Here is a 288,358-nt window from a genome sequence, read left to right on the forward strand (position 1 = left end):
ACTGGTTCCACAGCTTTTAGCAACGGCCTCCCGTTGTGCGTTTGGAAACTCAGCTTTTGAAAGAAAAGGAAGGGAAATAATTTCTCCCTGACTGCAGTATAGATCAGGTCCGTGACTTTGTTTGAGCTACTGCAAAATGTTCTGAAGTACACTTTTTTCTGTTTCGGCAACATTCATCTTGAGAATTCAACACCTGTTTATTAGCCCTTAGTAATTGACAGAAATGCTTTTAGAAAGTAGTGTGTTCATTGATACCAACAAAATGGTTGGTATCAATAAACTGGGGATACGTTAGTTTCAGTTGTTGGGTTCAAATGAACCTTTCAAATACTAAAAAAGTCCTTTTGCATAATCGAAAGAATTTCATCTGAGAATAATTTTTCTACTTAAAAATAAGTTTTGCAGTACTTTTTAAATACTACTTGTATTTTTATTTTCGAAAATTTTCATAAATATTGTAATTAATTATTTCCAATTTTAATAACTCGCAGAAAAAACACAATTTTCAAGAAATTTTTTTATTATGGTTATTCAAACTTATACTAATATACAGCATCTTTTATATTCCTTATACATTTGACACTGCATGCTTCAACCTGCATGTAAGTTTCTCTTCCTTAGTAACTCCTGACCCAGAGACGTCTCAATGAAAGCCAAATCATGCACAAAATTTTCACCTGAAAAAAAAAAAAAAAAAAAAAAAAAAAGAAAATGATAAAATATTTTTAACACCATATTCTCGACCCCCCCCCAAAAAAAAGAAATTGCAAGAAATACAAATTTCTAACAGAAAAATGCATTTTCAAACAGCTGAAATTGTTTCACAAATTAATAATGCAGATAGCAAATGTAACATATGGCACTATTGCCACTCAGTGCAATCTCTGCATATCCTAAATTCTGCTGGCTGATGTCTTCGTAAGTTCTGAACATTTTTTTGCCTCTAAATTCTGCTGCTCAGTGCCCTCTGCTAAATTATAAAATTTTGCTATGCACTATTCTCTAAATTCTAAAAATTTTGACTACCACTGGTTGCACAGGCCCTGATCAAAGCAAAGAGGCAAGATGCTACCTGCTATTGATAAACTGCCTTATAAATACCACAGATCTAAATAAATATCAGTTTTATTTCCAAAACAGAATTATCTCACAGCTAAAGCATTGCCTTTGCAGAAAATCTTCTAAATGGAAATAGAATTGCATTCACATTACATGTGCAGAATCCCAATAATTCATTATAAACAGTTCCAAACCATAGTTAGGCTTAGAACTCACAACAGTATTCTTCTTGGAAGTCTTCCTAAGGAAATGGTAGTATATTCAGGGAACATGTGGGCAAAATCATGACAGTATATCACAAGCCTAATTCTTGACCATACATACTAGAAAGATCACAGAAATTCCTCACAGGAAGCTAGATTCATATAACAAAATTTCATGCAACATATGGCATATGGGAAAAAGCAAGGACATTATAATCACTAGCATAGTTTATACCCAAATGAGTTGCAGATGGTGCACTATGTGCTCACAGCTGATTATCACTAATGCAGATATATATTTACTAATATTTAGAAGATGATGTCAGAAGTATAGCAAAATATACAAAACATTAGTCCTTAAATCCAACAGATTTTCTGATTTTCATACCATCTAGAATAATAGATTTGACGTTAGGTACAGTATTAGAATTTTGGGTACATGAAATGTGAAATGGTTTTTTATTTTCAGTCACTGTTTCTAGTAATTTGTTCGAAAGTAACAAATAAGCTGGTTTCAGTCTGTCAATGAAATGTTAACTTGTCTGTCCTTAATTAAGACTCGGAAATATTTATCATATTTTTTCACCACAAAAAAATGGTCCCTCAATAAGCAAATTCAAGTGCCTTTTTCACACGATCAGTTCTCACAAACACACGAGAACATGATCTCAAGTCTTTATGCATAAATATTTTATGTTTGTTAGCAGTTGATAAACTGGTGCTGATACATAAAAGACAGTAAATTTGTTACAAATGGTTCAGGTTTAGTTTTAGTGGTAGGTAGTCGAAAAACTCACATGGTAACCTTATTTGCATAAAATATACCATTTGAGCTACAGAGTGATTAGTATCAGGACATATTGCAACTCTGAATCCTAGAAGGATTTCTGTCCATCTGATGTTGCTGTGAGCCTTTATTGCATTTTTTTTAAGTTCTGAGAAAATGCTCAATTTTCCCACTGCAATGTGGGTGGTATGGAGTGGAACGTAAAACTTTAGCACCACATACTTTTGCAAGGCTCTTGAAAGGCTGCGACTCAAACTGTCTTCCTTGATCTGAGATTATGGAACTAGGCACAACAAATTTGCTAATACAATGATTGTAAAATGCTTTGACAACCATTTCTCTTGTGATATCTGGTAAAGAAACTACTTCTCCCTAACAGAAAAATGGTCAATAAATGTCAGATAATAAGTCCTACCAGCAGATGGTGGTAATGGCCCAATCAGGTCAACTTGCACAATACTTAATCTAGCATGAGGTGCTTGGAACTCGGCTATTTTAGATATTGTATGCCTGTTGACTTTGCTCCTTTGACAATTAACAGGACTTTAAGTCTATTCGTGAATTTCTTTCTTTATATTTGGAAAGATAAATTTTTGAGTCATCTCGTTGACAGTTGTCCTGATACCAGAGGAGCAAAATTATGAATTTGATGAAACATTTGTTGTTTAAATTGCTTTGAAATAAAAGGCCTGATACTGGTTGTTGAGCTGTCACATCTTAATGTTTTCCAAAATGCTAATGTAGATGATTTAAATTTCAGTGAAGCACTACCTGTCATTAAATGTTGCAATTCTTCATTATATTCTTGAGCATCTGCTACTGCTTCATAGCCAGTAACTGAGACTACTTCAACTGCAACTAAATTTTCTTTGGCATCAATATGCTGAATATCAGTTGAAAATTCCGATATATACTGAAGTTGGTGTTGTTGTCTGGGTGATGCCTTCCCATTCTTTTGCTTCTATGCATATGACAGTGGCTTGTGATCAGTAAGTATGATGAATCTGCGTCCTTCCGATACACGTTTAAAATGTTTGACAGAAAGATATATTCCTAAGAATTCTCTGTCATAGGTGCTATAAACCTTCTGTGCATTATTCAATGTTTTAGAGTAGAACACAATAGGTTTTCAGTCTTGTTCTTGTTCTTCCAATTGCTGCAATACTGATCCTATAGGAAAGTCTGATGCATCTGCACACAAAGGGTAATCCATTGGGAAACACAAAAGGGCACCATTGACTAAATCAGATTTGCACTTCTCAAACTGGTGAATTCCTTCATCTGTGCAGGCCTACCAGCGGCCGAGCGGTAAAATCGCTGAACACTGGTAGTTCGGTCCGAGGTTCAAATCCCGCGAACGGACTGGCTGCATGGGCATTTTCGTGGTTTTCCCCATGTGTAACGTGTATATGAGCCAGTTTCCCTTAGAAAGTCCTCCACGAAGGCATCCCTTCTCTTAGGCAGATAGCCCTAGTGTGCTTTGCTATAATTAAATACACTAAACACCTTCATCTGTGCATGGAACTTTACAATGATCTTTTTTTATCACCCTTTAACATTTCGTGTATGACTCCTTGAGTTTCTGCAGCATTTTTCAAAAAGCATCGATAAAATTTTATCATGCCCATAAATGAACAAAGCTCATGTATTGTCGGTAATTTACATTGCAGATTACTTCAACCTTTTCCGGCAGCGAACAGGAACCTTCTGTAGTTATGAGGTAACCCATAACTTATGTTTAATATGTAATACATAATGTAATATCCCACCACATTACCCATTTCCAATCCTCAGATGTCCAGTGTCTTTTCTCGACACCACTGAAAATGAAGTCTTGCATGTCGGGCAGAACTGAGTGATTTTCTTACAGGCACCAAAACTATGCATTCCCATCCCTCTGCAATTCGCTGCGCATAGTTCTAGCTGAAATTTGTTGGGAAGAGCCTTGGTTGACGATTTGTGATAGTTGAATCCGTGTTCTGCCGTACAATTCATCGGAGATACCGCCGATCACTGTCTTTGAAAACTATGCTCGAACTGCAGTTACATTTTTTAGAGAAGGATTCGAAATCGATGCCCCCACTAAATGTGCACCAACAATAAGCCCCTTTTTCAAATGGTGAACGATCTGCCGCCTTTTTTTCCCCATTTTACTTCATTCATCATGAAAAGCACTCTTACACCTTACTTATACTGGCAAGTATAATCCAGATCATAGAAAAAATTTGGATATTTCATCCCTAGCATGCATTCAGATGAAAATCTGAAAGGTTTCTTATTGATTGGCCAGTGTGTGTATTATTATATTATGCAACATGAGGCAGCAATAACATGTGGAGCTGGGAAGGCTTCTAATGATCACCTTTCTCTCTTGTGAGAGCAGGATGCACTGAAATTTGATGTCCTTATTTTTTAGCATGGTTATGAGTTTTGTAGACAAGTGGATCATCCACGTTCAAGATATAAGCAATCATCTTTTCACGATACTCAATTTTGTATATCTTCTTCTCAAATATCATTGTATGGATGTCCTTCCAGCTGAATCAGGAGTCCTGAATTGTGATAGGATTAATGCAAGCCACTTGTTTGGTGTAGCAGAATCTATCTTGATTCTCCTGGGTTGCATCGTTGTCAGTGTACATGTCAGGCTGGGTAAGTAAGTAAGTAAGTTTTAGGCTTCCCTGCTCCGTGAACTAAATCACACTGCAGGCCTACTCCCCCTTTGGGCACGTCGTGGAGGTTCAACCTCCACTATTACCCTCCAAGGGAGCAGCGCACCACCTGGATAAGACACCAGGCAGCACCGGTCGTCTAATGCTCCTACCAGTCGCTTGGGCGAGCCCGTCGCAGCCGGACATTACCCAGCAAACCTGGGGGAAAACCCGCGGGCTACTAGTACCACGCCGTGCTAGGACGTGCCAGACTGTGAGGCCGGCCAATAAGTGACCTTTCCCAGAGCCTTCAGAACCACTAAGTTCATAAATTTTATACCCCCGTGGCCGAGACTGCCTAGGTACAGATCCTAGCCAGTAGCTTCGCAGAGTTCTCTACGTCGACCCCCGGGGGGGAATGTCAGGCTGGGTACTGGCATTTCTATTTCCATCAGCTTTTTTGCAGCATCAAAAACCTTCATTCTCATGTTAGCAGACACTTTCCTTACTCTTTCTGGCTGGTGACAAATAGTTTTATTTCTTCTTGGCTCATTGCCGGAATCTGAACTTCCGTCGATCGGCTTATAGCAGCTATCATCATTTAAATTTTCTTGTCTGCGGGGTCACCAGATTTTATGACTTTCATCATCCCCAGGTTGCTGTTCAATGCTATCCGCTTGCTTTGAAGAGTTTGGAAACTTTCATCTCTAGATGCTCATTTTTGCTTCTGCAGGAAATCGTTATGAGCAAGCATTTTAAGGTGTTTGAAGAAATCAAGGTCACATTCTTCAGCAGCAGTGAGAGGAACCACTACTTTCGAATATATATTCCAAGTTTGTGATCTCAGAAACAATAAACTGGAAAAAATTGCTCATTAATAATGCAGAAACCAGTAAAAAATTCAATAAAACCATATGGCATGCTAGGCCTTCCTACAGTGCTCCTAACTGAAGTTGGCGCACCAAACTACTATAGCAGTATCAGGCGAAACACAAAGCGAGGGGAACTAGCAACTTAACGCTCACTGTCTTGGAGTCCTCTCCGCAAACGATATCTATACCCTCTTAAGCAATGTCCTTGCCTTATAAAGCACATGTTGTAGCATACAGGAAAGTCCCTCATGTCCAATAGAATTCCTGTAAATCCAACGTATCTTTTTGCTTTATAAAGCACATGTTGTAGCATACAGGAAATACCCAATGTCCAATAGAATTCCTGTAAATAAAACGTGTCTTTTTACTCAGTGCAATTGTAATTTCACTTTCGATGCCAAGTTATTAATTTCCAATACTTTCAAAAATTTCTAAAGCCTATCAGAATACACAATGTAAATAATTGTATTGGAGATCTTTCTTTGTGGAGCTTTTCCTTGGAGAAATGGAGTTATACCGAAATTACTGATGAATGAAACCAAAATATTTCATTGCAGACAATGTTTACATTGAAAAGTATAACACTTGGTGCAGAAAATGCTCACAACAAGTTATCAGCTATAAATGAAAGCACACAGGAATATTTGGAAGCATAACTGGATGAGGAAACATTCGGAAAGAGATATCTCCTGCAATGGGAATGAGCACAGGATATGTAATCTTCAAAAGTTGATTACTGAAATAAGGCAGAGTTCATCAGATACATTTTTTTACAGAAACAGTGACTTTGTGGAGGTCGTTACAGAAATGTGGTTATACTTAAATTACTGATGAATAAAACCAAAATACTTCATTGTAGGCACTGTTTACTCTGAGAAAAACATGGTGCAGAAAATGTTCAAGTTAGCAGCTACGGGAAAAGCACACAGGAATATTTAGAAGCAGAAGTGGATGAGGAAACATTTGGAAATGAGATCAATTTAATTTTCTGCAATGGCAGTGCAGCACTTGAGATGCTCTCTTCAAACATTGATTACTGAATTATGGTACAGTTATCAGACACATTTTTCTACAGAAGCAGTGACTTTGTGGAGGTCTTTCTTGGAGAAATGGAGTTATACTGGAATTACAGAAGAATGAAACCAAAATACTTCACTGTAGGCATTGTTTTACACTGTGAAGTATAACACGTGGTGAAGAAAATGTTCACATGTTAGCAGCTATGGAGAAAGCACACAGGAATATTTAGAAGCAGAAGTGGATGTGGAAACATTCGGAAAAGAGATCAATTTAATTTTCAGCAATCGCGTGCAGCTCTGGAGATGCTCTCTTCAAACATTGATTACTGAATTATGGTACAGTTATCAGACACATTTTTCTACAGAAGCAGTGACTTTGTGGAGGTCTTTCTTGGAGAAATGGAGTTATACTGGAATTACAGAAGAATGAAACCAAAATACTTCACTGTAGGCATTGTTTTACACTGTGAAGTATAACACGTGGTGAAGAAAATGTTCACATGTTAGCAGCTATGGAGAAAGCACACAGGAATATTTAGAAGCAGAAGTGGATGTGGAAACATTCGGAAAAGAGATCAATTTAATTTTCAGCAATCGCGTGCAGCTCTGGAGATGCTCTCTTCAAACATTGATTACTGAATTATGGTACAGTTATCAGACACATTTTTCTACAGAAGCAGTGACTTTGTGGAGGTCTTTCTTGGAGAAATGGAGTTATACTGGAATTACAGAAGAATGAAACCAAAATACTTCACTGCAGGCATTGTTTTACATTGTGAAGTATAACATGTGGTGAAGAAAATGTTCACATGTTAGCAGCTATGGAGAAAGCACACAGGAATATTTAGAAGCAGAAGTGGATGTGGAAACATTCGGAAAAGAGATCAATTTAATTTTCAGCAATCGCGTGCAGCACTGGAGATGCTCTCTTCAAACATTGATTACTGAATTATGGTACAGTTATCAGACACATTTTTCTACAGAAGCAGTGACTTTGTGGAGGTCTTTCTTGGAGAAATGGAGTTATACTGGAATTACAGAAGAATGAAACCAAAATACTTCACTGCAGGCATTGTTTTACATTGTGAAGTATAACACGTAGTGCAGAAAATGTTCAAATGTTAGCAGCTATGGAGAAAGCACACAGGAATATTTAGAAGCAGAAGTGGACGTGGAAACATTCGGAAACGAGATCAGTTTGTAAGGATCTTAAGTTTAACTAACGTTTATTTTTATTTTAAATCTTTACTATCACTTCTTATTTTCTACTTTCGGCCAGAATTATAAGCGTTAAGGTTTTTATGCAACGTTTGTCTGGCGAACGCCAAGTATTTAAGTTGTGGCCTTTTGCCAAGCGAGAGAGAGGAAGCAGTGAGTCAAAGCAGGCCGCTTACATTAGAAGTTACTTAGTTGCTGTTTGCCTTCCAGGTCAGAGGTTTTAATCCTCTTGATAAATTTAAACGTATTGTTACGAATTTGGTATTTAAAAAGCTAATGTTAGTTCAATTATAAATTAAATGGTTTTATTTCTCGCGCAGTGCAGCGCGTGACGAATATTAAAAGAAAGCTAAGCCGGAAAAATTAAAAATACAAGAGCGCGTGCGTTGAATAAATAAATATCTCTTTTTGATTTCGAGAAAGTGCTGGAAAATTCTAGCGCGTGATTTTAAAATCTTATAAAAGGAGGAAAACATCTCAGTTTGTAGTGGCTTGCTTAGTTTGTTGTTGTTTAGAAAACTGCTCTTGTTGATTGTAGCGAATTCGCGGATTAGCGTTCTTTAGCTGTTTTGAATTACGTTCTATTGGATATTTGAGTAGTTAAAAGATAACTACTGTGAGATATTGTAATACTGCATGATAATTTGAGAAAATTTAAGCATTTTTGTTGTGATAATAATAAATTTTTTTGTTCATTTTTCATCGGACTTGTGCATTCATTTCATAACGAACCCGTACGCACGCAACAATTTTTGGTGTCAGAAGTGGGATTTGAATGCCAATCACAAGAGCGATGGAAGAACAATTGAGACAGCTCATTAGTGCTTTTGCTGCATTCCAAGAAAAGATGGAAGCTGGCCAAGCATCATTTAAAGAAGATATGAAAGACTCTGTTAAAGCAGAGATAAGATCCGTTAAAAAGGAAATGGAAGCCGTTCACGAAAAGTTGGAAGCTGGTCAAGTAACTTTTAAAGAAGACATAAAAGCTGTACAAGAAAAGATTGAAGCAGGTCAAGACGAAATGAAAAGAGAAATAACCTGCGTAATAGAAAGTAAATTTGAGGCTATGGAAGACAGAATAGGAGCTGTCGAAAATAAAGTCGGGCAAATTGAAGAAAAGGTTTCTTCTGTCAAAGATGAAATAGAAGATAGAGTGTCGGCTGTGGAGCAACGAGTCGAAGGAAGAGTTTCGGCCTTCCAACAACAAATTGAAGAAAGAGTTTCTGCCGTCGAACAACAAATTGATGATAGGGTTTCTGCTGCCGTCGCCAAAGAAGTTGACAGCCTAAAGAAGTGCATCGCGACGGTAGGAAACAATTCTGAAGGTTTCAAATTTTTATCGATGCCTGCTCGTTCCGTTCTGAAACTATCTACATATGATGGGAAGACCTCCTGGCAGGTGTATAGGACACAATTTTCTATCGTTGCGGATGCGAATGGATGGGATTCCCAAACTAAGGCCTGTCATCTCGCCGCTTCTCTGAGAGCAGACGCAGCGGATATCCTGCAGACGCGTCCCGAAAATCAAAGGCTAGATTTCGAAGCTCTATCCGGCGCTTTGGAGCTGCGCTTCGGCGAGAAATGTTTAAAAGACTACAGCAGGCTCCAATTAAAATCTCGTCAACAGAAGCTCACCGAAACGCTTCAGGAGCTCGCCACGGATGTTGAAAGGCTGTCACATCACGCCTTTTCGGAGTGCCCGACAGAAACAAGGGAAATCCTGTCCCTGCAATATTTCATCGATGGCATCCGAGACCCTGAAATACAGAAAGCACTGCGAATGGCGGATGTTAAAGATCTGAAAAGCGCTTTAGTGTATGCTATGAAATCTGAGGCAGCCCACCAAGCTACCCGTTGAGACCGCCATCCAGTCAGAGCTGCTCAAGTCCAGGAGCCAGGGGATCAAGTCACTGCTCGTCTAGACGATTTAACTAGACAACTGAACGCCTTGAGACAGAATATTGGTGACAAGAAACCGACCGTAAAGTGCTGGAACTGCGGTGCTGAAGGACACATACAACGAAACTGCACAACACCCCAGGGCACAGATGCTAAGACCGCTCCTAACAAACAGCAGGGAAACTAATTAGTGGCCATCTCGCGGGGCGGAGGTTGCCAGATCATGAAAAGCCCCAGTTTAAAGCGCTTCAGATTTCTGCAGTGAGAGCCGGCAGTAATGGACTTTTCATAATAGGACATATTAATGGAGTTCTCTGCAATATGACGATAGATACAGGAGCCAACGTTACCATCATCCGAAAAGATTTGGCTCAACAACTGGGAAGTAAACTTATCTGGACGCCGCCCTGCGTTACCCTACAGACTGTGTCCGGTGAGAAGATCAACATCGATGGAAAAGTAAATGCTAACATCACGTTTGGAAGTGCCGCTTACCATCACACGGCATATGTAGCAGAGATCACTGATTCTTGCATACTCGGATTGGACTTTCTAAGGAAATACAATTTTTCCTTGGACTTTAAAAATAACGAATTGCATTCTACATCTGAGGACATAGCGTTATTTGGAGTCAATGATGAAGTTAAATCTGTCCATAAAATCATAGCACAAGACAATATCACAATACCGGCAAGAACAGAAATTTTACTTCCTGGATCCATAGCCGAAAACAGAAATTTCCGCTACGGCATCATAGAATATCCCAATAACTGTAATAGCCCAAAAGGAGTACTAGTAGCCTCAACACTCGTCGACCTATCCAGAACGGTTATCCCGGTGAGAGTCGCCAATGTAACTGAGAAGGGGAGAATTATTAAGAAAGGTGAAGTGGTTGCAGCATGTACTCCAGTTACCACCGTTGAAAGAAAGAGTAACATCCAAGAATCCGTGTCCTCAGAGAGAATTACATCGGAGTTATTGCAGAATGTGCAATTAAACGATAAAGAGAGGAATGCTGCCGATCGCGTCATTAAAGATCTTCAAGTTGTTTTCTCCCGCTCGTCTTCTGACGTGGGTCGAACTAGTTTGACACAACATAGAATAGATACCGGCGATCATCCCCCGATCAAGCAACATCCAAGACGTCTACCGTTTGCTAAACAGGAAGAGGTGCGAACACTGTTAAAAGATATGGAAGAAAGCGATGTCATCGAGCCTTCAGTAAGTCCATGGGCATCTCCCATCGTCCTAGTCAGAAAGAAAGACGGCTCAACAAGATTTTGCGTCGACTGTCGCCGGTTGAATGAGGTTACGAAGAAAGACAGTTACCCTCTTCCTAGAATTGACGACATTCTAGACACTCTTTCTGGAAGCAAGTGGTTCTCAACACTTGATTTAAAGAGTGGGTATTGGCAGGTAGAAATACAGCCTGAAGACCGAGAAAAGACGGCATTTACTACGGGACAAGGGCTTTGGCAATTCAAGGTGATGCCGTTTGGACTGTGTAATGCGCCGGCAACATTCGAACGTCTTATGGAAACTGTTTTGAAAGGCCTTTCCTACGAAGCATGCCTCATATACCTGGACGACATCATCATCGTCGGAAAGAGTTTTGAAGAACATTTAGAAAATCTTAGGAAGGTGCTTCAGAAACTGAAAGAAGCCAATCTGAAGCTGAGTCCCGCTAAATGCAAATTGTTCCGAAAGGAAGTGACTTACCTGGGACATGTCATCTCTGCAGAAGGTGTGCGCACGGATCCTGAAAAGGTATCAGCCGTTAAATCCTGGAAACGTCCCGAAAATGTCCATCAGCTGAGAAGCTTCCTAGGGCTTTGCACCTACTATAGGAAATTCGTGAAGGACTTTTCTTCCATCGCAAGACCCCTACACAAGCTGACAGAGAGCAACCAGAAGTTCTTGTGGACAAAAGAATGCGAGGATGCATTTAACAACTTAAAGGAGGCTTTAACATCTGCTCCAATCCTGACGTATCCTCAGCTTGACCGACCATTTATTCTCGACACCGACGCGAGTAATGAAAGTGTTGGTGCTGTTTTGTCCCAAGAAATAGACGGCCAAGAACGTGTAGTGGCATACTGGAGCAAGTGCCTGTCTAAACCGGAGAGGAATTATTGTGTCACCAGGAAAGAGTTGCTCGCCATAGTCAAAGCTGTAGAACAGTTCCATCACTATCTATACGGCAGAAAACTCCTGCTCCGCACCGATCATGCATCATTGACCTGGCTTTTAAATTTCAAGAATCCTGAGGGTCAAATAGCCAGGTGGATACAGAGACTCCAAGAATATGACATCACTATCCGTCATCGTAAGGGATCATCACACGGAAACGCCGACGCCCTGTCTAGAAGACCTTGCCAAGAAAGCTGCCGATATTGTTCCAGGGTGGAAGCGAAATACGAGCTGCTGACTCCGGTCGCAAGACAAATTACAACATCAACATCGGCTGATCGAGAACCGTGGAGTGATGATGAAGTCAGGAAAGACCAGCTGGAAGACCGCGACATTAAACCCATAATTGATTTAATGGAGTCATCAAACAGAAAACCTACCTGGCAGGACATTTCTATCTGTAGTCCTACAACCAAACAATATTGGGCACTCTGGGATTCACTTCACATTCGAAACGGCGTCTTATACCGGAAATTCGAATCGGATGATGGGAAGACGTTCCGATGGCAACTTATACTTCCAAGATCCCGCATTCCTGATGTCCTTAAAGAATTACATAGCACCCCTACTGGAGGTCACTTTGGAATAATGAAGACCTTGCAGAGAGTTCGTGAGCGCTTTTACTGGAATAATGCAAAGGATGACGTGCAAAAGTGGTGCCGATCTTGCGATGCCTGTGCAGGTCGGAAAGGACCGAGGAGACGCAGCCGAGGCAAGCTGCAACGTTACAACGTAGGGACGCCTTTTGAACGTATCGCCTTTGACATCCTGGGACCTCTGCCACGAACTGCTGATGGCAACAAATACATACTCGTTGTCATTGATTACTTCACCAAGTGGCCTGAAGCTTATCCTATTCCTGATCAAGAGGCTGTCACAGTAACTGAGGTAATGATACAGCACTGGATTTCCAGGTTCGGAGTGCCTCTTCAGTTACATTCCGATCAGGGAAGGAATTTTGCCTCGGCAGTAATCAAAGAACTATGCAAACTACTCGGCATTGACAAAACTCAAACGACGCCATTGCATCCCCAGTCGGACGGCATGGTAGAGAGGTTCAATCGAACCATCCTTAATAACCTCTCATTAGTGGTTTCCAGAAACCAACAGGACTGGGACAAGAAATTACCACTCTTTTTACTGGCTTACCGCAGTGCTGTCCACGAGACTACCGGCTATTCTCCATCACAGATGCTCTTCGGTCGTGACCTTCGTCTGCCTTGTGATCTATTGTTTGGCCGCCCTCCGGATGCTCCTTCATCGTCTGAGGAATATATTCAAGATCTCCAGGCCCGGTTTGAAGTGATGCACAACTTTGCACGAGAGCGAGTCAACTTGGCGACGGAGAAGATGAAGACCCGCCACGACACATGAGCTACTGAACATCAGTTCCACGAAGGAGACAAGGTGTGGTTGTGGAATCCGACTCGACGGAAAGGACTTTGTCCGAAATTACAGTCACCTTGGGATGGCCCATATGCAGTCCTAAAAAGGCTGAATGACGTCGTGGTTCGGATTCGTAAGTCTTCGAACTCTAAACCTAAAGTCGTTCATTACGACAGGTTAGCTCATTACTATGGCCATAGTACGTAATGTAAATAATTGTAAATAGTATCAGACCATGGTCCTTTTTGTTTATAAATGTGTATTTGATTTGATTTGTATTTAGTATTTGATTTGCATTTAGTATTTGATTTGTATTTAGTATTTGATTTGTATTTAGTATTTGTTTTGTATTTAGTATTTGATAGCATTTGATTTGTTGAAGTTAGTTATTGCATTTATTGTTTATATTGTTTGATACTGTAATGTAATGTTTATGCCTCAGTTACATTTATTCCACAGTTGTAAGTTTAGCTTCCTGTCCAGGGATTGTACTGCCCGGGACGTGCAGTCCTTGGGAAGGGGGCAGTGTTACGAATTTGGTATTTAAAAAGCTAATGTTAGTTCAATTATAAATTAAATGGTTTTATTTCTCGCGCAGTGCAGCGCGTGACGAATATTAAAAGAAAGCTAAGCCGGAAAAATTAAAAATACAAGAGCGCGTGCGTTGAATTAATAAATATCTCTTTTTGATTTCGAGAAAGTGCTGGAAAATTCTAGCGCGTGATTTTAAAATCTTATAAAAGGAGGAAAACATCTCAGTTTGTAGTGGCTTGCTTAGTTTGTTGTTGTTTAGAAAACTGCTCTTGTTGATTGTAGCGAATTCGCGGATTAGCGTTCTTTAGCTGTTTTGAATTACGTTCTATTGGATATTTGAGTAGTTAAAAGATAACTACTGTGAGATATTGTAATACTGCATGATAATTTGAGAAAATTTAAGCATTTTTGTTGTGATAATAATAAATTTTTTGTTCATTTTTCATCGGACTTGTGCATTCATTTCATAACGAACCCGTACGCACGCAACAGTATTGTAGTGTTCACAGTCTGTGTACTACATACGCTTCCTGTTAATATAAGGCCAATCTTCCACGTTTATTAGTTTAAAGTTAAATTAGAGTTTAGTTTTATTTTTATACTTTTACGTTAGACCCCAAGTAGCGGGTCAGTGTATTCCGAAGTACGGAAGTTATTGTATATAGAGAAAAATAAAGGGTTTTGTATACCCTTCATGTGTATCCTGTCTACTTACCACAATTAGTGAACATAGCTTTAGTAAGCTCTCTGTTCCGAGTCAGGTCCTTGTATGTTCCCGAAGAAGGTAAGAAGGAACATTGACCCTGATAGTGGCACCCAACGAAGAAGAATAAACATGGCCGAGTTTCAAGAAGAACCTGTGCTGCCTGCAGAAACGGCTCAGAATCCAGAAATGCCAGCTGCCGCCCTGGAAGGATTTGGTTACATCGTCCAGACCATGCGCGCTTCGATGAAACCAGAAGCATCATTTAATGGAAACTCACTGGTAACCAGTTTTTTGGAAAAATTGGATGACCACTTCATGCTCTACCCCGTGCACGAGTTTCAAAAAGTTACCTTAGCTACCAGCGCTTTGAGGGGCCAAGCGCTTAACTGGTTCAAATGTATAGGCAGAAGTCTCTTGGGTCAAGCAGGAAGTCCCACCTATACTTACGAAAATTTCAAGACTGCCCTACTAAGAGCCTTCCCTGTTGTAAGGGATCGTGCGAAATTAGAAACGGAACTTTTCAGTATATATCAACAAAGAACCGAAAACCTCTCGAGCTTTATTTTAAGAAAAATTCACGTTTTCAAGCTCTTGTATGGAAACCGTCCGGATCCTGAAATAATTCAAGTGATTTTGACGAGGTTACTGCCCCAAGTGCAAGACTTTATTGAATTAAGAAATCCGACTACACTGGAAAAGTTATTTGACCTAGCAATCCAGTTTGAAAGTAGAAGAACGGCGGACGTCGAAAGAAGACGCCAATATCAACAGCGAAACCAATTTGGTACGCCAAGACTACAGCAAACTCAAGCACACGGCTACGGAGAAAAAGCGAATCAATGGGGAAGGAAACCCGAGCATTCAAAAACAGCCGGCGAACGTCGACAGTTCAATAGCAACCCAGGAAAAAAGTCTCAAGGCCAGTGGAAAAAGAAGGAAAGCACGGAAAGGAAAAATAATTTAAACTAAAACGGATTTCTGCTGACGAGAGGGTGTGGAAATCCGAAGGCCACAAAAACCCCTCTTCCTACAAGTTAAATACAGTAGTGGTGAAAAATTTGACTCTTCCGTAGAGTGAAGTCTTGGTGAATAATATCCCAGCCACCGCACTCCTGGATACAGGCGCGCAGTGTTCCTGTGTGGCAGAAGACTTTTTTAGGAAGTATTTTCGCGAATACCGCATATATAATGCGGATAATACGACAGTGTTAGCGGCGCAAGGAGAAAAATGTAAGTGCGTAGGTAAAGTACCTTTGTATATCCGTATCAAGGACGAACAAGTAAAGGTGATGTTTTTTATAGTAAAGAATCTGCAAGCACATTTAATTTTAGGAATAGATTTTCTTTCAGAAGCACAAGCTACGCTGGATTTTAATAAAGCGTCCCTTAAGCTGACAATGAAACCAGTTCGTACAGAAAACGCTGAACCGGCGATGTTAAAACTTGACCACCTCCCTAATGACAAGCAAGGAAGAATCCGACAAGTGTTAAGTGAATTTGCTTCGTTATTTAGTGATATTCCAGGATTTACTCAGGTTACTAACCATAGTATTGACACCGGAGATGTAATGCCATTCGTCAAAAACCATACCGGTATGATAAGAATAAGGAAAAAATTATAGAATGGCATATTACCGATATGCTACGTAAAAAGATCATAACGCCCATCTCAAGTAGTTATGCTAGCCCGGTGGTTTTATGTAAGAAAAATAATGACTATCCTTTGACGCATCCAAAAAGATGGAGATTCGCTATTGATTACCGTAAATTAAACTCCATAACTAAATATCCGGTATATCCGTTACCGATTATAGAAGAAATTCTAAGGAACATAAAATCAACCAAATTTATGACGACTTTAGACTTAACGACTGGTTATTATCAAATAGGGGTGAGGCCTGAGGACGTGCCTAAGACTGCTTTTATAACCAAGTCTGGGACTTATGCATTTTTGCGTATGCCGTTTGGCCTTTCAGGGGCCCCGGCAACATTTCAGCGATGCATGGACATTGTGTTAAGACCTGTTCTTGGAAAGTCCACATTTATCTATATAGACGATATCATTATTACTAGTGATAATCTCGACCAACATGTACAGGATTTAAGACAGGTGTTTTCTTTATTAAATGAGGCCGGTCTAAAAGTTAATGTCGAAAAGTGCAAATTTTCAGCCCCTGAATTAAAATATTTAGGTTACAAAATATCGCAAAAAGGGATCGAGACAGATGAATCAAAAATAATCGCTGTACAAAAGTATCCGACTCCAAACACGGCAAAGAAGCTCTCTTCTTTTCTAGGACTTTGTTCATATTATAGGTCCTTTATAAAAGATTTTGCGGCTATCGCTGAGCCATTGTTAAAATTAAAAAGGAAAAAGGCAAGATTCTCGTGGACGGCCGAAGCCAATAGTGCTTTCGAAAAATTAAAACAAGCATTAACGCAAGCCCCTGTGTTGAAATTTCCTGAAAAGGATGAAAATTTAGAAATTTCAGCGGATGCTTCGGATTATGCGGTAGGAGCGGTACTTTCGCAAAATCAGCAGCCAGTAGCATTTTTTAGCCGAACTTTAAATCAAACACAAAGAAACTATTCCGCGACCGAGAGAGAGGCACTTGCAGTTCTGTTAGCAGTGCAAAAGTTCCGAGTCTATTTTGGAAAGGCGCCGATAACAGTATATTCTGATCATGCGGCGGTAACTAGATTGTACTCTGGAAAAAATTTATCCCCAAGGTTAATAAGATGGGCACTCAAGCTGCAAGAATATAATCTGGTAATCAAGCATACCCCCGGAAAGGAAAATATCGTAGCAGATGCCCTGTCACGAATTAAATTAGACGAACAGGGTAATACCGTAAAAGTTGCAATGCTGACAGCGTGTACAATAAATTCCCGAGAAACTGTAATAACCGAACTGGGTAAGGATCCTGAGTTTGGAAGTATTTATGAGTATTTGAAGGATCCTGAAAATTTTAGCCACCAAGATATTGTGGCGATAAGAAATAGGGCGGCCCATTACGAACTAATAGATGGTCTATTATTTTATACAAAAACTACGAATTCCAACAACGAATTTCGACCTGTTATCCCAGCTAGTCTTAGATTAAATATCCTGCAAGAGCTCCATGACAGCCCTTTAGCTTCTCATGCTGGTATTCGAAAAACTACTCAACGCGTACGCGAGGCAGTCTACTTTCCTGAACTGCAAAAGTTAACAAGGGCGTATGTCCAGTCCTGCCCAACATGTCAAGCCGTTAATTATATTAATTTCCGCCCGGCCGGGTTTCTAAATAGTATTAAATCCGAATTTCCAAATGAAATAATCGGCATCGATTTATTGGGCCCTTTCCCAAAAAGTCAGTTAAACAAAAGTCGCTATCTCCTTGTTATAGTTGATCATTTTAGTAAATGGACCGAAATTGTTCCCTTAAAACGAGCCTCCGCGAAATTAGTTACCGATTTTATTTTAAATAAATATATTTTAAAATACGGGGCGCCCCTAAAAGTTATATCGGATAATGGTCCTCAATTTGTAAGTAATATATTTGAAGACATGTGCCAAAAACTGGGCATACGTCATTTAAAAATGGTCCCGTATCGGCCGCAATCAAATATAGCGGAACGGGTCAACAGAAATATAGTGAAAATTATCCGTAGTTATGTTAAAAATTTTCATAAAAGCTGGGATAACTATGTCAATGAATTTGCTTTCGCCCTTAGGACCGCAAAACATGATACAACGGGAAAAACTCCTGCTGAGTTATTTCTAGGCAGAAAGATTATAACACCGTTAGATAAACTATTTTATGTGCAACAAAGAACCCCAGAATTTAAAATGGGTGATATAGAAAAACTAATAAAAGAAGCAAAAAAGAATACAGAAGTAGCACAAAGAAAACAAAAATTGTATTATGACTTGAAACGACGGGGAGTAACTTATAAAGTAGGGGATGAAGTACTAAAAATTAAGCATTCACTTTCTTCAGCACCAGAAGATAAAACTGCCAAATTTTTCCCACGCTTTGAAGGACCATATGTTATAGAAAAAATAACTCACGCTGTTGTAGTATTAAAGGCAAGAAATGGTGAAACCTGTTCCGCAAACATTGACCAGATAAAACCATTCTATGACCGTAATAAAATGCAAATCTTTTCAGATCTTTTGCAGGATCCGGTACGGCAGACACCGCAGGTACAAGTTCCAGAGGTGGGAAAACGACAAGTACAAGGGCAAGCCAATAAGAGGCAAGAGCAAGTGAAAAGAAAATTGCCCCGCGGAAAAATTGAAGGTAGCAAGAAAAAGAAGCCGTTCCACCGTCCAGAAAAGAGAGTTCACGAACACCCCCAGAATGAAGAAGGGAGAAGGACGACGTATGTGAAGAGAACCAGGAGAAATGACGGCAACTATAACCCGGCTCTAAAACGGAAGATCGACTCATCCGACAGGACTCTCCGCAGTAAATGTAGCCGAACTGCGGAAGGGCCATCAGCGGCGGAGGAAAAGTTACAAGGAAAATTTGAACGGCCAACAACGAGGTCCAAGCAGGAACACGACAGAAGTTTCCCGGTTCCGCCAAGACCAGCTGCCATCAAACGGCCAAGACCACAAGCAGAGGAGAAAAAGAAGGTATTCAAGGGTGGCCGAACTGGTGAAAAAAGGAAGCTTCTAGAGGAAAGCACTGAAGGGCGAGCCCGTACAAGAAGGAGGATAAATCACACAACTATCTGCAATACCTTTAAAGACTGGTCCCAGAAAAGGATGTCCGAATATCACAAAGATAAGTAAAATTTTATGTTACTTTGCAAACTTAAGTTAATCTTTCATTCTTACTGCAAGTGGCAGATTTCAAGAAGTATTACCTCATGCGAGGTCTACCTTTATCGCCAAAAGGGCGAGAAATGAGTTGTTACCGATTTTAGTATTATGTTTTTAAATTACTCGCGGGTAAAACTAAAGTTGATGTATAATAGCGTTGTGTAGAGACTTAAATATTGTAAAATTTATTGTATAAATTTCATTTAAAACATTCTAGCAGGAAAGAAGTTTAGTATGAAAGACTTTTTGAAATGTATTATTTCAATGTAGAAAGAATTGGCACTTGCTTTGAAAAGAATAGAAGTTAACAATGTACTACTAATGTATGTTTTCAAATGTGTAAAATTAACGGCATGTTGATATGTTCTTATATACAATGTGAACTGTTATTTTAAATGTTAAGAAATACCGTGATATGGTAAAAGTGAATGTTAAAATTTTTTTATTCGTGTGACTGTAAAAAGACTAAAGCATGGCGAATATGTGTTAAAGGTTGAATGATGTAGTTAGGCTCTCTGACGCTACACTTTAGAGTTAGCCACTTTTAGAATAGTACCTCAGGGTTTAGAGTTGAAATTAGGGTGTGTTAAGAGGTCTTGTTATGTTGAATTTTAACACGTTAGTGTTTTGATTGTAGGAGGAAGTGTGGAACACGTAGACAGAAACACATTCGTGTTTGGTGTTCTTTTACAACACATGTCAGAGAGCACGGGGAGAGATAATTAAAATAGTCATGAATGAAATAAGAATGTTAAGAGAAGTATAATTGTATATGTTACTTGCCATTTCATTGTGTAACATTTCATTAAACTAGTTTTCCTTCCAGATCTCTGGAAGGAACCAGAATTGAATAAAAGCTCCTGTTTAGATGCAGTACAGATGAAAAAAAATTGTTGTATATCCTGGGAGCTGCTATTGTAAAAAAAAACAAATTTCTTTCTTTTAAATTTCTAGTTTCTAGCAAAGTATGTTTGTAAAAGATTGGCCTCGCGTTAGAGTCTAGAGCTAAAAGTTTTCAACAAGGTCATTTTAGACCTCAGTTTCAAACTGTTTAACTCTGGCGGGAAGTATGTAAGGATCTTAAGTTTTACTAACGTTTATTTTTATTTTAAATCTTTACTATCACTTCTTATTTTCTACTTCCGGCCAGAATTATAAGCGTTAAAGTTTTTATGCAAAGTTTGTCTGGCGAACGCCAAGTATTTAAGTTGTGGCTTTTTGCCAAGCGAGAGAGAGGAAGCAGTGAGTAGAAGCAGGCCGCTTACCTTAGAAGTTTTACGCAGTTGCTGGTTGCCTTCCAGGCCAGAAGTTTTAATCCTCTTGATAAATTTTAAACGTATTGTAGTGTTCACAGTTCTCTGTACTACATACGGCTTCCTGTTAATATAAGGCCAATCTTCCACGTTTATTAGTTTAAAGTTAAATTAGAGTTTAGTTTTATTTTTATACTTTTACGTTAGACCCCAAGTAGCGGGTCAGTGTATTCCGAAGTACGGAAGTTATTGTATATAGAGAAAAATAAAGGGTTTTGTATACCCTTCATGTGTATCCTGTCTACTTACCACAATTAGTGAACATAGCTTTAGTAAGCTCTCTGTTCCGAGTCAGGTCCTTGTATGTTCCCGAAGAAGGTAAGAAGGAACATTGACCCTGATAAGTTTAATTTTCAGTAATCGCACTGCAGCACAGGAGTTGCTATCTTCAAAAATTGATTACTGAATTAGGGCAGAGTTCATCAGACATATATTTATTTCTTGTATTCAAATTAAGTATATGTAGATGTACATCACTTAATGGCTATCACTGTTTACAAGCAAGTGTATACAGTATGGTGGAGAAAATGTTCACAAAAAGTTAGCAGCTGCACAGAAAATATACAGGAATGTTTAGAGAACAAGCATATCAGGCCACATGAGTACTAGAACAAATTCAGAAAAGAAAAGATTTTCATTTTCTGCAACAGTAGGGCAAAAGAAACGATGCTATCTTTAATAATTAGTGGCAGTGCAGCACAGGAGACTATCTTCAAAAAATGACTGCTGAATTATGGCAGAGTTTATCAGACTTGTTTTGCTTTCTATAGAGGCAGTGACTTTATGGAGGTTTTCTTTACAGACATGTGGTTATTCAGAAGTTACTGATGATTGAAACCGAAAAACATCATTGCAGGTATTGTTTACATAGCGAAGTATAACATATGGCACAGGAAATTAGCAGCTATGAATCAAAGCACACAAGAATACTTAGAAACAGAAGTGGATTCGGAAACGAGAGACTTTAATTTGCTGCAATAGCAGTGCAGCACAGAAGATGTAATCTTCAAAAATTGATTACTGAATTGTCAGAATTCATCAGGCTTATTTTTCTACAGAAGCAGTGACTTTGTGGAGGTTTTCCTTGGAGAAATGGACTTATATTGGAGTTACACATGATTCAAACCAAAATACTTCTTTACCGCAATTATTTAAGTTCAGAGGTATAACATGTTGTGCAGAAAATATTCTCAACAAGTTATCAGCTATGGATCAAAGCACACAAGAATACTTAGAAACAGAAGTGCATGAGGAAACATTCAGAAAAGAGATGACTTTAATTTTTTTCCAATGTTAGTGCAACACAGGTGATGCTATTTTAAAAAATTATTTACTGAATTATGGCAGAGGTCATCAAACTTATTTTCTTTTTCACAGAAACTGTGACTTTATGGAAGTCTTCTTTGCATAAATGTAGTTTTACCAAAGTTACTGATGATTAAAACCAAAATATATGATTGCACGCATTATTTACACTGCAAAATATAACATGTGGTGCAGAAAATGTTCACAACAAGTTAGCAGCTATAAATGAAAGCACACAGGAATATTTAGAATGAGAAGTGGATGATGAAACATTCAGAAAAGAGATGCAATGGCAGTGCAGCACAGGAGATTCTAGCTTCAAGTATTGATTATAGAATTATGGCAGAATTGATCAGACGTATCTATTACTGAAAGCAGAGACTTTTTGAACATATTTGTTTAGAGAAATGGGGTAATATTCTAATTAGGTATGGATTTAATCATAATGCTTTGTTGCAGGCATAGTTTTTATTCAGACGTAGAAAATGTTACGGTGTGCTGGCTTGGCTTGTTACTGATTACAAATCAAAAATAATTTTTGGTTTCCTGATTCTTTTCTCTCCTGTATTCTTTCTAGGAGATGAAATAATTTTATCTGCTTCTGAAATTTCAATTTCTCTTTTTTCTTGTGTTTGTTTTACAGAAGCAGTGGCCTGTTTTTGTTTCTCATTCTGTGCTCTAGCATCAACAATATACTTCGGTTCTCTAAGAGACATTTTTCTTGGTACTCTTGGATCAACAAGCTCAGGAAGAATACAATTCACGTAAAATTTTTCGAGTTTTGGAACTAAACTGATCCAGAAAGTTTTGTCTTCGGGTATTCTTAATGTGATTGCATCTTCTCTGCACCATATATATAAATCACACCAATTCCTCTCTGTTATGGCTAACTGCCCTTGAATTTGAAAATAATATTTGTGGCTTTTCGGTAAATAAAGATTATTATCAGCATCCATCCGAAGACCAACAGAATTAGGCTTGCTGAAAAAGTCTGACAAGTCTGCTGAGAATCTGGCTGTATAAGGACATTTTATTTCAAGTAATCCATCTTCGTCTATCAATCCATCTGGCGAAGTACAAAGAAAGGGATATTTAGGATCAATAAAAAGGCCACAACGTCTGATGTTTTTTCCCATGTGCTTTTCCTTGTATTGATTTAAGGCTACTGCTTCGTTAGCCAAGCCATACTTTAATGCTTTAGTTGAAACGTTATCATTATATATGATACGTTTCACTAAAGCAGCACTGAGTGTTGTTGGACGCCTATCAGCAACATCTTTGAAAAAGGATGATGATATTCTTCTTGATCTTTCGTGACGCCATCTTTCAGATGATGACTGTCCACGTGTTACGGCCTCAAGAGAATCTTTTTTTGGAACTTCAATCGATATAAAAAAATTTTTAGCTGCCAATTCATATGCTTCGTCTGATAGGTCTGGTTTCTCAGGAAAATCACCATAAGAAATATCCCCACCTTGCTGAATATGTCCTGCTTTCCTCATATTTCTCTTTTTCTTCTCAGTGTCAAAAAGTCTACGTCTCTCAAGACGTTTTACATGGCGCTTATTTCTGGAAGCTAAGAATTTCAAAGTTGGAGTCCTGGGGCTACTTCCTGTTACAGCTTTTTGTGCATTTTTTTGCCACTGCTGTGCTGGATTTTGATAAGCCATGACAGCAATACTCGCACGCCTGTTCATGCCACCAGCTTTGGAAAAATCAACTCTTTTTCCACCAGATGTTTTACACAGTTGACTCATGAAGCTTTCAGCAGGATTATTTGTGGCATTCCAAATAAGAGTACTGCTACACGATATCAGTACTCTTCCCACTTTTGCTTCAATAGCTTGCAACATACCCGAGGAAAAAATTTCATTGTATGTGCTGTCCAACTCTGCACCTTTCTTTGCACAAAAAGCACTACAAGCATCATGCTTGCCAAATACATGATGTGGCCCATTTCTCAAGTCAGATACTAATGCATCAATAGCTTCTTGTGTGTGTTGATAATGGCTATAGGTAAAGCATGAGCTTTTATAGCTACTCTAGCACCTCTGACTAACAGTGGCATTTTAATTTTCAGCAATTTCTTTAGCCCCGGGGAAGCGCGCAGTATTTTGCTGAAGTTTCTCAAGAGCTCTGCGATATCTTCGAACAGCATGGTTAGCACATTCTACTTTGATCACCCGTCCTCCATATGAAACGCTTTCTTTCACTTTGGCCATTGTGTCATCATCTCCATCTCCAACAAGTCGAGTACAACGTATTTTGTGAACACACTGGAGATAATTCAGACCTTCCACAATGGCACTGCTTTCCATACCTGTAGAAGGCCCATTCCAATTTTGTCAACAAAGGTGCACTTTATTTGGCATCTTGCCATCTTCAATAGCACTGCATATAAGGCACACTTTGTTGCGAATTCCAACAAGCAAAATTTTCTGGGTGACCATGCCTATAATAACACAGATATGCCACTTGAAGCATTGTAACCATGCCCATAGCTTCTTTTACACCAACCTCCATCAACAATGACAGTTATACAGTGATAACCATCATTATCTTTATCATTGCGAAGTTCTGCCTGCCTTTTCTCCTCTTCTATAGCAGCACACATAGCTTCCTGTGCACATCCCTGTATTATTTTACCAGTAGTTCGCTCACAAGAAGCAAAGGTCGAGTTGCTCATATACGGAATTTCCATGATGCTAAACTTTTCCTCCTCTTGTGAAAATCCACTGCCAGTAGATAACGCACCTAATACTGCAAGCTGATTTAGGCTGCTTTTCTCCATATCAGAACAAATTGTTGCCATTTCCCCACATAAAATTTTATCACATACATAGTTATATGTAGTGACAAGACCACGTCTGTCAAAAATAAATGATCCTCCAAATTTACAATTTAGGGAATGTTGCTCTAATGTCCTAGCCTGCACTATCACAGAAGACATATTGCAAATTGTTCTGCCAGATGGTAATGGATTTGCCTTTCGTCGATCTTCCCTTTCGATAATTAAAGGTGAATCAGGACACAGAAATTCATCATTAAGGTTCTCCTGAAGAGGCTCAGACTCCAAGCTAAAATATATATATATATATATATATATATTTGGCTTATTTGATGACAGCAAAGCACTTGATCTTCCTAAGAGGAGGGATGCTTTCATGGAGGACATTCTAAGGGAAATGGCTCATATACACATTATACATGGGGAAAACCATGAAAACGCCCATGCAGGCAGCGCATTCGCAATTAGGTTTAGAAAAATTTAGGCAACAGATAGCAAATAAATTAACAATAATAATACACTGGATTACCAGTATATATTACTACAAGAAGATGAGTCATCTTCATAACTGCTGCTTCCATGTTCGCAGTGTCATTTGCTTGTGCAATATTAGTCAGTACTTTGTGTGCCGGAGGTTTCACATGAAGGGCCTCTACACCTGAGTATAAAATGTTCGTGTTCCAGTAAACACTGAATTCAGAGGGGCAAGAATAACTCTTTCATGGTGGATAACTCAGTTACCAAATGGCTTTCTAAGGCTCTATTCAAGCCGTTGTATAAATGTCATAATTCCCAACTAACAACGCTTCGTAGTCAGACCTTGCTATGTCACAAAAACTAGTTTGGGCATTAAGCTTGAAGTTTTCAACTTTGTGCCGACTTGATATAAGAGTCGGCCAATCAGAGCATATACATAAAACCTATTGAGAGAGAAAGCTGTAGACACATACATGCATGCACAAATTTAGCTTCTCTAATTGGCTATGGCTTAGACCCTCTCTCGCAGGTGTGAATGGAACTCCCACATTTTGTGCCTTATGATTATGCGTCTATGACATTTATACCATCATGTGAACGGAACCTTAGGATGGCATACTAAGAAGATGCACTGTCTTGTGGGGATAAGCAATTTATACTCCTAAGACTAAAAAAAAAAAAAAACTTGGAAAGAAAAGATCACGACTTAAATTTGTTGTCTAATTGCTCTAATTTGAGGCACATTACGAGAGGAAAGCAAAGGTAGTAATCAGAATTATTTAAAAAATTTTATCCTTATATTTTTCTTAAAAATTCTGTAAAATAATAAAATTTTTGGCTTTCCTCAAATAAATATATATGGAAAAAATAATAGCCACATAATCACAGATTTCATTTTGTTATATTTTATTAACAAAATTTAAATTATTAAAAATCTCTTTCATGAAGGGAACATAAAACATCATGAAAACAATGAAAAAGAAGCAATATTTAAAAAAGATAGTAGGCTTATTGATGAGGCTCCCATCAAAAGAATCAAACCCCAAAATATTTTCATTTGCTTCAGTGTCCCGTCTGAAAATTTCACTGATTTCAATGAATATATTTTTAAAAAAATCTTTTATTTTCAAGTTCTTTCATGCAAAACGTCCAAATTTGGTACAAATCAAATTCATCCCCCTCTTTTTGATAGCTACAATATTATATTTAACAGTTTTAATAGCTATCAGTATGTAAACAACATAATGTAACACCATAAAAGAAAAACATAAATGATGACATTTTAATTTTGGCATAGAGAAATACACATTTACCCCAAAAGAGAGCTTGTATTTCTACCTTCTACGTCAGAGTCAATAACTGAAATGTCCAGATCAGAACTGAGAAGAAAAGAACCATAATTAGTTTAATTAAGATACAATAACACACCGACCAAGTATTAATTTGAGAGTCAAGCAACAAAAATCAGCATCATATTTTGAAATATTCACTATTTGAAAATATAACGCTGATTTTGGTTGCTTGACTTCTAAATTAATACATAATTAGTTAACCATAATTAAGTAACTGTAATATCATGCACAGCTAATATCTATTTTAAAAATAAACCAACTTACCTCAGGAAAGCCTGGTTTGTCTTAGGAACATTAGCTGTAACTTCTAGCGTAGAAAAGTCAAATTTTTCACTTCCGGACCTAAGAATGAAAGAAATAAACTGCTATAACTTAATTAAAAAAAAAAAGAACAAAAAAAAAAAAAAACATGAATAAATAAATAACACATAACAAATTTAAGCATTAAGCTATGTATGACTACCACCCATCTCAGACAGTGCGACAGATATTGCTGTATACTGTTTCGCCATACCCTGTGTAGCTATTATATCATGCTGTATAACCACAGTTTAGAAAAATTACAAAATGTGTTATTTATATCTATCTAAAATGGTACATTACTACATGATTTGTAAGAATAAATTAGAGGGCTCTGCGAATGAAATTCCTTCCAATTAAAAAATGTAGGAATAAAGAAAATGCAGGAATTGCAAATGCAGAAATGAAAAAGGGATTATATTTTTTGTACAGAATCCAGATGACATATTTTTCAACATTTTAGAAATTTCAATATTAATTTTAGGGGCATAAAATATTAGGCCCCTAAAAGCAGAATGTCTTTTTACATGTTCAGATAATCTTCCTATGAGAAGAATTCCTTTAAAAAGTACACATCTGAACCACAATTAAAAAACATGTACAAGAACAGAGCTGAGGACTTCTGTTTGCAGAAAGTCTGTCACATAACATATGAAAAGTTTCTTATTGGTAGATTTTTGATCAGACAGATATTTTATTGTTATACAGAGAAAGCATTCACTCCCTTTATACTGGATATAATTCAATTTCGACAATGGCAAAATGGCTAAGCAAGCCTGAGCGTATTGGTCCCATTCTTGGCACTAGTTTGGTTTACGCTCAAAATACACAGCAGATATTTTCTAATTACCTGCATCCCAATATCAATTCAATTCAGCTTTTGGTGGAATTTACCATTTGTGACATATTTTTCAAAAACTACACTTCACAACATGCATACATGACAAATACACAGAACCATAAATAAACAAGCAATAATATATATTTATATATAAATTTTACTAAATGATCATAAAATGTTCCAACGCTAAAAGAAAGTTTTAACATCCAAGTAAATGAATAAAAAAAAGCAAGTTGAACAGCGAGCACATGAATAAATGTGCATACACCTGTAAAAATATACCATAGGTAACTGACAAAGCATTTCGTAGCAAACATATGACTATAAAATTTCCAATAATACATGTAATGATGGTGAATTCAATTTAGATCGCAAGAACATGCTCATACTTTTGAAAAGATTCAATTATTTCAGCAATTCCTTGTGAATTGGAATTGACCCTTTCAATATTTCCCAACAATTTAGTGTGAATGGAGGAATAAATTGTTATAACAGAATTGAACAATTATTAACATCCCCTCATACACACACATATAAAAAAAAAAAAAAAAAAAACTTTGTAAAAAAATCATTCGGGCAATGATTCTCCTTTGACACAGATGCAGTTGTATCAATAATTTCTGACCTTCAATAAAAAAAATACGCATATTTTACTTCGGAATTAACTTACTACGAAATCATAAACATGGGGTAGTCGATATAAAGAATAAATTATTTCTCACCTTTCGAAAACATCCGCTTGTTCGGAATCTTCCACATCTCGGGAATTTAATTTCATATTTTTTTCTTGAGCTCGACGTTTACGCTGAATTCTGGATCTTTTATTAAAACCAGGATGTTTTTTCGGTCGTCCTTGATATTTTCGCATATTTTTTGCAAACTGACCACAGTACAAATAAATGTAAACAAAACGAGTGCGGAATAGCAATGCAATAGGGTTGCCGTAAACGTCATTCTGCTGACAGCTGACAATGTTTAGTGAAAACTGTGTATAAAGGAATATATGAAACGCTTCTAAATATTATTTAGAAAAAAATATGGGCACAGCTTTAGTATTAGTCCTTTTTGGCGAGAAATTTGTTTGGCGACATTTTGGAGCGATAAATGAAAAATTATAATAACCTTGGTAACCCTAAATACTGAGCTTCCAACATGCCGCCATTTCTGTCCACGTAACTTGAACGAATTTGATAGGTATCAGAGCTTTGATGGCAGGAGGGATAAATTGTGTGTTTTTCTTAAAGTTACTTTTGTGGTAGGAAAGCACAACATGTAAAATATTTTTTAAAGAGCCAAATTTTTGATACTTAAAACTGGTGCTTTTGATATTACATCACATGAGTTTGACACTCAACTCTGCATATTATTATAAACTCCACCCCCCCAAGGGAAAAAAAAACACATTTTCAGTAGCATGAGGTAAACTCTTGGTGTTTCCTTTGCTATGGAGATCAAAATTACCGTGGTCTAAAAATACTTATTTACCTCATATTAAAACTATAGGGATGTGTAATTGCATGAATTCATAGGTTCAAATCAGGACCAAAATCAGGTTTCATTATTGCTTTTATAACATTTTCATAATTTGTCTGACTATAAAAAATATAATGTTGCTTAGATTATGGAATATATTGCTTATAATTTAGAGTTCTCAAATTTTGTAAATCTTACAACCTAACAGCTGTATATGAATAACCTTCACTGAGTATTATTACTTTTATTAATAGTATGTAGACATAACAGTCGACTTTTTATTTTAAATTTTATGCAAATTTTCTACATTATTTAAACATTTTATCTAACAGAAATCTGAATTTTTTGTAATAAAAACTCTATAATAAAAGTAAGAGTACAATTTATATATAAAAATTTGACTACATGGCAAGCACTTAGATACTGATTTCAATGTATTTAAATGTTATTATCATAAAGTTTAGATATATTTTTATTAAGATAGACTTTTATTCTATTATAAAGTTTAGATGTACAGAACAGAAGGCACACTTTGTGCTTACGACTCAGTCAACCACTTGTGGCAAGATAACTTATGATAACAATTAAGTTCAAATGTAAAATTTAAATTCAAACAAATTTGTAGCCCAAAGGCTACACAAATCAATGTAATGCAAAGTTGGTTAAAAAATTAACTGGCATGGAATTCAACTATCAGCAATTATAATGCAAGGCTGAAGACTACAAATCTTTTCTTATCTAGCAACCTATTAATGTGGCCTCAAAAGGCAAAACACGGTTTGTTTTACAAAATAAAAACTTCATTTAGATTCTGGTGAGAAAACGGATGGAGGAAATTAACAGTAAAGATCCCAAGCATAAAATAACTCTGGTTACAAAATAAAGGAACATTACAATATACTTTGTTCCCTGATTAATTATTCAGTACATGAAATAGTGTAATGCATTTTTGTTTGCATCACATACAAATTATTTAGTTTATTTAAATGCTTTCCAAAACTGACAGGATTTTGCAAACATATTGACCATATTTTTTAACCTATAGATGCAACACTTCTTCTCTTCAGAAGTAAGATTTAGAACTAAGAAATAAGAAAATAAGAGAGAATTATGAATAGAAAATAAATACATATGCTGGCTAGCAGAAGAAGGATGCCTTCATAAAGTACTTTTTAAGAGAAACTGGCTCAGATTCACATTACATCTACGGAAAACTACTAAAACTCCCATATAGCCAGCCTGAACTACCACTGTTCAGTGGCTATCACTCCACCACTAGTGGATTCCAATGACTGTTCGAATTTTTCACAGAAATCATCATTTACGATGATTGTTGTTTTAGCTTTTAAATCATAATCATAAATTACTTGTAATAAATTGAGGGATTAAAAAATACACACTTCTTAATATTTTTACCATTTACAATATTTAATCATAAAAAATATTTCTAACACTGGTACAAAACTAGCCCATTATAACTGAATTTGATTTCCTTCACTTTGAAACATATTTTTATTTTCTTTTAATAACAGAATCTAAGAAACTAAAGTAACATATACTAGTTTGAAATGCATTTATTAACCTTTTGTAAATTTGATTATTAATAAACATAAAAATTAACCTTTTGTAAATTTAAAATATTAGCTAAGTACTAATATAATAAAATATAAACTACTTAAAATATTAATGTTTAATACATTATATTTTGTAATTAAAAATATTAACATTTTGTAAATTTCATTACTCATAACATAATAATTGTCATAAATTCATTTACAGTAGTGTTTCAAGAATTTATCATAGCAGTACTAGAAATATTGAAAATTAGAGAAAGACTGTTTATTTTGATCAAGAGCTTATTTTTTAGCATTGTTATTTAGTCTAGATCGGGTTTTGTTGACAATCCGCCATTTTTTTCCGATCTTCAAAACCGGGTCTATCTTGGCGACCGAAGTTTGTCGCCAAATAAAAAAATCGCCAAAAGGACCAATACTAAAGCTGTTCCAAAATATGATTTATAACTGATATCAAAATCAATTGCTTCGTGAATTTTTGCAGAAATAAGATTACAATGTTAAATTTTAACTCGTAGCGCCATCTATTGATGGCTTTCCAAACTACACATTAAAATTACGTATTTCAAACTAATTTTTTTAAAATATAATATTTAAGTAAATTTCATTTCAAACCTGATTCTAACATTGTGATTCGAAAACTGACCTATTGCTTTATATTTCTGCCAAATTTCACGCAACATAGTTTCTTAATTAGCGATTCTGCGTGTAAAAAAATTTTTAGTATTGTAATGCTGCTGTAGTAGACCACCTTAAAGTAACAGTACAATACACATACAGAAAAAGTAAAAATATAACGGAGAAATATATACAATATGTATACTATATACTGGGTATTGCACGCTACTAATTATTAAGTAGGAAAGTTAGAGTCATTTGCGAGGTGGGCCGCTAGTAGTCGAATTTCACAGTCCTCGTCTAGAATTGTATAATTTAGCGTGCTTAAATTAGACAAATGTGCACATTTTAGAGCTTTCATGAAGAAATTCCTGTTGAGTTACTCATCCAACATGATTGTTTCTTGTCTACAAGTGTCCCTGCCTTTGGCGGTTTGTGCGCAAGTGCCAACCTATGCTATAGGGGGCGACCACGGAGGTAGAAATGAAATTATCTGCAGCGTGCATGGTGCCCTTAATCTGGGGCCACAAACGAATCATCTTTAACTCCTCTCTCCTTTCTTTTATCGGCCCTGATCAGCTCCCTCGTTTCAATAGGATACAATGGACGTCGATAATACACTCGGCAATAATTTCCATATGTTTTTAAATTTTAAGTGACAAAGTGGTTTCTTGCACTGCTATTTAACGTTCAGAAAGAACTAGTGCATCAACATCTAAAAAAATAAGCTTTAACTAAAACTGAATACTTAACGAGTAAAATAAAAGGCTGACCATATCCTTCCCTGAAACTATGAAATTTCGTTACTCCCTAATTCCCTTTCGTTGAGAACTTTTCGTACAAGATAAATAGCATGTAATATTGCAGCATTAAAATAAGGGAAGAGGAGCAACCATGGTTGGTGCTGCCCTCTAGTGAATTTCCATTTGACTATAGTTGCTCGAAGGATTCTTCTCACATCAAAGAAATTTCGTGTTATAAATTTAAATTTATGAATCTTCTTGCATTCATATTCACTGCCTCTGGTTTTTCGTAAAAATATTAAAAAAATTACATGTATAGGAGTAAAAAGTAGCAAGCCAAAACATTTATATATAGAAATCGATAAAGCGAACAGGAATAAGGGATTGAAGCTTTCACATGAGACATGAACCTGATATGTGGAAGATGTCCACAGAATAAATAACTAAATAATTTAAATAGTATATTTTAAGGAAAATCTGAGCGGAAGTATGGGCGACTGGCATCAAGTGAAAAATAAAAGAAGGAAGAAATGAAATAAAAGATTGTTTGGAAATTACCCGCAGAAATGCAGTTAGGAGCTGCAATTACGAGACATCTCAGGTATTCAAATATGTTGATTTTATTTTGCCTTCACGTAAAATTAAGAAAATATCTGTTATTTTAATTCGAAACTTTGTGGATAATTATTGTATTAAACTAGTATGTTTCTTGACGATATTATTGGAGTATATCAGATAGTTACGGTTTTTAACTACCCAATTTAAAGGAAATGAGATTGGTCTTATATTCGGGCTAATTTGACACGTAGCTGCAAGACAGAAATAAGGTTGTATTACTGTCATAATTTGGGCTTTATTTGTATATGCAAGTAATTATTTTTTAATGCTCTTGTAGAAAACTGGGTTTAAATTTATGTGCGCGTATTGTTGTCAGTATAACTTCACGTGACTAACATTTGTAACTTTGTAATTCTGAGTCTGGCAATTGAAAAGAGTATTCTAATGTTTTGAATTTAATGAGAATTGTCTTCATATTCGTAGTTAGATTTTTTAAAGAATTAAGCATTTTAATTATTAATGTTACAAAGAATATGAAAAGTGTTGTGTTTCTACTTTGTTCATTATTTGAGTTTTTGAGTATTAGAAATATCGATTCATAGCTGAGTTTTGAATTCGGTATCCTACACCTCTTTTTTTCCTTCTCCCTTCCTTTGTTTGGACTCAACCTAAATATTTTTCAAATTCTTTCATTGTATATCCCACAGAGTTTTAATAGAAATGCACTATTAAAAGTTTTTAATTTTAAATAAAATATAAAGAAAAATTATTAGCAAATTACTAAATCTGCAGTAGCCTTTTATGACCATAGCTCTTTAAATTTCTGATTTTAATTTAAATACAATCTCTTCAAAGCATCTATACTGCGTCACTGATGTCATTATTTCCCTGTAAGGAAATTGCAATCCTGTAAACTCTTTCCCAGTCGCTGTTCAAAATTAAAACAAAAGAGCCGAGTTTATGAATAACTGCAGCAGTTTACTACGAAACAACTTCCTTGCACGCTGTCGCCTAGTTAGCCTCTGTTCGCTGTCCTTCAGTTTTCATCCATTGTTCTAAAATTTAACTGTGTTTTGTATAAAATTGTGGAATGGAGAGTATACCTATTATGGTAAGTGATGTCTACAGAATGTGCTTCCAAAGAATTGTTTATATTCAGAAATACAATGTGCCTGATCGTCAAGCTATTTGTGCTATGTCACTATTCGAGACTACTACGCAATAAGTGTTTTAACTACCTTCTAACTTCATTTTCACTCAGGCCATGGGTGAAAAATAATTGGTGTGTTCTCTACTAAGTTTTCTCATCATCAAATCGGAAACGATTTTCTTTTTAAAATTTTCTCTTTAACATTCTGAGATAAAGTTTTCACATTTTAAATGCTAAATCTTTTGGGGAATCAACTATTTCCTTTGGGGAGGGGATCAGAGTTCAGAATAAGAGATTTATTTTAGAAATGGCTCCTAAAATTGATAATGGATGAAAGATTACGTACATGCACTTTCCGAAGAAAACGTTTCCTGTCAACAAATTATAAAGCTGTCTAAAAATCGAGGTTATTGCATTTCAAAGAAAAGTATTTTTAATACATTAAATATGAAAAGGAAAAAGCATCAAGTGAAAGTAAGAAGGAAATATTGGTCGCAAAAATGCATCTCAGACTGTTCGTATGTGGATAAAGGTGAAGAAAGTTAAGTTTCTGAGCCTGAAAGAAAATTTACCGACTTAAAGTTCATTGCATCGGAACTGAGAATGTCTTCTTGCACCATAAGTAAAATCATTCATAAAATTTTGAAGCATATTTAAAACCTTAAAACATAATTCTACTCGTTAGAGAATCAAAATTAGCAATGTGGCCTTCAAGCAGGTAGAACATGCTCTGATTTCATTTTTCAAAACCTTCCTTTAAGTAATTTCCTCTTCCTACCTAATTTGAATATCGCGGGTGTTGAAAATTACATTCTGGCAGGAATTGAAATGAAGTTTGGTAGGAAAATACTTTAATCTAAAGTAACTGATTAGAAAGTTAAATGATATTCTACAAATTTACCAAAGATAAAATGCCATAATTATATTTTATTATTATTATTATTATGTGTATGTGTGTGTACCGTATTTACTGGAGTAATTTTCTTGTAGCTTTTTAGCACAATGTTCTGAAAATTTTCAAGTATTCACAGAATTTTTCTCTTCCTCAAGAAGTTCAGGGAGTGAGCTTTCCTAAATTTTAAAAGGAATTCGTCCAAGAAATGATTATTTTCGTCTTGTTAATTAGTTTGCTCGCGGATTTTGGATGTACGGGGTCTGAGTGATGAAACATAGTGAAGAGCTTCAAAAAGAAAACAAACAAACAAACAACAACAACAACAACAACAACAAAAATCTGAAATGTTTAAGATTTTAAATTACGTCCAAAGGGGCGTTTTTTAACATTTTGTGTGTTACCTTTCTTTATTAAATATCATGTTCCTCGCACTTAAACCATAAGATCCAGTGCAACAGCAATATCGCAAAATAGTTTTAAAACGAGCATATCTTTAGAATTTCCGATACAGAGACTCACGCGCTGGAGATAAAAATGTTTTTTCTGCACAACGTTGCCATTGCTCGCTTTGAAATCCTTGAGTTTGTTAATCAAAAATTCGTCAAAGTTTTAAAAAATAGGAAATCGATCATAAAACAAATTTCAAATTTCAAATTTGGTCTTCCACATGCTCATATTCGTTGGAGGATTACGTTATTCAAAATTCGATGACTCTATGTACCGTTGTTTTATCACAATACGAGAAATATACATACATTTATGCAGATTTTTCATTATTTAATTTCTTCAAATATAATGCAGGACTCTAACATTTTGTGGCAACAGTTTGAAAAGTGAACCGACATTTATGAGTCCGACGCAAAATGCCAAAACAAAACTAATAGTCCTTCGGGATTCAAATCCCTTTGGACTTAAAAAAAAAAAAAAAAAAAAAAAAAAAAAAAAAAAAAAAAAAAAGAGGTATCTAATGTTCGTGATGGTTTCGAAGATCATAGAGACTGAACGATGGCGAAGACGATGACATTGATTTAAAAGCCGGTACACAGAAAACGATGCAGACAGCACTTCCAGCAATGATTTAATGCCTAGGAGTAGCAGGGAACAACAGTGAGAGCGCGCAGTATTCAAGATACAGAGAGAAGTAGAAATAAAGAAAATATCTTTTTGATGCTCTAATACTAATATTACGTTATATTATTATTGCAGTGTTGGTTTCTTATAATTTAGTAATATTGCTATTTCAATATAGATTTCTTTCAAACAAATAATATCGTGGCAGTTACCGGTAGTTTAACCATGTTTTCATTTGTTTTGTCCTGTCGTGACCTTCAGAAATTATATTATTCGCATAATTTTTTTCTTTCAATTTTCGAATGATAAAACTAGTAGAAATGGAGGGGGGTGTTAGGCTAATAAATAGGTGTATATATATATATATATATATATGTGTGTGTGTGTGAGTGTGTGTAGGTTAAAAAATATGTAAATCCCCAAAAATTTAACTTAATTTATCAATAGTCTCTTACTTTCTCATTCTTAATTTGGGTATTTCCTCTCTGTATTTTAAAAATAGTAATAACTTTCCTCGACAGTATAATTTCTATATCAATCTATGCCACATGGTTTGCGTAACGCTGAGGACTTAATCAATTCGGAACCTGAGCTCAAAATTTCAAGAACTGAAATCTTTTTCTAAGCAACCTAATCCGCTTCGACTGCCAAGTTTGCTGTTCATTACGGATTCAAAGTTATACGTTCTAAGCCATCAACATTACTACGTGTTTGTCATCATACACACACACATACATATAAATATAGAGTTTTAACCAATGACAGAAATTGTTATTATTTTCTAAGGCAAACCAGACAGTATATGCTTAATTAAAATCTTGTTCCGTTATTTTGCAATGACAGTTATAGCTAACGTTCTTGCTACTCATGAGACCATTTCTGTATCTTCTTATACATATTTTATTTTTGTATTGTAAGGCAACATTTCTAATTATTTTATTTTTGGTCACTTAATTTTTATCCATTCAAAATGGGTTTAGAATAGACGAATAAGTTAAAAAAGTAATCAACTAATCTTAGTTGCGTTAAAATTTGCATTTTAAGTTTGGTCATATGATGACTGAAATTTAGGGTGATGGAAAAAAATTGAATACATTAAACTGATATGGCGTTATGTAATTTTTATTGATTGCATAATGACATGAATTTAATACTTTTGTATTAAAAACAGATGAACTGAGGTTTTGGCTTAGAATGAAATTATGGCCTTAAAAACGCAAAATGGTATAAAAGCTAATAAAAATGCCTGGAAATAGTTGAGGCGGGGTTTGAGAATAAAAATGAATCACAATTCTTAATAATGTAAAATATTGCTTCGGTATATATATATATATATGGTTGTGAGCCTCTTGTTTATTTTCTCGAAAACCGTGCTAAAAGCGTTTTTTTTTTTTTTTTTTTTTTTTTTTTTTTTTTTTTTTTTCATGCTGCGTTTATTCAAGTTGTAAAATTTGTTACGAGAGGTAAAACTTAGCTTCAGAATGCTATCTTCCATAACCAACGAACAGCTTGAAGTTCCGTTGTACTAAGTATCGCCACACAGTGGCGCTGTGTTCGTTCATTTGCGTTTTTTTGATTGGGAAGGTTTGTTGTACTGATGGATAGGATGCTTGTATTTATTAGAATATTTGTGTATTTCACATAAAATATGATACTTACTTTTTAAAAGAAGTGAGATTTATGTATTTAACGCCTTATTATCCAATAATCAATTGATTCTCGTGCATGTGTATATAGCAAGTGACGCTTCCAAAATGGCTGCACTATTATTTGCTGTAAAGTCGGATACACTAAAGTACCTTCCTTGGATCAATCTTTGCATATTTATGGTGTTAAATATTTATTTTTTTATTCAGTGTTCAGAAGCATCAGGTAAGAATAACTGTTCGAAAATTTAATCAAACTGAACGCTTTTTTTTATAATGATTGAATTTACTTTAGATTAATTTGCAGAAAAAGAGAAGCGTGAGAAAAAAATTGTGAACGAATGCTAATTTTTTTTTTAAATTTAACACATTCAATATACACTCTTACCTCTTTTCTACGCATTCCATATATATTATATAAAATAAAATTAGATATGCGATTAAAATCAGATTTTTATTATAAACAATTAAAATACTTATAACTTTCTTTGTTTTTCCTTTTTGTGCAGAACTGTGATTTCACTTGAAATGAAAGAGAAATTGATACTATTTATTTTAATTCCAAAAATCTTTTATGATTTAAATTTTTTGGTTCTATATGAATTTTGTTGAAATTTTTTAAGTAATATCAAATTTTAATATCAGTAATTATTTATTCTTTAATTAATAATTATTTTTTTAAACTTTTATTTAATAATTATTTAACTTTTCTTTAATAATTATTTTCTAAACAAAATTTTTGTAAAAATCGTAAGTGAACGTTTCACTGATATAAATCGGGATTTGGTATCTGTTATCTGTGACCTATATTGCTCTGCGGTATGAAATGTTATGGTATTGCATGCTGAAACGTTATTTTCACATCGTTCGAGTGATGTATTGAGTTATCTAAGATCTATTCAAGGCATAATTTTCAATGATAACTCTTCAGGTTGTGGAAAGGCTCTAATAAATTGAACATGTACTCGTACATATACATTCAGAGTACTATTTCTAAATTACGTGCATTAAAACATGAATTATTCGTAAAGGTGGTATTTTCGGATTTAATTTTGTATAAGCTGCATTGTATTATATACACGTAGGTTTGCTTTACATACTTAAATTAAATTATACATTTGAAATATGAATTATCAAATACTGATGGTATTTTGTAACACTGGCGTGATTCTGAAGATGAAAAATCAAAATTATCTCAGTAACTACACTTTCACGTCTTAAAAGGAAAACGATCGTTATATTTTATATTACGCTTGCTTAAAGTTTCAATGTTAGTTGTAACACTTCATGAACTACAAATGCAGTATTATAAAAAAGCAAAAAATTTACCTCCTTTGCATGTATTATTAACAACAAACTAGAAAATTCTTATTTGTTAGACATCTAGCTGCTTTAATTGTTACTCAGCAACACTTTAAAGGCATCCGTATACGTTACGGATACCTTTAAAGAAATGAACAATTGGGATAAAAAATCACATTTTTATTTTACTACTTTATTTGATAAAGGGCAGTTTTAAATTTAAAGAAGTCTGTGTTCATTTCTATGTTAATTTGAAGAGAAGATACCAAAGATTTTGTGAAGTAGGAAAAATCGGAAATGAGCAAGCGAGTAGGGAAAATCCGAAGGATGCAAGAAAACATAAGATCATAGTTAAACATGACTGTATGAATTCAGAAGTCAAACAACAAAAATCAGCGTAATATTTGCAAAATTTTCACAGGACTAGTTTCGATGGTTTTACCGAACTACCATCTTCAGCTGCAAAACCGCAAATGATGGTGGTTCGGTAAAACCATCGAAACTAGTCCTGTGAAAATTTTGCAAATATTACGCTGATTTTTGTTGTTTGACTTCTGAATTAGTATTTATTCGGCGTGTTATTGTGTCTTAATGACTGTATGAAATTGTGTTATCAAAATTTATTATTTAAAAACTTAAACGGGAGAGCACAGAATGCATTCAAGGAATATGAAAATATTCTATAAAACTTCAACCCGAAAGATATTGTTCAACAACAAGCCCTAAATTTATGGGCAAAAAGCTTATAAGACATTCTTGAAATTTTTCGTATTTATCTTGGTGATTACATATTGAAAGGAGTTTTAAGAACTCGAAAAAGAATGAATTAACGAATTCAGATATCCCTTACTGCCAGAGGTAAAACTTGGCGAGAAAACAAATATTGGCTAAAAAAGGAAAATTGGTCAAATGAGATCGTGAGGAGCATATACGCAATAAATGTGAATAGTTTTACGTATTTAAGTATACTCGTTTTAGTATAAATACATCAATGAACTGAAAATGCATTTTTCAAAACTGATTTTTACACATAATTACTTTTCTCGTTTCAGAGTTCGTAGCTCAAAATATTATTATTCCATTTGCATAAAAGTGTGGTTATAAGCGTACTGTATATTGTTTTCTTAATGCATGTACTAAAAGAAGTTTTATTGTGTCAGTACGTGTATGATAATGGTCTCGTTTTGGGTCATGATAAATATTCCCCAAATTTTGTAATCCTTCTTCTGTCATCTCTGAGACTTTTATTCATTATAATACCTTTTAAATAATTGTTCAAAAACTAAATGAAGCACATAATTTACTACAGTGCTTTATTGAACAGCAGAAGAATCGAAGTGTGGCAAAATAAGCGTGGGATGTTTGTATTTATTAAATCTAGATCTTGAAAAATCTACACGCTATGAGCAATCTGGATTTTGAAGGAAATAATAACTTTATTGCGTATGCATGTGATCTTGGAAATGTTAATTTACATTTATGCTCAGAAATTTCACAAATAAAACCTTGAATTTCCAATCAATACACGAATATACACTAGTTTCTAAGCAATGTATGAATGTACACTATTTATCATAATTTTAATCAGAAAAGGTGATATTATTCATGAAATGAGACTAACATTTAGTTTTGCTTTTTTTAAAATTAAACTTAATTTGCCTTTTTTTTAAAGCATTACTAAACTGTGTTTTAAAACTACAATTGTTATAAAAACAACTTGTTGTAAAAATTAAAAACTACTTAGTAAATTATGTTATTAAAGCAGCATAAAGTTATATATAGCAGAAAAGTAGTCTTTCTTATATTTAAAACGTGTTGCTTTTTACATTTTTTTAATGTTCTTGAAAGTGATTGTCAATATTAAAAGAGGTGTAAAACTGTTTTTACTGCAGTAATAATCTACAGGCAGCAAAAGTTCATCTTACACTTATTTAAAGAAATACATACTTTAAACTTTTTTAATATTGTTAAAGGAAACCCAAGCTCTTTTACAGTATTTCTATGAGCTGTAAAATTATTTTTTTTCTAAAATAATATGTAACCAAAAAAAGAAAAGAGGTCAACATTTGAAAATGATCAGAATATAGTAAAGGAAACTGTCCTATGTTTACTTGATTAGTTAATAGCCTCTGATAAAGATAAATTTTCCAAGATTACTTTGTGATTTAAAGCTATAAAAATAATTATAGTTTAAAACACTACTAAAAGTTATGTTTTTCGTCTTCACATCATTTGAAACATATTTGAAATTCAAAGAATTGCAGCTCGGGGTTTCAGGCATTCATCAAAGAAAATTATTACTTTAATTGTCCTCTCATTTATGTAATGTATATTAATTATAACACTTCCTTTTGCAAAATGTAAACATCGCACATGTAAGTGAATTAGTATTCAGGAGGATATGTTAAAACGTTTTAGTCTTGTTTCGAATTTCTCTTTTAAGTAGGGTAATAGGGTCTCCCGGACGGTATAGTGGTGAGGGAAGCCTACTACGGTACCGAAGGGCCCGGGCTTGAATCCCGGAGAAGAATGAACTCTAAATATACGGCAAGCCGAAAGCCCTCTCGCGTGGATTGGTGGAAGGGGAGAGGGGTGGGAGACATCCGGATCTCACCTGCCGGCGTGCTCTCCTTCAAAATTGGGGGTGCAAACTAGAAGTTCATCCTCTCTGCGTAACCATTCTTCCATGTAATATGGACAAGAAACAACAACATGGTAATAGGCTTGAAATATCGTGGAATATTAGTAGGTTGAAACCATGATGGCTGTACATTAAGCAACCAAGAAGAAAAAATTTAAATAAAAATTCTTCTTTGTTGCTAAAAGCCTTCGAAGAACAATGTTAGAATTGAATAAGGCCATTGTCATAAAACCAGAAGTTTTTCAGAATAAAGTACTTCAGTTAAATACCTTTAAATTTAAAATCAAATACTCTTCTAAAACAAAACTCAAGGGGGGGTACATATAACATATCTTATATCAGCAAAACTCACCGGTTTATTTATTTCGTGGGATATGTAAATGGAAATATGAAAACATTTTACAATCTACATGCACACTGCGCAAAAAAAAAAAAAAAAAAAAAAAAAAAAAAAAAAAAAAAAAATGGTACAATTCTATATCTCCTCGTACTACTAGACCGATTGACTAAATTCAAAATGCGTTATTTGTCTCGAAAGTGCGTCTTAGGATAGATTCTTGATTTACATATCGCATTATTCTAACACATGTATTTTGACGAAAAATTGGACTTTTCTGAAATGACATGCCAAGCGTTTTCCATATTTCGGTTCTACTACTCAAATTATACCCAAATATTAAATTTTGTGAGATTTGGTGCTAAATTTATGGCGAAACTCAAAAAATTTATTTTCGCGCATTTGTTTCAGTTTGCGCCAAGAAACATTTACTTGGCGAACTTCTTAATTTACAACAACCTATTTTCTTTCCTTTTTTTCCATTGCAGACGAGCGGAAAAAAGCCCTCATTTATTCTTTCAAATAATTTTAACAAAGTGCGTAAACCACATTTGGCATTATTATCGCTATAACAAAAATGCTAACTTTAAAAAAGCGCCAATCTGTAAATTCATGTACTATATCTTAGAAAATTTTGAATTAAAACTTTAATTTTTTGCAAGTGTGCCTAGAAATACATCTACTTTAAAATGATGTAAAAATTTCATAGGTTACAATACAAAATTGTTTTCGAAAAATTTATGAAAAATATTTAAAAATACAAATATTAAAAATAAATCATAAAAATTGTGCGAATTGTATTTGGATTAAGCCTTAATTTCAAAGTCTCGAAGAAGGAATCAAGTAAGTTTAATAAAAAAGGAGATATTAATAAATATATATCAAATTCAGTTAACATTGAGGAGCTAAAAGTTTCAGAGCTAATGTTTTTAAAAACTACTTGTACGAGTTTTACAAAATTTGGCAGTGTGGCATAATTGGAGTCGTAGAATCAAAATATGGAAAAACATTGGCATGTCATGTCAGAAAAAGTCCGATTTTTTGTCAAAATACCTATATTAGAACAATGCTATATATAAATCTAACACACAGCCTAAGTCGCGCTTTCGAGACATGAAAAACGCAAGTTGAGTTTCGTCAATCGGCCCAGTATAGAACGTGATATACAGAACTGTCCCATTTTTTGCGCAGTGTACATGAAAGAACAGGAAACAAAATCGCTTCGGTGGATTTTTCTGAGATATATCTAACACAAAAATTAAAGACATAAGCGGGACATTTGAAGTAAATAAGTAAACATTCAATCAAATCAATATATTAAAAGGTTGGAAATCCAGATTACACGTGGAGTGTGAATTGTATTATAGATTCACTTCCAGTCGACGGCAGATGAAACGAAATATAGGCTCAGTCTATAAAGACATAAATACTGCGACCTTGGGATCAATATATTTTAATTAAACAATTTTTACTGAATCTTAGACAAAAAAGTTTAGTGATAATTTATTGCAATAAATATCACTAATAAATACTTAGCAAGCTTACGTATAGCATGCAATTATTGTTTGAATTAAATCATTTCACCATTTACGGTTACTTAGATCTATTGATTATACATATATTCTTTGTTCTTTCTTTAGAAAATACGTCAGTTTTTCGAATGACTTATCCCTAACTGTAGACAAAATTTTAATTTGAATCCGCTACGAGACAGAGATTTACTAATCGGGAATAACAATATTCATAAACTTACTTTAATAATAATTGAAAGAAAACAAGTTTTATTGTACTGAACGTCATAATAACGTTAAAAGAAAACTTTTCATAAAAAAAGTGTTCAGTTTATCTAAGTGGCGCGTAATAAACATTTTGCATATTATGTACTGTAGAAGTAAAATTGCATTTGTTTTCAAAGGCAAATTTCTTAAAATTAACGCTATCCTATTACGATATATGAGTAATAGTGAATCTTACTTTGATGCTTCCCAATTCGATATGGTGTTTAGCGAAAACAAACCACTATCCACGTCTCGAATCTTGGATAAATCATTTATAACCTTGTATCTTTGGGGATGAGGGCATTTAAAAATCCATCGATATAAAAGTCTTTTTGAAAGTCTGGTAAAAGAGGAAAAAGTATATGGATCTTCGGATTTAAACACATAAATCTCCTATGTTTTTGTGAAAATCAGTTTATAGTGTTGCGAGGCCCCAAATTGTCAGCAACAGTGGTAGTGACTGCTATGAACTGTAAATTACACAAACTCGTAAGAAGGGTTTAAATCCCTTTTTATTCCACTTTAGAAATACAGCTGCGTTCACTTGATGCTCACAAACTACGCCGACCCGGTGGTTTAACAAAACAGAAATGTGAAACTAAAAATAAATGACAGGATGAATAAATAACGAGATCACTACCTACGAGGCTCTAAAATCGTAACTAACTTAACCGCGTTCTAAGATACAGCTGAGATTGAGCAAGCTTACTGATTAAGCAGTTGAAGATTCAACGAACTGCGGAAATAGGCACACAGGCCGAAACGCGCGGTTCTTAAATTTCTACCTAGCAACCTTCACGCTCGCGATTCAAGAAGCACACATACAATCTCGTTTCCCTTCTATTTAAACTCAATTTACTTTTGCTAAAATTTGAATATACAGCGCCTTCTACTACAATTTACATACTCTGGCATTGGCAATTCTAGGGCAAAGTAAAGGCTTGACAGGACAGATAGCTTAAACTTAAAATAAATGTTAGTTAAAATAAATATAAACCCTACAAGTTATCCAACTTGGTTTTATAAATTACCATTTAAGGAATAATTCTTGAGCTAAATCATATTTTCAACAGCACTATCATGTTATATTTTTACTTTTATTTTAATCTTCATGTTCAAAAATGTGTTTGATATGTCTAGAAAAAACTGATTACTTTAGAATTTATGTTTTTTTCACTTATTTTCTCGTAATATTCTATTTTATTTATTATTCACAAATGAAAACTGCTTATATTTTTCTTCCGCCAGATGCTCCAGTTGTAGCACCATTTATGTTTCCTCCAGCGCTTAAAGAAGGTGAAAGAGGAAGCGCTATATGTACCATAAAATCAGGCGATAGACCCCTAGATTTCAAATGGCTCAAAGATGGATCTGAAATTCAAGAATCCCAAAATGTTAAGATTCAGTCTGTGATGGATTCTTCATTTTTAGTAATAGAAGCAGTCACGTCGCAGAGCTCTGGCAATTATACTTGCATAGTAAAAAATACTTTCGGAAGTGACCACTTTACCGCAACTTTAATGGTATCAGGTAATTAATATATGATTTTAAAAAGAATCTTAAAAAGAAACTGTAGGTTTGACGATTTAATCGCTAAGAATGTAAAAGAGACTTTTTAATGAGATAATTTTGCTCTTTGAATGATTTTTTATGAGAAATGCCATACATAATAGATAATGTAACAATCCTTGTTCTTTAAAATGTTTGATGTTAAATTATGTTAAATCGAATTTTTAAAAATACTTTGTAAAAGTTTTTGATAATTAATTGTATTTTGATAGTTTTTTATCTTTGTAAAAGTTTTTGATTTTTAATTGTTTTTCAAATTATATACCTTCAAAGAGTTCATGACACGAGAAGTGAAGTAATATGCCATTGTCATTATTATTGGCCGTTGAAGAAAAAATATTTAATAAATAAGTAAGCTGTTGTTCATGTAATTACAGAACAATTCGTAATAGTCATCGATATAATGAGTGTCTTGGATTCACAACTTTAAATAGAATTATTTGTGTTTTTATAATATAACAATTCGTATCGACTTTAAATTTTTAAAATAGGAGCAGCAACTTCATATCGCTAGCCTTTTAAAATAGGTTAATGTAACCATTGTTTCCAACCATGTACTTCTAATTAAAAGTTTTTCATAGTAATATGAGGAATTTTATGAAACCGATTTTAGCACTAAACGAGGAGAATTCTTTAAAACATATATTTATATATGACCCTTATAAAGATATATGACCCTTATAAAGAAAACCTTCAAGTAAAGGAATGTTCCTTATGCTTTAATAAGTTATATATAAAGTTTTTAGTATAGTATACAGGATATTTAAAATATGTTGCGATAAGCCTTTTTTTAAACATTGTTCCTAATCATGCGTTTCTAATTACAGAGTTCTTTTTAATAATGTAAAGAAATTTATGAAAACGGATTAACAGTTGGAGAATTCTTTAAATAATAAATTTATATATGAAAACCTTTGAGAACCATTTTAAAGAAACGTGTCCTATGATTTTATAAGTTACGTACAAAATGTTCTGAATATTTACCTGAAAAATGCCTGAAGATATTATACGGGATTAATGGTTTCATATTGCCAGTAAGTAATATAAACATGAAATGCTATTTCACCGAATATGGAACGATAATCGCCCAAATGAATTTAGTTTAAAAAAATCTCTTAGTAATAATCGCTTGCAAATGATCTAAGTGAATATGTTTTTTTTCTCAAGTATTTTTGTTTACTTGTATCATTGCCTTCCTAGTCAGTTATTATTTGATGCTATTACTTGATGGCTTATGGGAGAAGAATCCCTAACGAAGACGTGTCATATGGCTGAACATAAATTCGGGCACTGAAGAGTATATTTTGATTTTGTGTAGATCTTTTACGTTTGCCAAATGAAACAGAATCAGACGATATGATGCTTTTGTTGATGTTGTGCCACTGTAATAACGAATAGCATCCATGGTTCGTGAATCCTATAATGCTACGTTTGTAAATTAGTTGAGTATCTATCGTAAAAACCATGAAATCTCAAGAGATTATCTCTTAATCCGGAAGTTATAGTTCTCTCTGGCAAAATTCAGAGGCGGTACACTTTTACTTTGAACTTCGCACACGTACACAGATAGCAGAACCTATCAGGAATATTTTTATATCTTCGAGTTATTTTAGACGTGGAGTGGAATTATCCGAACTTTGATGGGAGGAAAAAAATTACATTAACGCGAATTTAATTCATATCGACATACGATAGAAACTACATGAAAATGCGTTAATGTGTCGGATTGCTTACAGGTAATTACATCTTTCAGCTGAATGGAAGTGATAACGAAGAAGTTACATATAAAAGCGCGAAAATAAGGAAATAAATAAGTCGAAATATCAAAGGCAAATTTCGAAAAGACAAGTATTCCGATAATTTGTTATAATTAATTATAATGTAATTATAATGTTAATAATGTAAGAAATAAAATTTTGACCCAAAGTGAATTTCGTGAAAGAGAAAAAATTTTATAATAATTGGGCGTTATCAACTTTTCTAAAAGGATATGGTAAAAATTATAATGTAAGTTATAAGTTACTGCAGTACTTTAAACTGCCAAAACTACTAGAACCGTAAAGACAGCCAGAGTCAGTTTTCCTTAGAAAGTCTTTTACAAAGGCACCCCTCTCCTTCGCCAGATAATCCTTATGTTCTCTGCCATATTTAAATAATCTAACTCACCATAACTTATGTGAATTCTGGTGGGAAATGGCGAAAGTAGAAGTGAAAGTACAGGCAAATTAATAAGATAACAGGGCTAGTTATCAGGAAACTTTATAGCCTTATGTTAGTTGAAAGGTGACATTGATTTCTAATAATAAGAAATAGAAATGAAAAAGGGTTTCTTTATAAGTATCTGCTATCAGATTCATATTTCTGGGCGACTATTTTACAGTGTATTAATAAATAAATCAAAATAAGTAACTATAATTTTAGCTTACCAAATGGCTGCCACCGAAAAAAGCTCATGTTTTTTGAAATGATGTTGTTGCAGGAGACATTCTATCAACGCCCCTGCTGAGAAATATTTGCTGATATTGCCAAAAGATGGCGTTACAAGTCCATCTGTTTGATTTACTTAACGCCTCCTCTTCTGAACACGTGAAGTAGGTAGAAATTGGTGATTCAGTCTTCTATGTTTTAGAATTCGGACTGCATTGCGCAGTATTATAGTACATGGAATGATTGAGTTCCTACTTTTAAGTTTCGTAATTCTATTTAGTCTGTTAGCCTGCCTCTTGTACATATATATATATATATATATATATATTTAAGATTTAACTAAAAGATAAAGACCTTCTACACCATGCACCTTATGCTTTGATTCTTGTTTTGCTTCGATTTTGATTGATTTTGCGACACCGCAAAGTGAAACAACATGGTGCTGAGTGCTATTTCATATAAGGATCATATCGGAAATTTCCACACTCACTGCCAAAGCATTCGTTCCCTTACATTCATTTACTGTCTTTTAAGTAGTTAGGCATGTAACGTTGCGCGCCTCCAACCTGCACGCAACAAAGTGGTGACTGCTGAAACTGGAAATTAGACAAAGTCTTGCGAAGGGTTTAAGTCACTTTTTATTCAACTTAAGAAATTACAATTGCGTGCTCTTGACGCTCACAAACTACGCCGACCCGGCGGTAAAATCAAAATAAGAACCTGAAAAGAAATAATAACAAGAGACTAACTACGAGGCTCTCTAAACGTAACTAACCTCACCGCGTTTTACAATACCGCTGCTAATTCAGCAAACTCTGAATATCACGTTGAAAGATTAACAATTCTCCGAGACAAGCACACAGGCCGAAACGCGTGGTTCTTCAATTTCTGACTAACTACCTCCGCGCTCGTGAAGTAAGAACAGCCCATCTCGAACTCGTTTCCTTTCTATTTAACTCAGAATACTTCCGATGATAATTTGAATCCTTGCGCGTTCTACTAAACATTTACATACTCTGGCATTGGCAGTTCCAGGGGAAAGTAAGGCTTGACAGGAAAGATAGTTTAAACTTAAAATAAATGTTAGTTAAAATAAATATAAACCCTACATTTGCCGCTGCCAGAATTTGGAAAACTTGGAAGCAGGTCCTACAAACGACCTGTTGTAAAGTTTCTACAATTCTGAACTAACTTTTAAGAGCCTCGTTTACACAAAAAAATCTTATGTAACAAAAGGTATACTAAATTTCTGTAGATACTTATTTAAATCTCTCTTCTTACAGCAACATTTCCTGGACTTCAGCAATCAATCTTGTTCTTTTCCTTCCAGCATCTGGAAGGAATAAGTATCAGTATCTTTCTAAATACATTATAATTTACACTTTCTTGACACTGAATACATTTTTGATTTTAAACGATTTATTTTCCTTAGTTACTGCTTACTTCACATTCATTCAAGTATTCAAACATTAATTTAACTTTACCCTGGCTCTCCACCATGTGTGGTGTCAAACCGGAATATTCGTGTTTTAGTATTACAACACTTCCCCTAACCACCATGATTTGTTAGAATTCAACGACCAAATAGACACACCTTACTCGACATTCTACAACTCGATGAGCTACTTTAACATTCTTAAAATTCAAGTGTAGGTGGAGAACCCTACAAAACACATTCATTCTAACTTCCCCCTCATTCATCTTTAGACATGCAGGCTTTCGCTCTAAAGCATGATTTTATCTACAGTTTAATACTTAAATTTTGAATTCATTGCTTTTGAGCATTTATTTTTAGCATCTAAAATTTTATGCTTCTAGACTAAATTCTACTTTTACATAACATTCAAGTATTTACGTATATTTACAAAATTCTAAGACATATGATTTTTACAATTTACCATAAAATGAATAAAAGAAAAATAAATTTTTACTTTACTCATTCTTCGCCAAGCTGGCGGTACTGAAACTAAAGTACTTATTAATACAAGAATACGAAGTTATTTTTATCTTCGGCCGAATTTTGGCTTTAACATAACAGAATTAGTCTTTCGACCAACAGAAACTGCTTGTTCTTAGATTTTATACTTAGAGAAAATAATACTTTTGCCTTAGCTAAATAAAGTAAAAGAAAACTAAGTCTCAAGCGAGACACATTGACTTCCGTCAAAACATAGAACTTCGTATTTACGCATAACATTTTGGAACAAAAGAAAAATTTTATAGAAGATTTTAACTTAACTTTGAGTTTTCGATGATTGGAACTCCGTCATTCTTTTCTGGCAGAATTGTTCCCACGTGATAGTTTTCATGGACGTCAATCTTCTCCTTACTGACGTCCGAGTGTCGTCTACATTAGTTTTTCTTTTGCGTTCTCTGCATGCTGGCCTCTTGGCGTAGCAGTCGTCGGGTTGCTGTCTTTTTCGTTTTTCCCTTGGACGGCTGGCCTTGACGTCCTCCAGTCTGGAGTCCGTCTTGAATTTCTTCTGTTGTTGCTGGTCTTTTCGTTCCTCCTGTTGTCTTTTTAGTTTCCGGAACGGCGGCCTTGTTTGCACCTGACTCTCTGGCCCTGGGAGCGTTCTCCTTGATGTATAATTTCTACTGCGATACGTTGTAGGTGCTGTTTTCCTCTTTACCAAGGTTTCTTTACGCGGTGGCTTTGCATTCTAGTTTTTCTTAAATGCTGGAGTCTGAAAATTTTCGTTTTTTCTTTTCGGTACCGTCGCCTGGGTTGTAGAAGGGCTAGGTGTCTCTTCAGTTCTCTGCTTCTTGGGTGGTGGAACGGGTGACGTTATTTCGGGACCTTCTACTTCTTTTACGCTTGAGTCCTGCAAGAAACATTTAAGGATTTCAAAATCATTTTGATTATAGTATTTTTTCACCTGGTCGGGACTTGCTTTACAGATTTCCCCTCTCTCGTTCTTAAGGTACAATACGATTCCTTTGATTTCCTGAATTACATAGGGGCCGTCAAATTTTGGAGCTAACTTTGCAGTAAAATTGTCTGGGGCACTTGATAAAGAAAATTTCCGCTTCAATACTTTATCCCCAACTTTAAAATCTGCTTCACGGCGTTTTCTATCGTAATATATTTTTTGCTTATTTCTTGCCGTATCCGAGCTTTTAAGCGCCAGATCAATAAGTTTTTGCACATCTTTCTGTTTAAACTCTTGCTCTCTTTGTTGCACAAAGAATAATTTATCTAAAGGCGTAATTAACTTTCGGCCTAAAAATAATTTTGCTGTTGTTTTTCCCGTAGTATCGTGATTTGCCGTTCTTAAAGCATAAGCTAACTCATTTATGTAGCCATCCCAGCGCTTGTGATGTGTGCTAACGTAACTGCGAATTATTTTTACGGTGTTTTTATTAACTCTTTCTGCTATGTTTGCCTGTGGTCTATACGGAACCATTTTGATATGGCGTATGCCAAGTCCGGTGCATATGTTTTCAAATATTTGACTAATGAATTGTTTTCCGTTATCGCTAATGATTTTTATTGGTGCACCGTATTTTAAAATGTATCTGTGTAAGAATGCATCTGCGACTGTTTTGGCTGACTCGCGTTTAAGTGGAACAATTTCTGTCCATTTTGAAAAATGATCTACTATTACTAAAAGAAAACGATTTTTATTTAACTCGCTCTGGGGAAGGGACCAAGCAGATCTATGCCTAAAATTTCATTCGGAAATGTAGCGCGAATGCTATTTAAGTACCCGGCCGGGCTGTAATTAATATCATTTATTAACTGACATTGATTGCAGGACCTGACATACGCAGTTACTATTTTGTATAATTGCGGGAAATATACCGCCTCGCGTACCCTTTTTAAAGTCTTTCTGACCCCTAAATGACCCGCTAGTTTCGCGTCGTGTAATTCCTTCAAAATGCTTAATCGAAGCGAGGCTGGGATGACTGGTTTGTACTCGAGATTTTCGTTTGTTGTTTTCGTATAAAATAATAAATTATCTATTATTTCATAGTTTTCTGCTCTATTTCTTATCGCATCGATATCTATATGTTCAAAGCTTTCGGGGTCTTTCAAATATGCATAGATTCTTCCAAATTCAGGATCAGCTTTCAGTTCCGCGATAATTGTATCTCTAGAATCTAAAATTTTTGCAGTCAACACAGCACATTTAAGTTCATTACCTTCATCGTCCAGTTTTATACGAGAAAGTACGTCAGCTACATTGTTTTACTTACCCGGTTTGTATTTTATTATTAGATTATATTCTTGGAGTTTTAAAGCCCATCTTCTTAACCTGGGCGTTAGGTTTTTACCCGAGTAAAGTCTACCAACAGCCGCATGATCTGAAAAGACTGTTACTGGCGCTTTGCGGAAATAAACTCGAAATTTGTGTACAGGCATTAATACGGCTAATGTTTCTCTCTCTGTAGCTGTATAATTCCTTTGTGTGTGATTCAACGTTTTACTAAAAAATGCCAGCGGATGGTTATTTTGCATAAGAACCGCACCCACCGCATAGTCCGACGCATCTGCTGCAATTTCCAGGTTTTCGTCTCCCTCCGGGAATTTCAAAACAGGGGCATTGATGAGCGCTTCTTTTAATCTTTCAAATGCGGTATTTGCTTCCGCTGTCCATGTAAATTTACTTTTCTTTCTTTTACTTACTGACAGTGGTTCAACAATATTAGCGAAATCTTTTATGAATGACCGATAATAAGAAAATAACCCAAGGAAAGAAGACAGTTTCTTGGCGGTGTTGGGCGGTGGGAAATTCTTGATTGCTTTTATTTTTGAATCTTGAGTTTCTATACCCTTTTGCGAAATTTTATAATCCAGATATTTAAGTTCTTTAGTTGCGAACTTGCATTTTGAGGCGTTAATTGTAAGACCGGCCTCTTTTAATAATTTAAACCCTTCTTCTAGATCTTTAATATGTTGTTCCAACGTACTACTCGTTATAATTATATCATCTAGATAAATTAAAGTCGATTTTCCTAGGACAGGCTTTAGAACAATGTCCATAGCTCTCTGGAATGTTGACGGGACCCCACACAACCCAAAGGGCATGCGTAAAAATGCATAAGTGCCCGATTTTCTTATAAACGCGGTTTTATGTACGTCTTCGGGTCTCATAGCTATTTGATAGTAGCCAGACGTTAAGTCCAACGTAGTCATGTATCTCGTAGATTTAATCTTTCTAATAATTTCCTCTATAACCGGCAAAGGGTAAACTGAGAATTTAGTAACACTATTAAGTTTTCTGTAATCGATAGCAAACCTCCAAGCCCTTTTGTCCGAAGGAGGAAACTCGTTCTTTTTCCTACATAGTACGACTAGACTCGCGTACTCACTATTTATGGGCGTCATTATTTTGTTCTTTAACATTACTTGAATATGTTCTTCTATGATTAGCTCTTTCTGTTTATCATAGCGGTAAGGTTTTGTCCTACAGGGTTTGTCGGCAGTTAACTGTATCTCATGCGTAACTATTTGACAGTTACCAGGCCGTTCTGAAAAGAAGTTTGAAAAAGTACTCACCACTTGCTGGATGGCTTGACTTTCACGGTCATTCAAATGGCTAAGTTCAACTTTTACCACAAAAATTAATATCTTGAGGCTTTCCTCTTTTACCTGTATGTTTAATGATACTTTCCCGATGCAGTGACAGGTTTTTCCTTGCGCCACTATAATTTCTTTGTTTTAGTTTTTAAATAATCGTAACCTATAAAAATTCTTTTTGAAGAATGTCTCATAAAATTACCTTCTGCTCCTGTATCGATGAGGGCTTCTACTGGTACATCGCCAACCAGGACTTGTATAATTGGTAGATGTGAGTTTTTTACGATGACCGTATTTAAATGTCATTTTGAGGGTTTTTTAAAACTTCCGGTGTCTGGACCCTCGCTTTCACAGGCCCCTCTACTCGTTTAAAGCTTTCCTTTCAACTTCCGCCTTCTGGGTACGCGGACGTTTGTTTTCAAATTTCCTTTTTGGGCCTTGACCTTCGAGGTTCGATGAGTTAGCTTGATAGCTCTTTCCCCCATAAGAGCGGTTTGCATTTCTGGTTTGCTTATTTGAAGATTGCCTTCGGGTACTTTGAGAATACGTTGCCCCTCTAGCTTTTCCCGCTATTCTGCGATTTTGAAACTTCACTCCCAATTCGAAAAGCTCCTGCAATGCGTTTGGGTTTCTAATTTCGAAGTAATCTTGAACAGCAGGTAACAATCTTGGTAAGATTATTTGAATAATCTCCGCGTTGGGTTTCTTCCCATCCAGCATATCCGTCAGCTTAATTTTTCGCAGAATAAAGTCCGTTAATTCTTCCATATCCCGTTTATAGAAACTATATAGTTCCGCTTCTAGCCTTGCTCGATCTTTCACTATGGGGAAGGCCTTTAATAACGATTTTTTGAAATTTTCAAATGTATATGTCTGGCTTCCAAATTCCCCTAATAAAAATTTGCCTATATTCTTCCACCATAGCGCGGCCTGTCCTCTTAGTGCAGATGTGGCGATGGCAACGTTTTGTCTTTCAGGCACAGGGTAGAGCTGGAAGTGATTTTCTAGGCCTTCTAGAAATATCGCCACCGAATTTTTTCCGTCGAAATTGGCTTAATTGAATTTGGCTTAATTGAATTTGGCTTAATTGACGCTCTCAGCGTCTGGACCAGGTATCCAAATCCTTCCAACTGGCCTGCCATTTATTGTTGTTGTCCCGCGGCTTCCATCCGATTTTGGGCCATTTCAGTTCGACAAGTGTTCGGGCGCCAATGTAACGTTGCGCGCCTCCAACCTGCACGCAACAAAGTGGTGACTGCTGAAACTGGAAATTAGACAGAGTCTTGCGAAGGGTTTAAGTCCCTTTTTATTCAACTTAAGAAATTACAATTGCGTGCTCTTGACGCTCACAAACTACGCCGACCCGGCGGTAAAATCAAAATAAGAACCTGAAAAGAAATAATAACAAGAGACTAACTACGAGGCTCTCTAAACGTAACTAACCTCACCGCGTTTTACAATACCGCTGCTAATTCAGCAAACTCTGAATATCACGTTGAAAGATTAACAATTCTCCGAGACAAGCACACAGGCCGAAACGCGTGGTTCTTCAATTTCTGACTAACTACCTCCGCGCTCGTGAAGTAAGAACAGCCCATCTCGAACTCGTTTCCTTTCTATTTAACTCAGAATACTTCCGATGATAATTTGAATCCTTGCGCGTTCTACTAAACATTTACATACTCTGGCATTGGCAGTTCCAGGGAAAAGTAAGGCTTGACAGGAAAGATAGTTTAAACTTAAAATAAATGTTAGTTAAAATAAATATAAACCCTACAGGCATACTGGACAAAATATTACTGCTGAGCTTTGAATAGCTATTGTGATGGGACTGTATTAGAAAACACCTTGTGTTTGGCCATGGAATGGTGAGAATAAGTGCAATTAGTTTCGTCTTTCGATAATGCTGTTTGTCTCAAATTTCATTGTTCGAAAAATATTAGCCCAAAACGCATTTGTATTTTCGTGCTCATTCCCAGGATTTAGTGTATTTTCTTTTTTCCAAAAGTGAAAAGAATTTAGAGAAGGCTACTTTGATGATTATTTCCTATTTAAATATGTGTGAAAAATTTAGAACTATGTTCAATAAATTGTTTGATATCAATTGTACGTATATTATATATACCGTATTGATACGTATATATACGTATTGATACTGATATACACTGGTTATCATAAATTAAGAAAAAATCACAAAAATCACAATTACTGAAAAAGTTGCATGTAGAATTTTATGAAACTTACCCACAATATACAACACATAGTAAGGTATGAAACAACATAAAAAGAAAGTACCGGACAATTATGGTAATATAGAAATTAGCACATGTATAAAATGAACAAATCGAAGATGTCAGTTTGCTATAGTAAAAGTACCTTCAATATGGAATATAATCGTCTCTAGAAGCAATACAGAAATGTGTGATGCTTTCAATTATGCAGTCTATCAGTTCCATAGGAAGCGAGAGCCATTGCTCTTGCAAAGCAGTTGCAAGCGCGGCAAGGGTCTGAGGGGGCAGATTGAGAGCAGCTAGACGTCTTCCTAAAGCATCCCAAACGTGCTCGATAGGATTCAAGTCCGGGGATCGAGCTGGCCACTCCATGCGCATACTTGTTTCCTGTTGAAGATAATCATATCCGATGCGAGCCTTGTGTGGTCTTGCATTGTCGTCCTGTAACAGGAAAGCATCAAAGCATCACCTATTGCCCTGGCATATGCGCGCACATAAGCATCAAGGATGTCATCTCTATAAACATGAGCATTCACGGTTTCCCTTGGAAAAACATGTAGGTCTGTGCGTGCACCCAAAGAGATGCCATCCCAAACACAGACACTGCCTTTTCCGTATGCATCTCTTTCACGGATGTTTGACGGATGATAAGGGGTTCCAGGTTCTCTCCATATCAAATAACGCCTACTATCGCGTTCTAGACTAAACCTGGACTCATCTGTAAAGAAAATAGCCCTCCATTGCTCAGGCGTTCAGTGGACATGTCGTGTCTACTGCAAACGGTCTCTCCTATGGCGTGACTTGAGCAGCACGCAAATGGTTGTTCGCCTCGCATACAAACCACCTTTGTGAAGCTTCTACGCACAATTGACGTTGACATCAACCTTCCGGTGGCTGCAGCAAGGGAGGATCTAAGAACAGTCGGAGTAGCGGTTCTATTCCTGAGTACATATAATGTCCAATATCGGTCATCGGCGCTCGTCATAGCAGTTGGCTCTTTGGATGAACCTCCTAGGTGCCGAATCTGTGATTTGAAATTGCCTCCAAAGTCTATGAACCACAGAAGGACTCACATTTAGCAATCTGGACCCTTCTGTTTGACTTTGTCCTGCCTCTAGTCTCCCAATGGCTTCCTGTCGTAGTTATGCAGGCAAATGATGCCTAGAGATCATTGTTACGAATTGTCTATCTCAGATTTCTGATGTCACTATCACAGTGAAATATGCGGGCTTGCTCTCAAACATGGACTTTTATGCTCCTCGCAGATGACGTATTCCGAGTGCAGCGCCACTAATTTGCATATTGAAGTTTTACTCAGTTACTCTTACTTGGCAACATATTTAAATTTTACACCGTTTGGCTCATTTTTGATGGAGTTATTGCTATTTTTGTAATTTTTCCTTAATTTACGGTAATCAGTGTATATTCGTGATCGTGAAAAGCAATTCATAGATTCTAGAAGTTATTTTCAATAAATAGGAACCCTGTTATATTATATTACAATATTCCATTATTTTTATTTAGCATCATTCTTTTCCAAACTAACGCACTCTGTTAACGTATAATTAAGGTCTTAGTAATTTATATATGCATATGGGAATATATCGTAAAGTTAAACACTCTAATTATCTCTTTCAGCTCCTCCAAAATGGGTGATTCAACCGTTTGATATACAGACTCAAGAAGGGAAGACAGAATCTGTGCCATGTAAAGCAACAGGAGTGCCATCTCCAAAAATAAAATGGAAATTTGGTTAGTTTTCCTTTTATGTTCTTAACTTTATTTTAATCGGATACTAAAAAATATTGTAAATACCGCAAAAATGAAATATGTGTAACTGTGTATGATAATAAATTTTGCAGAAGTATTTTCTTAATAAAATAATGTTAATTTCTAAAATGAGGAGTCTGACACTGCCCACGTGGGTAAAAATGTCAACGATTTGGTTGGCTGCATGGGCAATTTCACATATTTCTCCATGAAAGAAATGTGTGTAATATAAATCCAAATCAATTTTCCTTAACGCAGTCTTCCACGAAAGTCGTCTTTTAATTAGACGGATATTCCTCGTACGATTTTTCAAACTAAAATTTATTAAAGAAGACAAAGTTTTAAGTTCATTCGTACATTGATAAATTATTCCTGCTTTATAAATTAATTTCCAGAATCAAGGAAAATTATTTATTCTAGAATCATGGGTTAAGAATTCGCTTAATCTATGCCTTCTGACGAAAACGTCTACATAAAATAATGTACATATTTTAAAGTTGATGGTAAATTATATAGAAATAAATGCAGAGAATTGACATATATTGTAAAAGTATGAAACCAAAATTGCAAATGAGACTACTATATTTTCAAATAAACTAATTTTCAATTTCAAAATAATCTGAAGTTTCAATTTCAGATAACTTGAGTTTCAAACATTCTAAGTATCAAATAATCTAAGTTTCAAACAATCTGAGTTTCAAATAATTGTTAAGGCTTTGAAAATTGAGCATAAAGAATAACTGTTGCTTGTATTTTGTTCGATAGTTTTGACTGAATTTGGTTTTGTTGGACTTAAAATTCAATGTATTTTAATTCAGTTTGTGATAAAATGCAATGTCTTTTAATAATACATGAATGAGGAAATGTATTCGACTTCTTATGATATTGTTTGAGGAAATGACCTTATTTTTAAATTCACATTTTTTAGTTTTCAAGGATTAAGCTTTTGAAAGTTTCGTTCATGCAATTATATACGATTATTTGAATGACGTGGCAAGTATGTGAATGGTCGAAATTCATGAATTTAGTTATTTTAAGAATTACATTTTTAGGCTAACGAAATGTGTGTATTGTATTCTATGGTTTAGATCTTTAATAAATTTAAGGACTGAAAAAACATGAAAATTAATGTTCAGGGAATATAACGTATTATTAGATGGATGCTTTAAGATGAAAATTTTTATTTTCCCTTCCTTTTTCTTTAATCAAGATTATGAACTTCAAATGACTAACGAAATGACTAACGATTATGACTAACGAAATGTGTGTATTGTATTCTATGGTTTAGATCTTTAATAAATTTAAGGACTGAAAAAACATGAAAATTAATGTTCAGTGAATATAACGTATTATTAGATGGATGCTTTAAGATGAAAATTTTTATTTTCCCTTCCTTTTTCTTTAATCAAGATTATGAACTTCAAATTAAATAGATGAAAATCTATACATCCATAAAATAACGTTGAAGATGACCAAAGAGTAAGTAAGCAAAAAGGAATTTAGGATTCTAGCTAACATCAAGCTAACATCATTGTATTTAACAATGACAAGTGCTATAAATTACAACATAAGCTATAAAACGGGAATATGTGTAACATAGTAAATAAGTAAAAGAAGTCAGGATGCAGGATTCCAGATGGAAATAATGTATAAATTAATATGAATATTAATTTTAATCATGTCAGTAAATATGGAATAAAATCTAAAACGGAGCATAAGTTACGTAAAATCTCCTAACATCATATATATTTATCTGCTACATATTTAACGGCTTCTGAAGTTGACTGTATTTAATAGAATTAGTGTTATTTAAAATATAGAAAATAGTTTTAGCTCTCAAATTTAAATGTCTTCTATATAACAGAGATATTAAATAAGAAAGATGTATGATTTTTAAATCGGTTGTTTGGATAATGAAGAAATCGTTTACTTAATATCTATTAACTTTAGAAAATAATATATATATATTATACATGAGTTATACGTATATATATATATATAAATCAAAGATTATGTTTTCAAAAAGCTAAATATTTATGAAAATGAAATAAATAACATGTCTGGTGCTAAAGAAAACATTCGCTTGGACATTGAAACGCTTAGACATTGAAGGACCATTGAACATTCGCTTAGACACTGAATGGTTCAAAATCGTGTAAATGATAATTTCGATAAAAATTTAGGGAACATTAGTACTTTTGAAATAGTTAAGATATGCGATTCTTATTTTACGACAAACTGGAAGCATTCAGTGTGACTATGCACGGTTACATTTTCTTATTTTGAAATCTGAATAAATTTTCTGACCTTATCATTGTGCCGAGTTGATGATTTAGTATTGTCTATAATTTTGTAAACATAGAAATCAAATTGGTCTGAATAATATTAATTAGAAGTATTAGAGAGAAATGTGTGGTTTCCACTGCTATTTGGTATAATATTTCAGGTGAACAAATGGAAACAGAAATATCAGAAGACTCTAATCAAATGGTTTATGTTTCGAAGAACGGCTCTTTGGTGTTAAATAAGGTGGATTCTTCTATGAAAGGTTCTTACACATGTGTAGCTGATAACAATTTTGGTGCACCACTGAAGAAAATTATCTTTATATCAGTTAGTGGTAAGTTAGACAGGTAAAAGTTTTTGATTCAAATTAGCTAAGCAAGCTCATGACCAAGCACGCTCAATGTGGGGGACCGTGTTATCAAAATTTTAATATTTATTTTAAATTACCTTAATATTTGTATTACAGGTTTCCCTTTTTTTACCATGACTATAATGCTTATTAATATATGTGGGTGTATAACTATATACATGTCATGGATATTAAACCTCATGTGGTATTCAAATCTGTCGATATATGCTAATTAAAACTTATTTTTATTCTTTAATTATTACATATGCTTCACTAAGGATTATATAATTAGATGACAGATTGCGGATCCTAAGATATTATCTGTGACAGGTGAGTAAATGTAATTATGCTTTTAATGTTAAATTTATTTTTTATATTTTAGCGATTTAATTAACAATACGCAAAAAATAACATTTGAGAAATAAGTTTGTTTTTAACAGGAATTTGGTAGCATGATTAATTTGAATTAAATGTTATTTTAACACTTCTATTGTGCATAAGAAAATTTGTCTTTTATGAATTTTCGAACAGAAATAGATATGAATTCTTATGTATATGTACATATACATACATCATCATTCCCATCAGTATAGTATTAATAATATCATTCTATTTTCTGGCATCTATTTATCTATCTATATCTATATATAACAGTAATATTTTACGAAATGAGTAAAACGAATGTTTTATTATACAAACAGATGTAAATAATGCAGAATTAGTTGCAAAAATATAAGAAATGAGTTATGATTACAGAACATGTCTAGTTATTCTAATGATGTAATTATATATCGTTCTCTTAGTCTGAAAAGATAGTAAAAACGTAGTTAGAGCGTATGGCTCTCAGTACGTATTTCAGGGACTATTAGTTGAAACGATAATTTGCAAAGAGTATCTTTCAGTCATTTAAAGCACATCAGTGGGTCAGGGAGGAATATTTTGGGATGTTTATGGGATAGAAATCCGTTTTTTCACTACCTGTGTTATATCCAAAATGAAGAGTAAAATAAATAATTATGCATGTGTAGGTGATCATCTGACTATTGAGTTTTTCTTTATTTATCATATGTTGCTCAATTTAACGCAGTTTTTCTAAGCTTATTACATTATTTCTTTCTTTTCTAATATTTAAGATCTATTTTGTTTTAATTGTTTATATAAGTAATCTTAAAGCTAATTCACATATTTTTTAAAATCTTCTTTCCGTTATGCAGTGATAGAATCACCAAAAATTTCCATTTTTAAACCATGTTCAGAATAAACTGAATCACATAATTTTATTGGCAGAATAAATACCTGAAATGAGGATTTCTTTTTAATTCTAATAAGCCCTTTGGTTAAAGCATACTAATTTTTATTATTCGTAGCATAGTAATAATTATATATTTTTTGCTGATTTTGACAGCGTTCAAAGGTAGCATTATGGTATGAATGATGGACATGGCATAAATCTCGTAATGAAGTGCGTCTTGATTGTAGTATACTAGAGTACTGAGAATGATATTTGTAATAGCATAAACTGTTGATAAGGAACAAGCCATGAATACTGCAAAATGAGCTCAAAATATTTCGTCTCTCTCTCTGAAACTATATTTTCTGTATAACTGTGTTACTTGCACGTTGTAATTTGGCGTTCTAGATACTATTATTGCTTTGGTAGCAATTATAAATATTTTGTAAATTTGCAAGAGGGAATTATCATTGATTTTAAATAATTGATGTTTTCAAATACATCAGTTAAAATATTAGGGTTTAATGATAAATAGTCAGTTAAATTAAAAAAAATAAATCCTATTATTTAGACCTGCTTGAAGAAGATACTTTCTCGAATTTCGATTAAATACTATTGAAATTATAGAATTGAAAAGACATTTTTGATTACATTGTTTTCCTGCTTTAGAATTCATAAAAGTTTTGATGTCTTAATCATGTTTCAAATATAACGCAGAAAGAGTATTTCTATGTAATGCACCAATAAAAAGTCTAATTTTGCAATACTCTCACTTTAGAATAATTTAGCTACACATATAATTAAAATAGTTCGAATTCATATGTTTTTTAATTATAAATTTTTTATTACTTTCTCCGATATGTGGCGCTGTAAGCTCGTCCGTCTCATTTGGATGCTGTATTTTGATCGCCATGTTTTATTGCATTAAAACCTTTCGTTTTCTTTATATATAGTGATTGTTTTGAGCTGCACCTAGCAACAGACCAGGAAAATTCAAATGCGTACACATGAAGCTCATTCGAAGAAGAACATGCTGTTCAGGGATTAAGAATTTCACTACAGTTATTGAAGTTATTTTAATAGCGTCTGTTTTCAATGTATCGGAAAGCGGTGGTAAGTGCGTACCAACAAGAGTTTAAAATTGCCTTCTTTTCAAATGTTTTTGACTAAAAGTAATTTTTTTATGTTTTATTACTTGAAAAAAGTATTAATTAATTTTTTAAATATGTTTAATTAAAAAAAATAACTACACTTGATTAATTTTTCCGTTTTGCTTATTTGTATTAGTTTTTATTTATTTATTAATAAAAACTAATACAAATAAATTTAATAAAATTCGAGATCTTGTACTATTTGCTAAATTAACATTAGAATCTGCTAAACCGTAATTTCCATCCAACAAGAACAAGTTTATGCGATCTAAATGTGCATGTAGAAAACGTTCATTGCTCTCATAGTTACTTACTATTATCACGTGAATCCAATATCTTGCTTTCTGTATGATTATCTTATTTCTTAACCCTCTGATAGGCTCGGGGTTTTGGATCTGTCATAAAGACCTGTACATAAAGAGCCTTAATTAGCTAAATTTGTATATTTACTTACTTTTCTTAAATATATATATTATTTTATATACATATTATTTATATTATTTCTTATATACTACATATATATAAGTTTACATATATATATATATATATATATTCTCAAATATTCAGGTACCGGAGTCTTTTCTAGAGGATTTCAAAACCTTATAATGATTTCACAAATCAATTAATGTGTTCCTGAAATTAATGTAACAAATGTTCATTGCGTCGTTCAATTTTCTTAGACACTACGATTTAAAGTTTGAAATTTGAAATTTTCAATATAAGGAAATTGTGCAAATTTAAAACGAAAATTTCAATTAGGTTATTCAAGCGCATCATTATTCTTATATTTATAGGATTGAAAATAGTAATACTATGCTACTTACATTTTATTTTGCACTCTGAAGTTTTAAAAGCATTCGGAACAATGCTCATACCTTATGTAAAGCAAAAGCACATTCACCAAAGTATTCTTGAATTTGAAATTCTTATAATGAAACATGTTTATAACGAAAACGAAGAAAAATAACGTATCATTTTCCAAGATTTTTCACTGGTAGTTTTATTAAGAATTCATTTAATTTGCTTGTTATGCTATATTTTACTATAGACCCACCAATGGTTGCTGCATTTAGTTTTCCTGCGGCCTTGAAAGAAGGAGAGCGAGGAAGTGCGGCATGTACTATCAGATCAGGGGATACTCCGTTGGAATTCAAGTGGTTGAAAGATGGACAAGACGCTGAGGAATTTCCAAACCTTAAAATCCAATCTCTCATGGACTCTTCTTTACTAGTTATTCCTTCCGTTACGCCAAAAAGTTCTGGAAATTATACTTGTATTGTAAAAAATGCTTTTGGAAGTGATCGGTATACAGCAGCTGTGGCAGTTACTTGTAAGTTCTAAGATTTAAATACTTTTGATTTCGTAAATCTGTTTCAGAATGACATAATTAAAAGCGTTAAAGTAATAATAATTGCAGATAAAGTATTTCTAGTATTTATGTAAAAATGCCAAGTTTAGAACACACTCTTTTAATTTTTCTGCCTTTTGATGGTTATTGGATTAAAAATTCTAATTTAGAGACTGAAAATCTCTTTCAGATGATTCTCTTTCACCTTTTGACTAAATGCGGTATGTGTATAAGACTTTACAGATTACATAACAGAATATGTTGTATAATATTTGCATTTTATGATTCTTAATTCGCAACAAAGATATCTTGCTTTCTAATAATCATTAAATTCCCTGGAACTAGAGATTAAGATGAAAATTTTAGCATATTGATACAATAGTTTTTAAAGCTAAATTATTCATATAATTACTTAAGCAAACTTATAATTTAAATCAACTTCTTTTCGAAAAGAATAGTTCAAAATATCTGAAATCGCCACTATTTAAATGGTTAAGTTGCTCTATTAAAATACGTAGATATTTCCATTTTATTTTATGACATGAATAATGTATGCTAATTAAAAAAATTGAAACAACCTCCTTTAACAAAATTATGATAAAACGGTAAATATTTAGTATGATATTAACTGTAAACAGTTACACGTAATGCAATTTAAAAGAATTAGCCTGTGCGAATGAAATTATCTATATGAATCTTAAAACTGAGAAATATAAAAATTAACAACAAAAGAGTTCTATCAATTCTCAAAATAATCTGAGATTACTGTTTTGATTAATGTACATTTAATGGCAAAGAATAACCATGTATAAGCAACAAAATTAAAAATAAAAATTTAAATTATCTAAATTATTCTGTATATTAAAACTGATATCAGAAATTGCAGTTCTCATACCTGCAATGTAAACGTTTGTTTAATTTATTTATAATACTTTAAAATTACGATTGATCTTTTGACTGGGAGTATTACAATTACCTTAACTTTTGTCGATCTTTTAAACGCTGGACTTGGTCAAATGTACCGAAGTGATTAAATTGATTAAACCACTTGGAATTCATGCCGTGATGTCTTATTGTATTTACAGTAATATGATCAGCAACAAAACGTTATAAAACATTAGTATGCTTTACTTAAAAAAGTATTGGGATATTACTTCAAAAAAACTTAAAAAAATACTGGATAAAGTCGAGGAAAGGATCAATCTTTCAATGAATGCATTTAGAATTTTCTGAAGTTTTTGTTCTAAAAAACCATACGCTCTGCTTTCCCTAAAGAATCGTTTTAGTCTTGTAATAATACTTTATATTTTTAAGTTACAAAGCGTCAAAGTGTGTCTCTTTTTGTGGGAAAAAAAGAAGAGATTGATGGTAACAAGTTTAAAAAACATGATAGAGATTTTGTTCTTTTAATCAATTTAAGTGAATTAAATTTTATGCATTTTATTTTTTTTCAATATCTTTTAGCTCCTCCTGTATGGAAAAAAGAGCCATACGATCTGAGCACCATGCAAGGTGAAAGCGAAATTATTCATTGCGAAGCTACTGGCGTGCCTACACCTTCAATGAAATGGATGAAAGGTAATGAATATTGTCATAAATGTAAACTTACTCCTACTAGTTTTATTCTTAAAACTTTTGCTGTGTATTTCACAGAACATTTCTTTTATATAAATAATACATCACAGTGATTGAAATGTTTACACAGGTTTTCAAAGAATGTTATTTGTGAAGAAATGAAAGCGTTTTTACATATCAAACAAGGCTGCGTTAGCGGTGAGCACAAAATCGCAATGTAGTAGAGAAGTACAAGAGCTAGAATATCATTTGAAAGTTCTGTAAGGAAAAATATACAATATAGGTTTTCTAACACAGTTTAGCACAGAACCTGTTTAGTTTGAGAATATAAATTACATCCATGTGCTGTGAAGTAAAGTGGAGTAACAGTGAAGACATTCGGAAGAAACCCTAAGTAACCGTCAAAAGCAAAATGATATATTAAAGTAATCCATAAGTCGTTTTAAAAAGATATATCCTCGATCAATATTTTAATTTATATGTGTAACAAGCAGTTTATTAAAAGAATAATATGAATTTGTGTTTGATAATTTATTTAGCCTTCTTGGACTGCATTCGACTACCATACCATAAGAGTTAGCACTGTCGCTATTTACACGATACGAATAAATTTTTTTCAAATAACCTTTTTTTAGTCCAAAGGGATTTGAATCCCGAAGGACTATTAGTTTTGTTTTGGCATTTTGCGTCGGACTCATAAATGTCGGTTCACTTTTCAAACTGTTGCCACAAAATGTTAGAGTCCTGCATTATATTTGAAGAAATTAAATAATGAAAAATCTGCATAAATGTATGTATATTTCTCGCATTGTGATAAAACAACGGTACATAGAGTCATCGAATTTTGAATAACGTAATCCTCCAACGAATATGAGCATGTGGAAGACCAAATTTGAAATTTGAAATTTGTTTTATGATCGATTTCCTATTTTTTAAAACTTTGACGAATTTTTGATTAACAAACTCAAGGATTTCAAAGCGAGCAATGGCAACGTTGTGCAGAAAAAACATTTTTATCTCCAGCGCGTGAGTCTCTGTATCGGAAATTCTAAAGATATGCTCGTTTTAAAACTATTTTGCGATATTGCTGTTGCACTGGATCTTATGGTTTAAGTGCGAGGAACATGATATTTAATAAAGAAAGGTAACACACAAAATGTTAAAAATGCCCCTTTGGACGTAATTTAAAATCTGAAACATTTCAGATTTTTTTTTTCTTTTTGCGAGTTTTGCGAGGTTTTAATACTGGCACGTACGTAAATTAATCATTGTGCACGTAAATTTGTTACTGCATAAATAATAGTAGTTGAATTAAATTTATATGTAAGATATTTGTATTATTTTATCGCAACAAAATTGAAAATATATTAATAAATTTTAGTACTTAAATTAAAATATCTTAACAAGGTTATTACAGATATTTCCTAATTTAAAAGAATTGTTTTTAATTCTCAGGGGAAAAAGGAATGGAAGAAATTTTATCAGATGATATTAGCTCAAATATCAAGTCGCTCCTTAATGGTACATTGTTACTTAGTAAGGTGGAAGCTTCCATGGAAGGAAGTTATACTTGCACTGCAGATAATGATTTTGGTGCACCACTTTCAAAAACAGTATACATTACTGTTCGAAGTAAGTTCCTAATGTATGACTGCATTGAATTTTAATTTGTTTATTAAACATGAGATGTGCTAAGCAAGTGAGTTTTCACTATTTACTGCAATACATGCTAAAGGGAATAACTATAAGAATTTACAAAATGTACGGAAATAATTTGCTAAGCATTTTCTTTTAAATACCCTAATGTTCTGAAATATATACTAAAAAATGCTGCAAACTTATTCAGGTCGTTTTATATAATTCTTTTATGAGAAGAAATGGAAATAGTTTTACCAATTTACAGTTCTATTAAAGCTGCAGTAAAATTCTTCCTTTACGGAAACACTTTACAATTTATGTCTTTGAAAATATTATGTAACATTTTCATTATGTAAGCTGTATAATTTCTCCGTCAGCTATCAAGAATTAAGGGAATTAAAAATATTTTTGTCATTTTTCCTTAATTCTGTGATTTAATCTTGAAGCGTAAGGTTAAAAAAACAGTTTACTTCAGAATAATATACTTCACGAATAAGCATTACATGTGCAATTGAATACTGAACAAATGTATCTGTTTATAAGTTTATGTAAATCTTATATTACATTGCTTTAATGTAAATAAAAATTATACTAACATTTTCTCCGATATGTGGCGCTGTATGCTCAGGCATCATATAGAGAATTTCAGCAAAAGGCTACCGCCATATTGTGTGCTGCTAAAAATTATATTTATTTCACTGTAGTTCTGCTTTATTACATGGTATCAAAGTATAATTTATTTTGTCTTTTTTAAAATTTGAGTTAAATTTTGAGCACCTGACCCATACTGTACAGAAGAACGTATGAGATGCTTCCATCAGGAATTCTAAATTTTGTTGCTTTGTGGACTTGGTTTTCGATAACCTATGCTGGAGGTAAGTGAGGCGATTTACGTTATCATACTTTCAGTTTATAACGTCTATGTTGTATGTTTGGATTTAATAAGTACCATATTGTAATTTACACTGTATTTCAAAAGTTACCATGAGAATGTAATGGATTCCTTAAGGAAGATCTCAAAATATTTGCTTATTTGCTTTTAATATTTACCGAATTATTTGAATATAAGAAATACAGAAATTATTTAAAATCTGTTAGTCCAAGAACTATTTAAATTTATGAAAAATTTTCAGAAATTTCCTTTCTCTGTTTTCGAAGGTATTTTAACATACCTGTAATTATTTTAAATTAACTTTAAATTAATCTTAAATTTGTACGACAGAAACAGGAGGAAAGGTGAAACTGATTTACTGATGAAGAATATTGAGGTTTTTCTGAGAAGAATGTTAAAATATTTTCTCTCTTTTAAAATGATTGGAACATTTTTAAATGTTGATTAGTCGAAAAAGATCAATATATTAGTTAAATTAATATTATGTTACTGAATTTTAGAGAATATACCCGTCATATTTATCTTAACGCTATTTGTATATTTTTTAACAGTGATGTATTTTATATTTTTTGTCAACTGCATTAAAATTGCACGAATTTAATGCTACTGTAAGTCTTGTAACTATTGAAAAATTAACACTAAGAAAAGAAAAGAATGTAGTCATACGAAATGGGTTAGCAGACTCTTGGAATGATTAATAATTAAATTTTTTATTGAATTCGTTACACATCAGTTATACGCAGAAAAATCCTATTACGTTAACGGATATTCCAATAATATTTAGAATAACATAAAGATATAAATTACGGAAAAATACATATGTTAGTTTTAAATTGTTAATATAATTAAGTAATGTTCTGTTTTAAAGTAAAATTTAAATGAAAGATCTTATTTCCCAGCGAATTAAAATGCTGAGAAATTGCAGTTGGCTAAGCTGCGCATGGTTGCTTAAAGATCTATGCCTTGTGGAATGCAATACTTCTCTGGTCGCGTAAATTTGTTGTAACATAACATAATGTACCGATGCTGACAAAGGAAAAGACTATGTATTAGCCACTTTAATGCCAAAAGTTAAATTAAGTTAGATTAATAAGAAAACATTTATATGATATTCGCTTAACCAACTTAGCAGGAAAAAAAATCAGTTAGCGAATATCAAATTAAATGAGGTATCTATATGCGAATAGATATAGGTAGATAGATAGGCAGTATTTGTTCTTTCTTCCTATGTTTAAAATTGTTATTGAGTATGTTGGGGATTACCCTGAATTAAATTATGTGTTTTTGTTTTGCCATACAGAATCTCCCGTAGTATCTCCATTTATATTACCAGATGCCCTTAGAGAAGGAGAAAGAGCTAGTACAATTTGCACCATAAGATCAGGAGACAGACCTTTGGAGTTTGAATGGAAGAAAGACGGAGAAAAGATTTCTGAATCATCTTATCTAAAAATACAATCTGTTCCAGATTCTTCTATATTAGTCATTGAATCAGTAACTGCACAAAGTTCAGGAAATTACACTTGCATTGTAAAGAACGCGTATGGTAGTGATCGATTTACAGCTGTACTAACTGTCACAGGTGAGTGAAAAATTTAATGAATTCTTACTCTAAGCACGCGGGTGCTCCCCAAGTTAAACTGCCTTCACATTCTTTGAGATAAAAACCTAATTTTGATATAACACAATTTAATTTAAGGATATATTTTAGGCGACTCACGGGTGCATTACCGGTTTGGTATTGTCTGCTTTGATTTTGCTGTGATTCTTTCCCAAGATTTTAATTAGTCGTTTGTCACGTTATTCGTAAACACGAACAGGAAATCCCAGTTAGCAGCAGACGGCTTCGCTAGGACCGCAGTATCAAAACTAGAAAATGGTCCGAATACAAATTCGATACTGAGCCTTTAAAAGCTTGGAAAACTCTGCTAGTGATGGAGTACATAAACATTAAGATGCTATTAGACATCTGTATGCTGGATTTACTCCCTAAATAATAGTTTAAATTTGAAAGGATATGTAATGAAAGCAAACTTAAATGTTATTTAAGTATTAAAAATATAAATGTTTTCTTGAACTGTATAGTTTGGTATTTTATGACTTTAATTACGATACTCGAGTTCGGCTAGTTTGTAATTAGAGTGTTATTTTCTAGATATATTTAAAAAACAAACTAAATGGTCTCTTTATTAATCATTTAATTGTTGTTTAGGACTAATCATGGGATTGGTTAAACTTAAAAAAATAGAAGGAATAGAAAATGACTTATTCAAATTGTTCACAGTTCAGCAAATGTAGATTCTGCTTTATATGTGTATATAGGTTTCTTTTTTTATCTTCTTTTAAACTCTAATTTTAAAATATTGGGAAATGTTAGAGTTTACGATTCGGAAGGAAGCGTGCCAAGATCATCAAATGGAATATCACTATTTATTGTGGCTTTCTAAATTTCAAATACAGACTGCTCCAAACTCAGGAATCAAAAATTGTCTTCTTTTATGGATACATGAAATGACAGTATGTTTGACTCTTAGATTGGTATATTTTATATAATTTACACAAATTTTTATATCTTCTCCAAGCAACCAAAACATGCTTGTTTTATTCTGAGATTGTTGCATAAGCAAAATACAAACTGATGATTTCTCTTTTCACTTCTCTTTGCCAAAATCCTCCTCGAAGCCATCTCAAAGCCAAAATTTTCTTCCAACTTTTTTTCCCTTATTGAAAAATGTAATAAGTTAGGCATTTCATAAAAACGAAATAGAAAAAAGTACAATTTTGTTCAGCAGAGAATACTTATAAATACGTTATGTATTGAAGTTTTGCATATAATGAAGATTTTGCATGTACCTTGAGCTTCGTAATATTCACTTTTCTTATTTTGATTGTTTATTAGCGAGTAAGAAGTTTTGTGGCGATTATGTGAATCGAAGCCTTTGTTAAATTTTGCAGCAAAAGCAACGTTACTTTCATGTAACATTTTCTGAAGCTTGAAATAGCGATGATTAAAAAAATGTATTTTTTCCGCGCAGAGCCTAGCTCACTTTTGCCCAGCTTACAATCTTCCGAATCGAATGTAGTTTCCTTAGGTTACTTAAACCTTCGCTTTTCTCCTTACACTCCCATTATTCTAGCAAAGTATTTTCTCAAAAAACCTTCAGGGCATACATTTTTATCAGACTGTGCAGCTGATCAGTGATTTATATGAGATAATTTTCAAAGATGCTTAAATTTTGTTTCTTCCATTTAAACCTGGAATCATAAATTTGGTTAAAGGGAGAAACAGAAGCAGCGAAAAATGGTGTGTTTGAAACAGTAAATGTTTATCTAAGATTTTGAAAAGCAAGAAGGATTTAAAACAAAAATTCAGGATTGTGTACTGAAAATTCAAGACAAAAACGTTTGAGAAGTTTACACTGATATGGACGTATATACTTCTTGAAGTCGTTTTGAATGGCTCGAAGGAGCTAGAGGAAAATAAGTTGCAACAGTTGGACATAAAAGATTAGTAATATATTTTAGAATTCAGCAACAGTGATGCAGAAAGGGTCGCCAAATATACATATTTTGTGTGCTTTATTACGTGAAAGCAATATTACGATGGTTACGTCACCTGAATGATGTCATGTTATTTTCTTAAGTCTATTTGCTGAAAATGTACTGTTATGGACAATGAACTTATTCATAATTTGTTAAAAACTAGCCGCAGTCTTATTTCACTTTGTGAAGTTTGTTACGGATATGAAGTTAGAAGTTTTATTGATTACGACAGCGGAAACTTTGGCTTTTAAAGAAGAAATATGCAGTCTTTTGAAAGACTTCTAAAGTTAAATTAATTGCTATATTCAGCGCAAGCATGTGAAAAAAAAGAAATTTTCTTTTTAAAACTCACAATACTTTAAAAACAAAGAAATTGAGTGCATTTTATACTGTGATATGAGTTCATGGCAGAGGAAAGGTTTTCGCAATGGGTACATAAAATGAGTCAGTAATAGTTACACATTTGTCTTATAGACAATTGTAAATGTCACTCGACTAAGTTTGTCTTGAAAACATATAACTATCGTGATTTGATAACTAACTCCTCAAGCAACTTTCAGCTTGTCAATCAAATGCATAGTTAAGAATCTGAAAGTGACGTACAGTTTAAGTGTTTCAAAAGTTTTTTATTTAGTAAGTTTGGAGCAAGAAATGATGTCGTCTTGTCTCAAATAAAAGGTTTTTCCGGAAATATGTAAATTTTAGAATAGGTGTTCTTGGATACAGGGAGACAAATCTTAGTTTTAGAGTCCCTAATAAAGGTAAGAAATGATAATGAAAAAACTTGTAATTATCTAGGGCAAAAAAGATTGATTTCTTTTTGATATAACGTACATTGCAATAATTAGATACTCCAGAAGCAGTAGAAAACATATACGAAATAGCTGACGAAATCTAAAACAAAAAATGCTGACGTTTCAGAGAGAGAAAAGGGGAAAAAGATACCAGTGTAGAAAAAATAAAATATTTCAAGCCTTATGATTTCATTTACAGCTTGTTAGATTTAATTTACAGCTTAGGAAATCTTTAAAAACTTTTAAATTAAGAGGTATTACAGTTGCAATATTATGCGTAAGTAGAATATTTAATATTCTTTTTAATACCACTGGTGTATTGAGAATACGACAAAGCACACTAGGGCTATCTGCTTAACGGGAGGGGTGCCTTCGTGGAGGACTTTCTAAGGGAAACTGGCTCGTATACACGTTACACATGGGAGAAACCACGAAAACGCCCATGCAGCCAGCCCGTTCGCATGATTCGAACCTCGGACCGAACTACCAGTGTTCAGCGATTTTACCGCTCTACCGCTGGTGGGCCCTTAATACCATTGGAAATCCAAACAACTGACACATACAATGAATTTTCAATAAATCCAAATATTTTATCAATTCACATTTTTAGTTTTCGCAAACTAACATTATGAAGCAGTTTCTTAATGATTAAATTTGTATTACTTATTAGCATGCTTCCTTTATTTAAATTTATTGTTTTTCTTTGGCTAATATACCATGTTTCTTCGCATATAGATATATCGAATATTTTTAGTTACTTTCAGTTTTATTGCAAGTGAGCTCGACTTTATATTGTTACATATTCCATTAAAACCTGATCCATAGTTAGTTGTATTCACATATGGGAAATACAGAAACATAACAGAATTGATAGAAGCTGAAATAAGAGCTTCTACCAATATTTTTGATTAAATTAGTGCTCGACAAAGTAGTTAATTTAATTAAAAATATCACAAAACTTCGGTTAACTCAAACATCTGATGTTTACTCAAAAATATAAAAAATTATTTGGTTAAACATTATTTACATGTAAAAAGGCAGTCAAAATAATATATATTATTCTAAAAATAGTATATATTTTAATATCTAATAATAATAATAATAATATATATTTCAATAAAATAATGAATAATATGTAAGACGAAAATAATTTTTATTAACAATTTTGTTTGAAACAAAAGTAGTTAAAATTTTTCTAGAAGATACTTAGCCATGAGTGAATAATGGGTAAGATTTTGTAAAATTTTAGACATTAATTATCTTTCGTGTTTTTTGGTCATAGTTCCTCCCGTATGGCTGGAAGAACCCCAAAGCGTATTAACGCAAGAAGGTGAAACAGTATCCATTCCATGTGCTGCTACTGGAGTTCCTGCGCCTAAAATAAAGTGGACATCAGTTAAGTAAAATTTGCCTTTAACAAAATGTAAAGTCAAATAAAAAAAATTTAATTTTCCCAATATGTTTGAACAGTAATGCATAATATTTCAATTTTGCTCTGATTTTCTGACATACTTAACTTTTATATTTTACATAGTATCCTTACGTACAATGCTAAGCAAAGAAATGCCAGTTTATAAATTTTATATTTTCTCACGAAAAGAATAATCATGATGCTGCAAAGCAACTTTCATTATTGCATAATGAGCATTTCATTGTAAGATGTGAATAACTGAAACAAAAATGCATTTGACTCTATAAAATAATCTCATATCTATTGCTCACCAACAGGAAGCATATTTTTTGCGTATAAGTTACTAAAATGATGCACAGAAATTTAATTTTGGTGAGAAATGAGAACCAGCGACACCCGTTAATATAAATGACAGTTTTCAATAAGTATTTCTTTATTTTGAATGTTATTTTAAACATTACTAGCTTTTCAGATATTCTTACAATAAGAGTTTCTATGTTTAGGTGGAGGATTAAATAACGTAATATCTGATGAACCAACTTCAGCCATCAGGTCATCTCCGAGTGGAGCACTGATGATAAATAAAATAGAAGCGGCAATGAAAGGAACTTATATTTGTGAAGCCGACAATGGCGTGGGTAAATCACTTAAGAAAACGGTATCAATTTCTGTAAGAGGTGAGAGATTTAAAACCTTTTGTATTTCTGTCTTAATCCTATGTGCTGAGCAGGAATCATGTCAGTAATGACAGAATATATAATAAAGATGTTTTGCTGTTGAAAGTTTTATATTATAAATCAATACGCACTATTACACGTGAAGGCAAATAAAAAAGGAAGTAATCATTATTCGTTACAGTTACAGTTTCATGAACTCATTCATTTTTACTGTAGTTTTAACTTTCTGACAACTTATATGATTATTTGATAATTTTTGTGTACGGATTTAGTGTTTACGATAAGCATAATAACATTAAACTTACGCTTTAGTTTTACTCATTGTTTAAAGTACTGAATATATGTCGGGCTGTTTTTTTGTGTATTTAATTATTTGACGCAATTTATTTCACATAGCTTAATTGTGAAGTAGTTTTCTTGACTTTCAGTATTATTATTAATCTATTTAATAATATTGAAAAAAATAAAGAAGTATTCATATTGGCACATTATGTGAAGACAATTTATTGTTAAATTTTATTATTTTTCTCCGATATGTGGCGCTGTGTGCCCGTATCGAGTCTTGAATATATGAACGCCATATTGCATAAGTGGTATGAAGAGCAATGTTAAGTGCATTTTAAATCATTAAGGACATTTCTTTGTATCAGACTAGAACGATTTGGTATTTTTGCTTATAAAATGATGATTAATTTACTGTTTAAGCTAATTACACATAGAAACTGATGTTGCAATATATCTTTCAACACAGAAGATGAAGAAATTATTGTTGGTGATTACTTTCATCTGTTTCTGTACTGCGAGTATCGTGCATGCAGGAGGTGAGTTTCATTTCATTCTTTTCCGTATAAATTTCATATGAAACTAAATGCACTTCGTAAAAAGGTTTGATGCATTGTTAGGTAATTAACGACTCATTTTTATATTATTTTAACATTAAAATACAAACTACTAATAATGTTATATAGTTAATTAATATCTTTTGTAGCATAAAAATATGGTATTCCCTGATGAATGTAATAATTGCGATTGCTCATGTAAGTATTTCTTTAATAAGGTTACATTTGTATATTTCTGTGTAATTGTACATATCCATCTGTAATAATCGATTTACTGCATATCATAGCAATATCTTCTATTATATATAACTTGTTGAAAGCAGTTGAATGGAATAATTACGCTAATAATTTTTAGTAAAATTTGTTAAGGCTGCTCTGTATAGCTTAAAATCTATCAGTTTTAATTAAACATTTATTTCATATTAAATGAGTATCTCGTTTTTTAATATACATAAGATTTTTCAATGATTTTCTTAAAATGTTCAAGTATGTAATCTTGATATAAAAAACTTTTAATCTTGAAATGAAAGCATTTCATGAAAGCTTTGTCATATAGAGCTTCAAAATGCTCATTTTTCTCAACCTTTAATTAAATATTTTTTACATTCTATGCACTCGGTGACTGAATAACTAAACTAAAAAAAATAAATATTAAAAATCAATGTGATTTTCGGTAAACATTTCACAATTTTATTTTGAATTTGCGAAAATACATAAGCAGATGGTGTCAAATAAATGACTGTAACATTTTGTAATGACCATTATTTGTAAATTTCAAAATCATATAGGAGAATGGCGTGACCATTTCTGTTTTAGAAAATTAATTCTACTTTTTTAATCTGTGAATATCTAGATTTATATTGTTTTATAGATCGATAGCATTTAGATCACCAACAAATTACATCAACGTTTTTATTTATCAGGTAAATTGCTGTTCCTTTAAGCGCAATTCACCTGTTAAAATGCTATTAAATGAACACAGCAATACTCCTGACTATATACAAAAATAAGAACAAAATTTATATACTAATTAGTAAACTGTAATCTAATATTGAAATTTATATTTATATAATTTTTGAAACTTATTTATTTGAAATTATGTATTTGTTTTACTTTGTTATTATCAATACATATTAATGCGATTGTTTAATAAAAATACCGTAAGGAAAGTTTTAATTTTCTGTAAAATTTCAGGAATTCATATCAAATAACTAGACAGTTTAATTAAAAAACGAAATTTAAGAATACACTTTTATTATATTCATAAAAAGTTCGATTAAATTTCCGAGTTTTGAAATAATTAGAAGATATATTTGATTTCAGAAGCACCTGTCGTAGCTCCATTTATTTTTCCTCCTGCTCTTAGAGAAGGAGAAAGGGGTAGCGCTACTTGCACTATAAAATCCGGTGACAGTCCATTTCAATTTGAATGGCTCAAAGATGGTAAAGAAGTTAAAGAAGCAGCTCACATCAAGATTCAGTCTGTACTTGACTCATCATTTCTGGTTATCCAGTCCGTCACATCAGAAAGTTCAGGGAACTACACCTGCATTGTGAAAAACTCATATGGCAGCGACCGTTTCACTTCATCATTGACAGTTACAGGTAAGAATTATGTCTACTATGTACGTTTTATTCCTGTATAACGATGCAGAATATTCCTAAAACTTAAGTTAGGAATCGACTTTTAATCCTATTTGTGTTTTTAATGTGATCTCTTGTATCAGGCTTAATAACAATGATTTTCAGAATTTGAGTTAAATAAACGGCAAAAACATTATTTTTGAACAGACGTTCAGCGCAATAGTGTTTGATACAATGAAGCAGAATGTATCACAAGAATTCCCAAAATATTTAGATTTTCAAAATAATACCAAAAACTTTACATATAGAAATTATACATTTTAAAACTAAAACATGATTTCCTTTGGAGCATAAGTTTACTTAGTATTCTTTACGTACATATTTGGCATAAATATTTAGAGTAAAAAGAAAACTGTTAGACAGTTAATTTAATACAGTTCATTTTGGAAAAGGGAAATCATAGAAAAATGGCAAGCACTTGCTCTGTCAAACAAAAATTTAAAATTATTTCTTAATAATATTCTTCAATATTTTATTGGAAGTTTATCAGCTGTTAAAACAAGTTTTAATCTTTTCAAAATGGAATTGTTTAGGTTTTTCATAATTAATATCTAATTTGTTTTACAATTAACTTGTATCATAAATTTCAATTTACAGTTTAGAGATAAATGCTTTATTTTTTAATTTCATATTTCATTCACTACCATGTAAGAACAATTAGGCTTAAATTTAGATTCGAGGAGTTGCCTTTAATATTTTAGAATAATTAAGCGACAATCAGATATGTATCTTCATGAAAGGGGTGTAGGTGTAGATATGTATCTTCATGAAAGGGGTGTGCTTAGGGTAACTGTCTTGGCAGAATATGATATTATTTTTCAGATTAATGTAATTTATATGCCAACATTATTGTCTTAAAATTTCATTTTCCTTTTCTCTGCAGCCAAAGGATGTTTTATTCAGAAAACATTTCCTGTTGGCGAATTAAATTTCCTGGAGGTGTTTTACATCCATGAAAATCATCCAGTTCTAGCGAATGATCACAATTCTAATCCGTCTTTACCCTCAGCTTGTTAAAAATTATTTCGTAGTTACTTTAAATTTTTGTCAATAGTGGCTTCGCTAACGGCTTCTTTTCCTTTTTCTGAGTTGGAATGTTTTGAAGTTTTTGTGTTTATTGTTATCCTGTGAGCACATTCTTTCCTTCTGTCTTTTTCACTCCAGCAGCTAAACGAAAGAGATTCTGCTTAACTTCCGAAACTATAGTACTGCAACTTACTTATAGTACTATAGTTATGCAACTTACCCTGATTCTTGCTACTAAAGTATGCTTAAAATATCTTTTGGGCATACTATGTTTTGCTATAAATGAATTACTGATATTTAAATAACAAGATTTCCTTAAAAATAACGCATATTCTTCCCTAAAAAGAGTGTTTACAATCTGCTGTGAAATTGATTGTTTCATTTAAAATAGTTAGCTGCTTTGTAATGCACTTTTGAATATTTTGAAATAATAACCAAAATTAGTATTAAACAGAGATATCTGTTTATTAGCCCCTCCAGTGTGGCTGAAGGAACCAGCTGATGTAATTGTTCAAGAAGGCGAACGCTTAAGCATAGAATGTATGGCATCTGGTGTCCCAGTTCCGGCTGTAAAGTGGATATCAGGTTAAGTATCAATAATGTATCAAAATGAGACTTAAAACAATTCTGCAACATTTTGAATTTCTTATTTTTATACAAAATAAGGTTATTACTTAAATAGTTTTAAAATGAAAATATTTTTTAGTCAATTTTGAAAATATCTATTAGTTATCATGCTACTCATTAATCATAATGGAGATTTTACGAACTAAAATAGATATGAAAGAGAAAAGCTGCTACTAAACTTATAAGACGACGAAGAATTTACTGAAAAGGCAATGACATTTATATTAGTCTGGTTTACAAGGAATTCAAGAAACATTAAAAATATAATATTGAATAATTATTTAATTAAATTAATAATAAATTAATTTATGTAGTCAGCATGCGTCTAAATCTTGGTATCCTAATTCAAGTCACAATCCAGTATTTTTTAAGGAAGAAGCAACTTGATTTCTCTCAGTAAAATAATACAAAACAGTGAAAAGGATTTTCTAGAACTTCCCAGAGATATCAGAATAAGGTTAATGAACTTTAGATAGTAATAAATTTTAACTGGATATTATTAAGCAATCATTTTTATCACACAGAAAAAAATATAGAAATTCTCATACTTTTTTAAAACTCTTTTATTGTATATTTTCATTCGCGTCGGAAGTAGCCCGGTAGATTCTAAAAAATTTAATGTAAAAAAGTTATTAATATACTAACTTGAAAATAGTAGGCTTTCATATGAAACTTCTTAAACTTTATTCTTATTTGTTACCAGAATAGTAACGGAACAGCATCGCTAATTTGTTATAATTCTGAAACTTTAATTTACTAACTTGAAAACGAAAACAATATTTATAACATTATGCGAAAATTTCACTGTTATTTTTTTAACTCGATGATGAGAACGGAGATAAAGAGAGAGATTAAATGTGAAATTTTGTTTTAAATCTGTCTTTCGAATTGCGCATTATAGTCTATTAAGAAGTACTATACTATCTGTTTGAAGAAAGTATTCTATTATTTATATTTCGATAATATAATGATAGGAATATCATTGTGTAAAGCTTTAGGCAACTAATGTGTATGTTTTAATTTTATATGAAACGAAAATATTCTGTTTTTCTCGTGGGAGAATAATTGGCTAATCTTCATTTAAGGTAGAATAATATTTAGAATAGAAATCTTCAAGCTCGATTTTTAAACACTATCTAACATTTAAAAGAATTTTAGAATTTCTACCTGCAAATCATCCAGGAAAACATTTCTTATTAAAATGTTAGCAAAAGGTAAATAAGTTACATGCTATGTATTTGATAGGAATATTAATATTAGCTTAAAATGTGAACGAGGACGCAGAAATCTCTCTCCTTAATCATTGTATTATTGACTTGTAAATGTTTTCTCATTTTTAACTATATTTGGCATCTAGTTTACATCTTACTATAGTTTTTATTTATCAAAGTGATATTATATTTATATAAATATTCAATGTATTCAGAATATGAGCATCGCTTAAGTATGTCATAAATTATTTTAAACAGAAAATGGACGCAACGAAATATTTACATCTTCCAGTGATATTTCTTCAAGGATAGCAGTATCACAATCTGGAGCTCTGGAAATATCTAAAGTTGAAGCAAATATGAAGGGTCTTTATACTTGTGAAGCAGACAATGGCTTTGGGAAACCACTGTCAAAAACTATATCTATATCTGTTCGTGGTACGTAATATAAAAAAATAACATACAATGTGTTCTGAGCGAATGTCATGTCAGGCGACTTAAATTATGAAATTGTATTTTTATGTATGTTGCTTGAAAGCTACTTTAACTATGTTGTTAGACATTTTTCATGAATATGATCCTCAAAGGAAATTCAGGAATAAAAAAGACAAAAAAAAAGAAGCTATGCATTACTCACAAGGCATTATTTGAGAATGGACTAAAGCTTTGATTCCTTAAAATTTGAAGGTAAGTTTATTTCTTCACGTATTTCGAAATGTACTATATTATGTATAATTTTAACTTCATTTAGATGTTTGTAACGTCGTGTAAGTAACCTATATTTTCATGATTTCTTTTGAAATGTTTTTATGATTTGCTTAGCTATCTAGTAAAAAAATCTGAAAGTAGGTTTCAAGAATTAATTCTGACTACACATAATAGAACATATCTATAAAGGACCCTTTTTATACCTTTTGATATTATTAGACTGATCTTCGATTATAGCTAAATTTCACTAATCTAGCGGATTTTTGGTTTTTAGTTTGCATCACTTTTTACTTGCATCTCTTTTTAGGCTTATATATGTTTATTTTGAACATTCTTTGTGGTAAATAATTATCAAAACATTTGGTATAGTATGTATTTTAAAACTAGCAAAAATAATCTATTTCAAATTAAAATAGAGAAATATAAATAATTTTAATGAATTTTCTCAATTTCTAATAATAATTTGAATATTGTTTGAAATATCACCGATATGTGGCGCTGTATGTTCACTTCGAATTCTTTATACGCCATTTGTGATATGTTCTATTACTAAGATATGCAGTAAAAGTATCACAATGCAGCTTCGTAGCATTGCTTGTAACCTTAAGATTTGACATACTATTTGAGCATATTAACTGCATTTCCATATTAAAAAGACAAAAGATACATATTGGAAAAATGAAAATTATTATCATTTGGATAACCTGCTTTGTAACGGTTAGTGCAACTAGTAAGTAATTTTTTAATACTCATTTTTGCTATCTTACATTTATACATTGTAAAGTACTACAAATAATTACCATTATATTAAATTATTGTTAAAATAATCTGAAATTTTCTGAGGTAAGCTGAGTTCTGATGTTAACTATATGTTTTAATTAAATGCTTTAATTTATGTATTTTGGTTTTACAAGTGAGATATTATTTTCTGTAACTAAAATGTACTCATAAAAATATTTTTGTGAGGGAAGGAAATTTTTACAGGAATGTTGAGTCACTACTATTTAAAAGCTGAATGATTCTAAAAAGATATTATATAGTTGTAAAAATGTGCGTTTTCCTTGGGAATATTGCTTCTTTGCTTTAATATAATACAATATTTTTTATTCTAAAGCATTTTATATGACATTGCAATTGCTTTGTAAATTACAGTAACTGGCACGATCGCTTATTAAAGTGTGAAACATTAAAAAAAAGCTTAAAAATGTTTAAATAATCTTTTCGTTTTAAAAATGCATTAGGTATATTGATGACTTTATATAACTGGTGATCAGTTAGTCTTTGTTAGTATATTATTTTCTTTTTATGCTTGATACTCACCATTTAAACTACAATACTTCTTATGCAGTTGAACATTTGAAATCGTATGAGGTCGAAATTTAAAAGGGATTGCTTTAAAAGACTTGCAATGGAATAAAAATTTTAAGCATTTATGGTTCCTCCCTTCTAAAAGTATACATATGTTTCTCTAAGCATCCGAGTTAAAAATAAGTGTTAGATTGCTATTTAATTTTCATGACTATATATATATAAATGGGACTATTTAAGCAGCTTTTATTTAATTTCGAGAAAAATGTTTGTAATAAGAATGCATGTTGCTTTAGAAAAATATCAGTTAAATATGTATAAAAATTAAATTTATCCATAAATATCTACTTCAATATTTAATAAGTGAATTTTATTATATTTATTTGTGCTCTGAAAAACAGTAGAAAAACGCAAATAAGAAAGAATTCTTCAAACAGAGGTATTTTCCCTGTTCTTTCTGAAACCACTGTTATTAATTATTTTTCAATTTTATTAGGTCTAATGTTCAATGAAAGGAAACGCTTTTTAAAAAGTTGTGGTAAGCGCAAATCTAAATTTGGAACTTTTCAAGAAAATTAAGCGAAATAAATAACAATTAATGCATGGTGACTAGTTTCTGTTTACCGGTATTTATATTCAAATAGTCCTTAAAATAAAAACATTTCTTTACTTCCTTGCATATAAAAATAATTGTGTCATTTTGAATATATCTATGAAATAAAAATTTGGTAAAGGTATTAGTTGTTGCTATTACTATGTGATATTTACTTCCTAAGTCAAAAGTAACCGAATACAGATTTTTTTCTTCCTTTTTGCTTAAGAAATTAAGATTTTGCTATTTATTCTCGCAACGAATTCATAAAATATATTTATAAGATTTTAATCGTCAGTTATTGTTTATTTTTAAATACATATTCTTTATTAGTTTTTTAACTTCATGAATTGAATTGGCTGTGAAGGTTTTCAGAGTCAGTGACAAATTACAAATAATCATCACATTTTTGTTACTTTAAGACACTACGTTAATGAAAATTGATTAAGTGCCATGTAGTTTGCTGAGTAATTCTTTTTCAGACGCTGAACATTCATTTTAAATACAATAAGCTTAAAATACTCAGATTTCCTTTTGAACTCAATTTTTAAAATTGAATAAATTCAATATTTATTTAATCATTTGAATGACATAAAAATATTTTTGCCTCAAAATCTCAGATACTTTTCTATTATCATATTTTGCTTAGATCCTCCAGTCGTAGCTCCATTTATATTTCCACCTGGACTCAAAGATGGCGAAAGAGGAAGTGCCACTTGTACTATGCGTTCAGGAGACAGACCAATCGAATTCCAGTGGATGAAAGATGGCAAAGAAATAAAAGAAACGAACACTGTTAGAATACAATCAGTGCAGGATTATTCTGTCTTACTCATTGAATCAGTGACATCTGAAAGTTCTGGAAATTATACATGCATTGTGAAGAACGCATTCGGTAGCGATCTCTACACTGCAAGCCTTACAGTGACAGGTATCATTACGTGTTACATAAATAAACCAAGATTTGTATACTTTGAGACAACTACTGGATTTCTTACTTTTTGTCGATAGAACTTCTCTCGCTGCCTGAGCACTTTATTTTATCATGAAGCAGTATTAAGTTTATAATATCATTGTTTATGGAAATAATGCAATTATATTTGTGAAATGAACATGCTTTAATGTATTTTCATTTTTCTCAGCTCCTCCAACTTGGATTAAAGAGCCGAAAGACGTTATTACACAAGAAGGTGAAAGCTTAACTGTAGAATGCTCAGCAGAAGGGGTCCCTACACCAAAAATCACATGGACTTCAGTTAAGTTGTGTTTTAAAACAATCTGTTAATGTGTTATTAATTAATTAGATTAATTAAATTAGATTTCCGATTTTAAGATAACCCGAAACTTCACCCTTTATATTTTATTCTATATTTTGGCATAATTACATTTACGGTATAAAGATACATCATCATCTTTCCCAAAATATCATCTTTTCGACCAAATCAAGAATTGAACAGTTAAACCCTGTAATAAAGATAAATTTCTACACATTTCGGGCTTTGGCTGCATCATCTGGCCAATCCTAGAAATGAACAGACTTCCGACTTTAAATTTTTGCATATGTATGCACATACTTATTTAGGCAAAACTAAAGGCATTTCGTTGCATTTTGAACTTTTTGGAAGAACAGATGTAATTTTTATGTGGTATAAATTTTACTAAGTTATGCTTTACAATTATATCCATTGCAATGTTCTGAAACAGGAGACGAAGGAAGTTTGGCCATTCCTGCAGAGCCTTTGTCAACAATGCGGATTTCTTCTTTAGGCTCTTTGGTAATTAGTAAAGTGGAAGCAGACATGAAAGGATCTTACACTTGTACAGCGGAGAATGGGTCCGGACAATCACTTACAAAAACAATTATATTATCTGTACGTGGTAAGTGATGAATGGTAAGGTTTTGCTTTAACATTTATTGAAGCATCATGTCAAATATCAAAATAGAGGAAAATCATAATATGCGTGTTTGAAATATTCGGACTAATTTACGTTTGTTAACTGTACTTTGTTAGATGTCAATGTTATCAAACATATACTTATTCGAGTGATATTTGTTAATACCATTTCTGTTTTAAGCGACTAATAAAGTTTTGAAAGCATAGAAATTCTAATTTTGATTTCTTCTATAGAAGCAAAAATTGATATGTTCTGTAATACGTTTTAAATGGTATTTATAAACATCGCATTATTTTTAAAATTTCAGAAATGAAATTTGCATAAATTTATACAAAACACACACTCACATATTATTTGAAGGCACTTATATTTGTGTTATAGTAAATAATATTAAAATTTTCACCATACATTAAGCTGTATTCGCGTATCATAATACGTATTTGTGTGTCATAATTCGTAATTCGCGTATCTTTGTGACTCGATAAACAGAAAAACGTTGTATATTATTTTATGTTTATTGATATTTTCAAAAAATATTGTGCAGTAGACTGCGGGACGTGATTCTTACAAACTGAAATTCACAATGATATTAAAATAATATTTTTCTGTCTCCTTAAAATTTCAATTTTCGTATATTTTATCACACACACACACACGTATATATATATAAATAGATGTTATGATAGTCTGGTCTTGACTATGTCCCATTACTTCACAACTGTAAATGTGCAATTGGAAGCGCATATTATAGAGTGAATAAGGTTAGGCGTTTTGTATAATAAAATGCCTCATAGCGTAAATTCAAAACTCTATAGATGTTTTGATATTAACACATATCAGCGTAATCTATACTATTAAAATATGGGCGTGTGTGTCTATTTGTTTGTTTGTTTGTGGCATTAGCTCCAAAGCGGCGGGGAGATGAGTTTCAAGAGAGTCTCTCTGGATTCTAAAAATTCGTGAAAAGCCATTTCGACCATTCTCATCTTCGCACGACTTTAATCAGCCGAGATAAAAATTAAAAACTTTGAAAACGCTAATTTTCGCCCTCATTATTCCGAGTGGCAACAGTCTCGCACGCTGGAGATTGGCTTATTATAATATATGCTTTATTTCGAAAAGTGTTTCCACTGCTCGCTTTCAAATCGTTGAGTTTGTTAATAAAAAATTTGTAAGTTTTACAAAATCTGAAATAAAAATATCATTGCCAAACATTAAATATATTATTATATAAGGTCATGTTCTGCCTTGGAAGAAAGTATGCGATTGCTTGATTGCTTGTGACTTCACTGTATGTCAAAAATGTTTCGCTAATGCCAGCATTTTAAATAAATAGTTGCTGTTGGCAACTTTTACATTTTCATGTTAGGATAATTGACGTGATATGGTATTGTCACATTAATTTTTTTATTGATATCGAAGAAAAGTTGTTATATTATAAGGTATTTCTCCCACTTCCCTAGCGTGCCTTCGTGGTGTAACGGTAGCACGCTGGGCCGGTATTCCAGAGGTCCGTGGTTCGATTCCCGGCGAAGGCGGTTGCATATATTTCATCTTTTCTGCTTCCAATTAATTTAATGACTCTAGAAGTGGCGCCCGAACTAAAAGGGTTGTGGATGATGATTCTCCGCACCCAGGATTTGGTGACTAGGTCCCCTAAAACCTTAGTCGCCCTTTAAAAAGGGGACTTTATAAGGTATTTCTCCCACTTCCCTAGCGTGCCTTCGTGGTGTAACGGTAGCACGCTGGGCCGGTATTTCAGAGATCCGTGGTTCGATTCCCGGCGAAGGCGGTTGCCTATTTTTCATCTTTTCTGCTTCCAATTAACCTAAATGACTCTACAATATTACATTAAATTTAAATCATGACGCCATACGTATTAATCTGAAGCGTCAAAAGTTTCTGTTTCCTCTTTTGGAAATAAAAAATATTAAAGAATTGGTTATTGCTTGGAAAGAATGAACTGATTTTATTCATAGTGAAATGTTTTTATGCATTTTCATTTCAGATGTACATAGAATTTATAAATTTTGCTCGTCCCGCAGCCGCTAATTTAACATTAAATTACGTTGATCTTACAGACTAAGATTAAAGACATGTGCTCAGTATGAGCAAACGATTTGGAAATTACATTTCATAAAGTGGCTAAAGTATCTATATTTAGCTAAACTTCTTTTGAAGGCGTTTCGAAGTTTTTTTCGCGTATTAAGGCATCTTACTGCAAAATCTGAAAGAAAGAATATGTGCAGGCATATTCATATTGCAAACACTTATTTTTCTAGTTGATCTTGCATCTTTAAAAATTCCTCATATTTTTTTAATTTCTTCAATTGAACCGGAGAATTTAAAACAAAATGGTGCTATTTAACATTCATTCAAATAAATATACTTATGAAATGTGAAGTACTGAAGTTCGAAAGACATAGAGATTATTTCACACTCTCTGGTATGGCCTTAATCTTATACTGGGATAACCGACGTTCAAATCCCTGTTGTCATTTTGACTCACGAATGGTGAATTGTTGCTGACTGATTCTACAGAAACAGAATATTTCTTTTTTGGGGTCATTTTAAGATAATGCTTGTGGTAAAAGCGAAGTATGAATTAAGAAGAAATGAAGGTTGTGAAACATACTTCGAACATCAAACTTATTTGATAAAATAATGGATCAAGGAAACTGTGAATATATATTAAATCGATATTACTTAAATACCTCAAGACCCCATACGCTCTTGAGGATCTAGGAGTTCATAGTCAAGGTCTATGAATTAAAACTAAATTTTGATATGTTATTTAATTTGAGAATGAAAAATATAATAAAAATTTAAGCAAATTAATGGGTAACTATCTGATAAAATGATCAATATATTGATAGAATTCTTAAGAATCTCTGCTTTAAATAATAAGCTGCTTCATTTTATTTGATAACAGCTCTTTTAATGAATAGAATTTTCAATAAGGAATTACCATCTACATATTTATTCAAAATGTTTTACATGATAATGTCAGCTTAAAAAATTTGTTGGATGTCTTTAATTCTTGCAAAAAGTGTTTCATATCAAGCCTAATTTTCGATAGACGCAAAGGAAGTAAAGTATTATTTTTATTATAGTGGCAATTTTAATACATATAATAATGTTTAGTCTATGCTCATCAAAGCTCCCGCATTCATCTGAAAATCTGAAGTAAATAATCTGGAAAGATTTCACTTGCAGAGTAGGTCATTAATAAAGCTAATTTTTACATTCTGCATTGATAATGTTATTTTTTAAAAAAATGCATTGTTGTCTAAATATGGTAGGTTTTGAAACGAAGAAAGTATCCGTATGAAAAATCACTTTCTTTAAGAAACGCAATTTATTGAAGACATTTGTGAATTTTATGTGCAACTTATAGAAATTTTGTATTTATTATTAATGGCATTGTATTGTTTTATATTGCTTTATCTCGTTTGTATTTTTTTAATAAAATGTGCGTATTTTTCCCTATATGTGGCGCTGTGATACTGTACCATCTCAAATTGAGTCTGTTTGCCTGTTCGCCATGTTTTGCACTTTCCCTCTTAAATGCACCTGATCTATATGCTTTTTGTAAATTTGAAAATTGTTGTTCAGACAGACGACATAAAAACAAAAACTACCGACTTCATTGATCAGTGTCATAGTCTACTAGAACATCATGATGTTACTCATGTGGCGGTTCAGCACACTCTTGTTCGAAGCACTGTGTGACGCTATAGCTGGAGGTAAGGAACTTATTTCAGTTTGATGCCATAAGCTACTCGTATTATCTAAGCGTGTGTTTCCTTTTAACACTATATTGAACTATTATTTGATATGAAATATGTTTTCACTTAAAGCAAAGATAGTAGCTACAAGCAATCAATATCTCTAATGTTGTCATAAACATTATTATAAATAATTGTAAATAAATTATGAATTTGAAATTCTTCCAGAGGTGCAGTATTAATGGTGTGTATTAAATTAAAATTAAATAAGAATGCAAATAAAAAAGAAATATATTTCGAAAACACTTTGCTAAAATGACACAATATCTGTATGGGTGTATATATATGTACATATACTCGTATATAAGGCTCATGTAATAGGCATATATGCACATGTAAAGCATTCATTTAAATATGTCCAAATCTAGTGATTTCATTTTAAATCTGAAGAAAGGATGATATCTTGCATCTGCAAGCAGCAGAAAAGTTATTTTTTATCATATTTTCTTGTTTCATAACCGTTCTGGTCAGTGGACGCAATTTATCAAGAATCGCAAAATATTTTAATTAGCTCTCTTGTTTAGAATTAGGCTATATTTGTAATTTTTCAAATTTTTTTAAAGTCTTATTTATTCAGAAGGATTTCAGCGCACATATTATAGTAAAGGAAATGCCATTTAGCGTTAAAATAATGCTAGAAAGCCATAATCGTTTACATGAGACACGTTGCAAACATACAGGAGTTTATTTTGCAAATTTCGTGCTGCAATTAAAGCAATTTCCAATGATGATGTCTGTGGAATAGGCAGGTAATGCTTCAATACAGAAGTTGAAATCATTAAATTATGTCAGTTCACACACATGTGCACTGAATGTTTTCCCCTTAATGTATTCAACTTTGATAGTATGTACATATGTTATGTTTCAAGGAAATTTGTTTAACGATGATACTTTAAAACAGAACTTTTTAATGAAATTCACATTCATAGCACTTAAAATTTCCATTTAAGGAGTTTAATTAATTATTTAAAACACCTGCAATGCTCATGAACTCATTGTTTTTAAAAAGCATCTTTTCTGTGATGGTCACTGAAGTAGGAGAAAACCGCAAAATATTTTATAGCCTTTAAATAAGTTTGTGCTTCATCAGCACAGATATACAAATATTTGTTAAGAAAAAGTACAAAACTATCTCTTCATTTAATATACTTCTATGCAAAATTGCAGTGTTTTGCGACACCTCCTCCCCAAAATGTGCTTATAATAGTTATTTTAACTTCTTTTGCATTTATTCATTAAAAAAAATATTTTACATCAATGTACTGATTCGTTTTCCTTCAAACTAATGTACAAATCTGAAAATGAATATTATTAAAATATTCGTTATATTTTAAAACTTAAGTTTATCAGGACTTGTGTTCCTCTTAACTTGCTTTGGAAACATGAACTGTCCTGATTCGGAACAGGGAGCTTACTCAAGCTATGTTCAATAAATTGTGAAGTAGACAATACACACAGGAAGGGTATACGAAACCCTTTATTTTTCTATCTTTACAGAGACCAACCACTTGTGGTCTGAACGTAAGAATATAAAACTACTAACTAAAACTCTAACTAAAACTAACTTTGGATTAAATATACAAGTGCCTAGCTTTAAGATTGGCCGTTATATAACAAAATCCGTATGTAGTACAGAGAGCTGCTAAAACTACGATACGTTTGAAATTATCAAGAGGACTAAACCTCTGGCCTTGAAGGCAACCAGCAACCGAGTGAAAACTAGTAACACTAAAATGGCAAGCGGCTTGCAATAACTCTTTCCTCTCTCTTGTTTGGCAAAAAGCCGCAACTTAAGTACTTGGCGTTAGCAAGACAAATTTGCATAAATAAGTTAAAGCTTTTAATTCTGCCCGGAAGTAGAAAATAAGAAGTGATAGTAAAGATTTAAAACAAAATAAACGTTAGTAAAACTTAGGATCCTTACATACTTTCCGCCAGAGTTAATTAGTTTGAAACTGAGGTCTAAAACGACCTTGTTGAAAACTTTTAGCTCTAGAATCTAATGCGAGGCCAATCTTTTACAAACATTTCTCTCTAGAAATTATCTAATCTAGAAATTAAAAAAGTCGTTTTTACATTATCAACTCCATGGACAAATAGTTTTCATCTGTACTGCATCTATAAACAGGAGTTTCTTAGTGGAATCTGGTTCCTTCCAGAGATCTGGAAGGAAAACTAGTTTAATGAAATGTTACACAATCAAATGGCAAGTAACATGAATATTTATATTTCTCTTTTAAAATTCTTATTTCATTCATGACGTTATTTAATTATCTCCCCGTGCTCTCTGACATGTGTTGTAAAGAAAAACACCAAACACGTGCGTGTCTATGTACAAGTGTTCAACACTACCGTCTGCAATCAAAACACTAACGTGTTAAAATTCAACATAACAAGACCTCAGAACACACCTTATATTCATCTCTAAACCCTGAGGTACCATTCTGAAAAGTGGCTAACTCTGAAGTGTAGCGTCAGAGAGCCTAACTACATTCATTCAACCTTTAACACATATTCACAATAATTTGCTCTTTTTACAGTCACACCAATAAGTTAAAATTTTTGGCATTACTCTAATATTTTCACTTTTAACATATCACAGTATTACTCTAATATTTTCACTTTTACTTACTCTAATATTTTCACTTTTAACATATCACAGTATTTTTTAACTTTTAACAGTATTTCTTAACTTAAGATACCAATTCACCTTGTATATAAGGACATATTAACATGCCGTTAATTTTACGCATTTTAAAACATACATTAGTAGTACATTGTTTTTTAACTTCTTTTCTTTTCCAAGCAAGTGCCAATTGTTCTACATTGAAATACTACATTTCAAAAGTCTTTCAGACTAAAACTTCTTTCTTACCAGAATCTTTTAAATAAAATTTTATACAATAATTTTTACAATTTTCTTAAGGTACCTTTCTCAAAGATTATCAATGCTTTTACAATATTCAAGTATTTACATATTCCTATTATACATTAATTTTAGTTTTACTCGCGCGTAATTGAAAAACATAATACCAAAATAGGTAACAACTCATTTCTCGCCTTTTTGGCCATAAAGGTAGGCCTCACATGAGGTGAAACTTCTTCAATTCTGCCACTTGCAGTAAGAATAAAAAATTAACGTAAAAGTTTCAAAGTAACATAAAGTTTTACTTATCTTTGTGATATTCAGACATCCTTTTTTCTGCCAAGTCCTGGAAACTGGCGAAGACTACAGTCTGGTTGTTCTTCCGTCTTGTGCGGGTTCGCCCTTCGGTCCTTCCACCATGAGCTTTCTTTTTCTTCCAGTTCGGTCACCCTTGAAGACCTTCTTTTTAGCATCTGCTTGTGGTCTCGGCCGTTTGATGGCAGCTGGTCTTGGCGGAACCGGGACAACACTCTATCGTTGTTGCCTGGATCTCGTTGCTGGCTGCTCAAACTTTTCTTGCTTCTTTGCATCTGCAGCTGGTTTTCCTTCATCAATTCGTCGACATTTGCTGCGTAGACTACTATCCGATGGGTAGATCTTCCGTTTTGGAGCCGTGTTATAGTTGCTGTCATTTATCCTGGCTCTCTTTGCATTAGTCGAACTTCTCCCTTCTTCATTCTGGGGGTAGTCGCGCCCTCTCTTTTCTGGTCGGTGGAACGGCTTCTTTTTCTTGTTACATTCAGTTTTCCAACGGGGAAACTTTCTTTTCAATTGCTCCTTTCTACTCATGGCTTGCCCTTGTGATTGTCGTTGTTCCACCTCTGGAGATTGTGCCTGCCGTGCCGGATCCTGCAAAAGATCTTGAAATATTGGCATTTTATTACGATTATAAAATGGTTTTATCTGGTCAACGTTTGCGGCGCAGGGTTCACCATTCCTGGCTTTTAACACCACTACAGCCTGAGTTACTTTTTCTATGAAATATGGTCCTTCAAATCGTGGATAAAATTTGGCAGTTTTATCTTCTGGTGCTGAAGAAAGTGAATGTTTAATTTTTAACACTTCATCCCCTACTTTATAAGTTACTCCCCGTCATTTCATATCATACTGCTTTTGTTTTCTTTGTGCTACTTCAGTGTCCTTTTGCTTCTTTAATTAATTTTTCTATATCGCCCATTTTAAATTCTGGGGCTCTTTGTTGAACATAAAATAATTTATCTAACGGCGTTATAATCTTTCTGCCTAAAAATAACTCAGCAGGAGTTTTGCCCGTCGTATCATGTTTTGCGGTCCTAAGGGCGAAAGCTAATACGTAATTAGTTATCCCAGCTTTTATGAAAATTTTTAACATAACTACGGATAATTTTCACTATATTTCTATTAACACGTTCCGCTATATTTGATTGCGGCCGATACGGGACCATTTTTAAATGACGTATGCCCAGTTTTTGGCACATGTCTTCAAATATATTACTTACAAATTGAGGACCATTATCCGATATCACTTTTAGGAGCGCCCCGTATTTTAAAATATATTTATTTAAAATAGAATCAGTAAGTAATTTCGCGGAGGCTCGTTTTAATGGAACAATTTCGGTCCACTTACTAAAATGATCAACCATAACAAGGAGATACCGACTTTAATTTAACTGACTTTATGGGAAAGGGCCCAATAAATCGATGCCAATTATTTCATTTGGAAATTCCGATTTGATGCTATTTAGAAAACCGGCCGGGCGGAAATTAATATAATTAACTGCTTGACATGTTGGGCAGGACTGGACATACGCCCTTGTTAACTTTTGAAGCTCAGGAAAATAAATTGCTTCGCGTACGCGTTGGATGGTTTTTCGAATACCAGCATGAGAAGCTAAAGGGGAGTCGTACAACTCCTGCAGTATATTTAATCTAAGACTAGCTGGGATAACAGGTCGAAATTCGTTGTTGGAATTCGTAGTTTTTGTATAAAATAATAGACCATCTATTAGTTCGTAGTGGGCCGCCCTATTTCTTATCGCCACAATATCTTGGTGGCTAAAATTTTCAGGATCTTTTAAATAAATATAAATATTTTTAAATTCCGAATCCTTACCCAGTTCGGTTATTACAGTTTCTCGGGAATGTATCGTACATGCTGTAAGCATTGCCACCTTTACAGTATTACCTTCTTCATCTATTTTTATTCTGGATAGGGCATCTGCTACGATATTTTCCTTTCTGGGGGTGTGCTTAATTACCAAATTATACTCTTGTAACTTGAGTGCCCATCTTATTAACCTTGGGGATAAGTTTTTTCCTGAGTACAATCTAGTTACCGCCGCATGATCAGAGTACACTGTTATTGGCGCCCTTCCAAAATAGACTCGGAACTTTTGCACTGCTAACAGAACTGCAAATGCCTCTCTCTCAGTCGCGGAATAATTTCTTTGTGTTTGATTTAAAGTTCTACTAAAAAATGCCACGGGCTGCTGATTTTGCGAAAGTACAGCTCCTACCGCATAATCCGAAGCATCCGCTGAAATTTCTAAATTCTCATCGTTCTCAGGAAATTTCAAAACAGGGCCTTGCGTTAATGTTTGCTTTAATTTTTCAAAAACACTATTGGCTTCGGCCGTCCATGAGAATCTTGCCTTTTTCCTTTTTAATTTTAACAATGGCTCAGCGATAGCTGCAAAATCTTTTATAAAGGACCTATAATATGAACAAAGTCCTAGAAAGGAAGACAGCTTCTTCGCCGTATTTGGCGGCGGATAATTTTGCACAGCGATTATTTTTGATTCGTCCGTATCGATTCCTTTCTGAGATATTTTGTAACCTAAGTATTTTAATTCAGGGGCTGCAAATTTGCACTTTTCGATATTAACTTTTAGACCGGCTTCATTTAATAATGAAAACACCTGTCTTAAATCCTGTACATGTTTTGTCCAGATTATCACTAGTAATAATGATATCGTCTAAATAGATAAATGTGGTCTTTCCTAGAACAGGCCTTAGCACAATGTCCATACATCGCTGAAATGTTGCCGGTGCCCCTGAAATGCCAAATGGCATACGCAAGAATGCATAAGTGCCAGACTTGGTTTTAAAAGCAGTCTTAGGGACATCTTCTGGTTTAACACCTATTTGAAAATAACCAGTCGTTAAGTCTAACGTAGTCATGTATTTCGTAGAAGTTATGTTCCTTAAAATTTCTTCAATAATAGGTAACGGATATACCGGATATTTAGTCATGGAGTTTAATTTAGGATAGTTAATTGCAAAACGCCACCTTTTCGTATGTGTTACTGGATAGTCATTATTTTTCTTACATAACACAGCCGGGCTAGCATAACTACTTGAGATGGGCGTTATGATCATTTTACGTAACATATCTCGAATGTGCCACTCTATAATTTTTTCTTTATTCTTATCGTACCGATACGGCTTGTGGCGAACTGGCATTGAATCTCCTGTGTCGATACTATGGTTAGCAACTTGAGTAAATCCGGGAATATCACTAAATAACGAAGCAAATTCACTTACCACTTGGCGAATTTTTTGTTGCTCTCCCGTAGGCAGGTGGTTGAGATTCAATGTGGGTGCTTCTCTTTTTTCTTCCAGAACTGGTTTCATGGTCAGCTTAAAGGACGCTTGGTTAAAATCCAGCGTTGCTTCTGCCTCTGAAAGAAAATCTATCCCTAGAATCACATGTACTTGTAGATTTTTTACCATAAAAAACATGATCTTTACTTGCTCGTCCTTAATGCGAATATATAATGGTATTTTACCTATGCATTTGCATCTTTCTCCCTGCGCAGCTAACACTGTCGTATTATCCGAATTATATATTCTGTATCTACGGAAACACTTCCTAAAAAATCTTCTGCCACACAGGAACACTGCGCGCCTGTATCCAGGAGTGCGGTGGCTGGGATGTTGTTCACCAAAATTTCAATCTTTTGGAAGAGTCAAATTTTTCGCAATAACTGTATTTAACTTGAAGGAAGAGGGGTTTTCTTGGCCTTCGGATTTCCGCACCCTCCCGTCAACAGAAATCCGTTTTAGTTTAAATTTTCTTTCTTCCTATCCATGCCTTCCTTCTTTTTCCGCTGGCCTTCGGACTTTTTTTTCTGGCTTACTATTGAACTGTCGACGTTCGCCGGTTGTTTTTGGATACTCAGGTTTCCTTGCCCACTGATTCGATTTGCTTCCGTAGCCGTGTTCTTGCCTTTGCTGTGGTCTTGGCGCACCAAATTGGCTTCTTTGCTCATACTGGCGTCTTCTTTCAATGTCCGCCGTTCTTCTACTTTCAAACTGGATTGCTAGCTCAAATAACTTTTCCAGTGTAGTCGGATTCCTTAATTCAATAAAGTCTTGTACTTGGGGAAGTAACCTCGGCAAAATCACTTGGATTATCTCAGGATCCGGACGGCTTCCATACAAGAGTTTAAAGACGTGAATTTTTCTTAAAATAAAGCTTGAGAGATTTTCAGTTCGTTGCTGGTATATGCTGAAGAGTTCCGCTTCTAATTTTGAGCGACTTCTTACGACGGGGAAGGCTTTTACTAAGGCAGTCTTAAAATTTTCGTAAGTATAGGTGGGACTTCCCGCTTGACCCAAGAGGTTTCTGCCTATACATTTGAACCAATTAAGCGCTTGGCCCCTCAAAGCGCTGGTAGCTAAGGTGACTTTCTGGAACTCATGGACTGGATACAGCATGAAGTGGTCATCCAATTTTTCCAAAAATCTGGTTACCGGTGAGTTTCCATTGAATGTTGCTTCTGGTTTCATCGATGCGCGCATGGTCTGGACGATGTAACCAAATCCTTCCAGGGCGGCAGCTGGCATTTCTGGATTCTGAGCCGCTTCTGCAGGCATCACAGGTTCTTCTTGAAACTCGGCCATGGTTATTCTTCGTCGGGGGCCACTATCAGGACTTGTGTTCCTCTTAACTTGCTTTGGAAACATGAACTGTCCTGACTCGGAACAGGGAGCTTACTCAAGCTATGTTCAATAAATTGTGAAGTAGACAATACACACGGGAAAGGTATAAGAAACCCTTTATTTTTCTATCTTTACAGAGATTTCCGGAACTTCGGAATACAGAGACCAACCAACCACTTGTGGTCTGAACGTAAGAATATAAAACTACTAATAAAACTCTAACTAAAACTAACTTTGGATTAATATACAAGTGCCTAGCTTTAAGATTGGCCGTTATTTAACAAAATCCGTATGTAGTACAGAGAGCTGCTAAAACTACGATACGTTTGAAATTATAATAGCAGATATTGTCATGATAGTTAAAAATACAAGAATTTGAAACAATATGTAATGGTATTCATATAACTGAAGAAAAAGATTCAAAGGAAGATTGGCATAACTGTTTAAACATTAAGATAAGCTGTAACTTTAAAACAAATGTCATAGCAATAATTTAGTCAGGCTACATCAAATAATAATTTCTCTTTTTGGTTCTGATTTAAAACATTTAAAAATAATTGTACTCAAATATTTATTATTAATATTTGAAATAAAAAAGCATAAAATTTCCAAGAAAGCAAATTTATAGAATCTTTTAGTAACATTAAAAATTTTTATTTCTGATCAAAAGGCTGTAATTTTGCAAAATTACTCCAGCGAAAACCTACAGTAACTCTTTAAAGATACCATAATTTTTAAATATTCATGCATTCATCTTCTGCCATAAAATAAATTTTATGTAATTGCTAAACAAAGATGTGTTACCAAATAAACATATGTATACATATTCACCTCCTTCAAAATTCTTAAAAAATTGAAAGGAGTTACATTATAGGTTTCCTATATCTTTGTTTAAATGAAAAAAACGATAACGATGTTTTTTAACCAGATGCTCCAGTTGTTGCTCCTTTCATGTTTCCACCTGCCCTCAAGGAAGGAGAAAGAGGAAGTGCTGTTTGTAATATCAGATCTGGAGACAGACCTGTAGACTTTCAGTGGACGAAAGATGGCCAAGATATAACGAAATCGTCCAGTGTAGATATACAGTCTCTTAGAGATTCTTCATATTTAGTCATAGAAACCGTTACAGCAAAAAGCTCCGGAAATTATGCTTGTATAGCAACTAATGCGTATGGCAATGATCAGTTCACTGCAAGCCTAACAGTAACAGGTAAAAGGCTTTGAGTTTTCATTTGTTTATCAAACATTAAAACCCTCTTACCTTAATGTTATAAGTCACAAATTTTTAAAAAATGTCATAAAATATTTTTCGTATACAGAAACTATAATTATAAACTAAATAAAAATCTAAACTTCTATGATTGCCGTATAGTTATTTTGTTCTGCAGGGTGAGTAGGGTTTCTTTACACGTAGCATATAAATTAACAAAATTACTGCTAATCTATAAATTAATGAAAATATGAGAAGTCAATATAATTTATCAGGCTATTCTAAAATGTTATTTCTGTATCCCGGATAAAGAAAAATGTTGTATTAAAATTGCGTGTGTCCAACATGCGTTACAAGAGGGAAAATAAAGATATAAATCTTTTTGATGAAAAATTATTGATATTTAAGATAAAAACTTTTTTATTACTGATTTTAATTTGAATACGCTGAGTAAACGCTGAACATTCTCATCGGTTTTACATAACCGCAAAATGGCAAATTTAATGAAAATATGCAAATCTTATTGCTACTACAAATTTAATAACGTGTACTGTTATTAAATTGTAGCATGCTCATGTGCCTATATTTAAATTCCTAATCCTTCAACGATGAACGTATTCATAACGCATATACATATATATATAATTTACAAAATATCTCGTCGATATGTTATTTTGATAAAATAACATATTATTTTGATAAAAACATAATAATAGATTTTTTTAAAGACTAACAATTGTGTTGTTATCTGGTTTTTAGAATATTCATTAACTACAACTCATTTCTTATATCTAATAATTTTCACGGCTTCGAGAAAACTAATTTTTATATGCAAGGGAGCCAGTCAGAAAATTTTAACTTCACCTATAACGAAGCTAATTGATGCATAGTATCGACTGTGTTAGCTCAGGCCAATGTGAAAGGCTCTGTCTGAAGAGAGCCAAATTATGACACCGGGGCAAAACAAAACTGTAAAGCGCTAAATGCAAAGTCCGATTACTTGAACGTTGACTTAAGAAGGTATATTCATAATTTGCGAATAACTGAGATTTCCCCATATTGTGCAGATTTCAATTAATTAATAATTTTACCTCGTAAGCCATTTCTTTCGAGCCTCTACTCATTTCATCTGAGAAAAGTAAATACTTAATATAAACGAAATACATAAATTCATGGAAATAATTCAAATTAAGATTCTGTTTAGCCAATTGAAAATTTCAGATCTAGAAGTGATTTGCAACTGGGATTTAAAAATTGATAAATGCTCTACAATATTATTTATTTATTATCTTTTTAAGTATTTATGCTTTTGAATGTCGAAATGTAGAAATCTACTTTAGATAACGAAAGTAGTGCACATTAATTTAGAAAATTTTACTAGTGAAATATATTCGAGAATGGTGAAAACTCTGAATAAAATCCGAAACATTGGCAAGGCTACTTCTAGAGTAATGACAATGCGTTTTTAGTTTTTATTTATAATTTGAGCGTGTTTATAGACATATAAAAATGGTGATACTTTTTCTAGCTCCTCCCGAATGGCTAAATGAACCCAAGGATGTATTCATACAAGAAGGTGAAAGTTTAACAATTGAATGCGCAGCATCTGGAGTTCCAGTACCTGTGATAAAGTGGATCATAGTTAAGTTGCTTAAATAGTTTTTGAAAAGTAATTAAATAGAGTACATAGATTTCTGTTTACTTTAATTAAAATACTTAATAAGGAAATTTAGACTTATTTATAATTATCATCTATAAACCATTATGATATAACTCATAATTTCTGAAATGATTTATATTATTAGAAATATCAGACAGAAACACAAATGATATGACACAGTTAAGAAATTTTAAAGCAATCATAGCACTTTAACTCATGAAAGGTAATATAATATAACGAATTGCTGCTATAGGATAGAATTGTGTAGACTTGGCCCACCAACGGTGGAGCGGTCAAGTCGCTGAACGCTGGTAGTTCGGTCCGAGGTTCGAATCCCGTGAACGGGCTGGCTGCATAGGTGTTTTCGTGATTTTCCCCATGTGTAGCGTGTATACGAGCCAGTTTCCCTTAGAAAGTTCTCCACGAAGACATCCCTTCCCTTAGGCAAATAGCCTTCGAGGCTTTGCCGTAATTAAATAGCCTAACCTAACCTAACCTAATTGTGTAGACTTCTAGAATAGTCAAAAGTTTGCAAGAATAATAGTAAAGCTATTATTCTGATTTAGATACAGTATAAAACCTCGATAATCCGGGGTAATTAGGCCTCAGTTACCTCGGATAATCGTAATTTGACTAATAGAGATTAAATTTTAAATCACTTGGATTAAAGCGACCACGAGGCTAATGTTCCTGATTAAAATGACAATTATATGTGTTCTTTATATTTACTGTGTTTCCACGTTCATATTTTACATTCCATTAACTGTATTATGAAAATGTTTACTTTTTGCTATGTTCTATCACCCCATAAGCTGTTACATCTTATACACATATATACGAATTATTTAATTAATTTGTTTATTTAAATTTATTTATTTACATGTTTATTTGTGCTTAGCTATGAATATCTGCTCGTATGCAATTGTACACCATAAACAGAAGCATTTTACAAATTCTGTATATGTTAATACAACTGCAGTGCGTTTATTGAAGTTTCGGTATCATGAAGAAGTGCAAGGCGTTATTCTACTGAAAAGGACACACATTTTACCCGGCTCTAAAATTTACAGAAAGCTTAGGAATGAAGTGATTATCAATACAAAATGTGTAGAATTATGGTGCTGAGTTGCTGCTATGAGGTTCCCCAAATACCAAATGGGTTTTGTTTAGCATTTCATTTCCTAGATCTTGTCGGCATACTAATATTCTAAGTTCCTTTTCAATGTGTTTCGGAAAGTTGAAAATATATGGAGAAATGCCTTAATTTTGTTGGAGATTAATTTGAGAAAAAGTATGATTTAATGCTATATACTGTTTTCATTCAGCAGTCAAGTTGTCAAAATATTACAAATCAACCTAATATTGCTAACTGATTTAATATTTCCATTAGCAGCAATTAAAAGCTCAAACATCTATGGAACCTTTTTCTCATTCTTAGCGGTTAGTAACTTATGAATTGTTAGAAGCAATTAAGGGTCGAAAATAATGTAATTGTTGAACATAATCTTAAAACGCATTGTATTTACTTAGACTCATTCCTGGTAACTTTCTACTGAATCGTCAATTATCTGTTTAGACGGATAGTGAGTATTATAAATATGTGAAAGACCATAGAATGGTGTAGAATCTGACGTCAGATGACAAAGATCTAAAGAAAATTTCTGTCATCCGTATTTCTAAAATTTTAAACTTCACATCATCTTTGATTATACACTGACTACCAATAAGTATTTAGACACCTATGCAAATGACGATATCTGCGGTCCTAAGGTACGTCACGTACTCCGACGGTATATATCGTGTAGGAAACCGCATCAGCTTTAGTCGCATGCAAGATACCTCGCAGTTCGGAGCTCTCTGATTTCGAGAAAGGTATAATTATCGGGTATCACAAATGTGGCCGATCTTTAAGGGACATATCTAGCGATTTGAAGCGCCCAAAATCGACAGTGGCCTATGTCCTTAAGAAGTGGAAGGTGAGCGGTGATTGTCGGGATGTGCCCCGAGTCGGCAGACCAACGAAACTGGGAGATAGAGACCGACGAGTGCTGTCCAGAGAAATTAGGAAAAACCGCACCCAACCGATGGCCCTCATCCGCGAGGAGTTTCAACAGGCATCCGGGAGTATTGTTTCAATGAATATCATCAGTAAGGAAGCACATCTGCTTGGTTTTCATGGTCGTGCTGCTGCTCATAAGCTTTTGATCACAAAGTCCAACCGCGCTGCTCGGTTAATGGGGTGCAAAGCACATCGAAATTGGTCCGTAGATCAGTGTCAGTGGAAGCGGGTTCTTTGGAGTGACGAATCAAGGTTCACCCTTTACCGTTCGGATGGCAGGGTCTGGGTCTGGCGTCTACCTGGAGAACGTCTCCTGCCAGAATGCATTGTGCCAACAGTCAAGTTCGGCGGAGGTGGAATTATGGTCTGGGGGTGTTTCTCCTAGTATGGGCTGGGACCCTTGGACCCCATTCATGGTAAGCTCAACTCCGATGCCTACTGCACTATTTTGGATGACATTGTGCTGCCTACGTTGTGGCAGTTTTACGGGTTGGACCCCTGTTACTTTCAGGACGACAATGCCAGTTGTCATGTTTCGACGTTAACCAAGGCTTGGTATGGTGCCGATGGAATTCATCGAATGGACTGGCCTGCCCAGAGTCCAGACCTGAACCCTATCGAGAACCTCTGGGACGAGTTGCATTGCCGAATTCAGGGGTGCGCTACCCGTGCAAAATCGGTGAAGGAACTTCTATGTCTTCTCCAAGCCGAGTGGAAGAAAATACCACTAGCTGTCATACAAAGACTTGTGGAAAGTATGCCCCGGAGGGTCCACGCTGTAAGTACCTCTCGTGGAGGCTCTACCAACTATTGATTTTGAATAAAGTTAGTTTTTCTTTTCTAACACAGGTGTCCAAATACTTGTTGGTAGTCAGTGTAGATTTCATGCTTAAAGTGAAGATATTAAATATTAAAAGCATCTTGTCTGGCATAAACGTAAAACTGAAGTATGTTTTAGCTAGAAGGTTTGGTTAATTCGATTATGGCAAAGCACTCTGTATGAGGGTTATCTGCCTTAAGGAAGGAATGCCTTCATGGGGGACTTTCTAGGAGAAACAGACTCGTATACACGTTACACATAGGGAAAAACACGAAAACGCCCGTGCAGCAGCCCGTTCACAGGATTCGAAACTCAGACCGAGCTACTAGTGTTCAGCAACTTTACCCCTCGATCGCTGGGATTTAGTTATACAGAAAGTTCTCTGTAAAATATAAAACTATTATTTGTTATTCCCTTTTATAGGTGATAAAAGTACCGATTTTATATCCAATGATCTTTCGGCGGCTTTTCGGGTCTCACCATCAGGATCTCTCATCATTAACAAGGCAGAAGCATCCATGAAAGGATCTTACATCTGTGAAGCAGACAATGGATTTGGACAGACACTCAAAAAATTAATTGCTATATCAGTACGCGGTGAGTAAAAGAAATGCAGTTATCGGTATATTTATTTATATGTGTAATTTATGAGCCATGTGCTAAGGAAGATTCATGTTATGTAGTATACTTGAATGCCTATTAAGGGTTTTTCTATTTGTTAAGTATTTGTTATGATTTTATATTATCTGCCACGTTTGTGATATATATTTTGGAATAAACGAGTTATTTAATCTTAGTGAGAATTCTTATACCGTATCTAAGTTTTTATTTTCTTTAATTTTTATTCGCTGCATTTATGGCTTGTCTTTTTAAATAAAAATTCGTTATATTTGTTATCGTGAGCTTTTCAAATAAGCTCAATAATACCTTTCCTGCTATAGCAGATCTTTGACAAACTATTGATTTGAGCTTTCTAAATAAAATACTTCGTAAATGTATCGTTTTGAATGAATTGTAAAAATAATTACATTAGTTTTGTACAGATATGTTAAAGTTTGGAATCAGAAAATATTAGAAATCCTTGGTAAAATATGTATGTGTGAGTTGCGACTATTGTGTATTTAGGTGTTTTGCGTTCCCCAATGGCTTTCTTTTTTCATGTGTAAAATATCGGATAATCATATGGAAAGCTATGTAACTAATAACGTATAAGGAAATAATGGGCACATATATAATATTGATAGTAAGCATACTTGATTGAAAACATTCTGAGTTCGTAACATAAATTCGTTTATTTAAAATTTCCGTAAAACGTCAATGATGTACTAATATGAAGATGAATGATGCACTTGGCTATGCTTATGCTGGAAATTTTAAAATGAATTTCACAATTACATAAGAATCAGATGTACTCAAACAGGACTAGTTCACGAAATATGAGAACAGATTTCGTGTGTGAGTCTGGAGCCACTCTTTCCGGAGCTTTCGTGCCTGGAGCATACGTGTATGAGTCTACGCTTCCCTTTTGATACTTTAATAAAAGACAGAAAAATTTAAATTAATATTTAAAAAGATTCAATATTACAAAAAATGTTTTACTAATAAATTAAATTTAACAAACTGAAAAATTAACTGTTTCATTCACCCAAACTCTTTTCATCATTTTACACTTGCTTCGTGTTAAAATACATCTAGTTATTTTTATACGAAAAATAATAGCTTCATTGTAATCCAAGAAAGGTTTCATTATTCGATGTTTTTTCTAGATTTGTATAGTGGTAGGCTGAAGAAGGCACCTCAATTTACCGTATTTAAATGATCAATTGATCGTTTTAAGTTTTATACTAAATCTTACTTAATTATTATTAAAAAAAGTGTGTACATACTGCGTATACGAATAAATATGCTAGAAAAGATTACATATCTTTTATGTGTACTATTATATTCATCAGACATTCTAATATATGTAATGTTTTACTTCAGTACAAGTTAGTTTGTCATTGATCACATGTGTTAAAAATATTCAATGCATAATGCATGAATGATTCAAGGTGAAAATAAATCTTTGCATGAGTGACACTGGAATCTTTTTAGCCATTATTTGTAGATTGGCATAAGGGAATTTTACATAGTAAGAAGTATCTGAAAACTAATAGTCACAACAATTAATCACGTACTGAATTCTTCCGCGATTCGCTTTTCGTAACTACATTACATAATGTTCACCTACCAATACACTATAAACCAAAACTTTTCCTTGTTTACTATCATTCCGCTTCAAAGCAGCACCATATACCTTCTCTATTGTCAAAACTATGATTTAACTTTGAGATGAACGTTCTGTAGTATTAATGTGATGTGAGTGTATCAGTACTTATGAAAATTTGTAGGAAAAGTATTTACTAAAACATTCAGATGATCACTCTGAGTCAATAAATTCCACTCACTATTATATCGTTTTATAATTATTTCAATCTCTTTCACTGTTTTTTTTTTTGTTTTATTAATTTTATAACCCAAAATATTTATATAATAGTGTTTATTCAATTTAAAGGGACAATATGTTTTTCCTTTTAAATTGCAAATAATGTCCGTACGTATCTATTGTCATTTGTAATATTTTGGTTATGCCTAATATATTGTATCCAGTAGTTTAATTTTGCAATAGTACAAATCAAAGTTATTTATGATAAACAATTTATTGATGTTCAAAATAAATATTTGCGAATAGTTACAAATGCCCAGTATCTTGCCAGTAAAACAACGCCTTCACGAAAATTGAAGAATCGATAACTTAAACAGTTTTCTAAATAAAATTAATATAAACTTCTACAGAAAAGCTCTTAACAGTGGATATTTAAATACCTCTAACTCTTACAGTTACAAAATACTCAACGAAGGCAAACATCTTCTGCTTTTTGGGGTCCACTCATTCAACACTAATTTCCCAACTTCAATATGATCTTCTCTCTGCATTGTTATTGTACATATTGTATATATATCCCAATTTTTCCTTATATGTATGCGTGAAATTTCTTTGTACATAGTTTTTTCTCGCATTTCCTTTCATTTTATTTCATTGTTGAACTGTTTTGCATATTTTCACCCTCCCATGTTATGAGTTTCTTCTCAACATTCTGATATATCTTCTATACAAATTTCGATATTTCTATTTCCCTCTTCTGATATTCCTTACAGTATTCATGACCCAAGGGTATAAGGCACCCCACTGATTTACAATTGGGAATGCATTTACAGAAATATGCGTTTGAAGTGCTATTAATAACATTATATTATTGAGCCGAAGACGCAGCGCACCGAGCGATAGATGGTAACAGACTTGTTTCTTAAAATGTTTTCTCTTGTAGATATGAAGCGATGCACACATAATTAAATATTACTTCGTTTTTACCGAAGATGTAAAAGTCAGATTGAGAATCGAATTCAGAGTTTTTCGATCTGCATGCGAAGTTGGTTTATAACTATGAAGTTTCTGAAACCACCGACTAAAGTTACCAAATATCCAGGGTTGTGCAGAGCAGTCGCGGGCCCGTTGTGCACCCCATGGAGATGTGTGTCCTGGATTCTGCAAACATTATTTCTCATTTTAAAATGAGTCAAGAAAATTTTTATTAGTAACTTTCCATGCCATCATAGAGCTTCTTTTTGTGGTATCAGAAATGTATATAGTAGGAAAATAATCGAGCGTTTTCATTTGCGTTTTATCTATAGAACATTTAAAAAGAATGGTTTGAGAAGAAGCCATTTATCGGAAGAATTGTTTGTGAAAGGAAATTTAGGCTTCTAATTCTTGCTTTTAGAAGAAAGCACAGTAAAAGCAATTATTTACAGAATTTCAAACGCAGCATTTTTAGAAAATGCTCTATGGAAAACGACGTAGAAAGCTGAACTTTTGAAAGAAATAATTTTGGCGAGAAAACAGCTATTCGAAAATAAATTCTTGTCAAATGAAATGTTGCATTTAGAAAGCAGAGATTCGTTATTAAATTAAATGATTGTCTGAACTGAAAACTGAAATTAAGAGAAACAGACATGTATTTTATCCATTTTTAGAGCGTTATATTTTTCTTTGAGTTTTATTAAATTAATAATTAAACTTTGTTTACTGATAAAAAGTACAGTTTTATAATAAATGCAATGAAATCTCTGATGGCTGCTGTTTCCTACAGATGAACATTTTTGAAAGTGACCAGTATTTCTGAGAACATAAATAAAACATGATAATATGGATAAACATCAGTAACACCATTGAGAGTTATAGCCTGTAAAGTCAACACCTCGGAACTGTGGGTAGTTATCGTTGGAAAGTTTCAGTACAATATGTGAGCAATTGAATAATAATAATAATAAAGGTACAGTAATTTTAATTTTTAAATACCAAAATTTCCATGCCCTGGATCGGCTTCAAAAAAATCTTGGTATATTACCCTTGATTCTCCTTTGCTTAAAATTATTTAAATTTTAATATAGCGGTTGCACTAACAAAGCTGAATTGTTATCTTGATTAACTATGTCATAACGCCCTAGGAATATGCTGCTTTTAAAAGGTAAAAGCTTTGAAAGGAAAATGCTTAAATAATTATAAATATCTGTGCTTACATTTTAATTAATATTGCCTTTCTGATTTTACTTTTCTTGAAAGCGTATTTTTATTACTTTATTAAAGATATAAATCAGTTATGTAATTAACTTATAATTAGTGAATACATGGTTTGATAAAAATATATTTTCGGTTATAGCGGAATTGTTTCATTATCTCTGCGTATTAACGCCTTTTTATGAATCTACGTACTTCGATAATTTAGGGGCTACTTTCAGCCTCTTTATGTATGTGCTTATGATGTGAATTTAAAGATTATGTTTAATATAAACTTGAATATATTTTAATCTGAACACTATATATTAGTGAAAAATTTGTTAAAGGTTAAGCCTTAAAAATTTTACATTTGCCGAGTAAAAAATACATTAAGAATGTTTTCATCTTTATAGACATTTAAGCATAATTATTTTTGTATAAATTCGTGTACGCTAGAAATTATTATACATTTCATTTATTACTTTTATAGCATAAGAAAAATTTGCATTTTGAAACCTTATATAATCATTTTTTGGTATTATTTAGGTTAATAAAGCTTTATTTCAAGCAGTCTGTTACTAAATATATATTTTATGTTGTATCAGAACACGCTCTGAGTATGTTTGCAAGAAATGAATGCCTTAATGTTAATTTTTATTCCTATACTAAGTGGTATAATTGATTACTTTTTATATATTTATTGCGTATTAAACGTTATTATTTCTGTTATTTAGGTATATAGGTATAAAACTGGTTTGAAAATTCGATTTTATTTCGGAATATAAAAATTATACTTTTCTCCGATATGTGGCGCTACGTGATCGTTCTATGTGGGCTCTTGCTATTTGTATGTGTTGAAAGCCTTTTAATGAGAAGCTGACGCCATTGCTTTTAGCTGCTTTGCTGCTGACTTTATATTATATATTTTCATGATATATGCAAAATGTATGAATTTGAAAGCAGTTATTCCAGATTTTGAGAAAAAAGTTGTGTATTTTCACATTAAGTAGGCACTTAGGTAGTCAAAGAAAACTTCACTGAAAGTATGGGAATCGTTTTATCGGAGTCCTTCATTATTTTGATATGCTGCTTTGTGATCTCAAGTTCAGGAGGTAAGTTATATTTCATAGTTATTTCCTTTCCAATATTATGTCTAGAACATAAGTTACATTCATTATTTCAAATTAGTTTGAATTTTATTTGTTTCTATAATTAATTACAACTATTTATATGAAAAACGTGTGATAAAGAAAAATTAAATTATGTTCTGAAGAGGATAATACATTTGAATACTTCTATTATAGATTTCTCTTCAACCTACGTGTAAGAAGCACTGAGCTAATTATACGTTTTATTGAATGTCCCAGAAATTACTGTTTTGCATTACTATATTATCATTAATTTTAAACGATAATTTAGTTGAAATTATGGTTTAAAAGGGAAATTGCTATTGTTTAAGAATGTAACTATTATTTAAGAATAAATGAAAATTTATTAATAAGTACCACTTTGAATTATTGCGTGATGTGAAGGAAGTTGTCGGCGTTGAGATATAGAAAATCGTACGCTTTCTTACTTCTTCTTTTACGAATTTTTAAAAATCTTAATATTTATGCATATCATATACATATGTGTATTCTTCAAAAGTCATGGACTGTTACGCAATTTTAAAATTTTCATAATGTATATTTGGTATCTTTCATAATGATCATAAGTTTTTCACTTGAAAGAAGTATATTTAATAGATTAACATAACTATTGTGCGCAGTTTAAAAATAGAAGAAGCAGTAGTTTTTCACAGATTGTGACACATTTGAAATTTAATACGGAAAATTGTACCTTATATCATATATAAATTCCAAACGGTACATCACCCATTATGTTGTAGAATGCAGTAGTCAAAAATGAATACTCAAGTATAGTATTATTTTATGTAAACATAGATAAAATGGAGCTCTGAAATATATTTTAAAATGTTTCCTTTTTATTCACATCGACTTTTACGATTGCAATGATAAAACATTAAAAGAAGAGGATGTTTATGATGGTGAATTTTGAACAAATATAACTAGTTTGTTTCATAAATATAGTTATAAATTTCATAAACTTCGTGAATGACCGTAAGTTTTATAAACTTTCTTACCTTAGTAGCTTTATTTTAATTTTATTATCATCCAGGTAATCTTGAATTGCAGCAACGAGATACAAAAGTATATTATTAAAATAAACTTATAATTGTTACGTTATAGATGCACCAGTTGTAGCATCGTTTGCGTTCCCTTCAGCTCTAAGAGAAGGAGAACGAGGAAGTGCCACATGCACGATACGCTCTGGAGACAGACCTTTGGAATTTCAATGGCTAAAAAACGGCGAAGAATTGAAAGAAACTTCTAATGTTGAAATACAGTCAATTAAAGATACTTCTATTTTGTTGATAGAATCTGTGACGTCAGAGAGCTCAGGAAACTACACATGCATAGTTAAGAATGCTTACGGAACTGATAGGTTTACAGCAAGTTTATATGTGTCAGGTAAGTATACACTTTTTTTACTATATTTCTGAACTACGAATTATATTTCTTGCTATGCATTTATAAGAATGAAGGTCTTCAAATATGTTTTAAAATCTTATGAATCTGGCAAATTTAATAAATTCATCTTAAACAAATTTGAAAACTTAGCTAACTAAACAAACAAGCTAAACAAAGATTTCTGATGTGTTTAAATAGATTATGGCAAGCTGCCTTTTATAATGTTATGTACTAATTGTGCTGAGTGATATATCAGTTTAATTGTCAAATTTTAATTCATAAGATAATATTAAAAAAACTGTCATTTTGATGAACGGCCTTCTGAAAAGAATAAAATCTTAAAATAAACTTAAAAATCTGAGAAATTTTAAATGTTATTTCTCATAAGTTTTTCAGAATTTCTGTTAAGGAAAGCCAAAAAATTTAGCTCCGCCATGGACTATGTTTGGAACAATACAAAGGTATCTGTTAACTTAATACAGTGGTGTTAAATGAATTTTGTGCAGAACAATGTTTTATCCAATTGTAGAACACTTTTTTTGGAAGCAATTAATCAGAAATGACCGCGCTTGTTAGAGTTTTAGCCTCTCATCACTGAGAGCTTTGTGCATCACATGGGTTAGAATGATACTGCCCTTGCTAGAAAAAGAGAAAATCTCCAACAAGCAACTAAGCCTTCAGCAGGAGTTGAATCCGTGTCATGCAGATCTGATTAGCAGGCAGCCTCCATTAACCATTATATCGTCTAAGGCAACTTGTGCAGCTTATTCAGTTAAGAGTTTTAATATTTGAGCACTCAAAAGTTGCATTAAGAATAAGAGGATGTTTTCGATGTCCATTCAGGTTTGGAGTATTTTTACTGTCCTGCAAGTTAAATTCTTCATAAACGTGATTTTCATTTCGAAGAGAGGGAAGGGAAAGATATTCAGAGTTAACATACATTAACTATTTTAATACTTTTGAAATTATGAAATGTGTAGGATGTTTTCAAAGTTCTAGAAATTAAGTTCTAATTCTATTTCTGGAACTTATAGGCAACTATATCGGCCAGAGGCAAGTCATAATATGCTTATGAGGCTACTCTCTGCAGTACTGCTTAGTTCGGTTCAGCTGTTTGACTGATTAAGGCGTATTTTTTAACCATGCAAGATGTAAAGAGTAGTCAGTTTTGTTTTGGGGAAAGAGGATGTGAAAACTTCATAAACTCTTCGGAGCAGTATTCCGTTCCCGCATTGTAAAAAACTTTTACGAGATGTTTGATTTGAGAGTTTAACTATCCCATAAATAGGTGAACTGAGGAGATACTTTCAAGAAAATTTCTTTCAAGGCCGCTTAGAAATTATTTTTCACCATCATAGGTGTATTTAATTAAATGGGAATTATGCTAAAATATTGCATTGTATTATTGATGAAGATAGACGATATAAAAAATTTATACTTAAATTCCTGGAACTTTTCCCAAAACATCTCGGGTATATAAAAGTATAGTTTAATAATTTTGAATTCCTTCTACGATTTTCTTATGCAAAATAATTTAAACGACTTAAAAAGTAATATTACACGTTGATCATGATTTCATCGCGTTCAACAATTTATCCAATGCCGCCTTTTGGATATGGTGGTAAGAGAACCGGCTGATCCATCCTTGATACAACTTTCTAGTCATGAAGAAGGAATAAATATCCATAAGTGTATAGTGTCTTTGTGGCATGAGACACTTAAAATAATGTCGAATGTAAAATTTTTCGATAGGTTATTTGTAGCGGAAGAGATGGAATAGCAAATTTTAGATCTTTCCTCCAGCATATTCTGCATTGAAACTGGGACTGACTTTCCCTTTCTGTAAGAATTGTACCCATCACTTTTGTGATGTACACTGAGAAACAGTCTCAAAGCGAGACGGCTAAATTACCGAAGGCTTTTGGCTATTCCTTACGAATGCATTAAGATACGAGTATCGGCCATATGGAACAACAACAATATAATCTATGAAATATGAGTTTATAAAAGTAAGCATAATCTAATTAATTTTTACAAATATAATTTTTTATTAAAATTCATCAATATAAATAATTATACTAATTTAATATATTACTGGGAAGATTTCTTGTAAGTAAAAGTGTCTATAATATATTTATGTTTAAAAACATGACTGTTTGTTACTTTGAGCTGTCATAATTCTGCGTTGATCAGATACTTTTCGAATGTCAAATTCTTAATTTTCATTGAGAATTAATTTTTTTAAAGAAATCCAGAAATTTAATGACTAACTTAATTTATTAATTTCACATATTTATTCTCGAAAACTTACTTTATATTGACATATATATATTCGTAAATCAAGATATTGTTTTCTTGCTAGCTCCTCCAACATGGATTAAAGAACCAATGGATGTGCTTGTACAAGAAGGTGAGAGTCTCACAGTAGAATGTGTAGCCACAGGTGTTCCACAGCCTACTATAACGTGGACAACAGTTAAGTTACTTATTTATCTTCACATTCAGAACTATACAGTATTTAAAATGTTTCCTTTTATAATATAAATGAAGTCATCTATAGCGTTTCTTAGGCTAGTGTGTAGAGACATAGGTATTTTTGGAAGCAGGCAAGAGAGATTGAAAATTTAGCAACACCTTCGCCAGGAATCGAACCATGGACATCTCAATAACGCGCTGAGTATGCTGACCAGTACACCACGAAGGCTCGCTAAGAAGGCGGGAGAAATACCTTATAAGTGTTTTTTGTTACATGTGTTAAAGTTACGTGAACATATGTATCAAGATAAAAGTAATAAGACTTTAAGACCAGCGCAATAGTCGAATAACAAAAATAATGTTCTTTATTCATATCTCACGTGAAGGCATTACTATTACATCAGTTTAAAACAATTACATCCGACAACAATTTTAAAATAAACTGCGAGGGAAGTTTATTATACAACAGTGTTTTTACATAACAGTATTTTTGTAGAAATTTATTACTTTCACTACTAGCATAACTTGAATAAAAATGATTACCAAATTCTGATTAATTTGGACAATTCTTTGACGAAACGGATTCAAAATTTTATAGATACTGCCCACAACATCTTGAATATACGTGTTTGTAAATTTCACGCTCGTTTACTAAGGTCTAATTAGATTTAAGAGAGAAGCAACGAATTCACAGTATTTGGGGCCGTTGTATCAACCAAGAAAAAATAAAAAAGTAGTAATATTTCCTCTTCGTAGAAAAGAGTGGTTAAAATGCATATCAAAATAAAGAAGAAATAATGTTGTCTTTTTGGAGATCTAAATAAACAGTGATAATCCTTTTTCTATCCCAGGTTTTTACTGATATAAATGTACATTTCATTAAATTTTATTCCATACAGATTTCTATAAGTTTTTGGTACTTCAACACATAAAAATTAGTAAATGAAAGTTAAATGTTATTTTCAGACAAAGAAGTAGGATCACAAATTTCTTCAGATCCATTGTCTGTTATCAGAACTTCACCTTCAGGTTCTCTCATTATAAGTAAGGTGGACGCTTCCATGCAAGGTTCTTATAACTGCAAGGCTGGCAACGGGTTTGGAAAAGCCCTTAAAAAGTCCATTAAAGTTTCTGTGCAAGGTAAGAAGACAATGAGAATATATAAACGTGTGCTGAGCTGGAATCATATTATTTGCCACATATTTCGATATGATGATGTATTTTTATTAAGAATCGCAAAGTCAATATTCGTATTAGCTTGATTTTGATTCCCTTCTACGAGTTTCTTGTGTAAATTTAGATTTTATGTGCATCTGCTATAACAATATTGTTATAAATAATACTGTTTTTAACTACTCAGGTGCAATTTCAAAATTAATTTAATTATTTTTAGTACTATTTATTTACCTCTAAATAAGCTTTTTTAAAAAATTTTGTAGTCGTTTGCAAGAGTTGTTTAAAATCCTGTAAAATGTACTCATACTTCTATATGGTATGCACCCGAAACAGAAGGATCTTTCCTATTCTATTTCGGGATTTTGTAATTTTACTTTTTCTGAATTTGTTATTTCTTATGATATTTAATAATCGGATAATTTATTAATAAAATAATTTTATAATCGGATAATTTAATAAAGGCTTCCAAATACTGTAGTTTAATGTTTGCATCTTGACCCTTATGAAATAGTTTGGGAGATGTTCACTAATATCTTATTATAACATTAAAACTATTATGAAATGTATTGTTTCTTTTTATATTTGTAAATAATGTGAATATAATGCTCGACATAATACTATATTATATTAAAAGAACCTGAAGTAAATAAACTAATCGAAACTTTTGACCTAGTTTTGCAGCTTAATATGATTCAAAGGAATTGAGAACTTACTAAGTGTAACTTTGCGTAGTCATTTACTCTAATAATAATTTATAAGTGTGTCGGGAAGTACGTCCGGCTCGCAAACGAGATATTAGGGAGATGTTTCGTTTTACACAGATAAAACTGTATCACCTCTAATTTTGTTACATATGTTTGTAATGTTATTTTCTGCAATCGGACTGTATTTGAAATAAAGTGTAAATCAACTGAAAAGTGCATTCTGATTTTTTGTGCCTCTTATTTTCCAAGTTTTGATTTTAATTTCAGAGTTAATGCATCTGTTTCAAAATACAGTGCTTTTAGAGTCAGCATAAAAATGTAAGTGCAATATGTATACGACGCTGCTAACATGGATTCCGAAACTCTATGATAAAGCTAGTACTGAAATTGTGAAATAAAATTATTTTATTTAACAAGTTCGTTATATTTTTTTTAATTCAAAGAGTATTTAAAATATTTTAATGAGGTATATAACGTCGCTGTGATGTTAATGAACTGCTGCAAAATGTATGAACATTTTTAATTCAAAATGCTTCCGTTGTGTGGCGCTACGTTTCCGTTTCCTCACGTTTAGTTCAAAATGCTATGGACGCTCTGAAATGTTCTCTGATTCTTACTATAGTCTTTTTAATTTTGCGTAACGTCTTGTGATTTTTAGGTAGTTGATGAGGGTTAGTTAATAGTGATCATGCATATCTGAGTAATGAGCAAATGGCAAAAAAGATTTGTTAACATTGAAAGCATAATGTGGAAAAAAACTGCTCTCACTTCTCATTTTATGGTGCTTGTGACGTTATTACAAAGCTCTGATGCTAATGGTGAGTACTGACTCCTAATTATCAGAATTTACTTTTTTTTGTAATGTTTAGCTTCTGTTTGTTGTATCTATGTATGTAAGTACTATTTTTAAAATTTAATTCAATGATTTTTACAAATCCGGTATGCGGTTTTTGTTTCTTACTTATTTCTGACTAGAATGAAACTTCGATTGCAATGTGTTATATTATACTTACTGTTATTCGTGTATTATTTGACTGTTATTAGCTAATCTTAAGCTCTGTATTTTATTTACAGTTTTTGAATTCTATTTTGAAAATAATTAGATTTATTCCAAAATTGGCATATATTTATCAGAAGAGGCTAATGTTTTAATTATTATTTTATTGATCAGAGAAGAGTAAATATAATTAATTAAAATTTGCATACTTTTATGTATACTCAATTGTTAATTAATGTATTTTATATTGCTTTTACAATAACTCAAATTTATTGCTTATTATATAAAGTTATGTATTTCGTTATGAAGTGATTTATTGAAGCAATAACAGTTTTAACTCTCACATGTGATCGAGTTTCAAAATGTCTATATTATTGCACATCTATGGATATGGCTCTATATGCAAACATGAAACTGCAACAAAATGTTAATAAATAAAGTTGATAAATTTTTTTGTACATTTAAAAATGACTCAATACATAATTAGGAGTCTGGAAATTGCAGGCAAATATGTGATACTTATGGTTATTATAATAATACATCCTTATATAAATGATATTTTCTTACGCAGCTAATAAAATTCTTTCTTCATGATTCTTTCTTCATTCTTAGTGATGGAAAGTAAAAGAAGTCCTATGAAATTTCATTTAATGCAAATGCAAGTTAACAATAAATTGTTTAAGAAATTCACACGTAGTTTCGTAAATAAAGAAGTTATGTTTAAAAAAAAAGCACTGACATTTTGATATAAGTAAATATTAGACATTTTTGCTCTCTTGAAGTATTTCATGTTTTTTTCCTTTGAAGAAGAAAATCCTGGGTTTGATCGCCCTCGATTTTGATACAGTTTTATTCAAAAACTAAGCAAATCTAAAAATAAATAAATAAATAAAACCTGAAAGCTTTCAGATTTTATATTGGGCCAAACGAGCCTTTTTTGAATTTACAGACATATACACCTTTCGAGAGAATTTTGGCTAGCGCCATTTTGGGCTAAATATATTTAAGAACAGCATATCTTTAGAATTCAAGATTGACAGTCTCGTACGCCGAGAATAAAAATATTTTATTCCCTACAATAAGCTCGCTTTGAAATCGTTTTTTAAGTAAAAATTCGTTAAAGTTTTACAAAATATGAAACAGACAATAAAACAAGTTCGAAATTCCAAATTCGGGCTTCCAGGTGTTCGTGTTCGGTGGAGGACTATGCTATTCAAAATTTGACGACCCTAGGTTCCGTTGTTTTTTCACAATGCGAGAAACATACATATATTCATGCAGATTATTCATTATTTAATTTATTTAAACATAATACAGAGCGATAATATTTGCAGATTATTCATTATTTAGTTTCCTTAAATATAATACAGGGCGGTAATATTTGGTGGCAACAATTTGAAAACGATACACCGCATTTAAGTGATTCAACTCAAATGCCGTTTCGAGACTAATGGCCCTTCTGTGCTATAAAAATGCGAAAACTGATGAAAAAATGGTTAATTGAAAAATCTGCAGAAATTTAAAGATATTCAACAGTACTTAAAAGAGACATGAATTGTAATGTAGCTTTTGATATAATTCAGATCATCAGTGAAATATTGTTTTTTTTAAGCTCCTCCAAAAGTGCAGCCAATCTTACTACCAGAAATGGTCTCCATCGGTGAAAATGTGATGGCTACTTGTGCGATTAGGAGTGGCTCGAAACCTATGAGTTTTAAATGGATGAAAGATGGAAAAGAAATACAGAATGTGCCTCATGCTTCTGTTGAAACGTCTAATGAGTATTCCGTGTTGGCAATTACACCAGCAACGCAAGAAAATATGGGCAATTACACTTGCATTGTAGAAAACACGTTCGGAAAAGATGAATCGTCTTTTCCCTTAACAATAAAAGGTAAGAATAATTACAACATAAATACACTACAGAGTTTGAAAAGCTTTGCTTAGTCCCTCATATTACTTTACAGGCCTTGAAATATTACTGAAGTTAAATTTTTGTAATTTGCTTTAACTTTTGCTTCCGTAGAGTCACTAAGTTTCATGGTACAGGAAATATTAAAAAATCAACTGTATCTTCGTTCGAATCTTCTAGTTGCTATTTTGATGTAATAACCAATAACCACAAGAATGTGCGGGAGAAATATTTGAAGTCTTTAGACAAAAACTTTGTTATGCACTTCAAAAAGATTTCTTTCTTATAATGAATCCAGTTACTTGTTTCAGTAAATAAATTTTTAATACTGTTTTGCTTTCATTTAATGTGTTAGAAAGTTTCCTTCTTTAAATTAATGGAGTAGGTAATGAAATGTTGTACGGGAGATTTTTCTTATGGGAATTTTCAGTTACATTAAATAGACATACACAAGTTCAAAAGTTTTATTTATTTGTTCTTCTTATTTTATAGAAAATATAAATGCAATTACTGGCAGATAAAAAAATTACAACGTGAATGACAACAAATGACAACAAAAATAGTCAAAAAAGAGGATTAAGTTTACTAAATTGCATGCGATGGAATTTAAAATGTTTATGGAACAAAGACTGTAGAAATAATTGGTTGTAATCTGACTGTCCGTATGTTCTAAGAGCTAATAAAAGTTTAACTTAATATCACTTTCTATTCACATTACATATTTTTTCAGCACCTCCATCATGGGTTCTAAAACCTCAAAATGTCAAAGCATCCGAAGGTCAAGCTGTAATTATATCATGTTCGGCAGATGGTTTGCCAAAGCCAGAAATTAAATGGATGAAGGATGGAGAAAAGAGTAAGTTTCTTTTTATTTGTATATCTTATAAATACTTAAGACGTTTCTGACTGCTTTTAATAAATTATTAGAAAATATATTTTTAGGAAGAATTCTTACAAAACTGGTTATTTTAGGTTAAAAATTAACAAGAAAATTAATGGGATATAAAAACATCCAAAAATACTGCGGTTCTATGGCATTAAAATGTAACTATGACATTTTTTAGAACGTACAACGTATTTACAGGAAACGTTGTTTGACCTTAAATATCATATATCAATACTATTAAAATCGGTGCGCGTCTGATTGTTTGTTTGTTTGTTTGTGACATTACCTCCTTTGAAAAGCAGGGGAGTTGAGTTTTGAGAGAGGTACCTCCCGGATTCCATAAATTTGTGAGAAGCCATTTCGACTATTCTCGTCCTCGAACGTGTTTAATCAGCCGAGATATTAATTAAAAACGCTAATTTTAGCACTCATTTTTCCGAGTGGCAACAGTCTCGCTCCCTGGAGATAAAAATCTGCTTTATTTCGAAAAGTGTTGCTACTGCTCGCTTTCAAATCATAGAGTTTGTCAATAAAAAATTTGTAAGTTTTACAAAATATGAAATAAAAATAGCTTTGCCAAACATTAAGCTTATTATTATTATATAAGGTCGTATTTTGACATTTAAGAAAGTACGCGATTGCATGTGACGTCATTGTATGTCGAAAATGTTTTGATAATGTCAGCATTTAAATAAGTAGCTCTCTTTCCGGCCTTTAATAGCTTTACACCGACGAGAGATATTTTTAGTATTTTCTGTTTCTCGAAATTACTGGAAAGCAATAAGAGGACGGAATTACGTTTACAACTAACAATAGTGGTAAATTTCATTTGTTCAATTTCAATAAATATTACCGAGACATCAATTTACACAATGTTAAATGCACGTGCCCTGTTTTATGACTTCTCTGGCACAGCTTTGTCTTAAGGGAGCTCATACACCTTAAAACCCATAAGATCTTCGAATATATAACTGTCGCAAGAATTGGGATAACTTATTTATTTTAAAAGCAACTCCTTCCAACTTTTTACAGCTGACTACATGATATAGCTGTGTTCTGAAATAGTAATCAGGAAGTTTGTGTTGCCACAAATATTTCCAAAAAATGTTGCGTGCGTACGGGTTGGTAATAGATTGAATGAGAAAATACGATAATAGGCTGATAAAATTTATTCTTATCAAAAGAAATCTATGAGAACGCTGGAATTTTTCTCAGAGATATTCGTCAAGTGTTCACAACATCACGCAGTGTAATCAGTAGTTCGTCTTCAAACTACTAAAAGCGCTAAAATACAACGCAATGTAAAGCATATCTAAAGAGAAAGGTAATTCAGATATCTGAGTTCACACGGAACTAGACAATTCGAAATAACAGTAACTAAGCAACTGAACTCAGACGCTCTCTCCAGCCTATTATAGTTTTCAATCGGCTCGAGATATTTCTAGTACTTTTTGTTTCTCGAAATTACTAGTAAACAAAAAGAGAATTGCGGTTATTACGGTTACAGTTAAGATAGTGGTAAACTGCATTTATTCAGTTTCAATGCAAATTACTGAGATATCCATTTACTCAATGCTAAATGCACGTGTCCCTGTATTCTTACTTTTATGGCATAGCTTTCTCTTAAAATTTGTCTCGCGCTTCATTGCACGGGGATATGCAACAATTTTAATTATAAGTCTGCTAAAATTAGCTATCTAAATACAGAATTCGTAAAACAATACATTTTCTTTACAGGTGTACACAGAACTTATAAATTTTGCTTTGGCCGCAGCCCGCCCATCTGGAGAGTTTACTTGCTTGTATATGTATAATATGTATATAATTATGACATGCTCATAAAATTGCTGTTTTGAAGATATATTCGAATATTTTTCATACTGTCTTAACGTCTTAGGAAATATTCGGGTGCTACTTTGGTAGACGGTTGCACAGATTTTGGCGAGATTTTTTTTGGAGAGCGATACGACTTATGGTAAACCCATTGCTGGACATGTTATTTATGGTAACCGATGCTTTGTTGTCATTTTATTTAAAAAATAATGCATTTTATTATGCATAAATTCTGTGTTTTAAATATTATTTATGACTTCTAAATATTAAAAATCAATTTAATTTTGAATTTTTATTTTAAATAAAAATTTTATTTTTTTATGATATTTTATATAATCTTATGTTGTGGATGATGTAATCAATGACGTCATCTTGCTTTAAAAGTAATTGGTTTTAATATCTATAAATGTAATCTAATGTTTTAAACATTATTTATGGCTCTTAAATATTAAAATATAATTTTGCATTTTTTTGAAAAATGATTTTATTATGTATGATAATTTAAATAATTTTAATTCTAAGCGTGATGTAATCAGCTCCCTGATTGGTTACAGAATATTTGTGCATTAACGAGCTGTAATCAGCTCGCTGATTGGTTACTGAATATTTGTATATTACCGCGCCATTTTAAAACTTTATTATTCATCTCTTCGAATTCCTTAGATTTCATAGCGAACGGATATGTCCCTTTCAAAGATTAATGTTGTTATTGGTAAGTACACAAGAATTATTGGTATCGGAATCAAAAAATTGTCCTTTGAGACCTTATTTAGGCCAAGCTGGCTTTCTTAATCAAAAATGTATTTATAAATTGTTACAAGGGCCAGAGGAAATTTACTTTAAACTTTTGGAGGAAACCTCACTAATTGCTTCTTCAATGAAGTGCGAGAAATGTGGATCACAGATGAAGATCATTACAGGAACCTATTCTGAGAACAGCCGTATATGGTATTGTGGTCACGGTGGAAGGAAGAACGCTGTAACGGTAAAAAAGTATTTGACATTCCTCCTTTTTTACCGGCAGTAAACTTCTAATTGCTGTCATTTTAGCTCTAGTGTACGAAACGTTCTTAGGTACTGTTCGATTTCGAGGGCCGTAAAAAATCGCCAAATTATTGTTGATGCCAATGCTGCCAAAAATTATTGCGGCAAGAAAGGAAGTATAATAATAAATAACTATCTAAGATTGATGTTTTAGTTTAGATGAAAGGTTAATTTCATATAATACTTTTTTATTGTTATAATTTATATGAAAAAGGCTAAACATCACTGAATGGAAGCATAAGAGTAAATAACTATTTCAGATTATTATTATAATTTATATAAAAATTGCTAAACACAACTGAATGGATGCCTGCATCGCTATTTCGCTAGCGATTTATCGCTAAAGCATAATTTCATCTCTTTGGTTGTTCAAACGTAATTTTCTATAATGAATGATGCCTTTACTTTGAAAATATTCTCGGTGCAGAATCGCCCACTTATTTGTTTGCCGCTTTTTATAAGGGTAAAAAGAATTGGATTTTTGTCAATTTTCTTTTACTTTTTATGTGAAAATAGGTCGATGCGTACATAGATAAAGTCAAGGGTGTGCACAGTGCCATTTTTGTGCAATTCTGGGATTTTTTTTAAGTGAAAATAGGTCGATGTCTACATGGACACCGAGTATGTGCAATTCTTAAAAGCGCGTCAAACAGTGGGTGATTCTGCACTTTACCCAAAATTCTATTGCCGACTTTTTGTCATGGGCAGTTCCTAAATTGTTAAATCCATAGGATATTAAAAAAGGACTTAAAATCAAAAAAGGATTTAAAAACTAAATTAGCATTTCAATGGTGTCGTAAGAAATATAGAACTATATAAACTTACGCAATCTGAAATCAGCGCCTACGCTAGATATGGCGTGCTGTTAAATGGGCGCGTTTGCTAGATTTGGCGCTTTTGCGCATACATTTTCGCTGCAATTTTTTACGGTCCTCAAAACGGAATAGTACCCGTTCTTATTTACTTATTTTAAAGTATTCAAATTTAAGTAATATTGTAATTCTTTTAAACGTTGGTATGATGGTTTTTAATTCGATATTCAACTTAAGTAATATTTTAATCCAACTGAACGTTGGCGCAATGTTTTATAGCGGTGTTTTTATTCTATTTCTTTGCTATATGAAAGTAATAATTTAACCTTTACTTTAGTATTTTATACTCTTAGTAAATGTACTTATTTACATTTTCCAGCCATCTTAAAAAACAACGTTTTCAACAAAACATTAATCCATTATTTTTAACGATATTTATTTTTTTAAAGTTTTGAATACTTTAATATGCGCAAAATACGTAAAAACAGCATTTTTCAATATGGCTTACGATTGTAAAAACCATGCCAACAATAGCGCCAAAGTAAATCGCCAAAAAGCCGTGCAACCGTCTACCAAAGTAGCGCCAATATTCGGAATGTTTTAAGCATTTATTTGAATGTTGCATATAAATTATTATTTAAAAATAATATGGAAAGATAATTGTGTTGTGATTTTATTTAAGATTTATCATGCCTCATGCTTGCAACCCTATGCAAAGAGAAGAAATTTTAAACTTGCAATCTAATGAATGATTTTAATTTTTCAGTTTCATCATCTAACTCTCTAACATCGCAAGAAAACAGCTTAACGGTATTTCTAAATGGTTCTCTTTACATTTCGCACGTTAGAAGGCATTATGGGGGAGTGTACGAATGCATAGCAAGTAATGAAGTTGAACCGGATCTAAGGTCGAGCGCTGTTCTCACAGTAAATGGTAAGAACTGAAGCATAGAGCTGATTAATGCAAATAATTAGTCCTTTGAGTATAAGCATTGTTTTTAACTTACAATGCTTTTTTAAAAATATTTGTAGGAACGTAATCCATTTATTTAAACTATTGAAAATGTTTCTTAAAAAGTAATTTTTCTTACTCCACTAAACAATGTGATATATTTGGTTTAAAGGAATTCATATTATATGCAATATAAATACTTCCTTTTGAAATTTACGATGAAACTATATTTGTAAATAATGTTTGTTAAAATTATTCTCATTTTTCTGTATTTCTGTTACATAATGAAACGAAAGAAAATTGAGAATCTGTATATTAAAGGAATAAAAATATGAAATTAAAATATTGGTTTGGCTTTATTTATTTCATGTCATGAATAATTAATAAAATATACCATATGCTTATATTCGCATGGTATTTTATTAAAATGCATAGGTACTTCATTGTTAACTGTAACTTTCGTACGTTTTATATCATGTTACGAATATTTTTGATTAAAAAATACATACATATATTTGTTTATTTACCGTATTTTATCTTTTTGCTTTGAGTTGGCAAGAAATTACATCCTCTTTAAAAAATGAGAATTTTTAACTTCCAGAAAGTCCTCCATGTGGCGCTAGTTGTTACATTAAGTAGACAAGTATATGCTAGTGAGTTCTCGGCATCATAAACGCCATAGTTTACGTACGAAGGAGTTCCTTTTTACAAGACTTCGCATATTATTATACCTAGTGCAAAACTGTATCTTAATGTTCATTATATCTGATTCCTGGAAATGAGGAATATGCCTCGCAATAGCCGTATTGTGATATATACGTTATGGTACTTTCTTAGCAGTGTCTTGGAAAAAGTGTCTGGAGACAGTTTCTCAAAAGGTATGTAAAATTTTAAGCATTTAAGATATAAACTATCTTTCTTTTATTGTAAATAACTGTTTTATAATATTCATAGCTTTAATATTTTTGAGAATCAACTCGTCACAATTTTTGTTTTTACAGTTCTTCACAATCCTACTGTCAAAAGCATAATAAAATAGAAATGAGATTGTAGAATATCCTGATTGTTGTAATCTCATTATTAATCTTAACATTGCTTGGCAACTGAATTTATACTAAACTTTTAATAAAATTTAATAGTATTAATAATTCTTTCCATATGATATGGATTTTATGTAATTCATTTTTAGATCCAATTTGTAAAATTTGCAAAATTTATTGCTTTTATTATCATTATAACTTAGGTTTAGTTTCCTGTATGTCATAATCATAATTTTTTTTAATGTGTCCTACCCCCAAAAAACCCATAGTTCAAACAATCCATTTAAATGAAATTTGTATATGAAATTTTTATTTCATGTCAACTATATGAGCATATACTGTTGACGAAATACATACAAGCAGATATATATGTGAGGAATACTGTTGTAAATGAACATGTTTTATTTCAAAATCTGAAAGTTACAAGATTAAATTCTACTTGCTTGTAGAACTAATAGTAATTGGTGTCCTTAACTTATTTAAAATGAGATTTTATGGTGTTAATTAACTTGATAATTTATTTATTACATTAATAAATTTAATGTAATATCGCTTGTAATAAAAATAATTAGGATGCTTTTGAATCTTCTTTTATGTTATTAGTATAAAAATGCTTGAATTGTATTAGAGGGGCAGCGTATTAAACTGATTATGTTTCTAAAGTGTAATCCGAAAGTAATTCAAGTTGAAATGCACAAAACGTTCGAAATGGACTGTGATTAAATTTGTCATTAACAGTGTATTTGGCCATGCATAAATTTATAAACTGCTACAAGCCTCGTTATTATAATGGTACTATTTTCTGTATTGAATACCTCTTGCTTTATTTAATAGTTCAGTTTTTAGTTTGATACATTTATTAACATATTTGCAATTGTTACAGCTGCACCAGTTATACAGCCCTTCACGTTTCCAGAGTCTGCATCTCTTGGTCAACGAATAACAGCTGCATGTGGTATTCTTCAGGGTTCAAAACCGTTAACATTCAAATGGCTGAAAGATGGCAAAGAAATTTCTGGGATCCCCAATACCTCAGTAGATAAGCAAGATGAATATTCAGTTCTCACCATTTCCTCAGCATCTAAGAGCAATGTAGGAAACTATTCGTGTACGGTAAAAAATGCTTTTGGAGAAGATACACACGTAGCAAGTTTTATCCTAATGGGTAAGTCTTAGAACAAAATATTCCATATTTCATGTTAAATATAAGCTATAAAACATAAGCATATATAATTTTAAGTCAAAAATTCATCACTGCAAAGTTAACTGTGAAAAAGGAGCTTTGGACTTGTTACATAACGTTTGCATTTAATGATCCGATAACTCTTTTAACAAGTTACGTTTGAGAAAGTTTCATTAATAGAGAAATTTTTCTCAATTTTTCTATTGTTATAGTATTGTCAAGCTTATAGTTTGTCAAACATTTCAAGGATTTAAGATAAGCAATAGCATGACTGGTATATATCGTACTCGTTTTTATATTCATTTCTTGCTTCTAATAATTTTTGCTAAATTCTTATTATTAATATTGCTAAATTTTATCTGCATTACTCTGTTAAAAATAAGAAAGGACTAGACATGGTTCATAGCATAATGACGCATGCAAAGAGAAAGATCGGAAACGAAAGAACTGTTGTAGCGTGAAATATTTTACATGGCATTGTTTAAACGCTAATCTCATTATAGGAATAAACTTATCAAAACTCTGCTGCAGCACAGCGTTATAATCCTTGGGGGCAAAATGCTTGTTAAATGAAAAAGATGTAAAATTTATTTTTTTATGAGGGTAATAAATATTTTTTGTGAACTAAGTAGGTTACGTAACTTTACTTCATTTCAAAATCATCATTTGTTTTAGAGGCTCCAACCTGGATTCAAGAGCCGGAAGATATTGTTGGTGTGGAAGGACAACGAATAGAGATAAGGTGTGTGGCAGACGGCTCACCGAAACCAGAAATAATATGGAAAAAAAGAAGTGGTAAGCGTGTTGTATTTTATATGTGCTTTTATATGTGTTGGGTACGTGCTTGTAGTGATGATTACAAGATGTACACAAACATTGTTTATTCTACATTACTCATCTAATATTCTATATTACAGTTATGATTAAAGATAATAGACACAGTTACAGTTACATATATAACATCTCCCTTTTTATAAAATATAATAATAGTAGTAAAATTAAACATATTCTTTTAAATAATAAGGTTTCTTAACAGTCCTACCAGATCGAGTGACGTAATTATGTCCATTTGAAAAATTTGATGATACTATACCTCTTTCACTATTTGGTGACACAACACTTCTGTTAGATTTTGAAGGACTTATAGGCACATCTAAATTTGTAGTGCTCCTACTATTTTCATGCAAACTCTTCCTGATTAGTTCCTTTAAGAAGGTCTCTTCTGTTCCTTTCTACAATTCTTCCATCTGTTCTTATAATCCTATGTGAACGTGGTCTTTCTGCTTCTTCTATAATTTTCCCTCTTTCATTTAGTTTTCCCCCTTTCTCTTTTATGTAAACATGATCTCCTGTTTTCAGTGGTTTTAATGGTCTTGCATTCCTATCATAATAATTTTTTTATAAGGTTTGTCTCTTCAGTAAATGTTGTTTATGGTCTTCATATGGTTTAGCTTGGACAAAATTCTCTTTTATAGGCATCAATCCATTTACATTTCTTCCAAACATCAATTCTGAAGGTGACTTAATTTCATCTGATATAGGAGAGTTATGATATTCCAGTAATACTAAATATGGATCCTTGTTGTCAACTACAGCTTTTTCTAACATTCGCTTGACAGTTTGAATATGTCTTTCAACCATTCCATTAAACTGTGGGTATTTTGGACTTGAAGTTCTGGTTTCAAAATTCCATCTTCTTGCAAAATCTTTATATTTCCTGCAATTATATTGTGGACCATTATCCGAATATACTATTTTCGGAATACCATGCCTTGCAAAAATTGATTTCAATTGCTTTATCACTGCTACACTTGACAAATTTCCCAAATGTCCAATTTCAACATATTTGCTAAAATAATCTTTTACTATTAGATAATCTCTTCCTTGAAAGTAAAAGAGATCTGTTCCCAATACTTCCCATGGACCGTTAGGTATTTCGTTAGATATCATCGGTTCTTTAGTATTAGCTTTTTGTAAACTTAAACATGTTTGACAATTCAGTATCAAATCTTCAATTTCTTTCGACATTCCTGGCCAATATAATATTTCTCTTGCTTTGATCTTGCATTTTACTACTCCTAAATAACCATAATGAATTCTGCTTAACATGTCTTTTCGAAAACTTTTTGGTACAACAACACAGGAATTTTTAAATATTAATCCATTTGCTTCTGATAGTTCTTCTCTGAAGTTAAAATATGGTTTTGCCAGTTTTGGAACCATACATTTTTCATCTGGCCATCCAGTTTTAATTAATTTTTTTAAAACTTGTAGTTCTTCATCTTTTTCTGTTTTCAGTTGAAAAACTTCCATTTTACCATTAGACATTGGTATACATTCTACAACCAGTCCAACATGAGCTTCTATATCTCCTTCAAAGAAATCAGATCCTTCATCAGTGAATGATCTTGATAATGCATCCGCTATAAAAAGTTCTTTTCCTGGTTTATATTTTATCTCAAACTGATATGGCTGTAATCTTATACGCATTCTTTGTAGTCTTACAGGGCATTTATTTAATGGCTTTTTGAAAATTGATTCCAGTGGTTTATGATCACTTTCCACAGTAATATTTTTTCCAAATATATACTGGTGAAATTTCTCACACGCAAATAAAATAGCTAAAGTTTCCTTTTCAATTTGAGCATAATTCTTCTGTGTATCTGTTAATGCCTTAGATGCATATGCTACTGGTAAATTATTCTGCAGTAAGACTGCTCCTAGTCATTCTTGAGATGCATCTACAGATAAAACTACTGGCATGTTTATATCATAATACTGTAAAACTGGTTTATTTACTAAGACATCTTTTAGTCTTCTAAATGCTTTTTCATGTGTTGCATTCCAGTTCCAGATAACTTGTTTTTTCAACAAATCTCTTAAACATGATGTCAATTCTGATACATTAGGTATAAATCTAGAAACATATGTAATCATTCCTAAGAAAGTTTCTACTTCTTTCACATTTTTTGGTGGTTTTATATCTAGAATGGCCTTAATTTTGTCTTCATCTGGTTTTAAACCATCTTTAGAAAATATATGTCCCATATAGTTCACTTCATTCAGCCCAAATTTACATTTATTTAAATTAAATTTAACATTCTTTTCTCTGGCTCTGTCCAACAACTTCTTTAATCTTAAATCATGTTCTTTTTTATCTTTACCCCAAACTAATAAGTCATCTATATATATTTGAACTCCTTCTAAATCACTAAAAATTTCAGAAAAACGTCTGTGGAAAACTTCTGGTGATGAACTCAGTCCATATGGCAACCTCAAAAAACAATATCTACCAAACGGAGTGTTAAATGTAGTAAATTCACAACTTGAATCTGACAGTTTAATTTGCCAACATGCTTTGTTTGCATTTAAATACTAAAGACCTTTGCATTTGTCCTTTGAGATGGTGGTGTATTCAATTATGGCAAAGCACACTAGGGCTATCTGCCTAAGGGGAGGGATGCCTTTCGTGGAGGACTTTCTAAGGGAAACTGGCTCGTATACACGTCACACATGGGGAAAACCACGAAAACGCCCATGCAGCCAGCCCGTTCGCGGGATTCGAACCTCGGACCGAACTACCAGTGTTCAGCGACTTTACCGCTCGGCCGCTGGTGGGCTGTCCTTTGAGATGAAATTTCTTCAAAGCTTGGTATGTGATAATGTTCTCTCAATATATTTTGGTTAAGGTGCTGAGGATCTAAACACACTCTTAAATTTCCATTCTTTTTCCTTACTACCACTAATGAATTCACGAATTCTGTTGGTGGATAACTTTCTTTATAATACCATCTTTTTCCATTCTTGCTAATTCCTTTTTTAATGGATTTAATAAGCTAAGTGCAATTTTCCTACAGGGTTCTATTTTACCAATAGCTCCTGGTTTTAATTTAATATGATATGTATATCCAGTTAAATTCCCAGTTCCTTTAAACAAATCTTGATATCCTTTTAAAGATTCTGGTAACATTTCATTGGAATCAGGATTTACTGTACAAATTCTTTGTATTAGGCTTAATTTTTGCAATGTAGGTAAACCTAAAGTAGGTGGAACAGTTTTATCACATGCTACGACCTGAAATTCTACTTCATCCTTGTGCCCTTTCACATAATAATTTACATTTTCCAACGACATCAATTGTAGTACCATTGTAATTATTTAAAGTGACTTTTGATTTAGTCAAACATTTCTCTCTTAAATTTAATTGTTTAAATTTAAGCAATGGTAGCACATTACACTGAGCTCCAGTATCCAACTTAACAAATAAATATTTAGATATGTTTACTTTTAGTTTTTCAAACCATTCTGTTTTATTTTTAGAAAATGGATTTGTATCTTCTACTGACCCTAAAATATATTCATTACTATTATTATGTAACTCATGCTCTAAATTATTCTGTACAACATTAATATTTTTATAAGTGCAGATTTTAGAAAAGTGATTTTTCTTTTTACAGTACAAGCAAATCTTATTATAAGTAGGACAGTTGTATAACTTATGAAAAGTTCCACATTTTCTACATGGTTTTGGATTATTGTACTTATTTCCTTGATAGTTTGAAGAAGATTTAGTACTTTGTTGCTTTTGTTTTACATGATAGTCTTTCTTACAGGGCTGATTTTTTTCCTCTGAAGGTGGAAATTTATTACGTTTGATAGCTTCTACTTTATTTTCTTCAGTTAAAGTTTTCAGCTGAAGTTCTGCTAATTCAGAAGCTTTACACATTTTAATACATTTCTCCAATGTTAACTGATCTTCCCTTAATAATCTATCTTTGAGATTTTTATTTAGAATTCCACTTACTATTCTATCCCTTATTAAACTATCTTGTAATTCTGCAAATCCACAGTTGCTACTTAATTTCTTTAAATCGGTTAAGAAATCATCAAACGATTCACCTACATGTTGTGTTTGACAGAAAAATATATGTCTATCAACACTTTCGTTTGCTTTCGGTATGCAAAAATTTTCGAAAGCTTCAATTACTTTGTCAACATCCTTCTTATCTTCTTCACTTAAATTAAAGGTATTAAATTTTTCAAGTGATTCTTCACCAATAATATGCAATAAAATAGCTACTTGAATTTCAGGTGATTTAGTAATACCACCAGACGCTAACATGTAAATTTGGAATTTTTGTTTTCATTTCTTCCAATTTTCGCTTAAATTTCCTTCGAAACTTAGATTACTTGGTGGCTTTAATCCATCCATATTTAATTTAGGACTTTAAATATTTTATACATATACGTATTTTTAGCCACTTCCAATAAAAATAAACAACGCACTTACCAGCGATATAAGTTTCGATTTCACTGTAAACAACTTCCCATCATGTTTTTGTTTAGAATATCTTTACCCACGCTGCATGGTTCTTAAAAAAAGATTTTCTTTTTTAATCAACGACGGGCTGCGCCATGTGTTGTATTTTATATGTGTTGGGTACGTGCTCAGTGATGATTACAAGATGTACACAAACATCGTTTATTTTACTTTATTCATCTACTATTCTATATTACAGTTATGATTAAAGATAAAAGATACAGTTACAGTTACATATATAGAAGTAAGCGTTTATAATTCTAAATAATTTCTGCCTAGCAGGCCATATTTTACAAAGGTTTTTTAAATCGTAGTAGCTGTAGAGAGTAAGTGCCTTTCCTGAATTTCACTTAATGTGCATTAAAATATATGCATCCAAATCATTAAACAGAATATCCTAGTAACATTAGTTTTTCTCGCATATTCTACTTAATATACAAGCATCTGGTAATAAGGCTAATAATTTGAATTGATATGCATCATTAACTGGCCAACTCTCTTTTTTTGTATTACAGCACTTCCATCTGAATTATTTCGTTGTATAAGATAAATTTGGAAACTTTATTGAAAGATAAAACACTACTTTCAAGACTGTGCGTATTTCCGAAATTAGTGAATAATTTATACAGTTTGCAGTGAAATAATTAAACATACTTCTATATTTTAAGAGCTTAAATTTTACCTTATGGGACATTAAGTACAAAATTTATTTTGTGTCATATTAATACCCATGAAATTTCATATCTTATACTTGAGATGTGCGTTTAAAGTAGCAGCAACAAGATTACTAACGCCATCTAGTGTGATTTTAAAAAAGTATTATTAGAAACAGCTACTAAGAACTGAAGGCATTGCATCTTCTAATATTTAACTTTAGTTACTAAAAAGTTTCTAATATAAGATTTTATGAAATTATCATTTTAAAACGATTCACTTGGATGAAGTGTTTTATAAATTATGAAAATAACTTATTCAATACTGTATAAGAATTTGGCATGCTATGAAGTGATGCATATAAAAAATTACTGTGACCATTGTAAATTGCTTCACGCTTTCTAATTATTCTAAGGCTATGAATTAATAACAGTGCAAGAATAATTTTGTTGTAACCGGAACTAAATTTATTTTTATCTGCTTTATGCCATTCTTTATTATAACTGTAGGTGCTGAAATAAATTAATAATAAAATTCCGTTATTTATAATATGTTGTTTATTTTTTGTGTCTAATAAAATATTTAGATTCGATTCCTATTTTTAGACGGTCAAGAGGCTGAAATTAATGGCTTAGCAGAACAATTCCGAAACGGGTCTTTGATAATTTCTTCATTGAAGTCTGAAAGTTCTGGTGCTTATATTTGTGAAGCTAAGAATGGTATTGGAAGCTCAATTAAAAAACTGGTTGCTGTCCATGTGAATGGTAAGAAAGTGGACATATTTTTATTGCAGGTTTTAAAGGTTATAAATTGCCACATCATTTAAAGTCTAGTTAAATACTGAATATTACTCGTACTTTAAACATTAAACATATTAAACACTAATTGATTTATGCAATCGTTACTGATTAAAAATACTGAAAAGGTTTCGTATAAATTCCTTTTGCATGCATTCATGTATGTGTACATGATTATTTCTCATCACTAAAAATATATTTTAAAACTTAAATTCCTTTTATTCAAGCATATTTATTAATTAAAATTGTTCAAAGGAATCCTGTAACGTTTAGTATGGAATTCTTGTTCTGATCTTCTGTGATTTTCAAATGTTTATGTTCAGTATTTAAGACCTGATATTTGATTTCATTAATTTGAATAATTAACTGAAAATAAATATATTTATTAAACACGTGAGTGTTTTGTTCGTTATTTCTCCGTTGTGTGGCGCTAAATGTTCATGTTTCGGTTTGCGTTTCAAAGGACGCTATTTCCCTCCTCTCATATATTTGTTTCAAGTATGCCATTATAAGAGTCTATATCATATTAGAATTATGAAATTTATACAAGGAACTAAGTTATTTTTAAATATAGATTGCTTTTCTTTGGTTTCAACTTCGGAATAGTATGAGCGATGAAAAGTTTTCTCGACATTGTCCTGTTTACCTTATACTCCACGGCGGCAATAGCAGTTACAGGATCTGAAGATGAAGGTACGTAAAAATGTTTAATGTCTTAATATTTTTTATAATTAATGTTCACAGTTACGCATATTTAAATTCATTTCCGAAAAGTCGTGTAGTTAATTATTTCTATTTAGAGGAAATCTAAATTTTATTTTAACTCGCAGATAATTTTTCTTTTCTTCAGACTGTTATAAGTAACGATTTAGCTGAGTGGCTGTACTACAGCATATTAAAACTTATGGTGTAAATGTCATCCTGCTCTCAGTTTTGAAAAAAAAATGTTATGAATGTAGATTCAGTTTCAATTTTAAAATGATAATGGTGGTGTTCAAATATGTCTTTAATTTAAGTATTGTTTCTCGTAATGATGTTTTGTAATATTAAGGCTATTAAATGAAAGAAAACTTGTAGAGACTTTTATTATTTAGGTGAGTGGAGTATTTAGCCTCATTCTTCGAAATTACACTTTCACCATGATTATTCATGTATTCAAATGCATTTGCTTATTTTTGCTGCAATATATTTGAATATAAATAATTTTCATTTGGAGGTAAACAAAAAGATAGAACGTATTTTTATGACATGTTTACTATTATTTTATATTTAACCTTTAAATTTGTTAACTGTTACTGTTTTTCCTTCGTTTTATTATTACCTTACTGTGTTATTACTTGATATTGAACAAAGGTATGACACACAAGTTTGTAATAACAAATGTATGCTTAAATGGTAAATCCATTCTGATGTTTGTTACTTTGCAGGGCCACCGAAACTTCATCAGATTTTATTTCCTGAATATGTGCCGGTTGGGAAAAAGGTTACAGTTGTTTGTAACGCATTTAGCGGCTCAGTACCTCTGAACTTCATTTGGAAAAAAGATGGGAAGAGTATAAATGACGTCCCTAATACGATTGTAGATGTTCAAAGAGATTATTCCGCTCTTACTATAGGTCCTGCGCAATCAGAAAATGCAGGAAATTACACGTGTGTAGCAGAAAATACATATGGAAAAGATTCTAGTCATGGAACACTCATGCTTAGAGGTAAGCACTGATATTTGCACATTTAGAAATGCACAAATAATGCACAAATGTTTATTTGTGTGTATACTCTTTGAAAGTTTATTATTTTGCCCAGCAATTTGGGATCACACTTTGTTGCAAACAGGAACTTCGAATAACAGAGTTATTACTAACTCTCTATGCATCATTCAAAAGTTTAAAATCTGTTAATGAGTTAGATAAATTTAAATGTTTGAAATAAGCCAATATTATACATCAACCATAACGTACAATGTTTACGTTTCAAGTTTAATTTTCATAGGCGTAGTAATCTTTGCATTATGTGTTTCACGTGAGAAATATATTTTGTGGAAGCAATTTTTTTCGCGAAAGTTTTTTTAAGATATAAATAAAGTTTGTTGAGATATAAACAACACCATTTCTTTAAATATGTTAAATATTTGGTTGCAAATTTCTAAGTAATGCTGTAAAGTTTCTTGAATAATATGCTCTAAAAGTGTTTTTAATAATTTCCAAGCACCTTATATGTAATTTCCATTTTATATTTACGTATTTCAATACAAATAATATATTAAAACTAATTGACTCAAAGCATGTAACTTGTTCTCTGAATAACTTTCTAAATCGAAGTTTAAAATTTGACTTCTAGGTTGTCACAAAAACATTTGGGAACAGAAATAAAATATAATAAAATTACAGCCTACTTCTTCAGGTATCAATCTTAATACCGCAATTCGAAATAATAAAATTTAAGATTTATTAACTGTAATAAGGATAAAGGGTAAGAGCGAATTCTTTTTGTATTCGATGTGATTTTTTTATTTACTGTTGTCTCCTTTATATATTAATAAAACAGAATTTTGAATAAATAAAAGCTTAAAAAACTACTTTAGTTTATCAAGCCTAAAACAATGATGTTAAGCATTATTGAATTATTTCTCACATGGGATTACTAAAGCAGTATGATGTAAAAATACATTTTACCATCAAAGTAAAAATTTAAAGTAGTCATATTTTGAAGGTTTCTGTCATTCAAATTTAAATCTGAGATCAATCGTCCTTTTATATAATAATAACAATGCGATGAAAGAATACAGAGGAGTTGTTCAATTATAAAGGAGAACAGTTTCTCTTAAAGCACGCCTCAAAGATGGGGTTCTTTTGGGGAAGTTATCCTGTCCTCCTTTTACCACGTTAATTCATTTCAGTCCAGCCTGATATACTGTGTAAGTTCTTGATGTAATTGAGTTTATTAATTTAAATTATATTAAAAAATTAGTTAAATAGAAAATATAGCTTCAAAGAATAAAGCTAAGTTTCACCCATCTGGGATGGTAAGTTATTGTTCTCCTCTGAGGCACAAAACACCTTCGAGTGATAATTATGATTTGAAAGTTTAAATGGAGTTATTTATGTTTTTAAACTAAATGAAAAGGAAATTTTATAGTTAAATAAATATTAAAGACTCAATCCATCCAAAACGAGCAAAAGCAAGAATGCTCAGAATTTGTAGTAACATCAATGAAAACTATTCGTGCGTTATTGACTTTCTGTGAATAAATTAACAGTTAAGTAATGCATTCTTTACTTATATAACTCTCTTTTGCCTTAAACCTTTTATGTTTCAAGTTTCATATATAAAAGAATTTAGATAAATTTTGTAACCTATGAGATTTTAAATAAAAACTTAATATTAGTTAACAATAACAAAAAAAAAATTTTTATTCTTCAAATTCAAGTAATTAAGTGCAGAAATAACATATTATTAGCTATTATCTTAAATAAACATTCAACGAGACTACTAAATTAATCTTTCAAACATTCAAATAGTTTTTTACATATCCATATTCATTCAGTTCTGTTGAAATTACCTATGGAGTGGTGATAAACAAAGGAAATAAATGTAACATTACAAAACAAAGTATGATTATAAATGATGATATAATTAAGAGAAAACAAAAATTTGGTAGAACTGTGCAAACTCAGGACGTAAGAAAAGGCGTAATATGTATATTTACGATAAAGCGTAACGTTTTAAAGCACATTGAAACATTTGAATAATTAACTTCCCATTTAAAATAAATTTCGGAACAAAATACGTAAATTTCTTATCCGAGACTGTTTTGGTAAAACATTATAATGCAAACTTAAAAATATTCTGTTGACACAGAGGAAATATCCTAATACCCATTTCTGTGAGTCAGAATTCTACTTACGTTCAGGAATTGTAAAAATTCACTTTACGTAACGTCTTATCTGAAGAAAATGTGTAATAATAGCCTTTTCGATGATTGAATGCAGTCTGAAGAAAATTTTGGGTTTTAGGAGAAACTGCGGAATAATAATTGTTAATCAATGTTTACTTACGAAATGATTTTAGAAAATCATGTCTTGAAACGTAAAACAGTGTAATACTTAGGACAATTTCGGAGCTAGTTATGATTGCTTATTAAGAATTACACAACAATGTGTCACTGTAAGCAGTCTAGCCTGTTCGTTTTATTTCAAGCGTTTCATATATGTCAGAGAAGAAGAAAAACTTCAAATTTCGCCTCAGGTAGGCAGACATAGAAGTTGTAGAAGTTAAGATATCTGAAAAATCTAAAAGTCGGTAAAACGATAATACGTAAACCTTTTTTTTCTATTTGCTGTACCTTAGACTCCTGTACACTCATTTTACAGTTTCTAATCCTTCAACATTTTACACCATTGTCCTTGCTGCCACCTCAAGTCTCACAGTGTTATTTTGTAATTTTAGAAAGTGGAACTATACTGTATATATATGTAATTTAATACGTAGAATAGAAGAAGAATAGAAGAAAACACTGGAACTTTTAATAGCTTTCGATAGTGGCTGAGGGTGAAGGCTCGATGACGCAGTTAACACAACTGAATGGAAGAATCCCCATCTTTATATTTAGGCACATAAAAAATTATTTCTTAGGAAGACAAATTACTTTTCGATCATAGATGAATACAAATAATTTTTATATACACAGATAAAAAAAGATACGACGTCATTTTAAGCAAGTGGGCATAGCAGCGTGCAGATGTTGGAAGTCAGAATTTAGGGAAAGGAATGACGTAATTGATTTGTCAAGAGTATTTATACTAAGTATGATGCATAAGAACAGCTAATCTTTAATTGGTTAATCTCTTAGGTTGCTATTTAACATGGAAAGAACTCGAATTCGGGAGAAGAGTTGAACTTAGGGGGGAGAACACCAAATCTAGAATACTTAATTTTGAGGTCGCCAATCGTATGTTGTTATATCTTACACACACACATATTTTTATACATGCATATTTTTATTATACCATTCTTGATTTTAGTTTTATTTTGCAGCATTATTTAGCATGACTTGATAATGATTTTAGTTTAGGTAAAAACGTTTAACGATATAAATTAATATCGCACTGCATTTCTTTATTTGAATTAAAGAAATGTTCATGGGACAGTTTTACTTCTGCTAAATTTAGAAAACCCAAATTGCTGAAGTTTCGAATTCTTCTTTGCTATTAGCATTAAGTAGTACAACTTAAATGTAGTATAAAAATGATAATATTATTTTATTTTTTGTTTTGTAAATTTTAAGCTCCGCCAGTATGGCTTGTTCAACCAACTGACACTAGTGTGGCTGCTGGAGAGACTTTGTACCTACACTGTTCAGCGGAAGGTCATCCGAAACCAAACGTGGAATGGAAATTCAAAGGTTATTAATTACATCATTGCTTTCGCATTTTTCAAAATACCCAAATTAGTTTGATATTTCAGTTTTATTGAAATTTTCTAACAGTTTCCAGTAAAATATAATTTAGGTTATATTTATGAGAATGCTTAAATGTTAGCAGCAGCAAAAGTAATGCTTTTAGTTTGAACTGATAATGTCAAATAGAAATTTTTACGCTATAGCTAGAGCCCACAGTATAAAAAAGTTACATAAAATATTGCACTTGTCTCGCTGTATGATCACATTTTGTATGAAGCTTAATCCAAGTATCTTATTACGGGCGATTTATCTTAGATTAAAATGCATGTTTAATTAAAGTAAAGCTCTTAACTTAAATGTTTGGAATATGTTTAGAAGGGATTTTTTTTATATTATTATGACATCAGTATGCAATAATGCATTAGCATTAACGCTGGAAGCATACATATGCCGTATATAAGAATTATCTAATGATCTAATGTATACATGATACCTTTTGTGACCTGAAACTGCTCAGGGTATTATTTTTATTATACAAGTTAAAAATGCTTTCCTTCTTGATATTAGACACATCAAATGCAAGTAATAAATTTTGAGGTCATAGTTATCAGACTCTTGTGTATTGTGGGCTAAACGGAGGGTCAGAGGTCTAAAATAAGTAGGCAAAAGAGATAGAACTATTTTTAGGAACAGATAATCGTAATTATAAAATGTATTTTATTTATGGTTATTTTTTACGTTTAATGAAACGCTAATATTTATGGCAAATGGTCAAATATCTATATTTTTGAATAACATACTGGAGCAGACGGTTAGATAAATTACGAAGAAATCATTAAGACACAATTTGATCTCAACCCTAAAAAATCTGCTATTGAAAGTTTACGTTGTAGAAAAAAAATTCTGTATTCTTATATTAAACATGCTTAGGGGAAGGAAGGATGACTTACCTATATGACTAATATAAGAATATAAAAGTAGACGAAGCAAAGAAGATTCTGGAAAAATTTCAAAAATCATGTATTTATAGATAAATTACGAAATTAAACATAAAAATATCGTGGTATTAAAATCTGTACTGCTCGTGCTCACCCTTTTAATTTCAGTGCTGTTCGTTACACTCTGATGAAAGGATATTAAACATTGGTTAAAAGTAAACTCTAATCAGAATTATAGCGGGAAAAAAAAACTCAATCGATTTCGAAGGTGATTAGATACGGATTTTTCAGGAAAAAAAGAATTGTCTTTTGTTTGGCGTGTTTATCTTAGAGTTTGGCTTTTTAATGTTTCAATAAATACCATTATTTGAAAGAAAAGTTTTATTTTTGTTATCGCAACAAGCAGCCAGAAATATTTGTGTTAAACACTCTATGTTCATATTTCTGAAAAAAATATTTTCAAACCTTAGCTATTTTAGTACCTATAACTACCATATTATTACGTTAGTGCAGTACTAATTTAGGTGTAAAGTAGATATTATATAAAAAAATTTCTTGTAGATCTTAACTGAATGGCTTAATAAATAACAATTTTTTTTCTATGTATAGGTTCCCAGAATGATCCAATATTGCTAAAAGAGGACAATACTATACATAATTTGAATAATGGAAGTTTTTACATCACGAATATTAAAGAAGAAAATTCTGGGGAGTATACATGTATTGTTTCAAACGGCTTTGATGCAATGTTAACAAAATCTGTGAACGTAAGGGTAAACGGTAAGACGTTACATATTGATGCACACTATATATATGAAGAATATCTATTAAATTTTGCTGTTATTACTACGTTTTATGGTTATGCATAACAATACACATTAATAATTCCATTTACAGTCCATCATTATATTGCGATGAATATCAAAATTCTTCACCACAGTTTTTTAATTAAAAAAGTATTCTTTTGATAAAAGGAATTTTAGAAACTACCTCGAGTTTGTCTTGAAAGATGATAAAGAAATGAAATAAATCTCATAGAGTCTGTGAATAACTTATTAGTAATATTTCTTTTCATTTTTATGTATCATATCGTACTTGATTTCTGTGATGTATTTGAAAAATAAAGCGCAAAATTATATTTATTTTCTATGTTGTACTGTATTGGAGATAAAGAAAGTTATAATTTTTTCAAAGTCTTTGGCAATTGCAATACACATGATTAAGTAGATTTCGTGCCTATACATTGAAACTAATGGCCGAATCATTTATAACACATTTATTTTAATACAAGTGTAAATCATACTGTTCGTAATTATTACGATGCAAAATATCTTTAAACCGCTTGATTTTGGAAATTCTAGGCATTAAAATGAGATATTATGTGCATTTCATTGTATTTTACAAGTAACGCAAGCTTTTTCGGTTTACATCCTAGTTGTATATTTTAAAAATATATATGCTAATAAATGCTCTTTTACCGTATTTAGACATTTATTTGCAAATAAATAAACAAATTACATTTGAAATAATTATTACTTTTCTTTGAGTAAATATTCATCTCATATACGGTGCATAAAAAATTAGCCTTTCATTAAGATAATTATAACACTTATCTTTTATTTGTGATTCTTCGTGCTTTTATCTATAAATTAATTTTGATTATTATAAATTACTTTCAATGTTCTTATCACTTTTCTTTTTAAATAATTTGTTCCTGTATGTTAGTAAAATCGCGCTGGATTTTATTTCTCATGCTTTCCACCATATGGCGCTGCTCTACCATATTGTTATTTAGTCACATAAAACAAGAGTATAGTGCGTACCTCTTTAGTAAATACATACGCCATGTTATGTGCGAATATTAATTTACTGTGGCTGAGGGATACTTTATAAGATATATATTGAAACTGATCTAAATCGTCATGGAAGTCTTACATTATCAACTGTTCCTGGATTACCTCAGCATTATTACTTTCATGAGCATCTCTATAAAGGAAACGGGGACAACAATAACTGAAGGTAAGCGTTTTGCATCAGTCCTTCACTTTATAAACATAATAGCATGTTTAAATTTAAATTAGAGTTTTGTTTTATAATAAAACTATGCTTTGCGCATAAAATAAAAAAAGGATCATTTTACTTGCCAATCGTTCTTTTATATTTTATAAGCAAAATCTACTGAGTAAACATTTCTTTCTAGAAACACCAGTGATTCAACCTTTTAATTTTCCGGTATATTCTACCGTTGGCCAGAGAGCAGTGGTTACTTGTGCCATCTCTCAGGGAGCAAAACCATTACAGTTTAATTGGTTAAAAGATGGAAAAGATATTGAAAGCGTGCCAAATATTTCCCTCCTTAACCAGGCAGATTTTTCTGTCCTCACTGTAGGCCCTGCAAACAGAGAGAATGTTGGGAATTATACATGCATAGCAAGAAATTCGCATGGGAAAGATTCACATACATCAGCCTTTGTGCTTAACGGTAAGTTTATTTTTCATGCCTTCAAAAATATCTCAGTCAGTTCTTCTGAGTACTGGTATCTCCTTCTTACAGTTTTAAAATGCTTATTTTTAAATTCTATTACTTGAAAATTTATTATATCTTTATATCAAGAAATTCAGATATTATAATGTTATCATATATTTATTTTGACTTCTAATGTTTAAATGTTAATTTAATCTAATACTAACATAAGCACTTACGAAAAGGTAGTCAGAAATTAATTTAAAGTATTTTATCTAATCACTTATTATAAAACGTAACATAATACCGTAAACATAATTAAACAGAGAAGTCTTAGTGCTTTCTTTTAATGCTTGTTTCACTAATTTAATGGAATGATTTATTTTTAGTCTTTGTTCTGTATATATATTTATCAGAAAATGTGAGAAAGATATCTGTTTCTTTTACATTTATTTCAATATTATTCTTTTTTTAAGCTATTAGATTTAATGTCAAATCTGCTAATATTTAAAATTAATATTCAAAGAAGAGTGAAATATTGATTTTATGCTATTTTAAATTATCCAGTGTCATTATTTTCATTTCTCAGCATTTCCATATAACTTTTGAATGTTTTTATTGATGTGGTGTTTCTTTGCAAATCATTACAATTTAAATGAATGAATGAATGAAGAATTAATTTAAATGGTAAAATTTAGTGAGAAATTTAGCTAAAAGGATATCAAATGCAGACTTCAGTATTCTCGTTTAAACAGTTTAGGTAAGACCAAATTGATCTAAAGCAGTTCTTATGCTTCTGAGAGTTGCTGGAGAATAAAACTGTTATTGTATAATTATTACACTAAGTTATATACATGGTGATTATTCTTTCGTAAAATTGTTAAAATCATAATAGAAGTAGCGAAGCGTATTGTGTTGAAACATTTATTAAAACATTTTTCTTAATGTATGGCGTAAAACATAAAAAACTAGTAATTCGTTGAAATTTATCTCAAAGTTATGATATCAGAATAAAAGAGGCATTCCTTTGCAATTTCATTGGGAATATTTTTGTTTTCTTTTTCTTTTCTGCAACATTTCAAGATATCGAATTACGAACCTTAATGAAAATGTTCCTCAATTTATTTGTGGCATATTGTAGATCTGAATATATATTCTAATGTATCCTCCTTTGAAGTATAGAAAGGCAAAGTTTAAAAACATATTTGCTTTTAATTTGAGAGGTAATGTTTTTAAATGAAGAATGTCGAAAAGAAAATAAATTTCTATAGAAAAATTTATTGAAGAAAACTCACTTTTCAAATGCATTTTTAACGTTTGCAACTTCCACATGATACATCTGAATGCATTACGTTTCTTTCATACATTTAGAGCCTCCAGTATGGATTTACGAGCCCCGAGACATACATGTTACAGAAAACGAATTTTTAGAATTAAAATGCTCAGCTTCTGGCCATCCTCCTCCTCAAATCACATGGAATAAAATTAAAGGTAAGATACAGGAATTTCATTTTTATTTTTTAGCTTTTTGTAATGATTTTTTTTTATAATTTTTCAATTAGTATCATATCAGATGGTTGTACATCTGTTTTTAATTATTATTTTGTCCAGCATGACAAAATTATATTATTTGAATAGTGTTCTTAAATGTTAATGATATATATGCATCAGAACTGAATAACGCGTTTTGAAACTGTAACTACATATTGCAGTAAGGAATAATGTTGAATTCTGAACCTTTTTCTTAAACATAATCGTGATCAATAAGCTTGTAATATCATTTCCTTTTAAAAGTGCATTTTAAATTTTTTATAATTAATCAATTAAGAGAAAAGGGAAAACGAAATCCAAAGTTGTAGAGCCATTAGGTTAATTGGAAGCAGACAAGAGGAAAAATAAGCAATCGCCTTTGCCGGGAATCGAACCACGGACCTCTGGAATACCGGCCCAGCGTGCTACCGTTACACCACGAAGGCACGCTAGGGAAGTGGGAGAAATACCTTATAAGGTCTGAAAAAAAGACGATTTCAATAAAACAATTTTTTTAAGAAGAATCTGAAATTACTGATCATAATTTGTTATTTACTGATTTTCGTAGATTCCGAGTCTATCGGAATGAGTATCCGCTTTATGTCATGTTATTTCAAAATTGAAATTGAGGAAAATATTTTGTTGTCTGAAAAATAATTTTTTAAAAAACACTTATTACTTATTTCCAAAGTTTGCTTGATTTACTGAAATTATTTGCTAAATCGATATTATTATGTAGCTACAGTCACCAGTATCATAATAAATCATTAAGTAGATTCGATTAAGAATAAATTATAGATGTGACAGCAGTTTAATATTCATAAATTTAATACTTAAATATGGGATATCACAATAATTTGATACTGCAAGAAACCTCCCATTCATATCAAACTACCACTTTGGTAAATATGATATAGTCATGCTTTTTTTAAGCATCCCAATTTCACATTGTTGTTCCATTGTACCAGACAATGCAGTAAATGAAATGGCTGTTATTTTACTGAATATGTGATGTCTGGTGTATTACTCTGCTCATTTAATTTCAGATGAGTTTTTCATTAATTATACTTTTTACTTTTATAGATGGCGTAACAACAGCTTTATCAAATTTTCAAAACCCATCTAATATACAAGCATTTGAAAATGGTTCTCTAATAATATACAGTGTACATAATGAAATCCGTGGGAAATACCGCTGTTTAGCTTCGAATGAAGTCGGAACATCTTTACAAAAAGTAGTTGAAGTTTCAGTATCTGGTAAGACTAAACATTCGAAAAACAAACCTTCTAGTTAATGGTTATCTTGATGGATTATGTTTAAATTTTAGTAATTTTTAAAATATTACTGAATATTTAATATGAAAAAAACACATTGTCTGTGATGCTAAATATTATAGATATCCCTTTAATATATTTTAAATTTAAGTTAAAAACACATTTGTTGATATGAATACTTACACTAACTAAATATTACTATTTGTATTTAAATGCAGTAATGTATAATATTGTGTTTAGTTGTTTCAAAGTGTATGTAACTGTATGGGCATGATGCAAAAGAAGGAATAAAATTTATCCGCTGTATTATCACTAGGTGGCGCTAATATATCTGTGTGAGATGTCTTGTATATGATGGATACATATCGTCTAACTATCATCTCTTCTATTTACAAATTGCTTGCATGGAAGCGTTATTTATATTCCACGATAGCATGGACGTTTATAACTCATATATTATCAGTGTATATTTGGTTTTAAGACATCATGATCTATATTTGAGCAAATACCATGTTTAGGCGTAAAAATATAGCTCTCTTTGCGGCGTCTGTTGTCTTTTGTGGCCTATTCATAAGCATTAAAGGTACGTAAAATGACTTTCCTACTTCTTTCTCAAACATTCTCGATCTTTTAAGACGTTTAGCTTTTCAGTTGATTCTGTTTTAGACTACTTAATTTTTATTAGTGCTTTAAAGTGTTTATTGATAAGATTGATTAAACTTTGGTAGTTACATGTTGTATGTTATAATAAAATAAGAAATTTAGTGTTATTAAGCTTTTTTCTTCGCTATTATTTAAAATTTCATATTCAACTAAGTTTCATAGCATTGCAAATGTAATTATTGGAATATGTAACTTCATATATTAGTATTGACAGGCAATCAGAAGCAATAACTTTACTCTCGTATTACAGATAAAGTAGTGCTAATTTTCATATTCGCATGCATATTAAAACGAGTTTTGATATACTATTTGGTTAGAGCAGAATTCACATATTTATTAATGAAAATTCCGTATCTTAATCTGTAGGCCAAGAACTTGGTGTACTACCTTTTTTCTTTCCGAATAACGTAGCAGAAGGACAAAAAGTACTTGTAACTTGTACTCCAAGTAGCGAAAGTCGTCCAGTAAAGTCAAAGTGGTTGCGGAATGGGTCAGAGGTTAAGGAAAATGAGCGCATAAAAATAACTGATTACGCAGACTTTTCCACTCTCATGATTAGTCCTGTTGCAAGTGACGATAGTGGTAACTATACTTGCGTTGTTAGCGAAGATTACAAGACTGCAAGCTATACAGCTGAGCTTATCATACAAGGTATGTTTAAGATTTACAAAAGCTTTATCTTTTAGTCCCAATGAGCATTAATATAATTCTAAAATTAATTTTATGATTCATAAATAAGGGAAAAAATATGCAGTATGTATGACAAACTATACATCTGAGCTTGTCATATAAGGTATGTTTAAGATTTACAAAAGTTTTATCTTTTAGTCCCAATGAAAAGCATTAATATGATTATAAAATTAATTTTATGTTTCAGAAATAAGAAAAAAGTTATGCAATATATTACAGTTTTTAGTTTAGCAGCATTTATAAATTAGAATGTTACAGAGTTTTAACTCCAAATCGTTGTTTAAAACCAACATGCGAAATGCCTGAATGTATGTTTTCCTGCTTACTTCATGTACATGCGAAAAAAACGGTTATACAGGTTTAAGTGCAAAGTTAAAAATAGCTTACAAATTACACTATAACGTTACAAATTACATTACATTAGAATACAAATTAGCAATTTCTAGAATACAGATTTAGCAATTAAATTTCATGTGAAATTATTATTCAGATTTTTAAAGTAAACATCAATTAATGCTAAAAATTTACTTACAATATAATACCTTAAAACTCACAAGAAATGCAAAATGAATTCTTAACCTACTTATATGCGTCACACATTTAAACTGAAAAAAGCCTTGCTTTGTATCTAACCGAATTATAAAGGAAAGTTTAACCATTCATCTATAATTCAAAAAGATATTTGCTTTTAATATGCAAAAGTTCTGTATGCGAAATATAATTTCTACTTGATAAGGCAGAAAATATTTCTTTAAATTTACTATCTATGTTAAAAAATGAAAAGTATTGCTCAATAAGCCACTCTAAAATGCATTTCTGCTAGTATAAAACGTACTGAGAGACACACTTATACATACATGCATAAATATATATAGGATTAATTCGCAAGCTTAAACCACAATTTCTGTTCATTTTAAATTTTTTATAATTTTTCTATTGATGTGAGGCCATTTATTAAGTTGAATTCAATTATCGTCAAATATTTTTCATCTCTTAAGTATTTAATGTTATTTTCACGTATACCTTTTAAGTTCATAAAAGTTAACATAAAAGTTATATATTTCGAAATCAAACTAAATTGTATTCAGCACTAAATTATTTGTATGCTGTACTGAGAAACTGCACGCACACAGTTTCCTCAACACACGGGTTTTCAAACATCAACCATATTTAGAGTAAAAATGAAATTTTGCTTATATTTTTAATATTCATACATTAAAATTTGATAGTAAACAGGTCTCTCTTTTAATATGTAAAGTAACGAGTAACATTATACATTTCTATTGATTGTATTTATCATATAATTGATGATATAGTAGTCTGTATATCCTTATAATATAAAAATACTTAAGTTTTATTTAACTTGATTCAAACTGGTATGTATAATTAGTGTTACAATCTTAGTTTTATCATTCTAGTCAAATTAATTGCATGGATAGAAATATATAGTGCTTGAAATAAAGAAGATTATCACATAGTTACACCACTTTGTTTATTTGAATAAGGCCCACCCTCTTGGATAAAAAAGCCTTCAAGCAAAGAAACAGTAGTTGGAAAAAATATTACATTCGAATGTATGGCTAACGGAAGACCATCACCTATAATTACATGGAAGAAAAATTTTGGTAAGTTATTTAATGCATTCAAATATTATTCATAACGCGGCAGTTTAAATTACTTATTTTCACCGACCAAAAATAATAACTTAATTTACTTTGTTTAATTGCCTTAAATGTTAAGGCTATAGATATATCGTATTATGATCTAGTAGTTGAAAATTGCATTTACGAGCATTGAACGTCTAGAAACGTTTGAGTGAATTAATAACTTTCCTTGTATAAAACAATAAATGAGAAAACATGACACCAACACAAAGGTTTCATAATTTAATCACTGGATAACAAAATTAAATTGAAACGTAATTTTGTGAAGCAGCGGGAAATAATTTATATTGATATAACATTTAGTTTAAGGAATTTCGTTTGTTTTAACGTTTGGAAAGGGCAACAAGGAGCTTGTTTGTTTACAGACGAAATACTTCATTCATTGAAATATAAATGTGCATTTTCTGATTATGAGAAATGAAATCCCCATAATTCCGACATGAATTTAATAAACCTTCAACAACGGAACAATCAATTAAAAGATGGTTAAAACAGTTTCGAGGCATCGGATATGTTTTACATGAAGGACGCCAAGCGTCAGTGATAAAGTCTAGTGAATCCATTCGCCGCGCCAGCCTGCAAGCAGGAATTCCCAGGTCGGCTATTCATAAAGTTGTTCATGAACTCTTGAGACTGACTGAGTGTGAATTGCAGAATTGACTATAAATGAAATCTAATGCTCCAGTTGTTCGTAAGGAATTATCTGTAGACATTCTTGACCGTATCAGTAATTATGATCAAGTCCTTCAGAAAATCGTATTTAGTGATAAAGCAACATTTCATGCTTGAGTTTAATCGGCATGAAAGCAGGATTTGGGTATCAGGAAACCCACATTTTGTATGGGAAATTGAGCAAGGCTGGTCTTAAGTTAATGCTTGATCTATATTAACTCATAACAAAGTGATTAGTACCTTCTTTTCTCGGAGTCATCAATTAATTCGGATGATTACTTCGATACACCCAGATTGTTTTCGGTTCCACACTTAAAAGAAATTTAGCCAAACGTTTTTTCTCCCAACAGGATCGAATTCCCTGTCATTGTCATGTGTACATGTTCCTTGATGAAATATTCTCAGCTCGTTGGACTGATAGTGGTCTACCAATTTTATGGCTGCCTCATTTTCCGGACAACACACCACTCGAGTTCTTTTTCTGGGGATACCCGAAGAACCGAGTTTATCCTGCAGAGATTGGCAGCATCGAAGATTTAAAAAATCGAATCGCCTCAGAAACAGATACTGTGACTCCTCAAATATTTAATAACTTTTGGGGAAGAATCGATAACAGACATTATATTCTCTAAGAAATAAATGGTGCTGGTTTATTATCATAAAATTCTTTGATGTGTTAAATAAAATTCAGTCAGTCATCATATCCATATCTCTTATTCTGTATTTTTTATAACGTCTCTTTATCTGATAATTAAATTATGGACATCCTATATGATGTAATTATTTTAATGGGATTACATTGGTAAGATAAATGATTAATGAAGAGCTTAGGATTTGTATCAAAGGAAGCTCCATTTTACATAAGGTTAGAAACTGTTCTTAAACTAGAATTATATTTTAAAAAGGATTATACTGTTCAAATATAAAGAAGAAAGATTTATTTCACAAATTATCATTATAAGTATTAAAAGTTTTGCAGAAATTTGCTTATGTTAATCAATTCTGAATTTCATATATTTTATTATTTTTTTCAAATTATGTAGTTAAATTGTAGGACTTTCAGCAATTTTCGAGCCCATGATTCAGGATTTTAGTTGAGAAACTTTAATAAAGTCCTTAAACGTGAAAACTAAAAGCGTAAACACGTTAAAAATGTCCGCCATAATAAGTAATTATTGCTAGGATTAATAATTATAATGATAAAAATAAATATAAATAATACTAAGATTTGATATGATGATGAAATTTAAGGTTAAAGAAATAGTTCTGATGGACTATGTGATTCTTCTCATGATATATTGTTATTTGCGAAAATATTTATTATTGGGAAGAGTAGTTTGGTTAGTTACTCGGAAAAAAAAATAAATGTTTTCTAACTGAAATTAGTAAGTTCAATTATGCAGTTCTTTTTTCCCAATATAAGAAACACCCAATATAAAAACTGTCTTTTTACTAAATCACCTGTAGAGACATTAGGATTTTTTGAAGCAGGCAAGATGAACAATTAGCAACCGCCTTCGCCGGGAGTCGAACCACGGACCTCTGGAATACCGGCCCAGCGTGCAGAACCACTACACCACGAAGGCACCCTAGGAAGGCGGGAGAAGTACCTTATATACTCCCAATTTTAAAGAGTGACGTGGGTTTTTAGGGGACCCATTCGCCAAATCCTGGGTGCGGAGAATCATCATCCAACACCCTTTTAGTTCGGGCGCCACTGTAGAGACATTAGGATTTTTGGAAGCAGGCAAGATAAAAAATTAGCAACTGTCTTTGCCGGGAATCGAGCCACAGACTTCTGGAATACCGGCGCAGCGTGCAGAACCACTACACCACGAAGGCACGCTAGAGAAATACCTTATACATCTTTTATTAACTGTAACATTAGTTATCATTAATCTGACTAGAATTTTCTTATGACTTTATTTTAACGGATTGCAGTGCACAGTTTAAAAAATATATATCCATACAATAAATAAACAGAAAAATAAGTTTCGGGATCTTAGTGCTTAGAAAACTAAAAAGCTGTTGCAAATTCAAAAATTCGAAAATTTTTGCAGAAGAACTTTGAAAGGGATAACTAATGCATTCGCAGTTTCTGTCTTTGTTTAAGAATGAGACTAAATATTTTCTTTTAAAGTTTTTAACTACTAGTTTATATTATCTCTTTCAAGGTAATTAAGTGTATCTATAAAGTACATAAATCTAAATCGCAAGTTATTTTTATAAAATGTAAATAAGTATGTTGGAAAGAAAAGCATCACTCTTAATCATTTTATCTTTCAAAAAACTAAAAAGTTATTAAATTCTATCAAACTTGCTGACTGTTTAATCTCATAATTTTAAAATCCATTTACTATACTTCGTTTTAAGATAATTATGAAAATGTATTAATTACTTTTTAAAAATTTTTCAACAGGTAATGAAGCAAATTCAAATCAAGATTTAAACAATGGTGGAAAATACATCATTGACAAAGGTTTATTAATGATACTCAATGTACAAAAAGAAGATCAAGGTATATATCATTGTTTGATCTCAAATGGCGTAGGAAATAGTTTGCAAGAGACTGCCACTTTGTCTGTACTTAGTAAGTAACAAAAATTGCAAGAGAGAAATCCTAACTCTTAACGTTTATCTTCCTAAAAGTAATTTCAAGAAATATAAATCCAGTTTTTTTAATACAGTGCTAAAATTTTATTTATATAATTTAAGCCAAATAAAGATTTTATCTATTTAACTACGTTCATTTAGTCCATTTTTATGCAAACATATGTTTCATTCAAAATCTCATGTAGTCGTACGAAATTTAGAAAACGTATTTTTCTTAAATACGAAAATATAGAAATAATATGAGTTTACGATTTTTAACGAATCGTAACACGGGGCGGCGCCACATGACAGTATTGAATGGTATTTTTCTGTATGTACGTATTTTGTCACGTCTTGATTCCCTATTTTCAGTGATAATACGATGCAAACTGATCTGATCATTCTAACATTAAGCTTATAACTTTAATACTAACGCCTTTGCTATCTTTGTTTCTGATACGCTATTATGCACATGATCTGGAGACTATGCAGCGAGTAATACTTCGTTTATGCTATCTGATGTTTCTCATAGGACAATATGTCAAATTTGTACTGACAAATGATGGTAAGTAAGAATTTTATTTATCTCTTTAAAAATTATTACTATATACAGATTATTACTATATACAGATATTGTGAGACTTAAGCTTAAGAAATAAATTTCAATGCTTAATTTTAAGTTATTGAAATCAATGGTGATTGAAAATTTGAGTTGATGTTGCAGAAACCTTTAATTCTTATTTTTAAGCAAATTTCATATGTATTGAAACTAAGTTGGATTTCTTATTATTTTAGGTTTGCCACAAATACAGCCTTTTTTCTTTCCTGAAGCGTTAAGCTCCGGACAAAAGACAAGCATCAGTTGTGCTCTGAATAAAGGCAGTCAACCTCTACAATTTCGTTGGATGAAAGACAACAAGGAACTGATGAATGGTGAAAATATAGAAATTGTGGCCATAAAAGATGTGTCTTTGATTACTATTAATCCAGTCAAACAAGATAGCAGTGGAAATTATACCTGTATTGTCAGCAATAAATTGGGGAAAGATGAATATACTGCTTCACTTGTAGTGAAAGGTAAGCAGAGTTACTTTATGTGCGCCTCTCCTCAGGGCAAAATGGCAATAATAATAATGGCAGTATAATTCATGAAATAAAAAAAAATATATAATTATTTAAATAAAGTATTTGATCAGTTAAAATTAGATGACAAAAATAAGTTAAGTAATATATTAAATATGAAAGGATATATTGATATTTAACTTTATTATTATGTACAGTCGTATTTATATTTTAGCTGTGTTATTCAAATTTAGTTTAAATACAATAATCGTTATTCGCCCGAGATTATTTCCACCAAAAAGTTTACTTATGCATATTCTGAACATGAAAATAAATCCTACAATGTATTTTAAATGAAAATATATACGGTTTTTAAAATTCAATTATATATGCAATAGAGATGGTACAAATATTGTTACATTTCTTCAAATTTAGCATTTATATATGTTCAAAGATGTAAAATATAAATATTAATTGGGCTTTAATTTACTGAATATCGCAGTGTGTAAATGACCTCTTTTAAATTAATTGCAAGTAACAAATCAGTTTGTAAGCATTCGTGAATTCTAAAATTGATTTCTTTATCAAAAATAATAAAGTTTATGATTTTTAACCAACCATTTAAAATATTTTGCAGTATTATAGTGCAATAGTTTGGAGCTGAATAAGGTTCAATTAATGTGTTTTCACACTATTATTTTATTACTTCAACATTACTTTTTGTAGCGAGTTAAATGATGCAATGTTAATGTAAAAAGAATAGCATATAAGAATAGAAGTTAAACTGTCAAAATTAAGATTTACTTTACAGATGCTGTAACCTGCATTATAAAACTGTCGTGAAAGTGGTAAACGATTTTTTTGTTCTGTAAAAAATTATGAGTCTCTTTTTTCAAATATATTTGTAAAATCTTTTAATTAAATTTATTTCAGTTTTGCTGTTATAGGTTAGGTTTGGATTGCAGTGTAATGAACATATCTATTTTATTAGAGCAATTGAATCTGAAGACATGGGCATGAAATAAAGCAGGTTTACTCATATATAATAGTGAAAACGTTTCATGCGTATGGAGAAAGGAAGCAGCTGAAATTTCAAAGCATGGTTTTAGACCAAAGGGGCATTAGCCCAGACGGAGTGTTAGTCTCGAAACGGCATTTTCGGCGTATCACTTTTCAAATTGTTGCCACCAAATATTATTGTCCTGGATCATTTTTAAAGCAATTAAATAATGAGAAATCTACATGAATATATATATGTTTCTCGCATTGTGAAAAATCAACGGTAACTAGAACCATCAAATTTTAAATAACGTTGTCCTCCACCCGAATATGAGAACCTGCAAGCCTGAAATTTGAATTTCGAACTTATTTTATTATCTCTTTAATATTTCTTAAAACTTTAACACTTTTTTTATTAACAAACTGAAGGATTTCAAAGCGAGCAATAGCAACACTGTATGGAATCAAACATTTTTCTCGGCAGCGCGCGAGATTGTCGATAGGAAATTCTAAAGATATGTTGTTTTTAAATAGGTTTAGCCCAAACGGGCGTTAGCCCAGATGCTCTTGAAACGTATATGTGTGTGTAACTGAATAAAACAATCCTTTGGGCGTAATATGAAATGATATGAAATCTGCCTTTCAGATTTTTATTCATTTATTTAGTTGTTATTTATTTTTGATGCCTCAAGCATTTTAAATGAATTCACGTTTAATGCATTAAATCTACTACTTGTATTACTTAAAATTTTATTGGGTATCAATCAGATTAGCGATATATAAATTTTAATTAATTTAAATTCAATATTGTATTGTAAAATACACTTCGTTTTCGGCAATACTCATGAAGCGATGTTAATTGTAACTTATTAACTGGAAATTTGATTCTAAACTGTTCTCATAATTTGCGTCTCAATTTACGCTTGTTGATAATTTATTAGTAAATTATATAATTTTTTCTTATTATTTATTAAACTATGAATTATGTTTCTTAAATCAGTTGGCATTCTTTAAGTCTCAGAAGCAGATAAAACTAACTATATTGAGGAAATAGTAGTATTAGAGTAGTATTAGTCAAAATAGGTTTCCTTAAACTTTTAAAAATATTATAATTTGAATAGCTGCTCTAATGCATATTAATGCAATAATAGGCTACCAACATGCTATTAATGTTTATAATATTTTGCATTGTTACTTCTGATATTTTCGAGATTTCTCTAAGGGGAAAATATTGATTATAGCCCCTCCAAAATGGATTAAGAAGCCAAACGATCACAGTGCATTTCTGGGATTAAAATTTGAAGCTGAATGTAAAGTGTCTGGACAACCTTCACCTATAATTACATGGTACAAAGAAGGTAAATATATTACTACATATATTTCCCGAATCGGTAATTTAATTAAATTGTTTATCTATTGTTATGTATATTTTCTTCTGCAGATGTAAAGTTATATTTTAGTCTGGAACCTTTAATTGCAAACAGTGATAGAATATAACTAAAATTTCAAAGTTAGGAGTAGTTAGTAAAATTAAATAAAGATTTAGCAGCAACGGTTTACAGAGATTTATTTGAATGATGTGTGTGTCTAAATTCATGTGATCGATACTTCGAATGATCCCTAAAGCAGTATAAGAAATCTGTATAAATCTGTATCGTCTTATCTGGTGACTGATATAATGCAAAATGACAGAAAAATTTGAAAGACGGCTTAGTATGTGGAAAAAATATGCATTGCAATAGCATTTAATTGTTTTGGGGACAGTAAGTTAATATAACTTTCCTCTATGTTATTAATTTCTTTAAAAATAAATTAAAATATCCCTGTTTCCTCATTTTGAGTTAATACTTATTTTTCAATAATTAATTTTATGCATTAACATTCATTGATTCAAGGGTTTCTGAAATATGAATACGTGTATGTCTACTTTTTTAAGTCTGCTTCCCATATTTATTAGATGATCGGTGAGTAGATTTCTAAATATGAGAAATCAATGAGGAAACATTCAAAGAAGCTCCTTATATTGCTTTTAAGGTTTATTTCAAAGTGTCAAGAATAGTATCATTAAATGATCAAGTATCATTAAATGGTACTTTTTAATAAATTCTTCCCTGTGAGGTCATTTTCTTATCAATCTTTTTAAACTAAAGAATGGGCTAAAAGCAGGGCAGAAAATTAGAAAATTATTTGCATAGCTTTATAACACTATAATTTCATAAGATATAATAGTAATACCGTAATTTACAAAAATATTTCAAAGTATTTTAATGTGGGGTTGGGAAAAAATTTCACTAGGAGGCAAAATTTACAGGAAATCCAGACGGCCATATATTTTGCAATGCTAATTTCGAAGGAGTGTGAAAAATAAACCAGCTATTATTAGTTGACATCCATTTGGTCTGAGATATTCACATCTTGAATATAAAGGAGCCTCTTTCAGGCTCAGGTATTAGATTTTTCATGCCATATTTAATTTTCTTTGAAGTTACTATACACACTCAAAATCAACCCGCATTCAAGGCTCCTCGTTAACAGTTTTATTGTATTAAATTATACTGCCATGAATTATAAAGGTTAATGCACATTTCGTTTGAATTTTGTAGATATTATAATTAAAAACATTTAATACTTTTGGAATATGTAATTTATTGTTCGTCTTTTTAAAAATTATTTATAAAATCGCAGTTATAGTGTAGAAAAGGGTACCTTTTGATTTGGCGCCAAATACCGACGCTGCTAGGTTTTCGGGTAATCGATTCTTTTCCCCCAATGTTATAGCAATTATTTTCTTGTTACTTGACAAAGTGTAAGTTTCATCTGATTGGAACGTCTTAGTTTAATGATCCAGGGCTACGTGATTTGTGGTACGTGTATCACGTATTACAAATCGCATATTTTGAATTTTGACAATATTTTGAAATATTGGAATTTTAATTTCCCTTAATTGACCTTTGGTTTTCATTAGCTTGTAAAGTATTTCTCCCGCCTTCTTAGCATGCCTTCGTAGTGTAGTATTTAGCACGCTGGGCGTATTCCAGAGGTCCGTGGTTCGATTCCCGGCGAGGGCGTTGCTCATTTTTCATCTCTCCTGCTTCCAAAAATACCTAAAGTCTCTACAAGCTTGATGGCTCTAACTAATCAATTGCCCCGTCAGTTCCACAGAGAAGGTTTTTGGTAAAATAACTGCTCGTTTGCTTCATAATTTAGAGCAAAAGGGTAAGAAAGTTGTAACTCATTGTTGTAGGAATGTAGATTTAATTATGATTTAATTGCTTGTCATGAACGCCAAGTTTGTACGAAGGATATGCATATGCATCTGGTCGAGATTAAGGATCAAATGGATGGCTATGAGTGGGTTTGTCGCGAGATAGGTGCTCGAAACTAGTGCTCATACCATCAGTATTGAGAGCATGTGAAGCCAGATTTAGAGCGAATTTCGAAAGCGGGGTTTTCGACAGTCATTAGATGACATTTTGTATTTTTACATTGAGAAGATTATGTGACGATGCCAACTGACGGAGGGTCAATTCTGGGACTACATGATTTGCATAATGTGTGTGCAGCAATCATCCGACGTTGATGATGAGACGTTCACTAGAACACACGAGATGAATACATTTGTTGTTTTCGTAACATACGTTTTAGGCGTTGTTTGTGAAAGCCATCTCGGAAACATTGTTTTTGGCGCCGTTCTTGGAGTCATTAAAAATCGGCAGAAAGATCAAAGAGCTCCCTCTTATAAACATTTACCGAAATTGCATTTTGATTTCCATTACTACCTATACTAATTAATTACTAAGTTACATCAATAAGTAATTTAAGAATAAAATAAAGTTGCATTGTAACGTATGTAAATAAATCAAAAAATATATTTTCCGAATTCATTTTTCAGGAAAAGCAGGACGTTTTGAAAATAGTAAAGCCAATCAGAGATGGAATATTTCCAATGATGGTACTTTAACGATTTCTAACGTAAATGAAGATGACGAAGGTAAATACATCTGTGAAGCAAGTAATGGAGTGGAGACTAATCTAAAAGCAGAAATGGTCTTAACTGTATTTGGTAAGAAAAAAATGAAATACGAAGATTTGATAAATTTAAAGCTTCATTAGGTACCAAATGGATGCCACACAAAAATCTGTACAAAGGAATGTCTAATTTCCGACAAAGGAAGAGCATTGTTTAATATGATTCATAACCTGAAAAGCAGATTTTGGTTTAAATACACACAAGGTATATTCTTTCTGATAATAACAAGCACTTAAAATAATTGTTACTGGAATTTCTACCATTATAAAATAAAAATAAATATCCTGTTTAATAAAAATGTTTTGAGGTTCTCAAAAATGTTCTCTTAACCTTTCTTGTGTGCATTTTTATTTTATAATACTATGCGTTTCATATGAAAACTGCTCGAGCATTTCACGATGGTAAGTAAAAATTATTTTAAATTTAAATGTTAAGAGCTACCTAAAAATAGTAAAACATATATTTTTGATAGGAGTATTATTAATGTGATATGGATTTTTCCAATAAAAAATGACTAATTTTATCTATTTATTTTTCAGGTAGCTCAAGAGAATACTGGATTAAGCATAACATAAAAATTTCTTTTTAATTTATTCCATTGGTCTAAGAAGGGATTTATCGCGTTACAGAACGAATCTGTTTCTGTTATAACTATAAATGGAATATTACGAATTGGTTTTATGTGTAGGGAATATTTGACATGACGCTTGCTTAGCACACATTATTATGTAATGTTATTCTGATGAAATGCACTTTTAGACTATTTTGAGTGTTTGCTTTCTTTGTTAGTCAGTGTTATTCTATTTAAAGTGTTCTTAACTACTGCACGCAAATGCTATTTTTCAGCTCCTAATATGTAATGAGCATGCTGAAAGATTGCCATAACTCGTTTAGAATTAATTCTTTAGGAAAGACTAATAAATATAATATTTTTTCAAGTTTAAAGAATTCTTTAGATAGCTTCCATTCCTTCTCAAAAAAAGTTCTATCAGCGATCGAACAGTAAAAATCGCGGAACACTGGTAGTTCGACCAGGGATTGAATCCCGGTGAATGCGGTGGCTGCATGGTTAGGTTTCGTGGTTTTTCCCATGTGAAACGTATATACGAGCCAGTTTCTCTTAATACGTCCTCTACGAAGGCATCCCTTCTCATAGGCAGAATGCTCTTGAGTTGATTTGCCTTAATCAATTAACATAAACTTCTCAAAACTGAAATACATATGCGTGCAGTATTTTAAAAAACTGCAATGATGTATAACATTTGATGTGAATATTGGTGATTTAGTGTCTAATAGAAAAGAAAAATAGAAATTCATTTGTTATTCTCTAAATAGTCAATGCTGCTCAGCCCTGTTGACAAGTGATTGAATAAATTATTTTTTATGCCTTTCTTTATTACATGCTGATTTCTATTTTTCTGTGTAAAACAAACAAATGCATATTTTGAAATTATATGCTGTTACATTCTCTTCATAATTGAATCAATATACAAGTAATATAAAAATGATATTCTATTTAAATTTGAAATTATTCTTCTTATAGTGCCTGCGAGATTTGAAGAACATTTCACGGCTGAAACAGTACGACAAGGTGATAGTGCTGTTTTGAGATGCGATGTAACGGGAGACCAACCGATCAATATTGTTTGGTACAAGGACAAAAAGGAGTTAGAGATAACCGAACTATCCAGGTTTTCAAACATAATTTACTTACTTTTTCAAATTATTTTTTTTATACTAACGTTTGAAAGTCTGTTAACTACTAGGTGTATTTTTCGAGTTATGCTATTAATCCGTGTCGTACTCGTAACATCTGCACGAATTCGAATTAGCAAATTGCCAGTTCTGAGAGGTGTTATCATTCTACGCAACATATTGTAATTTCTTTATGATTTTAATTCTTTACATTTTTCTTTATTTTTTCTTCAAGTTTTTTCATTATGACATGATCTTGCTTGTAACGAACTGAATTATTTAGCAGAGGCATTAGTACTTTTTAATGATAATATGTAAATTTATTCTCTAATTATTTTGATTAAAAACGCTTCATATGTATATAGTACGCACCTCAGCTATAGGATTTAGTGATTACAATAGTTCAATTCAGTTTACTTTGTCATTTTCACTTATAGAATGATAGGTTAATAAAAAGCTGTAACGACGATAACAATATAGTATGCTCTGAGGGTAAAAATACGCACCAAGAAGGAGTATTTGGCTTCAAGAGGGCTTGCTAATCAAATCCAAAACGCACTCTACTAGGTAGAGATCTGGAGGTTTAATAGGCCAGGGAAGTGTTTAGCAAGTTATACCTGAGATATGGCGCTAGAATACAATCGAGATGCTCAGTTAGAATGATCTGTAGCTCTAGCTATTCATTCACTGGCACCGCTATCTTATCATTTCCATACTACATCCCAAGGTATTTAATTTCTTTGCAATCAAGTAACTTCTTTCTGATTGTTTTCCTTTGATTGTTTTGTCTCTGGTTGTTCATTCGCTATCGTACATTAGAAAAACAGAAATGTGTTTCACAGACGAATTTACATTATCGAAAATTTTGTTTGTCTTCATTTTTAATGAGATGTTATAATTTAGCATGCTTAAGCTAGTGTTTCTAACTCAATACATCGCCTGAAATTTTATAAATATTTCTCGTTTTTATAACATTTTGTAAGTAGCATGAGTCACAGAAGTTGAGATTAAAGAAACAAATTTTTTAAAATTATGAGTCAAATTTAATATAAGGTTTTATTTAAATTATAAAAAAATAAATGCTGTGTATTTAAAAACGGTTTTAGTTAAAAAAGTTATTTAATTTTAGGTATGAAAAGTTCGAAACTTTTACAAAGAATGGGGTGAATTCTGAACTGTTCATAAGGAACATTGACCGACGAGATGGCGCACTGTATTCTTGTACGGCTTCGAACAGTTATGGGAGCGATGAGCGTAATATTAAAGTTTTATTAGAAGGTATGAAATTAATAGTATAATTTTGATGTACTGTATAATGAGTTTTTACAAAAATATGATCTCGTTTATTTCGAATAATTTACAGTTGTTTGGTATTTTGCTGTTTACACTGAGAGCAACGAGCAAATTTTTAAAATGGTTAATGTTTCTTTGTTTCAGTGTTCACGTACAGAAACACAATTTAGTATTTATGACGCAAAAATATTATTAATATCGTATTTAAATACATTTGTCTCTTCAATATTCCGTGGGTTTTTAAATTTTTAGTTGTTATCCAAATTTAGAGTTTTCGTGGTAGAAAACATTCTGAATTTACCTATAAATTTAAAATGAACTTTAAGTTATTATAAGCACAAAATACCAAGTATCTATTGCCATAGTTTTAGACTGCTTTCAAAATAAATGTACTTAAAAAGAATTAAATGCAACATTTCAAAAATATGGACTAACTAATATCACAGCCATTAGGAATTAACTGATCTTCTTTTTTTCTTCATTAAGTACTCTAATGAAAGTGAGGCAATTTTTTTTCATTTGTAGTACTTCCATTTTTCAGAGATTATATTGTTAATAAGAGCACAAATGTTTAATTTTTAGAAACTAAAATGCAAAACATGCTTTTTCGAAAAATCTAAGCAATGAAATTTTGTTTTATTTTCTTAAACATACCATTTTTTTCCCAATTCTAATAGAAAATTTAAATAATTTTTATTTACGCAGGTTTTCCAAATAAATACAGGTTTTTTTTTCTGTGTTTCGTTTATAGGGACATATTGGATGTAGTGTAAGCAAATCTAGTTAACATATGAGAGACTTCAATTCAGTTTTTGGCACAGTACATTTTTTAAAATTTCCTGTTTCATGAAAAAATACTAATTATAAAACGCAGCTATAAATATCGGGAGGATTTACTTGCCTAAAGTAAGAAACCTCAACAATTTCCATTCAGTTAAAATTAAAACACGACTCTTTATTATTGGCGTAAAGTAATAAATCCCCCGAAACAATGGTTTATGGAGTAAACAAAGAATAGTAGGCCACTATGAATGTTTATAAGTTTCCTATTTTGTATTATTTAATTAACATATCGTGCGCATTTAAATTAATTAAATAGAGTTTTGAAAAGAATTTATTGTACTGTTTTATCTTACAATGTATTTTAAACAACGAAAAATTAAAACACAGTTAAATAAAGTACTAATAATTCTAATAGCTAACTCAGAATAAAGAGAAGGATGCATTATTTAGATAAATTTGTAAGGTATTTCTCCCTCCTTCTTAGCATGCCTTCGTGGTGTAGTGGTCAGCACGCTCGATGCGTATTCTAGAGGTCCGTGGTTAGAGTCCCGGTGAGAGCACTGCTCATTTTTCATCTCTTCTGCTTCCAAATAACCTAATGTCTCTACGAAGTCATTTTCAGATATCTAGCATCCGAATAGATGGTAATTTATTGCACATACATTATTGGCCAAATTTATTTAATATTATTTAAACATTATGTACTTTATAAAAGATGTGGAAAAATGAAATCAAGAATTCAGAGTTAACAAGATTTTGTTTGAGTTTTGCAGAGAGTTTGAGCTCTGCAGGCGTTCATTTAAAGAAATCTGTATTGTGCAGAATACTGCTCTCTTGAAGAAGAGATACCACATTCAGGTTGTCTAGTAAAGTGAACTGTGGCACTGCATAATTTAATGTAAAAATTACCCATTCACTGACATTTTAACAAAATGGATGTATTGATGTACAAAACCCCAGAAAAATGTAACATAGCAGAAAGGTTATTTTAATCAGTTCAAGTTACAACACGATCTCACAAAGGTTAGTTTTACTTGTTATCTCATAATACCTAGCTATAGCTCATAATACTATTATATTTATTACATTTTACAGTGCTCATGTTAAGAATGGGCATGCCAATAAATAATATAAATATTGAATAAATATGATTGTGTGAAACGGCAAAAGAAGCTTGAGTTGAAATAACTTTTCAGACATTTTTTATATATTTTACTCCTGACTGAGAGTCAATAGCTAACAAAAAAAAAATATAGTTAATTCTATTCAGGAATCATCTTTCAAAGTATTGTGTTAGTATCATTTTAACACTTTCATATTTTTTAACATTCTTTACTTTATTTTTATAACACTTTTCACTTTAATCAGGTATTCTTGAGATTTTTTTCTGCTGTATTTTTTAATAACAAAATTGAAAAACTGGCCGATGAAAAGGCTGAAGTTGAAAAATATGAATTTATCTTAATATTGAATGATCTAAAATTCATTGAATTCGAAAACAAGTTTTTTTTAATACTTGCGCAATAGCTGCAAAGTAAGATAATAATAATTTATTCACTAAAGAAATATTGATTATATTATCTTCTAATATAAATTTAGTAGAATATATCAAAAAGAGGGATCCCACATGTAGGAAGTAAAGTTTGAAAAAGAAAGTAAAGTTTTTTTTCATGATTTACATTCAAGTTCCTTTAAAGCACAATTTTCGGAATTAAACTTTCTACGTGTGGGTTCCCTCTTTTTGATACATTCTACTACATTTATATTAGGAGATAATATAATCAATATTTCTTTAGTGAATAATTTATCTTAATATATACATACATATATAATATCTTAATATATATTTTATGGTTTTTAAAACTCATATCTTCATATTGCAAAAGATATGAAGATCCACGCCACACTAAAAACACCAATAAAGCCATGTCTTTCTCTTTTTCTACTTCAAATATCTTATTATAATAGTTATGATTTTAATTAAATAAATTTATTATTGGTGCCAAATATTACTATTGAAGAATATTTTTCTTTCGTTATTTATTTTATGGAAGTATATTGTGGAATTTGAGAATTAATTAACAGTAATTACAAATGTATAATGCAAAAAGTGTATATTTAATGAAATATTAAAGTTGCATATTTATTGAAACTATTTATTGGTTATTCATTTTCTTTTATTTCAAGCATATTTAATACGATATTACATTAATTCTGCAGAAGTTCCTGCTAAACCTTTAGATGTTAAAGTCCTTGATGTTTGGGCTCGAAGTGCAAGCGTCGTTTGGTCTGCTCCATATGCCGGGAATAATGCTATCACAAAATATAAAGTACAATACTGGAGGGATAAACGTAAGTTTTCTTGGACTGCGTGACTCATGGTAAATCTCTGAAAATATTTTTCAGTAAAATATTCTGTGATCCTCCTAGAAGCATTCAATCCAGCCTCTGTTAAAATACTTCAATTAATTTAAAATGAAGATATAATTAGTTTCAAATAGCTTTTAGTGATTAACGAATGTTGTTTTAGCAACAAGATTTCAGTTACGTTAATTTTCTAACGTTTCGACAGATGGCCCTCAAACGTTGAATGAAGAAGAAATCAGTGCAGGTCAGACAACAGCAGTTATTCAAGGTCTTAATCCAGGCACGTCTTATGCACTGGCTGTTGTTGCTGAAAATACAATAGGTCATGGTGAGCCATCAGAAACCATAAGATTTATAACGAGCGAAGAAGGTAAAAATTTATCAAGCAATTTTATCATTGTATATCTTACTTAAAAAATTGAAACTTAAAATTATTCTCAGATTTTTGCTTTAGTTTTGCATATAGAGATACTGCACAGGGGATAAAATGTTTTCACTTTAAAAATTTAATAATTCTTTTAAAAGGCAGTTATGGCCTACTGACTCAGTTTACTGTTTACATTAAGACAAGTTTTAAATAGCTGATAATTTCCAATTTTTTAATATTATACGGCTAAATTATCCAAAACAGTTTTGGATACTGTCCGTATTAGAACAATATTAGTTTGCTTATTTTAGAAATTCAGTGTAAAAGATATTGCACAGAGAAATAATTTAGTAAATATTTTAATAACACTCCACATATTTCCTTTTTTTGTTTTTGGACCATTAGTTATTACAGTAGAATTTATATAAAAGTTATCGAAAACTTAACTTTAGCCACTCATTGTCATTTCGTTTTCTCATTAGCAAATTTATGTTTAATGTTGAGTATGCTTTTTTACCTAAACTATACTAGTTTCCAGTACTATAATAGCAGAAAAATGTTAGAAATATTTTTTATTATTAGTAGACTATTTTTTTCTAATCGTAAATGTAATAATTTACTTTGTTTTATAGTTTATCTTTTAAACAATAACGTAATATATTTTCAAATTATTTGTAATTCTAAGATTAGAGTTCAAAGAAATTAAAAATCTGTATGCCGCTTAGAGTTATAAATTTAGCTTTTTCATTATTAAATTTTACTTCATAAGTAGATGATAAAAATTAAAATGAGACTAGAATTATTTCGTTCTGTGTTACATGTATGCAGTGTATCTTGCAAATATTTGGAATTGTGAAAATTTATCACCCAAATTTGATTAAATCATGCTTTGTAATCTGACTTAAGGTTATATGAAAGCATGCTCTTCACATGCTAATGCTATAATTCGAAACAGGTTAAAATAAAGCTGCGTGTTTATACATACTTACTTTTTGTGCCCTTAGGAATACTAATTTGTTATTGGTAAACATGCGTGTTGCATTTATTTAAAAGTAAACTAGAGGAATCCTGTTAATAATATTAGTAATTCTTACACAAGCCACATATTTGCGCAGAATCTTTCATTATGATTTATAAAAGTTTAGCTTCAATATCATTAATTAGCTGTACATATTTTATTTAGAGAAATAAATTCGCATTTTACATTTAAAATTTAGAATATCAGTAAGCAGATCTACCATCTCCATATCATCTCAGCTTTTTTCGCAATAAAAGAAAATCTGAAATTGATTGCATTAATTTTTTAAATTATTTCTTAGAGCCGAGTGGGCCTCCAACAGACTTAAATGTTGAAGCGAGAGGACCAACTTCTATTCTTGTGAGGTGGAAGGTAGAAATATTCTTATTTAAATTATTTTACTTGACAAATTTAGCTTAATGAATACAAAATAGTTACTTAAATCTGATTTATAAACTCTTATTTATTATTTATATAATCTTTTTTCATAGCCTCCACCTAAAGAATGCTGGAATGGTGACTTGAAAGGTTATTATGTAGGATACAGAGCTGAGAATACTAACCAACCTTATACATTTAAAAGCATTGAAGCTAGTACAAACGAAACTAATGAATACCTAATTGCTGGATTAACAAAGTCTGCTCGGTACAGCGTGCTGGTCAAAGCCTACAACAAAGCAGGGACGGGTCCTCCTTCTCAGGAACTGGTTATCAGGACACTAGATGGCGGTAAGATTTCGTAGCTATTTAAAAGGTATTCATGCTTAAGTATTACACGGGAAATCGTATTTTCGTGCATGAACGTATACATTATTATATTTAGTAAAAAAAGGAAATTTTATTTTTACAAAATATTTATTGCAAACACTGAATATCAATTTATTAAAATATCAGAGTTCGAAATAATCGCTAACTAGTTGAAAGCAGTTAAGACAGCACGTGAGAAACGAAAAATATGTTGGAAGGATACGCAGCCGTTCATGAACAGTAAGGGGAATTTCATCGTCGTTTTGGAATTCTATTTCACTCAGGGATGTAACTAATTCTTATTTTTAGTGATAATACGTTGCCAAAATGCTTCATTATCATCTTCATAACGATGCAGAAGACCTTAATAAACATTCGTACGTCTATCGGCCATGTCATGTGCTAAGTGCTTTCGTTGCTCATCGTGCACATTCTATCTGGAACTTAATTCAGCCTGAATGATGTGGTGTGTTGATCCAACGCAGTAGTTAAGCAGCCTTTTCTGTCATAATTTAATGGTTTTCATGTATCCCCCTTATTATAGCTGCAATGATATCTTCCATGACTTCTAAACCTGGTGTGGAGATTACTCTCCACAATACTGGTACTTATCTTCATTTTATCAGTCCACTTGCATAACGATTGAGTCCATTCATATACTTACATTCATCACATCCAAAGACGAATCTACTTAAGTTTCACTTCTTCGTTAAGCAGAAATCTTTCATCACTTCATTGCTGATACTTTGTGAACTATTGCAAAAGTCCATATCAATTTATCGTGCAATTTCCCATATCCGTAGGCTTGAAGCAAGTGTGTTAACACTGTCTATTAATAACCTTGCTTATTCTATTAATAGTGATATTGTTCAGTGGTATCGTTCATGCACCCTATTTTGAATACAACTTTTCCGGTTTCTTTCTGGATAATATGCGTGTACGTGTATGATATATGTATATATGTGTGTGTGTGTGTATATATGTGTAGTGTAATTCATAATTTAAATTAAAATTTCAAAACTTATTCTGAAGTTTCTAAGTTTATAGGACACTCAGCCCTAGCGCAAAATTGCTAATCATATCTATATCTTATTTATTGTTTTCATATTTGTATTGAAATGAAGAAGATGTCTTTGCCAAAATATTCTATAAATTTTTATCTCTAAAAGCGTTCTTTTATGTTTAATGTCGTACACTAGTGAAGAACTGTTGTTACTAATTTGCCAGAAGATTGTCTATTTATAGTATCAGAAGTCAATAAACCTTATCTGTTTATTTCGTGACTACGTTTAACATGAAAAGTGTTCCGAACGCTGGAACACACAATGATGATGTAACTTATTATAACCCTAAATTATAGACTACATCAAAATTTTTTCCCTGAGTTAAAGCTGCCATAAAATTATGTCATTATTGTTAATATTATAATTAGTTATACGACTTCAAATTATTTTCGAAGAAAACTGGAAGCTTGTAAAAATGTATCTAATTTTGTTAAAATTTTATTAGCAAAATGTTTGGAATTGGAATTTTTACAGATTTACCCAAGTCCCCTCCTATATCACTAGTGAGTACTTCTGACACAGCCATTACAGTGAAATGGAATCAAGTAGTTAACAGAGATGACCCACTTACAGGTATATAAAAGCATATTTAATGTTATAATGCTAAGTTAATTTACCCAGTTATTATGATTTATATTTTTACTGTCGCTTCTTCCTTCCGTTTCCCTACCAGAACGCAAAATTTGTCTAGGGCACCGGTTCTCAAACTGTGGTACATTACAATAATTTTAATGGTACAAATTTTACAGAAAAAAATATTAAATGAATGCTCAAAATGAATGTAAAATTGCGCCTCTTTTAACATTTTGTTTCATTCTTTATTATTCAGAAAGACATATACTTTTTAAGTTTTTGACTTTTACGACTCCAGCTTTAATGTTGAAATGACGACTTTTCCAAAAGCTTCGAAGAATTTCCCGACGTTACGATTTCCAAGAATCGTAGCGGCACAGTATACTCAGTATAGTATAACTTATTTATATTTTATTATAATTTAAAAGTTTCATTTACGAATATAATTAAATAATATAAATTAAAATTTTTTTATTCTTTGATTACATACACTCCATTTAGGATGCATTGATTTTTAATGGCGAAATGCTTTTATAGTGGTACATATACTTTTATTTTATATTTATGTGGTGCAAAATTTGAAAATTTGAGAACCCCTGTTCTAGGGTATTTAAGCCGAGTCTGTTGGATTGTAAGACAGAACATATTCTGCCTCTCAAAGCCACGTTTCTAGGTTTTAGCTAGCTCAGCTATGATTTCATACTTTGACTCAGCATTGCAATGCATTTAAATACTTACACCCTCTGGATTTGCGAGCCAACTTTGCGTGAAATTGAATTGTGTAGTCTTTGACTACTAGCTTAATTTTACATTTGAACTTGCTTTTACTTAAAGTTGCATCGCTGCAAGTGATTGGCTGAATTGTAAGCACGTGTCGTACATTTATGTTCCAGTTCTGATTTAATACAAGAGTTTGTTTTAAAACCTTCTTAGGACTTTGCAGTTCTATCCAGACGTAGCGATAATTCGTTTATTTTGTATTCGCTTAAGGAGTTTGATACTAGTTTTTGCCACGGAAACAAGTCAAAATTTATAATGTTCTAAATTTAAATGTGGAAAGCGAAGTATACAATATTCTTTTATTGCATAAACTGAGGTTTTTTTATTTATATCATTGATCTTTTTTTTATTTATATCATTGATCTCCTTTTATTTATATCGTTGGATTCATTCTTTTTTTAATTAAGTCATTGTGTTATGCCACTTTCTCTATTCCTATTTTTAATTACTCAAAGATATCTTATTGTATCATAAATGTAATTTCTTTAGTGTGGTCCGGAAAATTAAAATATTTCTATCTGCATTTTTAAATTTTTTCTGGGCGATAGGAATATTAAAAATGGTTACGTTTTCAAGGAATTAAATGAAAAACATTGCTATATTTTAAACAGTAATTAAAAAGTTCAGATTTATTTGTAATCTAATAATGACGGTTTTAATGAAAAAAGGTTCATAAATTAAATCTAATACAAATGAAAATAATAATATGTTTTGCTTGTAATCTTCATGGCTATGAATAGTAAATTGACCGAATGTTTGATATTGAAAACTACAAAATGCTTTGATAGGTAAAAGGTGTCTTGCACTCCTTTGGATTATCAAGTTTTAGCCATAGGCTTAGTATAGATAAACTTTATTATATAGATTCTCCATACCTTGTGTACGTATTTGTATATAATATGATGAAAAATTAACATATTACTTAAATTTAGTTTTATTTCTATAGATTAAAGCTTCACAGAAATCAGTTAATTCTGTTGAACTGTGGACTTCTGTGGAAGTCGACTTAAAGCAATTCGGTTTGTGTTTGCAAAACTGATGCACGAAGAATATTGATCCTTTCATTTAAAAATTTCTTACAAAGAAGCAACATTCTTTTATAATAAACTTTAAAAGCTCTCGATTGAATGAGGAATTTATGTTTTGAAATTCATTTAGTGCTTACTTTATTAATTAATATAAATAATGCCTGAAAGGAAAAAAAATAACTTGGAGATATATCCTATTGTAAATAGTAAATCAAAAGTATTTATTAAAATACTTGAAACTCCTTTATCTCAGTAAATTACTGTAAATATGATACGTGATTCAGTTAGACTTTAAAATAACTATGGGTACCTCAAAAGCTAATTCGTACTTCTTCAGTAAAAACCAGTCATGTAAAATTCAGTAAAGACTTGTTTATCAGATAAGATAAATCTTTTACATATCATTCAATTGCGTAAAATTTTTTAATTTAATCCAGCTGAACTTTTATTGATTTTTTAATTTTAATCTCAATTTACCGAATTTATGATAATGCTCTAAGTTCAGTGAATCCCGGATAATCTCTCTTCACGATACTCTTCATCGAAAATAAAAATTAAAAATTCTCTTAAAACAACTTTTTTGCAGGTTATACTTTGCACTATCAGAGAGGCTCGGGGCACTGGCTGCACGTTCCTCTTGTCGCCGCTGACCAGTCTAGTTATACTTTGACATCACTTCAAGCAGACACTTTGTATCATCTATACTTGACTGCAAACAACAAGCATGGTAGAGGCCAAGCTAGCGATATTCTAACAGTCAAGACAAAAGAGAAAGGTATCTATATTAGACTCGAGACTTTCAGTATAGTATTGAACGAAGTATCAAGATTGAAGGAATGATTACAAATTAAATTGTAAACTTCAGGATTTCGATTAAACTGGTAATTAACTACTCACCTAAATAGCAATCAGCATGTTTGAGAGAAATGGTATTTTAAGAAACCCATAATTTTTGCTTGAATTATTCAAAGATGCAAATGTTAAAGAATAGGAATGCAACATGAAGCGATAATCCCGCTTTTATTTATATTTTATTTCTGTATAAATGTCTTAGTAAAATTTTATTTTAATACGAATCAAATTTCTTACGGATTTGCCTTTCAATACAATTAAAATAACTGCATAATGCATAATTTTTAACTGTAATATTACAGTATAACGCGAAGATGACACTCATCCTAGAATAAGCACTGTGGAATTGAATGTCATCTCAGTGATAAATTTTGTTGGAAAAATAAGTTATAAATATATAAGAAAGAATAAAATATTAGTTGCATAAAAGAACATAAAATCTGCATGTGTAGATTTTGCAATGTTTCACAGCAACGGGGTTTCAAATCAAACGTAATCATCATTATTCATATCATTAATTTCAGTTGTCTACGTGTACAATATTGGTGTACATCATAAGCATGTTTTTAAGTAGAGCACTATCATCTTCCTATAGATATTTACATAACATCAAGATGTCCAAAACGCATTAGAAACTAACATAAAAGCAAAAAGCATGCTGAACAAATAACGTACTTTAAGAACAAATGTGTTTTTACAGACGAGTTATGATACAATCTAGAAGATGATAACTAAAGGAGAAAAAGTGGTAGTACAAAATATATAATATTAGATTAATGGTGCATGAAGATATACGTATGTTAAAGAGCCCTATTTTTATTGACAATGAGAAATTCTGAGACATGCGGGAGCATAGTATTTAACCGCTCTTTCAATGTACTAAACTGTACAACTTTTATTTGAAAGCGTATTCTCTGCCCAAGCCATCTAGTGTTCAGGAGTCGGTAATATCATATGGCAGTTCCAAATAAAGGGACATTCAAATATGCTTTTATGTCTGTCCCGTTCAGAGATAACTGCATCAAGGAACCCAAATCGGTTTAGATAGTACCTACCTGTTAAAAACTGAGTAAAACTTGTTTATCAATTTGCAATTCTCTCTTAAGTTTCGGCATGAGCTGATGGATACGCCTGCCTATCGCAGTTGAATCCCAGCGTTTCCGGCTACTGCGCTACAAAATAAAGTGCAAAATCCAAGATTCAGACTCTTCGAGACTTTGCCGAATCCGGATTTAGGAGTTTTCCGGATATTATATCATCGGTTTAAATCTAGAAAGATGGCATACAGAAATTATAAAATTAAAAATATGAATTCGTGATTTATGAAATATTGGCATTTATGATGTAAAGGGTATCAAAATTTACAAGAAAAAAAGAGACTAATATTTATTTGTTTATTTTATTAAACATTTCTTTCAGTGTAAGTTGTTTAAGTTGTTTCGAATTTTATGCTACTACGTTTTCTTTATTTCTATGGACATATTTGTTGTTCAGTTACAAAGTTACATTGTTCAAGTCCTGTAATGCTGTGTTAAAAATTCCGACTAACTTGTCATTTGAAATGTTTTCGTCTCCAGTAACCTCTCTGTAACTTCCTTCACCATCGGTAGCAGTATTGTTTGGATCTGGAACCATACTACAGATTTTGGCGTCTTTTAATTGATTGAATATTGGTGCATTGTCGTCGTAATAAAAAACTTCTGTTATATAATCTTCATTTATACTGCTTCTCCACATTTCTTTACAAAATCCATTAATTCGAAAATATCACTTTTGGTTTGCGATATCCGAAAACCTTCAAATTCGCGGCTATCATCATCATCATCCTCACCATGAAATATGGTAGCTGGTCATAAATTATACGAAGCATTTTTTAAAGTATCTAGAGACCCACTTTCCCACGATCTTGCTATGTTCCACACAGTAGAATAGTATTTCAATAATTCCTGAATAGTGTTGCCATTATTCGAGAAATTTAACTTGATATTAAAACTGCTACTTTACATTTGCATTTCAGCTCGCGCACTATTCCGATATCCGTAGGCTGAATGATAGGAGGAAAAAATAATATGGATACGTTATCTTTCACTAAAATATTAAGTGAAGTATGAGCCAAACCTTTGTCTACACTCAGGGCAATTTTTGCGTCATCAGGTAAACCAACCGAATTCAAATATTGCCGAGCCTAGGATATGAAATAATTTTTAAACCAATCATTCATTAACGCTTATGTCATCCATGCTCTTTTATTTGCACGATATATAAGGGAGAAATCGTTATTCCTTTAAATGATCGAGGTCGTGTATTTTTCTGATTACGAAAAGTTTACACTTGTGCGTTCCTGCAGCATTTGGCGCATGATAAAATTGTTAGTCTAGCTTTGGAATCTTTGACACCAGTTGGAGACTTTCCTGTAGAAGTTGGTTGCCAAGGTATTTCGCGGTACATATTGCCAAAAAAGATCAATTTCATCAAGGTAGTAAATTTGCTCTTTAGATAACTTTTCACTATTAATGAGTTCAATTAATTCATCTGCAAATAGTTCAGTATCAGCTGAAGCAGTATCACAATTTTAATTGCCTTATACCATGGTGATTTTTAAATTTGTCTAACCAACCTGTCGAATATGCGCACTCCGTTTTTAAGTTAATGTCTTCATGAAATATTTTGGCTTGAGCCATTAGCATTGGACCCGTGAATGGCGTGCCCTTGCCGCGACGCTGTCTGACTCATTCTATTACCACTTTGTCATGATCGTCCCTTTTAACATAACGAATAATTTTTCTGTTACTCATTGCGAGTGGGGTGTCGCAACCCACAAAAAATTCAAAAAGTCTTTTTTTTCTGTTTTCTTATGTCATATACAATTGACTTCCTCGCATAATTTTGAGACGGTTACGCCTAAATCCTTTTTTTGCAACAATTCCACTTTTTGCTTAATGGACATCAAAACATGCTTTCGCTTTGTAGATCCTGTTGCAGCTCCAGAATTAGAAAGTATTTTCGACATAATCGAAAGTTAATTTTCATAAAATTGTTGTAATAATAACAGTCTGCAAAAATAATAAGCTGGATCAAATCAGAAGGTTAAATAAGTGTACTAAATAAAATATGTAAATGTAAGCGCAATCTGCTATATTAATTGAAATTCCTTGGAATCAAAGTAAAGTACAATTTTAGCTTATCTTAATACCGTCCACTACGTTACTGGCTATGTATCATGAGATTGGCGACGAAAGACAAATTGTTCCTCAAATGTTTTTTGCTTCTATCGCGTACTAAGACAGTTAAGCCTGAAATGTAATTATTTATGACACTTACGTCTATTTCTTGCAAAAGCTTAAGGCTAATCTGAGTCCTGAATAAATAAGTATTCCCGCGCATACTTAAGGCTTATCAAGGGCCGGCGCTAAATACCTTACCACCTGATGCAGTCTCTGTTGGTCCTAAATTCTGCTACCAAGCGCTAAGTTCTAAATTTTTGCCGCCCCTAAAGAGTGGATCCCAATACTTAACTTGTATTCTAAAAATCTTGTCATCCTTTAATTTTGTCGCTCGATGCTTCTCTAAATTGCGAAAATTTTGTCTTCCCTAAATTCTGCCTCCCGGTGCAGTTATACGAGCTCTGGCGCAGGTTCCGGATTTATGTGAATAACAAATAAGTTATTCTTAATCCAAATAGAATTAGATGTAATTTTTTGGCCTATGAGTTTCATTAACAAATTCTATTTTTAGCATATGCAAAGAAATTCTTGTTAGATTTTTCCTCGTCAACATTTCTTAGGGCCATTTAACTTAAATCTGTAAGCATCGTCAAGCGTACTGTCAACATAAAAGGTTGCCATTCTCTTTGTTATTTAATTACTAATATAAAAATTGTTTAGGCATCTCTGCATGAGTTATTATTGAAGTTGTCATGCGTTAATAAACATGTGGTGATTGTAGCTGTAAAATCAATGATGTTTTTGTGTAATGTTTTGATTTGAGATATATGCCAAGCAGATAACGCAGCTACGGAGTCAAATTATTGATGTCACAAATTTATGCTAAAATGATTGTTTCTTCAATAACGAAGTATGTTTTTAGGGCCTAAGTGAAATTAAGAATCGGTACTGTCTACATATTTTACTATGGGGGTAATATCAAATGCGCATGCGTAAAGCATACCCACCCCCAAAAGGTTTTTGGTGGCTTTGAGGTCCAGATTTTAGATCATTCGAGATATTGGACGTCAGGATCTCGGACTTTGTACTGTATTTGCCGATGATATATCTAAAAAATGTGACTGGTTGTGAAACGGAATGCTCCAGAAAGCATGGATCATTGACAGCATTCTTTGCATTGGTATCTGCTTGCTCATTTCCCAGAATACCAGCGTGAGCCGACGAACAGTATCGAGTAGGCCTTTCACAGGCTGGACACTGAAGCAGCGCTTCACATATTTTGATATCTAAGAGACTGCGTCTTCGCTCTGCTGAGACTGCTGCAAGACTTAGAGCCAGAGTCACAGTATATCACTTTTCTATTCTGGGGATGATCTGAGTTTGGAATGGAGTTTGAAATCTGAATTTAGAATGAGATCTGAGTTTGGAATGAAATACGAACCAAAGACATCATCACTTGCGCACAAGAATGCCGATGTCCAGTCATTCCTAATTCGCTTCTTCTGATCAACTCTGTGATTCAAATATTGGCTGACTGACTGTGGTTCCACATATAGATAAAAAATAGTTGTGCAGTAAATTCCGGAGAAAAGTGGTGAAGGACTTTCATGAAAATGCTTGTACATAGTTTGCAAAACTAGGCATATCACTTTAAGAATTTACAGAAAGCAATATAATTATAATTAATTCGCATCTAATTAAACAGAATAGTAAGTTACCTAAGCATTCGGAATTTACTGAGGATAAGGTTTGAATGAAAAATTAAACTTTTATGGAACCCTATATTAGTCTTTTATCGAACAATGTCCATTAACCATATACAAGTATTTTTTTAATCAAAAATAGATGGAACGCTAAGAATATATGTGTGATTGATGTCCCAATCACATTTTACAAATCATTAAATAAAGTAATGTTAACAGTACAGAAATAATATACTTAGAATAATATTCCTTTCTTTAAATCAATAAGATGGTTTTCAAAACATTTCTTCTGATTCATGGAGTATTATGGCTAAAATTTTAGATATCTGAAAGAAGGAGAAAGGTATTTTTGTCTGCTGACTTTATTAGTGATTGATCTGAAACGGAAGAGAAACGCCAATGGAAAATTTCAATCCAAGTGACCTCATTTTGCCGTAAATTGCGAATACAAGAATGCCCTTTCTTCTGATGATAAGAAAACTATGTAAGAGGATGAAGCATATTCCATTTTAGTCCTTTTCGAAAATATTCTGCTTTTTTATATGCTGGAGGATTGTGGCAAACTTATATCCAAGTGCTCGATCGGCGCAATTTTTGCAATCACATTTTCTTGCTACTCGCCTATTTATTATATTCTGGATATTAATGCAATATTTTAAATATTCTTGTTATTTCCACATTAAAATAAAGCCAAATAATAGTATTAACAATGGCTTTTAATTGTTCATAAATTACCAAAGGACCGCTACTCAATTTGCTCAATTGATAAAGTTTTAATCTCATGAAATTTATTTCGTAGTAATGCAATGCCTCCGTTTCATATATTTTTTACTCAGACTATTGATGTTAAGAATCGGTAAGATTTTTATCGATATCGTCATGAAATTAGAACTATAAATGAGTGTAAAATTGTCATTAAATATTATATTGAATGGAAGAATCGCACCTCTCTTGTTTAAGAAAAATGCAAAATAATTAACCTTGCAAGAGAAATATGCCAAACGTAAAAATGGGCTGAAAATTACATCTACTTCAAACTATTAGTCGACTTTTAAAAGGAAAAGAGGTCTTTTTTCTTGGAGGGAGAGGAGTGTTGGAGCAAAGAAATTAAAGATAATATTATTCAGTTTAATTAAGAAAACGAAAACGCCTTGGTATTTTACGGATTAAAGAGTGCAGAAGGTTAGCATAAATTTCATATATAACTGGAAATGAAACGTACACTACCATTTGAAAACTAAAGTCTACCTGTGACTTATTTTATTGTGATATTCACCAAATAGCTTACGGATGGAGTCGAATCTGTTCCATCCCAAAGGTGTATCTATATCCAAAAATTAAGCAGACAAATCTATCACCTTAATATTATCAATTTAATTTAGAGAAACGTTTCCTAATTATGTTTATTCACTTTTTCCCTAGCAGTATAATTTAATTTGTGAGAGAATTAATGTAAGTATATTAAACAGTCTTATAGCGCTTTTATTATGTTAAACATTTTAATACTTATTAATTTCCTACCTTAACTTTTCATTTTGTTACATAGTTTTAAACTTTAGAAAATTATATTTTTGTTTTTTACCTAGGTGCAAGAGATTTTCCTATGTACTTGGATCTCTCACTCTTAATACCTGTAGCAGCTACATTATTGGCCATCATCGTGGTCGTTGTCGTAGTAATTGTCTACGTAGTTAAATCTAGATCACGGAAAGATTTAGTTAAAGACCAGATCAAAGGTTAGATGTTCTTTCTGTCATTAGTATCATAAATTCATTTTTTTTATAAATAAAAAGGAGTGCGGCGAAAGAAGTATGCTCTCTTTATATATTGCATAAAATTTAAGATGGGCAAAGACTGAACACAAGAGTTATTTGTGTATTTAAATTTATCTGAATATCATATTATGAGAAATATTTTGAGAAATTAATAGCGCATGACATAAATTTGTTTTTATAACTGCTCATTTAAAAATATAATTTTTCCTATATACAAAATATCATACTAAATTGATTTTTTGTGCAAGACATTATAAGGTTGAAGGAAATATTGCAGTATTAAAATATTAATGTTGTAAGGATTATGTTAATTTTATTAAAATTTAAATTTTGAGTTAAACTTCTTTCCTGTCAAATTCTTAACTTCAGTTTACTACTTCCGGCCAGAACGTAGTTTTGGAAACCCGTCTGAAATTTTAGATATCTGAAAGAAGAGAGGTTTCTTGTTTGCTGACTTTACTAGTGATTGATCTGAAACGGAAGAGAAAAGCCAATGGAAAATTTCAATCCAAGTGACCTCATTTTGCCGTAAATTGCGAATACAAGAATGAGAAAGAGCATACGTAATGATAAAATAATGCGAAAGAGAATACATAATAAGAAAGAGCGGTATTTAACCGCGAAGTTTTATTTACTGAGTTAGGGAGAATCAGAGTTTCTGATTAGAGCGCGTCCGCCTTTCTGGCTACTCTCTCTCAAAGCTGTTATTACGCTCAGCCGTACTCAGGCCCTTAATAGCTTCGCAGTCATATCGTGTTTAAGGGGCCAACTACGTTAAAACTTTGATAGCTTTGGCTATATCTCTTTTTAGTTTAGATTAGTTTTAGGTTACTTCTTAGTCTCTTAAGTTCAAGCCCAAATGTCCTCTTTTACTGTACACTTCAAGACGGAGTTCTGTTAAATCTTATTTGAATAATAAAGGGTTGTTTACCCTTCCATCTTGTTGTTTCTTATCACACGAACTCAAGCGAATATTCGCTTATCAGTTCTTAGCAACGTTCAACAGCAACTTAGCCTTTACAATGTGAGGAACTCTATAATGTAAACTAAAAATTCTAATTTCATGGATCTCGAGCAAACATTTTTATTTCGAAGTACTAATATAACAGAAAAATTTACATACATTGGGTGTTTGTTTCATTAAGCTATTGATTCATTGAAACATGAAGTGAAAAAGGAATCAAATTTTAATAATTTTAAGAGAATTAAATGCAGCACTGAGAAGGTGGCAATAAACGAAAATTTCATACATACGTAACATACACACATGTACGCATGAAAACAATTCTGAGTCTGAGGCAATACTTCCTGCACCATGGTTAAATTTTTTTGTTTAAAACTTATAAATAGTGAGTAATTAGCATTTGCTTCAAAGAAAGAAATGGATACCTTTTTTTGTCTATGTCTTATATTTAACTGGTCTCTTAAACTTGACTGCTGTTTGGACACTTAAACAAAGCGTTGATTATTAAACGCTTTTTTTAGGTGCTAGCATATATAAATTTGGAATCATTTTACTAGCAAACTGAGCGTAATAAAATATTTAATTTACTATTAAATACTATACACATCAGAGTTCTGATAATTTGACATGGGCTGAATATTTGAGCACATTTTTGGAGGTCTCTTATTAAACTAGATCTGCTTAACAAGAAATAAAACGTTCCTGTAATGTAAAAATTCATGAGTATTACATAGTGAAATAAATAAATGATTTTACCTTGCCGTGTCTACTATAGAAAATAACTACAGGCCCATTTTCATACGAAATGTACTTTACAGAATTAAATAAAAAATTATACAGTGGTGAATAGCTGTTAATGGAAGTCATAAGGATTCTTCAGTGGTAAAGAAGTAAAACGTGATGGCTGATAATAATCATTTTTACTAATTTGTATGAACTAAAGGAAGTATTGTAATCGCAAAAAATTTCGGGTATCATATTTCAACGAAAATATCTGTTTTTACCTCCCTTGAATCCATTTGAAAGATCTTTTTGCCTGACATCTGCACGTACGAACAGAATAAAGGACTCATTTTCACAAAATGGACTATAAAAGGGATTTAAAATGAATTCAGAACAGCTTTTTTTCTTAACATCTGTACGTACGTTTTATATATATATATCTCATAACTCAAAACCGAGTAGCTCTAGAACGTTGAATTCAATTTTGTGCACCAGTAAATCTATCTTCCTGCCTGTTGGTCGATTGCTTGTTTTTCCATGAAAACTAATTTTAATTGTAAAACTTGTTTTTTTTTTTTTTTTTTTTTTTTTTTTTTTTTTTTTAACTGTTCTTTATTGTATTTGGTGTTTTATGTTTTTCTGTATTTTTTAATTTTTAACGAAGATATATTAGTTTTTATGTATTTTTGCTTTTCACTGAATTAATTGAATAAGAAATATATTTGTATGGAAATTAGAGGAAATTATTTTAAATAAAATGAAGGAAAAATGTGTATAATTTAATAGGCCTTACAAGTACATAATGGGGTGTCCACATCAGATAATTCGAAAAATACAGTTTGGTTTCCTGGCATTATGTCTGTCAGTCGCGCCATAGTTGAAGCAGCAGCAAAAAATAAGGAACAATTTTGTTTGAACGAATTTCCAAGTAAGGTAATAAGAAGAGTAATAATTTCAACTATAAATCAAGTTTTTGTGATGTGTCGTATATTCGAAGGCTGGATAATTATCCGATTAATAAACGGGGCTCTTCGGTATTACATGATATCGTTATGCAGATTGCGATCTAGAGCGAAAACAGGTTAACGTTCCAAAAATAAATAAAAGTACATTTTTATAAATGTCCTTAATTTTTAACTAAACATAGGACAATGTAATTAATCTCCTAAAAAGTGTAGTACAAATATGTCAAAATTCGTAATTTGCTAGTTCTTTTATGCAGTTATGTATGCTAAATGAAGGAAATATATGTTAAAATCTTGTATAATAAAAATATTTCCCATATTTATTGCAGTTTTAAAGCTAATAACGTTTCAGATACAAAATTCGGAAGATTAATCCTCAAAATATGATTGAGTAGTATAAAAATTCCAAGAAATAGTATAAGCCAAAAAACGATTGCACAGCAGCTTCTTCATATTCGATAAAACTGTTTTTTTATGCTTCAAATGTAACAATTTGTTTTTGGCAGTTTTTTGCTCGTTTTGGGATATAAGAAAATAAAACAAAATATAATTTTTAAAGAAAGATTATGCTTGAATTTGAGTTTCGGGCATGATTAATATTTAATTTAATAAAATATATTTTTGAGAATACATGGTTGTATAATTCTTTTAGCCGACAGTTGTGAGTCATGAAACCTTTCTACTGAGAAAATCGTTTTCAATAAGTAATTTAAAATTGTTATCATGTATCAAAACATTTAACTGTGCCATCTTCCAATAGCTTTGCACGATCAGCAGTATATCTACGCTGCTGGAAATGCCCAAAGGTATGACAGCGTTGACAAAGGTCGACCCTATAGTCAAGGAGAGCCGGGAACACCCGCTGTCAGTCTTGCTTCTTATGCTTCTATACCTTCTAGAATAGACCAAGATGAGTTATATGGTGGACCAATTGAAGTTAAGGGACCTTACGGTCAAGTAAGAGAACAATTTCTACTAGAAAAGGTGACATATAAATAAAATATTTCTTAGAGTAAGAAAAACATTAAGAACTTTTTACTATGACAATTATGAAAAAGCAATAAAAATTTCTTCCTTATTTTAACACTGTTTCTTTCTAAAGAACTCTTTTTTTAAAATACTTCTTTTAATACTGAGAGTAGTTTTATGCTAAAACCATGCACTTAAATACAGAAAACTTGTTGAAAAAATACTTGATAACTGCATTTCGAAAATATAGGACTACCTTTTGCGAAAAAAGCAATAATAAATTAGAACTATTTGTTCACAAAATTAAATATTACCAAATAAAAATGTTCATATCGTGTACGATGTCTATCGGTTGTATATTTAGGCTTAAAATATTAAGAATGCGAATAATTATAAAATGACCCTAAAAACTACAAAGAGGCATTTCGAAAAATTGTATTTCAAAACTCATAGAATTGATTATTTTATAGCAAAGCCATACCATGTTTCAAAACTCACAGAAGTGTATATTTTACATCAAAGCATGCAATAGCCTGTAAGGATCATGTAGCATCTGCAAATATTTGAACTTCTTCATCTTTCATCTTAACTATATCTGATATCAAATCACCATTTCGGCAATATGCCGCAGAAGTTTGGAATGACATTCTTATGCACATGTATACCAGGTTACCTGGAAAGCTTCAAATTCCCAGGCTTTCTAAACTATAATTTTTTTCCTTAAGAAATTGTAAACTGGATTTGTCAATAATATGGATGACATCACATAAGTCCATATTTAATAAATCCATTACGTTTATTTAAATTAACAACAATAAATATATTCCACATGAAAGGACTTATGTTTCTCAAAACAGAAAATAGTTTCTTAATGTGCTGTTATTCAAATGTTTATTCTTAGGCACTATATTGCTATGATATATAGTAAAATAAAGCATAAATACCCTTTCTACAGAAATAAAGTAGTATGGAAGATCGTCATTGAAACTTAACATATTGTGCATGTATGATAAAATGTATTTTATCATAACATCTATTTTATAAATTAACTTGTAGTATGATTATTTACTTAAAAATCGAAATTTTGTTTACTTAAATGCTTAAAATAGAAGTTTATTGTTTTCCAAGACATATTCTACGAATGCTTTTAAGCAGAATTACTGAAGGTAATATTTACATAATTGGAAATAATGCGATACATAATAATAGAAATAAAATTTAAAATCTCTACTTTTAAAATGCAAGCAGAAAAACATCATCGAACGGGATACAAGCAATATTATGTGAAACAAATGTAGTGTTTGTTTTTCTAATATAATCTTCTTCTCTGACCATACATTTATCCCAGAGATTCTGTGCAAAATTCTCTGGAGAAACAAGGAGTATGGAGGATTAGGTAACATCTGGAACCTAGCAGCGGCTATAGCAGCCGTTGCTTTAGCAGACGGATGTGATGAGCTTTGCGATGGTTATAAATGATTGGTTGAAATCAATAGCTTTCTCCTTTATTTATTCTCAATTTCTTCCTATAATTTTGCTATTAGTGTGCATAATAATATTCTTTGATTATTCCACATTGACATTATCAATCATCAACAGTTATTTGGCATCCCAAGAAATACTGTCGATAACTTTGAAGGATATACAGAAAAGTCTCCTGCTGATAGGATACGAGACATGTTTCCAAGACATACTTTGTCGACACTCTCAGGTTCAAAGAAGTGTATCCTAGTCCTTCCTAGTAACATATCTGTACAAAATGTATTTTGTATGCCGCTGAAATTTGTCAACAGAGAAATAGAATCCGAAACCAACGATCGGTTTTCTATGCCTCCATCGCAACATCCATCGAATTGAGACAAGACACATGCCATGAAATATATATTACTAAATTTAGTTTTCTGCTACAAAATGGAATACGCGTACTCTCAGGTACTTGCTTAAAAATTAATCGTGTACTTGATGTCCCAGTTTTTTCAAATTCAGACATCCTTTTCTCCGCCACTGATGCAGATGAATAGCTGCAGTATGAATCAGCTTCATAGGAAAATTTTCCATAGTGAAATTCTGAAACCTATTTGGCAAACAAGTTGGGCATTATATTCTAATGTCTCAGCGTGATTCAAGTTTTGACAATTTTTAAAAAAGAAAATTGAAGCAAGATATATCAAATTTATTCTAAATGTTATATATGGGTAAATGTTTCTTTTGAATCTGCCAATTTTTCACTCATCCTTCTACGAAGCTTTTCACCATTTTTTGCATTACGTTTTTAAGACTTGTGAAAATACATGAAAACTACCTTTTTTTAAAACTACTTTGTGAAGATAAAGATATGCACTCCTAGATTGAAATGTTCATTTAAAGTATTTCTGTTTTATTTCCACTTTTATGCAATTTACAAAGGGCATCATACCATTATTGATTATCTGCACAGATCATTTCGCGTCGCTGATTTGGTCGTGAGGGAGCACGACTAAGAGCAACATGTTCACTCATTTTTAATCCCATTAGAGTTTTTGTATGTGATTTTGGTCTTCTCTAAGGTGAGCACTGATTGAAGAACTAGCGATGTAGCCAAAATTCGAAATCCTATTATGGATGCAGTTCAGGCAATTACACTTAAAATTTAAACAGTGTGCTCCAAAAAGCGAGATATTGCTTTAAGTTCTACAGAAGCACTGAATTCGAGTTCTGGAGACTAGTGAACAAAATGTGAGGTACATTTTTCGGAATAAATATATGGCTTTGAGTTCTACAGAAGCACTGAATTGTTTGTACTTTACAGATAAATTAAAGTAGTCACACTAGGATTTAAAAATTATATTCATAGCAATAATTTATTCAGGTAATGAATGGAAGGCGCTAAAGGACGTGCATAAGTAGTGAAGATTCAATGTATGTAAATAAATGAAAAGATGCAATGTCTGTTTATTAAATAGTACAAGCGATTAGTTGCTAACGTTCTTTTTCTTTTCTCTCAAATTTAGAATTATAGAGAACGGCCATCGTCTTTCCCAAGACCGGCATCCAAGAGGCCACACAGTCAGGCTCGCTCTCAGCAACCGCAACAACAGCAGCAGCAGACACCACAACAACAGAATCAACAACCTCCTCCTCCACCACCACCACCGCAGCCATCTCAACAGTCACATGTGCAACCTCCACCTCCACCTCCACCGCCACCGCCTCAGTAAGAAATATGTGACAACTATGTTTGTGAGTTAACATTGCTTGTGATGTATTGATAAGTACAAAAAAGCTGAAAAGCTCAATGATGGTTCTGTTTGGATTGAATGTCTAGCGGTGAGAACAGATACTGTACACAGAATTACATTATTCTAATTCAGTTTCATTTTACTGCGAATTATATCTAAAGTTCTGTCTTTATTTCACGTCCCTTGTATTAGGCGAAATCAGTTTTTTATATTCAGCACATAGTCAAAGGAATTATTTTTTTTAAAGTTAATTCATTCAGAGCTTTTTACTAGTGCAAATGTTTCAGATTGTTAACAATAACTAATGGGGTTAATCTAAAAAAATTGCATTAGTTACTGAAAAGTTTTCGGTTTTATTAAAAGGTATGATTCGCTTTTATTGACATATTTAAGCCTGTTTTATATTTAGGAACGTGACTAATCCTTTCGTTTGATGTTTTAACAACAAAATGAAGCAAAAACTCTTAATGTTTTTTCAAATATTGAATAAGAATTTTAAAGCTATTTTTAAAAGCACTTATACTCACGTAATTCTGAAATTGAAATAACAGAATTAGAAGTTTTATTAACAGTATCTTTAGGAGTTTTGTTTAATGCTTTGTTACTAAATAATAGAAAGATAATTCCAAACTTTCTTTCTGTGATTTCAATATATTTTAATTCTTCGTCAAAATCTGTGTCTTAGTTAGAGAAAGCAAAGTTAAAAATCATTTAATTAATTTTTAATATTGAAATGAGAGGCAAAAAATGAGTCTAAGTGCATAAAAGATTATAAATTATTCCCTTCTTTTAATAGGAAAATAAAAATTACTAATTTACAGAATCTTTAAACTACAGAATTTAAAGCAATATGAAAGGCTTGCAATTTTCTGTCCTGTGACTTTATCTGTATGATTATGTCATTTACAAGAATGTATTTAATAGGTTTGTCAAAATCTGAATTAAACTTTTGTTTAACTGTTTTCGTACCCCATATGCAAATTTATTTTCATGAAAATCTAGTGTTTGGTGTGTCTGTTCACATCGCTTATTATTGCTGCTTTGTTTAAATAATTAAACTTTTGTGAATGTTAGTTTTGCTTTTCAATTTGATTTCGTTTTTAATTTTTTATTATTTAAGCTTATTTATAAGTAAACAAATCTTCGAACTATTAAGTCCCTCACGCTTGAACTATGATGTTATTTTTCTGTATGCGTTTTCTGTTATTATAATAATGTAAGAATTAAAATGCTAGCACGCATTCTAGAAATAGTAAAGTACTTAACTGTCGTGTAGAGATATGAACATAGAAGCTAAGCACTAACGCATTAATTTAATATGAATAAAAGGATTTCATCTTCATGCGCTTTTTGAAAGACTGTTCTAGTTTGTCAAAGTACTTAAATATTAAATGACATTATTTACAACTTAAGGAATATAGTGTTATATTCGCGGAAAACATTTATTACTTAGTGGAGCAAAAAAGTAAAGTTTGAGTTGAAAATAAGTTTTGATTTTGTTAAACGTAAAATATAATTTTCTTCAGTTACTTAACCATAGAATATTTTTGGTTCTAACCAATAAATTATTAACTTTGATTTTATTTCATAAAATTAATCTGTATGAGTACAATTAAATCGACAATGTCTGTATGTTTTCAATATTTATGAACGTATAGCGTGTTAGGGACCATTTCATGGCAGTTTATCATATTTCAATCTAACACAAATTGTAATGGTTATAATTTATATCAAAATGAAATATGATAAATTCACGTGCATAATTTATAATGGTACATTGTATTACTTATAACAAATGGTTTCAAAATTGTAGTTCTAGTAGAAAAAATTTAATAATATTAACATATGTGTAAAACGTTCTGATAACTAACATGTACTACAAGAAAGATATAGAATCAATGACAAAATATTCTGTAAATAGGAAAGAATTAAATGTATTTTTCAGCATATAAATGTGTACGTTTATATGCACAAATTTATGCATATAAATATTAAAATAAATGTATAAAAATTTATGTTTATGCAAATTCTAAATTTAAGCAGAGATAAGGTTTATTTTTGAGTTAAAACGGAGACTATCTGAATAAAGCAAATTAGAGTTAAATGGAAACTATATGAATAAATTAATAACTATTTTGCTGTCCTGGAAATAAAATAATTGTTTCATTATGCTCATCATTGATATAATTGACAGGAAAAAATATAAAGCTTTAAATGTTTTAGCTGTGTATTAAATTACATATCAATTTCTGTTTCTCTAGACATGCTCTACTTCTTACGTTGTATCTCTTAAACGAAATGTATGCATATTTTATTTTCTGTTTATCCATAGACTTATTTTATATGCAGATGAAGAGTTTGGGCCAAATTTACACTAAATATCTTTAGAGATTTATACATATGATAATAATTTAAACTAGACACCATAAATACTTATATTATTATTGATCTAATTACTATTTCAGGACCATATAAGCCTGAAACAGCTTTTAATTATTTTTAGAACGTTAAGTTTTAAAATGTACAGTACTAAACTTAAAGTGCATTAATACTAATGAAACTAATATTAAAAGAATTTCCATTTATATTTACTACTTGCATGAAGTGGCTATGAAAGCTAATAAAAATCTATGTTCTTAAGTAAACATTTTGTATTGATATTAACTGCGAAATGATTGTATGTCTGTTATAATAATAATTTGCTTGACTAATTATAAGGATTACAAACTTAAAAAATATTTTGCTTCATATTATTCTTTTTTCTTGTGAAAACGGTATGAAAAATAGAATTAAAGAAAGTACCGTGAATTTTCTGTCTTATTATTTATTATGATTGAATTCAAATTTTTTTCTCTAAATGTTTCATTCAAGTATTTTGAAAAAGATTAAGGAAATATTTGGCAATAAAGATTTATTAATAAAAATCTTAATTTACTGTAAGTAAAACATAAGTTACGGTGAAGCAAAAACAAAAATGATATGTTTGAAGTAGTGAATAAATTATTGGTATGTTCTGTCGCATAAATACTATTTACTTAAATTATAAAGATACAATTCTGACTTTGAATTTCTTCCTAAACGAGAAAAAGCGTAAGTAAATACTTTCGAAAGGCTAGAAATTATCATATTTGCAGTTACCTAAGCTTAAAATTTGCTTAGTGTCAAAGAAAATGTTACTGATTTATAAGAATTTATTTCACTAGGAAGGCAATGACTTGTTTTGTGTCATGATTGCCTAAGTCACGTTTTCTTCATAAAATGCATTTTTAGTTTACGAACACCTGAAGCATAATGTATATGTGGATGGACTATGTTAAATTATATTTGTAATTTTCTAAATTCTACACTTCGAATAATGTTATACATATTCATTGCCTTTAACCTTCTGTGCCTTTATTTGATAAAATGATGTCATTTTATTTCGTCTGTGCACTAAAACATACCCTTCTTTGATATTTTGTTAATTTGTTCTCTTACTAAAACCTTTTTAAAGGTTCTTTGCTATTATGAGAAACATACATGAAAAATATAAAATTTATTACTGCCTAAATGTCGCATTATGCGTTAGACAACTGCTACATGTATCGTTTTATCTACTGCTCATATCTTGATTTATGCTTCAGTTATATTATACATATCCATAGAGAAGACACTGTATCTTAAACGTACTATAGCAATAGTTTAACATGATTAACATTGTGTGGTGCCCTGAGAATACTTCGGTATTATTACTTCATGAAATCTCTAATATTTCGCATTAAAAGCCTTTTAGCTGCTCTTAGTCGGGAATAATTTTTGAGTTAACTTACTATATAATTATTTTGAAAGCAATGCTAATACAAAAAATACATACCTGGAAGTTAATAATGTGTATTTCTTGGAACGCATTAAATGGAATTAATGGTCGCATTAAATGGAAGATTTATAAATGAACAATTAAATTAAATGATTAGAAATACTAGTAAAAGGTTATATAAAAGTTCTCAAATTAGATTAAGTTAAATTTTCCACAACGCTAATCCTTTTTTGCATATGATAACGTTTCGTTAACTTTCCATATTAAAATATTAGTATTATAGAAATAAAATACTAGAAAACCTTTTTTTAAAAAATAAAGTAAGTAGTGAAAATATCATGAATAACATTTTATTTACCCACTGAAACCTCTTACAGAATCTAATATGTACTTGAAACCATTTCGTAACTGAACTAATTTTATATATAAATAACTGGAAATTAAATGCATTTTAGGAAATATATGTAAAATATAAAAACAATTTAATGCAATAATTAGTAGTCTATTAAAAGTTTTATGTCTGCTTATCTGTATATATGAAATACTAAATTTTTAACGAAGTTTCATTACGTATTTATTTCTTCAAGAAAATGGAAAATATTTAAAGTTTGTCTCTATATTCGTAAATGTTGCAACATTCGTAGCTAAGGCAATTAAAAATGTATAATCTATCAACTGTATATGGTGCTACAGAGTTAGCCATTTTTTTCAGTTACGGAATTATGTTTCGAATATTTCCAAACTGGTTTGTCAAAACTCACGGCTTAAAATGCACTGGAAAGAATGTGTACTTCATTCGGTATGCACGAATTTATATCTTCTTTTTGTACTTATTTCTAAAGAATTTTGTAATAATATTTGTTACGGCAATGTCTGCATTCTTGAATACTTGAAAGAATTAACTGTTGATAATTGTCGCTATTGTTAAAACAATTTTATATTCATGTTTCGAAGGTGTATGTAAGAATTGTTTCATTGTAGGGAATTAGAATTTTTTCATCAATAAATGTTTATGATTCATGCAATGGCTTTGTTCTGATTCTTTCTAAGTATGTTATTTTGTCAATATTGTGCATTTATTTCCTAATTCATGGTACAATTTGGTATATGCTATGTAGTAAATTACATTTTCATTAATATGTAAAACATTAAACATATTAAGCATTTAAAACCTTTTGTTATGATGATTATATCTGTTTTAAGGAATAAGAAGTTATTATTATCAATTTCTATTAGACTGTTTTCAGCAATAGAGGAATACACCGAATTTATTTGAAAGTAAGACCCCCATTAATTATAAAACTTCATCACATTTTAGCATAAATTTTAAGAAATAAAAATGTAGGTGAATATTTTATGAGAATATGATTCAGATTAAATTTCATTTATTTCTAATTAGAATGAAAGGCCTTATTAAATACATACAATAAATATTTTACAACGGTATAGGAAGAATTTGGAAAAATTAATGATACATTATTATCTATTAGTTTTCAGGCATAACAGTAACCAGAATAGTGGATACTTAAATGCAAGTCACTCACCTAGGTATGACTATTATTATAATTACCAGTACGTATTTTATAGATACAGTAATTACCTGTGTGGTTTACTTATTATTTAAACTGTAATTCTTCTATGTAGTTTGATTATTAAACTATATCCTGTCATTTTACAATTTAATTTATTAAACACCCAGTTATAGAACACTACGAAATTTTAGAAAAAAGTGTAGCAAGGAAATGGGATCTTATTTTCCAGTAAATAAAAAAAAATTAAAATCATAGATTGAACATTTACTTATTTCATTAGAATATGCGTGCTTTTTTTTTTTAAAAAAAGGTGCATCACTGTAAAGAACGCCATCCACTAAATCATTTAAATTAAAACATTCTGCCTTATAAGTGCAAATATGGGGATATTTTGCTTTTATATGTCTCTCTATACAAAATAAGAAATTAAATATTTGTTCAACATATGTATATAAGTATTACAGAATATGATAATGAATGTTAAATATAAAATGGAATACTTTCTTTTCTGACTAAATGCATGAAATTTCCATTTAATATATTAAACGAATGGAAGGAAAAACTTTAAACAAAGAATTTTAGTTCGAAAATTCTCAAATCAGCAAAACTATTGCATTGTAAATGAATTCAAAAACATTTTGATTATAACAGCTGACTGACGTATTCTTCTTTTACTGCGCATAAGAATCGCACAAAGAATCGTGTGGCAGTTGCTATGGCCTACTGGTTATTAGAGTGCTCCATTATTCCTTCCCCATCTACCATTACTCATTGCATGAGTCATGAAAGAGGGGTTGTATTTACAACGAGGGGTTGATTTACTAGATATATTTTTACGGTTGGAAAATTGTGGGATGTGGAATGATACTGTTTTGAAAGTTGAGATTAGCCAGATTTAATTTAATTAAGCCAGATTAGAATTTTATGGCATCATAAATTCATATTTTTATTTTAGAAGATCTTTTATTCCATAAGATATTTGTACTTCATATAATAGCTTTCGATTTCTGCTTTGAACATCTATTTCAAACTGAGTAAACTATCCGAAACATCTAAACATATTATGCTGTTCTATATAAATAAAAGATAAATAGTCTCATTAAGTTGATAGTTTAATTAGCAGTTTATCTTTTAAAACATTTATTTAATTGAATGTTTAGAATTTTTAATATGTATTCACGGGAAATCTAATGCGAAACATTAAATTTCCGGTAAAGCGTGTATGAAGCACTTAAATTTCATTTCTTATATACAAACTTATTACAGAAGTTTGAATGCTAGTACATTTAATTAATCAAGAAATCTGTCTTAGAGTTAATGGAATAATACAGACGTCTAGTTTATTTTTTAAAATTAAATGTATGGTTTTAAATGTAAAAAAAAGTATGGCTTATCCTTTTCCTATATAATATCTTACACCGCATTAATTACAATGCCGAAAGACTCAAAATTGACATATTTCTGATTATTAAATAACTACCATTTGACAATATAATAACAATTTCACAGTGAATTTAAATTTCTCGAAATACTCAATCAGATAAGTACGAGAAATAAGACAAATAAGCAAACCTAGAGCAGATTTCATAAATATAATAAATATAATAATGAGAGAAAAATACAAGCACATAATAGAATTTGTAGGGGAAAACCGTTAGCAGTTTTGAATGCTCTATCGATTTTTTACTGCTGCTTATAAGAATACAATATCAAAAATAACGTACAACTTCAGTTATCGAAATTTACTCTGCTTCCTATTAGAATTTAAAAATACATATTTTTTGTTTTTATAGTTCATGTACTCTGTGCAATGCAAATGACGTAGCTTGATTTTTTGATTCATGAATAATGTGATTTAATAATATATGTTTTAGAATTTATATAGGCTAAAGATTTTACTGTAACATTAAAGGCGCAAAACTGCTTTCCAGTAAAAATACTGGGAAGAAGCAGATATCTTAGTAAAAATGTATCTCAGTAAAATTACATCTTAGTAAAATGGTATCTCTGCGAAAGAAACTTCGTTTATTTTTCTTTCAGAACTATCGGAAACGACCTCCATTTTTAGTCGAATAGGAAACACTTAGAAAGGAGCTCTGCGATAGCTATCAAATGTTAGAAGAAGATGTCGAGATATAATTTATCATTGAAATGAACGTATATTCTGTGATTGGCAAGCCAACGAAGGTTGTTTTATTATAAGGCCCACAAAAATTGCCTACTTGTTGTATTATTAAAGTAAGAAAAATATGCTAATCACTGAACAAAAAAATCAAACTCAAAATCTCAAGGATGATAATGTCACAGAGAAAACAACGCAAGGGTAAATCCTCACATTAGAAAAGAAAATAAAGAGGAAATATTTCGGTTGGGAAACAAAACGGCATAAAACATTGTGGCAAAAAATCTTTACAGTTTTAAAACATCGTCGTAAGAGCATTCTGGTAAAAGGAAAAAGATTCCTCAAAACGCTGCACTACGTTAATCATTTCCCGTTAATGTCGCAGAATAAGTTTTTAAATTTCCAAATTTTCAAAGGTATGTTCTGTGCCGCAATATGCAGCGATATGTGAGGTATGAGGAGACATGAGTAATATTTTTATCTATATTATTTCCGATTTCATTAATTAGCTAATAATATTTTATTGAAAAATTTACATGACTACTAAATTTAATAATTTGACTACTAAATAACTACTAAATTATATTTAGTAGTTAAATAATTTTAAATTTTCATAAATAACTATTAAGCTAACTATTTTTTAGAGTCCATAAGGTTATTTTTAAGATTGGGGCATGAAATATGTACAATTCCATCGCCGGGACTCACACCTGGACCTCTCGAATACGCGCCGAGTGGGCTACCGTTACACCATTAAGGCATGCAGAAAGGAGGAAGAAAATACGTTATAATTTAATTAACTAAATATTTAATTAAGTTTCATGAATACATACTAGTGATTTTCCATAAAAACATATATGAGGGAAAAAACCTTGTGAAAGGAACATTATTCGTAGTCAAATTACTTGGTTAATCGTCAGATTATAAACACATTTTTTTTCGACGTTATTAGTGTGATATTCTTTAATTAAAACTGCATTTCGTTTTATTTGAGTTCATTTATCTTCTTAAAATACAACGGGAATCGTTTGTTTGTTAGTAGACCCATAGTTACTTTGCCATGATAAAATACGTCACTACCTACCCTTCAAATAACCTTTCACTCCAAGTCAATCAAATAAATTTTTTAAATTATAAATTGCTAAACGAATTCAATTTGCTTTAAATTTTTTTATAAAGATATTGGTCACTTGTAAACCTAAAATTAAATACCCCAGGGAACAGATCTCCATAAAGCAAACAGATCGTTTATTAAACGTAACATGGTTAAAATAAAAGAAAGGAAAAGAAACAGTCAGCAACTCTGTGCGCCCGACAGGTAAAGCTAGTACTGGGCTTCTCTGGAACAGCAGCAATGTGGCAGCTTGGCTATTTGTAATACCAAGTAATTTGGTCTCGCGTTATGGAGTTAGCTGCAGAGACATATAAAGGAGCCGTTACCAAGAGGCACTTCTCTATCAGGTAACTCCCATGCGGCTCACATCTCAAGAATTGAATTCCTGACGCTTAGGCAAGAGGACACTTACGGCTGCGGCGGCAAGAGGACAGTTACGTGACATGATTGCAGGAAATGGTATTTAACTGCTGAACGGAGAAGGTAAGGAATCATTACACAGCTTGCAGCTTTGCAAGCTAGACGCGGTGGCAGCGGCAAACGGAACGGAAACGGTAAGGAATCTTCTTGCACTTACTTTTGCGAGTGATGGGGAAGACTACTGACATAAGTGAATTTGTTAGAGGGGCAGATTGTAATGGCTCGAAGACTCGAAACGAGTATCTCCTAAATTGCAGGAGTGGTAGGGTTTGTACGATCTGCCTTTGTTAACATTTATACAAAGTGGATAAATAACGGTGAAACGAGCAATAAGTGCCAAGGTGTTGGACTTCCAAACATCATCAAAGGAAAAGGATGTTGGAGACTGTCCCACATGTACAGCAAAATTGGCGCTTGGTGGTACCTCAACTGACAGCTCATACAATGCAGGTCCAAGTACAAGTGTTTCGGAACACACAGTTCAGCGGACACTGTTGGATATGAGACTGCGCAGCTGGCGTCTGCGTCTCACTAGTGTGCCTCTGTTGACCAAGCGTCATTGTCAACTACGCTTACAGTGGGCCGGAGAACATCGAGACTGGGCTATGATAAGTGGAAGACAATTCTCTGGTTGGATGAATCACTATTTCTCATTCATCATGTCGTGGTCGTATTTCTCATTAATCATGTCGTGGTGTGTCAAGGTACGCCGTTTTCCAGGCCAACAGTTGCTTCTCTCTTGTATAGCAGGTCATACACAGGTTGGTGGTGGCGGCATTATGATTTGGAGGATGTTCTTATGGGCGGCTCTGGGACCCGTAGTTGTGGTAGAGCAGACCATGAAAGTTGAGTATTATCTGAACATAACTGCGGAGCAACTGCACCCTTGCATGACTTCTATCTTCCCAACTCAAAATGAAGTCTTTCGGCAGCACAAGGCTCGAACTTGTCGGAGTGGCTCGAGGAGCATAAGGATGAATTCTAGTTAATGTTCTGGTCACCTTGTAGAGACATTAGAAATACTGGAATACCGGCCCAGCGTGCAGAACCACTAATCCACGAAGGAACGCTAGGAAGGCGGGAGAAATACCTTATAACCTAACTCGCCGGATCTTAACCCCATAGAGCGTATTTTAGATATCATGGAGCGGCAGCTCAGAACTCAAACACCACTGTTAAATATTTGCATAAGTCGCCTGTAGTAACGGCAACCGCCGGCAATAAAAGGAGGTGCTTTCCTTAGTGGCACCGCAGTTCCTTTTAGTTTGAGCCAGAATAGACCTGCCCGGGGAGAAGCCAGGAGATGAGAGATTCCGGTTTCCGCCCTGTTCCGGTTCCCCTCTTGTTGCGGATCCAGTCCTGTTCCGGTTCCCGTCTTGTTCCAGTCCTGTTCCGGTCCTGATCCAGTCCTATTCCAGTTCCAGCCTGGCTGTTTAAGTCCAAAACACGTAGGAGCGGATGTCTGAATTTAGCGAAATGGAGATATACGCCGAAAGGGCTAGATGGATTCTGTCTTTTAAGGGAAAGTGTTCTTCACCGTGCCGGCATAGCTGTTACTTTAAAGCACTTTGAAGTTTTTCCACCCAAGATGTTAAGTTTTTGTTTGTGATGTTAAGTTTTCATCAGTGTTGAAGTTCCAGTTAAATAAACCTTTAAGTTTTAGACAAGGTTTTTGTGTTCTTCAGAAAATTTTAGATTCGAAGTCAGATATAACACATAGGATTATCATCGGAAAATCAACACCACCATGTCAGAATATCTCAAATTTGCGTGATGTTTCTTAGACATTTGGTATAACTGTCTCCAGTCATCTACCAAAATTTTGTGGCATCCATGCCAAGGCGAGTTGCAACTATTTTGCAGGACGAAGGTCGCGCAATGCGTTATTGAGTAGGTCTTGACTCTTGAGTATATACGCAAATAAAAATCAACATATTAAATATTTAGGACATATAAATTAAAATCAGCAGGGAAAAAAGCATGTTAAGTACACATAAACTGGCTTAAGAGTAGGATAAATGTTACTTTGTATATGGTGATTTTAACTTATGAGATACGTAAATGTTAATTATTGAAATCGAATTAATTATTTTATTACAAATGAATTAGAAACACTTGCATATATATATCGATAAATATATCATTTTCTTTTTATTAGATTTGGGCGGCAGCCCTGAGAACAACCTCTCCCCTCTATCCCTTCGAATAAAATTGTATGTTGGAAACACAATCTAGTCACAGCGAATAGTCTTTAATCGCATTTGAAACTTTCTTAATTGGATATTGATTGTTAATTTAATGCCACCCGAAACAAGGATTCAAGCAAGTGATTTGCTAGATTTTCTTTGTGAAAACACTTTTCAGTCAGATAAAATAACATTAATTAAGCGAAGACTAAATTACGCTTTCGAACACTGCAAAAACAAAGATAATAATAATTGCTGTAATAAAGTTTAGTTGGAAGTTAGCTGTGAAAAAAAGCGATGAGAACGCAAAAGAAAGGAATGCTACCTCCGAACAGTACATTCGAGAGATTACCAGCCCTTACTATTGTCGCCATTTTTGACGGTATTTGCATTTACCGGATTCTTTGTGGAAGGGCTTCCATTATTTCTAATAAAAGGGCTTTATTTTTGGTGAAATGTTTTCTTAGAAAAGAGAAAACCTTGTTATAGACTTTTCAAAGATTTCTATACTTAATGGTGTCTGCATGCATTACGCATAGTGTTTTACACATTTTCAACTCAAGTTTACTTGTCTGTATAGCGATGATGTGTTCATTCCGTTATGCAAAGTAACTGATAATCATTCGGAGAATTTTCCTGCTTTGAATTGGGTAGAAATGAAATTTATCGTTTACCATCAAACTGCAGTTAGTTATTTTTTTTTCTCTTATTTGTTTCAAATTCTGGCAAAAAATTTTAAGCGAATTTCAGAACCAAAACAAATGCATACTATTCAATAGAAAAACCGCCATTTCTTAAATTCATTTCTGCCGCTTATAAAATTCAATTGGCAAAAGTCAATTGGCATCCTTCAGTGGCAGATTTCCCTGCTTGTAACTAGCAAAGCTTTTCGTAATTCATCCGTTTAACGTATTGTTAACATGTTTTCATGGGTATAACATGGGTAGTGAGTATAAAAAAGTGCAATCATAAATACATTTTATGTTTAATTGTTTCTAATTTTTATTAAATTTTTTTTCATTTATGTCATACAGTTATTCTCTTACAATATGCTTAAAAGTAATGTAAGAATATTTAAGATCGAATTACCTATAACCCAGTTCAATTTTGAATAATTAGGTGTGTATTCATCGTATTGCTGAAGAACCTGTCTAAATCCCTTCTTCCCCTGTCGTTTCAACTCTTCGACGTCACTACTGCGTGATGATAAAGCAGAAATTTCATAGTACGTTTTTTCTCAGATTCCATTTTTTTACAAAGATAATATTTTATACAGATAATTTACCTAGCACTAAAACTAATCCGTAGAGAATATTAAATTATGAAAAGAAATTAGTTTATGAAACATTTGACTTCATCGATAAAGCAATGCAGAGTTTATCGATAAAAATAGCTCTTCTTGCGAACCGTGCTGCTCCCTACAAAAATCGATATTGCTTGCAACGTCAGACGGCTTTGGTAATAAATGCAGCCGAATAAGTACTGACTCCTCCTTCGGCCACATATCATTAAAACAGGATTCGTGGATATACGGAATATGATAATCTTTTAAGAGAGCGAAGAATGTGAAGAACATATACGAGTTATCACTTGAAACTGAAAGATATATATAGAGAATATACAGTAATAAATTTTTGCCTTGCCACTTCAGCATATTGTATATACATCTTAAATTTTTTTTACATGTGATTTAAGAAAAATAATTCAGTACGTTTATCATACAGCTCTCAAAAATCTTCATATACTTAAGAAATTTCAAATCTGACTCTAATTATAGGAAAGAGTGAAATAACATAAGGTTTAATGCAGGATGTTAGATTTTAGTGACTTTTAACATATATTTAAGATGGGAATAATGACCAAAACATAAAAATATAGATGTATCATTTAGTATAAAAATGAATCATTTGCAGTATTTATTTTTTGAATTCTAAATGTATCATTGAAAGCTATTTTTTTACCTCTCTTCGGATGAAATTTCTAATTTAAGGTTTCGGTCAAAATTCCTCATATCATTTTTCTAAGATAATTTTTTCCCTCATATCTTTTTTCTAACATATCTTAGGCATATCGTTTTTGGACTAAAGGCACATCTTTTTTCATTGGAATTCTAATGAAATTTATCCTTACCTCATTTAAAGCATGAGTTATGGTTTGAGCTTTAATATTACTTTGCAGATTAGTTTTCAAAACTAAGCAGCAAGGTGTAAATTCAATAAATTTTTATTAGCATGAACAATTCTGTAATTTTTGTTCTTATACTAAATTTGACAGATAAATAAATATTTATAGATGAAACTTGATCTTTTGAAAACGTTTAAATGATATCTAACAACCTGAGTGTTTTTCCTAATTGGATTAAAATGTATGGTAGCACTATATTTGTCCTAAGTTTTGAGTTTTGTTCTCAACTGTCTCCATCATCGAAAAATAAAAATTACAGTATTTGAACGGAAGTGGTAGAAAGCTTTGTTTACCGTATTCTTACTATGTTTTCATGTTTCTTATATCTGTTTCCAGTGGAGTGTCTGATTCAGATTTATTCTATGTGAATATGGTTTATATTGTTATTTTCTACCATTCCACCAAATTCCTCAAATTGTTATTTTCCACCATTTGTTAAAATTTTAAAAATTATAAGGTTCAAATGAGACTTATAGTGAAACAAAAATATGTTTTCTTATTTCTGTTTCATTTGTTCTTTTACTGAAAGTTTGTTTTAATATTTTTTTATAATTTTTATATTTTTAACAAATGCAAAATAATTTTTATAATCTTAACAAGTGCAATATAATTTATATATTTTGCTCAATTTCTTTTGCCTGTTTAGTTATAGTTGTACTTCCTTGTACAAAGTAAAGGAAGTATTTTAATCACGAAAATTTTGGGTGCCATATTTCAGCGAAAATATCAATTTTGACTGCTATCGAACGCAATTTAAGGGTGATTTTGTTTAACATCTGTCTGTAAGGACAGAATAAAGGACTCTTTCCCCAAACGAACTAAAAAATAGATTTAAAATGAATTCTGAAGAGAATTTTTCATGGCGTCTGTACGTACGTATGTATCTCGCATAACTCAAAAACGAGTAGATTCAGTTGAAATTTTGTATATAGGGCTGCTATAGCATGTAGATGTGCACCTCCCGTTTTGGTTGCAATTTTATACTTTTGGTGCGACCAAAGTAAAAGTAAAGTATATATATACCCACTTTCTTACTCAGCCAGATGAGCTCAGTTCTTTTTTCTTATATGTTGGCAAACTGCAAATTTTTTGCTTTAAAAATGATTGAATTATGTTGTTCTTATCTTCTGCTTAAGGTTTTTATGCCTTTAGTTAACCTGCATGCAATAACTGTAGGATTATCAACAATTTAAAAGTTGTCTAAGTAAGGCTAAGCCTAATTTGCGTCTACCATAGCAGCCATACTTGTTTGCATTTGAAACTTATAGTGAATTAATTCTTTCTGCACCTTCAGTGTCGTTTTGCCGTGTGGGCCAAACGCAAACTTTTAGTTTTGTCCACCTAAAAATCTGCCTTCATGCCTGCTGGTCGAATTGCTTGTTTTTGCGTAGAAACTGTAATTTTAATTGCAAAAATTGTTTTTTAATTGTTTTAACTGTATTTGGTGTTTTATGTTTTTCTGTACGTTTCAATTATTAATGAAAATATTTTGAGTTATGTATTTTTGCTTTGCCGCGAAGTGAGAACTGATTTAATTGAATGAGTATATATATCTCTTGTGAAATTCGAGGAAATAAGTATAAATGAAATGCAGAAAACAATGCGTATAATTTAATATTCCGTACAAGGAAGTCATGTGGTGTACACATCAGCTTTTTTACTTTGCATTATTTATTAACGCATTATTTGCATTGTTTATTAAGTCTTTGCAGCGACTTGCCCAGGATGAATTTAGAGTTTCAATTTTTAATAATTGTTTTAGTTTAAATATACACACACAGGCGTATATATATAGAAGTTATGTATAGTTAAGTATGTGTGCAGGTACTTCAGTTATAGCCGATAGTTGTAGAAGGTGAGTGCATGTGCTATAAGTGCTTGCGTAATTGAATTTTGCGTGGATTACGTGCAAAGAATATGATATTCAATAAATAGAGGTAACACACTGTAGGGTTTATATTTATTTTAACTAACATTTATTTTAAGTTTAAACTATCTTTCCTGTCAAGCCTTACTTTACCCTGGAATTGCCAATGCCAGAGTATGTAAATTTTAGTAGAACGCGCAAGGATTCAAATTGTCAGCGGAAGTAATCTGAGTTAAATAGAAGCGAAACGAGTTCAAAGGTGTGCATTCTTGCTTCACGAGCGTGGAGGTGGCTAGTTAGAAATTGAAGAACCACGCGTTTCAGCCTGTGTGCTTGCCTTGGCAGATTGTTAATCTTTCAACGTAATATTCAGAAGTTTGCTGAATTATCAGCGGTATTTTAGAACTCGGTGAGGTTAGTTACGTTTAGAGAGCCTCGTAGTTAGTCACTTGTTATTATCTCTTTTCAGTTTCTTATTTTTATTTTACCGCCGGGTCGGCGTAGTTTGTGCGCGTCAAGAGCAAGCATTTGTAATTTCTAACGTTGAATAATAAGGGATTTAAACCCTTCTCAAGACTTTGTCTACTTTCCATTTCTTAGCAGTCACCACTATTGTTGCGTGCAGGTTGGAAGCGCGCAATATTACATTGGCGCCCGAACATTTGTCGAACTGAAATGGCCGAAAATTGGATGGAAGTTGCTGGACAACAACAAGAAATGGCAAGCCGATTGGAAGGATTTAAATACCTGGTGCAGACGATGAGAGCGTCAATTAAGCCAAACGTCAATTTCGAAGGAAAAAATTCGGTGGCGATATTTCTATAAGGCCTAGAAAATCACTTCCAGCTCTACCCTGTGCCTGAAAGACAAAAAGTTGCCATCGCCACATCTGCACTAAGAGGACAGGCCGCGCTATGGTAGAAGAATATAGCAAATTTTTATTAGGGGAATTCGGAGGCCAGACATATACATTTGAAAATTTCAAAAAATCGTTATTAAAGACCTTCCCCATAGTGAAAGATCGAGCAAGGCTAGAAGCCGAAAGAAGAGTTGACGGACTTTATTCTGCGAAAACGTAAGCTGACGGATATGCTGTATGGGAAGAAACCCGACGCGGAGATTATTGAAATAATCTTACTAAGATTGTTACCTGCTGTTCAAGACTACTTCGAAATTAGAAACCCAAGCACATTGCAGGAGCTCTTCGAATTGGCGGTCAAGTTTCAAAATCGCAGAATAGCGGAAAAAGCTAGAGAGGCATCGTATTCTCAAAGTATCCGAAGGCAATCTTCAAATGAGCAGACCAGAGATGCAAACCGCTCTTATGGGGAAAAGAGCTATCAAGCTAACTCATCGAAGCTCGAAAGTCAAGGCCCAAAAAGGAAATTTGAAAACAAACTTCCGCGTACCCAGAAGGCAGAAGTTGAAAGGAAAGCTTTAAACGAGTAGAGGGGCCTGTGAAAGCGAGGGTCCAGACCCCGGAAGTTTTGAAAAAACCCTCAAGAAGACACTTAAATACGGTCATCGTAAAGAACTCACAGTTACCAATTATACAAGTCCTAGTTGGCGATGTACCAGTAGAAGCCCTCACTGATACAGGAGCAGAAGGTAATTTTATGAGTGATATTTTTTTCAAGAAGAACTTTAATAGGTTTCGATTATTTAAAAATAAAAACACAGAAATCATAGCAGCGCAAGGACAAACTTGTCAATGTATTGGAAAATTATCTTTAAAATACATGTTCAAAACGAAAACCTTAAAGTATTAATTTTTGTAGTAAAAAACTTGCAAAGTCCAATTATTTTAGGTATGGAGTTTTTAAAAGTCGCGAAGGCCAAACTGAATTTTCAGGACAGTTCTATTGTGCTGGAGATGGACCGGAGGGTGGTGGAACCAGTGGAACAACCGCAAGTCGACCTTAGCCATTTGAATGACCATGAAAGCCAAGCCATCCAGCAAGTGGTGAGTACTTTTTCAAACTTGTTTTCAGAACGGCCTGGTAGCTGTCAAATAGTTACGCATGAGATACAGTTAACTGCCGACAAACCCTGTAGGACAAAACATTACCGCTATGATAAACAGAAAGAACTAATCATAGAAGAACATATTCAGGAAATGTTAAAGAACAAAATAATGACGCCCATAAATAGTGAGTACGCGAGTCCAGTCGTACTATGTAGGAAAAAGAACGAGTTTCCTCCTTCGGATAAAAGGGCTTGGAGGTTTGCTATCGATTACAGAAAACTTAATAGTGTTACTAAATTCTCAGTTTACCCTTTGCCGGTTATAGAGGAAATTATTAGAAAGATTAAATCTACGAGATACATGACTACGTTGGACTTAACGTCTGGCTACTATCAAATAGCTATGAGACCCGAAGACGTACATAAAACCGCGTTTATAACAAAATCGGGCACTTATGCATTTTTACGCATGCCCTTTGGGTTGAGTGGGGCCCCGTCAACATTCCAGAGAGCTATGGACATTGTCCTAAAGCCTATCCTAGGAAAACCGACTTTAATCTATCTAAATGATATAATTATAACGAGTAGTACGTTGGAACAACATATTAAAGATCTAGAAGAAGTGTTTAAATTATTAAAAGAGGCCGGTCTTACAATTAACGCCTCAGAATGCAAGTTCGCAACTAAAGAACTTAAATATCTGGGTTATAAAATTTCGCAAAAGGGTATGGAAACTCAAGATTCAAAAATAAAAGCAATCAAGAATTTCCCACCGCCCAACGCCGCCAAGAAATTGTCTTCTTTCCTTGGGTTGTGTTCTTATTATCGGTCATTCATAAAAGATTTCGCTAATATTGTTGAACCACTGTCAGTAATCAAAAGAAAGAAAAGTAAATTTACGTGGACCGCGGAAGCAAATACCGCATTTGAAAGATTAAAAGAAGCGCTCATCAATGCCCCTGTTTTGAAATTCCCGGAGGGGGACGAAAACTTCGAAATTGCAGCAGATGCGTCGGACTATGCTGTAGGTGCTGTTCTCATGCAAAATGGCCATCCTTTGGCATTTTTTACTAAAACGTTGAAACCTACACAAAGGAATTATACAGCTACAGAGAGAGAAATATTAGCCGTATTAATGCCTGTACACAAATTTCGAGTTTATTTCGGCAAAGCGCCAGTAACAGTCTTTTCAGATCATGCGGCTGTTGGTAGACTTTACTCGTGTAAAAATCTAACGCCCAGGTTAATAAGATGGGCTTTAAAACTCCAAGAATATAATCTAATAATAAAATATAAACCGGGTAAGGAAAACACTGTAGCTGACGCACTTTCTCGTATAAAACTGGACGATGAAGGTAATGAACTTAAATGTGCTGTGTTGACTTCAAAAATTTTAGATTCTAGAGATACAATTATCGCTGAACTGAAAGCTGATCCTGAATTTGGAAGTATCTATGCATATTTGAAAGACCCCGAAAGCTTTGAACATACAGATATCGATGCGATAAGAAATAGAGCAGAAAACTATGAAATAATAGATAATTTATTATTTTATACGAAAACAACAAACGAAAATCTCGAGTACAAACCAGTCATCCCAGCCTCGCTTCGATTAAGCATTTTGAAGGAATTACACGACGCGAAAACTGGGGGTCATTTAGGGGTCAGAAAGACTTTAAAAAGGGTACGCGAGGCGGTATATTTCCCGCAATTATACAAAAAAGTAACTGCGTATGCCAGGTCCTGCAATCAATGTCAGTTAATAAATGATATTAATTACAGCCCGGCCGGGTACTTAAATAGCATTCGCGCTACATTTCCGAATGAAATTTTAGGCATAGATCTTCTTGGTCCTTTCCCCCAGAGTGAGTTAAATAAAAATCGTTTTCTTTTAGTAATTGTAGATCATTTTTCAAAATGGACAGAAATTGTTCCACTTAAACGCGCGTCAGCCAAAACAGTGGCAGATGCATTCTAACACAGATACATTTTAAAATACGGTGCACCGGTAAAAGTCATTAGAGATAACGGTAAACAATTCGTTAGTCAAATATTTAAAACATATGCACTGGACTTGGCATACGCCATATCAAAATGGTTCCGTATAGACCACAGGTAAACATAGCAGAAAGAGTTAATAAAAACATTGTAAAAATAATTCGAAGTTATGTTAGCACACATCACAAGCGCTGGGATGGCTACATAAATGAGTTAGCTTATGCTTTAAGAACGGCAAATCACGATACTACGGGAAAAACCCCAGCAGAATTATTTTTAGGACGGAAGTTAATTACGCCATTAGATAAATTATTCTTTGTGCAACAAAGAGATCAAGAATTCAATCAGAAAGATGTGCAAACACTCATTGACCAGGCGGTTAAAAGCTCGGTAACGGCAAGAAATAGACAAAAGTTATATTATGGTAGAAAATGCCGTGAAGCAGATTTTAAAGTTGGGGATAAAGTGTTGAAGCGGAAATTTTCTTTATCAATTGCCCCAGACAATTTTACTGCAAGGTTAGCTCCAAAATTTGAATGCCCCTATGTAATTCAGGAAATCAAGGGAGTCGTATTGTACCTTAAGAACAAGAGAGAGGAGGTCTGTAAAGCAAGTCCCGACCAGGTGAAAAAATATTATAATCAAAATGACTTTGAAATCCTTAAAAGTTTCTTGCAGGACTCTAGCGTAAAAGAAGTAGAAGGTCCAGAAGTAACGTCACCCGTTCCACCACCAAAGAAGCAGAGAACTGAAGAGAAACCTAGCCCTTCTACAACCCATGCGACGGTACCGAAAAGAAGAAATGAAAACTTTCAGACTCCAGCATTTAAGAAATAGGAGAAGACTGACGTCGATGAAACCTATAACGTGGGAGCAATAAAATTTTTTCTTTTGTTCCGAAATGTTATGCGTAAATACGAAGTTCTATGTTTTGACGGAAGTCAATGTGTCTCGCTTGAGACTTAGTTTTCTTTTACTTTATTTAGCTAAGGCAAAAGTATTATTTTCTCTAAGTATAAAATCTAAGAACAAGCAGTTTCTGTTGGTCGAAAGACTAATTCTGTTATGTTAAAGCCAAAATTTGGCCGAAGATAAAAATAACTTCGTATTCTTGTATTAATAAGTACTTTAGTTTCAGTACCGCCAGCTTGGCGAAGAATGAGTAAAGTAAAAATTTATTTTTCTTTTATTCATTTTATGGTAAATTGCAAAAATCATATGTATTAGAATTTTGTAAATATATGTAAGTACTTGAAAGTTATGTAAAAGCAGAATTTAGTCTAGAAGCATAAAATTTTAGATGCTAAAAGTAAATGCTCAAAAGCAATGAATTCAAATTAAGTATTAAACTGTAGATAAAATCATACTTTAGAGCGAAAGCCTGCATGTCTAAAGATGAATGAGGGGGAATTTAGAATGAATGTGTTTTGTAGGGTTCTCCACCTACACTTGAATTTCTAAGAATGTTAAAGAAGCTCATCGCGTTGTAGAATGTCGAGTAAGGTGTGTCTATTTGGTCGTTGAATTCTAACAAATCATTGTGGTTAGGGGAAGTGTTGCAATACTAAAACACGAATATTCCCGTTTGACACCACACATGGTGGAGAGCCAGGGTAAAGTTAAATTCATGTTTGAATACTTGAATGAATGTGAATTAAGCAGTAACTATGGAAAATAAATCGTTCAAAAGCAAGAACTTATTCAGTGTCAAGAAATTGTAAATTATAATGTATTTAGAAAGATCCTGATACTTATTCCTTCCAGATGCTGGAAGGAAGAGAACAGATTGATTGCTGAAGTCCAGGAAAGGTTGCTGTAAGAAGAGAGAATTAAATAAATATCTACAGAAATTTATTCTACCTTTTGTGAGATAACAGTTTTTTTATGTAAACGAGGCTCTTAAAATTTAGTTCAGAATTGTGGAAACTTTTCAACAGGTCGTTTCTAGGACCTGCTGCCAAGTTTACCAAATTCTGGCAGCGGCATATGTAAAGTTTATATTTATTTTAACTAACATTTATTTTAAGTTTAAACTATCTTTCCTGTCAAGCCTTACTTTCCCCTGGAATTGCCAATGCCAGAGTATGTAAATTTTAGTAGAACGCGCAAGGATTCAAATTGTCAGCGGAAGTAATCTGAGTTAAATAGAAGAGAGACGAGTTCGAAGGTGTGCTTTCTTGCTTCACGAGCGTGGAGGTGGCTAGTTAGAAATTGAAGAACCACGCGTTTCAGCCTGTGTGCTTGCCTCGGCAGATTGTTAATCTTTCAACGTAATATTCAGAAGTTTGCTGAATTATCAGCGATATTTTAGAACGCGGTGAGGTTAGTTACGTTTAGAGAGCCTCGTAGTTAGTCACTTGTTATTATCTCTTTTCAGTTTCTTATTTTTATTTTACCGCCGGGTCGACGTAGTGTGTGAGCGTCAAGAGCACGCATTTGTAATTTCTAAAGTTGAATAAAAAGGGATTTAAACCCTTCTCAAGACTTTGTCTACTTTCCAGTTCTTAGCAGTCACCACTATTGTTGCGTGCAGGTTGGAAGCGCGCAACATTACAACACAAAGCGTTAAAAAAGTCCCTTTGAGCGTGACATAAAATCTGAGTGCTTCCGGATTTTATTTATTTATTTTCTTTACACTGAGAAAAGTTTTTGCTCCGAATTTTATGAGTTATTAAAATAAGTAATCATCATAGGATGTTAATAATTAATAATAATATTATCAAATAAATGATCGTCTTGTAATGATATAATAATTTTATAAACCATTGCCTGAAAATACTCATAAAATTAAAAAAATATATATCTATTAGATCTTGTTTAATTTTGCTTTATTTGTTTCAAAGCTTCATGTACTATCATTCTTATTTAATTTTACTTTATTTGTACTCAAAAGTTCAAAAGTATTTATACAAGAATTACGCGTGAAAAGAATGCGCAAAATGTAGTAAAAGGTGCTTTAAAGAGATATATTAAATCTTATTTGAAAAACCTGTGACTTTCATAATTTCACCACTTATATAACGTATCACATTTAGTAATTAAAAACAATTATGTGATACAAACTCGATAGGTTTCAGTGCTAAAGTAAACCAGATCGTCCCTACTCCCCCTTGAGGACATGTGGGTGACGCGCGCTCCGCTCACTGAGTTAGTCTATTTCTTACAAGGTCCATGTATAAGATTCTATGACGTAAATGAATTTGGAAATTATACAGTTTAGAAACATCTATTATACAAGCAGTTACTGACTTTAGGACAGAAAAGGGAAATAACTAAATAAAAGTGAAGTGCTAAGGCACAGTTAAAATTTTGGTTTACATTTTCTTTCATCATATATATATATATATGTATATTAATAAGTAACGCCTTTTGTCCTTACAAACACGCGTGTATATATTTACTTCTTTGTTTTTTATTTAATTTTTCAAATATATACGTATGTAAGATAACAAATAATGTAAATCAAAACTATAAACTAGCGGTAATCCCTTAATTCCCACTCTCTATTCTAAAAATCATAATAATAACTTTTCTGGATCGCGTCAGTCATTTCTAGATCAATCCATCCTGCATGGCTTGCGTAACGCTGATGACGTAATTGTGAGTTTATTTCGAGAGTTGAAATCTTTCTAACCTAAACCAAAACTTCCTCTTGGTGAGCCTTCATACTTGATAATTGCGCACTTTTTAGCTTCAGCTCTCAGCAGTCAAGATTCTAATTAGCTCCGTTTGCATTGTCGTGCCGCTAAATATGCCATCATAAAAATGTGATATTTTATATAAAATTATAGTGTGCGCATTGCTCTCATGGTCCTGTGTGATGAGAAACGTATTTTTGGTAATTAGTTCATATCCACTAATAAATTTATATTCAATTCGGCTACGTCTGTCTTCGAGTGTTATGTGTCTAACTTCGCAGTAAAGTCTGCCCAGGATATGACACAGAGAACTACAGTCAACCTGTTGCAGCTTACTTCAAGTTATCTTATTACATACACATACACACACACACACACACACATATATATATATATATATATATATATATATACATATACACCTTCATATATGCATACATACATACATACATACATATATATATGTATATATATACCGTTACGGACCTCCACCAGAGTTTCCTCCGGCTTCATCCATATATATATATATACACAGATATATATATATATATATAATTCATAATAATTTATAATAAGAAACTTTTATACACACATAATCATTTCAAAACTTTTGTTGCTCTTATATTGCAGATTTTAAGAACTTAACCATCTATTTTTTAATGTATTATATTTTTATATCAAATTTTTATTTGTTTCTTTCACTTTTGTTTATATTGGACTGCTTCTGTTTTATATGTTTTTGAACTGTATTCAGTAATATTGAAAAAAAAAAAAAAAAAAAGCGTTTATTAGATTTTTAAGCTTTTTTGCTGGTTTATGATTTATGCTATTATTTTTTTAACACGGCATGTATGCTTTCAGAATTTGCGTTTAGTTTTGGATTTAAAAATTTGCGTATGGTGTAATTTGTTCAAGCGCTGGCTTATTATTATTCATAAAGATTTTAAGTAAATAAAGATGTTTAAATCTGAAGTAATCTGCTTTTTGTAAAGTATATTGCGGAAAGAAAAGCAAATTTTGGAAAATTTTATGAAGAACACTTACTGATAAATGGAAATTTGTGGTAACACTCGATAAGGTGTGTTTATATTTAAGTATAATAAAAAAAGGTCAGTTTTTTTCGATTGCTCATTCGATGAAAATGATCGTAAGAAATGTAGGATATACAGTAAAACTTCCAACGGCATTAAGGATAGTTGCATCATAGGGTTCTGTTTAGTTGTATTAATTATTTATTTTATAATTATTTATTACAGTTATTTTAATTTTGACTTTTCTGAATTCTCTTATTTTCCCTTGTATTTCTTCGGCAGGATGCAAATTAAGTAGGTGAACGACAGTACTAAGCATTTGAGACGCAAATGTTAGACAGAGCATGATTTCGCTAGTGAAGCTTACGTTTGTTATTTTGTTCTCCAGCTGTGAATCTTAGTAGCGGACACGCATTCTGGCTGTCTAGTTAGTATATTACCGGCGCAGGTTTCTGAGTCAGCCTGTTAGTCTAAACTAAATTGTGTAGTCTACCACTCCCTTTTCCCTCCCGGGGGTCGACGGAGAGAACTCTGCGAAGCTACTGTCTAGGATCTGTACCTAGGCAGTCTTGGCCACGGGGGTATAAAAAACTTACGAACTTGGTGGTTCTGAAGGCCATGGGAAAGGTCACTTATTGGCCGGCCTCGGAGTCTGGCATGTTCTGAGCGGTTGGATCCGTAGCCGGGGGGTGCTTCCCCCGGTTTGCTGGGTAACGGCCTTCTGCGACGGGCTCGCCCATGCGACTGGCAGGTAGCAATTGACGAACAGTGCTGCCCGGTGATCAAAGTATCTCCAGGTGGTGCGTCACCTCTCTGGAGGGGTAATAGTGGAGGTTGAATCTCCACGACGTGCCCCAAAGAGGGAGTAGACCCGTAGTGTGATCAGTTTCACGGACCGGGGAATACCCAAATGTAGTTGTTCTACTATTACCTCTTAACCTTTTAAATTTATTGTTATCGTTTAAGTTCTCATTGCAAGTGGACGGTGTTTTAGTTCTACGCACGTAAGACCGCGCAATCTGTTATTTATTTGCGATAAAATAAAATGCCTTTTAAACCCTTTTCCTGTTGTGTTTATCTTCATGCCTGTGCAAGAAGTCGCAAGTTTTGACTTTCAACTAGATCTAGTCACATTGTATGATAGCAAAGAAGGTTAGATCTCATCAAGGTTAGATTACATCATTTTGTCACAACTGTATACTAAAACTCAAAAATGTCTCAGACTAAACTAATTTGCTGCAGTGACGATGACTGCCGAACCGATGCGTCCGGGTTTGAATCCCGGAGAAAGCACGCATAATCCCGGAGTAAGCGTACAGTGTCTGAGTAGCAAGAGGCCACTTAAAATACACGGCGAGCCGAAAGCTTCCTCGAGAGGCTGTGGTTGTAGAGAAAAAAAGAGTGGAAGGCCATAGGAGTGCCTCTTGGTGTCATTCTTCTTCAAAATCCGAGCGACAAAGTTATTGAGGCCTGATTATACCTGCACAACCAATGAATGCGCTGGTTGTGCAGATATAATTAAATTCTGGTGTACCGCCTACTTCTACCTCTACCTATCAGCGGAATATTAGGTAACCAATTTCTGAAGAAGAAATTTCAGCCTTATATGGAAAGGACATGAACAATGTTGATTTTCATATGGGCAAAGTCTTTAGTCATACGTCAACTGCCGCTTAGTTAGCAAAAAAGCAATTAAAAGGAATGAAATAAATCCTGTTCGTTGAAGTACCTGTGAAATAACCTAACGCTTCTCCTGTGGACTTTTCCAATTTAGATTTATTAAAACCAGCCTTAAGAAAACTGCATCCAAGAACATTAAAATAAGTTTGGGAAAATAAGCGAGAAAAATTGATATGACGGAACTAAGAAAAGTTTACTTTCACAAAAATCCGAGCAATAGGGCGGAGGGGGGGGTTAAGAATGAAGATTACTGGATAGAAGTAAATCGCCGGAAGAAAGGCAATGCTTTATGCCTTAAAATTAATTATGGTTGCCATAAAGTGTGAACGACCTTCTATACACTGTTGGCCATTAAAATTCCAATACCAGGAAGAAATGATCTGACGAACGTCAAAATCACATGAAAGGAAGAAGTTGGGATATGCAAATGATTAATATTTCAGCGCATTTAGACGACGCAGTAGGGAGAAACGACATCTGAAGCGCTGTATAAAAGACAAATTGTGTAGTGGATTTCTCACTAAATAGTGTGTTGCTTTTCTTCTGGTATGAAGGACTTATCTCAACATTGATTTCCTATCACTTTTTGATAGAGAACTTTTACTTAAGATACATTCTTTAATCACGAACAGGACTTTTTATGTTTGTGTAAATGGTGCTGACTCCTACAAAAAGAATATTCGTATTGATATTCCTCAAGGCTCCGGTCTTAGGACCGATATTTTATTTATTTTATCGCTCAGAGTTTCCAGAAATACCACAGAACAACTCTATTTTGATTTGCTATACAGATGACACAGCTTTAGCTGCAAAATCTGCAAATGTAAATCCCGCAGTCAAAAAATTTCAAGATCTTATTCCTTCGATTGAACAGTGGTGTACACATTGGAAAATCCAAATTAATGCATCAAAGTCACAGCTTTTGATGATACGGAAACGCAAAAGGAAAGCTACGATCAAAAAACAACTTTCTTTATTCAACGAAATTGTTCCGGTGGTTTCCCAGGCCAAATATTTTGGTGTTTTATTTAATAACCGCCTTACTTGGACACATTATGTTAATAATGTGCGTGACAGGGCACTTAAAATCATCAAATGTGTTATACCCCATTTGGTGGGAAATACTCTTCACTGGACCTGAACAAAAAGAGACTTATTTACCTCTCCCTTAGCAGACCAGTCATGACCTAAGCTTCGCCGGCATGGACAACTATCTCCGATAAGGAACTTAAAAAGCTTCAAGTGCTGCAAAGCAGATATCTTCGCGTTATTACAAATGCCCACTTCTATGTGCGTAACAAATGTCTTCAGGCCGACTTTAAGATAGAATCGTTGGCGAAGTTTCTCAGAAAACTCAATGAACGCTTCTATCAGGAAGCACAAGAATGTAATATAATGAACCACTTTGAAATTTTCAGCTACGAGGTTTTTCATGAGAACCGCCATCTTCGTCCTTTTGCGGCTGTCATGCTTAGCGATAACCAAAATTTTCCTACATAAATCTTAAATGTGCTTTCGCATCTGCTCTGTCCAAAATTTTAGCTGAATATATGTTTATACGTAGCATGATTTGGATTTCATCCTTATTACTCATTTAATGCAAAGCAAATGGTTGTAAATATTGTGTATACAGTCTTCCAGTTTATGAGGAAATTTTGTATTTTAGGTATTATATTTTGTCTCCAGGACTCACTTAGTCCACTACATGAAGCAACCATGTGAAGATAGTCCGTATACAGCTTGCAGCTTTGCAAGCTAGGCGCGGCGGCAATGGCAAACGAAACAGATTTCTTACTGAGAAAGTGTTTTGTTAAGTCAGAGTTTGCTCAGAATATCGTGTCATGCCTCGAATAAGAACAAATGCTTACCAGCAAGTGTCGGAATTCGATAGTGGCAGGATCATTGTCTATCGAGAGGGCAGATTATCGTTCCTTGGTATAGCCCGTCGCACTGGTTGACATCCAACCGCTGTCATGCTAATATGGAATCAATGGGTTGCTGAGGGTCATACGGAACGGCATGAAGGATCTCAATGCCCTCTCATGACTAATGCTCGGGAGGACAAACATATTGTTGAGGTCAGCTCTGCGAAACCCTATAACCACATAACGGTCCATTAGTCAAGAAATGGGCATGATTTCAGTACGCCCAGTATGCGCTCATACAGTGCGTCGACGTTAGTAGCAGCGTGGACTATCAGAATGGCGACCATTACTTCGGCTTCCCTTGACAACGCAGTATAGAGGGAGACGGCGAATCTGGTGCACCGAACGACAAAATTGGATATAGGAGTGGCACAATCTCGTCTTTTCAGACGAGTCCCCGTTCTGCGTGCAGTATTCTGATTGCCGTATACGTGTCTGGAGGCTTTGAGGAGACCGCATGTCTTCTGCTTGCATTCGATATCGGTATCATAGGTATAGAGGCATAATTTGAACGCAGATCGGTACGTTTCTGTCATCTTACTTTCAGTGGTTGTGCCCTATCATCGAGGCCATCTTCCAACAAGATAATGCAAGACCACATGTTGCACGTCGTGTTCTGATCTTCCTCGATATATAAGGATAAGGATAAGGAACGGGGCACGTGAGCACTATGCCTCTACCATACGGTTAATTAGTATAGCACCACGTCCACCATGATCTAGAGAACCCTTAAGACAACACTAATTCAAAGACGTGAGTACATTATTGAAAATGAATGAATGATTACAAACAATTGTGGTATACCTTGGCAGTAAAATTGTTGCATTTGTGTAAATAACAAGTTGCATTTGTGTAAATAACAAGTTACGATAAAGACAAAGATGTAGTGATAGTCTGCAAAGTGCTAACGATTAGTATTCCATTTGTTGCCATTAAAAGAGGATACTTCCTGCCGTAATTGTCACTCCAGGGTCATTTATTCTGCTGCGCAGAGGTCCGTGCCGAGACTGGCTAGCTTCTCCATAATTTTGATGAGCTGCCGGCAGAGGTGCTTCTGTTTGACCATGAACTTACAGAATGCCCGTGTGTTTGTAGTGGGAATACGTATTGCATCCCGTTGGTCAGAGAGCAGGTAGTGACGTAATGCTCCGGAGTACCCAGGTGACCGCAGCTGCACTGGTCTGTGTCAGTCGTGCCGTGCCTGGCAAAGTACTTCGGGAAGGGTCCATGACCTGTAACATAACGGACCAGGTGCGGGTTAGAGTAGAGCATGGCTGGATTAACATACAAAAGATGATAATGAATACGTCTGCCGGTCTCAGCAATGTCCCACTCAGCCTGCCACTTTGAGAGTGCTTGCAGATGGAGCATTCTTTTTAAGGTAGAGTGTGGCCATGGTAATGCTAGCTCCTCGGCTTCCTTATTTAGGGCAGCGTCTTTCGCAAGGAGGTCTGCTGCTTCATTTCCCATATTGCCTGCATGGACTTTCGTCCATGTCAGGCGGGCTTCCAGATGTTTAAACTGTCGTAAGAGGCTTTGAATTTCCTGGACTATTGAGGAGGAGTGTGCCAGATTTTGTAAGGCTCGCAGAGCTGACATACTGTCGGATACTATAACAGCTTTTTTGATGTTGTTGCTGACAATATATTGTACTACTTTCTGGATAGCAACTGCCTCCCCTTGAAAGACGCTGTTGTTCCCGTGAAGATGGCCTTTCCATTGCGTGACTTGCTCCTGGCCTTGAAACGTAACAAACGCGCATCCCACATTGTGGTCCATTTTGGAACCATCAGTGAAGATGAGGGTGTCGAACATTTGTATATCTTCTGGCTGTCTGTCCATCTTTGAGCCGTCGGTGTAAGCATAGGTATTGTGCCTATGGGTCTCGAGAGACTGTTCTTTGATGCTGACGTTTATCCCTATCCATTGTTCGGCCGGATGCTTGTCTAGGATCACCGCAGGTACTTCATAGTCACTCGGCCAGTACGTCGTATCCTCAAAAGATGCCGGCACATTGAGCTGTTTGATTTGCTGTAGAACTGCTTCCCGTTCCGTGCTGATGTGTAAGGGAACCAGTCCTGCTAGATCGTTCAGCGAATTTGTGGCCGTTGTGCGAAATGCCCTCGTTATATTAAGAGCGAACTGTCGTTGAATGCTGAGCAGGTGCCAGAACTTTCGGCCCTGCAGCGGCTGCGCCCACACGGCCGCACCATATGTTACCATTTTTTCTGTTACAGTCTGATACAGGATCTTATGTATATGGGGATTAAGGCCCCATCTGTAACCTTGCATATGGCGCAAGTACTTAGCGATAGCCTGTGTGCGTTTCTTTAAATCCATTATATGAGGGATCCAGCTGAGTTTGTTACCGAAGATGAGTCCCAAATATTTAAGCTTAGGCACAATCTTTATCCGCTGGTTATTTAGCGTGATGCGCGGTTGACGCGAGAGTGAACCACCTTTTTTGGGGTACAGAACTATCTCTCTGTTATGAGTAATTTATAAGTGCTGCATCTGGTGTTGAAGATGGAGCAGGTTTCGATGCAGTTAGCTTCGAGCTCCCTTCTGGTACGTCCTTTTACAATAAAGGCCGCGTCATCTGCGTAGGCTATTACTTTAGTATGTGATGGCCACTGCTCTGCTATTATGCGATTAAAAGTAATGTTCCACAAGTGAGGGCCCGCGCACGAGCCCTGTGGGCATCCACGGGTTTGCCTCCTTTGTAGAATACCACCATTGCGCACTATGATCGTGCTCCTGTCTGATAAGTAGTGTCGGATAGTGCGGTAGAGGTTGGAGGGGTATCTGGCATCCGCTAATGCGTTCAGGACAGCGGGCCACCACAACGTGTCGAAGGCACTTTTCAGGTCTAGACTGATGAATGTCGTGTGATGGCCGCTTGTATTGTTTGCAAGTATTACATTCTTCACCTCTGCTAGCGCATGGACTGCTGATTTTCCTGTTCTGAACCCAAACTGGTTGGGGCTTAGGTAGTCCGTATAATGGAGGTGATGCCGCAGCCTGTTCATTAAGAGCTTTTCATACACCTTTCCCAACGCGGACAACAGGCAAATTGGCCTGTACGAGTCCAGGTTGGTGGGGTCTCTATTCTTCTTTAACCCATTAACGGTTTGGCCCGGATTTTCTCGTTCTTTTATGCAGGTCTCTTAACGGTTCGTTACAGATTATTGTTAGTTTAAATGTACCCTCGAAAACGGACAGTCCCGTGTTTTTGTAATATCGAAAAAACGCGCTAAAAAGGACTAGCCCGTATTTTTGTATGCCTTCCAACCCCCAATGCCTAAGGCGACAAGGGTCCATGCAATTCTGACGACAATGGGTAATGGCTGTCATTAGCGTGGGGAGAAATCTTCTTGATGTTTTGGGATAAAGGCCTTACACTGACTCTAAAGAAACAAATTTATTACCAGTTACAAAGTGGATGCATATATAAAGGGATTTAAGAATTTCCGTTTTAGAGCAGTTATTGAATAAAAAATAGAATTTTTTACAAAATGAACGTTTACCTATAAGAGCATTAATGAATTAAAACGAGAAAAATAAAAGTAATAAATGCAAACATAAAAATCTGAAAATGCAAATCTTTCACATTTTACATTAAGCACAAAGGGCGTTTTTTTAACGGTTTGTGGGTTACCTTTATTTTTAAATATCATGTTCTTCGCACTTAAACCATAAAACTTCAGTTAAACAGCAATACCGCAAAATAAATTTTAAATGAGCATATCTTTAGAATTTCCGATACACAGTCTCGCCCGTTGAAGATAATTTTTTATATTTTTATTTTCATACAGTGTTGCCTTTGCTCGCTCTAAAATCGTTGAGTTTCTTAATTAAAAATTCATTGAAGTTTTACGAAATATGAAACATATAATAAAACAAATTCCAAATCTCGGCTTCGAGATGCCCATATTCGGGTGGAAATGTACGTTATTCAAAATTGGATGGGTCTAGGTACCGTTGTTTTATCACAATGCGAGAAACATACATATATTTATGCAGATTATTCATTATTTAATTTTAAGGCAGATAGCCTCGAGTGCTTTGCCGTAATCTAATAAACCAAAACCATTATTTAATTTCTTTAAATATAATACAGGGCTGTAATATGTGGTAGCAACAGTTTGAAAAGTGAACTGACATAGTTTTCAACGGAAAATGAAAAAAGGAAGTTAATAGACCTTGTCGGCTAACGCCCTTTGTTTTAAAAATAATGTATCGTGTAATTTAATGGGAATACGAGATTAAATAATTCTCTTTAAGAAATTTATCTACAAATTTATATCACGAATAACAAAAACGTGAGGCTGTCTTGATAAATTTATAAATATTATGCATCTGACAATGCAATTCAATTATTTGATTTCGTAATTTAAGGACCTATGATTCTTCTTATAAAACTGTACAGGAATTTAGCAAAGAAGCTATTAAGTAATCTTTTATTACCATTAATCTATGCGATAAATTATTATTATTATTATTACTATTGGTTCAGTCTTTTACTTCCAAGTATCCTTTTACCTCAAATAATCGAAAAGATATATAAATTTAAAACAAAATTCGCCCCAAAATCAGAAATTAGGTTACGAATTTCATGCAAATTTTATTTCAAAAGCTATTTTACGCTCTGTAAAATGATGCAAACTTAAAAATTTTGAGATTTTTAGTTTATTCTTAAATGGAAATATGCGCAAAAAATTTCTTCGACATTAAATTTTAAAAACTCTAAATCGAATTATTATCATCCGTAAACGGTGTGTGTACAAAATTTGAATTCAATAGCTTATCGATAAGTAGTTCAAAAATCGACGACGAGCTTTTGATTAAACACCGTGAATGAACTGAATACAATTTTTGGAACAGCTCTATTTTTAAGCACTTTGGAAAGATCGGTAAGTTGTTGATATAGCATAACCGTTATTTTTATAACATTCTTGGCTTTATGAAACGTGTAAGTGACATTCATAAGCGATTCTCGACAGTTCTGTTCATTTGTCAAAGTGGCTGCTTTTGAAAATATTGTGAAGCTCACTCGATGTGCTCCACTATCTATGATACTCATTAAAGATATTTAATTATGTTTTATTTCTATACAGAAATACTGGTAAAATTAAGAGGTCAAATATTTAATTATTTGAGTTATATAACTACTTATACTGTCTCAAGAAATTTTGAGTCATTTTGTAAAAATAATCTTTTCTTTAAAATTCCTTTTCCCCCCTACCCCCTATGCTTCATAACTTTATTACTATTCTGATGAATGGAAGGTTTGTAGAGACATTACATTTTTTTTTTAACAGCAAGAGACATGAAAAATGAGCAATGCCTTACCCGGGACGCGAACCACGGACTTCTCGAATGTGCGCCGAGCGTACTGAGACCACGAAGGCATGCTAAAAGGGAGGGAGAAAATACCGTATATACTCCCCCTTTTAAAGGGCGACTGGGGATTAGGGGACCGAAACGCCAAATCCTTGCGGCGGAGAATCATCATCCACTACCTTTTTTGGTTTCGGTGCCACTATAGAAACATTAGGTTATTTCGAAGCAGGACATGTGAAATAGGAGCAATGCCTTCGCCGGAACTCGAACCACCAACCTCTCGAATACACGCCGTGCGTGCTGACCATTACACCACGAAGGTATGCTAAGAAGGCGGGAGAAAATAACTTATAGGTTATGAAAACCAAAAGTTGAGTAGGTAGTCTAACTAATAAATGCTCTACAAATACAACTTTTAATATTTTAGCAGAATTTTTTGGAAACGTATTTATATAGATTGTTGTAGAAATCGACACAGTTTGATGCCAGTTTAGAGGATGAGTTGTTTATGAGCGTATTAAAAATGCTTTTCCCACTCAAAATGTTAACTACTTTAAAATAATAATTCATAATCGCACTGAATCTGATGTTTACAATTATTTCCCCTGAGATTTCTTTAAAAAGAAAGAATTACAATTGTGTTTAATGCAGAAAATTTAATGGAATTGGCATCTGCGCAAGAGGACGGAAACTATCAGGGAGGACTTTCTAAGGAAAACTAGATTTCCTTCACATTGAACGTAGAAAACCTTCACCGAACAAGCGTGTTCAACAGGATTTGAACTTATGTAGGATTACCAGTACTCAGCGGTTTTAGCGCTTGGCCACTGGGGCCCGCAGACCGATTAAAAATCTTGTTTAGAAACCTTTTATCTTGATTTAGTGTGACAGGTGCCGTAGTTTGAAGGTTAGGATTACTTGAATACAGCAAAACACACGAGGACTATCTGCTTTTAAGGAAAGAGATGCCTTCGTAGAGGACTTTTTAACGAGAAAAGTCTCATATTCATGTTATACATAGGAAAAAACATGGGAAAATACCATTCAGCCATCGTATTTGTTCGTCAGGGTGTAAATCTAAGTCGAACTACCAGTATTTACCGACCACTAATATGGCCGTATTTTAATAGGGGAAATAACTGTTGGATTGTAATGCATATAAATTAAGAAATAAAAAAAATTCACTTCTGAGGTAATTTTAAACCCAAATTAAGTTTTTTATCATAATTATGAAAGAGTTCAACTCATTTCTTAATTTTCAGATCGTTAAAATTAGTGTGGCTGTAATGAATGATTATTTAGACCTGTTACAGGAAACAAATACATCAAAAGTTTCCTTTAAAATATCAGGAATTATTGAAAAATCTTCTGTAATTTATAAACGAGAAAACGTATTTAACCAGATTTTACATGTGGGAAAAAATAATGAATTTTGATCTCCCCTAGTAGAGACATTTGTAATTATATTTCTAGTTCCAAATTAAAAGTGAAAAATCTAGGTGCCTGAAGCCAGAGAACACTATCGATTCTTCTTGGCTTCTATTTTCAGCGACGAAATAGATCAACTGCATGGAATTTTTATGATTTTCTCAATATTTAAACTAAATGCTTGTAAGTGTTTCTTAGAAAGCTCGTCGGAAGTAGAATATCTCTATCTTGGTAGATAGATATCGTGTGCTTTAGTAAATTTAGTAAATCTAAACACAGAGCCGACAGTACTATGTTTGACGCCTTTCTCTATCATAGTCGAATAGTGTATCGAATAGTCGAACAGTGAAATCACTCTACATCGCCCTCTTGTACTTACTTTTATACTTTTATCTCAATATTATATATTGCATCCACAAAAATTTCTCTAAATTAATGTTATTTGGATTCGAAAACCATTTTATGCTTAAATACATCTTTCCAGATGTTTGTCTTTTACTCACTGAGAGTCAATGCTTCTTGAAGATGTCAATTCATGAATGAAAAATTATTTCTTGCTTTTCCGGTTTCCCCTAACCTTTCCCACAAAAGCCGAACATTTGGGCAAAAACAGCCCTCCTATGATGTTAATTCCTTAGTAAAAGAGAAAGCACTGAACGGGGTAAAGTAGTAGAAATCTTGACTTTCCTTTTCACTCAAAATTCAAGCATTCCCAAAATCTACTATAAAAGATATACTCCCTAAGGTATAAAATTTTTGTGTAATGAAATTATAAAATGAAATATATATATATATATATGCATTCTAATATATACATATGCTAAAATATGAATGCATATATATATCATTGATTATATACATATATATATCATTGATGACATATATATATCAATTAAACCATTAGACATACTTACACACATACATATACAGATATAGAATCACATAGTATCAGTAGGTGAAAGAAGAAAATAAATCCTACTGGTGAAAGATTGCTGAAGAAATTCAAAGCATAATGAAAGTTTCTTTTATCTTGGAATCCAAGAACTTTTTTATCGCTTTAGTTTTTGGGAGACTATTAGATTAAAATGTAATAAATAAATAAGTATATGGAAGAAAAATAAATCTTTAAAGGAAGAAAAAGGAAAAATAGAACCAAACAAACAAATCATTTTCAGCATTAAAACCAATTTTAAATGCGACAGTATATTTTTCTGCCGACACGAAAACTTAAAAAAATAGACAGAAATCTGCATTGTTTCACCTATCAATATACGACAAATGGAAAAATGATACAAGAAAAAGTAAATTTGAAAAATTTGCGAAAACGGAATAATTTCGAATGCTGCACAAATAGAAAGATACCATGCAGAGACATTGGATTTTTTTCGAAGCAAGAAATGCGAAAATTCAGCAGTGCCCTCATTGTGCTTCTAATAAGGAGGTCTTCCAAATTCTAGCTGGAAGGACTTCCATTTATAACAAGATAGTGAGAATGACATAATTCCTTTATTATTTGTTTCATTTAAAGGGCGAGAGAGAAGAAGCACGAGGCACTGTCGGAATAATTCATGTGTTAACGAATTATCGTCTGACATGTTTTCGTTGGGGTGCCATTGAAGAGACATAGCGTTTTTGCGAGGAAAAAAAAAAAAAAAAAAAAAAACACGAAACATCCGTTATTCTATAGTCCCCGGACTATAGAATAACGGATCTACTATCACTTACACCCCAAGTTCAAATTCTAGCTGGAAGAAGCTCCATTGAGCAATTTCCAGCTCAAAGAAGAATGAGATAATTTCTCATAATCAATACGGATATATAACTGATGATTCTAAAATTTTATTATCATTAAGACTGGAAAAAATACACGATTTAATTCATTTTCATACATTTTAAAAGAAGTTAAATTTTTCAGAGAGTTACTATAAAATATTTATTAGAATGTCAAATTTAAGCATTTCAATTATTTATATAATAAAGGATAAATTTTATATTTATATAATAAAGAAAAATCGTTGATAATATCACTCTGATTTTAGTGGAGATATTTTAAGAAGTAAATAAGTGAAAGCTGGAGGAAGAAAAACTATTTCAAGTTATATGTTTATCTTAAAAGCAACGAGAGAAAAACTATGTTAAAAGAAAAGGCGCGCATATCGAAATTGTTTCCTGTACTGCTGACAAATTGTTATATGGCATACATACTATAATGTTCATGAATAATTGATTGCTACTACATTAATACAGGCATAGCATATTTCTAGGGACTGATTTGCTGCAATTTCCAATTTGATTTTTACATACTTTTATATTTAGGACACTAATTACATCACCCTGAAGATTTATCAACGCAATAATTCCTTTGCAGTTTTATAGAAAATTATAAAATTTTCAGTTTCAATAAACAAATATATAATATTCCGATGACTCAGCAGGTAACATAATTTATTATCTTTCAAGTTTTTTTCGAAAACACCTCGGCAGATATAGAATCAGCCGCAGACTGTACTAACTTTAACAAGCGCAGTATCTGAGTGTTCACATTTCTGTTTATAACTGCAATAAGAACAAGTATAAGTTTGAAAATTTTACCGATGGCTATGTGGATAAAAGAGATGATCATAAGTATTTTGACCTGGTTTTGGTTTCTGGTCAATACGTTGGCTGTAAGGAAGATTTCGTGATTTTTTCCACGTGAACTAGTTTTCTTTATCAATTCCTCTAAGTCTTTCGTTAAGTACATACAAAGTTGCTACATTAAACATTAGTAAGTGTTTACATAGATAAACATTTTAAAAGCGACTAGCGTAAAGAAAGATTATTTAAATTATGTTTTTAAAATACAAATTCAGAACACTGAAAACCAAACAGTACATTATAAGACTAATTTAATAATCTTTGGTTTGGTTTACTTGAAATCTTTACTTAAAAAAACGTTGAAATTTACAATGTTTACAACAAACTATTATTCTGCCATATTCATCGATTGCGTTAATCAAAATCTAAAATTATTTAACGTAAAATGTAATTATCCGAAAATTATGTAAAATGAGAATTTTTTCCCATTATATCTGTAGCTTAAAAAAAGATAGCTCTAGATAATGAGTATTTCTACAATGAAAAAACTCTATTGACTAGAAATAGTCTTTGGAGACCTTAGTGTCAGTTAGCCTGCGGAGGTCAGGTTCCCTTCCAAGTCGTTTTCTTTTCCCAGGAGGCAGGGGTAGAAAGGATTCTTCCCGATTATTATTACTTTTAGCAAAGACGTTTACAATTATCTATTCAATCCTTGCTAATCAGACGAATTTGGGAAGAAAGGGAAAGTTGTAGATAAATTTTGCTTCTTCCAGTGCCAGTTACAAATCGTACAGTTTTTCAATAACATTTGAACTATATCATTAACGTTGCATATTACTAAAATGTACTTGTTCTTTAAAGTCCTTCATCTGTTCTAAAAGTAATACCGCAGAAGTTTCAGAAATGAAGTACAATTTAAAGCTACTTAACATTTGTATGCATATAAAAAAGTAAAACTGTTTAAAATGCATGTAGTTTAACGCTTCCTGTTTTATTTGGAATAATATTTCAAAAATAAAACTCGTGTTGGTTACGACCCAAGCAATACTTAACGGGATAAAGAGCCGTACTTTGATAATGCATTCAGTTTTCGTCGTTTTAATAAAATCCATTGTGATACTAATGCTGGTAATTATAAGCTGCATTTACGGATACAGAAGTATGATTAATACACTAATATCACAGAATATACGCTTTTTATGCTCTGACAAGTTTTGTCAAGATACCAATTTTTAGTTCATATACAAGTCGTAAATTCCCTAGCCAGATTCTTTTTTTATATAAATAGATGCATAGAGGACAAAATGGAACAGTTAATTATATTTTTTATTCTTTTACAAAATTTAATTCTTTTAGATATAATTTTTAACGGTAAACGATATTCTGCTAAGTTATAATACAAAAATTATTACTAATAATAATTTATATCCTAATATTTATGTCCTAATTTAATAATATTTATATCCTCATTTATATCACTCAAAACAGAATTGGAAAACTTATTCAAATCATATTTAATCAAAACATTTTACGAAGTTTTGAGAAAAAGGAATTTTGGGGTTTGTTTGATTTTTAACTTTGAATTCAATCATTAAAACATTTTTACCGTGTTTCATCATTCATATGACATTAGCAAAATAATTTACTAAATAATTCTTAGATGTAATAGTATTCTTGTTTATCTTTTGTTATATGACTAAAAATAAATAAAAAAGCGGCTGGTATTCAATATTTATTTTTATTTAATTACAAATACTTGGCTATTGGTACTTAAGACATAGTCTTTCCATATTATCACTTTTCTATTCGGCCTTGAAATTATGTTAACGACCTAATAGAATTCGGAAAATCCTATGATTGTATAAAACTGCGGGAGGTGCTAATAATGACAAATTTTAAATGAAAATAGAAATTTATTTAAATAAATTTATTTAAATTCTATTTGTGCGTGTCTGCTTTATGCATTTAATCTATCAAATGCAGAAAAGTGAGAAAAATCCATCCAACACAGAGAAATAATTCTTCTAGTCTGTGCTAAGATTGTATCAAATTCATTTAAACTTCCGTTTAAATTCGAAATGCGATCTCTCAAATCAACGAAGGAATACATTTTTGGCTTTAAATTCCACATTAGTAGCTACTGTATAATAGCTAAACGTACCCAAAATAATTGTAGAAAACCTCCAAAATTCTAGAAATTGCTATAAAATAACGAAAAATATTAGGAAGATTATTGCTTGCCATTTCCATGCTGAAAAGATCAAGCGTTTACGAGGATGAGCTCGACTGTAAACGAACAACTTGTGGAAAAAATTCAACGCTAAAATATAAATACGTATGCCAAATTTTCCAAAAATTCCTGATAAATATTGTACTCTCATCGTAAATCTATATGGACTTATAATGTGATGAAAACAGTCGGTAAAAGAATGGATTAAAATTTAATTTTTAAAAATAAATTGACCTACTAAAACTAAATAAAATAGATTAGTAAATAGTAAAAAATTGTGTAACAAAATAAATAATGATCTTTCTTAAAATACTGCCCAATAAAACATGTCGAATAATTGAAAATTTACAAGCTTGGAAGCTAAAATTCTAAAAAGATTTCGGAAAATTCGGCCGTCACATGTTAAAAGAAACAAGTCTTTTAGTACTATACAAGCTACCAGTACTATACAAGCTACTAGTACAAAGAAAGAGGAGGGAGACGAAACGAAACGCAAGCCATTCAATACCGGGGAGGCAATTTTATGGCTTATCCATCACACTAAGGGGAAGCAAACATACTGCCTTAGGTTGGGCCATCTTAGAGAGATTTCAGAAAACGAAAGCGATTTTTTTGGAGGGGTTTGTTGTCTGGCAACGCGGCCGTTTTCAAAGCATTTCGTTCCGAGAGGCGGGCTCGTTGATGGGTTAAAAAGAAAACCCGCTTGGCCTACTTTAAAGCATCTTGGAAATGTGCCTGTGTCGTACAGGCTATTGAAGAGGGTCCTGAAGAATTCAATATTGGTGTGAATCACCACCTTAATGATCTTATTGTTGACACCGTCCGGACCCGGTGCTTTTTGGCGACGTAGCTGACGCAGCACTTGCTGAATCTCATGAGAGGTGAATTGCTGATCGTCTGGGTGGTGAGTATCCAGAGCTGTGTTCTGCAAGGAGTGATGTTCTGTTGTGTCCTCATCCTCATTATCTTGCGGGAAGACCGCATCCAGGATGTCATTTAAAGTGTACACTATGGGACTGTCGTTGTAATTTCCTGTTGCTGGTAAAAGATGGAAGTTAGTTGGCATGAACCTTTTTGCGGTGGCCAGCTTGTGGTGGATACCGTATGGGGCTGTACTGTCTGTACAGAAGGCTGTCCATGCGTTTAGTTTTGCCTGAAGAATCATCCTTTTATAAAGTGCCCGTTATCTTTGATATGTTGTGAGAATAGACGTCTCAGTGCCATTGCTCCTCTGCCGTTCTCGTTTGAGTCGACGTCGGAGGGCCCGGAATTTCTTCTGTTGAACTCTCAGTTCACTGGTCCACCAGCTCAGTGTTTGTAGTCTTTTAGTTGATCTCGCTGGAAGAGTTTCCTCGCATGCATTCTGTATTGCGCTAACGACGTCTTCAGTGAGTTTTTCTAGTTCCGTCTGAGTGGACTCCTTAAATACCCTGATACGCATTCTATCCAGGTGGGTCTTACATCGCCTTGTGAATTGCTTTACCTTGCTTCCGGGTAAGTTGTAGCGTCGGATGATAGAAGTAATCGTCTCACATGCTATGGTGAATTTTATATAGTTGTGGTCGGACACGCTTATCTCTTCAACTACCTCCCATTCCTGTACCAGAGGAGCAACACGAGTGGTTGAAATAGTCAAATCCGGCCACCCTTTGGCGTAGATCCTGTCAAAAGTAAGGGATGCATCAGTAGAGTTATGGATTACTAGATTGTTGGCTGAGATAAAATCCTCCAGATGTCTGCCTTTAACATCTGTGTCAGCATAGCCCCAGCACACATTGTGGGCGTTAAAGTCTCCGGCGAATACAACGCCATAATTTCGAAAATCTCCGGGCACTTAAGACATGAATTCTGCGGTGGGGTCGGATACCTCTGTGGGTGGTGAATAAATAGAAGCTAGGACTAGTTTCATGTCATGCATTTCTAGTAGAACAGCTACATGGTCGCGCTCTAGACAGATGATGCTTGGTGTCCATGCCGGATTGCAGATGATGATAGCTGCTCTTGGTGGGGATTCTGGATCTTCCTTCTGGAACAAGCCCCATGTAAGAGGGAACCCAACCACTTTACCCTCTCTGGTATATGGTTCCTGGAGAAAGATTACGTCTGTATTGCTTTCCAGAGCGTAGGCTATGGCATGTGCTGCAGCTGCACGTGCCTTTTGCAGGTTTATCTGCAGGCATCTTATCGGGTTGGTGTCACGCAGCTTAATTTCGTTAACTATGCACTTTGGTATTTCCGGGCTTGTGTTACTTGCTGAGGGATCGTGACACTGTTCGTTGGGGCTTATATTAGTACTCAACCGTGTCGCGATATTTCTGGACTGCAAGCATATACTCTGGGCAGTCTCTGTGATAGGCTGGGTGCTTGTGATCACGTCTTGCTCCACAGCGGTGGATAGCATCTCCACAGTTAATGCATGCCGCGAGCTCCGATCTGCAGTCTCGCACACTGTGCTCCCCTGCGCAGTACGCGCAGAATTGCTTCTGGCTATGGCAGTTGGCCTGGGTGTGTCCCAGCCTTTGGCATCGGTAGCATCTTGTGATGCCGTAGTATTCTGATATGGAATGCGCATTCCATCCAAGGAAGAGCCGTCTTTGCTTGATTGCTGCCGCGAAGCTTGCTGGCTGACATTCGATGATCCACTTAACTCTATCGCCTCGTCGTTCCTTGAGACGATAGAGCGCTTTGAAGTGACTATTGGGAGAGATGGTGATGGCCCTGAGTTCATCGATGATATCCTTTGGCTGCGTATGCGCTGGGACATTGTGTACTGCACAGCGTGGTAGTCTTCGCTGCGATCTCTTAATTTCTGCAGGTATCGCTGCCTTTTGCAGCTCTGTCTCCAGCGCCCCGACGTCATCGATTGAGTTGCAAAAGACTTGGTATCCGCCATGGCGAGTTGGAACGATCTTATCAATGCGCACTTGTAGTTTAGAGATCGGGATCTTTTCTTTTAACTGTTCCCTCAGGGAGGTCGGTGTTGTATCCCCTTTAGGTTGAATCAGGAGACTTGGTCTTGTGCGCCTGCGTGTGATCTCTGCGTACGTCTTAGTTCTTGGATGACTCTGCAGTATGGGCTCCTGTGAGCTGCTAGTCTGTGCGGCTGGAGTCTGTCGTATTGCACTGTTGTCAGTGATTGTAGTAACGTGCGCTACTGTCGGTACTTCCGTGTTAGTTGTACTGTCTGCAGTAGTTGGTGGATGTGTTCCTTCAGGGCCTATGAATGCAAGTTCCTTGAAGGCTTCTAAGGCTGTCCTATGTCGCAAGTCCAATGTCAAAATGTGTTTCCTGCCCCTTTCTACTGTCGCGATGGCTACACACTTGTTGAACACTGTGGTAACTTTATCGACAAAAGCAATTTCGGTTGAGGAAAGCAAGGACTGGAGGGCTAGGTCACCTTCGTAAGCCGAGTTGTCCAGATCTGGCATTTTATATTAACCGGGAATCACTGTGTAGGCTAGCACTGATGGGTTCCTGAACAGGTGCAATTAGTACTGCACTCTTATGGAAGCCTGGATGCTAATTGTTCATCTGTTTTTTTATCTGTGTAAGTATAGTGTAATCCAGATTTTTAATCCAGGTAATCCGTAAAATGGAATAGGAACACACACAAACACTGTAAGTACACACAGAAATAGCGAAGGCCCGCACAAAAAAAATGTAAAAATTCTAAGTCCAAAAATTAAGGCACAAATTTGTAAATTCGGTTCTAATAGACCGAATGACACGAATTTTGAAACATGATCTCCTGAAGCACACTGATGAAGATTGGCGTTGGAGTGGTCTCAATCTGATGAGCGGTTGCTTAATTAGAAGATAGTGCAATTAAGGCCGCTACCCCTTTTTTAACAGGAGAAGAGCGCATTTGAAGCGAGTGACTCATCTAACGGTCGCTCCAACGGTCAAAAACGCTGTAGCTCCTTCAAGAACGAACTTTTAAAACAGTAATTAAATCATAGTTAATTAGCTAATTGTCGGATCGTAATATGACTTGTATCTTTTTGAAGTACAATTTGCAGGCTACACAATGGTACCAAATTTATGCAGGTTCAGTCCACGACGGCTTCTGTAGGTGTTCTCAAAGACGAACAGAGCGGCGTTAGCTATGCTTCACAATATACTACAATTAGCGAAAAATTGAAAATCGACAATTAAGGTTCTAATTATCGTACAAGCATGAAACTTAGCTCAATCTCTTCCAAATGCTCCAGCTATACACTGCAACTACTTCTATGTTGATCCGATGAAAACTTCCGCAGTTATTAAACATAAACTTGGAGCGAAAAAAAAAAAAAAAAAAAAAAAACACGACTGCAACGTTTAACCGAAACCGGATCGCTCTCCTCGATATATAGGGTACTAGATTGCTGCTCTGGCCTGCACGGTCTCCAGATCTGTCACCCATTGAAAACATCTGGTCATGGGTCGTTAAGAGACTGGCCTCCACCCCTCTCTAGCTAATACGGTTGATGAAGTGTGGCATAGGCTTGAAGGAGCAAGGAATGACTTGCCCGTTTCTGTCATCCAAACCCAGTTCGATTCGTTGCCTAACCGGGTAATGGACGTTTTAAGCATTTTCTACAAATTTCGCACCCTTGTAAACCCCGAAACTGCTTTCAAATTTAATCATTTTGTCTTCATGCCATATTGTTTACGTACAATAAATATCTTTTTTCTATTTACTTTCCTTCATGGTGTTGCAATTTTAATAGCCAGCAGCGTATTACTTTGTAGTAATTTTTTCTACCGTGCAACTAAATCTTCCTAGAAGAACCACGAAACAAATCAAGGAAAGAGCTTAAAGCGATATCACCGTAGAATATAATATAGGTCGGTATAAATAAGCAAAGCTAAGCAAAACAAATGTGTTTTATTTGAACACGTCGGATTAAAAAATAACACAATTTCGTTAAGAACTGCATTTATTGCTTTTAAATCCTTAGATTTTGATCAGTAACATATAGATTAATTTTGAAAATTAAATACTGTACGCTTTTCCGAATGGCAACACATTGGCGTGTGGAAGATAAAAATATATCATTTCCGTTGGTGGCGACTTGATTAAAAACTTAGGAGACCGCAAGCTTGAGAAAAAGGATTCTTGAGCCGAAGCCCTATAACGGAATATTAGATATCAGGTATAAATGCAGGTCACCGTTAATTTTACCCTGAGTAAGTAGATTTAGGTTTCTTACATTAGCTATTCAGTTTAACTATGTTTTCCTGATGCCGAGGTGCAACAGTTATCTGGTGCAAAAGACATCGCAATCTTTGCAATCTCTGGCGGTATCACCGCTTGTCCCATCTCATGTCCGGACTAACGGCGTTATTAAAACATTTATGGCACAGCGCTTATATTCAGTGGTTACATAGCTGTTACACGATTCAAGTTACACCAATGCAAACTTCATCAGGTTGAGCATTTGGTATCTACATTTGTGTACAGATCATTGTATTGTAGACTTGTTAGGTTACTTTGAAGCAGGATACGTGATAAATGTGCAGGGCCCTGATCGAGTCTTGAATATGAGTCGAATATGCTTCCAATTACACCCCAAAGGCATGCGGAAGCAGAGAGAAAACACATTATATACTCCCACTTTTAAAGAGCGACTGGAGATTAGGGGACACAATCGCCATATCCAGTTGGCAACGAAGTATCGTCGACCACTTTTTAGTTCGGGCTCCATTGTAGAGTCATTAGGTTTTTTTGGAGCAAGGTACGCGAGAAATGTGCAGTGCCCTTGCCGGGACTTGAAACTTGGAACTCTCGAGTACGCGTCGAATATGCTTCCGTTTACACCATGAAAGCATGCGGAAAGGACGGAGAAAATACCTTATAGTATATTTTGCGATTTTGAACATCGATTGCATAGACAACAATTCATAAAATTTGTTAACATGTAACGATGGGCATTCATTTATTATAATGAGATTACACTAATACTTAATTTATATTATTTATTTATAACGGTTACCATCTAACTACACTAATACATAAATGTGCTAATGCACTAATGCATTTTTTTAAACGGTAAACTAGATAGTTTGTAAATTTGCATTCGATTATTGAATATTCAACAAGCCTGTACATGCCGTTCATGCATTTTATTCACTTATATACACACAATGGTTACATGCACACAGTGGTTACAATATGATTACACTGATGTCTGAGCTGTACATATATGTGACTGAACTGTACATATAACTGTACATATATGCATGCAATTTTTATAACAGTGTTACACAACTGCTTAAGTAGGGATATGTATTTTGTTTACTTTTCCAGTATGTAAATCCAACGGTTAAATAAGTGTACACAGCTTAAGTAATATGTTTACCTATTTGGGCAGGTGGAGAATTAAATATGTATATTTAGTGCGACATGGCTGTATACTCTGAACACGTGGCATTCATTGCTTAGAGATACAATCCATGCATTTTGTTCACTTTTAATACATATTCATGCGCAGGTCACGTTAAGATTGCAACTGTGCCGAAGTTCAACTCAGCCAATTATGATGCACTTAGACCGATGGCGTTGTTAATGTTATTGTTCAGATATATTGTGTTACACACTTTATTAATTTTTGAAATATTCTTAAGATATTTTGGAGAATGAGATTCTTGAGATATACTATTTAGTTGTTCTTGAGATATTTTGCAGAATTTGTGATTTACTAATATTGTTTCACTGATTTGCTTGTGTACTTAGGTGCTTCATACCATTGGATGGAGAACGGACGTAATTTATAATGCTTTGGTTATGTTTTATGTAGAAGTTATGGGGCCACCTAAAATTTACCGTAAATAAGCACGTATGAGCCCCACACACTAACTAGAAAACTAACAACATTCTGGCATCATTCCTCGAGTCGTGATGGAAATTGTGACTCCAGTGAGCACTACAAGTACTGCCACCGGCGCGGCATATACGGTACTCCTACCTTTCAACGTTAAATTTGCTCAAGTAAAAGGTATTAGATTACATGATATACATTGCGAAATACATAGTTGTGCAGTTGTTAATTAAGTGTTCTGCTTTCGAAAAAGGTATTGTGCAAGTTCTGAAATTGTTTTTCTTTCAAGATATGAGGAATTTAAATTTCGTCTACACCGGAACGCCCATCTCGCATGGACGAGTAAGTTTTACATTGATTATATGATGAATTATTTATGCAATTTTAATTTGTCGGCTGCTTTAGACTCTTATATGTTCTATCTAGTTGTATATTTAAAAGCACAGTTCTATCTTTCATGGTTTTGAATATATTTGAATTTGAAATTGTAGAGTGAGCTAGGCCTAACGAGGCTGACATTTGTTTATATTAGATTTATGTTACAGGAAGGAATAATCATTTGGTGCACCATATAATCAAGTCTTTTTGCACGGTGGAGAAACAGCTATGACAAATGTTGGTGTACCATATTCGACGTCTTTCAGCCCGTTGGTCGATTTGCTCAGTTTTCATGCTAGAACTCTCGTTTTTTTTGTCAAAATTATTTCACGCATTGCAGATGCTGATTTTAGTATTTTATGGATATTTTATTGAATTTTAGAACTTTTATGAATTTTTGTAGAGAACTTGCTGTATTGGAAATTGATTTCTATCGTTTTTAAGAAGTTGACACTATAGATGTATTAACTTTGAACTTTTAGGGTTTTTAGAGTTTTATTATATTAGGATTTATCTATATGCATTGACTTTTATGAGGTAATTTGATTTGTTTGTCCCCAAGCCGACATAATATAATTTCTGATCCAAAGATGAGTCAAAACGAGCTTTCGGTTACTGATACCATCTTAGATTTTGCAAGTAATGAATATGATATTCTGACGGTTATGTGTAATATGAATAAGATCGTTGACACATTGAGGGAAAAGAGTCCCGAAGATTCTTATTGCAAATTTAAGTAATGGTCTAAATTTTATAACTGACTGGATTGCTAAAAGAGAGACAAATAATGCAAATGATAATGAAAGATTGATAGCGAGTAAATTGGATGCGATTGAAAAAGAGGTCTATGAAATTAAGGAGAAAATGACCAATGAAACTATTCGAGAAGAACCATGGATTGAAATTAGATCAAAAAGAAATGGGAGGAAGAGAGAAATGAATAGAGAAGATAATTTAAGAGAAAATGAGGTCATCTTACGCCCGATGAAGAATGGAGTTGATGTTTATGAAGAAGTTAAATCCAGTGTAGACCCACAAAAGATAGGAATTGGAATAGTTAGTTCCTTTTGCCGTAAGAACGGTGATATGGTGGTAAACCTTGAAAATCGGAATGAATGCAAGAGATTAGAAGAAGTAATTAAGAATAATGAGAAAATATGTTCTTTAGTAAGACCAAGAAGAAGGAAATTTATTAGACCAAAGATTGTTATTTATAACGTTTCAGAAGAAGTGTCAGACGATAAGATTACGCAAGCACTGAAAAGAAATTGCTGTTGTGAGGGGAATTGTGTCAAGCTGTTATTTAGAATGAGGGCCTCAGAGCAGTTCGTGTCACATCGTGTGTATCAGGTTACTAGAGAATGCCAGGGTAACACTATTGAAGATCAACGATTAAGGATTGATTGGAAGGCCTATAGTACTAAGATCTTTTTAAGACCCTAAACGTTGTACTAACTGTTTGGCCTTTGGACATTCAAAAAGATTTTGTGAGAATGTCAAAATATGTGCCGCCTGCTCTAGGGAGCATGGAAAGGAAGATTGTCAAAGTGAAGAGTTTATTTGCATTAACTGTGTGGAATTCAATAAGAAATTTCACACAGATTCTGATGTACACCATCATGCTTTTTCTAAGGATTGTTCCGTATACTTAGAGGAAATGAAATTTATAAAGGATCATTTGGACATCTAGATTTTATTGAGAGACTAGGTGTCGGCGGGGACTTTTTGTTTGCTTATTTTTTAATTCAATACTAAAAAGGAGTGTGATATTGTTTATTTTATTTTACTTTTTTCTGTTATTATTGATTGGCCTTTGGGTAAGTATTTTATTTTGGAAGCCAGTAAAGAAGAAAAAGAAAAAGAAGAAGATTTTGCCCTCACCCCTGGTAAGTTGCTCTGGTTTTAATAAAGACTTTGAACCTTCTGGTGTTGATTTTATTTAGTTATGTCAATTGAACTTTTGCCAAGACTTTTACTGGATTTTAATTGATTGATTTTAATACTGTTTTTATTTGTACATATTGATTTTAAAATATTGCTTTTAATGTGGATTGGTTTTATTTTGTTATACATGAATATTTTAAATATTAATTTAAATCATTGTGCGGCCGCTTCTTGCCAGCTCTCTGCAATTAATGATATCATTAAAGAGCCTTTGAATGTGATTACGCTGCAAGAGCCCTATACTATTAAGGGTAAGATTGCCCTTCTACTTGGAAATTGGAGAGTTGTAGGAATTGATAATGGCAGGACTGGTATTATTGTTGCGGATAGCAATTTAGAGTTTACAGTAGATGTACTTCAGGATTGTATTGTCGCAATCACTGTTTTCCTGGATCAAGTTAAATTAGCTCTTATTTCAGTTTATTTTTCACCTGCAGAGGATTTGGAGATGCATTTATTTCAACTTGAAAATGTTTTTAAACTCTATACTTATGATTTTATAGTTGTTGGTGATTTTAATTCCAAGAATTTTAATTGGGGAGCTAGGGAAATTGATCAAAGAGGAGTTTTAACTTATGATTTTATTGTACAATATAAATTGAAGCTTTTAAATATTCAAGATTTTACTCCAACCTTTTTTTCCTCTATGGGGAGTGGCTGGACTGACCTTGCACTTTGTTCATCTGGTATGGATATCAGTAATGTTAAATATGAAGTTCTAGATTTGGATACCCTTAGCGACCACAGATATATTTTGATTAATTTGAATCATATTAAAGTCAATAGTGACATTAGAAAGAAGTACTCTAGAAACATTAAAAGAATTGAAATAATGGTGAAGAAGAGTCGCAGGGATATTTTTGATATTGAAGACAAAGTTAGTTGTTCCTCCAACGCTTTAAAGTTGAATAATTGTATTAGTGAAATGGAGAGACTGTTGATTAGTAATATGAATAGATATCTATTGATTAAGAAGACCTTGCAACATAAGAACTATACCGTATGGTGGACTAATGAATTGGACAGTCTTAGAAGGAAATTAAGAGCCTCTAGGAAAAGCTACCAAGTTAAAAACATTCCTGATGAGTTGCGTATTAAAAGGAAAGTGGATTATAAAAGAAACCTTGCATTTTATAAGAAAAAGATTAAGATTACTAAAAGACAATATAGAGAAGAAATATTTTTGAATAGTAAATATTATTATGATAAGTATTACAGGATTGCTACAAATAAAAGAAGACAACATATTATTTTGGATAGGGAAGATAAGAATAATGATTCAGTCGAACAGTACTATGACTGTATTATCCGCAGTGCTTTGAAATTGGATGAGGGCCATTCGGTGGAGTGGAGGACTCTGTGATGAGAGACTCTTATGAAGAAGATATAGGACATGAAGAAAATAGTCAGGATTATAGAGAAGTTTATGATTCCCCTTTTACGTACGAAGAAATTTATTGTGTGATTTCAAGATTAAGAACAAGATCTGCTCCTGGTTTGGATGGGATAGGTGCTACTATTATTAAAAAATTGTTTTGTGAATATCCTTCCTTTTTTATAATTTTATATAATCGATGTTTAATTTTATCTGTTTTCCCTGACTGTTGGAAAAATGGAAAAATTGTTCTTGTTCCGAAGAGTGAAGGTCGTTATCGTCCAATCTGTCTTCTGAAAGTTTTTGGTAAGGTTTTAGATAAACGTTTCACAAATCGTCTTAATTTTATTCTATACAAGAAAGATTTTATTAGCCCTAGACAATATGGATTTAGAAGAGGGCGTTCTACTGAACTTGCATTTTATCACACTATACAGTTGATTAGGGAAAAGAAGAAGGACTTTCATGTTGCACTTGTCTCATTTGACATACATGGTGCCTTTGACTCTATTGCTTGGCCTTTACTCCTTTCTGCCCTTAGGAAATTAGGTGTTATTGGAAGATTATACTACCTAATTGAAGATTATCTAAGAAATAGACAAGTGTTCTTTCAAGGTAATAGTGATGGTGTTAACCTGAAATATGAGATCACGAAAGGATGCCCGCAGGGCTCTTGCAGCGCTCCCCTGTTCTGGAGCCTTATAATTAATGAAATACTTATCGATTTACCAAATATTGAAATTAACTGCTTTGTCGATGATATTCTGGTCTTGGTGTATGATTCTTCTTTGGAAAAGTTGGAACAGAGGTTTTCCCAGATAGATCATTTATTTAATAGATGGAGCCATAAACAATTTATTCGCTTTAATTTGGATAAAACAAATGCTATTTTCTTTCCAAAGGGTGGCTTCCATACTAGACCACCTAGGTTGAAATTTAACGGAAAAAATCTACGCTTTAAGGATGAGATGAAATATTTGGGTGTTATTTTAGACCAGAAATTGAATTTTATTTCCCATTTTAAAGATATACAACGAAAGATAGAGAAGGTTTTAACTTTTTATGTTTATAATTTTAATCCAAGTACTCTGGCTCAGAAAGGTGCCACCCTGAGAGAAATTTATATCAGCGTTATTCTTCCCAAGATCATATATGGCATTGGCGCATGGGGTGTCCGCGCAGGGGAGCTCCTCCGTTTAAGAACTAAATTAGACTCTTTGCAGAGAGGCTGGCTCTTGGCTGTTACCAGAGCTTTTAGGACGGTCTCGACGGAGGTTCTGTGCATACTTGCCGGTGTGCCCCCTCTCTCGATTTTTTACCAGTTTTATTTTGAAAAATTTTTGCTAAGTAATGGATTGAGAGACTCTTTTAATTATAATGATTTTAAAGTTTGTGCCAATTTTATTAAATATTTTAATCCAGAGAGTGTTTCTCCTATGGACTATTGTAGCATTGGTTTTGATTGCAATAAATTGGACCTACAGGAAATTGAAATTTATACGGATTGCTCTGGCTTCGAGGGGGGAGTCGGTTCAGCCTTTGTTGTCTATTTTTATGGACTTGAGATACATGTAGAGAAATTTAAAATGTCTGAACATAATTCAGTTTATCGGGCTGAGATGGCTGCTTTGAGGGAAACTCTTAACTGGATATTAAGAGAACTTACTAAGAGACACTGTATACATATATACTCAGATGCCCTATCTGTGCTAACGGCTCTCTCCCGGCCAGAGCCTAAAAATGAAATTTTGAAAGACATTAAAGATCTGTTTAAAAGAGCATTAGGATATCATGTTATCCATGTTCACTGGATTAAGGCACATATTGGACATCCTGGCAATGAGAGGGCGGACGCACTGGCAAAGGAGGCTGCCCTGGGGGATGGTATGGATTATTTTGATGTAAGACCGGCTAGAAGAAAGATGATCTCAATTATGAAGAATTTTTACTATGATAAATGGAAGCAGGTTTGGTCTACCTCTATTAAAAGAAATAGGTTCTTGAATTTTATTGAAGTTTCAAACAGAATGAAATGTTATATGAATATTGATGCCAACCAGATTATAACCAATCATGGAAGATTTCCCTTCTATTTACATAGATTCCATCTCCAGGGCAACGATAAATGCCTCATTTGTGATAAGATCGGTGACGCAGATCACTTCGTCGAGTCGTGTATTCTTACCCGGGGTGTGAGGCTTAAGTATGGAGACAAGTAAGGCTACTATAAAGGGGAGCTGAATCATCATCCATTTTGAAGCTAACTTGTTGGTATTCGCTATTGGATTAGCACTGATTTCTTGACATATTTGTGGATCGATTCTGACCTAATTTTCAGAAATATGGGTGGTTGTGCTGCACCAAATTGTTCGAATCAGTCTAAAAATAACTTTAGGATGTTTCGTTTCCCTAGAAATGAAGAAAGACGAAGAAAATAGATAGTTAATTCTCGTCGAGATGAATGGATCCCGGGCCCAGGAGCGTATCTTTGTGAGGTAAGTTTAGCTTCGTATTTTTCCATACAATGTTAGAAAAATTACTCTTCTTGGTACTTTAAAATATTTATTTTCATTTAACTGTCACTTATTGACGATCAACTGATTTTATAAGTACAAAATCAACTGCGGAATGTGTATGTGTTTGTGCAGTAAAATATCGTTGTTTCATGTTGTTTCTTTTGTTATCGTGAAAAGTTTATACCGTTTGTAAAATTTGTATCATACATTTCATGTAAACTTTGTGCTCAGTTAGAAATGTGATGTGCGTTTTTCTTTAATTTTACTGTACGATTGGTGATTTAAAGTAGCATTCTATGTTTTGATTCTGATGTATTGTCGCCAAATCGGATAGTTGGCGCCAATGTTAAAAACTGGATGGTATGATCCAAATAATAAATGATTTTGTTTTTTCTTTATAGTAAGATAAATATATTCTGTATTTTTAGACATTTTTAAGAAGTTAAATATTAATTTAAATATTCGATGAATCGTTTTGATCCCATTATTATCCTTTATTGTAGTAGTAAATCTTAATGTTATATTTTTAACTGTAGGTACTTTAAATTTATTTTTAGTGTGTGAGCAGGAAATATGTTTTAAGTAGTTTTACAAACATGATTACTTTTTAAAAATTTTGTTCTATTTTCATAAAAAAAATTTAAATTTATCAGAAAATTACATTCTTAAATTAATATAATATATGTAACTGTAATTAAATACTAGTGCTTTTGATTTTAATGTTAAATTTCATGCATGCTTTTGTTAAATATGCAGGTACATTTTGAAGAAAATCAATTTGAATGCTCTAGGCAAGATCGGCGTAAAAAACTCAAGCCCAATGCTGTGCCAACTCTTTTCAATGTGCTTAATCCTCCACAACTGTTGACCCCACAGCGTCTAAAAGGCATTGGTTTACCAAAGCACCGTTCAGTTACATCCAATTTTTGTAATGTATGTGTTTTTTATTTTTATGGTTTTTCATAAAAAAAATATGTTTTCATTACAAATGGACTAAATTGCTTTATAAAAGAATCAAAATATTGAAATTAAGGTATTATGTGATAAAACTGTAATTACAGTCCCTAAGATTAGATTAAAAAATTAAAATTTTGCTGTTGTTATATATATAATTAAGTATGTACTTTGTTATTATAATCATATATTGAAAATTAGGCATAAAACCTCAATTTGATGTAGTTTTTGGATAAAGTTTTTGTAGTTTTTCGAGGACAGTCATACATGGGTCTGGTTTCTTCAAATTTGCTCCTAAAAGAAAGAAACCTGTATCTGATTGTCTTCAAAGTCAAAAGAGTTTAAATCAAAATTTGTATTAAACTAAAGTTGCTTTTTTGCTTAATTTTAAATTCCAGATAAATAGAGGGAAATATGTATGGAGTAAGTAAAAGAAATAATATTGAAATTAATAACTTTAATCTTGAGTAATACAATAATATAGTTATAATACATTGATTTAAATGTATATTTTAATGTCTTATATGTCTTGTCTGAATGTTGTTATTTTTTGTTTAAAGATTTACAAAACTTATTAGGATTATTTATATTATTTATTATTAAAATTACATTAGTATATTTTATTTATCAGCATTTTCAGGTATCCTTACTTATATGTGTTTCATAATTTTTGCATCTTCAGGGTGGCTTGCTGCACAGTTTACCTTTATCAACTGAAGTGATTTCTGTTGATGAACCATCTGTTGTAAGTCTTCATTTGAACAGTTATTAAATATTTAGTATTATAAACTTTTTCTAAAAAGTATTAACACTGTTTCTAAAATTTAAAAATATATTAACGTAATATTTACTTATGTTTAAGAAGTATGAATGCTATGAACAGTCCAATGTATTTATGCTTTTTTATAAGTTGAAAGTTACTTTTAAAATGGTAATGATTATTTGTATTTATTTTTATCCGATCAGAGTTTATAATTTCTTTCACTTCCACATATTTCATATATTATAATTTCTTTTAGGTTCATTTGCCACAACCTTCAGCTTCATATTTTGGAGAAATAAATTTTGCTGCTGAAGTATTTTAAATGTTTCCATCTTCATAATCATGCACTTTATTTCATTTCACCAGTGGTTGCAAATGTGTACATTGCAGTACATCTCAGGTGTGTTTGCAACAACATTTAGCATTACCTTCTGATTAAATAACAGCTGCTAGTAAAGAATCTATGCTATGTTTTCATTTGAGCATCTATTAAATGTCATATGTTTTACATATATTAATGAATTTTTATACGATTTCTGAAATATGAAATTGTCTTATGGTTGCTAAACAGCTGTACTATATCTGGCTGTTGTTCTATGGAATTATTTTTGAATTTTGAGTGTTAACAATTTATTATCTATTTATGAATTATAAAATGTTATGTAAAATAATTACTTCTTAAATTGAATGTAGTTTATATTATCTGTATTTCTAAATTTCTTATATATATATTTCAGGTTTGTTTGCAAGAACAAGCTTCAACTTCATCTTGTGATAAAATGCCATCTATTTGTGAAGGATCTCATGTAAGTAGATAATTAGTGTATTATTAAATTGCTTGCTTATACAAAACGTTTCTATTAACTTTTTTTTGGGGGGTAAAAGGAATGTAATTAATTTCATCAGCATTTACAAATTCTTTGTGTACATTTCACGTTTGTTTGCAAGAACAGCCTTTAGCCTCATTTTGCAATGAAATACCATCTATTTGTGAAGGCTCTGATGTAAGTTGATAACTAATGTATAATTAAATTGCTTCCTTATATACATTTAAAATGTTCTATAAAGTAATTTTTTGGTAAAAGGAATGTAATTAATTTCATCAATAGTTGCAAATTCTCTATGTAAATTTCAGTTTTGTTTGCAAAAACAACTTTTAGACTCATCTTGCAACCAAATTGTAATTAATTTTAATTAATTTCATCAGCATATGTGAAGGCTGTGATATAAGTTGATAATTTGTGTTATTAAATTGCTCATGATTAAGGAGATAATCGATCCCTTGAAAAGCTGGAAATAAATTTTAAAAATCTATTTGTAAGTGAAATAAATTTTAAATATTAGAAAATAAAAAAAATTAATCTAAAAAATGCTGAAAACAATAGAGTCAAATTTAAAAACCCACTACAGTGTAGGAAAAGAGACCTGGAAGTTGCATTTTTATTTTGTGTATTTATTATCTGTTTAAGTTTGGCATTTAATCCAAAGGGGCTTTGTCCCTGAAGGACTATTGTTTTCGTTTTGTATTGAAACACTATAAACGGCTGCATCACTTTTCAAATTGTTGCCACCAAATATTATCACCCTATTATATAGTGAAGAATCTGCATAAATGCATGTATGTTTTTCGCATTCTGATAAAACAACGGTACCTAGAGCCATCAAATTTTGAATGACTTAATTCTACTGTGAATATGGGCATCTGGAAGCCCGAATTTGAAATTCGGAATTTGTTTTAATATAGATTTTATATGTTGTAAAACTTTAACGAATTTTTGATTAACAAACTTGAGGATTTCAAAGCGAGCAATAGGAATGTTGTACAGAAAAGACACTTTTATCTCCGGCGTGTGAGACAATGAATCGGGAATTCTGAAGATATGCTCATTTTAAAATTATCTTGCAATATTGCTGTTGAACTGAATTTTATAGTTTAAGTGTAAAAAACTTGATATTTAATAAATAAAGGTAAAACACAAAATGTCAAAAAAAGCCCCTTTGGGTGAAAATCTGAAACCTTTCAGATCTTTTTTGTTTGTTTGTTGTGTTCCCCCCTTCTTTGATGATTATTCATATAGATTTTTTCTTTATTCCAGGATGTTCTTTTAAGGAATTTTTATAAAACAGCAGACTGAATTGATCTCGCTTCTGCAATGCCAGAACAAAATATTTCTGAAAGAACTTAGAGCAACCAAAAAAAATGAAATTAATGTTTTAAAAAAATGGCATAGCACTGAAATTCAACTTCATGACCTTCAAGTACAGCATGAGGAATTGCTGAAAGGAGTGAAAACATTTCTTTCAGATGAACAAATAGCAATGTTGAAAATTCCTCGTAGAAGCATTGCAAAATGGTCTAACGGGGGAATAATAAAAGGCCTCAAAGTTAGATTTGCCTTTTGCAAGCATGGTTATAATTACTTGCACAGAATAGGTTTTCCTGTGCCTTCATACAGCACTTTAAATAAAAGACTTCAAGGTCTTGAAATGAATTTTGGAGTCATCAGTGACATGATTGAACTTTTGAAAATTAAAGGAGAAAAAATGAATGCTAGTGATAAAGACTGTATTTTATCATTGGATGAAATGGAGATTTCTGGCAATCCTGATTTGTATATTTCAAAACGTAAATTTATTGGTAAATGTACATTAGGAAATCAAAAGGGTGCAGGAAATCACTATTTAGTTATTTTACTAAGAGGTCTGAAGCTGAAATGGAAGCAAGTGGTTGCCCGTGAGATAACTGGACAGGTAACAGGATGCTAGCTCAAACAACTTGTTGTCAATGTTATCGAAGCTGTCAATTCTGTTGGATTTAATGTTGTTGGTATTGTTAGCAATATGGCAGCAGTAAATAGAAGCCTGTGGAATTCTTTGGGAATATCTGTTTCTCGAAACCAAAGAAATAATTTCACTACTGAAATTAAGGGCAAAATTATTTATGTATTTGCAGATGTGCCACATCTTTTAAAAAATCTCTGGTCTGCAACTCTTAATCATAGTATAAAACTGCCCAGTTATGTTTGCAATAAAGAAAATTTGGTTACTTTGCATGTATCTGCAGGATTTATAAAAGATATCTGGATTACTGAAACAAACCAAAATTGTGGTTTGAGAACTATGCATCATCTCAGCAAAGAAGACCTCTTCCCCTCACATTTTGATAAAATGAATGTTGCTTCTGCTGTGAGGTTTTTTTCAATTAAAACAGCTGTGGGATTGGAGAAGGCAGTAGCTTTAAAAGAGATAAGCCCTAATGCTCTTACAACAGCATGGTGGATAAGATTTATATGTCAGTGGTTTCAAATGCTATCCTCTAGATGTAGAAAGAACTCAATTTCTGTGACAAATAAAAGCAAAAAAATTGAGTTACTTTTTGAATTTATTAATGTCATACAGCTTATAGAAATTGGTAAAGGGTGGAAACCATTACATACTGGTTTGATTCTTTCTACTTTATCAGCCATACAGTTAGCAGAGGCATGTTTTCTGAATGATTTTCAGTTTATTTTGACGAGCAGATTGACACAAGATGCCCTAGAAAATGTATTTTCTCAGATATGCAGAAAAGCTGGTTTGAGGCCAAGTGCTTTGCAAGCTGTGAAAGCATTAAAGCTTATCTGTTTATCTCAGTTTATAACTGACATTAAGAATTCCAGTTATGCTACTGATTCAGATATTTACGTATTAAACTATGCAAAAGATGAATTTGAATTTCTGAAGGAGAAAAAAGCTTTAGAGCCTGTTACCATACCAGAAGTTTCTGATGTATCTCTACAGAATCTCACCCAGAGTGAGGAAAATAACGTCTGTTATATTGCAGGAGCTGCAATGAATTCTGTTTTGAAAAATGCTTGTAGTTCATGCTCACAGTTTCTCTTAGTTTGTGAGCAAAATACTCCTTCCATTGATGAAAATAAGCAGTACATAATTAATTTTGCAAATTTAGGTGGGCTTAAATGTCCTTCTCCAGAAATTTTTAAATTGTGCCTTCTGTGCGAAAAAATAATTCAAAATTTTTGAGACGAAATAATACATGGAAATGTAACTATGGATGTGGAATTTGTTAATATGATTTGTAAGAAAGCAGGCAAGGTAAATATTCCCTCCTGTTGCAATATCAAAACAAAGATAATAAAATATTATTTGACTGCCCGTGGAATTGGTCTCAAGAAGCTTCTTCAAAATAAAAGGCATCAGCGGCAAAGTTTTGCATCTCCTGCTTTTAAAAGGAAGAAAGTAAACTAGAATCTAATCAAGAGTTTTTGCTGCTCAGTTCTGTCTGTAAAAAAGTAGAGTAGTTGTCACTGAAAAATTGCTGCTTGTCTCTTCGAATAATAATTAGGCCCACCAACAGCTGAATGGTTAAAGTTACTGAATGCTGGAAGTTCCATCTTCTGTTCTATTTCCGAACAGGCTGGCTGCATGGTTGGTTTTTTTGTGGTTTTTCTCCATGTGTAATGTGAATACAAGCCAGTTCTCCTTAGAAAGTCCTCTACAATAGAAGATCTCATAGTCAGCTAAATCGGATTTACTTTTGTGTGACCTTAAATGAGGCATTAATTGTGAATCTGTTTTGGCATGTTATTAGGAATTTTGAATGAAACGTTTATTGCTGTTGTGAAAGAATGATCAACTGATGTTTACCTTACTAATCAATGTCTTATAGTATTGCAATGGCTTGCAGGATTTTTCATAATGAGCTGTTGCATATGTTTTACTCTTCTTTTTTACCAAATAAATAGAGTATGTTCCTAATCAGACATTTCTTCTTTTGTACCAGGGTTATGTAGTATGATGTGATAATTTGTATTTGTTTATAGAATACATAACAGTATTTTTTGACATTCTAATAGAACCAGTGTATTTTATTTATTTACTTATTGCTTTAAAACAGATTTTGAATCAAGGCTTACTTCCCACCCCGCTTTGAGTATGCACATAAAACATGTTTAAGCTATATTTATAATATCACTGAGATATATGTAAATGAAATAAGTCTCTTAGGTTAGCTCCTTTAATGGAAAAAGAACAAAATAAAAATGATATACCTTGAAAACAAGAATACTATCTGAATAGTGTTGGCTAAGATTTATTCAGATGGTTTTTTGCATTTATTCAAACATCTCCGCATATAAATGAGAATTAATTATATTATATTAGTTTTAAAAGTAAAACTAATATAATATCATTCTATATAAAGCAGTTTGATGTATAATGGAAAAAATTCCATTACTGCAGTATGTTTTAATAAAATTTGAATATAATAGACTGAATTGCACTACATTAGACAAAAAAGCAAAACATTTTTATTTATTTATCTAGATTTTCACTATATGTGTTTGTCATATGTTTGTTAGTAGAGGACTTATTTTATAGATTTGAAGCTGAATAATATTTTTATGTTTTTACTTATGCAAATTAATTAATAAAAAGAACTGTGATTTAAGTATTGTCTTTACTGTGATATAGATTGAATCTTATTATGTTATGGAATTATCATTTAAATATTCAGATCGTCTAATATTAAGAGCATATGTATGTAAGTATAATTTTTCCAAGTATAATTATCAGTAACCATCAACAACAAATAAACTTATAAGTAAATAGTATCTGTAAATTCTGTATGTAAAGGTATTATTTTTATTTTTATTTATTTGTGTGTGTATTATTTTAATATTGTTTTTAGCTAAATAAAGAACCAAAAAAAATATTTAATGGAATTTTTTACTCTATTAAATCTATGAATCCCACAGTCATCTGAGCATTGAAGTAATTTTTATAGCATTCTGCACTCCATTCTAAAAGCATTATAATTTAAAGGTGTATATCCTGAATCAGTATTTAAAATCATAAAGTGTTTAGCAGCTTTTTCTGGAAACACACACAAAATAACATTTTTAACAAATTTGCTACAGTAATAGACGTTTGATTCCATGTGAGCAAAATTCAAATAACATATTAAAAATAAAAAACAAGAATTAAAGATTAAACCTTATCCTAAATTAATGGAGGTTGAGGGAAAGCTCTTGTCAAAAAATACATTTTGAGATGAATAACATTATGCGTGTATTTAAAAGAAAAAATTGAAAATTCAATAAAGGAATTCAAAAAGAAAGTATTTTTAACTAAACATACAAATTTGAAATATGATATGTGAAAATGTTTTAGAAACTTTTAAAATAACTTGAATCATACGGAAATTTGGCAATTTAAAAAGAAATACGAGAAAGAATCTGAACTGCAAATATAAGAAGGGGAAAAAGCCACACATTTTTATATGGATGCAGAAAAAAGGTGAAATTCGGATTCTGTAGAATGTTAAATTTTAGCGGACAGCGCTAAAGAGCCAAAGTTGCCGCTCCACACCTAAATTGCAACCCTAAAGCTTAGATTCAAAATGGCTGACGAGTCAGCCTGTATCTCTAGTAGCTCTAGAGACAAGAAGATTGAAGAAATGATCGTAAATAGTAACAGATTTAAAGATTTTGCTCAAGAAATAATGAAAATTATTAATGGCAATAAAGAAAAGATCGAAATTGAGAGTTAAGATCTTCTGACCTATTCAATAATTTTGTGCTCATTCGAAGGCTGATCAAGATTTTACAAGAAGTTCTTTTTATGTTTTGTATGAATGGTTCTGTGTTGTTTTGTCTTGGTTTCATGTTATTACTAACTTTGTGGATTTTATTATTTTCCTCAGTTTCATTTTTGTGTGAATGATGGACTTTTGTTTTAACTTGGCTTGCAACAATTTGCTCTCGTAATTTTGTGTTTGTTATGTTTCCTTTTTTAACCTTTTTTGTTACTCGGGTCTCGGGCTTTGGTTTCTCGGTTGTTTAAATATTAAGTCTTTTCAGGTAAATTGTGAGTTGTGGTTTTCCTTGTGTAAATTTTGAGCACGGTCGGCTCGGTGGCTTCTCGTTTTTGTGTTGGACGGGCCTGTCCCATTTTGGCCATGTGGCCGATTTAAATCGGCTGGGGGGGCAGGGCTGCGCCCATACAAAATACAAATACATAGTTCTGCAGGTGCATATTTTGAAGATGTTATCTATTGTAGTGGGTACAGGCAACATGATTCAAGACATTATATATTGCATTAGAAACAGGCGGGATGTTCCCACGTTACAAATCATTTTTGTAAACATGATCTGTTTACTATCAGAATTAATTGAGAACTATAAAATTGTTTAAAAAGCTTACATTTACGTACTGTTGTAAAGTTGTGCTGAAACTTTAACAGCTCAATTTTGACGATTCATTGTGTGCTGTTACATATGTTTTTGTGTTAATTGATTTTCAGAAATTACATTATTGTCTAGCAGTATATTGTTATTTTCATGTAAAAATTGATCATGACATTAACATAACTTGAGGTGGCTAGAAGCAACTTATTTCTAGTATATAGATCATGTCTACAATCATGACTTGTTTACATAAGTTGTTTTTACAAACAGCTGTCAAAAATAGAAAATGGAAAATAATAAAAAAGACATAAATAAATAAGTCTGAAAACAAAAGAAAAAAAAGCTTCATCTGCATACTTATGTGTACTACGTACTTTCAAATATATTTGCTGATACATTGCCAACTTATTTTTGTCAGTTCATTGAATGCAATTACGAGTGTTTTTACAATAATTAGTTTACATGAATTACATACTGTGATACATTACATTGTTGATACTTTACCACTGAATGCTGGTTATTTATTATATTTGTTCACTTATCAGGTAATGTGACCTTATGTTACATAGAAATGTAGGGGTCATATATTATTTACCTGAAGTAAACAGATAGGAGACCCTTACCCTACTTGTGAGTGACCTATTTTGTGCTTCATCTGAATTACGGTGCTTATTTCTTTCCTATAAAGGTACGCCCGCGTACATTATATCTGCATTTAATTGCTATATTATGCTATTGCTGGAGTATTTATTGGGGGACTTTTCTTTGTTTATTGATTTGGGTGGCATCACTCTGTGTTATGGAATTCTAGACCTTGTAGAGACATTAGGATATTTTGGAAGCAATATCCTTGAAAAAGGAGCAACGCCTTCCCAGGGAATCGAACCACGGACCTCTGGAATACGCACCCAGCGTGCAGACCACTATACCCCGAAGGCACGCTAAGGAGGCATGTATACTCCTCCTACGCTTATATACTCCTCCTTTTAAAGGGCGACTGGGGTGTAGGGGACCCATTCGCCAAATCCTGGGCGTGGAGTATCATCGTCTACCACAATTTTTAGTTCGGGCTCCACTGTAGAGACATTAGGATATTTTGGAAGCAAGAGACTTGAAAAATGAGCAACGCCTTCGCTGAGAATCGAACCACGGACCTCTGGAATACGGGCCCAGCGTGCAGACTACTACACCACGAAGGCACGATAAGAAGGCGGGAGAAATACCTTATAACCTCTTGATGACAGAATATTCATTATTTCAACCTTCATTAATTTATTTGACTTATACTCTTCCTCATATCGTTATTACTGATTACTCATCTGAGGTATGGATTTACATTTTGTCCTACCTAATTTTGGCCTGCTCAGATACATACTTATTTTTCTGGTGAATGTGCAGAGATTATTCTCTGAATTATCCATTTCCTCACCATACGTATAAATCTGAAAGAGCAAGATTCATCTTTTAGAAACACGTGGGGAAACAAATGTGACTTGAGATCAGGCATTTCATTTGAAGAGAAATTTATACATGGCTAAAGATTTTATGCAGGCCTGACTGTTCAGCGAAATCTCACTATGTTACCATGCTTTTTGAAATGTTGCATCTTAAGCATTTCAAATTATGGTTTTTAATTAATTTAATTACTATGCTTATTTACATAACCTATTCCGTGTACCCTGTCAAATTATATTTCTGTGCACAAGTACCACGAGCCCACGAATGAAATGTAACCTAATGCAGCTTTTGTCCTATTCTGCAAAATGCAACCTTTTAACAGTATCCAACAAAGACCCAAAGCTTGGCACTAATATGCCTATGGGGATACAGATCTCTAGTTAGTTAGTATATACAGGCTATACCATTTTTGTCAATGACGATGTCATAGTATCCCGTATACTGGTTACTGTAGCTGTCTTAAGAGTATATTTTATCTTAAGGTATATTACATCTTAAGGTACGAGTCTGACGATGGAATGGTTCTCCTTCTTTTACAAAAAGCATCCATTTTCTCGTTGCTTTTATTGCCAACATGGGATTCGATCCATGATACTGTGAAATGTTTGTTATTTGTATTAGATGCACTGTTAAGGATTTCCTGGATTATTAGGCATCTTTCTTTGGAGTGGCTATTTGTAAATAGGTAGCAGGGTTTAAATTAGAAGTGATACTGTATTTGATAGGTCTTAATATCGCAATTGCTCCTGTTTAGAATGCTATATTTTCTATATTTAGTTGATATATTTACTGTTATGTGGACTGGCTGTTAAAGTATACTTTAAGCATACATCTCTTACTACATTCCAGGACAGAGCCACCCGTGTAAATTTGTGAGAATCTGTTCATGAACAACTCCTTGTTGATGCAAAGAGGTATACTGTCTTCACCACAGGATATCATTAATGTGAGTGGGCGGTTAGTGAGTAGTATTCTGCCTTGAACTCTTTTCCACTATAGGTGTATTTCTTTCTTAAGTGAAGTACAGCTGTTTTTATATACTTTTTCTGCTACTTTGGAGAAAAAGGAAATTTCAGCAATCGGGCACAATACTGCATTCGAAGTTGTCCTGTATCCTTTGGCTTAACTGAGAAGAAATGGTCTTTGAATTGCTTGTAGATTTTTCAGTTACACCTGAATAACAAAATATATGGCATATCATTATGCAGTTTATCATAGTCAAAAGATCAAGCACAGAGGAATTCGTATACGTTCTTGAAAAGCATTGGCGTATGTCAATGTGGGGTGTTGCGGAAAACAAGGAGTCACGTTATTCAGAGCCAATGAGCGAGCAGGATTTGGGAGCAATCAGTATTACACACCGATAATGCTTGGAGGGATAAGGGGATTTTCAGAGCCAGAAATTTAGAAGTAAACATCCAAAAACCTTGAGTGAGTGGGATAGGAGGCGTTAGTGCCGATATTGTAGGTTAAAACAAGTTAAATTTAGACTAATTAAGCGCTTGTTCAAATATGCTGAAAAGGGCTAGCTTTCATTCCGTCTTACTATCTATTTGGGAAGTCATATTCCTATACCTTTTCCATAGTTGAATAAATTTAGTAATGCTCGTGTCACTGAGTAGGTTACGAATATCCTGGAAAATGTGGATGAGTTTAAGTACCAGGTCCAAGATTTAAATGGTTTTTCATTTGCGAAAAGAGTCGAGGAGTTCAAAAGTGAGTTAGCAGGTTTTCCAGTTCTGTTGCGTGGGTTAGTGATCTGTTGTGTGGGTGGGTCTGTTGTCTAATGGCGTAATTAACTTCCGTCCTAAAAATAATTCTGCTGGAGTTTTTCCCGTAGTATCGTAATTTGCTGTTCTTAAAGCATAAGCTAACTCATTTATGTAGCCATCCCCGCGCTTGTGATGTGTGCTAAAATAACTTCGAATTATATTTACAATATTTTTATTAACTCTTTCTGCGATGTTTGCCTGTGGTCTATACGGAACCATTTTGATATGGCGTATGCCAAGTCCAGTGCAAATATTTTCAAATATTTGGCTAACGAATTGTTTACCGTTATCGCTAATGACTTTTACCGGTGCACCGTATTTTAAAATGTATCTGTGTTAGAATGCATCTGCCACTGTTTTGGCTGACGCGCGTTTAAGTGGAACAATTTCTGTCCATTTTGAAAAATGATCTACAATTACTAAAAGAAAACGATTTTTATTTAACTCACTCTGGGGGAAAAGACCAAGAAGATCTATGCCTAAAATTTCATTCGGAAATGTAGCGCGAATGCTATTTAAGTACCCGGCCGGGCTGTAATTAATATCATTTATTAACTGACATTGATTGCAGGACCTGGCATACGCAGTTACTTTTTTTTATAATTGCGGGAAATATACCGCCTCGCGTACCCTTTTTAAAGTCTTTCTGACCCCTAAATGACCCCCAGTTTTCGCGTCGTGTAATTCCTTCAAAATGCTTAATCGAAGCGAGGCTGGGATGACTGGTTTGTACTCGAGATTTTCGTTTGTTGTTTTCGTATAAAATAATAAATTATCTATTATTTCATAGTTTTCTGCTCTATTTCTTATCGCATCGATATCTGTATGTTCAAAGCTTTCGGGGTCTTTCAAATATGCATAGATACTTCCAAATTCAGGATCAGCTTTCAGTTCAGCGATAATTGTATCTCTAGAATCTAAAATTTTTGAAGTCAACATAGCACATTTAAGTTCATTACCTTCATCGTCCAGTTTTATACGAGAAAGTGCGTCAGCTACAGTGTTTTCCTTACCCGGTTTATATTTAATTATGAGATTATATTCTTGAAGTTTTAAAGCCCATCTTATTAACCTGGGCGTTAGGTTTTTCCCCGAGTAAAGTCTACCAACAGCCGCATAATCCAAAAAGACTGTTACTGGCGCTTTGCCGAAATAAACTCGAAATTTGTGTACAGCCATTAATACGGCTAATGTTTCTCTCTCTGTAGCTGTATAATTCCTTTGTGTAGGGTTCAACGTTTTAGTAAAAAATGCCAAAGGATGGCCATTTTGCATGAGAACAGCACCTACAGCATAGTCCGACGCATCTGCTGCAATTTCGAAGTTTTCGTCCCCCTCCGGGAATTTCAAAACAGGGGCATTGATGAGCGGTTCTTTTAACCTTTCAAATGCGGTATTTGCTTCTGCTGTCCACGTGAATTTACTTTTCTTTCTTTTAATTACTAACAAGGGTTCAACAATATTAGCAAAATGTTTTATGAATGACCGATAATAAGAACATAACCCAAGGAAAGAAGAAAGTTTCTTTTCGGTGTTGGGAGGTGGGAAATTCTTGATGGCTTTTATTTTTGAATCTTGAGTTTCTATACCCTTTTGCGAAATTTATAACCCAGATATTTAAGTTCTTTAGTTGCGAACTTGCATTTTGAGGCGTTAATTGTAAGACCGGCCTCTTTTAATAATTTAAACCCTTCTTCTAGATCTTTAATATGTTGTTCCAACGTACTACTCGTTATAATTATATCATCTAGATAAATTAAAGTCGATTTTCCTAGGACAGGCTTTAGAACAATGTCCATAGCTCTCTGGAATGTTGACGGGGCCCTACACAACCCAAAGGGCATGCGTAAAAATGCATAACTGCCCGATTTTGTTATAAACGCGCTTTTATGTACGTCTTCGGGTCTCATAGCTATTTGATTGTAGCCAGACGTTAAGTCCAACGTAGTCATGTATCTCGTAGATTTAATCTTTCTAATAATTTCCTCTATAACCGGCAAAGAGTAAACTGGGAATTTAGTAACACTATTAAGTTTTCTGTAATCGATAGCAAATCTCCAAGCCCTTTTATCCGAAGGAGGAAACTCGTTCTTTTTCCTACATAGTACGACTGGACTCGCGTACTCACTATTTATGGGAGTTATTATCTGGTTCTTTAACATTTCCTGAATGTGTTCTTCGATGATTTGTTCTTTCTGTTTATCATTGCGGTAAGGTTTAATCCTACAGGGTTTGTCGGCAGTTAATTGAATATCATGCGTAAGAATTTGACAACCAGGCCGTTCTGAAAAGAAGTTTGAAAAAGTACTCACCACTTGGTGGATGGCTTCGCTTTCATGGTCATTCAAATGGCTAAGGTCGACTTGCGGTTGTTCCACTGGTTCCACCACCCTCCGGTCCATCTCTAGCACAATAGAACTGTCCTGAAAATTCAGTTTGGCCTTCGCGACTTTTAAAAGCTCCATAGCTAAAATAAGTGGACTTTGCAAGTTTTTTACTACAAAAATTAATACTTTAAGGCTTTCATTTTGAACCTGTATTTTAAAGATAATTTTCCAATACATTGACAAGTTTGTCCTTGCGCTGCTATGATTTCTGTGTTTTTATTTTTAAATAATCGTAACCTATTAAAATTCTTCTTAAAAAAGTATCACTCATAAAATTACCTTCTGCTCCTGTATCGATGGGGGCTTCTACTGGTACATCGCCAACCAGGACTTGTATAATCGGCAATTGTGAGTTTTTTACGACGACCGTATTTAAGTATCTTTCTTGAGGGTTTTTTCGAAACTTCCGGGGTCTGGACCCTCGCTTTTACAGGCCCCTCTAATCATTTAAAGCTTTCCTTTCAACTTCTGCCTTCTGGGTACGCGGACGGTTGTTTTCAAATTTCCTTTTTGGCCTTGACCTTCGAGCTTCGATGAGTTAGTTTGATAGCTCTTTCCCCCATAAGAGCGACTTGCGTTGCTGGTCTGCTCATTTGAAGATTGCCTTCGGATACTTTGAGAATACGATGCCCCTCTAGTTTTTTCCGCTATTCTGCGATTTTGGAACTTGACCGCCAATTCGAAGAGCTCCTGCAATGTGCTTGGGTTTCTAATTTCGAAGTAGTCTTGAACAGCCGGTAACAATCTTAGTAAGATTATTTCAATAATCTCCGCGTCGGGTTTCTTCCCATACAGCATATCCGTCAGCTTAATTTTTTGCAGAATAAAGTCCGTCAACTCTTCTATATTCCGTTGATAAAAACTATATAGTTCGGCTTCTAGCCTTGCTCGGTCTTTCACTATGGGGAAGGCCTTTAATAACGATTTTTTGAAATTTTCAAATGTATATGTTTGGTCTCCGAATTCCCCTAATAAAAATTTGCCTATATTTTTCTACAATAGCGAGGCCTGTCCTCTTAGTGCAATGTGGCAATGGCAACTTTTTGTCTTTCAGGCACAGGGTAGAGCTGGAAATGATTTCCGAGGCCTTCTAGAAATATCGCCACCGAATTCTTTCCGTCGAATTTGACGTTTGGCTTGATTGACGCTCTCATCGTCTGGACCAGGTATCCAAATCCTTCCAATTGGCTTGCCATTTCTTGTTGTTGTCCAGAAGCTTCCATCAAGTTCTCGGCCATTTCAGTTCGACAAGTGTTCGGGCGCCAATGTAATGTTGCGCGGCCCCAACCTGCACGCAACAATAGTGGTGACTGCTATGAACTGGAAAGTACACAAAGTCTTGAGAAGGGTTTAAATGCCTTTTTATTCAACTTTAGAAATTACAGATGCGTGCTCTTGACGCTCACAAACTACGCCGACCCGGCGGTAAAATAAAAATAAGAAACTAAAAATGAATAATCACAAGTTACTACCTACGAGGCTCTCTAAGCGTAACTAACCTAACCGCGTTCTAAGATATCGCTGATATTTCAGCAAACCTCTGAATATTAAGTTGAAAGATTCAGTTATCTGCCGAGGCAAGCACGCAGGCCGAAAAGCGCGGTTCTTAACTTTCTACCTAGCAGCCTCCACATTCGTGAAGCAAGAAAGCACACTTTCGAACTCGTTTCCCTTCTGTTTAACTCAAATTACTTCCGCTGACAATTTGAATACTTTGCGCGTTCTACTAAAATTTACATACTCTGGCATTGGCAATTCCAGGGGAAAGTAAGGCTTGACAGGAAAGATAGTTTAAACTTAAAATAAATGTTAGTTAAAATAAATATAAACCCTACAAGGTAATTGCCAAATGCATCGTATTAAAAAAATTGCGAAATATGGTAAAAAATAATGAGTGATGATATTTCAAACGAGAACTAGAAATGTCGCCCCACGATATTTCAAACATTAAATTCTCGAGCTACGCGATTTGGCGTGTTGTTTTAACATTGTTTTCTTTTCATTTTTTATTCATTTTTAATTTACGCCGCTCTGACGGAATAGTACCAGTGTCACTGATGGCCCATCGTATCGTATTTGATACGCTGAAACCTAACATTTTATTTGAAATTTTAAATGCGTATAAATTATGTCAGAATGCTACGAAAACTTACTGAATAGAATCATTGCTGGAATGAATATTATTTATTATTTTATCCTACGGAAATAAAATGCGCGATAGTAACAAAGCACGTTCATAATATAAATATTACATATATTAAACACTGATAATCAAATTATTAAAATTTTAATTTCATTATTGCACAGAAATAATTTAAATGTGGGAATACAACCATGATCACTGACACTGCCCCTTAAATTATTCTGAAATTTTAAATCTAAATATAAGATTTTTTGTTTAAATTATAAGAAATATTATTTAAGTGACATATGTGAAAATCTAAACACTTAAATAAGAAGCAAGTTCCATAAGAATTATTTTTTCTTATTAGGCTCAACTGCAAAATGCGCTCTAACACACTGAACAATTAACTCTCCAAGCTCGCGGCAGACGGGGAAACTTCGTTCGCTGGACGTTGGGACCGAAGTGGTTAAATCAGGTATAAGATGAGTGTAACAGTATGAGTATATTTAATATAATACATATAGCGAGAGTATTATGTAAATAAGTATAATAATAATATCTAATATGTTTCCCGAAAAAAAACTCAGTAAAATTACAATAAATTTAAACAGCATTAATACACTGTGCTGTGTTTTAGTTATTGAGTTTTGCGTGAATAGGGGGAAGAAAGAGATTATTTTTAATATATGTAGCAACTTTTTCAAACCCTTTTGATTAAATATACAGATTAGAAGATAATAATCTCATGGTTTCTAAATTAAGTATTTAATTTTGAAATTAAGAATAAGAAAAGAAAGGGAAAGAAGAAGATCAGTGTTAATCATTGGAAACTGAATAGAATAGTTTAAAATTGAATAGAATAGCCGTACTTAAATCCATTTCACCATCGATTTATCAGTATAATATTGTGATAAAATGGATCGAGCTTTATACCATAAAAAACAAAATTTTATTCATTTGGGTAATATTTATTATTATATAACCTTCTAAATAATGCTCTCCTTTTGCAGTGTGTTTTACCCTCAGTTCTCAAAATATGTTTTAAGTTCGTTTTCATAAACCCCTTTAGGCTAGGTTAAGTCAATATTTAAAGGCAAAACAACTCGAGGACTATCTGTCTTTGGGGAGGGATGCCTCCGTAAAGAAAGGTTCGCGCTAAAGAGCATGAGGCATATGTTAGAAAAAAGGAAACACAGAAGTCCTCTGTTCTCCAGCCAAACTTATTCAAAAAATATCTTCCATTGATGAATTAGATTTTCTAGAGGCGTTTCACATTTAAAAAAATCTTTATGTTCTAGTTAACGATCCTAATTCCAATTCCTCTCTGCCCGCAGTCTTTAAGGAACTTATGTTTAGTTCTCGTTTCATCAATAGATGGCGTCAGTAGCTTAAGAAGTGTCCAGTCATTCTTATCTTATTTAATCACTATATCTTATCTTGTTTATTTGCGCTTTAGCAGCTGAGGATGATGGTTCGGTAATACCATCGAAACTAGTCCTGTGAAAATTTGCAAACATAACACTGATTTTTTGTTATTTGACTTTCTAAATAAATAAATCATGTTAATATCTAACTATTAAAAATGGAATTAGACCAAAAATCAAATTGTGTTTATAAATCGGCGGAAGAAACAATTTGAAATTTATGCTATTGACTAAAAGTGGAAAGAATTTCATGGATTTGGGAAAGTTGAAAAAATTCTGATTCATCAACTGAAGAAACTTTGTGGGAGATTTTATAAAAGACAATCACAATCCTGAATTTGCGGTTGCCGACTAAACATGCTGTGCAAGAGATGGTAAGTTTGAGTTCTAGAATATAAGGTTCAGACTTTTTGATGTGAAATTCTTAAAGTATTTTTGGCGTGGAAAAATGTATGTGAAAGAGCTTAACGAGGAAAGTTACAAATTGCTGTCAGGAATAGGATCATAAAGGGCGGAAATAAATATTTCACTGCTAGAAGAAAAATAACGACTTTGCAGAAGTCCAATGAAGTTCTTCGAAATAGCAAAGTTTCATAATTGACTGCGGAAAACAAAAGAATAACAAGTTTATCATATTATTATTGATTCTAGTATAGATAATACCCATTATTTATTCATAGACAAAACTAAAGGTAATACCCATTATTTACCAAACTATGAAGCAGGTGTTGTCTCCATATACTAACTATCTAATTTAAATATAACTGGAACATTTGTAATCGCTTGGTGAATAATTTGAGATCAGAAACCTCTGTCTATTGCAATGACTCTCAGATAGTTCAGCTGCTGATCAGGGAGTGACATAGCGAAGAAAAGGTTGGGATATGGAAAACAAAAGTTTAGAAAAACGCCAATATTTTCCAGTAAAACTGCGAGATCTAGTATATTGCGGTGGAGTAAAATAGAGGAAAGTTTCCAATATTCTGTGGCATCGAAAGCAGAAATTTTTCGTGTGATTAAACTGTCAAGAAATCAAAATTTGGATGTTTCGAGTTAAAAAATGCATTGGAGACAGGATCTACAGAATTTATATCTTATAGAACATGAAGTAAATAATCGTTTTTGCTATCAAAGACAGTGAATGTGTCTTTGAGTTGAAGAATTCATAACGAAAAACTTAGTTTATTAAACTGTTTGTTTCAAAATAGTGCATGCAAATAACCGCGAGAAGGTGTTGAAGGGATTCTAAATGGCTATTTGTTCAGTTTGATGATAGTAAACGTTCTAGGAGACAAAGTCTGTTTCGTTTAGACAAAGTCGATTGAATAAGATTAGCTTTTCAGCTTCAATGTGTAAAAAGTTAAATCCCCCTACTCTAGTATCTTGATAATTTGGAGCCCCTGTTATCGAGCGAATATCTTTCAATAAAAGAATATCTCGTACCAAACAAAACCATGAACAAATAACCAGGTGTAATGTTTTTATGAGTTTATAGGAAAATTCTAACGAAATTTTACACTGAAAGAGTTGTTGAACAGTAAAAGAAAATATCTAATGATGAAATATTTAATTAATGAAAATCAGCTTGTAACAGAATATTTATGTATGTAGCATCGCCAACATAACACAGCTGGAGCATGTGATGTGCGCTCTATAAAGATTTAAAATGATTTCCTTGTACTTTCAAGCTGCTTAACGTGTTTCTACCCTTTTTGAACTTTGTGATATTTACTTTGATTTGTGACTGCCTTCATTAGAAATAATCGAAACCGCAAATGGGCGATATTTTTTCACTGTATGAGAAAGAAGTTGTTCAACAATGGAATAAAAGTTTTCTTCCCTTTACCAAAGTGTATTTCGATTCAGATACGCGAATTATCAAAACCAAGGTACATACTCAATAGGCAAATATTAGAGATGTATACCCGAAGAATAAGCAATATTCAATAATTCTTTCATTGTCACCGAGAATCTGAAATTGTATTTAAAAACAAATATTATGTCAATGACACTTTCATTGACGGCAATAAGGAAGATTTTCCTAAATTTCTGTCACATATAAATTCTGTAGATCATGTCCAGTTATCTTTTGAGCTCAAAACGTCCACTTCGTTTTGCTTTCTTGACAATTTACTAATATAAAAGAATTCTGGTTTTGATACCACAGTATATCGTAAACCTTCCTCAAATGATTTCCATCTCAGCGTGCCAGATATCTTAATTCTACTGAACCATATTAGCCTTTTTACATTTGTGCTTTCCATAAACTCAACTTTTATTCCTCTGAGTCTGTCCTTGATCAGCAACTGAACTATTTTAAGGCCATTGCAAAGTTAGAGATTTCTAATTATTTCAGATTATTGCCAAAGCATTTAAAAAGTTTCTTATTCTATCAACTTTGTATGCAGGTATTCTGATAAATGAAACTGCAAAGTAAGAGAAAGGTTTAATCCTCCTACTGTACAAAGTAATTATAGTGTTTTAAATTTCAAATTCTGCCTAGATGACCAATTTTAATTCTAGTCTTCATGCATTAAAAGTGCATATCTGAAAACAAATAAATAGCAATATATAAGTATCTTTCTTAATTTTTGTTTCTATACAACAGCAAAATATTCTCTTTAATTAGGGACATAATCTTTAAGTCTAAACAGAATCACTGATACTCTTATCAAATATTCATTTCCAATTTTGTTTCTTAAATTGTGTCATAAAATGTAAGGAGGCTCTCTTATGGAAGGAAGCTTGTTTTCGAGTAAATACAACAAGTTCCCAAAATTTTATTACTGTTTTTCTTTCCGCTTTCGGTAACGATCTGTAGAGGTTATTTTAAGTTTCTAGCAGCTATTTTAACTTTATCAGGTTCAATGTTTCTTCTAACCTTCTTCGGAAACATACAATGACCTGACTAGAACAGAGAGCTTACTAAAGCTATGTTCACTAATTGTAGTAAGTAGACAGGATACAGACGAAGGGTATACAAAACCCTTTATTTTTTTTCTTTATATACAATGACTTCCGTACTTCGGAATACAATGACCCTCCACTCGGGGTCTAACTTAAAAGATATCAAAATAAAACTAAACTCTAATTTAACTTTAGAATAAGATTGGCCTTATAATAACAGAAAGCGTATGTAGCACAGAGACTGTGAACACTACAATACGTTTAATTTATCAAGAGGATTAAAACCTCTGGCCTGGAAGGCAAAGTAGCAACTGCGTAACTTCTAAGGTAAGCGGCCTGCTTCGAACTCACGGCTTCCTCTCCTCTGCTTGGCAAAAAGGCCACACTTAAATACTTGGCGTTCGCCAGACAACTTTGCATAAACTCCTTCACGCTTATAATTCTGGCCGGAAGTAGAAAATAAGAAGTGATAGTAAAGATTTAAAATAAAATAAACGTTAGTAAAACTTAAGATCCTTACATACTTCCCGCCAGAGTTAATTAGTTTGAAACTGAGGTCTAAAACGACCTTGTTGAAAACTTTTAGCTCTAGAAACTAACGCGAGGCCAAACGGCATTCGCAAAAATGCATAAGTGCCAGACTTGGTTATAAAAGCAGTCTTAGGCACGTCCTCAGGCCTGATCCCTATTTGAAAATAACCATTCGTTAAGTCTAAAGTTGTCATAAATTTGGTTGATTTTATGTTCCTTAAAATTTCTTCTATAATCGGTAACGGATATACCGGATATTTCGTTATGGAATTTAATTTACGGTAATCAATAGCGAATCTCCACCTTTTTGGATGCTCCAAAGGATAATCATTATTTTTCTTACATAAAACCACCGGACTAGCATAACTACTTGAGATAGGCGTTACGATCTTTTTACGTAGCATATCGGTAATATGCCATTCTATAATTTTTTCCTTATTCTTATCATACCGGTATGGTTTTTGACGAACCGGCAATGCATCTCCGGTGTCAATACTATGGTTAGTAACCTGGGTAAATCCTGGAATATCACTAAATAAGGAAGCAAATTCACTTACCACTTGTCGGATTCTATCTTGCTCGTCATTAGGCAGGTGGTCGAGATTTACCCTTGGCGGTTCAACCTTTTCTACACGCACTGGTTTCATCGTCAGTTTAAGAGACGCTTCATTAAAATCCAGTGTAGCTTGTGCGTCTGAAAGAAAGTCTATTCCTAGTATTAAGTGTGCTTGCAAATTCTTTACTATAAAAAACATCACCTTTACTTGTTCGTCCTTGATACGGATGTACAAAGGTACTTTACCTACGCACTTACATTGTTCTCCTTGCGCCGCTAATACTGTTGTATTATCCGCATTATATATGCGGTATTTGCGAAAATACTTTCTAAAAAAGACTTCTGCCACACAGGAACACTGCGCGCCGGTATCCAGGAGTGCGGTGGCCGGGATATTATTTACCAAGACTTCAATCTTCGGAAGAGTTAAATTTTTCACCATTACTGTATTTAACTTGTAGGAAGAGGGGTTTTCGTGGCCTTCGGATTTCCGCACCCTCTCGTCAGCAGAAATCCGTTTTAGTTTAAATTATTTTTTCTTTCGGTGCTTTCCTTCTTTCTCCACTGGCCTTGAGACTTTTTTCCTGGGTTGCTATTGAACTGTCGACGTTCGCCGGCTGTTTTTGAATGCTCGGGTTTCCTTGCCCACTGATTCGCTTTTTCTCCGTAGCCATGTGCTTGAGTTTGCTGTAGTCTTGGCGTACCAAATTGGTTTCGCTGTTGATATTGGCGTCTTCTTTCGACGTCCGCCGTTCTTCTACTTTCAAACTGGATTGCTAGCTCAAATAATTTTTCCAGTGTAGTCGGATTTCTCAATTCAATAAAGTCTTGCACTTGGGGTAGTAACCTCGGCAAAATCACTTGAATTATTTCAGAATCCGGACGGTTTCCATACAAGAGCTTGAAAACGTGAATTTTTCTTAAAATAAACCTGGAGAGGTTTTCCATTCTTTGTTGATATATACTGAAAAGTTCTGTTTCTAATTTCGCACGATCCCTTACAACAGGGAAGGCTTTTAGTAGGGCAGTCTTGAAATTTTCGTAGGTATAGGTGGGACTTCCTGCTTGACCCAAGAGACTTCTGCCGATACATTTGAACCAGTTAAGCGCTTGGCCCCTCAAAGCGCTGGTAGCTAAGGTAACTTTTTGAAACTCGTGCACGGGGTAGAGCATGAAGTGGTCATCCAATTTTTCCAAAAAACTGGTTACCTGTGAGTTTCCATTAAACGTTGCTTCTGGTTTTATCGAAGCGCGCATGGTCTGGACAATATACCCAAATCCTTCCAGGGCGGCAGCTGGCATTTCTGGATTCTGAGCTGTTTCTGCAGGCAGCACAGGTTCTTCTTGAAACTCGGCCATGGTTATTCTTCGTCGGGCGCCACTATCAGGTTCAATGTTTCTTCTAACCTTCTTCGGAAACATACAATGACCTGACTAGAACAGAGAGCTTACTAAAGCTATGTTCACTAATTGTAGTAAGTAGACAGGATACAGACGAAGGGTATACAAAACCCTTTATTTTTTTTCTTTATATACAATGACTTCCGTACTTCGGAATACAATGACCCTCCACTCGGGGTCTAACTTAAAAGATATCAAAATAAAACTAAACTCTAATTTAACTTTAGAATAAGATTGGCCTTATAATAACAGAAAGCGTATGTAGCACAGAGACTGTGAACACTACAATACGTTTAATTTATCAAGAGGATTAAAACCTCTGGCCTGGAAGGCAAAGTAGCAACTGCGTAACTTCTAAGGTAAGCGGCCTGCTTCGAACTCACGGCTTCCTCTCCTCTGCTTGGCAAAAAGGCCACACTTAAATACTTGGCGTTCGCCAGACAACTTTGCATAAACTCCTTCACGCTTATAATTCTGGCCGGAAGTAGAAAATAAGAAGTGATAGTAAAGATTTAAAATAAAATAAACGTTAGTAAAACTTAAGATCCTTACATACTTCCCGCCAGAGTTAATTAGTTTGAAACTGAGGTCTAAAACGACCTTGTTGAAAACTTTTAGCTCTAGAAACTAACGCGAGGCCAAACGGCATTCGCAAAAATGCATAAGTGCCAGACTTGGTTATAAAAGCAGTCTTAGGCACGTCCTCAGGCCTGATCCCTATTTGAAAATAACCATTCGTTAAGTCTAAAGTTGTCATAAATTTGGTTGATTTTATGTTCCTTAAAATTTCTTCTATAATCGGTAACGGATATACCGGATATTTCGTTATGGAATTTAATTTACGGTAATCAATAGCGAATCTCCACCTTTTTGGATGCTCCAAAGGATAATCATTATTTTTCTTACATAAAACCACCGGACTAGCATAACTACTTGAGATAGGCGTTACGATCTTTTTACGTAGCATATCGGTAATATGCCATTCTATAATTTTTTCCTTATTCTTATCATACCGGTATGGTTTTTGACGAACCGGCAATGCATCTCCGGTGTCAATACTATGGTTAGTAACCTGGGTAAATCCTGGAATATCACTAAATAAGGAAGCAAATTCACTTACCACTTGTCGGATTCTATCTTGCTCGTCATTAGGCAGGTGGTCGAGATTTACCCTTGGCGGTTCAACCTTTTCTACACGCACTGGTTTCATCGTCAGTTTAAGAGACGCTTCATTAAAATCCAGTGTAGCTTGTGCGTCTGAAAGAAAGTCTATTCCTAGTATTAAGTGTGCTTGCAAATTCTTTACTATAAAAAACATCACCTTTACTTGTTCGTCCTTGATACGGATGTACAAAGGTACTTTACCTACGCACTTACATTGTTCTCCTTGCGCCGCTAATACTGTTGTATTATCCGCATTATATATGCGGTATTTGCGAAAATACTTTCTAAAAAAGACTTCTGCCACACAGGAACACTGCGCGCCGGTATCCAGGAGTGCGGTGGCCGGGATATTATTTACCAAGACTTCAATCTTCGGAAGAGTTAAATTTTTCACCATTACTGTATTTAACTTGTAGGAAGAGGGGTTTTCGTGGCCTTCGGATTTCCGCACCCTCTCGTCAGCAGAAATCCGTTTTAGTTTAAATTATTTTTTCTTTCGGTGCTTTCCTTCTTTCTCCACTGGCCTTGAGACTTTTTTCCTGGGTTGCTATTGAACTGTCGACGTTCGCCGGCTGTTTTTGAATGCTCGGGTTTCCTTGCCCACTGATTCGCTTTTTCTCCGTAGCCATGTGCTTGAGTTTGCTGTAGTCTTGGCGTACCAAATTGGTTTCGCTGTTGATATTGGCGTCTTCTTTCGACGTCCGCCGTTCTTCTACTTTCAAACTGGATTGCTAGCTCAAATAATTTTTCCAGTGTAGTCGGATTTCTCAATTCAATAAAGTCTTGCACTTGGGGTAGTAACCTCGGCAAAATCACTTGAATTATTTCAGAATCCGGACGGTTTCCATACAAGAGCTTGAAAACGTGAATTTTTCTTAAAATAAACCTGGAGAGGTTTTCCATTCTTTGTTGATATATACTGAAAAGTTCTGTTTCTAATTTCGCACGATCCCTTACAACAGGGAAGGCTTTTAGTAGGGCAGTCTTGAAATTTTCGTAGGTATAGGTGGGACTTCCTGCTTGACCCAAGAGACTTCTGCCGATACATTTGAACCAGTTAAGCGCTTGGCCCCTCAAAGCGCTGGTAGCTAAGGTAACTTTTTGAAACTCGTGCACGGGGTAGAGCATGAAGTGGTCATCCAATTTTTCCAAAAAACTGGTTACCTGTGAGTTTCCATTAAACGTTGCTTCTGGTTTTATCGAAGCGCGCATGGTCTGGACAATATACCCAAATCCTTCCAGGGCGGCAGCTGGCATTTCTGGATTCTGAGCTGTTTCTGCAGGCAGCACAGGTTCTTCTTGAAACTCGGCCATGGTTATTCTTCGTCGGGCGCCACTATCAGGTTCAATGTTTCTTCTAACCTTCTTCGGAAACATACAATGACCTGACTAGAACAGAGAGCTTACTAAAGCTATGTTCACTAATTGTAGTAAGTAGACAGGATACAGACGAAGGGTATACAAAACCCTTTATTTTTTTTCTTTATATACAATGACTTCCGTACTTCGGAATACAATGACCCTCCACTCGGGGTCTAACTTAAAAGATATCAAAATAAAACTAAACTCTAATTTAACTTTAGAATAAGATTGGCCTTATAATAACAGAAAGCGTATGTAGCACAGAGACTGTGAACACTACAATACGTTTAATTTATCAAGAGGATTAAAACCTCTGGCCTGGAAGGCAAAGTAGCAACTGCGTAACTTCTAAGGTAAGCGGCCTGCTTCGAACTCACGGCTTCCTCTCCTCTGCTTGGCAAAAAGGCCACACTTAAATACTTGGCGTTCGCCAGACAACTTTGCATAAACTCCTTCACGCTTATAATTCTGGCCGGAAGTAGAAAATAAGAAGTGATAGTAAAGATTTAAAATAAAATAAACGTTAGTAAAACTTAAGATCCTTACAACTTTTAAACATGCTTTACTGTCTATTCTCGTTCCACACCTACCATTCCCTACGAAAATAAGTTTTTAGTATTGCGTTACATGTAAATGAGGTAGAAAGAGTATGTAAAGGAAGATTTCAATTGCTTCAGCAGAACAGCTTAGGAGTCCTTAGTGGCGCCTGCTTGCCGCCAAACTACTTCGTTGTTTAAAGCTAACTATGCTCGGTCGTATTAAACGTGCCTGCTGGTATTCGTCGGTTAATTTAATTAAGGGCCAACTACGTTATATAATTTCGGTCACGGACACTTAGCCAGCAAGACACTTAACCGACACCAGTTAGCCGACAGGACATTTAGCCGACAGAACATTTAGCCGACGCAGACACTTAGCCGACAGGACATTTAGCCGACACGGGCACTTAGCCGACAGGACATTTAGCCGACACGGGCACTTAGCCGACAGGACATTTAGCCGACGAGGACACTTAGCAGACTCGCTCTTCCCAATGCGTTCAAATTTCTAATACTTTCACATTTCATTACTACTTTGCCCAACACATCATGCTATATTTTTTCCCGTATAAAGTCGTTTCGCTCCTTACGCTAATGAAATTTCCTTTCCCTGTCAGGAAGAAGAGTGATTCACCCTACTCTTCGCGACACTGGAACACCTTTTTTTCTGAAATGCTGTTTACACCCTCAGAAGGCTATTTACACTTTAGGAATCGTATATTTATTAATCTGGGAGAGGGCTCCGGTCTAGGAATTTGTGCCTCGGGGCCTGCGGCCACCTAACAGAAGTACGTTTGGTTTATGTAATTACGGCAAAGCCAGAGAAATATCTGCCTAAGGAGAGGGATACGTTCGAGGAGGACTTTCTGAGGAAAATTGGCTCGTATACACCTTACGCATGGGGAAAATCGCGAAAACATATATGCAGCCATTCTGTTTGCGTAATTCGAAATTCGGACCGAACTACCAGTACTCAGTGACTACCGGTCGGCCGCTGCTGGCCCTAACAGAAATAAAGTCATCGTTTTACTTAATATATATAACTAGTCTAATTATTAATTCATATTCCCTGACGAGAAATTTCAACGCTTTTTCAGTTTGGCCAATATACACCAAACAGCACCCTATATATCAAACTACACTAAATTACATAAGAATTAAAAGCGCGTATGGTATCTTTAAGAATCGAAAAATGAATTTTAATGATAGGTGAAAAAAGTACTTAAATTTTGAACTTATGAAGAAGTCGAGAAATTTTGTAATTGATAGTAATTTTAAATAATTATTGGGTACGAGTCAGCTAAACTTCACTGTTGGCTTAATGTCCTGTTGACAAAATGCCTTGACAGTGAAATGTCCCGTAGCTAAATGTCCTGACGGCTAACTCTATGTATCGGCTAAGTGTCCTTGTCGGATAAATGTTCTATTGGCTAACTGTCAGTGTCGGCTAACTCTATGTGTCGACTAAGTGTCCTTGTCGGATACATGTCCTGTCGGCTAACTGTCCGTGTCGGCTAAATGATCTATCAGCTAACTGTCCGTGTCGGGGGAATGTCCTGTCGACTAAGTGATCGTGTCGGTTAAATGTCCGTGTCGGCTAAATGTCCTGTCGGCTAAGTGTCCGTGTCGGCTAAATGTCCTGTCGGCCAAGTGTCCGTGTCGGCTAAATGTCCTGTCGGTTAAGCGTCTTTTCGGCTAAGTGGTTGTCGGCTAAGTGTCACGGACCCATATAATTTTGTACAGCTTCGAATAAGTTCAGTTTAGTTAGAATTAGATTAGTTTCTTCGTTTCTTATCTTGATTTCTGTAAGCCAGAGAAAGGAGCCATCTGTGTTTTTAGTTTGAGATAACAAAGGGTGAGTTTAACCCTTCTCTGGACTTTTCATTTACATATTCAGACTCAGAAATGAGCCGCTACATAGTTCAACAAGATTTTTAATCTTGTTGAACTATTTTTGTTTGAACAAGTTCAACCAGTTAAGCATAGACAAAGTAGTTAGAAACATTACATTTCTTTCACTCAGTTACAGATAAAGAAGGATATAATATGTAATGGATGAAAGTTCTGAAAAAGTAAATATACAGCAATATCATTTTATTTTTGTAGGTATCCATAATTATTAACCAACGATAGCTAATCACGAGACTTCAATTTGAAATGAGTATGGTTTAAATCTTAAAATCTTTAAATCTTTTATATCAGAGCCGGATCATAATTCTTCAAATACTTTAGTAATACATTGCGAATTGTTCTCAGAAATCGCTTTTAATAGGTCACCGTATTTTAAAATAAATTTATTTACAAATCTCGTATGAAATTTCTTTGGAGAAGCTCGATGAAATAATATTAATCTTAATATTCGTTTCTGAAAATGGTCAATGATTACTCGAAGGAATGTACGTTTATTTAATTAACTTTCGAGATATGAACTCATCAGGTTAGTTCCAGCTACCGCATTAAAATACGCAATTTATTGCACACTCAGAACATGGCTGTGTATGCATAATTAATATCATCAAAAATACCATGGGCCTTGGAGTTTTCAAAAACAACTTTTGTAACTGAGAGAAACCGACTTTGTCTCGCACATTATCTTTCTCAAACATTAAATGGCAAGTCATGCATTTTGTGCAAAATATTTTATCTTAGCACAGCTGAGATTACTCACCTACATTTTTTATTATTATTTGTAAAATTTAATAAAATAAACGACTCTCAATTATTTCTTATTCATTTGACTTTTTTCTATTTTTGTTATGGAGAATGCTCAAAATTATCTAGATCACTCAAACATACTATATTATAAGGCATTTCTCCCACCTTCTTAGCATGCCTTCGTGGTGTATTGGTCAGCACGCTCGACGCGTATTCGAGAGGTCCGTGATTCAAGTGCTGGCGAGGGCATTGCTCATTTTTCATTTCTCCAGCATCGAAATAACGTAATGTCTCTATAATATAAATATGTTTAAAATCCGCTTTTGATTCGTTCACCGTTTTTCCTCAAAAGTTGAAAATTTTGGATATTAACTTTGAATATATCACTTGTTTTTTATTGTCATCTGATTTATTTCTGGAACAGTGCATCAGCGAAGCAATTTTCTTCTCTGTTGTATACTGGATTTTTAAGTTGCGCTCCTGCGGTTTTATCGTCCATTTTTATCAATTTGGAGATAATTATTTCCAGGAATAATGACGAGTGATCACCTATTGTTCTGCGCGTCAACCAAAATAAATCCTAAAATTCTGAACTGCTATTTTCAATGCAAGCATTTCCGACTCGACGTTATCTCTTTTGAGTACCTTTTAGAGTTTTACAAATGTATGCGACTGGCTAATCTTTTAGTATAAGTACTACTACTGCAGCAAAATTAGATGTGTCTGCGAGTCATTTAAATTTCTCCTCCATCTCAGAAAGATTCAACTCTAGATCTTCAATTATTGCAGCCTTCAAGTTTTCAAGCACCGTATTTCCTTCCGCTGACCAAACAAATTTCGATATTTTAGGTTCAAATTCAACAACGGTTTCGCAATAGTTGCGAAATCCTTAACTAATATTCTATAAAAAGAACATAAATCTAAAGATAATGCTAGTGCTGATATTTTCATTGTTGTGGGGGTGGATAATTTCGGAAACTCACGGTTTGAGATTCATCCATTTCAATATTTTTATTGAAGAGCTTACAACATAAACACCAAAGCTGTTTCGTCGCAAGTCTGCATTTTTCGGCATTAAGTTTTAAACCAGTTTCTTGCAACGAAGTAAAAATTTCAACTAAGTTATAACCACGTTTCTCCACTGCATTTCTCGTTACGATGATATTGTCATGATAAATGAATGGAGATTTACTTAATGTTGACTTTAAAATAATGTTTAAGGCGATTTGAAATGTAACTGAAGCTCCACACAATCCGAAGTTCATCTTAGGAAATCTTATATGCCTGATTGGCATACAAAAGTTATTTTAATAATAGCTTCGAGCCTCATCGAAAGTACATGGGTATACGTATTAAGGTTATGTCATGAACTAATTATTTACTAAAGGATTGGGAAATTACACCAGATATTTTTTATGGTGTTCAGGTTTTGTATAATCCACTTCCAAACATCATACTTTCAGGCGGGAGGGGGTAAATCATTCTTTTCCTTTCACAGCATAATCGGGCTGGCATGTGGAGTACAGTAAAATATCTGGTAATCGGCATCCATTAAACCGGTAAGGTAAAAATAATGGAAATTTTGAAGGTATGAAATTTAGGCTTATAAGACAAAAAATATGTAATGAACAAACAGTCTGAAAATATGCATGGGACTAACATCTGTTGTGCTGCTATGAATTATCCCACCTAATTGAGAGTAACATCAAATTAGGCCTCTTAAATCAGAGCAAGAATTCGTTTCGCCTGTCGTTAGCAAAAGACTTGGGCACACTATACAGTCGGCAGTATGACTTTGCCTAGTTCTGCCTCCGATTTTGATGGAGATCACCCAGGTAGAGATGGGTCCGATGGTCTTCCACTTCTGTTCCTCTGCTATCAACCTCTTGAGAAGATTTTTAGACTCGGGGCACTAAAGTGACTATCTTAAATGTAGAATGTAGTTCAAAATAACAAAACTTAACGAACAATGAACCAAGGAATTATCCAGAATATAAGGAAGAATGATAAGTCTATTGATAAGTCTATTGATAAGTTTGAACTTAAATTTTAAATTGAATTAATTTTACAGATATGATGAATTTCTGTAATCGAGTTTAACTGCAATCACTAGTTTCTAGATTTCAGATTCTAAGTGAAGTTATACAACATGGGGAAAGTGATCCGCTTCTGGTTATACTATACTTTTCACTATATTTTTAATAAACATAATGCATATAGATATAATGATACTTTATAAGTCTTTTAACGCTTTCGTTTTCTGTTCGACCACATTTCGCTCATCCATATCAGCGGTTGATCAGGAACTCGACGATCGGAAAGTTGCTGTAATTAAGAAAGGCTTATATTATTGACCGGCTAAGTATTTCCAAGTTCAAATAAGAATAAATATCTTTCTACTCCAATTGATTATAAGAATTTAGTTGCTCAATCTTTCCGTCCATGATTTGCAGATCTCTCGCATTTTATGCAAATCTAATTTCCGAATTACCTTTTCTTCCTAATAAAATGTGCATTTCTGTCCTCTAAGATTCTATTTCAGACATAAAGTCTTGGTGAATTCATAATATTCCTTAATAGGGCGACTTTACATGTAGGATATTCAATAAGAAAGATATGATTTTTAAACGGAAGTGGAAAGCTGTTGTTTTGCTAATTATAAGCTTTTCTTTGGCGTGTTTCTGTTCTGTCTTGAACATAGTTTTGTAATTGTCTCCTGTAGTTCATCATTTGAAGTAGTCAAAATTCCTACTCTGATTAAGTCTTGTTTACCAGGATACACTTTCATGATTTGCTAAAACTTTCACTGAAGTAGAGGAAAGATTTGTTTTTTAATAAGCATTATTTCATGCATCTGGAGTTTTCTGTTCTTTTTGCTACACTAAGTACTCTCTTGAAGCCCACACTAGACATTTCCAAAACAACATTTCAACGTTTTTTGTGTTGTAAAATCACTAATACTAATGCTCAAATGATTCTCTAGAATCCGTGTTTAGTATGATTTATTTGTGTTTAATATTAATTGAATCCGAACTCCTATTTAACAAAGTATCAATATGAAAATATCTTGGAATTAAAAAGCGTACTTAGGAAAAACACATTTGAAGTAATGTTCACGAGAAGACTCATGAATGTATGAGCAATATCAAAAACACTACTTTAATGGGAAAGAAGAGATCCAAGAACCTTCACAATTCAAATGTCATGAACTATTTCCTCCAGCAGCTCCTGATCCGAAATATCGAGGCTCTTCATATTTAAGTCACATAACATTTGGTTACAACCTTTGTTCATACAACTTTAATTACTTTTAAAAGCAGTTTTTTAGTTTCCTTATGTATTTCGAAATATTGGTTTTAGGAAATGCGTCACTTCCAATTTGATAACTAATCAATATGCAAACAACTATTTAATTACAATATGAAAAATTTAATGTTCAGCAATCTGCTGTATTATTACTTTTCCTTTTACTGTCACGTTTTGTTCGTCGGCTGTCACCAACAAATTCTTGAGTTTAAGACAGAGCTTTTAGCTTTTAAGTCATTGCTGACCCTATCGATCCTATTTTAACCTAGCCTCTGGTTTACTAGAATTCGACTTCAGCTTTGCTAGCAGTACTTTCTCTCGAAAATTGAGGAACTGAGCCAAAATTTGTATGCGCTCTTTGTCCTGTAAATCGCATATTTTAAAACTTAAATTTTGCTTTACTTTGTTATCGTTCATCTCCCAAATAAAGGACGCTATTTTTGGTATTGTACAGGTTTATTACATTCAAGAACTAATAAAAATGCTAACTTAAAACTTTCTTTACTCGATATTACTGTATTGGGAGATTCAGATATGGTGATCAGTCGCTCGGCTGTCTTCTAAGTGTAAGAGTAAGCATTTCAAATAGTTAGAATCCATACACTTACGATCAAAGTGTATAATTAAATACATTTGGAAACTCCGCAACTCTCAGTTAAGCCCAGCTCGCATGTCAGGAAGACGCGTGAAAACAAAACTATTAGTCTATATTTTATATCTGAAAAATAATAAAAATAATAATAATAAAAGAATAATTAATTAATAAATAGCAATAATTAGAAAGGATATCAGTACCATTCATAGATGCTTTAAAACTGTTACTCTTGTTCGTAATTCGACAGCATGTATGAGCAATATCTGATTATCTTTAGAATTCTAATTTATCAAGAGTATCATTTACGAATACGTTTTGCTTCTAACTGCTGTCAAATTATATTTAAAACTCTTTTAAATGGCATTAGAAAGCGTCTACGTTCACGTACTTTAGAAATTTTGAAGCATACGAAATCTCCTGTATAATACTTTGCGTATTCCGTGATAGTCATGTCATAATATTTGGGAAATTGTTGTTTAAAATTTCAAAAAGGTGCTTCTATCTGTTTAATGCACTACTCCACTTTAGAAAAAAGACTGCAATTTGCCCTGTTTGATGATTTAATCCCTAATATACCTACGCATAAAAGGCGAAGAAATAAAACAAGTGCCACTGCAGTGAGGTATCAACCTTATGAAAAATGAAAACTTCTCTAGAAACTAAGATAAAACTGTGATAAAACATATTAAATAAAAATGAACAGCAGATAGTTTTAGTTTAAAAATTTACCACTACATGGCGCTGTAACACACAAAAATGTTTGACTGGATTATGGACGCTATAATGCTTACATTACTGTTAATAAACTCATACTTCAGAAGCACTTATTGTACTACATTTGTTGGAGCTTAGGTTCTAATCTCAAGGAGAATATTCAGTAATGTTACACAAGAACAGCTGAATTAAATTTTAGTGCATGTATTTCGGATAAAACGGTATAAGCAGTGTACGAGATGCACAAAATATCTCACTTAATAGCTGTTTACTTCAGTTTCAGGCTTGCCTCTATCGCTACATTTGCACAAGGTAAGTGTTTCATGCTTCTACTTTTGTAATGTTTCTTAATGAAATGGGATTATTCGAAGATTTTATGTAAACTTTAAACCTTTTTAAATGTATTTAATTTTAAACACAAGTTTTTACTTATTCTGAAGTAAAACTCCTTGTCTATGATGAGTGGATAATTTAGGATTATTTCACTGTTTTTAAGTGATTTAGAGTCCATTCAAAAATATCCTCTAGTTATGAATGATTTTTATAATCATAGTGACTCTTTAGAATTGTGTTATCTACGTAAAAAATCAGCGCTTAAACAATACGGATTTTTTGTTATAAACAAGTAAAATAATTCGTGAACTTGTATTTAATAACATTGTATATTTGGAAATAAAATACGAAAAATTGAATGGGGGATATTTTCGTCCCCAGACAACAGAAAATAAAGATGGCATATATTTATTATATAATATCCTTAAAGTCAAACTGAGACTGTTGTTCTTATCTTACAACAAAGCTATAAAGTTACTTCGCCAAGTAAGGTTTTTGCATAAATATATCCCTTTAAAATATATTATAAACATCGAAAATAATTTTAGCCTTTTCGTCTTTATCATTCTGCATTTTGCCTTGCTTTTCAATTGTTGTTCAGAACCTTAAAATTCCTTTTTTTACAATATATGAAAGTAAAATTTAAATTAAAAGTTCCAACTGCATATGGAATGTCTCTTAATTGTTCTTATATGCGTATCTATAAATATCTGCGATTGCATAAAGTTGAAGATAATAAGGACTAACTAATAACATTTGTTTTATATGCTTTAATTTTCATAATTGTCAATATTATGAGGGAAAGTAATAAAGCAAAGCTCACATGACAAAAACAAGTTCATTCTCTCAGACCTAGTATTATATAGCATATCTATAAAGGACCGCAACTAGAGACTTGGGGTGCCGGGCCAACTGATGGTAATGGGGTTAACATTTTTATTGTTTCTCCCAATGTATTAAATCAGTCGTAAACAAATAATCGGAGATTATTATCTTTTCTGTTTCCATTGCTAAATTAGTAAATTGATTATATGATGCACATAATTCGTAGATCATGATTTAGAAATTTACAATCGTTATAGTTTAAATTTATATCCTGTTTAATAATATTTTATTATTTTTAACTGAACTATAAAGGATATACTATTAAACCTCCGTTTAATTTTGTATCTTGTTCATTCCTATGTCATATATATTTTTACAGCTATCATGTATTAAAGAAATACTAAATATTTATTCAAAGTAGTTTACTGGTATTACTTGATTTTATTTTATGCAATTCTAACTGTATTTGTAACAATAATGTCTTAACTAATAACTGTTAAAAATAAGTAGTTGTATTATGTTCTGAAGATTGGACTTTACATTGCATCCATGCTCTCCGTATAGATGGGCTCACAATATTTAACTATCATTTGAAATATTAGAAGTGTTTCGCATCCTAGTGATTAGGCTCATTCCTTTCAATGATTATATTTATCAATGATTATACTTATTAATGATTATATTTATCAATGATTACTCCAATTTACATAAATATTTATAGCCTAGATGTTAAATGATGTATATTAATCAATAATTTAAACCTTGCATTAAATTAATCCTTGCGTTAAATTATGTCAGCATTTTATAGTTAAAAGCTGCTAATGCAAAAAGTAATTGAATTTATTTAAATTGGTGGTTTGTGTCTTTTCCTCACCTTACGACCCTAAAAGGGACTTTATTAGATTTCTTATCCTCTCTTTCTCTTAGCATAGAAAATATAAAAATACTCTCATATAACGTTTTAAAAATATTTTTTGACTGTAAATTTAATTAGTTTTTTAGCTTCTTTTAGAAAAGTATTATTCCCGATTTCTTCTTGTCATCGTGGTTTGTTCTCTACTCCATACATTAAATACAAAATAAAGATATAAAAATAAATATTTAATCACCAATAATTTATTCTTTGGTAAACAATATATATATATATATGAAAAGTAGTTTCACTATTTACTTCCAGTATACAAAGCTAATGAAATAAAACTCCGGTTTTAATTAAACGGATATGCTTGTTTTTTCCTGCAAATTAAATCATGGTGCGTTATGCCTAACAAATTAAACTATAGTGCAATATCTGACACCTGGTAGACATAAAGCATTTTCAACGTTTTTCAGCGATGAGTGATATTTGGATTTAATAAAAGTTAAAGCTAAAAAATCATTTCGCATAACTATGTAGTGCTAAATGGCAGGGTATTATTTAATACCTTTTCATAAATTATCGGAAGTTCAGTTCTAGCTTCAATACAGAATTCAGCCGAGGACTTAGTGGAAACTCAAATTTTGAGTCACTCGATAGCTCAAAAAATTCCTCTTTGGCTCAAAAATACGGCAGGCGATTTATCTCTTCAGTGTCAATCAAAAATGTTTTTTGAATACAAAATAACTTCTTTAAATCAAAATTCTAGATAAAATATTGACAAAACTGTGCTTCTAGAGTTTTTAAGTGATCTATAATGATTTTGAAATTAAAGTTTTACAGTTCGTTTTCAGTTATAGAAGTTTTAATAATAGAAAACATTTCGAATGAATCATTTTGTACCGTATTCTGTCACACATTGATTGTTTTAATAAAGCCTTCATTTCTATCGAAGTAAATGTATTGTTCGAATAAATCATTTTCCACTATTCTGCCAAACGTTGATTGTTTTAATAAAACCTTCAATTTTAGCGAAGTAAATGTATTGCTATTTTTTTATTGAAGGTACAAGTCAAAACCGTTTAGTTTCTCAAGAACATCTAAAAGACGGTACAGATTTGATTGCCATAAGCCGTTTTGAAAAAGAGCAGAAAGATAATAGATTTTTGCACCGTTAAAAATATAATAATGTTACGGTTTTTGTATTTATTTAGCTATTTTTAGTAGAATTTATAATTAAAATTGTTTCCTATTCCCGTGCAATGCAGCACGAGACTTATTTGAGGAGAAAGCTACGTCGAAAAAATTAAAATACAGGAGCACGCGCATTTAACATTTTAATAAATACATACCTCGTAATTGAACTCTTGCGATCCAGAAAAATTGAGAAAATACGAGAATGTTCTCGTGCATTTAAAAAGCTTATAAAAGCTGGAGGAAAACATCTCAATTCAGTTGTTTAAAAAACTGTTATTGTTTACTGTAGCGAATTCGCAGCGAGATCGGATTACGTTTCTCTGCTTTGAATTGTGTTCTGTAAAATGTTTTAGTAGTTTAAAATATAACTGCTGTGAGATATTGCGATATTGTACGATTATCTGTGAAGAAAATTTAAGCATTTTGTATTTATTCTTGGGATAAGAATAAGTTTTATTCACTTTTCATCGGATTTGTGCATTTAATTCATTACGAACCCGTACTCACGCAACAATAATTTCATTTTTTAATAGAATTAATCTTCGTAACTGTGCGTACATACTGTGGGTTTGCGGAATATTTTGATGTTGAAATTGCAGTGCATTCCCGCTGTTATGTTACGATTAGTAGAAATTTTCAATGTGTAAATATAATTTACAGTTTAACTTAACCAGTATTACGATATTATAATTGCGTTGTACGAAAAATGTAATATATTAAATTAAGTATAATAAAAGTACTGTGAATTATATTTCTTTAAATTCATGTATCTGGATTAAATTTTCAATGTGTAAATATAATTTACAGTTTAACTTAACCAGTATTACGATATTATAATTGCGTTGTACGAAAAATGTAATATATTAAATTAAGTATAATAAAAGTACTGTGAATTATATTTCTTTAAATTCATGTATCTGGATTAAATTTTCGAGATTCCAACATTTCGATTTGCGACTCCATTTGGGGTCATGATCTACAACTTAAGAAACACCGTTCTAGAAGTATTTAGTATTCTGACTATTACTTCTCTGATGCTTTCAAAATTATCTTTAGAAGGATAACTCTGATGTTTTTAGTTGTTTTAAAATTTCCTTTGAGTTACAGGTACTAAAATTTTCACTGTTTAGTATTGAATAAACATGTACTCAACTATAATGCAATAGCGGTAGTCTCTGGTGGCCAATTGTTAACCATTTCTTGATTCTATGTGGGACAATTCAGTTAAGACTTAACTGGGCTACAGCGAACAAAATTCAGATACTCAGTTGTTAAATTCTTCCAGCGGAATGCTTATTGCTTTGATAGATCATATAATACGATAATATCCAAAGTAACTGAATTCTTGATTCTATGTGGGACAATTCAGTTAAGACTTAACTGGGCTACAGCGAACAAAATTCAGATACTCAGTTGTTAAATTCTTCCAGCGGAATGCTTATTGCTTTGATAGATCATATAATACGATAATATCAAAAGTAACTGAATTCTTGATTCTATGTGGGACAATTCAGTTAAGACTTAACTGGGCTACAGCGAACAAAATTCAGATACTCAGTTGTTAAATTCTTCCAGCGGAATGCTTATTGCTTTGATAGATCATATAATACGATAATATCAAAAGTAACTGAATTCTTGATTCTATGTGGGACAATTCAGTTAAGACTTAACTGGGCTACAGCGAACAAAATTCAGATACTCAGTTGTTAAATTCTTCCAGCGGAATGCTTATTGCTTTGATAGATCATATAATACGATAATATCAAAAGTAACTGAATTCTTGATTCTATGTGGGACAATTCAGTTAAGACTTAACTGGGCTACAGCGAACAAAATTCAGATACTCAGTTGTTAAATTCTTCCAGCGGAATGCTTATTGCTTTGATAGATCATATAATACGATAATATCAAAAGTAACTGAATTCTTCATATTAGTTAAATATTTAAATTTTTTTCAGATGCCCCGAAAATCCAGAAGTTTCAGTTCCCAACGAAGTTAGAGGTTAATGAGAAAACAAGTGTTACTTGCATGTTAAGACGCGGTCAACCTCCTTACGTCTTTAGATGGTTTAAAGATGGTAAAGAAATCGAGAATGGTGGAGAAATAACAATTCAAACTAGTAAATTTTTATCGACTTTATTAGTAAACCCTGTTACTCATGCTGCTGCTGGTAATTACACATGTGTTGTATCTAACTCAGAAGGAAAGGATTCCTATTCTTCTTCACTTACTGTAACAGGTATGTATTACGCTATATTTACAACTTAATATTTTATATATTTTTGTCCAACTGAAATTTCAGTGTTACGTTTTGATTACTTGACTAGTGTTGCTGCCTGCTATATGTTGAAAACCCAATATTTTGGGCAGTAATGATTTATTATTGGACATAATATCTGCAGGCTCGTTTATCCATTTCAAATACTAAGAATAGGAATAACAGTGCCGTGACACTCAAATCCAGAAAAATGTGTTAAATTATTTAAAATTCGTAGAAACGATGAATTTGTAATAAATCTCGCAGTAGTTTAATCTCCTAATTAATCATGCAATTTATAGAAAAGCACGTGGATATAGAAGTGGTAATTATGCATTTGGAATGTGCTTTAATTAGAAAAGTATCTAAAGGTTTAAGGAGAGGCATTAAAATAAACAAAGCAGAATAATTAAATTTTCAAACAAATCTCTTACTCATATTTCTAAAATACTATTCTTAAAGAAAAGCTATCGCTACTCAAAAGGAAAAATTTCATACAATGTAACTATTTAACGGTGAAGCTAAAACCTATTCCAAATGAAAATGTTGTATCAATTCTAATGTTGGTCTGGAATGATCCCATAAAGCTGCAATTTCAATATCAGTTGCATATGGATGAAACTATTCTTTCTTCAACGTTTTTAATGTGATTTTAGTCATAGCATTATGGGAATAATATATATATATATATATATATATATATGTAAAATATAAAAAAAAACACGATGGCTTTGCTCTATGCGAACCAGCAACCTTTAATTAACTTTCCGCAATTTCAGGATCTTCCCCCTAGAGCAGTACTTTCGAGAAAATTCGAGCATATTACGTAACCGCTCCTATAAACAAAGAATCCGCGCCACTTTGCGTCAGAGAGAGAGACTGCTTTCTCCTTCTGCTGTTAAGATCTATACTACTGATCTTCTCATCTGCCACCCTTTGTCCGAATAATATAACGTAATAACCTTAAAGTTAATCTTATCTTAGTAAAGAAGATAGATCTGCTGTTTGAATTGAATAGAGATATGGAGCTATAAATTTAAATCCTTTTGTGTCATCATTGGATGCCGCTTTACACTTAGCCACAACAATGTTCAGAATTCTGAGGTGACCAGATTGCCAAGCTTCACTTATGTGCTCGACTGCCAAAATATTACATACATATGCACCATAATATTAATAAATCGTATTTACTCATCGTAACACGCAGAAACAGTACTTACTATTGTAGTAGTCGACGAAAATTAAATTATATCATGTATTGTTTTATAAGGCTTACTAGAAATGCGGTATTAATGAAACATAAGTTGAGTCCAGGTTTGAGCAAGAAATGAATGGTAGTATATATTAATACATCCAAAACTGAAAGTTGCTAAACAGTAGTTATTATAGTAACTCATGAATTTTCAAATGTAGGAAATTATTTTATAAACATTTTGCTATAAAGATACTAATGTTATGTTCCTGATACAATGATAATGATTAATCAGAGATTTGAAATAATTATTTACTACTTCTTTTTGTTTTAGCTGCACCATCATGGGTTATTGAACCAACTGACGCAGAAGCAGTAGTGGGTCAAGTATTAAGAGCCATTTGCTTTGCGGATGGATCCCCGAAACCAGATATTCGGTGGACTAAAGCGGGTAATGCTGATTTAAAGAAAATTATGACTTTGATGCAAATATATCAGAAGTATATTTCTATTTCTAATGATAAAAAAAATTTAAATTATGAGAGATTATGTGTTTTAAATTACATTTTTCCTTGTATATTATCACATTATTTAAGAATTTCTGTAAACCTTTCTGACTTATTTCAGCATTTAAAAACTTAATATAATTGTACTTGTCTAAAATACCTAAGCATCTTATGAAATGCCTGTTGTCTAAAATATTTAAGTATTTTAAGAATGCCAGTTAATTAATCGAATAAATAAGACAGACACAATTAGACACAGTTTATTTTATTCCGTTCATTTCAGTTGTTAGAAGACCTTATTTCATTAACTCTTAAATGACAAAAACCGTCGGTAGTTTCGAACAGGTGCTCCTGCAAACGTTTCATGCTAGGAATTTGTATGAAAATTTCTTTGGCTTCGCACAGATTAGACGTTGTTTGGCTTCGTATAGATTACACAGATTAAAGGCTTTTTCTGCATTAAAAATTTTGTATTACTTAATAACTAAATGAATAGTGAATTATTAAGTAATGGATTCAGATTTGCTAATTACCTTAATCTTCATCATTATCTCGGAATGCGCGTTAACGAGCATAAGGTAAAGCTCGCTTCGGTTTGAACTAATGAAAGGAACAGTTAAATTGGTTTTATTTTTTCGAAACTAATGGTGTTTGAAAATACAGGCATACATTTTTGATTAACTTTCAGATTTGCTAGTTTTATTGCTTTAATTGTTGAATAGTACTTATTTTAACTTTGCAATTAATAAAATTTGGAAAGGTACATATACACTTTTTTTCGCAATTCATATTTATCTACAGAATAGCAAATGATTAAAATTTCAGACAAATTGAATGATTTATTTCAGAGTTACATAGTTACAAAATAACGAACTCGATTAGGTGTTGACCCACCTCTAGCTTCTATGAAATCTAGCACAGACAGATAAAGCTCCGGGATGGTCTCCTGCGGTATTTCTTGCCAAATTTGCTTTAGTTGTCGGGCTCGGTCATCAACATTACCTGGTAGATGCAGTCGCCTTCCCATCATATCCCAAATACCCTCGATGGAAGAGAGATCTGGCGATCTGGCTGGCCAAGGAAGTGTTTAACACGCTGTAAGACAGTTCACAGCAGCACGTGCTGTATGTGGTCTGGCATTATCTTGCTGAAAAATAAGGCCAGAATACTGCAAAAGGAACGGTAGCAAAACAGGTCTCAGAACGCCGTCGACGTACTGCTGTGCTGTAAGTGTGCCTCTAATGACGACCAAAGGGATCCGGCTATCAAGGCAAATGGCACCCCAGACTATAACTCCTGATTGAGGGCCTGTGTGCAGGCAGGCCCTCAATCGGCAGGATCGGCACGCTGCTTTGGGCGTCTCCAGACACGTTTTCGATGATCGTCAAGACACAGGTGACAGGGGGGCCGGACGGCTTTCAAAGACTAATCAGCTATAGTCCGGGACCCGTTTCATCTAGAGCATAACATGTTTACAACATAGCGTTGTATTACCTACATGACAGGTGGACATTGCATGGCGACATAACATATCTCAGACATAACATGGCATACCATTTAGACATAGTACAGTATTGTGACATAGTATAGAATATAGTCATTCCATAGCGACATAACATATTTACAACACTAAATACACGACGTAATGTGACTTACACGACAGGTGGACATAGTATAGCGACATAACATAGTTAAGCATAGAGAAGACATAGCGACATAACATATTGAGGTTACTTATTTACAACATACAATTCACAGTGTGGCATGACCTATGCGACAGATGGACACTGCAGGGTGACATATCATAGCGTAGCGTAGACATAACATGACACAGCATTGCAACATGATATGACATGACATAGAATAAGGATTACATATTTACAGCATTAATTCACAACGTAACTTAACTACATGAAAGGTGGATATAGCGTAGCGACATACCATAGCATCTCATAGACATTGCATACATATTATTGCGACATAACATATTGACGTCACAGATTTACAACATAAAATACACAGCGTCATATAGCCGCCTACACGGCATATAGAACATAGCCTTGCATATGACCATAGCATGGAGGCATACATTTTGACAAAACATTTTTATAACAAAAAAAATAAATAAATAAATAGCATAACGTGACCTGTACAGCATTTGGGCATAGCATAGCGTAGACAAAAGTGATTGAACATAGTATAGCATACACATAACTTTGCATAGCATAGCGACATGACATAGCGTAGCACAAAGACATAGCTTGGCAACTTAACATCATGATATAACGTATTTACAACCGTTAAAATATACAGAGTTACATAACCTACACAAATTTGCATATTATTATTAAATACTTTGCCATATGGCATTCTCTGCATGACGTCTCGTACACTACGAATACATTTTAAATCATAACGTACTGCTGTATAATATTAACAACCTTACATGGCCTACACAACATTGCATACAGAAACATGACTTTTTGTGAATTAGCACAAAAAGACAAAAACAGAACGTCAATCAGTACATATGGAGTGTTACCAGGCACATAAAAATAGACTAAGCAAATATTTAGCTGCACATAACTGCACATAGCTCACTATTTGGAGCTTCTTAGACATTATTATGTTTGACACAGCTCTTGTCCAAGCGCTTCGAGTTTATCCATTATACATTTAATTTTCTTTGTAAATGCTGGTTGCTTTATTAGAAAGCGCTTGAATGGGACCTCAGAAGCACGGAAATTAATGTGCCATTTCTGTGTTAAAGGGAATTCCACAATATAATGATCGCGCGACCTTTCATTGCCGCCGACACAGATATTGGTGGTAGACATGCCTCTGTCTTTGAAATAAAACGGGAAGGGTCCATGACCCGTTATGAAGCGCGTGAGGTAAGAAGCGGAGATAAGCCGGTCTGTCGTACTCTATGTATAAAGTCATCAGTTCTCCGGTCTTGTTGGATTGCACCCCATTCCTCCAGCCACAGGCTTAGGGCTGTTTCCCTGCGCTTTCCTTTTAAGGTGCGATTACGGCAGCAAAATCGAAACTTCTTCTGCGTCCGGATTTTGGGCGGCCTTCTTTGCCTCCTGCTTTTTCATTACCCTGGTTTCAGCGTGTCCGCCTGGAACACTATGTTTCCAGGGTTCATATGTCCTTTCCAGGTTGCTAGTACATCTCCTTTATTATATGCTACAAAAGCGCACCACACTTTTCCATCTAATTTGGACCCGTCTGTAAATATGATTACTCCTAGGCCGTCTACTTTTGGTGCGAGAGCTGAGTCTTGGTACGGATTTCGGCGACGTCATAAGTGACGTCCCCGAAAGTCTACACATTTACAGTAGGAAAACCGAGTCAATTGCAGCCTCCTGCATTGCTTTAATTGGAAGTGGTATTAGCTTTGCTAGGACTGGTGCGGCTGCTGTTGAAGTCGTTCGATACGCCCTAGTTAAAGCAAGAACAAAAGGTCTCTGAATGCTGTTTAGCACTTTGGCTTTTCTGGCCGTCATCGGGCAGGCCCAGATTACCGCTCCATAAGTAATTATCTTCTCTACGACTGTAGAATAGAGAATTTTTAAGATTCGAGGCCCCCAATTTGATCCCATCGTCACGATACAGTTCGAAGCGCGATTCGTCGCTAAAGACTATACACTCCAGTCAGCATCATTCCAGCCTGATCGAGCCAAGCACCTCTGTAATCTGGCTCGACAGTGTGCAGGCGTGAGTGACAGGTGGCTTAACGGTCGATGTGAACATAGATTTTGATCTATCAGCTGTCTGTGAATGGTCATGGTGGACACTCGTGTGCAGGTTGCACTTCTGATGATTGATAGCGACGAATCCGGTGCTGCGACAGCTGATCTGACAATTACTTTATCCTCCCGATCTGTTGTGGCCCGATCTGTTGTATTTATATAAGTCGATCGCTAACATCACGACGCAGAAATCTGTCATAGTCCACCCATTCTTGCCATTATCTTCTAATCGCCGCATAGCTTCAACTCATATGTTGATCGATTCTCCGATTTACCCAACCTGCCTCTTTCAATCCAATGACAAGATCTCTTTCAAACACTGACAGTTGCTCGTAATGAGCTCAAATCCTGCGGTGAGGTAATTTTTTCAGTTGTTGAAAGATATCCTAAATCGCAATGAAACATAAATTTTTAACAACAGATCTAAGATATGGGATCGTATCTATGCTTCTGGCATCAACTTCTAAGAGTTCTGACCAGTAGTTAAATGTTATACCATAGGCCATTAGAAAATATAAATAATAAATAAGAGGCGTATTGATAAATACACCACACCCGAAGGCGAGATCGAAGTCATGAGTTAAACTCAGTAAATAACAATTGTAATAGAAATTATTAGACATATCAGTAGTAGTCGAGAGGAAAGTATCATCAATGGCAGCTGCAGTCAAAATGAGAGAGAGGCATCAGTTAGCGAGGAATTAAGCACTGGGCCAAGTGAGTAGTGGGAGCTATTTTTAACAATTCAAGAACAGCTCCTTATATATATTTGCTTGATGCGCAGCTCCGATGGGCTGGAGATCGCACTATTCATTCATTAGACACCAAATTTTAATCTTTTGCATATTTTGTCAAATCATTTACGCATACGATATTTCAAAGCAATCGGATGATTCCTTCTTTGGTGCGTCGATTTTTTTTGTTATAGAGCGCTGGCCAACCTTCACTGTTTTCAGTTAAGTGCACAAACACTGTCAAATGTTTCAGCCGCTTGACATCGATATGTACTGGAACAATTATTCATTTTTTACGAATTGATAAGAAATTAATCATAATCATCATTCCTCTTGATAAAAATATTATGCGATGTGATAATTATTTTAACTATAATAACGCCTAAAATGAAAGTGGTATAGTGAAATAAACTCCACAATGTGTTCCTGTTTCATTCACATGGTCCCGTAGGAAGCTGAATGGCTAACGACTGGAAACTTTTGATTTGAAGAAATAAAGAATTCGCAAGGATGTGAACTTGAACATAATATATGACCTGAATGTATGATAATAACGAAGGCTCACAAAACTTTAATAATTATACTAATACTATTTCATGTAAATTATTATATATATTACAAGTTATTAATTTGTAATTTGATTGCATATCTTTTACTTAGTATTTCATTTTAATAATAGGAACTTCTTTTCTCGAGTGGTCTGCTCGAGGGCACCTTGAAAACGGATCACTCATTTTCAGCCCTCTCAAAGAAGATGATGATGGAGAATATTCGTGTATTGCTGATAATGGTGTTGGAGAGAGTTTGCTTAAGAAAATCAAGATTATAGTACACGGTAATTAGAGTAAGATCGCTTTATAGAATCTGCATTTTTATATATGGCATTACCGAATACTGAAATAACATTTATTGCAAAATAAATTGTTACTTATAAACTATTTCTTAGTAATCTTATATTGTCTTCAGTACAGTTCTTTTTCTGTTTTTTATAACTCTGATAACATTACAAGACATTCAAAGAACTAATTTTGATACCTGAAGATTATCTTCAATGAAAGAATGAATGATTTTACAATTAATTACTTAATTTACAACATTATATTTCCTACAGATTACTTTGATAATTTTTATACGTGTTTGTAATGTCAATGTTCACCTATATGTGGCGCTAGTTGTTCGAGTATCGTTACAATGTTTTTAATGCTAGCACTATTTTATAGTTGAGCATCACTACTGTACAGACTATTATGATGTGTTTATGCTGAACGACTTCATCTAATGCTTTACATTAACCTAGTGAACTCCTCATTTACCTTTACTGTCACATATATGAATATTCGAAGTGCAGAAAAAATCTAAGTTTTGAAGGCAAAGGTGTCATATTTCGCCATAGATGATCGTTGTATTCCAGTTTTGTAAAATGTTCACGTACAAATGTGTCAGCTCCTTCATTGATGGAAACCGGAATATTAATAAACAAATGCTTATCTTCATTTGTTTATTTATGGAACTTATCTACAGTAAAGGTAAGCACACTTTTAGGTATTTAAGTTTTCATCTTATAGGTTTAAATTTAGTTTATATAAGCGCGCATGTAAATAATCTTATATTTGTATTGAAATTTAATTATTTTTCAATGAAATTATAATTTAAAACTGAATAATTAATAATTGTGAACATAATATTTAATTTGTATAGAAAGGTATTATGCCATAATTTCGTTTTTACATACCAAATAAAATTTGACATTTATTTCGCATTTTGTGCCGAGTAAATATTGTTACAACATACTTAAATGCAAACTAGAATACATTTTCTAAAAGTATACGAAAGAAATTTAAAAATTCAGACTTTTCTTTCTGAACCTCAGCATTAATATAAATAATGATATAGCTTTTTAAAAATTTAGAAAAATAATCGGTAAAGAATTAAATGCATTTATGATTCCTATTGAACAATATGCTTTGCATAATACAACGAACGTAAATTTCGCTTAACTTTTGTTGCTACCTAATTGCATGAGCTATTAAACTTTAAAAAATAGTATTAAAAACTTGATAAATTAGGTAAAATTTAAAATTAAAAAATAAATGTCAAGTATTTATTTATTTGATTATTTTATATATAATATTTCGTATCACAATGCAAATATTCATACATAAAGATAAAACATATTGTGAAGCTGGAATTTGAGCTAAGTCTGAAAGAGAGTATGAACTTACACATAACTTCAAAGTTTGAATATTGATTTTTAAAGTGGAAATTAATGTACTTCTTATTAATTAAGCTTAGCTTTTTAACATACATTCATTTCTGTCATTTTGTTAATACTAATGTGATCTATCAGGCAATTTTCTTAAGCCTTCAAAATTTGTTTGGAAGTAGAGACAAATTACGAGTAGGAAAATCACGTTAAACGAGCGTAATGAGTGCATGAGTAAAATTTTTCCTGGTTCCTTTTCGTTTAGATCAGTAACTAAATTTTATTCTAAGTATTACTTTTAATCATCTAATTTAAATACTGTCATCATTTGTGTTGGAATAAAATGTATATTACACAATATTTAAAAATCATTCTACGTACATTATTTTGTTTTATAATATGCTATTTCTTTTTTTTTTTTTTTTTTTTTTCAGAATCTCCAAAAATTCAGCATTTTCAGTTCCCCCACACAGTGAAAATAGGAGACAAAGTAAACATTCCATGCATGGTTACCAGAGGACAATCGCCTTTGAAATTCGAGTGGCACAAAAATTCGCTTCTTCTTAAAAATGATCAGAACGTACAAATTATTGAAAATAATGATTTTTCAAGGTTAATTATAAGTCCCGTAACCGAAAAGACATCTGGAAATTATACTTGTACTGTTAGTAGTCAATACGGCACAGACAGCTTTTCAACGTTTTTGAATGTTAAAGGTAAGATATTTTAACAATCATGAATCGTTTGAATACTTAAAACGCGTTTTTCTTTACTAAATATGTAGCTGAAGTTTCCTTCAGATTATTTTATTTAAAAAATATCTAATATGACAATTATTTTATTTAAAAAATATTTAATGTGGCAATTAATTTTGGAAAATTTCTCCCTGCTTATTGAATTCGATATTAATTCGATAGTTAAAATTATCATATTCTGTTATTTGGAGGCTATTTTTTGGTCATTGGTTTAATGTGACCGAAAATATTTTTTAAAAAAAGACTAAAAATACTTGAAACAAAATTATGTGATATCATTCGCTGTTCTATTTACTATTCCAAAATGATGAAATGCTTTCGTATAAATATAATATAAAATCTGTTGTGTACGATATTGCCTTTTATTTTCCCACTTATTTTATATATAGATGCGATATAACAGGAGAATTTTCTTGCATTTCAATAAGAAAAAAAGCATAAAAAATTCATTGGTTCAAATTATTAGAAAAGCATGAATTGTTTGAATGTTTAATATACTATTCTTAAACGTGGATTCATAAAATAAGTAATTTATGTTTGGAAAAAATTCATTTTCTGTTTATCTTAACTTACACAATAAAAGCAAAGGTGCATTTTATGGTTTGAAATTCAAGACATTATTTGTTAGAATGCTTTGAAAAAATTTTCAAAATTAGAATATAAAAGAATTTATAAATTGAGTTTAATGTGAGGGGGAGAAATGTAAAATCTTTAGTCACAATCAGTCGCTATAAATTATGTAAATGATTTTAGCATACCTAAACTCTTAAATAAAAGTATTTCAATCACTTAAAAAGTGCTGAACTTCTTAAACTTCATTATTTACTGCTTATGCTTTTAATGCATTTCTTTATAAATGAAGTTAAATGCATTTAAAAATATTTACATGAGCTAATATTTAGTTGTATTTATAGCACCACCGTCTTGGATACTAGAGCCACAAGATATTGGTATTACTGAAGGAAAGACAGCAAGTTTTCATTGCTTAGCTGACGGGTCTCCCAATCCTAAAATCACATGGAGACGCATTGGTATGTATTCAAGGTATTATGAGTAATATTGGAAATTTGTTACGGTATACGAAACAAGATTTAATGAATAGTTCCAAATAAACATAGAGAAATAATCATATTTTTAATTATACTTTTTAGGATTCTGTTTCATTAGTTACGGCATGAAATTTAATTCCGTTATAAATAAAGGTATTAGTTTAAATTTAATAAAACTTTGATGTGTAATAAATATTGGATTCCGTTTGAAGGAGAAGTATTCTGACTAGCGTTGAAAATTCATTAAAGTACGAAACACGATTTTATGAATAGTTGCAATTAAACGTTAGCAAATAATCATATTTTTAGTTATACAGTTTCAAGATTCTAAATTTCTTTAGCTACGGCATAAAATTCAATGCCTTTCTAGTCAAAAATAGGGTTTTAAACTTTTGTATTTTAAAACGTTGATATGTAATAAGAATGGAGTTCCTTTTGAGCTAGATATTCCTAACATGTTAACGTTAGCTAATATTTATTACTAACGAAAGAATTTAGCATGACTAATTATATGCAATCACTCCCAATTCAATTTTATGTGAATTTTTCTGAGTGGAACTAGTAAGCATGGTACCATTTGTCCCTGACGGAGAGGGACATATGCTCGATCACTTTCGAAATCGATAGAGTTTCTTTTTTAAATCTAAATCTACGTTAATGTAAGATTCCTTTTTTCGACGAATATTGCATTAGTATATTCGACGAATATTGCATTTTACATTAGTATATTTCTCTTATAATTAAACGTAAATATTTTCGGAAATAAGCTGGTATCCTGGTCTGTTAGTGAATATGCTGCATATTCATTTCTTCTGTATTCTACTTATAACAAACATTTGTGGATTATTGAATCCTAACAGACGATTTTATTTCTTTACATTTATACAGATTTAGTAATACTATTTACCTTTCTACGTATTTTACTTCCTAATTAACAATCTGAACTTATTAACATTTTAAAACATAAAAAACTTCAAAATTTATTTCTCATTCAAATAAATTAAAATCTAAAAGAATTCTCTAGCTTTTTATTGCAATGAATTTGCACTATTACTACAAATATTTTGCCTGATATATCATTTCCTTTGTGCCGTTGCTTTCTGAGTCAGGTTATGTCTGCCATGATACTTTCTGGACATTTCGATTAAATCTACCTTAATAAAACGTCACAGGAAATCAATTGTATATACATTCCATTTCCAATAATTAAAAATATTTTTAGTTTTTGCTCATACAAATAAAACATATTATTTCAGCATTTTATTCCCCATCCATGCAATATTCTGGATAATAAATTCAATACTTCGTGACAGTTTTTAAATTAAAACTCCTTTTATAATACATTTTGCAACAATATTAAATTCATACGTCTTAAGCTAATTCTGACACTTCTCCTCAATAATTTAATGATATAATTTGAATTTTTCATAGCAAGCCTTGTTATACTTATTACAAGAAACCAGAAAACGAGACTAAAAATTCGAATATAGTTAATATGGTGATCAAAATTATAATAATGAGCTAGACAGAGTACAAAAACAGGATAGAGAATAATAAAAATTTCTTTCAAGTAGTTACAGTAAATTAACGGAAAGAAATTTTAAAGATTTAAACTAATGTGTAATAAATGTTTGAAATAAACCTGTTTATGTAAATGATATACTTCGAGTTTGATGAGAAGTATTTTCTTAAAGTAATGAACTCAGAAATTTTCTTAGTTCATTAATAATTTTATTAGTTTAAGATCAGAGATTTTCCCATTAATAATACTACTGCTTTCCTTCAATTTTCCTAAGAGTTTATAATTTTTATTTATAAATAATTTAAAAATTAGTATAGAAATAAATGTATGCTTGTTTTCATTTTAGGTGGGACCTATAACACTGTATTTAACAATTTAAATAATGGTACGCTTATTTTCAACCCTGTAACGAAAGCTAACGAAGGATCATATTCATGTGAAGCAAACAATGCTGTTGGAGACGCGTTACAAAAAATTGTTTTCCTCATTGTTCACGGTAGGATTTCATGATTAAATTAAAAGATACATTTTTGAATATAAATGCATATATTAATTATAAATGCTTTTAACTCTTTAACTAACTGAAAGCTTGGTAACTTTATACGCATATTTATTGTATGTAGATAAACTGTATTGATGCTTGTACTCTGATACGGTTTTGACGTTATTATTAGATGGGCGCATGTAAACATTTTATATTGACATGAATAATAATTCCATTCTGAACAGTTCTTTAGTTTCGCTGAATATATTTTCGTTATTATACATAATTTGTGAATTTTTGTTATCTTTTTGTTTAGTTTTAAAGCTTCATATTTCGCATTTTCTGCCAAATGCTTTTTGAAATAAAATTAGAAAAGTATATGTATCAATTATTACTATTATATCACTAAATTACTATTATTACGTATAAATGTACAGATTTATATACAAATAACGCATAATTAGGAATATGTTTTCAGTAATTGCATTTTGGAATAATACTTGTTTGTGTTCATGTTGTTATTTAAAAGAGCATTATTTTTAGAAAATGAATGCATAAGTACTGTATTCGTACTCCAAGGAAAATTTTATATCTTTTGATCGTAATAAATGTTTTATTATATTTTGTCTAGCATAAAGTTGCTTTCTAATGTAAGACTTCAAATCTCAACATACAAACGTAGATGTATTCTACATAATAGATTGAGGCATGCGAATCTGAATGAGTAACTGATAAAAATCACTAAACACTGATATCAAATAAAGAAATTTGTACAGTTTGATATTAGAGAATATAGGTTTCTTTCTACGGTAAAACAATGCTGACTTTGAAAAAAAAAAGTACTGTGGCTAGCGCGTTTTTGGAGGAAGGGAAATTAACATTAGATGAATTTAGAATTTAAAATTTTAATTCCGGACATTATTACTTCGGACAATTATTTAATTAAAAACCCAAATGAAATTATAAAATTTTTATTTTGCTTTACTATGGTATATTCGAAGTGTGCCATTTGACTAATAATGCAATTATTTTGCAACGTTTCGAAAACCTAGCGGATTTTAGTTGCCGAAATAGCTCAATCTGTAATTTTTTTCTCGTAATTTAGTCGCAAGTTTTAACTCCATCATGCTCAGTGTAGGTATAAAATGTTTGATGTTTTTCGTAATTTGGTACTGTGTAGGTATTTATAAAAGTAGGAATCGTTTTGAATTCAGTTGCATTTTTTCATTATTTCACGCTGTGTGTAAATACGTAAAACATAAATTACTCTGTATCATAGTAAGATACCAAATAAAGCTCTGACAATCACTTTTAATGTTCCGAGATTTGTGTAAAACACAGCCTTCTACTCCATTATGGATATCAAGCCACTTGATATGCAAATAGATTTATTAGTCCACAAATATTATAAAAAGTTTGAAGAACATTCACATGATATTATTAGAAAAACTGGAGGTTGCGACTACATGGAGGAGTAGCTTTTACTTATGTATTCCTCGATTAGATTCTTACTTTTAAATAAGCATAAGACTTCCTAAAGTTTTGGATTTTCATGATTTTATTGTCGATATCTTTAGGGATTAAGAATAATGGGTGTAAAAGTCACCTACTGACCGTAAACTTCACTAAAGAGCGACATCCTCAGACCTTTAAACTGGTACTGCAGTATGTAAATGTAGCAATTATAAAAAATTATATTGCCATGTTACTGTTTGTATTTTAAAACGGAATTACGTTTTCTTATTTGATATTACTAAAGAAAAATTAAGAATTCAAGTGTAGTAAATCATACCAGTAGTTTTCCTTTATCGGTACTATTTTATTAGGAGTTTAAACCTGCTAAATTTTCATTCTGTTTACTAACTGTAAATGTCATTTTTTCAAGCATATATGCATATTAAATAAGCAATAATGGTATTTACATTCCTCAAATGCAGAGCTTTTACATTTTTATTTTTAATTAATATATAATTCGCAAATTAAATAAATTATGCATTTTTAAAGTATTTACGTTTATTTCGTTCACGTTTTCGCATAATAAATAAAACTATTTGAGATAACAAAGAAATAAAAATATTCTGAATGTAACTATTTATACAGAATGTAACGATTTATACTAAAATTTCGATTATGATCTTTACTTTTACTCGCTCTTTATAGTGTGTTTGAAATGGTTTAAGCTTAATATATCTCATTTAATTTCAATATAGGCCTACATGTGGCGCTAGTAGTTCCTTCGTTACACTTTTTCAGACAAGTATTTGTTGTTATACGCCATTATAGAACTGAAGAGATGATATGAAGGTAAATTGTTATTAGGTAGTTGCATTTATGAGAGCGACTAATCAGTTTTGCCTGTTCTTCAGAATCTTAAGGAATATACACTATTATTTATGGCTATGTGTTTGAAGCAATCAGAATTATATGCAGATTCAATGCTTGCTTTATTGCTGAAGCCTGATCTTCAAACTTTCGTGTTTTTGCCAACAAGACTTTCCTCTTAATAATTACTCGAGCATGGCTTTTGTGTCTGTGTTTCCATTTGTGATACTACTGTTGACGATCGGAAATATTGATTCATTAGGTAAGTAACCGATTTATTTTGATACTTTAAAATTAAATTAATGCGTATAAAATACTGCTATACATTAATTCTAGTATCTTATGATATTTTTAAAACATTCATCAGTATTTGTGTTTGTTTTTATAACCGTAATATTCTTAATCTGATCATAACATTTACGTTTTAACAAAAAATACTTAAAAAAAGTATGAGATTTCTTAATCTTTCAAAGATTCCCTTTGAATTTAACTTAAATGTTTAATGCCTGATTACTTAGCAGTAGAATATAGTTTATGCCATAATGTGTATATAAATGCTCTCAAGCATAAGACACACACACACATATATATATTCTACATTAAAATTTACTAAATTAATTTTTTTCAGAAGCACCAGTTATTCAACCCTTCCAGTTTCCTGAAGGTATACAAATAGGGAAGACTCTAAGCGTGGTATGTTCAGTTATGTCTGGAAAAGCACCTTTCAATTTTAAATGGTTTAAAAATGGACATATCTTAGACATTGAAAGTGTGTCAAATACTCACAGAAAGGTATCTAATCTTGTCATAGACCCTATATTAAAAACTTCTGGTGGAAATTATACATGTGTTGTCAGCAATTCTGACGGTAAAGATTCCTTTTCTGCTGTTCTCGTTGTAAAAGGTAAGACCTTTCCTTTAAATTTAATATAAATGTAAATTTAAGAGACTTCGACTGTGTGTAAAATAAAAAAATGCTTATTTTTGTCATGGAAAGTATGCTACTCGTTACTTTTGTTTGATACTGAATATTTTATCAATTTATTTTGATGCTCATAAAACTATAATTTGTATGCTGAAACTTGCTAAAAGCTTAAACCAACGGTTTAGAAACTTGAAGCTTATAAAATTAGGATATGTATGCAGTATTGAGCAATATGTACTGTACTTCATGTTTAGTACTTTAGTTCTACTTTAGTTTTATAGGGAAAAATTATTTGTTATTTAATATAAAGGACATCCGAAAAATCACTTAAAGCAGAATTAAAAATCAGTCTTCCTGACTCAAACCATCTAGTATAATTCGTTCTTTATATCAATATATATAGAGAGAAAATTAGCAATTTTCAAATTTTTTGGGGGAAAAAATGGGTTAAATCGGTACCTTTTAGAAGTAAATACTAAATTAGTCAAAAAGTAAGTTTTGCAAAGCAAAGTTTTTTAAAAGGATAATAAGATAATAAGATAAAAGGATAATAATATAAAGCTTAAAATTTTATTTTCTCAACTGAAATTTAGCAAAATTAAGTAATTCAGGCTTATGCAAAATTATGCATTTTAATTTTAGTATAACGAGTTGGATGTCTTAGCAGTTTGGCATCCGACTGTTTAAATGAGACAATAAGCATTAATATTGAGATAATGATATATAATTATGAAAACTGTGCAATCCTTAAGCATTCTCGGAAATGTGGAAAATTTTTGTACTCAACAAAATTTGAAAAATTGTTCACTAGTTAACTGTATTCATGCTTATTGTTGTGTTGGAAGTCATAACATACTTTTAAGAGTACATGTAATTCATAAAACACAAAAAGTCGTAAAATATGGAGTTGTAAAGATGATGAAACACATTTTATTATTTTTTAATATATGCCATATTATCTATTAATTTGATTAATCGACAATATATTTACAATATATATATATATATATATATATTAGAATTTAACAAACATTCTCTATTCGTGTATATATATATATATATATATAAATATTATAAATACTTTAAAAAACATATATTTATTAACTTAGTTTAAAAGAACATACATATTTCATATAAAAATAGAAAATTTTAATTCGTAGCACCTCCTACGTGGATAAAGGAACCTGAAAATATGTCTGCAACTGAAGGACAGATGGTTAGTTTGGTATGCAAAGCAAATGGATCACCCCGCCCTAGTATAATGTGGGAGAAATTAAGTCAGTATACAGAATTCTTATTAAAATTTTTTAATTAATTATTTCTTTATGTTTTAGTGTTAAATAATATGACTAATAATAGTTTATGTCTAATCCTCGTTAAATAAGCAAAATAAACAAATTATTTCAAATGCGCTACGAGTTGCAAATACAGCTAAAATATACTGTTCATTTTCTAGTGGTATATTATTCTTTGTCTGTAATATAAATTCTAATTGT

General features: G+C 32.7%; 6 protein-coding genes across 14 annotated transcripts; 5 read left to right on the forward strand and 1 right to left on the reverse strand.

Moving 5' to 3' along the window:
* Positions 1-502: 502 nt before the first annotated feature.
* LOC146996860 (uncharacterized) lies at positions 503-28,743 on the reverse strand. The gene is made up of 5 exons (XM_085817917.1): positions 28,436-28,743; positions 28,270-28,338; positions 26,837-26,914; positions 26,534-26,599; positions 503-677 (listed from the first exon to the last, which is right to left on the reverse strand). Exons 1-5 carry the CDS (start codon positions 28,579-28,581, stop codon positions 674-676), a joined length of 363 nt encoding a protein of 120 aa, XP_085674043.1. The 5' UTR covers positions 28,582-28,743; the 3' UTR covers positions 503-673.
* A 33,055-nt stretch (positions 28,744-61,798) lies between these two features.
* Positions 61,799-184,912, forward strand: LOC118203868 (cell adhesion molecule Dscam1-like). 9 transcript variants are annotated; one of them, XM_085818981.1, is made up of 16 exons: positions 111,760-111,895; positions 113,294-113,453; positions 115,245-115,526; positions 116,275-116,400; positions 120,886-121,053; positions 155,587-155,734; positions 156,868-157,016; positions 160,035-160,166; positions 160,387-160,551; positions 161,868-161,938; positions 162,058-162,295; positions 163,852-163,950; positions 166,345-166,533; positions 173,064-173,213; positions 176,665-176,888; positions 179,864-184,912. In XM_085818981.1, exons 2-16 carry the CDS (start codon positions 113,339-113,341, stop codon positions 180,068-180,070), a joined length of 2,463 nt encoding a protein of 820 aa, XP_085675107.1. In that variant the 5' UTR covers positions 111,760-111,895; positions 113,294-113,338; the 3' UTR covers positions 180,071-184,912. The 9 variants fall into 9 exon arrangements, with proteins under 9 accessions (XP_085675108.1, XP_085675113.1, XP_085675107.1 ...); XM_085818984.1 differs by having other exon boundaries at positions 176,665-176,861; XM_085818986.1 differs by lacking the exons at positions 111,760-111,895; positions 113,294-113,453; positions 115,245-115,526; positions 116,275-116,400; positions 120,886-121,053 and adding exons at positions 129,899-130,033; positions 130,641-130,759; positions 131,494-131,775; positions 135,351-135,467; positions 137,012-137,182.
* Positions 66,617-73,231, forward strand: LOC146996861 (cell adhesion molecule Dscam2-like). The gene is made up of 3 exons (XM_085817954.1): positions 66,617-67,473; positions 68,791-69,072; positions 73,110-73,231. The coding sequence occupies exons 1-3, from the start codon at positions 67,407-67,409 to the stop codon at positions 73,229-73,231; spliced, it is 471 nt and encodes a 156-aa protein (XP_085674080.1). The 5' UTR covers positions 66,617-67,406.
* Positions 80,539-83,155, forward strand: LOC118203867 (cell adhesion molecule Dscam2-like). The gene is made up of 3 exons (XM_085817955.1): positions 80,539-80,700; positions 82,520-82,801; positions 83,013-83,155. The coding sequence occupies exons 1-3, from the start codon at positions 80,649-80,651 to the stop codon at positions 83,153-83,155; spliced, it is 477 nt and encodes a 158-aa protein (XP_085674081.1). The 5' UTR covers positions 80,539-80,648.
* Positions 87,264-98,272, forward strand: LOC118203866 (cell adhesion molecule Dscam2-like). The gene is made up of 3 exons (XM_035376166.2): positions 87,264-87,512; positions 96,332-96,613; positions 98,142-98,272. The coding sequence occupies exons 1-3, from the start codon at positions 87,446-87,448 to the stop codon at positions 98,270-98,272; spliced, it is 480 nt and encodes a 159-aa protein (XP_035232057.1). The 5' UTR covers positions 87,264-87,445.
* Positions 184,913-266,012: 81,100 nt separating the features above from the next.
* Positions 266,013-278,534, forward strand: LOC118202385 (cell adhesion molecule Dscam2-like). Its single transcript, XM_035374557.2, has 4 exons — positions 266,013-266,255; positions 271,113-271,394; positions 272,939-273,055; positions 278,282-278,534. The coding sequence occupies exons 1-4, from the start codon at positions 266,183-266,185 to the stop codon at positions 278,443-278,445; spliced, it is 636 nt and encodes a 211-aa protein (XP_035230448.1). The 5' UTR covers positions 266,013-266,182; the 3' UTR covers positions 278,446-278,534.
* Positions 278,535-288,358: the final 9,824 nt, after the last annotated feature.

This window comes from Stegodyphus dumicola, chromosome 6 (assembly GCF_044657685.1).
Source record: "Stegodyphus dumicola isolate Sdum_Otavi_A_Nest chromosome 6, ASM4465768v1".
Lineage (NCBI taxonomy): Eukaryota > Metazoa > Arthropoda > Arachnida > Araneae > Eresidae > Stegodyphus > Stegodyphus dumicola.

Bases quoted from the DNA above. Each gene is read 5' to 3' on its own strand.
- LOC146996860 (XM_085817917.1), bottom strand. From the start codon at position 28,581: ATGCGAAAATATCAAGGACGACCGAAAAAACATCCTGGTTTTAATAAA. The intron at 28,339-28,435 runs GTGAGAAATAAT...TTTTTATTGAAG, and splicing joins CAAGCGGATGTTTTCGAAAG to GTCAGAAATTATTGATACAA. The intron at 26,915-28,269 runs GTTTTTTTTTTT...TTTCATTCTTAG, and splicing joins CCGAATGATTTTTTTACAAA to GTCCGGAAGTGAAAAATTTG.
- LOC146996861 (XM_085817954.1), top strand. From the start codon at position 67,407: ATGCTTCCATCAGGAATTCTAAATTTTGTTGCTTTGTGGACTTGGTTT. The intron at 67,474-68,790 runs GTAAGTGAGGCG...TTTGCCATACAG, and splicing joins TTCGATAACCTATGCTGGAG to AATCTCCCGTAGTATCTCCA. The intron at 69,073-73,109 runs GTGAGTGAAAAA...TTTTGGTCATAG, and splicing joins AGCTGTACTAACTGTCACAG to TTCCTCCCGTATGGCTGGAA.
- LOC118203867 (XM_085817955.1), top strand. From the start codon at position 80,649: ATGAAAATTATTATCATTTGGATAACCTGCTTTGTAACGGTTAGTGCA. The intron at 80,701-82,519 runs GTAAGTAATTTT...TATTTTGCTTAG, and splicing joins TGTAACGGTTAGTGCAACTA to ATCCTCCAGTCGTAGCTCCA. The intron at 82,802-83,012 runs GTATCATTACGT...CATTTTTCTCAG, and splicing joins TGCAAGCCTTACAGTGACAG to CTCCTCCAACTTGGATTAAA.
- LOC118203866 (XM_035376166.2), top strand. From the start codon at position 87,446: ATGATGTTACTCATGTGGCGGTTCAGCACACTCTTGTTCGAAGCACTG. The intron at 87,513-96,331 runs GTAAGGAACTTA...TTTTTTAACCAG, and splicing joins GTGTGACGCTATAGCTGGAG to ATGCTCCAGTTGTTGCTCCT. The intron at 96,614-98,141 runs GTAAAAGGCTTT...TACTTTTTCTAG, and splicing joins TGCAAGCCTAACAGTAACAG to CTCCTCCCGAATGGCTAAAT.
- LOC118203868 (XM_085818981.1), top strand. From the start codon at position 113,339: ATGAGCAAATGGCAAAAAAGATTTGTTAACATTGAAAGCATAATGTGG. The intron at 160,552-161,867 runs GTAAAAATTTAT...ATTATTTCTTAG, and splicing joins ATTTATAACGAGCGAAGAAG to AGCCGAGTGGGCCTCCAACA. The intron at 173,214-176,664 runs GTTAGATGTTCT...ATCTTCCAATAG, and splicing joins AGTTAAAGACCAGATCAAAG to CTTTGCACGATCAGCAGTAT.
- LOC118202385 (XM_035374557.2), top strand. From the start codon at position 266,183: ATGCACAAAATATCTCACTTAATAGCTGTTTACTTCAGTTTCAGGCTT. The intron at 266,256-271,112 runs GTAAGTGTTTCA...AATTTTTTTCAG, and splicing joins TATCGCTACATTTGCACAAG to ATGCCCCGAAAATCCAGAAG. The intron at 273,056-278,281 runs GTAATGCTGATT...TTTTAATAATAG, and splicing joins TATTCGGTGGACTAAAGCGG to GAACTTCTTTTCTCGAGTGG.